General features: G+C 45.4%; 1 protein-coding gene across 8 annotated transcripts; it reads right to left on the bottom strand.

Moving 5' to 3' along the window:
* Nucleotides 1-18,759: 18,759 nt before the first annotated feature.
* ADGRG2 (adhesion G protein-coupled receptor G2) lies at nt 18,760-243,114 on the bottom strand. Of its 8 annotated transcripts, XM_029603353.1 has the most exons (36): nt 241,094-241,230; nt 238,098-238,204; nt 224,917-225,035; nt 205,648-206,259; nt 157,341-157,394; nt 154,295-154,345; nt 145,181-145,249; nt 139,001-139,051; nt 130,567-130,665; nt 126,423-126,464; nt 122,937-122,996; nt 121,879-121,956; nt 121,194-121,229; nt 119,739-119,762; nt 116,345-116,401; nt 114,954-115,012; nt 111,774-111,835; nt 106,852-106,888; nt 106,701-106,729; nt 104,672-104,784; nt 101,354-101,420; nt 90,841-91,406; nt 90,730-90,786; nt 87,691-87,883; nt 86,240-86,396; nt 67,070-67,213; nt 54,629-54,754; nt 53,407-53,452; nt 53,199-53,302; nt 47,036-47,160; nt 37,513-37,781; nt 34,401-34,503; nt 27,800-28,083; nt 26,499-26,600; nt 22,025-22,186; nt 18,760-20,109 (listed from the first exon to the last, which is right to left on the bottom strand). In XM_029603353.1, exons 1-36 carry the CDS (start codon nt 241,202-241,204, stop codon nt 19,949-19,951), a joined length of 4,536 nt encoding a protein of 1,511 aa, XP_029459213.1. In that variant the 5' UTR covers nt 241,205-241,230; the 3' UTR covers nt 18,760-19,948. The 8 variants fall into 8 exon arrangements, with proteins under 8 accessions (XP_029459213.1, XP_029459215.1, XP_029459216.1 ...); XM_029603355.1 differs by lacking the exon at nt 241,094-241,230 and adding an exon at nt 242,569-243,114 and having other exon boundaries at nt 90,730-91,406; XM_029603356.1 differs by lacking the exon at nt 241,094-241,230 and adding an exon at nt 242,273-242,384 and having other exon boundaries at nt 90,730-91,406.
* Between the last annotated feature and the right edge of the window lie 28,119 nt (nt 243,115-271,233).

Raw genomic sequence — 271,233 nt, forward strand, 5'->3', positions numbered from 1 at the left:
GGCCGCCCGCTGCAATGTGGGATCCGTGGCGGCCCTGCTACCGGGCCTCTTCTTCTTCTCGGGCCGCTGTGACTTGGGATTCATGGCGGCCTGTAAGCGCTGCTCCTCTTCTGCCCGCGCTGTTGCTCCTCCTCCTGCCTGCCTGCGCGGCTCCGGCAATGTTTTCTTCCGGGGCCGCACAGGCAGGAAGGAGGAAGAGCACCTGCACGTTTAAACACGACCTTTTTCTTCAGGCCGTGGTGACGTGAGCTTCACCACGGCTCTGCCGATCTGCCTGCTATATGCGTGTCGCTGCTCAGCCGCCAGTGGGATGAGGTCCACCGGCGGCCACATGAGCCTCCCTGTGCCCGGGGGCATTGGCTCCCCTCGGGATACCAGTGCTCGCGGCGCTCCCTAATACTCTGCGCCCTAGGCTCAGGCCTAGTTCGCCTAGTGCTTCCACCGGCCCTGTCTCCCACACATACTGCAAATGAGTGTGTGGACAGTCCCCTCTTCTCTCCCATCCCACTTTCCTCTCCTTTTCTTTCCACTCTCGTTTAATCCTACTCCCCTTCCTGTACAATAAGTCCTCCCTGCCAGCAGTGATATTCATTGCCTGTTCTCCCCACCAGCCTTTCTGCTGCCACAGGTTAACAAAGAAAAAATTCTCCCATGGGCTGTATTCGTCTCCATAAAATAAAAGCATGGTGGGTCAGGTCCAGTCTGTGGGCTGTAGTTTGAGGACCGTTGCTGCCTTCCAAATGTGCTTGATCTTATTCAGCAGAGAACAGTCCTCTGCTTTCTGATCCAGCTGCAGAGAGCAGGAGTGGGGAGGGTGAGCCTGAAGTAGACAGCAAAGGGTGATCATTTTGGAGAGGTTAAGGGAAAGGGGCTGGAAAAAGAGAGGACTGGCTGAGGATATGTGTGTGCATGAAAGAGGGAGGGCTGTGTTTGTGAAAGAGAAGCAACTGGGTTGGAGGTTAGATGGGTTGCAAGGGGGAACTGGACTGTAGCACAGTAGAAACACTTCCTTCCTCCCCCACCCCCACTATAATTCACATCCTCCCTCCCTTGTTCTTGGATTCTATCCCTCAAATCCTTCTTCCAGACCTTGGAATTCACTTTCCAGCCCCCAATCCCAGAACCTCTAATCCCCTTCCTACTTCTTTCTCCCCTCATCTCCAGTTCTCACCATCCTCATCTCTCTTTCTTTCTTGCTCTTCTCTACTCAATCCCCAATCCTCTCTCTCTCCTTTCCCCATCCCTGGTCCTCTCACCTGTTCAGTCTCCTCTTCCTGTTCCCAAGATCTCCTGTGCTAATACTTAAAATACCTTTTCCTCATACAATAAAAACAAAATAAATATCACAGGCACATGCAAGGTTGGAAACATGTCTTTATAATGTACTATAAAAGATGGACATGTTTTCCAATGTGCTTCAGAATTTTCTAATTCCTGCTGCAGGAAACTATGAGACTGTGCCTTAGATCTTCCATTCATTTCTGAGGTGGAGCGGAAGGTCCAGGGTAGCATTCTCTGAAATGCTCCCTGTTCCACGTGCAGGTCCCCAGAGGCAGGCAGAGCTCTGGAGTCTCAACACGTGGATGAGACGACGGTACAGGGAAGAGGGATTCAGTTATGTAAGGAACTGGGCAGTCTTTTGGGGAAGGGGACATCTTTTCCTAAAGGACGGGTTCCACCTTAACCAGAGTGGAACCAGGCTGTTGGCACCAACTTTTAAAAAGGAGGTAGAGCAACATTTAAACTACAACATGGGGAAAGGCAACAGTCGCTCAACAGTGCATGGTTTGGAGGGAGGTATTTTGACGGATACTAATGAAGCAGGAGAGTTAGGGCATCCCAGCAAAGAGGTTCCAATAAAAGTAAAAGTTCATGTGCCTATAAGTAAAGAATCACCCGAGCTAAAGGATTCTAAATTATCCCTATCAACTGAAAAGCAGGTTGTTAAATCAAGAAAAAACACACTTTGAAATGTCTGTATGCCAATTCTAGAAGTCTAAGAAGTAAGATGGGAGAGTTAGTGTATAGCAGTGAATGATGATATAGACTTAGTTGGCATCCCAGAGACCTGGTGGAAGAAGGAAAAACAATGGGTCAGTGCTATATCGGGGTACAAATTATACTGCAATGATAGGGAGGATCAACTTGGTGGGGGTGTGGCACTTAATGTTTGGGATGGCATAGAGTACAATAGGATAAAGACATTACAAGAGACTATATTCACAGTAGAATCTTTATGGATAGAAATCCTGTGTGCTTTGGGTAAGAGTATAGTGATAGGAGTATACTAGCATCCACCTGGCCAAAATGATGAACCAGATGATGAAATGCTAAGAGAAATCAGGGAAGCTAACCAGTAATAATCCAATATTGATTGAATAGATGTAATATCAGGACTTGCTAGAGAGGTAAATGTTGAATAAATGTAATATCAGGACATGCTAGAGAGGTAAAGTTCCTGGATGGAATAAATGACTGCTTCATGGAACAATTGGTTCCAAAACAGATGCAAGAGGTAGCTATTTTGGATCTAATTCTTAATGGAATGCAGGATTTGGTGAGAGAGGTAACTGTGGTGGGGCCACTTGGCAATAGTGATCATAACATGAACAAATTTGAACTAATGACTGAAAGGGGGATAGTAAGTAAATCCACGGCTCTAATACTAAACTTTCATAAGGGAAACTTTGATAAAATGAGGAAAATAGGAAAAAAAATGAAAGGTGCAAAGATTCAAAGTGTGCAGCAGGAGTGGATATTTAAAAATACCATCTTAGAAGCACAGTCCAGATGTATTCCACACATTAAGCAAGGTGGAAGGAAGCTGAAACAATTGCCGGCATGGTTAAAAGTGAGGTGAAAGAGGCTATTTTAGCCAAAGAAACATCCCTCAAAAACTGGAAGAAGGATCCATTTGAAGAAATCAGGAAAAAGCATAAGCATTGTCAAGTTAAGTGTAAAACATTGATAAGACAGGCTAAGAGAGAATTTGAAATTAAGTTGGTTGTAGAGGCAAAAACTCATAATAAAACTTTTTAAAATATATCCGAAGCAGGAAACCAGCTCTCTCCAAGACTACCTACATCCTTTCATACCTGGATGGTAGGGCCTTGTCTTGGGCATCTACCTTGTGGGAACGCAAGGACTCCATTTTGCAGGACATAGAAGGATTTATGGACTTATTTAAATCCATATTCGATGACCCTGCTCGAATGTTTGTAGCCGGTTCTGCTTTAGTGGATTTGAAGCAAGGCAACAGATCATTGGCTGAATTCGCCATCGAGTTTAAAGCTCTTGCGGCAGAGCTACGCTGGGATCCCAGATGTCTCAAGACTCTCTTTTGCAGAGGCCTGGATAACCGTTTGAAGGTCGAGCTGGCCGCTCACCAAACACCTGACTCGCTGGACGAATTAATATCCTTGGCTACTCGGATTGATCTACTTCTCCAGGACAAAGAGAAGGAACTCCGGCCTAGGGTGTTACCCGGGTTGAAACAGGCCAGTACTGTCTCTACACCTCAGATGGTTCCAGTAGTCCCTGCTCCCGATACAGATGAACCTATGCAAATTGGTCATGGACACTTGACTTCCAAGGAGAGAAGATTTCGGAAGAAGCGCTGCCTTTGCATGTACTGTGGTCAGCCCGGCCATGATGTCTTTACATGCTCCGCTCATCCGAAAGCACGGCCGGGCCAAAGTCCTACAGGAGGACTATTCTTAGGCCTTACTGCGCCCTTTCTTACGCTCTCTCTCCCAGTCTCCTTGACCTACGGACCAGTCACGGTTCAGACTCCTGCCCTGGTAGACTCGGGAGCAGGAGGCAACTTCAATCTCATTCAATCTCATGCCTATTATTGGCATGCCTGCGACTCCAGCAGTGCGGGGACTGCCGCTCCAGTACACCCCCTTCGGGGATATCGTCTCCAAAGAAGTAGTTGATATTCTTCCTCCACAGGAGTTCTGTGACTGTGCCATATGACAGAAGTCTAAAACGGAGTCTCCGAAAGGACAGGTGCACTCTCTCTCAACATTTGAGAATAAGGCAACATCAGAAGACATTGAAGAAAATCTTTAGATGATCAAGGGATTAAAGGGGCTCTTAGGGAAGATAAGGCCATCACGGAAAGACTAAATTAATTCTTTGCTTCTGTGTTTACTAAGGAGGATGTTGGGGAGATACCGTTTCGGAGACGGTTTTTAAGGGTGATGATTTGGATGAACTGAACCAAATTACGTTGAACCTGGAAGATGTAGTAGGCCAGATTGACAAACTGAAGAGTAGTAAATCACCTAGAATGAATGGAGAATGAATGGTATACACCACAGGGTTCTGAAAGAACTAGAAAATTAAATTTCAGATCTATTAGTAAAAATTTGTAACCTATCCTTAAAATCATCCCTTGTACCTGTAGACTGGAGGGTGGCTAATATAACCCCGATATTTAAAAAGGAATTGAGGGGTGATCCGGGAATCTATAGATCAGTGAGCCTGACTTCAGTGCTGGGAAAAGTAGTGGAAACTATTCTAAAAAAAACAAAATCACAGAACATATAGAAAAGTCTTGCCTCACAAATCTGCTACATTTTTTTTGAAGGGGTTTATGAACATGTGGAAAAAGGTGAATCAGTAGATGTAGTGTATTTGGATTTTCAAAAGGTGTTTGACAAAGTCCCTCTTGAGAGGCTTTTATCATGGGATAGGAGGTGATGTTCTTTCATGGATTGCAAACTGGTTAAAAGACAGAAAACAGAGAGTAGGATTAAATGGTCAATTTTCTCAGTGGAAAAAGATAAACAGTGAAGCCCCTCAGGGATCTGCACTTGGACCTATGCTATTCAATATATTTATAAATGATCTGGAAAGGAGTATGGCAAATGAGGTGATGAATGTGAAGATACAAATTATTCAGAGTAGTTAAATCACATGCAGATTATGATAAATTGCAAGACTGGAAGATTGGGCATCCAAATGGCGGATGAAATTTAATGTAGGCAAATGCAAGATGATGCACATAGGGATAAATAACCCTTGCTGTAGTTACACAGTGTTAGGTTCTATCTTAGGCATTACCACCCAGAAAAAGATTTAGGCACCATAGTGGATAATACATTGAAATCGTCTGCTCGGTGTGCTGCAGCAGTCAAAAAAGCAAACAATGTGTTGTGTCCATTGGTGCCCGACGCCCTCCTTACCTCTTTGGCGCCTCCCTCTTCATCCGCAGGAAGACTGGCTGCTGTGGCATCCTTCTGCCGAGGCCCTCTGGCGTCCCCTGACCAGCTGGACGCTGCAACCTGCCAATTTTCCTGGAAGCCTAGGGGCGCACGCGTGGTGTGGCCCCGACTGAAGTACCGGCGATGGCGCAAACCTTGGGGGCGTCCCCTGAAGATGACGTCACCCGCAACGGATATATAAGGTCTTAGAATTTGCTAACAGATTGAGTTAGCAAGGGAAAGGGTTACTCTACCTAAGCTATTCTGCCTCCTCGGACTTACCAGGGGTACCCGCTCCTCGGGGGTCTCGCTTTCACTCTTTATTTCAGGTTGCAGTCTGGAACCGGTACTCGCTCCTCGAGGGCCCACATTCGTGGACTTGTTCCTGTATTACTACTGCCTGGAAGTCATCACTGCCAACTACATCAGTGAGTTACCATCGCTCTCTCAGAGCTTTCCCTGGAACCAGGTACTCGCTCCTCGAGGGCCTATACATTCCAGCTCCTGGGCTTCTATGAGACCATTGTGTGAGTGTTACCATCTGGTTCAGTACATGAACTCTGCTTACCCTGCCTACTCACTATATTTCAGTTTCTCTACAGCTCAGCCTCCAGGGATCGCTGTTCCAGTATCTGAGGGACTACACCCCAGCCGGGCATTCCAGCTCACTACTGCCAGCACTGGTGGTTCAGTATACTGTCTAATAAAATAACTACTGTGTGTCTTGTCTCCATACTCTGAGCCTGACCGGTGGTCCCTCTCAGGATCTTCCCCCGGGGGCATGGTCATCTGCCACCGGTCCAAGGATCCACCCACAACTCTCTTAAATAACAACAGATTGCTAACTCCGAACTGAACAGAACAGAACACAATGTTAGGAATTATTAGGAAGGGAATGGTGAATAAAACAGAGAATGTCATAATGTCTCTATATCGCCCATGGTGAGACCACACCTTGAGTATTGTGTTCAGTTCTGGTCACCGCATCCTAAAAAAGATATAGTTGCACTGGAGAAAGTACAGAGAAGGGCAACCAAAATAATAAAAGGGGATGGGGCAGCTCCCCTATGAGAAAAGGCTAAATCTTGGAGAAGAAATGGCTGGGAGGGGATATGATAGAAGTCTATAAAATCGTGAGAGGACTAGAACGGGTAAATGTGAATCATTTATTTACTCTTTCAGATAATAGGGGGACATGGTGGCACTCCATGATGTTTGTAAGTAGCACATTTAAAACAAATCAGAGAAAATTCTTTTTCACTCAATGCACAATTAAGCTCTGGAATTCATTGCTGGAGGATGTGGTTAGTGCAGTTAGTGTAACTGGGTTTAAAAAAGGTTTTGATAAGTTCCTGGAGGAGAAGTCCATAAACTACTATTAATCAAGTTTACTTAGGGAATAGCCACTGTTATTACTGGCATTAGTAACATGGGATCTATCTAATGTTTGACTTGCAAACAGGATAGACCCTTGATCTGACCAAGTATGGCAATTTCTTATGAATCTACCAAGGCAGAAGTATGCAGATGCTTGAGGAGCTCAAGGTGGGTTGTGGTAACATCTGAAGTCAAATGCAGAGGCAGCTGGGAAAGTTAGAGAAATGTACTGAAATCTCTCCATTCTACTTCTAAAAATACAAAGGGCCATGGGGTGAATTTCTTTCAAAAAGAATATTGTTTGGATGGGAGGAGATTTCCCTCTAAAGATCAAATGTGTGGCTGCGGGGAGAAAGCTTGCTCCCTGTGTCATCGGAAGATTTGGGGTTAGTGCCAACGACATACAGGAAGCAGATGGTAAGTAGTCCAAAACTGTCCACCCTGCACACAGGACGTTTTCTCGCACAACTTGAAAAATTAACCAAAGTGGGTGTGAAATCACTTAGGGCTGGATTTTAAAAGCCCTGCGCGCGTAAATCCGGCTGGATTTACGCGCATAGGCCACCGGCGCGCGCACAGCCCCGGGACACGCGTAAGTCTCGGGGCTTCGTAAAAGGGACGGGGAGGGGGCGTGTCCGGGGTCAGGGGCGGTTCGGGGTGGGACCAGGGGCGTGGCACCGGCCCAGCCCCCGGGTCGGGTGATGGCGCGCCAGCAGCCCGCTGGCGTGCGCAGATTTACGCCTGCTTTCAGCAGGCGTAAATCTGCCAAAAAAGGTAGGGGGGGGGGTTTAGATAGGGCCAGGGGGGTGGGTTAGGGAGGGGAAGGTGCAGAGGGGGGGGGGGGTGGTGGAAAGAAAGTTCCCTCCGAGGCCGCTCCAATTTCGGAGCGGCCTCGGAGGGAACAGGCAGCGCGCGCCGGGCTTGGTGCGCCAAGTTGCACAAATGTGCACCCCCTTGTGCGTGCCGACCCGGATTTTATAAGATACGCGCGGCTACGTGCGTATCTTATAAAATCCAGTGTACTTTTGTTCGCGCCTGGTGCGCGAACAAAAGTAATCGCTCGTGCAAATTTATAAAATCTACCCCTTAATTTGGCAGCACTTACCAGTGAGCACATGCTCTAATGGCAGGGCAGCTTAAAAAAAACGTTCAATATCAACCAGTAGCAGGACAGCTTTGAAAATGCACACTGACACCACAGTGTACTGTGACTTTCCTGAGATTTCAGCTGGGATATTCCTCTCTAGGGAAAAGCAAGGGAGCCTGAATGTTAGGGGCATATAAAAAGTGTGATTCTGGGGGGGGGGGGGGGGGGGAGACAGGTGCAATTTTTTTTTATTTATATTCTACTTTTTCAGGCTTTCCAAAGCAGATTGCAGTTAGGTGCTGTAGATATTTCCCTGTCCCAGAGAGTTTACAATCCAACAGGGTCATTTTTCAAATCACATTAGGATGTTATCGTGGGCGTTAGGGCCTTAACACCTGCAGTAACGCCATAACACATGCATTATTTTTCGCATCTCGCAATGCAAATACAAATTTTGAAAATATAGTCAAAGGTGAGGAGTTTGGGCGGGATTTATGAAAATGAGGGGTGTTTAGCGTTGCATGTCAATAGCGTAACACACGTTTGAGAGAGAGTGAGAGAGCGAGACAGAGCCTCTGGGATGGCACATCTATTAGTCATCTATTTATACAACTGTAGGAGGGTCAACAAATGACATCAAATCTTCACTGATGTGTACTGTGCTGTTCGTATCTCTGACTGTGCATGTTACACTGCCTCACAAACCCTAGACCACCACCAAAACCTCACCTCAAGTTATTTGTTGACCCTCCTACAATGGTATAAATAATTGACTAATATGAGAGCCTTATAAAGAGGCTCTGGGATTTGAACCCTTGCTGCCCTGCTTTCTAGCCTACTGTTCTAACCACTAGGCAGCTACTCTATCCAGACTGGGTTCTCTGAGGGAAACAAAGCTGAAAAGTTGCACATGAGACAATACAGGGCCAGCAGGTTTGTACTGTAACTCGCTGGTTATTATTTTTAATGACAAAATCACGAACCTAAAAACAAAAATTCCAATTATAACTAAACAAAAAATTAAAATGCAAAAAAAGAGATGTTAATCACTGGACAGCATTCAATGAAATATCAGAACTGGAAGTCGAATCTATGCTAAAAAAGATAAATCCCGCCCCACATGCATATGACACAATACCAACCATAGACAAAAAAAGTAGCCAACTCAGGGCCTCATTTTCCAAGCACTTTACCGCGTGCGATAAATTCGCAAATCGCGTTAACAGCTGTTAACGCGATTGCAAATTAGTCATTTGGTATTCAGGGGGCGGAGCATATGTAAAGCGGGAACCTGTGTATCGCGGCTAATAACTACAACTCCAACCTCGCGTTATGGACTGCGCTACGGGCCAGAAAAGGATTATCGCCATCCACAATAGTTCCGTACAGCCTGTTTCAGGCTCCGAGAGAGAGAGAGAGAGAGAGAGAGAGAGAGAGAGAGAGAGAGAGAGAGAGAGAGAGAGAGAGAGAGAGAGAGAGAGAGAGAGACTTACTATAGTACCTATGCCCTACATAGGTATTTGAATCCCTATGGGAGGGCTACCTACTAACTCGGGGTGGGGATTAGGTATGAGCATCGGGGGTTGGGGGCCACTTTCGCATTCCACATGAGACCTACGGACAGAACAGTGGTCTCTAGTGCAGATTTGCTGGCCGTCGGAGTGAGGACGCTCACTCCAAGAGGAGATTTGGCCAACATTCTCTCCACCTAGCATGTTGTTGCCCAGGTAGAGTGTCCATCAAGCTAGGTAGAGAGAACGTTGCCCAAACCACTTCTTGGAGTGAGCGTCCTCACTCCGACGGCCAGCAAATCTGCACTAGAGACCACTGTTCTGTCCGTAGGTCTCATGTGGAATGCGAAAGTGGCCCCCAACCCCCGACGCTCATACCTAATCCCCACCCCGAGTTAGTAGGTAGCCCTCCCATAGGTAGCCCTCCCATAGGGATTCAAATACCTATGTAGGGCATAGGTACTATAGTAAGGCTCTCTCTCTCTCTCTCTCTCTCTCTCTCTCTCTCTCTCTCTCTCTCTCTCTCTCTCTCTCTCTCTCTCTCTCTCTCTCTCTCTCTCTCTCTCTCTCTCTCTCTCTCTCTCTCTCTCTCTCTCTCTTTCTCTCTCTCTCTCTCTCTCTCTCTCTCCATTGCCGCAAAAACAATCTGCCCCTTGGAGAGCAACAATATCCTGAACCCATCACAACATGGCTTTCGCAAACACTATAGCACAGAGTCACTACTGCTTGCGCTAACAGACAACATCATGAGAGGTTTCGACAGCGGTAAACACTACATTTTAGTGATGCTAGACCTGTCAGCGGCATTTGATACAGTAAACCAGGAAATTCTGTTTGATAGATTAGAAGAAATAGGATTAAGTAACAAAACAAATGGTTCAGATCATACCTAAATAACAGATATTTCCAAGTACAGATCAAAGACGTAATATCAGAAAAAATAAACCTTCAAACAGGAGATCCCCAGGATCAGCCCTATCTGCCACACTATTCAACATATACCTGTTGCCGCTATGTCACCTGCTGGCTGGTCTGGGCATCTCACATTACATATATGCTGATGATATTCAATTAATACTACCCATCGACGACACAATTGAAAAAACATTAAACATAGCCAACATGTATCTAGATATCATCAAACAGCTGTTAAATCAAATGGAATACGTTATTAATATAGAGAAAACAGAATTCCTACATTTAGAACAAAAAAATATAGAGATCATTCAAAACCCAATCACGCTTCAAAAACAACCAAAAAATAGAATTAGCAGAGAAAGTTAGAAACCTCGGAGTGATAATTGACACTGAACTAAGCATGAAACAATATATATCTTTAAAAGTAAAGGAAGGTTATGCCAAACTCATGATTCTTAGAAGACTAAAACCATTACTAACAACCACCAACTTTCGATCAGTGTTACAGTAATCAATGCTTGCAAAGATTAAAGCTTGTAACGCCCTACTACTAGGTTTACCATACACCACGCTAAGACCACTCCAGATACTACAAAACACTGCTGCTAGAATTCTGACTGGTAAAAGTAAAAGAGACCACATCACCGAAACCCTAGCTGAACTACACTGGTTACCCATTGAGCAAAGAATACAGTACAAAACACTATGCACCATACATAAATTAATACATAACGAAAAAGCAGAATGGCTGAACACAGCCCTTCATGTACACGTCCCTCACAGAAACCCGAGATCAGCCAACAAAGAACTCCTAACTATTCCTTCAGTCAAAACAGCAAGACTAACCCAAGTAAGAGAAAGGGTGCTTTCCTTAGCAGGCCCCACACTATGGAACACCATGCCTTTAGAGATCAGATTACAAAGAGACATCAAAACCTTCAGAAAACGTTTAAAAACATGGCTCTTTAAACAAGCAAAACACAAAGAGAATGGAGAATAAAATCCAGGGTAGTGTAGGTGGCGGACAGTAGAACACCCACACACATCACCCTAATCATACTGGGGTAGATTTTATAAATTTGCGCGTATCCAGCGTATTTTTGTTCGCGCACCAGGCGCAAACAAAAATACGCTGGATTTTATAAGATACGCGCGTATCTTATAAAATCCGGGGTCGGCGCGCACAAGGGGGTGCACATTTGTGCAACTTGTGTGCGCTGAGCCCAGCGCGCGCTGCCTGTTCCCTCCGAGGCCGCTCCGAAATCGGAGCGGCCTCGAAGGGAACTTTCTTTCCACCCCCCCTGCACCTTCCCCTCCCTTCCCCTACCTAACTCACCCCCCCAGCCCTATCTAACCCCCCCTACCTTTGTTGGCAGATTTACGCCTGCTGAAAGCTGGCGTAAATCTGCGCACGCCAGCGGGCTGCTGGCGCGCCATCACCCGACCCAGGGGCTGGTCCGGAGGCTTCAACCACGCCCCTGGACCGGCACCATGCCCCCGGTCCTGCCCCGAACCGCCCCTGCCCCTGGACACGCCCCCTCCCCGCCCCTTTTACGAAGCCCTGGGACTTACGCATGTCCCGGGGCTGTGCGCGTGCCAGCGGCCTATGCAAAATAGGCGCGCCGGCGCGCAAGTGCCCTGCACGCGTAAATCAGGCCGGATTTACGTGCGCAGGGCTTTTAAAATCCGGCCCTATGTGTGTATTTTATTTTATTTTTTCATTCACCACCAAAGGATGATACAATTAGTAATCTATTTTTGGCATTTAAAACTGATACAGATAGAAATGGACATGATTTATCACACCCACCAAATAATATTGATTATATAACTATGTTACCATAACTTGATGGCACCTGTGTAGTTGATATAACTTAATACATTTAGCAACATTATTTTATGTGCTTTATTGTAAACCGTTGTGACGTTATCTATCTTAACGAAGGTATAGAAAAGATTTTTAAATTAAATTAAAAATTATTTAAAAATGAGTTGGTACATGATAAAAAATAGATTTACTTTTCTAGTTGTCCACACAGAGCTCATTTGTGTAAATGTTTGACATTCTTTATCAGAGAACAGAATTTCCTGCAAAAGTTGAAACTGTGTCCAAGGGACAAAAGGCTGAAGAGAGCCTCAGATGTGACTTTGCCCTGTGGTTGATTTTGCACAGCTGTGATAACATTGGGAGTTAGAAGGTTTAACTCCTACTGTGAGCATTTTGATCATTGGAAAAGTTTAGCAAGAAAAAGTTCTTACAGGATCTGAAATGCGTTGTGCAGGATATCTGCCCTGTGCCAAGAAGGAAATTTAATTAAAATTACAATGCAGGAATGTAGCAATCTGTTGTGATCTGCATTGCAGAGAAGCTTTTGTAGAGATGGGTGGCATCACGATGGTGCTGTGATGCAGAATTGTTCACGTTTAAAGAAGGTCTCAAAAACTTGTACACTGCAACATTTGTTAATCTTTTAAAAAGTATCACAGCCTACAAAGACTTGTAAGAACATAAGAATTGCCCCACTGGGTCAGATCAAGGTCCATTGAGTCCAACATCCTATCTCAGACAGTGACCAATCCAGGTTGCAAGTACCTGGCAGATCCCATAAAGTAGATCTAATTCATGTTACTACCAGGTATAGCGATGGCTTTCTCTTATCTAACTGGCTAATAACGTGTTCCCTCCTGGAAATGTTTTAAACCGTGCTGTACTAGTCACCTTGATCACGTCCCCTGGCAACAGACTCCTCTGACAGACACACAGCAGACAGGATTTTAAAGAGATGTTTCATGATGATGCTAGTTTAAAAAATCATATTCATCCTTCTAGGAAGTTCATCTTTCCTAGCTGAATGCCTGGGCTAGAAATTTGATGGACGACCATTCCTTTAATACTTCTTAAAACAAAACAATGGTTAATTAGAGTTTATTCTATGTGATGGGGATAGTACAAAAATATTTTTATATATAAACACAGCGTATGTGCTGCTTTATATGTAGGTGGAAAATATTTTAATGGGAAGATGGCCTATTTCAGAGCCTTTGCTGCGTTTTCCTGAAGAATGTCTTGTCTTCATTTCGCTGATGAATCTCATTCTATTGCATGCTCTACACTGGCACAGTCCCAAGCTAAATCCTTGTTGAATTCTTTCAAAGGCCTGTGCACTGCCGTCCTGCTCCTTGCACCTTTTTCACAGTAAACATTCCCAGTTCCTGCTATTTTCCAAAATGGTGAGCTCAGGAATCCGGTTTTGAACCTCCTCAGTTTCGTCAGCGGTTGTACTAACATGATTGCTGTTTTGAGATTCTGTATCGGGCTAGATCACTGCTTTCTCCTCCTGCTTGCCCTTCTCATGCCTGCCGGAAGCCCCATCCCTTGCAGTGTCCTCAAAACCAACTCTGTTCTGTTTATTTACATTTACATTCCGCCTTTCAAAGCAGATTACATTCAGGCACTCTAGGTATTTCCCTGTCCCCAGATGGCTCACGATCTAATTTTGTACCTGAGGCAATGGAGGGTGAAGTCGGGCTAAATATTAATCCATCGCTCAAAAGAGCACAAATAATAACAGAAAGATGGTGGCCTCTGGTCAGGATATATTGCAGGAAGCAATCGGGGGGGGGGGGGGGGTCCCTCACTGTCCTTCCATGATTGTTCTGTGTCACAAAGTGGGTACTAGCACAGCACATTCCAGGCTGTCTTCGTCATGAGATGTCATTGATGTTCACTTGGTTCTCTTCAGTAAGCGCTAGCATGCTCATGTAGTAAATAGTCAGCGGCTGGAAGGAGCTGGCGAGGAGCTCTCGAGAATACCACTTGAAAGCTCAAAAAAATGTAAGTGCTATTCCTGAATGACCCCACAGGTCTCCACCCATCAGCTGTTTGGTGACCCGCGTAAGTGTGCGGGGCGCCCAGTGGGTAAAGAAGAGAGAGTGATTGTGTGAGAGTAGGGAGAGGACAGAGCAAGAGAAGGAGGGGGCAAGAGTTATATGTGTGTGAGAGAGGGGCAATCAAGAGTTGATGGGGGGGGCAAAGAGTCAGGATGAGAAGAGAGAGGGACAATCAAAGGTAAGAAGAAAGCAAAAAGAGAGGGGAGGGGAAAGGTAAAGGGGAAAAACAGAAACAAGGGTGGCAGGAGAAGGAGAGAACCTTGGATTGGGGGATCCAGGAAGATAATGTTGGAGGAAAGGTAAGAGGAATGGAAGAGAGAGCATGGGAGAAAGAGGAAACAGTGAAAGGAGAGAAGGTAGGAAGAATAAGAAGGGGAAAACAGGAGAAGAGGCTAGAAAAAGGAAGATAAAGTATTAAAATAGCTGCAACTAAAGAAAGAGAACTGAATGAGAATAGAAAAGGAACCAGGCCCACCAGAGAGAAAAAAAAAAGAGAGAGACAAGTGCAGAGAATGAAAAGAGGGAGGCTGAGCCAGAAACACCGAAGGTTGGAAACTGTTTTATTATCTGCTAGAGAATATTATTTAATGTATGTATTTATTTATTTGATTTATATTCTGTTTTTCAACATTTCAGAAAGGAGTTCCCTAGGGGGTGGGGGAAGAAACCAAAAACTCTTTAGTGCAAACATCATTCTTACATTCCCCCCCCCCCCCCCATGCTAATCTCAGGGTGAGCCAAACTCAAATGTTCCCCGGTACGCTCATGGCTCTGGGTTATTCTTTCAGCAAGTCTGGCCAGCACACCATCGCCTCTTGGTCCGTTGACTAAGATTCAACAATAGGATCCAGGCAATGGAGCTGAGGCCGTTCGCCTATGGGCCTGTACATTATGAATTAATGCCCTGGCACTCAGCCCCACTGCAGACATAATTATGGTGTGACCATAAGCAAAGCAAGAGAATTCAACCTTTCTCTTAAAAAAAAAAATTAAGGTGCAGGGATGGGAGGTCTAAGGAGGAGAGCTTTCAAAAACTACATGTCCTTATTCTTAGGAATGAATAAAAATTATGAATAGAGGAAGCTGACAAGGTCCTGTGTAGCATGGGCAGTAAAATATCAAACTGATTTGTCGGTGTCATGTCTCTGTGAAACCCATACCCTCTCCCCTGAAAGTGAATTGCCAGCAGCCTTGCTTCCAGTGTTAACAAAACATGGGAAAGAGTAGATAAAATCCTCACTTCCTCATCCTGAATGCTTCTGGAAAGGGGTCAGGAAGTGAAGCTAACAGGGTATCCATGTCAAGTTTAAAATTTAAACAATATGGATGCTTTCTTTTCAGTCAACTCCTGGAGGGTGCACTGCCTTCTTTTTGCTAATCCTAGCATATCTTGTTTATAATATTTAGTGCTATACTCCCCCTTATATCTCCCCCCCCTCAACTACTCTCGTGTTAACATGTTATAATTGTTCGATGTAAAACGCTCCCCAGGCGTCTGTTTGCGTTACACTGTGAACCGATGTGATATCATTGATGAATGTCAGTATATAAAAATTTTAAATAAATAAATATCTCCAGCCTAAATCAATACAAATGATTGCTCTTTCAGACTGTGCTTGCCTTTACATGGTTACAGAGTGGGCTAGATTAAAAGGAGCGCAACAAAATTCAACTAGTTATTGATTGTAGTCAGCACCTTGTGAAGTCACAAATTCTTAATGTTGCTATTTCCAATAAAATTCTAAATTTATTTAAATCTCAAATGATTTTATTTATATTTTGTGATGCTTTTTATCAATTTTTATAAGGGAAGGAGTAGACCTCAGCACCGGCCCAATAATTCTGTTAATTAACAGAAAAATATTTTTTGAAAGCCGTGTTGGTACAATCACTGGTCTACAGCCTATCCTATTTTTATTTTCACTTTTTATAAAATTAGGATACTACTTTAATGTTATTTTTTAAAACTAAAATAGTGATGTAGCTTTTTCAACTGAAAGCCCTATTAATATTGGAGATTTCAATACTACAGCGCCAATTTATTGTATTCTAACAGGAAAACAAAGATTCTTAGTACCGCTGATGTATAGACACTATGATATCTTAATTTCAAAATAGGTTTATACCTCCAGAAGTTGAACTAAAATCTTTAACATCAAAAAGGACTTTCAGTTTAAAAATCACTACTGGAGGTATAAACCTATTTTGAAATTAAGATATCATAGTGTCTATACATCAGCGGTACTAAGAATCTTTGTTTTCCTGTTAGAATACAATCAATTGGCGCTGTAGTATTGAAATCTCCAATATTAATAGGCCTTTCAGTTGAAAAAGCTACATCACTATTTTAGTTTTAAAAAATAACATTAAGTAGTATCCTAATTTTATAAAAAGTGAAAATAAAAATAGGATAGGTTGTAGACCAGTGATTGTACCAACACGGCTTTCAAAAAATATTTTTCTGTTAATTAACAGAATTATTGGGCCGGTGCTGAGGTCTACTCCTTCCCTTATAAAAATTGATAAAAAGCATCACAAAATATAAATAAAATCACTTGAGATTTAAATAAATTTAGAATTTTATTGGAAATAGCAACATTAAGAATTTGTGACTTCACAAGGTGCTGACTACAATCATTAACTAGTTGAATTTTGTTGCGTTTATTATATACTAGTTATATCCCTTGTTTTTGTGTCTAGATTAAAAGGAGGCCAGAGGTCCACTGAGCCCAGCCTTTGGAGTAGGATTCTCCCTGTGTGATAATTCTGTATTGCTTTTCTACCTGCACTCATTTATCTACAGTTCTGTTTACCTTGTGGACACTACAAGTGCTACAGAAAATAAAAATACCTTTAAAATTACACAGTTCTCGTATTGTTCTCTACAGAGGGTGGTCTATGCACAGAGAGTAGGATTAAATGGACAATTTTCTCAGTGGAAGGGAGTGGGCAGTGGAATGCCTCAGAGATCTGTACTTGGACCAGTGCTTTTCAATCTATTTATAAATAATCTGGAAAGGAATACGACAAGTGAGGTAATCAAATTTGCGAATGATGCAAAATTATTCAGAGTAGTTAAATCACAAGCGGATTGTGATAAATAGCAGGAGGACCTTGCGAGACTGGAAGACTGGGCATGCAAATGGCAGACGAAATTTAATGTGGACAAGTGCAAGGTGATGCATATAGGGAAAAATAACCCTTGCTGTAGTTACATGATGTTAGGTTCCATATTAGGAGCTACCACTCAGGAAAAAGATCTAGGTATCATAGTGGATAATACATTGAAATTGTTGGCTCATCGTGTTGCGGCAGTCAAAAAAGCAAACAGAATGTTAGGAATTCATAGGAAGGGAATGGTGAGTTAAACAAAAAATGACATAATGCCTCTGTATCACTCTGTGGTGAGACTGCACCTTGAGTACTGTGTACACTTCTGGTTGCCGCATCTCAAAAAAGATATAGTTGCACTGGAGAAGGTACAGAGAAGGGTGACCAAAATGATAAATGGGATGGAATTGCTCCCTTATGAGCAAAGGGTAAAGAGGTTAGGACTGTTCAGCTTGGAGAAGAGATGGCTGAGGGGGGATATGATAGAGGTCTTTAAAATCATGAGAGGTCTAGAATGGCTAAATGTGAATCAGTTATTTACTCTTTTGGATAATAGAAGGACTAGGGGGCACTCCTTGAAGTTAGCAAGTAGCACATTTAAAACTAATCAGAGAAAATTATTTTTCACACACAATTAAGCTCTGGAATTTGTTCCCAGAGGATGTGGTTAGTGCAGTTAGTGTAGCTGGGTTTAAAAAGTTTTGGACAAGTTCTTGGAGGAGAAATCCATTAACTGCTATTAATCAAATTGAGGTAGGGAATAGCCACTGCTATTACAGGCATCAGTAGTATGGGATCTTGGGTATTTGCCAGGTTCTTGTAGCCTGGATTGGCCACTGTTAAAAAACAGGATGCTGTGCTTGATGGACCCTTGATCTGACCCAGTATGGCAATTTCTTATCCTTATATGTTTTTACCCTAGAGGAAAGGCAAGATAAAGGAGATGTGACAATGACATTCAAATATCTCAAAGGTTTCTATGCACAGGAGGTGAGCCTTTTTCAATGGAGAGGAGGCTCTAGAATGAGGGGTCATGGAATGAGGTTAAAAGGAGGTAGATTCAGGAGTAATCTTAGGAAATATTTCTTTACAGAGAGGGTGGTGAATATGTGGAACACACTCCCAATGGAAGTGGTGGAGACAAAAACAGTATTTGAATTCAAGAAAGCATGGGATAAATCCAGGGGATCTCTAAGGAAGTGTTGAGAATTATAATGCTAAATTAATTGGATGGATGGGCAGACTGGATGGGCCATATGGTCTTTTTCTGCTGTCATGTTTCTCTGATCTATGATCTAGCTGGCAAAACTATGTAGAGCAGTATGGAAAAGGCCCCAGCGACAGATATACAGGATGTTGTGCAACAGTTTTATTCTCAAAAATGTTTCTCTCACCACTACAAAAACTTCATGGTCTTGACATAAGTAACAACTCCTGTGGCTGTAAGTTTCTCCAAAAGCAACCGTGCCTGAGGTCTTTGACTTCCATTTGCATAGTAAAACTAAGATTTTTCAAAAAGGGGGTTTTGGAGTTCATGTTTACTGCTGGCTAACTTGCAGTCATGCAATCTCTGCTTTAAGGGTTAATGCTCATACGCTCAGCATCCTGCATTTGGATGCTTCCTCTTGTGAAACAAAATGGTACATTGCAAGAATATTATTTGTCACAAATTTATTTTTCAGTACTTTACAGTTTATAAATTACTTTTATAAGAAACAGTGCAAAAGCAGCTAGCCCAATAGGTAAAACATTCACAAAGAAACATGCTCATACTGTTTGTAGTTTAGTACCAGGATGACTTTACATGTACACTGCAATAGATGACATGCAACTGCACACCTTATAGAAAAAAAATTGTGTAAATTGTTTAATTTAGAAGTAGCCAAGGCAATGGGAGGATCAAAGAGACATGTGTCAAAGTCCATCAATACACAACCAGCTCTAGTCACAAGGCCTGTTCAATCCTGCTGCCCTCGGTCATAACAAGATACCTTCATTAGAACACCTTGGTGCTTTAAAGAAACAGCATGGCAGCATGGGACGTGACAAAAACATTGTTACAGCTGCGGATTGCAAGGCAGCTTGACCCTTAAACAAAAACCACCATTCAAAAATCTTTTTTGCTATTATAAAATAGCAGATCAGTGCCTCTGCTGTGCTCCCTTATTCTGGACAGCAATGGCATTCACAATCGCAGCATCTTGCATCTCACAATCTTGCTAGGATGGATTGTTATCACATCCTCTATAAAATATCTACAAAGCAGCAACATATCTGTCCTTCAACCAGTCTCTTAGAGCCCTGAATAATGATGTCTCAAATATTGTTCTATAAAAAACATACTGAACATTATATTAAAAATAAATAGAAAAAAAGTTCAGGAAAGATATTTTTATGTACAGGCTGAATGATTCCTTCATATAACTGGCCAACCTGTAAGCAGGCTGAATTAAAGTCAAATGTTTATTTTGCATATCTTATAATTACCTAAAGTTACCTTACATTACCATCTATGTATATAGTAAATTGTAACCGGCATGACAAAATAAAAAATAAATGTTGACAAAAAAAACCCAAAAAAACAGCTCTTTTCTTAACAAGAAGGAATACATTTGCTGCAAGTGAACCAAAGCTTTGGAAGTGCCTTGCCTAACAGGCTCCAAAGGCCTCCGTTCACCTCAGATAGTGCTGGAGAAGCCGGCGAGGGTTTGTTGGGGGGAGGGGCTGCTTCTGTGAGCCCTGCGTCCAGTCTTCTCCCATTATGTAAACCATCTGCAGGATTCCCTTTACCGTGCACTGTCAGAGAAGGGCGGGATCCATGGGTTATATGGGTTAAGTCACATTTAGTCACTGAAGTGAATGTTTCCCTTGTTGGAAGCCCTGCGGAGCGTGGCCTGGGGTTCCCTGGAGCCCGCATCCCCCTCATCGCCAGGGAGTTTCTGAAAGCGCGCATGGTTGCTGGGCAAGTTGAAAGTGACGCTGTTCGCCTCCGTGCAGAAAGGCCCTTCAAAAGAAATCAGAAAAGATTTTTTTTTATAAAGTGTCTTCAGACTGCAATAGGTCTTTTCTCTGTTGACCATTTCTGCCATCTGAGTTTATCTGGAATGTTCAAATACAGCAGGGAACCCCCTACTTTAAAATTGTGCAAGCGGGTGAATTATGTAAAACTTGGGATTATTTTTGTAAATATTTGGTAAAAAGGCACGTATTCATGGAAGCTTTAAAGAGAAAAATTTCATAGGAAATTGCAGCCATGAAAAGGGGTTAAATTAGAACAGGTGTGACACCTGTGAGCAGGACATTGCAGAAATTAGCAAAATGAGATGTGGCTTTTTTTGTGTGTCATTTTAGTTAAAAACAAGAATGAGCAATAAACCTTGGGGTTTATTAATGTCCATTTTTTGGGACATGGAAGGTGATATTTTTTTCTAATACTCAGGCATATAACTGGCATCTACAGCTCAACAGGGGCATTTTGCTGCTTTTTAGCACCATGGTCTGGACAGCTCCTGCAACCAACAGACCCAAGCTCACAAAAAAATTAATATTTGAACTATGTTAAGGGGGAATCAGGGAGATTTGAAAAAGCAAAGGTTTTGCTGTATCTTTTTGTGATTTTGTAAATCACAGTAGGACAGTAAGTATAAAGGGGTAGATTTTCAAAGGGGTACGCGCATAAGATACGCACGTACCCCCCGAAAACCTACCCCAACCCCCCCCCTGCGCGCGCTGAGCCTATTTTGCATAGGCTCGGCGGCGCATGCAAGCCCCGGGACGCGCGTAAGTCCCAGGGCTTGCAAAAAGGGGCAGTCGGGGACGTGGCCAGGGGGCGCGGTTAGGGATCGGGGGTGTGTCCGGGGCCATGTGGGCGGTCCAGGGGCGTGGCCAAGTGCCCCGACACAGCGGCCTGTGTCGGGGCCTGCTGCACCGGAGCGCGTAAGTTACTACTGCTCGGAGGCAGTAGTAACGTCTCCGATAAAGGTAGGGGGGGGGGGTCTAGATAGGGCCGGGGGAGTGGGTTAGGTAGGGGAAGGGAAGGGAAGGTGCGGGGGGGGGGGGGGGGTAGAAAAAATGTTCCCTCCGAGGCCTCGAGGGGACGGGCAGCGCGCGCAGGGCTCGGCACGCGCAAGTTGCACAAATGTGCACCCCCTTGCGCGCACCGACCCTGGATTTTATAAGATACGTGTGGCTACACGCGTATCTTATAAAATCCAGCGTACTTTTGTTCGCGCCTGGTGCGCAAACAAAAGTATGCACGCGCGTATATTTTTAAAATCCACCTCAGTGGTTTTAAAAACACTAAGCAGTCCGCTGGCTGCTAGGAAAATTAGCCGGATAATCTTATCTGACTAACTTTGCAGGACTATTCAGCAGATAAGTCAAAGATGGTCAGGGAGGTGGGAAACTTAAAATCTGTGGCTTGTCTGGACAAACCATCTAAATATTTAACTCTTTTTTTAAATTTATTTATGCTTTGGTTCTGGTGACTAAAAAAAAGTGGAAAATATATCTTTTGCATCAACTTATTTTGAATATAAAAATAATTGTGTTTCATATTAATTGCAGACTTTCAGAAAAATCACTTTTTTTCCCCTCTAATTCTAACCTGGCCAGATACATCAGAATGAGGGCCCCTTTCTGCAGCTAACTGGAAATAGAAATGGTTTCATTTAGTGAACTGGTGCCAAGCTATGTGTTGCAGTCTTGATTCATCTGGAAGCTTTTGGAGAGCATGACTGTAGCTGAAATGTTTGATTTTCTGATCTTATGTTCTTTGTCCTAAGAATCTTTGAAATAAAGAATTTTAAAAAGTAAAAGAACAATTGACTCAGAAAGATAAAGCTAGAAATGCATGAAAAAATAACCACTGCAGGAGTGGATGCTGGATTTTGAGGCAGAGCTTGCTGGAAGGCACGTACCATCCCCGTTTGGATGTGCAGAATAGTCGTTTTTCACCAGCATCGTGGTGGAGTTGGCGGAGCCGGTGGAGTTGCCATTGCTGGTAGACAGGATCGAGCTGCTGGACGCTCCTTGGTGCAGCGTCTGCTTCTTCACACCATTCGTGGCAGTCCTACTCCAGTCTAGAAGCAAGAAAGAAAACCTGTGTTGCAGAGCACGGTACTGAATTTGGACACAGAGAGAACAGCAGCTGCAGTGACGCAGCGGGGGCAGATGATCTGTCACGGCTTATTTTACTACACAGGAGAGCAATGTGAGTGCCAGGGCACTCCGCTGGGTTTCCCTGGCAGCTCTATCCTACCATGAAAGAGGAAAACAAGTAACAAACACTGCATCTGTAGTTTAGACCTCCAAGCTGACTAGGAATGTCCCATCTGACAGGAATCTGCTCAGTTTACTGTTTAATGTCACTTTCAGAGCTGGCCTGGGTTTGGTTCCTGCTCGGTTATTCCACAATTTGGGCAGGCAGGGACTGGGGATGCTGCAATGGCAGTGTTTTTGCAGCCCATGGGAGGAGGAAGAGGAGGTCATAGTTGTAGTGCAATGGTAACACCTAGTGGCCTTGTCTAGGGCCCAAGAAGTTCAGATGCATGTCCCTGGCCCAGGACCATCTGCAGTGGCCAGATTAGATTCAATGGTGAAGGGATATAAAACAGAGTGGGATCTGGGAATTGCTCATGGTGCCAGATCCCAGCCCTGGTTCTGAATGAGCTGAAAATACAAAGCAACAAGAGGAGACTTCCGGATGAAAAAAAGAAACAGTCCTTGTCAAATAATATCCATTAATTGCCTCATGGCATATGATCAGTGCAAAACACACCCTGACCTGGCAGCTTCCTCCGGTGCCTTTGGGCTTCCAGCTCAATCGAAACTATGGCTTGGATCTGCCACCATCAGCCTTCATTTGTAAGTGCCCAGGGATATTTTTTCTCTAAATGTATATTTCTCACCAACGACCCCCCCACACCCCCATCCGGCCCTCTCACACCGCTCCCCATTGTAAATAGTCTGGTCCTGGGCTGGGGGGCCATACACCAGGGCTCCTTCCAGAATCCTGAAATCCTGGGCCTTCTATTCAGCCACTAGGTGTCACCATTGAGCAGTGACCATGATTCCCTCTCCCCACCCCACCTCAATTGCAGTCTATGTTGACTATGCGGGAACTCAGTGGGTGCAATAAATCATTTAAAGCAGTGTTTTGAGCAGTATCCTGTAATCTCCAAAGGAAAAAATCTTAAGACTTAGCTTATTAATAATCAACAATGTTTAACAATTTTGCCCGGGAAAGCATTCCAGCTGGTAATAATTCTAAGTGCGGTTTATATTTATCCTTTTAATTTCTCTTTTTTGCTAGGTCAGGGCCCCCAAATGCACAGCCAAGCTTTACACCTCCGACGTCCTATGTTCCACAGGACTGCTGTAGCAGCTTGGCAATTATGTTGGAAGAGAAGGCCCAGCATCTAACTGGATTCCAAGCCATTCGGGCATAGAATTTTTGAAAGATGAATAACTATATATAGAGAGAGAAAGAGGAGGTGTGCACACACATTTTGTACGTAGACCATACACCCCTCTGAAGAAATGACTTGTGGTTATACAGGGAGAAGACTACAGCCTTAGCTTAGCATGCTTGGGATATAGGAGACGACTTTCAAAAAATGCTTAGCACTTCACGTAGGCACCTAAAATGCAGACACGTTTTGGATGAACTCAGGTCCCTAACTTTTAGGCACCTAAAATTGAGGTCTGCATTTCATTCGTCCAGATTTAGGGACCAAACTTTATATTTTCCCCACTCCCCACACAAACTACCAAAGCTACAGCTTCACCCATTTTTTTGACACCTAAATTTAGAAACAGGTCCCTAAATGTAGGGGCTCAGCCCTAGTCAGTTTTCAGAAAGGCTGATTTAGGAACCTAACTCCCCTAATGGCAGATTTAGGCACAAACTATCAAAGCTACAGCTTAGGGCCTCAGATTATGAGGGGCTTCTAAATACAACATAATTACTACATTTCAGGTTTTATATTTTGTTTCATAATGCTATGGGACCTCTTAAATTTGACATAGCTTAGGGTTTCAGCATCTCTTAATCTGGCCAAGATCGAGCTGCGGACGCTCCTTGGTGTAGCGTCTCCTTCTTCACACTGTAGTCAAAGAATAGGGGGGAAAAACCTTAGAAGTCGATTTTAAAAGGAGCATGCACGCGGTTCCCAGCGCGTGCACATGGACACACTGGTTTTATAACATGTGTGTGCCGGTGCGCACATTATAGAATCTGATGGCCGTGCGTACATGCGCGCTGGATTTTAAAATCCATGCACGGCGCACGTGCTGGCAGCCCACAACTTGCGCGTGCAGGGGGGGAAATTTTGCAGTCTACACACAGTGACGTGATCGGGCCTTTGCCCAGTTCTCTCCCAGTCCACTCCAATTAAGGAGCAGCGGATTGGGAGGGAACTTTTTTTTTTAACTCTGTCTACCCTTCCTCCCTTTCCCCCTCTCCTCTCTGATCCCTATACCAACTATAAGTTTTTTTTATGTTTTGTAACTTACTTCTGCTCCTTTGGGGCAGAAGTAAGTTACACGCATCAACCGGCTGCCGGCAAGCGTTTAAATGTCCAATGACAACAAACATTATGGTGTCAAATGTCCTAAATATCTCCAGTAATCACCTAAAACAAAATTCGCCCCTCAGGATAACAGCATCTCATAATAATATGTTTTAATCGGGAGCAATGTTCAAATGTCCAATAGTGCCAAAGAACGTGGCATTAATTACCATCATCCTCATCAATGGACTCATATCTAGAATATAATATCCATTTAGAAAACCACACCTCCAGGCCTCACTCGATGTCATAGCATATCATAATGATTTTTGTAAGTCGAGAACAATGTTTAAATTTCCAATGGTGCCAAAAAATGTGGTGCAATTGTCATCATCTTGACCGATGGACTCATATCAAGAATGTAATATCCAATTAAAGAACCATACCTCCGATCCTCACTCCAGTCTTCACTCAATGTCAAAGTATGTCATAGTGATTTTTATATTCTAAATATGGGTCCGTTGATGAAGATGATGGTAATTGACACCAAGTTCTTTGGCACAATTGGACATTTGAACATTGCTCCTGATTAAAACATTATTATGAGATGCTGTTATCCTGAGGTGCGAATTTTGTTTTAAGTGGTTACAGGAGATATTTAGGACATTTGATACCGTAATGTTTGTTGTTATTGGACATTTAAACATTTGTAATGATAGAGATGATCGTCATTTTAGATTGGGCATGCTATTGCTGATGTTGGGATGTTGATATTTTGACATCCTTCAGAAGGAGTGCTTCTGCCCGCGTTTCCCTGTTTACGAAATGGCTATGAGACACTGAAGTCCGGATTGAGGGTACAAGTCTGCCTAGAGATAAGTATTTGTAACCTTCTTTACTGAAATTTATTGAATGTGTTTCACCTTGTTTTATAAACCATAGTCCGCTGGTTGAGGTGAGGATTCATGCCCCGCCACAGACAGCTCCTGATGAAGCTCTGTTGTGAAACATCGGCCATTGTTGAGCTGTGCTTATTATATAAATTTGACAGGACTCTTGCTTTTTGTAGACAAATTGTTTATGCTTTCAAAGTGCAATCAAAAAAACCAAAAACATTTCTAGAGCACTTTGATGCCTTACGTTCCACATATGATTGAGCTGTCCAGATGGCCTGTGCAATGCAGAACACAGCGTCAGGCTTGCTAATGTGGAATCAATAATGAAACTACGTTATTCATGCAAGACTTTAGTTGATTAACACATTTTTAATGCAGTGTCCCCTTCTTTGTGATATTTGATTTAATATCTGGGACTCAATGCTCTTTTTACAATTGGTAAGTTAGGAGACCTCCACCAGAGGAGCTTTTGGTTCCGTGATTGTAACCAGTGCTTGTGAGTGCGTTTAATAAAGCTGAATTCAAAATGAGATGAAAGGAGATCTTATAGTCTATATGCCCTTTCTAGTGGGAGACCTATTGAATACGACAGGTGATGAAAATATGTATATTTGTTATTGTGCCAATTTTATCTTTTGAATAATTTTGATATTCTTTGCCATTGTATAATAAAGCTTGCCTCATTAAGTATCTTTCAAATCTTTTAAAATATTAGTGGTGTTATTTACCCTTTTTTAGGGTTCTCAGATGGATATATTTATATATGTTTACACCCACAGAAACAGATAAAACAGATACAGACACACTTAAGAGTTCAGATTGCTAAAACTCTGCAGAGAGCTGAGAGCAGTGTGTGGGTGACTCCAGATACACCAATGGCCTTGTCTGTGGGTATTTAATAGCTGGAACGTATTGCTTGCACAGATTGTTAAAAAAAAATAGCAGGCTAGCAGGTGCCCCCATGGGTAATGGGGAATTTTTTTTACCAGAGTTTTCAGCCAGCCTGAATCTGCCACAGCACAGATACCGCCTCCACTGCTTGCGGACGTTCTCTTTCCCCACACAGTAGAAAAGAAAAATGAAGAACCCTGCAAAGCAAAAAACACCATGGGGTTAGGTGAGTGCTGGAGAAGGCTGAGTGAGCTTCTGCATTTTATTCTGTACAGTGCAGCACGAATCCAAGAGCCCAGCTCGAGTTTTCAATGTGCGTTTTCCGGTCACAATCAGGCCAATGCAATATCGGCGGGCATTAAACAGGCACTCATGATTGAGCGCCCACTCCCTTAACGGGCACCTGATTTAATTTTCAAATTGGGTGCTGCAGTAAAAAGGAGGCGCTAGAGGAAACTGCGTGCCCCTAGCGCCTCAGTGGGCGCCCAGGAGAGGTGGCTGTCAGCCGGTTAGGAAAACGGACGCTCGTTAATTGAGTGTCCCTTTTCCTAACCTGACTGCCAGAAAATTTTGTTTGGGGGGGGGGGGGACATTTCTAATTTTTTGGTTCCTCTGACTTAATATTGCCATGATATTAAGTTGGAAGAAGTACAGAAAAGCAGAAGATTAATGCCTACTCAGGGCAGGCATTAATTTTGGAGAGTAAAAATGTGCTGGTCGGGTGCACATTTTTTTTTTGCATTGGAGGAATAGATAATAGCCTCAGCAACAAGTATTTACATGTGGTGAGTGCTATTACCTATGCATGCGACTGGATGCACGTTTTGGATGCGCTAATCCCTGTTTTGCATCGAGGGTTATGGACGCGTGTGCAATTGCACGTTGAGCCATGTGGTGAGTGCTATTACCTATGCGTGCGACTGGATGCACGTTTTGGATGCCACTAATCCCTGTTTTGCATTGAGGGTTATGGACGCGCGTGCAATTGCACGTTGAGCCATGTGCTGTGGCCAGCGCATGGTATTGCACTGGCCTGAATATTCATTGGGTCCAGTCTAGGCTACACATTTAACATATAGCTATAAACTAAGAAAGGTAAAGATAAGGAAAGAGCTAAAGCTGATCCATGCCGACATTAGCAAGCCAAGATTCAAACAAGCAGGTTCTCATGGCTTCTCCTATTGATGATCCACATTAATAGCCAAAGAAATGTCCAAAACTTCAATTGTCAACAGCTATCTGTTGTTTTTTTAGGGTCCGCTGAATGAATGGATAGACAGATATTATAGATATTTAATTTTCAATAACCCAGGCAGTTGCATTGTATTACATATATTAATATATAATTATACTCTTAAACACTTTCTGTAGTAATAAAACATCAGAAAAAACTTACCTTGCAAGGTATTGAAGATAGCAAATAGGTACATAAAGGGAAGATTTACTGGCCCCCAAGCAAAAAAGGCAAATCCCCAGGTGGTTCCCAGCAAAAACATGAGGCCAGCCACGCTACGGAGGTCCTGCACGCTGCTCGTTCTCTGCCTGCTCAGCTGCTTTTTCTTTTTAATTCGACAAAGCTGAATAATAACCACCACAAACATGCTGCTGTTGATCAGAAATATGAGGCAGAAGTATCCCACCACGCTGATGTAGAACACAACGTCATTTTGAATCCAGCAGCTAAGGCAGACAAGAAAACAAAGGCAGATTGGTATTATCAGAGTAAGAGCCTCAATGTGGCCTGAGGTGCAGGCAGGCTCTACTTCTGTTTTGTGCACCTACAGATAAATCCAGCTGGACTGGAACATTCATTTCTACATGCATTGATTTTTGATGCATACAAATGGAAACATAGGAATGTGCATGAGTGCAGCAGAAGGAAACAATCCACAAGAGCTAATTGTAATTGCTGGGCACATAAGTCTCCCAGGGATTTTGGCACCAGTTTTGACTTCTGTGATTTTTTTTTTTTTTTACTTTTTCTGAAGCTGCAGAACCTTAACGCCATGGACAAAGGGTGCATTATTCCAAAATTGTGAAGGAAATCTGACCCAGAGACTTCAGCACTTTTTTGCCTTAATTTTGTTCAAAATGTAAGTCTGGTTTTATAAAGGGACTGATGCAATAAAGTGTGCCAAGCTAAGTGCACTTTTTTTTATTACCAGTTTGGCTGTTTTGTGAATTAAAATACAGGAAAATGGTTCTTACCTGCTAATTTTCATTCCTGTAGTACCACGGATCAGTCCAGACAGTGGGTTAAGCTTCCTGTCCAGCAGATGGAGATAGAGAAAAAACCAAAGGGTATCCTATATTAGGACAGTGCTCACCCTGCATCCCTTCAGTATAAACGTTATCAAAGCAAGAAAGGTAAAGTTAACCAGAAGAAGATCAAGCAAGTAACAACCAACATGGAACTGGAACTATCAACACGTGAAAAAAACACTCTTACATATATATCCAGTTGAGAAAGACTTCCGGTGCCTTGAAATTCTGATAAGGAGTAACTGGATCCAAAATGCTGTGAGGGAAACACCTGAGTCAGAAAAGCGGAGAAAGGGCTCCAGACAAGACAAGGCTTGGAGCTTGGACACTCTCCTGGCCGAGCAAATAAAGACCAAAAATACTGTCTTAAGAGGGAGGTCTTTCAAAGTGGCCCACCGGAGGGGTTCGAAAGGCAACTCGCAAACTGCTCGAAGCACCAAGTTGAGGCTCCAGGACGGACAAATAGGCCGGACAGGCGGGTTTAAATGTTTGGTGCCTTTAAGAAAGCAAATGACATCTGGATGGGCTGCTACTGTGAAACCATTGATATGCCGAAGGAGGGAACAGAGGGCCGAAACCTGCACCCGCAAAGAATTGAAATACTAATCTTTAGAGAGACCAGACTTCAGGAAGGAAAGGACCTGTGACACCGGAGCACGGCGCACCTGGACTCCGGACTCAGCACATGCATTCTCAAACACTCTCCATACCCAGATGGAAGCGAAAGAGGTAGAGGTGTTCCGTGCCCGCAAGAGTGTGGAGATAACTTCCTCCTTATACCCGTTCTTTCTCAGGCGCCGCCACTCAAAAGCCAGGCCGCTAGACAAAAGTGATCCGCCTGCTTTAAAAATACTGGTCCTTGGCGGAGCAGGTTGGGGAGGTGGCCAAGGCGAAGAGGACCATCTGTTGCGAGGTTCACCAGGTCCGCGAACCACGGTCTCCGAGGCCATTCCAACGCTACGAGAATGACCGGCCCCTGGTGGAATTCTATTCTTCTGAGGACCTTTCTCATCAGAGGCCTTTCCCATCAGAGGGTGGGAACACGTAGAGAAGAATGTCGTGAGGCCAGGGAAGAACCAAGGCATCCACCCCTTCTGAGCAGTGCTCCTGTCTGTGGCTGAAGAATCTGGGAGCCTTTGCGTTGTTCAGAGTAGCCATCAGGTCGAGGTGAGGATCCCCCAGTGGATCATCTTGATGACGGATGAGGCTCGCATCCGTCATCAAGATGATCCACTGGGGTGTCTCCAAGGGCACTCTTTTCAAGAGGTGGGCGAGAGAAAGCCACCACTGCATGCTGGCAATGGTAGAGTCTGAGAGTGGAAGGGGTATTTGGAACTCCTCCGAGACCGGCTTCCAGCAGGATAGCAACGCTTTCTGTAGAGGACGCATATGCGCAAAAGCCCAAGGAAACAAATCTATGGTGGAAGCCATGGAGCCTAGGACTTGGAGACAGTCCCAAGCCATGGGCACCGAAAGAGATGTTGTACCTGGTTCATGAGCTTGAGCGTCCGGTGCTTGGGCAATAGGACTTTGCCCACGCGGGGTGTCGAAATGGGCTCCTAGACATTCCAGGACCTGGGAGGGCTTGAGTTGACTCTTGGAGAAGTTGACAATTCACCCAAGGGAGGAGAGAAAAGTCACAACCCTGTCAACAAACCAGCTTCCAGTGTCTCCCATTCCGTGAACAGTAACTGCATTAGCATCGGATGGAAAGGGAAGGTGCGCAGGAGTGCCCTCAGGCCGGCGAGGACTGGGTCGACGTTGCTAGAAGCTGCAGAAGACGCGTTGCCCTCCGGAGGGGCATCTAAGCCCAACTCGGCCAGAACATGAGTTATAAGCGGATCCAGTTCTTCATGCTGGAAAAGACGCAACACCCTGGGTCGTCCCCCTCTATCGGTGGATTCAGAGTGAGGACATTGGCATCTGGGTCGGAGACGGATCCATGGGGGCTGGAAGGACCGGAACCCCTGGGACCACCCAAACCTGGTTTGCCCCTTGAGAGTCTGGGGTCCTGGGCCCCTGCGCTGCAGCCGATCTAGGGACCTTGGCAGGAGGAGGGCAGGCAGGCAGCTGAGGATCTGGTGGGTCATCCTGTTGTAGAAGGCTGGCAACATAAGCCTTATGCATGAGGAGAACAAAATCAGCTGAAAAAAGTCCTGGAGATTTGCCTGGGAGAGGAGGAGGGGGGGGTCAGCAGGCAGAGGGTCAGAATTGGCATCTGGTGGTCCATGGAGCTTAAATTGGGGGGTTGGGGTGTGAGGAAAAATCAGGTCCTTGCCCCCATCAGGCTCAGAATCTTCAGTGAGATTTGGAGCCCAAATGTCCACGTCTTCCGGGCCTGGAACAACCAGCTGATCTCTCCAGCGCAGAGGAGCCTTCCCCTCCGTTCAAGCATCGAGAACACACTCCCTCGCTGGAGAGCCGCGAGGCAGGCTCTCCACACGCGAGGCAAAAGGCCAATTGAGGCATAGAGGAGAGAGGGGGAGGGGCAGATCTGCCGCGTGTGAGACTGCAAGAATCGCCGGTGCCTGGCTGAGAGCAGGGAAGAGAAGTTCAGTTACCAGCTCTTTCCCCCGATGGAAGGTTTTTGTTTTGTTTTTTTTTAAACTTCTTGTTAAAATTGAAGAAGCAGAGGAATGAACTTCTCTGCAGCAGACCCGAGGTATGCTTCATCTCTGGGTCTGCGCAGGGGAGGGACTGGACTACCAGTTTCACCCCAGGCAGGTCACCGGGGAGGGTGCTAGGCTGAGGATCTCAAGCCCCCATAGGCACCCAGTAATAGCGAGGGGCAAACACTGTTGTTCCCTACCAAAAATGAAAACTTTAAGATTTTTTTTTTTAAACTGAAAATAGAAATTAAGTACTTGCTTGATCCAAATAAGACAGAAAGAGGGAGAAATTAGACTTTCCCAAACAATTTAGCTGTCTAGAGGGGAGCTACAGGGTCTACCATCTGCATCTGCTGGAGATGCATGCAGGGTGAGCACTGTCCTAATATAGGATACCCTTTAGTTTTTTCTCTATCTCCATCTGCTGGACAGGAGGCTTAACCCACTGCCTGGACTGATCCGGGTACGTACAGGCAATTACTGATTCAATCAAGGTTTTAGCTTGCATAAATGCCTGGACCACATCCTCCAATAAATTCCAAAGCTTGATTGTGTGCTGAGTGAAAAAAATACTTTCTCCAATTCGTTTTAAATCTGCTACCTACTAGTTTCATGGAGTGTCCCTTAGTCCTTGTACTATTTAAAAGGGTAAATTACTGTCACTTATTTACTTGTTCCACCCCACTCGAGTTTAGAAACCTCTAAAAGAGGGATATGCATTCTTTTTACTCCAATGAGTTTATTTGTTTTACCCAAATGAATCCATTGTTCCAAATGTCACTTCGATTTTTTTCCAGTAAATAACCCACACTAGCAAATAGCAAGCACTAATTACTGGCATATCTGGCACCCCCAGCCTCCTTGCAGCTCTTCCTCCCAGGCCCCTACTTAAACCATTGAGGGTTTTGAAAGGGTAAAGGAGCAAGAGCGAGGCCCAGGCGCTCCTGCTCCATCAAGCTGTGGTTTAAAAATGACACCAGTCTCATTACCAGCTGGGGCCTAATTGTTTTACAGGGTACGTATGGGCCGCAGGTGCCAGGGGGAGCTTGAGCATTTCCTTTTTTTTTTTTTTTTAATTCAATATTCATTTCAATTCAGCAAGCAAACTGAATCAAAAGAAACATTAAACAACTCATATGCCAAACCCCTCCAAAATGAAAAAAAATCAAAACCAAATGAAAACGTTCTGCCTGCACATTTGTAAACCTCTGTTGTGTTTCTTTCCAAGCTGAAGAGCCCTAACCTGTGTAGTCTTTCCTTATAAGGGAGCCATTCTAGCCCCTTTATAATTTTTGGTTGCCCTTCTCTGTGAAGTTAGCAAGTAGCACATTTAAGACTAATTGGAGAAAATTCTTTTTCACTCAACGCACAATAAAGCTCTGGAATTTGTTGCCAGAGGATGTGGTTAGTGCAGTTAGTGTAGCTGGGTTCAAAAAAGGTTTGGATAAGTTCTTGGAGGAGAAGTCCATTAATGGCTATTAATCAATTTTACTAAGGGAATAGCCACTGCTATTAATTGCATCAGTAGCATGGGATCTTCTTAGTTTTTGGGTACTTGCCAGTTTCTTGTGGCCTGGATTGGCCACTGTTGGAAACAGGATGCTGGGCTTGATGGACCCTTGGTCTGACCCAGCATGGCAATTTCTTATGTTCTTATGTAACTTGTTTAGTTTTAATATATCTTTTTTGAGATGGGGTGACCAGAATACCTGGGAACTTTCTGGATTTCTCCAGGAGAATCAGGGAATTTGCATCAATTGCCAATCTCTGGTCTTTGGGGAAACAGTAAAAAGCTCTGGGCCTCTCTCTGTTTACAGCTCCAGCCACTCCCCTTCCTCAGTAACCCTCAGGGAACAAGAGGAGATGGGTGATTCTGGAGTAGACCCTGCAGGCAGCATGTGGGGAGAAACTGGAGAAGGACTTAAATACACACAGCTCAGTCTGCAGCTGTGATTCAGGACTTGGACTCATTCAGCTGAGGGTAGAGTGAGGATGCACAAGTCAGGGAGCTGTGACATGGGGAGGAGGTGGGAGCAAAGAGAGTGCAGGGGTCAGGGAGAGGCAAAGGGAAAGAGTGCTAAAATCATCCCTCCCTGGAGGGGGGAAAGTGGTGTTGGTGGTGGGGAGAGAGTTTGGATTTGGTGGGGGGGGGGGGGGGGGTGTGGAAGAGAGATACACATTATTCCTCTCCCTCTCCTTACCCCAGTCAACAATCAAATTAGGGTGACCAAACTCAAAAGTTCCCAAGTATGGTACCCAAAACTGCACATTTTTTCTAAATAATTCCTAACATTCGATTTGCTTTTCTGACGGCTGCTGTAAAGTAGTTTGATAAAGCTGCCCTCTCAGCTATTCCGCCTTTCTAGTTCTTCTCTAAAAATACTTCTGCTGGAAATAAATGGAAGTTAATAATATCATCCACCCACCTTGGGTCGCAGGGACCCCTGGGTCTGTGGGTATTCATTCTATGGTCTGGAGACCCTGAGTCAGAGGGTCTCTAGCCTGAGGGTCTTAATGAAAAGGATCTTTGATCCTGGGGTCCCAAGTCAGAGGGTCTCTGGCCCAGAGTGTTGGATCTAGTGCTTACAGCCCTGGCAACCCTGTAACCAGGACACCCAGACCTGAAAGCACTAGAACCAACACCCTGGTGCAAAGACTCTCAGACTCAGGAACCCAGAGTTTGAGACCCCCAGGCCAGAGACCCTGTGCCTCAAAACCCCCTGGCCATAGAACCTCACCCAACACTCCCACTCTAGCCCCCCTCCCACACTCAGTAAGCCCCATAGCCCACCCCCCACCATGCAACCTCTGATCCTTTTTAATTTCAGTGGTTACAGGTATCACTTCCATCTCTAACCACTGAAGTTAAAAACGGTAGGAAAGTTAAAACTAATTACCATTTCAGCACACTGTGTAACTATAATGCACTCTGCATATCAGATTACATTGTAGGAAAGCTCATTTTTAGCTATGTAGTTTGAAAAATTTGTACTAAATTTTGTGCACGTTTTTTTTTACCGTCATCTTATTACGCCAGCCCCATATAGAATTCTACCTCAGCAGGCTCTCCTAAACCTTTGCTTCTGAGATATTACATAATCATTACTCCTCAATCAGTTTACTTACAAATCATCAGATGCTCCATTCGGGAATTTCCCATACGACCCTCGATAATAGAATTTCTCTCTACCTATAGCCACCACGATGGCCACGATTACTGCAGGCAGACCTGGCCGAAGATGAAGGTCAGAGACTCAGTACACTAAGATCACACCTACTGAACAGTCTTGGCACATTCTGGTTCATAAAATCATGGAATTTTATAACATCGCCTAGTGCTCTACAGAACAGATTAAAAGATCAGCAGAAGAAAGTCTGAAAGCCAATGCAAGTTTGAAACAGCTCTGCGGCTGTGCATGGCCCTACAAAGGACCCAGGTTCAGTTCCTGGGTCAGGTCCTACTGGGGATGTTGCAGAGGCAGTGCTCACAGCCCCTGGGTGCAGGGGAGGCAGTCTCAGTCATTGCACAACAGTGACACCTACTGGCCAGACTCAAGCTGCATGCATACCAGAAGGAGCCAAAACCTGTGGGCCCTTGGCCAACGACTATCATGGCAATGGTGGAACTGTGGCTTATAAAAATGGGGGAGTGGAGGAGGTGGATGAAGGTTCACGGCACCACAACCTGACAGAAGCTAGATCCGATTGAGCTGGAAGGTCAGAAGCAGCAGGAGGAAGCTGCTGATCTAAAAAAAATCCCCTGAAACTGCACATTTGATAATAAAAACTATACATTTTTTGCCACTTCAGGAAATGAAGAAAATTCCACAGCAAAGCAACAGTGCTGGGTAAACCTTGTGCAAACAGCCCTGGGCAATATTTGCCCAATGCAAAAGCACCTCATTTACTTATTTTTTTTTTTACACATGATTTTGCTGGCACAATATTTTCCGTGGAACTTTTCCCTTCCAGAGATGTACAAAATGAAATCCTGTGGGCCACAGAGGTGCTATTTCAAAACTGGACCAGCAAAATGACTTGTTGGCTTTTTTCACTTTCTTACCCTTATCCTTAAATCTGTCCTGTGTTCCTTTAGGCTGAGCGCATGCGTGAAAATAAAGGTCAATAAACACAAAAATATAAGGTAACACTAGGGGGGCCGATGCAAAAAAAAAAAAAAAGTGCCGAGTGTTCAGCGCCCGCTTTCCTAACGCGCTCCCAGGCACCTCTCCTGGGGGCGCTATGCAATATTTAAATTAGGGGTCGTGCTGCCAAGGAAGCGACTGGGAACCCCTAGTACCTCCTTGACAGCAGGAGCCCGTGAGCGGTTGTCTGTCTGCCGCTTTAGAAAACGGAAACTGAATTTATCGGCGTTCGTTTTCCTAATCGGCGCACAGCTACAGGTTTGGGAGACGGACGCTTGTTAACTGAGTGTCCGTCTCCCAAACCTGATCGCCGGCACTTTTTTTTTTAAACTTTTGCTTTTTGAACTTTTTGTTCCTCCAACTTAATATCACAACGATATTAAGTAGGAGGATGTACAGAAAAGCAGTATTTCTGCTTTTCGGTACAAAAGGGAGCAGAAATCTTGAAATCTTGTCGCAAAACTGTGTGTTTTGGACACACATTTTATTTTTTTTGCATTTCGAGTGAGTAACTAATAGCCTCATCAACATGCATTTGCATGTGATGAACGCTATTAGTTTTGCTGCGCCTTGGATGTGCGTTATGGAGGCGCTAATCCCCTTATTGCATCCAACTGCAGGTTAAACAGTGCACTTGGTTGAGCGCACTGTATTGCATCGGCCCCCTTGTGTATTTTACTGGACTAACTTTAAGGCATTGCTTGACTCGCTTTTGGGAGTTATGTTCCCTTCGTCAGGTCAGGGTGAAAGATGACGCCTGAACATACTAGTGAATCACAGACTACAATGCAATGGTGGTGGGAAAGGAAGAGGTTGATCCATGTAGAAGAATTTCAAGAGGGTGACAAAAAGGCACTAAATTATGTCTGGTAGTGAGTTAGAAAGCTCAAGTCTCTGTTAAGCACTTTTATGTTAGATGCCAAGTATTTGATCATTTTAATTTCAAATGTTTTATGTTTCTTAATCTCCCTTTCAATATCCTGATCTTGTGGTCTGGTCCCGAAAAATGATCCCCCCACGGAGGTATCGCCTTGGTCTTTTTTTATGATGTATAACTTTGTGTCTGGGTTGGTTTATTCTTCTGGCCTGTTTGGCCTGTGGCTTGGCTAACTGTACCATTTAAACCCTGCGTAATTGCACCGTTTCTTCACTGAGCTGATGAAGGGAGCAGAGCTCTTGAAATCTCGTCGCACGTGCTGTGAGTTAGTCCCATACAAATGTCTCATCTGCATCTTTATTGTGGACCCTTTTTTATTCTACATATTCAAGTGGACTGACCCAGCAACCAACAGACTTTGTTACAAAACAGAAGTGGAAGTCTCAGGCTGTGCAGGACTCATGCGTACCAAAGCCACAAGTGAATGAGTTTCAGCTGTCAGATTCTGCGGCTCAGCCCCACGTACAGTCCTCTCTATGGCCTCAGATCCTTAGTTCAGCAAGGGCAGTCAGAACAGTTTGGCTGCCATTTGTCTCAAGCCTACGACATGTGAACATTTTAATGCCTGCTGTGAAAACCAGTTAAGAAAATCTGCCATATTTGCAGAATAAGAAGGGGGATAGCTATACATTCACAGTTCTTCCTCCAGATACACAGGGAAAACAAACAAGCTCCCATTCCTAGGGAGAACCAGAGCTCTAATCAGAATCGGCGGCCAGAGGAAGGCAGGAGGTATTGCTGGATTCTACCTCTCAACCAAGTCCAGTCCGTCAGAGACACCTTGCGCCAGTCTTGGTCTTCTAAATTTCCATCGCTCAGAAATTGGGGATGTTGTCATCCCGCTATGTCTCTGAAAAATCAAACAGGACTACCAATTCCTAGAATGCTTGATGAGAACTCAAAAAAACCAGGAGTGGCTCGGAGCGTCACTGGGGGATGGGGGTTAGTTGAGAGACCTGGGCCCTATCCTGCGCCTATCACAATCCCTTAGAATTATGGGGTTGCATGAGGACTTCTGTGACCACTCCCAACTGTGACCACCAGATGATCGTTGGGTGACTGACTCTCTTCCACTCCTCTCCCCCCCCCCCCCCAATCCATGCAAAAAATCCAGAACATTTAATTTAGAAATAAAAGACATGCAAAATATACATACCCCAGCCGACAATGCAGAACTTAAGCATGTATTTCCGGACATAGGTATTGAACACCTTGACAAGGGCGAGATACATGTGGAAAGCCTCCAGGCCCATCCATGTGAAGGACACCAAGAGGAAATAGTGCAGGAATGCAGCGACTGCAGCACACATCCCTATATTACCGAACAGAGCAATCCAGGAATCCAGCAGGAAAACTATGTTCAGCAGAAGTAAAGCAGTGCACAGCTGGATGAGGATCTTGGAAGGATAGTCCCGTCGGATTTTCCTTAAAGAGACATTTGCAATGAATGAATGGATGGAAGGATGGATGGAGCAGACTTTTACTGTTAGTTTACGGTACCTTAAAACCCAAATGTCAGGCTGGCTCTGCTTGATTCCTTTGTTACAGTGGGACACATGTTACTTATCTGAAGGCATTTCCATATCACTCATGCCCATCAATGTAAGTTTCACAGCAGTATTCAATATATTTCTTAAGTCTGTTCCCGGAAGTTGCCAGCATGACTTACCCTAGGAGGACTCTACTCCTGTAGAAGAGACAGCAGGCCTCTGCTTTGGGGCTTCTCTATTTGAAGTTTCCACGTAAGTGTATTGTAGGGTATCAAGGGAACAAATTAATTTTTGTTGACCTTCCCAACTGAAGTCTTTTTTTGGTTGCTGTGAATGCGGTTAAGTCATATTCTCTCTTTGTACGCTAGGGCTGGGGTTAGAGGCTCATATTACTACAATTGTGTGATTTAGATGGTTATTTAGATAATCATGACTTAATACTCTTTCCTGCCCTCCCACTCATATTTTATGCAATTAGAGTTATTCCCCTTTCTTTACTGGTTTTGTATTTCTTTGGAACTGTATCTTTCCATGATTTTTGATTGCCTTATGTATTGCATTGTGTGTAAATTTGATTAAATGCTATAAATAATAAAAACATTTCTTCAGTCAGCAATAGATCGCAAAAACGTACATGTTCTATTAAGCAATTACAAAAACACAATGAGCTTGTTCAACAGTGAAAAAGCAATGAAGCTTTGTGAATTTCTGGGAAGAGAGCGGTGTGATGGGCTGGGATGAGCCCCGGGGAAGGGCTCAATCAGGGCAATTCAGCAGTGAATTCCAATTGACTGTGGCAAGACAGGCAGAAGAGGAACATCCCCGACTGTTGCCTGGGATGTTCTGGAGCCAGGCCGGGCTACTTCTCTGTAGGCTGCAGAGACAGGCCTGCATGAGGAGAGAAAGCAGAGTTGCTTACCTGTGACAGGTGTTCTCCTAGCACAGCAGGATGTTAATCCTCACATGTGGGTGACATCATCAGATGGAGCCCGGCACACTGTCCACGCGAGGTCCCCCTTCAGTCTTGTAACATCGCAAGATAAGAGCAAAAAATAAAACAACAAAACAAAGGTGAACCCAACATCGTGGGGAGGCGGGCGGGATTCCTGAGGACTACCATCCTGCTGTCCTAGGAGAACACCTGTTACTGGTTAGCAACTCTGCTTTCTCCTAGGACAAGCAGGAAGGTAGTCCTCACATGTGGGTGATTACAGCGCTCCAGACTGCCTCCTGTGATCAGAGGCACCCACAGAGGCCGAACAAGGTGCCAACGGGCACATAACACAACTGCGGTGCTGTGGGAAACAGGGGCAGTCTGGCCCCACAGAAGGAGCCGGTGCCGTCCTGCTTGTTGATGTACCACATCGCCACCTGGTTGTCCGTTCTGATGAGGATGACCTTGGAGGACAGCCTGTCCTGGAAGGCCCACAAGGCGTACTGAATCGCCCGCAGCTCCAGAGGCCCTGGGTAGGATGAGAACAGTTGGGTTGAGGACTGGAATAGGTTGTGGAGGACAGACTGGCCAAAAGCGCTGTCCTAGTGACTATCCCTGTCGAAGCACTAGAGCCGTGAATATGTAGAGTGAACTCGAGGTTGCGGCTCTGCAGATTTTGTCGATAGGGACTGCACGCAGATGGGCCACTGATGCCGCCATAGCCCGCACATAGTGAGCCTTCACCCTGCCTGCTCGTAGCAGAAAGCAATGCAATCCGCTAGCCAGTTGATAGGTTCCGCTTCCCCACTGCTGCTCCCAGCCTGTTGGTGACGAAAGACACAAAGAGCTGGGTGGACTGTCTGTGCCTTGCAGTACGGTCCAAGTAGAAAGCGAACGCCCTCTTGCAGTCCAGGGTGTGAAGAGTATGTTCCCCCGGGTGGGAATGAGGCCATGGGAAGAACGTGGGAAGGATAATTGACTGGTTCATGTGGAATGCAGTCACCACCTTAGGTAGAAATTTTGGATGCGTGCGCAGCACCACACAATCATGGAAAGATTTTGTGTAGGGAGCGTACGTAACCAGGGCCTGGATCTCACCGACCCTGTGAGTGGAAGTGATCGCCACCAGGAACATAACTTTCCAGGGGAGGAACTTCAGGTCATGGGACTTAAGAGGCTTGAGCGGAGGCCGCATGAGCCTTGCCAGGACAACATTAAGATCACACGGGGGTCGCTGGCGGGTGAAATGGGGGCTTCAGCTGAACAAGGCCCCGCATGAAACGCCCAACCAGTGACTGGACCGAGATGGGCATCCCAGCAACACCCTGGTGGTAGGTGCTGAGGATGCTGAAGTGTACTTGGACCAAGCTGGTTTGGAGGCCAGACTTGGAGAGGTGCCACAGATAATCCAGCAAGCGGGGCAGCGGGCAGGAGAAAGGGTCTAGCCCATGGCCTCCGCATCAGGTGGAGAAGCGCTTCCGCTTCGAGCTGTAAGATCTCCGAATGAAAGGTATCCAGGATTCAATCAAGATCCTGGAAACACCATCCGAGAGCTGCAGGGGCTGGAGAATCATGCGCTCAACATCCATGCCGTGAGGGTCAGGGCCCAGAGGTTCGGGTGGTGCAGGGCACCCTGGTTCTGTAATAGGAGGTCGGGAGCCATCCCCAGTGGAACTGATGCACTCATGGAGAGGTCCTGGAGCAGAGGGAACCATACCTGCCTTGGCCAGGAAGGTGCCACCAGGATCATGGTCCCCCCGTCCTCTTGCAGCTTCATCAGAGTCCTCAAGAGAAGTGGAATAGGGGGGGTATGCCTACATGAGACCTTGTCCCCAGTGAAGGGAGAACTCGTCGCAGGCTGGACAGGCCTTCCCCGAAATCAGGGAGCAGAACATGCTCACCTTGTGATTGATGGGAGAGGCGAACAGGTCTATGTCCGGAGTGCCCCAGCGACGGAACAGGTTGGCTGCCACCACCAAGTTCAGGGACCACTTGTGTGGCTGGAAGGACCGGTTGAGGTGGTCTGCCAGTGTGTTCAGGTGGCCCGGCAGGTACATGGCCCATAGGTACACCCCCCTGGAGAAGGCCCAATCCCAGAGCTGTATTGCTTCCTGACAGAGGGGGAAGGAGCCGGTGCCGTCCTGCTTGTTGATGTAGCACATCGCCACCTGGTTGTCCGTTCTGATGAGGATGTACCACATCGCCACCTGGGTGTCTGTTCTGGAGGACAACCTGTCCTGGAAGGCCCACAAGGCGAACAGGATCGCCCGCAGCTCCAGAAAATTTATTTGGCAGTGGGACTTGGCCGCAGTCCAGAGGACCTGGGTATTCAGGCCGTCCGTGTGGGCCCCCCACCCTTGAGGCGAGGCATTGATGGTGAGGGTCACCTGGGGTGGCGCGGGCTGGAATGGGAGCCCGAGTTCCAGATTGGACCAGGCATCCCACCAGGTTAGGGAGAGACAGAGGGTCCGTGACCATCACGGTACTTCCAGATTCTGGGATGCCTGTCACTACTGTGACCGCAAGGCCCACTGCGGGTCCCTCATGCGGAGGCAGGCCAAGGGGATCACGTGGACCGAGGCCGTCATATGGCCCAACAGACAGAGCAGCAGACGGGCCGGTACCTTCCTTCTGTTGTGAATGAGGGTAGCTAGGGAGGAGAGGGTGATCGCTCGATCCTTGAGCAGGAAAGCTTTCATTTGTGCCGTATCCAACCTGGCACCGATGAAGTTCAGTCATGGAGACGGATCAAGATGTGACTTGGGGGAAGATGATGATGAATCCCAAGGTCTGTAAGGTCTGAACCGTCAAGGCCAACGCATTCAGAGCCCCGGAGTGTGAGTCGCTCTGGGTCAGCCAATCGTCCAGATACGGAAAGACATGGACCGAGCAACGCCTAAGGTAGGCAGCCACCACCGCCAAGCATTTCATGAAGATGCATGGGGCTGAAGCCAGCCCAAAGGGCAGCACTTTGTATTGAAAATGTGCTATCCTCACCAGAAAGCGGAGGTACTTCCTGTGGTTGGGGACAATTGCAATATGGGCGTAAGCCTCCTTCAGGTTGAGGGAGCAGAGCCAGTATCCTCTTTGGAGGAGTGGGATCAGCGTGCCCAGAGAGACCATCTTGAATTTTTCTCTTACGAGAAAATGGTTCATCCCCTGAGGTCGAGAATGGGGTGCAAGCCATTCCTCTTTGGCATGAGGAAATACCTCGAGTAGAAACCGTGGCCCCACTGCTCATGGGGAACTGGTTCTACCGTGTCCGCCACTAGAAGGATGGAAAGTTCCGATTGAAGGATGACCTGATGGGTGGGCGTACTCCACGATAGACATGGGGGAGCAGTCTCTGGGCACCTGCTGAAATTCAGATGGTAGCCCTGGCAGACAATGGTCTGGTCCAATCTGGAACTCGGGCTCCCATTCCAATGGCCCGAAGTGATCACCTCCCAGCAGCGGGCAAAGCAGAGAAACCTGCCGCCAACTGGGGGATCGGCCGCCATGGGAACCGGTGTTTGGCCTGTGCCCCCTCACTGCCAGTCAAAAGCCAGTAGACGGGGCCTGCTGTGGGGTTGGTTGGGCCCTCAGAACTCGCTGCTGCCGGCCACAGCCTCTAGGGCTGGGCTGAGGCGGGTGAGTTTGGGCAGCTGGAGGGAAGTATTCCCTTGACCAAGAGAAGGGCTTGCAACAGCCCGGTCTAGAGGACTTCCTGGCAGCAGAAGGGCCTTCTGAGGGGCTGGCGGAGAGTTGCTGAAGAGTATCATGCTGATCTTTCAGCTGCAAAAGAATACAGAATCCGCAAACAACAGGAAGTTAGTAGTGAGAACACAAAATACAAATCCTGAGAAACATGGAAAGTGGGTGAAAAAGCCCAGTGACACCTCATATATGATTGCTGGGAGGCTAAGCTAATACAAGCTTTTAATGGCACGAAGTTTTCTTTTAATCATTGGTCTCTATGGGCTGTTTTTTTGAAAGGCACTTCCCTGTCAGAAGCTGTCCGTATGCACTTAAAGTCTGTAAGTACTTCAAAACGGGTTGCCCCAATGCCTGAAGCTATGCCCGAAGGGCGTACTTATCTTGCAGCTTGTATCCATCAAACTCTTTGCCAGTAGAATTGAGACTCCAAGGAGACATTAAAAAATTCAAAGCAGATTTAAAAACTTGGCTTTTTAACTGTGCTTACTCCAATTGTAGCTAAGAGATTTTAAGGCTGTGTTTTATATAGTAGTTACATGTTAATTTTATGTTGATTTTAGTGTATATTAATATAAGTAATTAATTTTAGTACACATTAATGAATGCAATTAATTTTAGTATTTAATTTATATTATACTTATATTGTCCCAATATTTTAACACTATTTTAGAAGTTATATATTGCTTATTTAAATGTTTTACTGTGCTTATTGATTGTGATTTTTTTGTTTTAAGTTTATTTATTGTTAACCAATATGATAGAACCCCGATATGTCAGTATATAAGAACTAATAAACTATATAAACTATATAAACTATAAAGTCCTGGGTAGTAAGGTCTGAAGGAGGGGGACAATTGCGAGGAGTCACGGCGCCCAGCACCATGGTCAGGGGGGAATGCCTCGAGCTACCGGGGGCACCGAAGGTTGGGGCCTCTGGTGGCCGGTGCCGCTTCGATGGCGGCTCGGCAGCTTTCGATGCCGTTCCGGAACCAGAACCATGTTGGGTCGGTGATCAGTGTCTATGTTTCCTGGGTTCCCAGTGTGCCGGAAGCCTCTGGCCCCGCCCCTAGACCGCCCCTTTTTGCAAGCCCCGGGACTTACACGCGTCCCAGGGCTTTATGCGCATTGCCGGGCCTTTTGAAAATAGGCCCAGCATGCGCAACCTTTTGAAAATCCAGCCCAATGTGTTTGAATGTTTTTTTTTCCAGTGATGGCAGTAAATTATATGCAGATCAAGCCCCAAGACGGAAAGAAAGATTCCTATGCTGCTGCTGGTGCTGTCTGAAGTTTTTCCCTTTCATTTAAAATATCGTCTATTCAAATCAATACAGCAAATCGTTAATGTCAGAGTCAGAAGAAGAACAAAATAAGAACATAAAATAAAAAATTAGGTACCAGTGAGCACTGGAATTGAGAGCAAATATAGGCCATGAGCATTTGCCAGGGTGAGAGCACTGTGCAACTCTTCTGCAAGACTAAAAGCCTTGAGCTCAATCTCAGATTTATGGGAAGTTGGGAGTTTTTTTCCCGGCTGGGACTTTGTAACCCTGTGCAAGCATCATGTTGATTAGGGTCCACTGACTGCCTGGAACCCTTTGCAAATGTTGCATTTTGAAAGCAGGAAATAAAGACACTTTTCGTATGCATTTCGCCTCTGATGCCCTAATTTTACCTGTGATACACCAGTTGCTGGACTGAGCAAAGAGCCAGTCCTGTCACAATTCACCTTATAACCATCGGTCCGATACAGTAAAAAACGCAGGAGAGCAGGCGAGCGCCCGCTCTCCCAGTGCGCACAGGACACTCTCCTGTGCACGCGACACAGTAAAAAAAATTATTTAAATTAGGCCCGGCAGTAAAAAGAGGCTCTAGGGACACTACCGCATTCCTAGCGCCTCTTTTTTGCTGGAAGCGGCAGCTGTCAGCGGGTTTGACAGCCGACGCTCAATTTTGCCGGCGTCGGTTCTCGAGCCCGCTGACAGCCACGGGTTCAGAAACCGGACGCCGGCAAAATTGAGCATCCAGTTTTCGACCCGCCAGCCGCGGGCCCATTTTAAATTTTTTAAATTTTTTACTTTTTTAAACTTTCGGGACCTCCGACTTAATATCGCCATGATATTAAGTCGGAGGGTGCACAGAAAAGCAGTTTTTACTGCTTTTCTGTGCACTTTCTGGGTGCCCGGAGAAATTAGCTTTACCCCTTATTGAATAAGGGGTAAAGCTAGCGCGTCCAAAACGCGCGTCCAAATGCCGGCTAACAGTGCGCTCCATCGGAGCGCACTGTACTGTATTGGCCCGCATGTGATTTAATTTTTGACAGCACCTAATATATTAAATGTAACTCAGATCAGTGAATGCAGTTTGCTGAACATTTACAGTTGTTCCTGTCTAGATTTCTTCACAGATCAATCTTGCATAGTACAAAGAAAGATGACTCTACAGTATTTCTGATGCAAGACCTCACTTATTAAGCCCTGCAATGATCTGCAAATCAAGCCGCGAGTTTCAAATTCCCCAAGATGCAGACCACTGAAGAAAGCAAACTGGGATCCCCCTGGCAGTGCAGGATTAACTTGCTATTTAAATTACAGACCTAACACACCGCCAAATATCTTTATCAAGAAAGTGCCTGCCATAGAAGAGCTGCATGCATTCTTGCAAGGAATGGTGTACAGGAACAAAAGAAATGTACCAATAGCAAATTCAGAAATGAGTGAGCAATAACGAATGACAAGTCATGCAATTGGGTAAACAAATAAGCATGGGTGTAGCTTGCTTATTGCGGCAGTTACTACCCCTAACTAATTAGGCTAGATATTTCACTTAGAGGCAGTTCCAACACTGCTCTCTACATTGATGGTGGAGGTGGAAGGGAAATAGAACCAAAGGGTTGCTAAGAGCCAGGAGTAACAGATAAGTATGAGAAAAAAAAAGTGCGAAATTTTATGTATCAACTGTCCTGGGTCACAACCAAACTAAAATCTAAGCAAAAGAGGTCAGAAACAAATAATAAACAAGTTGTAATCTAAAAAAATGATTCTAATCTTAACCCACCTTAGATTACTGTAATTCTTTATATCTTGGTTTACCCCAATTGACAATACAACCACTACAACTTGTGCAAAACGTGACAGCTCGAATGTTATGTAACGTATCACGTAGAGACCATATCACACCTACATTACAATATTTACATTGGCTTCCGATATCGTATCGTACCACATATAAAATCTTGTCCATGATTCATAATTTACTATATAACTCCAACTCCATCTGGTTATGTTCATTACTGAGAATATACAGGCCCACCAGACAGCTCCATTCTCTAGACAAATGTACCTTGGAGATTCCTTCAATAAAATCTGTCAGCTTGGCACTAACTCGAAAACGAGCCTTCTCAGTAGTCGGTCCGACGTTATGGGACTCTCTCCCAGATCATATTCGACTAACGGCAAATAGTAGAGAATTCAAGAAATTGCTAAAAACTCACCTCCTTACACGTGCATATAATTTATAATAACGAACTATGTACTCTGAACTCTAAATCTGCTAGCACAACTTAGTACTGTAATGTAAATATGTTGTATTTTAATTGATGTAAGTTACAATATTGTGTATGTTTTATCTTGTAAACCGCCTAGACGAATAGACTTCTACCCCACTGTGCGGAATATAAAAACGTTTAAATAAATAAATAAATAAAATAAAATAAATAGTCATACTGTGCAGAGAAAAACTGTCATCCCCATGTGTCAGCATCGCTCTTGGGTTACTAAAAACATATTTCACAGATAGATAACATCGTACTATGGTGACTATATATATAATGGTTTGTCTTTTGGTGTACAATTAGGTCAATTTGAATTATCATAATTAAAAGCACTCATGTTGGACGTAGACCTTTCCCAGTTTATGAACACAATTTTTTTAGTATTTACTTTTTTTTAATACATTTATTGTTTTGCTTTCCAATTGTTAGAATTGTTTTTGTTTGTTTTTCCCTCTTTCTTTAGATTTGATTGTTTGGTCATTTGTTCCTGGCCTCTCTATTATTTTTTCATTTGCGATAGCATTTAAAATAAATAAATGTTAACTCTCAGCCTTCTCTAACTGTCCATCTAATGATCTCAGCTGAAATCTCAGGGAGGCTTGAGTGCACTGTGATGTCATCAGGCACTGTTAACACTGCTCCATCATTGGTTAGGGCCTCATGATGTCTTCATCGTGCAGAAATGGAGTTCTAAGCAACCATTTTGTAAACAGTTCACCCAAACAGATGAACTGCAGTTCTACATGATTTAAGACATGTAAAGGGGTTTAAATGGCACAAGTTTGAAATGGCTTACAAGTTTCATACTTGTGCTACTTGTGTCCAATCTACACATATGCATTATTCTGTGACATGGTTCAACAAATGCCACATGAATAGTACTGGGTGGAGTCAGGGCAGGCTTTAGTTTGATGGGATGCATTTGACTGAAGATGTGCCCATATGTTACTCAAGGGTACTGGTGGTGATTAATCAAAGTGCGCATAAGATCAAACTTGCATGTACTTACTCAAAAGCTAGGTAGGTCACCAGGGTGACAGAAAGGAATATTGCAGACAGGCCGCAGCCTATGTAGGTGATGAATGTCAAAATCAGTACTTGCAGAGGAGAAATTATGGGTTGTCTAGAAAGATCCTAAAACAGAAACAAGAAAGGATTATTAACATCAGACAGGCTGCTCCCTGTTTCCCATTTCTGTGTGTTAACACTGGATTGGCCTAACAAAGCTATCACATCTACCCAGCTTGTACACTGGGATTCCTTTTTAGTCATTTTTGTTTCTGATGGGCTAACGCAGGACTGTCTCACCAGTGGGGAATGTTGTCTGGGGTTTTATAGGAAAATTGGTTCTTAGCTGCTAATTTTCGTTCCTGTAGTACCATGGATCAGTCCAGACTCCTGGGTTCATTCCCCCCAGCCAGAAGATGGAGTTAGAGAAAAACTTCGCTGATACTGTATCATAAACCCCAGTGCCCCCTGCAGTTCCTCAGTCTATATTTGTACCAAAGCAGAAAGTAGTAAAAACAGCAAAAAATTATGATCAAGAAAAAACTGATTACAACAAAACTGAACACATCAGAGAACAATATTACAGATGAGTGGACGACTCTCCCCTTACACTCCCCTTTCCCTAATTGGGTGGGTTCTGGACTGATCCGTGGTACTACAGGAACAAAAATTAACAGGTAAGAACCAATTTTCCTTTCCCTGTATGTATCCGGATCAATCCAGACTCCTGGGATGTACCAAAGCCTTTACCCAGGGTGGGACCTGTCGAGTCCCACTCGCAAAACACTCTCACCAAACGAAGGAGATCCCGTATCCCCTACACCCAGATGATAGTGCCGAGCAAAGGTATGCAGCGACTTACAAGTCACCGCCCTGCAAATTTCCTGTGGAGAAACAAGCTGTGCTTCCGCCCATGAGGTTGCTTGTGAATGTGTAGAATGAGCACGCAAACCTTCCTGGCGACCCCGAGTCATATACGTAGAAGCAATCGCCTCCTTTAACCAACGCGCAATAGGGGCTTTAGAAGCTTTGTAACCTTTGTTTGCACCACTCCACAATACAAAGAGATGATTGAACTTTTGAAATTCATTTGTAGCCTCTAGATAATGTAATGAAGCTCTCCGCACATACAAATGTCTGAGCTCCCTCTAAGGCCGGAAAAGCCGGAAGCTCCACCGACTGATTGACATGAAACGCTGAGACCACCCTTGGCAAAAATGAATGTACCATCCTTAAGGAAACCCCCGAATCTGAAATCTGAAGGAAAGGATCACAGCAAGACAGAGCTTTCAATTCAGAAATCCTCCTAACCCAACAAATGGCCACAAGAAAAACCACCTTAAGAGTCAAATTCTTCAAAGTTGAACTCCAGAGTGGTTCAAAGGGAGCTTCACACAAACCTCTAAGGACAAGATTAAGATTCCAGGATGGACAAGACCTCCGAACCAGAGGCCATAAATTCATTTTCCCCTAAGAAACCTAATAACATCCAGATGAGCCGAAATAAGGGAACCATCAATTTTACCATGAAGAGAGCCCAGTGCGGCCACCTACACTTTAAGCGAACTGAGGGACAAGCCCTTGGTGAAGCCTTCTTGCAAGAATGATAGAATGTCAGGAATTAAAGCCCTGAGCGGAGGCACTTCCTTAGTGGAACACCAGGTCTTAAAAACCTCCCATATTCTAATGTAAGACAGGTTAGTAGACTTCCTTCTAGCTTGTAACAACGTAGTGACAACAGACCTTGGATAACCTTTCTGCCTCAGATGCCTCCTTTCAAAAACCATGCTGCTAGACAAAAGTGAGCAGCCTGGTCTGAAAATATGGGACCCTGACGAAGGAGACGGTTCAGGTGGCGGAAACGAAGCGGCCCGTCCTCCGCCAGATTGACTAGATCCGTGAAGCATGGATGCTAAGGCCACTCTGGGGGTACCAGAATCACATCACCACAGTGCTTCTCTATTTGATGCAGAACCTTGCCCACCAGCGGCCGGGGGGGGGGGGGGGGGGAAACAAAGTAGAACCTCCTGAGGCCACGGTAGGACTAGAGCACATACCCCTTCAGCCCCATGCTGCCTTCTTAGACTGAAGAAGCGAAAGGCCTTGGCATTTTGTTGCATCGCCATTAAGTCCACATAAGGGGATCCCCAACAATCTCGAATCATTTGCATCGCGGTCTCCGATAACTCCCACTTGCCTGGATCTAACCGAGTCCGACTCAAAAAATCCGCCTGAACATTTTCAACCCCGGCTATGTGGGACGATGCTATTCATTCTAGATTTTGTTCTGCCCAGAGAACTAACTACTGCACCTCCCGAGCTACTGCCCAGCTCTTGGTTCCACCCTGTCGATTGATATAAGCCACTGTTGTCGCATTGTCTGACAGCATTCGCACTGCTTGATTCCTTATCAGCGGCAGAAACTCCTGCAAGACTAAGTGCACAGCTCTGGTCTCTAGCCGATTGACAGACCATGCAGACCCTTTCCTGGACCAGGACCTCTGAACCGAGTGACATTGACAAACTGCTCCCCAACCAGAGAGACTGGCATCGGTAGTGACTACCACCCAATCTGGAACCTCAAGATCCACTCCACGAACAAGATTGGCCATCTGAAGCCACCATGAAAGACTGTCCTTCGCAAAGTCCTCGAGAGGTAATGGCAGATGATACTCTTCCGAAATCGGCTTCCACCACGCTAACAACACCTTCTGCAGTAGTCTCATATGGGAAAATGCCCATGGAACTAAGTCCAACGTGGAGGCCATCGAGCCGAGAACTTGCAAATAGTCCCAGACCTTGGGTACGCGCAACTGCAAAAACCACCTGATCTGCTTCTGAAGCTTCAGGATCCAGTCTTGAAAAAGGTACACCCTACCCACCAGAGTGTCAAACCAGGCCCCCAAATATTCCAAGGACTGCGCTGGGGACAACTGACTCTTGGAGACGTTCACCACCCACCAAGGGACTGGAGAACCTCCATGAGATCCAGAGAAACCAGGTGCTCTCCTTTGCGCACCGCCGCTATTACCAACCTCAGGGTCTCCATCCTGAAGCGGGGCACCTTGAGCGCTGCATTCACCTTCTCCAAATCAAGTATCAGCTGGAAAGTGACTTCCTTCTTGGGGACAAGGAAATAAATGGAATATCTTCTCTGGTGCAGCTCTGTCCGGGGAACCGGGACCGCAGTCCCCAGGCGTTGCAGGCGATCTAGCGTCATTTGAACCGCCAACTTCTTGTCCAGGTAACCGCATGGGGAAATTAGGAAGAGCTCGAGCATGAGCCAAGCAAACTCTAGAGTGTAGCCGTCTCTTATCATGCTGAGGACCCACTGGTCCTGCATAATCTTGGTCCACTCATCATAAAACTGCCTCGACCGACTGCCTATAGTAGGAACGACGGAGTGGACCAGCCTTGCCTCATTGTGAGGACTTGGCTCCTGATGCAGATCCCCCGGCAGTGCCTCGGTAAGACCATCAGGCACCATGAAAGGACTGCCTCCGAAAAGAAAATTGCCTCTGGGACCCGTCCGCCCCCCTGGATGGACATGTCCTCTTGTCAAACTGAAAATGAGACCTTGCTTGGAAAAAACTCTTAGCCTTAGGCTTATCTTCGGGCAATCTGAGGGCCTTATTATCCCGAAGTGACTGCATAAACTGCTCAAGGTCCTCCCCAAACAAGAGTTCACCCTTAAAAAGCAGGGGAGCTAACTGCGCTTTGGAGGAAACGTTGCTGCCAATTGCATAGCCAAAGCAATCTCCTGGCAGCCACCGCAGAAGCCATAACTCTCAACAAGGTACGAACCAGATCATAGAGCACATCTGCCCTGTAAGCCACCGCCGCTTCCACCCTCTCGGCCCTGTCCGCTTCCTCACCTGACCGCGGTAAGTTTTCCTGGAGCTGCTGCACCCAGCGCAGACTAGCACACTGCAAAAAACTGGAACAAACAGCTGCACACAAGCCCAGGGCCGCAACCTCAAAAATCCTTTTGAAGTGTAACTCCAGCATACGGTCCTGCACATCCTTCAAAGCGGCCAAATCGATCACCGGAATCGTGGTTCTCTTTGTAACCGCTGAAACCGCCGCATCTACCTTGGGGAGAGAAAAAACTCCAAATCTTGCTCCGGCAAAGGATAGAGCTTTCCCATGGACCTGCCGACTTCTAAGCCAGAATCAGGAGTCCCCCATTTTGCTTCTACCAGCTTCCTAACTGATTTGTGGTACGAAAAAGAAGTTGGGGATGCCGCATGCCATCCAGGACCGAGTCTTCTCTCTCCAAATTCTGGTCCTACTGGGGCATTTTCATCCCAAGGACCTGAAAGGCCAAAGGGAGCAAAGCATCCAGCTCTTCCCTTTAAAAAGAAGCACCACCTTAGGGTTCTCCGCCTTGTGGATCGAAACCACTGGATCATCCCCCTGACCCACATCCCCGGTTGCCAGATCAACCAGACCCACCGGTGCTCCTTGGTCAGGCCCAGGCACATCCCCTGTGCCCTCAGGGGCCTCATTGGACTCCTCGGGCTCATCTCCCCCACTGGAGCCCTCCAGAGGGGGACCCAGCAACCTCTGCACTGAGGAAAACCCCCTCCTGGGTGCAGCTGCCAGACTGGAACCCCCCTTAGCCCCCCCCAGTGGGCTGAACTGGTAGTGACTGTGGCTGACTAGTCTCCCAAGCCCCTTGCTGCCTGGCCAAATAGGCATCACGGAGCAAAAGCACAAACTCAGCAGAAAATGGCATCCCTGCACCAACCTCTGCAGGGCATGGCTGAGAAAACAGAGGTAACGGGCTTACATCCCCCTCCAGCCCTCCCTGATTGTTCCCCACGACAGATCGGGCTGGAGACAAACACGGGGGACCTTCCCCCATCCCCCCATAAGGCGCAGGAACAGCCGCCGAGAAATCCAACATGGCCGCCGTTCCCGCACCAATCGGGTGAGGGATCGTGGCAGAACTTGAGCCCCTGCCCAGAGCTGGCACAAACACGCCCGAAACACAATGCTGCTTAGCTGATGCGGGGCCGTCGGAGGAGCCCTCCCCACCATCCGCACACCCCGCGCATAAACCTGACCGGTTTAAACGCGAGAGAACCGAGCCGCACGCTCGGCACCGTGAGCCGCAAGCCATCGAGGGAAGGAGGCGCAACCTGAGCCAAAAACACTCCCCTCACAAAAAAGTGCTGAAAACAGACCATCTAAACTCCCTGAGTCTGGGAACAGACCCAAACCTAAGAGGAGGAAGCCGCTCGCACAGCAGAGCTGCGCTCCGCTGCAAACAGCCTTGCCTTAAACCTTTTTTTTTTTTAAAACTTTATCCCAAGAAGACAAAGAAGCCCCTAAGAAAAAAAATGGCTAAGCCTCCTAACAGGGATCTCAAAATTTAAGTGGAGCCTGCAGCCGCCTGAGTGGCCTCATGAAGGGGAGGGATCTAGACAACCGGGGAGGGATCTAGACAACCGGGGTTGTGTGAGCCGGGGTTTGGTGCCACAGGCGGCACCAAACCCCGGCTCACACAAGGGCACCAAACCCCGGCTCGGCCGCCTCAACCGGACAGGGAAGAACCACTAGGATTCCAAAAATCAAAAAGAAACCCCCTGGAGGAAGGCTCAAAAGGAAAAAAATTGCTGAAAAAAGGGAAAAAAAAACTGCAGAGCTGCAGGATTCACACCCTCTGCCATCTGCTGGAGACAGAGAAATACTGAGGAACTGCAGGGGGCACTGGGGTTTATGATACAGTGTCAGCTGGCGGGGGAGGAGGGAATGAACCCAGGAGTCTGGACTGATCCGGGTTACGTACAGGGACCTGCGCATTGGCCATTGCAGTGCATCGCGATATTAATGCATACTAGCATCCTGGTTTCAAGGTGCAGTGGTAAAGCAGAAGAATATAACTGTGAAAGATGACAGGCTGCTGGTTATGCCATCATTACTGCAGGCACTTGGTGCAATTAGAGACTAAAGGGAAGGAGGGGTGGAAGAAGAACAACCAGGAGAGGGCCAGCCTGCCCTGAAAAAAGTAGCCAGTTTGGTTCCAGTCTCGCTTTGGGCTCGTGGTGTGTTTCAGCACCACGAGATTACATGGACAGTAACTGGTGATATCTGTTGCACCCCATTCCAGAGCTGCAGGATTCGTGTCAGTGTTTAGCATATCAGCCAGGGCAGATTACCAGCAAGACTCCGAAGCTCGTCAGGTGGTTGCATTTGCAAACTGTCTCATTGGTTCCTGAAGAATTAACCACGCAGCCCTCGGTGGACCAGCTTCCTTTTCCCCCTATGAGAAAGCAAGGCAGAGTTCAGCAAGATCAGCAAAGCTTCTGTCAGACAGTAACCATGATCAAAGGTAGAGGTGCAGAGAGGGAAATCTGAAGCACGTACCATCAGCGCTTAAATTCCAAAACACGCAATGCACAGTGTTATTAACCTGCATTAAAATAAAAGCACAGAGACAATAGTGAGTACCAGTTAAATGCAGCTCGGAGCAGAGATACCAAACGTTCTAACCCTGGTGCTGCCTAATAGTGCTGGACTTTCCACAGACTGCAAGAGAAAGCTCCTCATTGTACGCAGCTGTGCCACAATAAGCCAAACAAAGCGGGCGCACTACATGCACTCGAGGTTACCGGAGGGCATCGTGTCACCCGGGATGGGCAGAGCCAGTATGCCTGGAGATATGGAAGTCTCTTTCCTAGGATACGCAGGACTAAATATGCCGAAATTAAGGTAATGGCAAGGCTGGCTCAGCCAGTCCTGGGTGACACGGAGAGGAGTTACGTGGTATCTGAAGGCAGAAGGAAGAAGGCAGCTCTTTTTTTTTTTTGTAACAAGTGCTAAATGGCAGAGGAGTGGAAGATTGCATGACTCAAGTGGGCTGGGAATTGGTGACCATTTGGCTACTGTCGTATAACCATAAGTAAGTCACTTTCCCTCCCCACGCCTCTATGTACAATAGCTCCTTCTTTGGATGTGGTCTTCAGAGTTTAGGCACAAGAGCAGCTGAATAATTTGCCAGTTTTAACAGAAGATGTCTCAATCTACAGTATCTCCAGGATCAGTCTGGCAAGAATGCGTCCTTACATCTTAAATGGCTCTTTTTTTTACTGCACAATTTTTTTTTTTTTAATTCTGTGGCTCTCATGGCCCATGGTCAGTATGATAAGCAGCCTCACGTGTGGCCCTATAAAGCTTGGCTCCGGCAGCTGAAGGGCGTCAGCACGGCTTCTGAAGCGCAGGGAAGCCAGTTTAAATCTTTCTCACTCTATGGCCTGCAGCTGGGATATATCCTTTGCAATGTAAACAGGAATAACTGGATGCTTGGTCTTTTCCTGTCACCTCCTAAGCTACAATGTAAAACCTGGCTCCTTGCTAATGTGGCTTACAGAGTGCCAGCTACTGCATAGTCCTAAACCTATTTTATTTTTTTCAAGGCCAAGATGGGCAGAGGACAGAGATGGAAAGCTGTTCCCTTCCTGGAGCCCTATCCCTAAAGGTGGTGCTGACAGGTGTCTGGCTCATGGAGTTGCGTTTATGACCCCCCCTCCGCTGGTTGCGGTCTTATTACTCTGCGTTTCTCAAAGGAGGCTGAGAGGAAGAGGTGTACCTTGTCTTGAGGAATGTCTGTCTTCAGAATCACGGTGACATTATCCTGCAGGTTCTGCAAGGTGAGGTTAGCAACACTTGAAGAGATAACCGAGCTGATCAGAGACATGTTCCATTCAGAGCCGTTCTGTATCAAGCAGCAGAAAAAAAATAAAGGGAGAAAAGTTCAAACTGATATTCAGAGAAGAATTATCAAAGACAATCTTGTCTATAAGAAGGATGGGCCAACCTCCTCTTTTGCCTCAGATTTCCCCAGAGGGGGCCAGCCAGGTGGCTCGGTGACACTGCTGCCAGGTGAGAGAGAGGGTTCGAATCCCTGGCCAGGTTTCTGCTTGCTGGGACCGGCTGGGGATGCTGTAGAGGTGGCACTCAGAGCCCCTGGGGTGAGGCAGTCCCAGTCATCACATGACAGTGACACCTGGAGGCCAATATTCAATAGGCCGTTTAGTGGTCAAGATATCCAGCTAACCGATGACTTGTCTCATATATTCAGTCCCTTCCCATTACCCCAGACCTACTTTCCCTTCTCTTCGCTTGCCGCCGCCCTGGACCTACCTTCTCTTGCTGCTGTAACTGCCAAACTTGTTCCCCCTTGCTGCCACTGCCAGACCTCCGCTATCTCCGCTGCTGCTGCTGCCCCTGGCAGTGCTCTGGTCGGAGGGGGTGTCACTTCACCAGCAGGTAAGTGGATGGTCAAGGTGGGAAGGACTGGGAAAGTTGGGGAGCAGGGGGTGGGAGGTGGAGGCTGGAGAAGAGGAAGGGGTGTAGGCAGGAGAGAGAGAGAGAGAAAGCATGTGGAGGGGGGGGGGGGAAGCGGGGAGAAGAAAAATGGAGTGAAAGCAGGGAAAAGGACGAGGGGCCAGGAGGGAGAGATAGAAGAGGAAAGCTGAAGAAGAAGGAAGGGGAGCAACAGAGGGTAGGGATAGGGGCGAGGAGGGGCTGAAGGGAGGAGAAGAGAGGTAGGGTCCTGAAGTGGGGAGAGGAGAGATCAGGGAGCAGAGAAAGGGGTTGGTGGTAGAGGAGGGCAAGAGAAGGGGGACTTCTCTCAGCTACCTCCTCCCTCTCCTCTGCCACTAGCTCCTTTCTCTGCCTCTAGGTCTCACCCCCATTTCCCCTTCAGCCTCTAAACTCTCCTCCTATCCCCTCCATCTCTTGCCCTTTATCCTGCCCTTGTCCTTTCCCCTCAGCCCCCTTTCTCACCCCACCCTTTCATTCTCCCCTTGCCCCCACCTCCTCTTTTCTCTTCGGACTCCCTCTTCCACTTCCTCCTTTCTCTTCAGCTCCCCTTCTCCTACTTTCCCCTGCTCTCACCCAGCTCTTGCCTTCTCTTCTCTCTGATGCCACCCCTCTCCCCTTCTGTTGCGATCGGCGGTTCCCTAGACCAGCCGCACTTACCGGCAGCAACAGCCGCAGCAGGGAACCGGCAAACCGGCCCCTGCATTGCGGCTGCTTCAAGGCTCCTCAGGCTGCCGCCGGCAGCGGCAGATGCAGGGCTCCTCAGTGCTCCTCTCGCTGCCATCATCGACAGCAGAACCAGCAGGAGGCTGGCAGCACTGCTCCTGCAGGGACGGCCTCTGTCAGACGCAGGCGCTTGACTCCTCCCCCCAGTTATAGGAGCCACGGCAGGAAGTCATTCTAAGCTCCCAGGAACCACTTCCTGTCCAGGACTATTTAAGGAGGCCTTTGAGGGTTCCACAGTGCCTTGCAATAGGTCCAGTTTAGTGTGTCTTCTGTCTTGCTTGCATTTGATTCTGCTTTGGATATTGGACTTTGTCTTGCCTGCTGCCTGCCTTTGCCCCTGCTTCGGATATTGGACTTTGCCTTGCCTGCTGCCTGCCTTTGACCCTGGACTGTCTTGAACTCTTCCATACTGTCTGCCTAGCCGCTGCTAGGCAGATAGTATCAATCTGCTTCCTGGGACCATACTTCCTCCAGGAAGGGTGTATCCGTCATCACTTCCTGAGACCCAGGCTATGGCCCAGTACATCCAGGTGAATTTAGACCGGGGATTCATTCGCCTGTCAACATTGTCTGCCGGAGCCATTTTTTTCTTTGTGGCCAAAAAAGATGGTACTTTATGGCCCTGCATAGATTATCGAGGCTTGAATGCCATAACCAGGAAAGATCATTACTCGTTGCCCCTCATTCCAGAATTATTGGACCGGTTATAGGGTGCCCAAGTGTTTATGAAACTTGATCTACAAGGGGCATATAACTTAGTAGGCATCAGACCTGGTGACGAATGGAAGACTGCTTTTAATACTCGGGATGGATATTTTGAATATTTAGTAATGCCCTTCTGACTATGCAACACACCTGCAGTTTTCCAGTCTATGATGAATGACATTTTTTGGGATCTATTGTACAATAAAGTAGTTGTCTATCTGGATGATGTACTGATTTTCTCCTGAGATCTCCTGAGATCTTCAATCTCACCGCTATGATGTCCAACAAGTACTGCAACATCTGTGAGCTCACAAGCTTTATGTTAAGTTAGAAAAATATATTTTTGAAGCCAAGTCCTTGCCCTTTTTGGGATACATTATTTCCAATACCGGGTTCCAAATGGATCCAGATAAAGTGGCCTGCATTCGAGACTGGCCCCAGCCCTCCGGTCTGCGCTCCCTGCAATGATTCTTGGGTTTTGCCAGTTTTTACAGGCACTTCATTCCTCATTACTCCCAATTAGTTGCTCCATTGACTGCATTAAATCGAAAAGGAGCCAATACCAGGGAGTGGTCTATGGAGGCAGTGGACGCTTTTTCCAGGCTAAAGAAGGCCTCCTTTCTGAAACCTGCCTTCACCATCCAGATCCTGCACATCCTTTTGTTTTAGAAGTGGATGCCTCCTCTTTAATGTGCGGTTAGTTTGTTCAGTTTGTACATTGGCCTGGGGGTGGTAGGCTGTGGTAAAATCCAATTTAACCCCAAATTTCTACTAAGGGGGTTTTCCATCCTTGTTCCTATTTTTCTCGCAAATTCTCTGCTGCTGAAAAAGGTTATGTTATCGGGGATAAGGAGCTCCTGGCCATAAAACTGGATTTTGAGGTTTGGCGACAATGGATGGAGGGAGCACAACATACCATTACGGTCTATACCAAACATAAGAATCTAGAACATCTTCGTCAAGCCCAACATCTAAATCCCCGTCAAGTGCACTGGTCCTTATTTTTTAACCGTTTTGATTTCCTGGTAAAGTACAGACCAGCCGCCAAAACATCAGAGCATATGCCCTCTTTCGTGCCTCTGAGGCCGAAGATTATCCAGACCCACCAGGCTTCATTATAGATCCAGCATGCATCCTGGTGGCTACTACTCATATAGTTCCCCTGGGGAAACTGTCGTTCCAACCCAGTTATGACAACGCTTGTTGGAATGGGCCCATGATTCTAAAGTGGCTGGACATCCAGGTCGAGCTCGAATCCTCTCACTCCTCCGAAGATATTATTGGTGGCCATTGATGTACCAGGATGTGAGAGCCTATGTGGACTCGTGCCCAACCTGCGCCTGGCAGAAAACTCCGGTAGGACGTCCTTGGGGCTTGTTGCAGCCTCTACCTGCACCCAAGGAACCCTGGACTCATATTGCTACCGATTTTGTGGTAGATTTACCTACTTCCAATGGGAATTGGGTGATTTGGGAGGTCATTGATCGTTTTTCTACAATGGCCCACTTTATCGCCCTTCCAGCACTACCCTCCACTCCAGAACTGGCCAAGTTGTTCACAACATACATTTTTCGATTACATGGATTACCTTGCCATATTGTTTCAGACCGTGGAACCCAGTTCACGGCTAAATATTGGTGGTCTTTGTGCAGTAAATTTGGTGTTAAAGTGGATTTTACCACAGCCTATCACCCCCAAGCCAATGGACAAACTGAACAAACTAACCGCACATTAAAGACCTTTTTAACAGCCATTGTGAATGAATTTCAGAATGATTGGTCCAACCTTCTCCCATGGGCAGAATTCTCCCTTAATAGTCATGACAACACTGCTACGGGATCCTCGCCCTTTCTCTGTGTCTATGGGAAACAACCGCTTCTTCCTCTTCCGATAACTTTGTCCATTCCTTCCCTGGCTGCTCAGATGACAGCACAGGATCTCCATGCATTATGGACTCAGATTGAAACCATGATCTGCCAGGCTGCTCAAAGAACAAAGAATACCACAGATAAACATTGATGCCAGGACCTCAACTTAAGGTTGGAGAAAAAGTTTGGCTTAGCACCCACAACTTACGATTACAGGTGCCTTCCATGAGGCTAGCCCCACGTTACATGGGTCCTTTTCCGATTCTGAGACAGGTCACTCCTGTCACTTATCAACTGTGTCTTCCTCCATCCTTTAAAATCCATAATGTTTTCCATGTTTCCCTTTTGAAACCGGTGATCCTATCATGGCCTACTCGTAAGCTGCCTGCTCCCCAGGAAATATCCACAGAGGAAGAAGAGACATACCAAGTAAGAGAGATCCTGAATGTTCGCCGTCGAAAGAGGTGTTGGGAGTACCTCATAGCCTGGGAAGGGTATGGCCTGGAGGAAAATTTGTGGGAACCCATGAAGAATATATTGGACAAAAAACTCCTTGTGGATTTTCATACCGCTCATCCGAGAAAGCCTAGGCCTCCAGGAAGAGGTCTTAGAGGAGAGGGTACTGTTCGTGTCCAGTTTGGTGGGTCTTCTGCCTCGCTTGCTTGCATTTGATTCTGCTTTGGATATTGGACTTTGTCTTGCCTGCCACCTGCCTTCGACCCTGGACTGTCTTGAACTCTTCCATACTATCTGCCTAGCCGCTGCTCCGCTGGCACGACCTCATCACCTGGTTACCAACCTTGAGGTCCATCTCCTGCCAACGAGGAACTGTGGTAAGCCCTTTAAACATCTTATCATTGTGGCCCAAGGGTTCACCGATTCATTGAATTGTAACACCTTCTTACTCTATCTCCCTCTTCTCCCCACCACTACCCACCTCCCACAAGAAAAAGGACAAAGGCTCAGCAGCCCCAACATAACTCTAGAGGAAATGTGGAAAAAAGGATTCACACTCACAAAGAGGGGAGTAGCTGGCTTGTTACGGCGGTTACTACCCCAAATCAAATAAGCCTGATACTTCACTTTCAATGCATATACAGCAAAGTTCTCTGATTCAACGGCAGGGGAGAAGAAAAACTGATACTTCACACATCCAGCAGAGCTCTCTGCTTCAACGGCAGGGGAGAAGAAAAGAGGGTTCGCACTCACAAAGCGGGGAGTAGCTGGCTTGTTACGGCGGTTACTACCCCAAACCAAATGTGCCTGATACTTCACTTTCGATGCACATCCAGCATGGCTCTCTGCTTCAACGGCATGGGAGAAGACTTATACGTCACGCATATCCAGCATAGCTCCCTGCTTCAACAGCAGGGGAGAAGAAAAACAACCAATAAGGGCTAATAACATAGTCTGGGTAAAACAAATAAGCATGGGTGCAGCTTGCTTATTGCGGCGGCTACTACCCCTAACAAATCAAGCTAGATATTTCACTTGGATGCAGCTCCATCACTGCTCTGTACATTAAAGGTGGGGGTGGAAGGGAAATAGAACCAAGAGCTAAGAGAAACAGATAAGTATGAGAGAAAATATGTGTGAAGCTTGCTGGGCAGACTAGATGGGCCATTTGGTCTTCTTCTGCCGTCATTTCTATGTTTCTATGTTTCTATATACTGGGGCTGCTGAGCCTTCATCATTTTTCTTGTGAGAGCAGGTCTCTCTTCTCTCCCCTCAGCCTCCTCCTCTTTATTCCTGCCCCCAGTCCCTTCATCTCTCTCTCATCTCTCATTAGCCCCTTCCCCTTCCCCCTGCTCCCAACCCTCTCTTCTCCTCCCTTCAGCACCCCACCTTTATCCCCCATCCTGCTCTTTCCCTTGTCTCTTGCTCTCAACCCCCTGCCCTGTCTTCTGACCTCAGCCCCCTTCTCTCTCTCCCTTTGCTCTCTCTCCCTGCCCCCACCTCCTCATTGTTATAACAGTCAATTATACTTTATATGATTTACATGAAGCATGCGTGTAAGTTGGAATGCCATTAATTATAAACAGGAGGCGGAGTTGAGTGGCAATTTGTATGACCACTCCCCAACCAAAATGACATTTCACTGCCCCTACCAGAAACTGAACCCTGAGGAACACAGCCCACGGAGGCCTCCTCTGGCTGTGGTGGCAGTGACCGTAATAAGTTGCCAAGTCTGAGCCACCAGGTGGCAGGGGCGCAGCTCAGCAATAGATGACAGCGACGACCTTGGCTCTGACTCTCCTCCCTCTCCATCTTTGACTCTGAGACCCATCCCTTTCACAACTACAAAATCCTGTGAGCCTCAGTAAGCAGGTGCCAACTGATCAGCCAGTCTCACTGGGCAGCCAAGTTGAAGGCCATATACCTGTTCAGTGAAGGTTATGCACCTTACTCGGACCACAGCAAAGCTAGGTTGGACATCAGTATACGCAAGAGAACTTTATTTATTTATTTTATTTATTTATTTTAAGTTTTTCTATACCGGCATTCGCAATAGATATCGCATCATGTCGGTTTACAATTAACAAGTAGATAGGTAACAAAAAAAGGTAAGAAACATTTATCTTAATAATAATAATAATAATCGTTGTAGTAATAATAATAAAGCATTAAACAAGAGAAGGTTAAGGTATGCAGTTACAATAAAACAAGGGAGTGATACAACTTGGAGAATAGAAAAGAAGCTGGGGATTAAATAGAGAGAACGTAAATGCCAGTCAATGTGCTTAAAGCATTAATGAATTGTCCTTGTGAGGTAGGGATATTAATTATGCGGTAGGGATATTAATTACCATGAATGAGGCAATGTCTGGGCGCCTAGTTAATAATGGGATAGATTCAGTTTAGTTCAGGAAAGGCTTTCATGAATAGCCACGTTTTGAGTCTTTTCCTGAATGTGGGCAGGCAGGGTTCCAGTCGCAAATCTGGTGGGATTGAGTTCCACAGTGTTGGTCCTGCAGTGGAGAAAGCCCTGTCTCTGGTGGTTATGTGCCTCATGGATTTGGAGTGTGGTACTTGTAGTGTTTCTCTATAGGACTCTCTGATTGGTCTGTTGGATGTGAGTCTGTTGGATGTTGGATGTGAGTCTGTTGGATGTGAGTCACCCAGCTGAACTGCAGTCTTACAGCCCAGTGAGTTCTCTCAGCTCTCTTGGTTTATGTTTTTAAAGTTTTAAATTAACAGATTTTTTAAAAATCTTTAAAAATTTCATGCAGAGTAGGTGACCCAATGGAGGAGCTGCCCCTGTGTAAATATTATAAGAGTGAACCGTGTGATATTTCTCACCTAGATCAGGTCAAGAGCCAAACCAGACTAAGTATGAGATTCACAACAAGAAGCACATGGCTCCTAGCTGTAACCTGCCGTGCTTCAGTTCTCTTCTTCAGCTCCTATGTCCCATGGGAGATTCATACTAAGCAGAAAATGGTTCCCACCTGTAACCTGTCCTGCTTTGGTTCTGTTGATCTGGCTCCTATATCGCATTCTCTCCATTTGAATTTAGGAGGGAGGATTTTCTTGGATTCTTGGGTATCCACAATGGGTCCTGCCACGTTTTATTGAGTTACCAGTAGAGATGCAAGATCCTTAAAGAGCAAGGTTTGCCAACTGGCTCCATTTTTCAGGACAGGTTGATCCAGTCCCTCACTGCATACAGGGACTTGTATTTCTGATTTCTTTAGTCCATCTCTAGGAAAAGCAAGACTACAAGTTCCTGCATGCACTGGGGAATACCAGGACTGGATCAGCCTGCCCTAGAGATCTGGAGTCAGTTGGCCACCCTATGGAAGAGAGAACAGATAGCATATGGCTTTCTCTCCTTCCTCTAGCACTGGTCCCCTATGTCCTAGGAGCAGCCTCAGTACCTTGGAGCAAAGCCAGCAGTGCTGTTGTCTTGGAGCTCCCAGGGAGCGAAGGGGAGGGGAATGGAAAGCACGCACAGAGATGAGAAACACAACACATAGGAAAGCTCACACAGCGAGGGAAGAAACACAACACACATGGGGAACTGCACAGGGGAAACCACGATTGGAGATAATGTAGCCCAGAAATGGAAGGCGTGCGTGCAGGAGATCGCTCCAGGACCCCCGCTGGACCACCCCCACCCTCCTGACCCCCCCCCCCCCCAAGACTTGCCAAAAGTCCCTGGTAGTCCAGCGGGGGTCCTGGAGCGATCTCCTGCACTAGCGCTGTCGGCTGCCGGTATTCAAAATGGCGCCGATTGCCTTTGCCCTTACTATGTCACAGGGGCTACCGGTGCCATTGGTCGGCTCCTGTCACATGGTAGGAGCACAAGATGGCACCAATAGCTTTTGCCCTTACTAGGTGTTTCGGGCGTATCTTCTGGTTCGAGAGAATGAGAGAGAGCATCCGCTCGGGTGTTCTTTGCTGCAGGGCAGTAGCGGAGTTCAAAATTAAAGCGCTCGAAGAACAACACCCAACGGACCTGTCTGGGGTTCAATAACTCAGCTTCCTTTAAGTGTTCAAGATTCTTGTGGTTTGTGAAGATCGTGAATTTATGCTGTGCTCCTTCTAACCAGGGGCGCCATTCTTGCAGGGCCAATTTCACAGCTAAGAGCTCTCTATCTCCAATCGTGTAATGGCTGTCTTGGAGCTCAATGAGCGTGGCAGCAGCAGCAGCTCAGGGACAGTGAAAGAGCTTCACTCATTCTCTGTACAGCTGCCCCTCCTCCTCCTGGTCCATGGCATGTGTTTCAGCTGTAAGCGAAAAGTGCGTGTCACGGGACCAGAAAAGGGTGGCATGGGGACAGAAAGCAAAACTATTAGAGTAATAGGTTGGGAATCAAACTCCTGCTTTTCCCAGTGGCTTTGGACAAGTCACTTTACCCCCATAGTCACATATACCCATCCAAGTTGTAAGTTCTTTGGAAAAAGGATCTGTCACATGCAATTTGTTATAAATCTGTAGATCAATATACAGAATCTGCAGAAATAAAATGCATTTAATTTGATTTTTGTGGTTCCTTGTAAACCATAGGCCACCAACCATGGCTCACTAAGAGCACCTTCTCACAACTGATGTCATGGCTGTCTATGATAGGGGTCTGGGAAGTTTGTCACATGCTAAAGAGGCCCCTGGTAGGGTTATGCTGAATCCACCTCATTCGAGGACTTCCTGTTCCTGACTTTGGTCTTGGCGTCCAACGCTCTGAGTACCCACTGCTCGGGGGCTCCCCTGCATTCCTGGCTATCCGCTCCTTAGAGGGCCTACCTGCCTGACTGCTCTCAGGTCTCTCTCTCTCCCCTGGAACCATCTCTTGTGAGTACCTCTACTGACGTCTACTACTCGAACTGTTTTGAGGAATCCCACGGAGTACCCCGAGTCTTGGGCCAATACCGCCTTCTTCAGTAGAAGCTATTCAGCATTTCCTGTGCTACGGAGTATTGACACACCAACTACGGGAGCCACTTCCAGGTTCCAGCATCTCTACCAGTTCTTCAACATCTACTGTACAGATGTCCTCGGCATAACCCGCTCCGTGGGCCACTACCGGACCTGAATTCCTGTCCCCACCCCCAAACACCCCAGACACATCATCAGTCCAGCCTGCATTACCCTTGCGGTCACCAACACAGTACCAGCTGGGAAAACGGTGGTCCCATGCCGCCTCCAAGAACGTGTGTTCCGTTGGGCCCATGACTCAAAGTTGGCCGGCCATCCCGGCCGGTTTCGGACCCTTGAGATGTTAAGAAGACATTACTAGTGTCCCAACATGGTTAAGGACTCTCGCAATTACGTGGACTCCTGTCCCATATGTGCACAACAAAAACCTCCAACTGGCCACCTTGGGGACTCCTCCAACCTCTGCCGGCTCCCACTGAACCCTGGTCAAGCATCTCTATGGACTTAATCGTCGATCTATCTCCATCAAAGGGCAACATGGTCATCTGGGTTATTATCGACCACTTTTCTAAAATGGCCCACTTCGTCCCATTACAGAACCTTCCTTCAGCTCCTGAACTGGCAAAACTCTTTTTGAGTAATGTCTTCCGCTTATATGGTTTACCCAAGGATATCACTCTGAATCTGACTTCGGCTTACCACCCTCAAGCGAATGGTCAGGATGAGAGAACAAACCGCTCTCTGAAGACCTTCCTAAGATCTTACGTCAATGATCAACAGGACGATTGGGCCGACCTATTACCATGAGCCAAGTTATCCCACAATACTCACGTCGCCTCTGCCACCGGTCTCTCCCTTCTCTGTGTTATTCGGCCGCCAGCCACGCCTGCCTCTACCAGTACCGCTCTCTGTCCCATCGCCTGCAGCCCAGTCCACGGCACAGATGATTCGCCGTTTATGGAATCAGGTCAATGAGAGACTGGGCAGGCCACCGAGAAAGCTAAATGCTTCACTGATGCTCACCGTCGCACTGCACCTCTGTTCCGCCCAGGCCAAAAAGTTTGGCTCAGCACAAAACATATTAAGCTACGTCTGCCCTCACAACGATTGGTTCCCAGGTTCATTGGGCCATTTCCAATCATTCGACGTATTTTAGCTGTCACATACCAGCTGCAGTTCCTCACATCCATGGGAATCCACAACACATTTCATGTTTCTTTGCTGAAACCATTGGTCCTAAACTGGCCTTCTCGAAGGTCACCTGCTCCTTCCCAGCTCACCGCTGAACCTGAGGACGCCCTCCAGGTAAAGGAGGTAATGGATGTCCAGCATAGAAGAGGTCATTGGGAATACCTCCTGTCGTGGGAGGGCTTCGGTCCAGAAGAGAACTCCTGGGAGCCCTCCCCCCACATATATGACAAAGACTTCCTCGCGGAGTTCCACAGGACCCATCTTGACAAGCCCAGGCTGGTAAGGGGTAGGCCTAGAAGAGGGGGTACTGTTGCGCTTCCTGGCCGTGTTCGCTCCATGGCCGGGCCTGCTCACCTCTCTGTTCCGTCTACTAGCACCGGACTCCCTTCTGCCGCAGCCAGTTCATGGCGTCCCTGGCTCCCCCGCTCACCATCTCCAATGTCGGCCTCTCAGCGGAGCTCCCGCTGGGGCTCTGCGTCTTCCTGCTCTTCAGGCCCGCCCCTAGGCACGCACGCAGCCAACATCGCCCTGCTTAAAGGGCCAAGAGCGGGAAACCCGAACCTGACGCCTCCAGATGACATCACACCCTCTGGGTATATAAGGCAAGGCCCGTGCCCCTGAACGGTGCCTTGGCAATCGGGTCGTACACTCCGGTGTCTCTAGTTTGCCTGTTCCTGAGTCTCTCGTTCTAGTGTCTCCTGTTCTAGTGTCTCCTGTTCCAGCGTCTTCTGTTACTTATTCTCTCCATCCCTGGTAGTACCTTTCGGACTGATCTCACAATACTGACCTTTGCCTGTTCACTGACTACTCCTGCTTGCTGCCCGGACCTGACCTCTGCCTGTTCACCGACTACGCTTGATCGCTGCCTGGAACCAACCTCTGCCTGTACACTGACTACTCTGATCGCTGCCTGGAACTTGACCTCTGCCTGACTCGACTACTCCAGATTGACTACAGGTACTGACCCCTGCTTCGGCTGACCAATCTGAACTGTTACTCTGGCCTTGATCCTCGCTATCCACTCAGACACTCTCTTCTGGCCTCCTGTGACCTCCGGACATTCCTACTCTGACTGCAACTGTGCACCCATGTTCGTGGTGGGCACTCCTCTACACTTCCTCTCTAGGAAACCCTGCGAGGCCCACCTAAGACCAGGAGGCCCGGGTAACCAAGGGCTCAACCTGAGGAAACCCTGGGTCGCTTTGGCGAAGCTCCAGCTAGCCTCTGTCTCCTCCTGGTGGCAGTGCCTGCCACCAGGAGGAGACAGAGGCCATTGGTATGGCCCTCCGGACCCGGACCCGGAGGGCCATTGGTATGGCCCTCCGGGTCCGACCGGAGGGCCATACCAATCCTGCACCAGGCCAAGGGTCCACCTCTAGCGCAACAATCTAACCTTGTCTGCCCATCATTAATTGTTCATTCACTTTGCAGCAGACATAGAAACTAGTGGCGCTCATGCCACGGCAATTTAAAATGTCACTTGAAATGATGGCCCCACAATGTCTTTGCTCCTCTCTCCAAAAGACAGAAAAATATTACACACGTATCTGATCAGCTCATACGGTGTGAGTGTGTGATATCATTTGTGACATCAGAACCAGAACAAACCAATCAGTTTCAGGTGTAAGAGGTACCTACTCCTATAAGAGTTGACAAATTTCAGAGGTGCAAATTAAAATGAAAAGATAATGACTTTTGAGCTGACGACGTTGAGGTCTCTTTAAAACTGATCAAAAACAAAGGAAAAATGAAGTTACAAGGTACCGATTCTTTTTCAGAATTTCAACTTTTGAATGACTTAAAATTGTGTTGTTGAAAAACACTTTACACAGAATGTTACCTTGAATAAACTTGTTTTTGCAAAGAAGTTGAACTGGATTCTAGAAGCCAAATCCATGTCTGTGGGAGATAAGACAGTCAGTAGAGATGAAGGAAGTGTAATAACAGCAGCACTCCCATTGTTCTGCGTCTTTCCTAAAGAGACCTGAGAATGAAAGGCAAAGACATTCAACAATTCACTACAATGTTAAAATGTAAAAATATAAACAAACCAACATTCTAGTCACAGAAATAGATTAGAACATTAAATGCAACAGAAGACAGTGAAACTATGCATAATGAGTTAAGGCAGTGGTTTCCAACCCAGTCCTGGAGACACACCCAACTAGTCTGGTTTCCTGGACAGCCACCATGAATATGTACAAGATAGATTTACATGCATTAGAGAACCATGGTATGCAAACCCACCACAACCATATTCATTAAGGATATTGTGAAAAGCAGACCAGTTAGGAGTGCCTCCAGGGCAGGACTGGGAGCCGCTGTATTAAGGTTCCCAAAGGTTTTTTAAAAGCTACTATTGTATAGGTCGGAAACCCGAAAGGTATCCAGTCTAATATGTAATGATTCCACAAGAAAGTGCACAGTGCATTTTGCTGTGAGCTAAACTATGATAGTATGGACAAATGCCAGCAAAATCTTTTTCACTGTTTTTCCTTTTCATGAGAGATGTCTCATAGCAGAGATAACTTCAGTGGGAGTTGTTCTAAGCATACAGTTTCTAGATTTATAGCTCTCTGATCTAGGATCATATCTGCTGTTTCAAGGGCTGCTTCATATCTGTTTGCTTCTATGACTGGGTAAAATATATAACATTTCTGAGATGGATAGCGGGTGTCTGAACCCTTTATGCTGCGGCGTAGTTAAATGCAGCCTCGAGGGCATACCCATGAGGCCTACACCAGCAGCTGGTGAATGCGCCCTGGAGCGAGACAGTCTGGAGCTTCACATTTACCAGCTGCCTCCCCTGCAAGTTGAGCCCTTGGGTTCTGGCGGCAAGCAGGACCTAGGCAGGTCCCTAGGCAGAGAAGATAACTACAGTCCAGTGGCACAGCGGGGTCAGGGCAGGCAGCAGACTAACAGTGTCAAGAACAGGCCAAGGTCAGGGCAGGCAGGTAACAAGAGTTGTCAGTTACAGGCAAAAGTTCAGAACCAGGCAGCAGGCAATCGTGGTCAAGTCCAAGCATTGAGACAGGTCCAGGCAGTCTTTATCTGGGCCCATCAGTAGTGTCAGACGATTAATTCAAAGGCTCGGGGGATTCCTGGATGACCTGCCAAGTGGGAGTCATGAGCCCACTGAAGAGCCCTTCTATCGTAGGTGCTGGGAAACCACAGTCTTCCCAGTAGGGACTGTGAAGGCGGCAGTCACCATAATCTTCACAGGGTCTATGATATGCCATGGGGATTCCAGAGAGCACTCAGTATCAAAGGAATGTGAGAGGGCATCAGCTGGTTGGTTCTTCTCAGCGGGATGGAACTGCAACTCAAAGTGAAACCAACTGAAAAACAATGACCAGCGGGCTTGCCAGGGGTTCAGTCTCTGCGCTTGCACTAGATATTCTAGGATTTTGTGATCCAAGTTACTGTGTGCTTGTCTCCTTCCAGCAGGTGTCACCATTCTTCCAAAGTTCTCCTAGTAGCTTACGATCTCCTAGGGCATAATTCTTCTGTGCCAGAGATAATTTCTTCGAAAAGTAGGAGCAGGTTACAAGTGTTCCATTATGGTTATGCTATAGGAAGACAGCGCCTACCCTGAGGGTGGATGCATCTACCTCCAGGATGAATGGCTTGGACGGATCTGGGTGGTGTAGGCACGGATCACGGGTGAACTCCTCTTTGAGATGCTTGAAAGCTTGGATAGTGTCCATGGTCCAATTCTTGGTGTCTAAGCCCTTTTTAGTTAGGGTTGTGAATGGGGCTACCAAGGAAGAGTAATCATGGATAAATTGCCTATGGTATTTTGCAAACCCCAGGAAGTGCTGCAGCACCTTAAGGCCCATGGGCCAGGGCCACTCCAGTATGACTTTTAATTTATTGGGGTCCATATGGAGGCCTGACAGTTAATATATCCCAAGAAGGGAAGTGTTATTGTTTGGGATAGTTGTGGGTGGATCCTTGGGCCGGTGGTAGATGACCACGCCCCTGGGGGAAGATCCCGAGAGGGACCACTGGTCAGGCTCAGAGTTGGAGACAGACACACACTAGTTCTTTTATTAAACAGTATATTGGACCACCAGAGGTGGCAGTAGTGAGCTGGAAGCACCCGGCTGGGCTGTAGTCCCTCAGACATACTGAGCAGAGACCTGAAGCTGTGCACTGCTGTGAAAGTTGACTCTTGCATTGCTGACAATCATTGATTGTATATTGGACGAGAATCTAACCTCTAAGTTCTAATTACGACTGTGGATTGTTGAAGCCCCTGAGGCAGCGGCTTTTGAGCCGCAAAACTCGGCCTGAGTTGGGCGAATTGTGAGCACGTCTCTGTTTGAATAAATAATTGAAAAAGATCCAGGCATCTATTTTTGTGTTTATCCTAACGGCTATCATAGATCGCCTTCCTCTTTGCTTTCTTGGACAAAGTGAAGTCAATGCAATCATTGCATCATGGTGAGACACACTGCTTTCGTGTCCGGAAATCTTCTCGCCCTTCTTCCAGTTGTTGAAGCCACTGGTGAATGCATTTGACGGTTAACTAACCATGTGCACGTGAAACAATACAAACGATTGGTTGTAGGTAAGTAACGAACCATGTGCACTTAATTTACTCACCAGTAAGAGAATGAATTCTCATGAAATACACATCGGAACAGTGCCTCATAAACTTCTCTGACACTGCACCTACTGCATGTTTTCTAAAATCTGCATCCTTATGTTGTCAGTCTATGCTTCTTTTTTCTTTTTTCTTTTTAATTTTCTTTTTGATTGCATTCACAATAAGACAACCAAGGAATACATCAATCATGATGTAAAGGAATAATCAGAAACAGTTACAATCAAATAGTCATTATTCAACAGAAAATATAATCCAACACAGAAAAAAGATAAATTGTAGTTGTTGCACTGGAGGTGGACCCTTGGCCTGGTGCAGGATTGGTACGGCCCTCTGGTTGGACCCAGAGAGCACCTGCCACCAGGAGGCGGAGCACACAAGGAGATAGAGGCTAGCTGGAGCTTCACCAATAACAGTCTGGGGTTTCCGCAGGTTGAGCCTTTGGGTACCCAGACCGCCTGGACTTAGGTGGGCCTCCGGTGGTCTCCTGGAGAGGTACTGGAGGGGTGTGCCCACCACGAGCAAGGGTGCGCAGATGATGCAGAGTGGATGAGCTAGACCAGAACTGGAAGCTCCAGAGACCTCGGGAATGCAACAGTTCAGAGAGGTCCTCCGGATGAGACAGGCAGCGCCTGCAGGTCTAGCCACGTGGAAGCCGTGGTTGTTATCCAAGTATGTAGGCCCAATGGTCACCGGGGGCCAGAAGAGAGTGTCCGAGTGAAGCGCAAGGGTCAAAGCCAGAGTATCAGTTCAAGAGAGGTCAGCCAAAGTGGGGGTCAAATACCAGAGTCAGTCCGTGCGTAGTCGTGGCAAGCGAGGGTCGGTTCCAGGCGGTGAACAGTAAGTAGTCAGGCAGGCAGTAGGCAAGAGAATGTCAGGCAGACAATGGTCAGTTCCAGGCGGCAGGCAAGAGAATGGTCAGGCAGGCAGAGATCAGTACCAAGAAGTCAGTCCGGATAGGTACTACCTGGGAAGGACACAGGAACAGGGAGACGCTGGAACAGGAGACACTGGAACATGAAGGCAAACTCACTATACCAACGGTGTCGACCCGATTGTCAAGGCGAATAGCAGTAGTCTGAGCCCTGCTTATATGCAGGGCTCAAGTGATGTCATCGGGCTGCGCCACGAATGAATTTCCCTCGTTATGCCCTTTAAATGTCCAGGAGTTCCGCATGCGTGCACTAGGGGCGGGGCCAATGCCATGGAGGACGCCAAACCCCGACGCGAGGAGCAGTGTGAGAGGGAAGGCCTCGATGGGCCTGGAGACGCCTGGGGTGCCATGGACGTGCAGCGCTGGCGGAGACTGCGAGTGAGGAGCTGGTAGATGGGCATGCCAGGTGAGCAGGCCGGCTGCGGCACCAATGGGGCCGGGAAGTGCAACAGTAGTCTGTATCTGACTCTAGGAAAACAAGAGGGGAGAGGAACATAAAGAGCAAATAACACTGAAATATGTAAAAAGAAATAGATGCAATAACACCCCAACAATCATCTGTTGCCTACCCTCATGAGACTATTAGGTGTGCATATCCAGAAATGGACGAAGTTGTGAGGGCTCAAAAAAGAGGCAGTTAACATTCCCATATTTAACTTGGCATTTACATGGATACAGCAATATAAAATAAGCCCCCCTTGATAGACTCATCTCGCATTGATAGAAATTTGTTTCTCCGACGTTGGATTGATCTTGTAACATCTGGAAAAATCCATATCTTTTGTCCATAGAACATAGAATCACAATTGCGAAAGAAAAATCGAAGCGTAGCATTATGATCAGAGAGGAAAGCAAATGTGACCAAAGGAGTTCCTCTTCTAGAAACTACCATCTCTTGCGATTGTTCCAAAAGTTGAGTTAAATTCAATGAGGCTTCTTCAGGAGAGTCTGTTATTACTGTTCCATAAGACTTAGGAAGAAAATATGACTTAGTAATCACTGGCATTGCTGTTTCAGGAATTTTTAATATTTGAGAAAGGTAACTTTTAAAGAAATCTGAAGTGGGCAGAGATTTTATAACCAGGAAATTCAAAACTCGCAAGTTACAACTCTTCAAAGAGTTTTCAATATTTTCCAACCTCTTTGATGTAATCAAATCAGATTGAACTAAAGTGTGTTGAATTTTCTCCACTGCAGTAAGCCATAAGTCCACCACTTCAAATTTTGTTCCATACTGAGAAATAGAATTAACATTAGCCAAAACCTTTGATGGCTGCCAACGAGGAATGTTAAGAAGAGCTTCTCTACCGCGATTTCCTCTATTATTTTCCTGAACTCCTGATGCCCCACACAAAGCGTAAGGCTAAGCTGCGGGGTGCTAGTACAAGCTCCCCATCGCTGGAAAACCTGCAGCCATGGATCGAGGGTTTTTTTTCTCCCACCCTGAAAATAGCCCCAGAAGTGATCGCAGCAGAGAACGCCGCTGGGCAAACGCCGGCACTGCTGATCGAGGAAATATCATTGATCCTTGGAGCGCCTACCATGCCTTCTCCTCCTAAGTGTGAGCTTTTTGAACAACTGCCCATGGAGGAGTTATACCAAGCCGACCTGGGACTGGGGCAAGCAGTGGATATCCCCGATCAGTATTTGAACTACGTGGAGCCTGAATCCATACTTGGCACTGCAGGCAGACTGAACCCTGGACAAAAGATTTTGGAAGACACTCTCTCTCCAATTGTAAGTAAAACATCTATCCCAATGGATCAGCTCAAGGGCAGAATAAGGGGCAGAGGTGATGCAGATCTAAATGCTATATCCTGAAATTTGGGATTGGTTAAGTCCCCAGAAATAACATTGGAAGTTTTATGGCAAGCCATTGTTTCCCTTGAATCATCTAGCTCCACTCTTACTAAGGTTTTTATGCTTCCTTTTTCTATCCACCAATTGCGCATGGCGGCTGACATGTCGTCCGTCCACAAACCAAGATCATTACAATACATTTTCTTCTTCTCCCTTGTTAGTTCCACCAGGACAGGTGCTGTCTCAGGGACACAAGTTTCCATTTCACTTCTTGCAGCACCCACCTCTTTTCCTATGCCAATGCCTCTTTCAGACACAAACTGCTGTGTATGAAACATATCGGTTAATTTCAGTATCTTGGACATGAGTTTTTGTGCACTGGAGGCCCTTTTCTACGCTGCCTTCCATTTATGAAAATCAGACTGATGCTGATAAAGAGTATGTCGCTCGCTCATCTTCGTCTTGTTAAGAGTTCGGCAGTGGTACGTCACCAAAATGATGATCCAACAAACAACTGACAGTGCGCCGAACAGTTTGATCCATGTCGTCGGTGATTCATTTATAAACAATTTATGCTTACAACTATCTAAAAAAGATCAATAAGTTTCAGAAGTAACTACACATTCAGAATCAAAACACTAATTTATGGCATCAGACATGCAGTGACATAGTCAAGTAAATAAGTATTGTAATTTGTAAGTAGAAGTTTGTGTTTATTTCTGTTGCAGCATTTCTGCTAGATTTCACAAGTTTCAGTTACATTCAGCACATATAAAATGTTTTCCACTTCCCATCAATTGCGGGCCCCCAAAATTATGGGCCCGGGTGCGGCAGCATCCCTAACACCCCCCTTAATGCGGCACTGCTAACAATGGGACACTGGAAACTGGGAGCCAAACGGACTGGACATCAAGTCATGTCTCTCTCACAGGAATCTCTTCTGGAAATGAAGATCAAGGCATATGGACAAGCTGATCAGGTCCTGCAGGGTGTTTGGTAGATTACATCTGGCTAGCTCATCTTTGATTATCTCTGATAACCCTTGACGAAAAATGGCAATCAGGCTGTCGTCACCCTATTGGAGTTCAGCTGTGAGCGTCTGAAAGTGAACTGCATATTCACCTACAATCCTGGAGACTTGCCAGATCTGGAGTAGTTCAACAGCTAGGGAGGGTATCCATCCAGGTTCATCAAACATCAGCTGGAAATGCCTCAGGAAATTGCCCAAATTCCCCAATAACAGGTCGTCATGCTCCCAGAGGGGGGAGATCAAGGCTAGGGCGCATATAAGTGACTTTCATCTGGCCTGAGGGAAAGAGAGGTGTTTGTAATTCAAATTGCATCTTGCATTGATTCAGGAAGCTTCGATACTTTTTGGGATCCCCCCATACCAGGATGGGAATGGCAGATGGGGCATGGCAGAAGTGGACCGGACAGGAGGAGCCAGAGTGTGTGCTGTGACCATAGATTGGGAAGCCAGGACTTGCATGAGTTTTGTCAAATCTTGTAGCTGCTCTTGCTCCTGCTTCAACTGGAGTGCCAGTCCAGAGATGGTGGAGTCCTGAGACAAGTCCACTGAGCTCATGGGTCTGTGAACTGTGAAGGGTAGCGGGTGTGTTAGCCCTTTGCACTGTGGCAAAATTGATGCAGCCTTGAGAACACACCCTTGAGGCCTACATCAGCAGCTGACAAATGTGCCCTGTAGAGGGTCAGTATGGGGCTTCACCTTTACCAGTCACCTCCCTTGCAGATTGAGCCCTTGGGTTCTGGCAGCTGGCAGGACTTAGGCAGGACCCTAGGGCGGAGAAGATAGCTACAGTCCAGAGACACACTGGGGTTAGGGCAGATAACAGACTAACAGTGTCAGGAACAGGCCAAGTTTGGGGCAGGCAGCTAGCAAGAGTGGTCAGGTCCAGACAAGGAGACCATTCCAAGCAGCAGGCAATCATGGTCAGGTTTAACAAGGGGTCAGGTCCAGGTGGCAGGAAATCATGATCAGATCCAAGCAAGGGGTCAGGTCCAGATGGCAGGCAATCATGGACAGGTCCAAGCAAGAGGTCAAGATCTGGAGAGTCAGGCCAAGGGTGGATTTAGACACACAGACACCGGATGAGATAGGCAGGACAGGGCAAGACTGGACAAGGAAGGCTGAGTGAAGAAGGCTGGAGGCTGGTCGAGGCAGGCTGGAGAAGACAAGGCTGGATGAGGCACAGATGGAAGGCAAAGCAGGATGAGGCAAGGCTTGATGAGGAATCAGGAATACAGGAACTGGAATGCAAGATAACATGCACTGCAAAGCAGGAGACCCATTCCTGAAGCAATAGTGGCTCTTCCACAGGAGCCTTAAGGACAGGAGGACTGGTGATGTCATCACAGTGCCCCGAGGCTGTGGGCCCTTTAAAGGACAAGCCATCGGGTGCACACCTAAGGAGAGGTCAGGGAGCAGTGTCATGCAGAATCCTTACCACAATCAGCAATGGCGGCGTTGGGGGTAAGTTATGTGGCTTGTGGAAAGGCCCCATGAGCCACATTTTGTAGCAACTTCTTTAACTTTGTTTCCTAATACTGTGACTAGGCATGAGGTAACCTGCACAGAGTGGCAGTTATTACCCATAACAGAAAACTTGGGGGTAACCCGCACATAGTGGCAGTTACAATCATATACAGCTTGCTGAGTAGATTGGATAGACCATTTGATCTTCATCTGCCATCATTACTATGTTAGATCTATTTTTCTTATGCATAATGATGTTGGCAGTTTTTCCCTTTGACAAAAAGGATAGAGAGTTTAGCTGTAGATATACAGGTTGGGAAAGAAAAATTGGCAAGGAGGAGAACTGGTATTAAAGATAAGATATGGGGAAAGACACAGAGACAGAATGAAAAAACTGGAATTGATTGGTCAGGTCAATTCCACTTGACTGACAAAGCCCAATTTTTCTGTATAGTTTTGCAGACTATCAACCAGGATTTTTTTTTTTTTTGCAAATCAGGAAATAACTTATGCATGCCAGATCATATTGTTTCTGGGCACAATATACCAAAGTCAGTATTCAGCTGCTGTGTGGCTGTGCTAGTTAGCTGGTTATATATAACCAGCTAGCTAGCAGGGTATATTCAGCAGTGCAGTTGCGCCGTTGAATATATCCAGCTAAAACTCTTCAAAAAAAGTTTTAAAACATGGCTATTCAAAAAAGCTTTTCAAAATGAGAGGGGGGAGTAAGTAATTCTAATGAACAAGAAAAGAACTACTAAACACAGTTAAAAAGTCACCAAATAACATATATGCTTTCTTTATTATTTTTTCTCATACTTAAGTATTAATTTAAGAAAAGTACAGTATCTCATGTGTGGATAGTCTATCAATCACATAAATGGAAATTTCCAATCCATGTTCCATATAGCGATATTATTTGAATTATGTAACTGAAAATTTTTGGCACCTGCTAGATAATTTATAAACCAATCCAAACTTATATACGTGCCTATCTGTAAACCGTTGTGATGGTACATCACTATATGACGGTATAGAAAAGTTTTTAAATAAATAAATATCAGAGTTAGCCACATAACTTATGTCCCTACCTCTGCTCCTCCTGGACACACTTGTCACCCGCCTCCGGAACGCCCTCGACTTATGCGGCTAAATTCTAGCCGCATAAGTCATTACATGGTGAGAATTTAGCCCTATATGGCTTTTAATGTTGATGGTTAGCCATTTAGACAGATAACTTTTGAATATCGACCTCACTATTTCTATATATACACAGGTTTGCTCTGCTGGCACAAACCAGCAGCACATACATAGTACTCAGAACACAGCTTTTAAAATCCATCAACACATTAGCACTTACACAGACTACTAAGCATCACGGTCACTGCAGGCATGGGATTTTCACAGCCCGCTCCCTCCTCTAAGACATGAAAAAGGAAGGGAGGAGAGAAAGACACATAAAAGTGGCTGCCCAAGTGACCGTTTGTTACGCTCACTGCCCGCGGCAGCCCCGCGGTGCGGCCCTCTCACCTTTCCAAGCAACTTCCAGGCTCCAGCTCCCCGTCGCTTGCAGCAGTAGGCTGCTGGCTCTGACCTCGGGCTCCTGCCAGCGCCTCTGGCCCTGCTCCACTTCCCGGGACTTCCAGCCAGGATGCCTCCATCCATCGGGCCTCTCCGTGGGGTTCACGGAGAAATGCCACCAGCAGCACTGCGCCCCTCCCTAGGCGCGCACATCAGTAAAACCTTTAAAGGGCCCGTGGTGGGAATTTGGCCGCGGACCCGGATGCTGATGTCAGATCCTTCAGTGTATATAAGCTCAAGCCCTGCACTGAAGCTTTGTCTTTCCAACAGGTCTCCTCGGTTCCCTGTTTGGTTCTGAGTACTCGTTGCCGCCGCGCTTCCTCGTTCCTGAATGTCTTCCAGTTCCCATGTCTTCGTTCGTCTCGTCAGTACTTCGACTGATCTCCTGGTGCCGACTTCTGCTACTTCCGACTTTGACTGCCTTCTCCAAGCCTGTCCTCTGCTATGTCCGACCTTGCCTGCCTTCTCCAAGCCTGACCATTGCTGCGCCTGACCACGCCTGCCTTCTCCGTGCCTCGACCATTGCTATGCCTGACCTCGCCTGCCTTCTCCGTGCCTTGACCATTGCTACATCTGACTACGCTTGCATTCTCAGTGCCCCGACCATTGCTATGGATGACTATGCTATAGACTCCTTTGTGTCGAGAGTTCTACTTTGTTTGCTACACCTTCCATTTGCTGCCAGCCCTCATTCGAGTTTGACAGTGATGCCTCTGTCCCTATCCTTTGGACTTGGACTCCTAAGGCTCCGGCCTTTCTCTGCTCAAGCACCTTCAGTCAAGTCTCATTCCTTGGTGCTTGGGTTCATGTACTGGGACCAGTCCAGGATAATACTACGCTATCTGCTGGCTGCTGTCTCTGAGCTGAACTATCCGCCCTTGCTGTTCTATCTTGAGGCCCGCCTAAGTCCTGCCGGCCCCGGCACCCAAAGGCTCAACCCGAGGGGAATGTGGGCTAGTATAGGTGAAGCTCCAGTGGCCTCTAGCTTTAGCTCACTCCACCTGTTGACGGTGGGGACCCATAGGCCCTCGCCTGGGGGTTGCGTCAACCCCACCTCAGCCCAAGAATCCACCTCCAGCACAACAGATTGCAAAGGCCATGGATTTGGTGGAGCTGTGTGCCATCCAGGCCATCCCAGGCCTGGCTTCCAAGGTGCTTGAACAGCAGCAATTCCTGAAGGCATTGGCCTCATCCATGGTCCGTCTTCATGCCCGGGTTGATGCCTTCCTCAGCGATCTGGCTCCTCCTCCACAGCCACCTTCATCATTGCCCTGAGCTTTGTTGGTTCTTCCAGCGCCTCCATGCTTCAATGGTGACTCCAAGCTCTGCAGAGGGTTTATTAACCAGTGCTATATGCAATTCGCTCTGCAACCCTCCATTTTCCAGGATGATTTAACAAGTCTTGTTTATCTTATCTCGCCTTGAAGGGAAAGCCCTGGCCTGGGCTTCACCCTTGTTGGAATGCTCAGACTCCCTGTTGAGGGAGCTGGTTCAATTTGTGGCTGTCTTCAAATGGACCTTTGCCGATCCAGGACGGCATGTTGTAGCAAGCACCAGTCTACTCCATCTTTGTCAGGGACAATTAAGTCTTTTTGATTATACAATAGAGTTTCTGACTTTGGTTACTGAGCTCACTTGGCAAGAGGATTGCCTTCGAGGCATTTACCTTTATGGTCTCTCCTCACAATTAAAAGATTAGTTGGCTGCTCGAGAGCTCCCTTCCTCCTTGGAGGACCTTATAGACTTGACAGGCCGAATAGATCTCTGTCTTCAAGAGCCTCACTGGGAGAGTCGGATGCCTAAGAGACACTCGCGGGTTTGTTCCCATTCACCACCCGTCATAAACTCCACATCCAGTGACACTAGAGTGGTCAGGGTGGAGGAACCCATGCAGTTGGGTCGTGGGTGACTGACACCGGAAGAGCGCCTCCGGTGAAGGCAAACCGGCTTGTGTCTATTGCCGAGCACCAGGCCACCATCTACAGAATTGCCCCATCCATCCGGGAAACTCCAGGGCCCAAGTTCAGAAGGGGTCCTGAACTTGGGTGCAACTTCTCTGGCCCCTCAACTTTCATTTCCGGTTACACTAATTTGGGACTCCCGGTCCTTTCCGGTCCTCACTCTGGTAGACTCCGAAGCAGGAGGAAATTTTATTCTCAAAGATCTTGTGCAACTTTTGGGTATAAAAACCCGCTTGTTAGCTCCCACCTTGTGTATTGCCTCTATATATGGAGAGCTGCTTCCCGGCCGCATCTCCCTGACCACGGAACCTGTCCAGTTATGCACAGGGGCCTTACATCTTGAAGAACTAGAGCTACTAGTATTGGATAAATTTATTCATCCCATAGTGCTTGGACTTCCTTGGCTATAGAAACACTCTCCTCAGTTCTACTGGACTTTACTACAGTTGGTTGAGTGGGGTCCGGCCTGTTACCAGAAAGTGACTCTGTCAGCAACGATTCCTTTGGTTATCACCTCTTCTGGCATACCTGCTCCATACGCCACCTATGAGGATGTATTTTCCAAACAGAAGGCTGACCTTCTCCCGCCTTTTCGCAGGTTTGATTGTCCAATCAATCTTCTTCCTGGAACCACGTCCCCTCATGGACACACCTTCCCTTTGTCGCTATCTGAGACAAAAGCCATGACCGAATATATTCGAGAGAATCTGAAAAAAGGGGTTATCCGCCCCTCAACATCACCCACCGGAGCAGGGTTCTTTTTTGTAACCAAGAAAAATGGGTCACTTAGACCGTGTATTGACTACTGCGGTCTAAATGCTATCACCTGTAAGGATAAATACCCCCTACCATTGATTTCAGACCTTTTCTACCGTCTTCAGGGTGCTACCATCTTTACAAAGCTGGATTTACGCGGGGCGTATAATTTAGTGAGAATCCACCCCGATGAAATCTGGAAGACTGCCTTTAATACTAGAGATGGTCACTATGAATACTTAGTGATGCCTTTTGGCCTTTCCAATGCACCTGCTGTATTCCAGCAAATGATGAATGAAACATTTAGAGATCTACTGTACACCAAAGTCGTGGTTTATTTGGATGATATCCTCATTTTTTCAAAAGATCTTGATACCCACCGGGACAGACATGTATGGTACTACAACGTCTTCATGAAAATCATTTGTTCGCGAAACTGGACAAATGTTTATTTGAAAAGTCCAGTTTGCCATTCCTTGGCTATATAATTTCTCCACAAGGTTTCTCTATGGACCCGGATAAATTAAAGGCGATCCGGGGTTGGCCACAGCCTGTGGGACTTAAAGTGCTACAGCGCTTCTTAGGGTTTCTTAGCTATTACTGGCACTTCACCTCTCATTATTGCACATTAGCCGCTCCCCTGACGGCCCTGACCAGGAAGGGCCAGAACATATGGAATTTGCCATCCAAAGCCTTAGCCACCTTCCAGCAGTTGAAAGAAGCCTTTCAAAAGGGATCCTGTTTACCCCACCCTGATCCGACTCGCCCATTCCAAGTTGAGGTGGACGCCTCCACCATAAGGACTGGGGCCGTCCTAAGCCAGCGAACTACTTCTGGTACCATAGTTCCATGTTCATTTTATTCTCGAAAATTTTCATCGGCAGAATGAAATTACAGCATTGGGGACCGCGAACTACTCACCATGAAGTTGGCCTTAGAAGAGTGGCGCCCTTGGCTCGAAGGCGCACAGCACAAATTCATGGTGTTCACGGACCATAAAGATTTGGAACGTCTAAGTCAGCGCCTAAACACCTGATGGGCCTTATTCTTTTCCAGGTTCGATTTTGAGCTTCGCTACCACCCTGCTGATAAGAACCTCCGAGCGGATGCGTTATCCTGGTCATTTGAACCCAAAGATATCCCCGAAGAGCAAGCTCACATCATTAACCCAGCCTGTATCTCCTTGTCTGCTACACATCCAGTTCCTATGGGAAAAGCCATGGTGCCCCGACAACTCCGAGAAAGGGTTCTCCGTTGGGTTCATGATTCCAAAGTTGTCGGTCACTCAGGACAAGTGCGAACCATGGCACTGCTCCAGAGGTTCTTCCGGTGGCTTACTGTAGTCTCCGACGCGAAGGCGTGTGTCAAATCCTGTAATATTTGCGCACAACAAAAACCCCTGGTCGGGTGACCAAGGGGACTCTTACAGCTGTTTCCAGCACCTGAAGAACCGTGGACCCACTTATCAACAGACTTTATTGTGGATCTGCTTCCTTCTAAGGGTAATACTGTGATATGGGTTACTATAGACCGTTTTGTGCCCCTTTTGGGACTACCATCTGCACCCGTTAGCACGATTATTTTTTCATCACATTTTCAGACTGCATGATTTACCAGTAGAAATCGTCTATGATCGAGGTCCTCAATTCGTCACCAGGTATTGGCGCTGTCTTTGCTGAAAATTTGGTATTAACATCAGCCTCACAACCGCCTATCACTCCCAAGCCAACTGGCAAGCTGAACAGATGAACCGCTCCTTGAAGGCATTCTTGTGTGCATATATTAATGACTGACAAGACAACTGGTCAGACTTCTTATCCTGGGCAGAGTTCTCCCACAACTCTCACATCGCCACAGCTACTGGAATATCTCCATTTTCAATAGTCTATGGAAAACAACCTCGACCACCATTGCCCATACCTCTCTCCGTGCCGTCCCCCGTGGCACAGGCTACTGCAGATACCCTTAAGACATTATGGGAACAGACTAATCTCCGCCTATGTCAAACTGCTTCCCGGGCCACGAAGACTGCTGACAGTTGACGCTGCGCAGCTCCTGAATTCCTTCCTGGCCAGAAAGTCTGGTTAAGTACCAAGTATATTAGACTCTGAATTCCTTCACAAAGATTCATTCCGAGGTTTATTGGACCATTCTTGATTACCCGATGCATTGGACGCGTGACATACCAGCTCCGGCTGCCTCCTTCTTTGGGCATACATAACACTTTCCACGTATCGTTGCTCAAGCCGGTAGTGCCATCCTGGCCTTCCCAGAGGGTTCTCGAGCCACCTCCATTGGTGGCAGAAATAGATACAACTTAAAAAGTCCATGAAGTTCTAGATGTCTGCCGTAGAGGCCGCCGATGGGAGTACCTCCTCTCTTAGGAGGGTTACGGACCTGAAGAAAATTCTTGGGAGCCTGCACGGAACATCTTGGATAAGACCCTCTTAAACTTCCATTGTGCCCATCCGGGCAAACCCAGACCTCCAGGAGGGGGGCGAAAAGAGGGGTACTGTTATGCTCTCCGCCCGCAGCAGCCCCGTGGTGCGGCCCTCTCACCTTTCCAAGCAACCTCCAGGCTCCAGCTCCCCATTGCTTAAGGCAGTGGGCCGCTGGCTCTGACCTAGGGCTCCTGCCAGTGCCTCCAGCCCTACTCCACTTCCCGGAACTTCCAGCCAGGATGCCTCCATCTGTTGGGCCTCTCTGCGTGGTTCGCGGAGAGATGCCGCCAGCAGTGCTGCGCCCCTCCCTAGGTGCGCGCGCATCAGTAAAACCTTTAGAAGTCCCATGGCAGGAACCTGGCTGCAGACCTGGATGCTGACATCAGATCCTTCAGCGTATATAAGCTCAAGACCTGCACTGAAGCTTTGCCTTTACAACAGGTCTCCTCGGTTCCCTGTTTGGTTCTGAGTACTTGTTGCCTCCATGCTTCCTCGTTCCTTGTTCCTGAGTGTCTTCCAGTTCCTGTGTCTTCGTTCTTCTCGTCTGTACTTCGACTGATTTTCTGGTGTTGACTTCTGCTATGTCCAACTATTGCCTGCCTTCTCCGAGCCTGACCTCGGCTACGTCCGACCTTGCCTGACCTCTGCTACGTCCGATCACGCCTGCCTTCTTCAAGCCTGACCATTGCTATGCCTGACCACGCCTGCCTTCTCAGTGCCCCAACCATTGCTACGGATGACTACACTATAGACTCCTTTGGTCCAAGTTCTACATTGCTTGCTACACCTTCCATTTGCCGCCAGCCCTCATTCAAGTTTGACAGTGATGCCTCTGTTCCTCTCCTTTGGACTTGGACTCATAAGTCTTCAGCCTTTCTCTGCTCAAGCACCTTCAGTCAAGCCTTGTTCCTTGGTGCTTGGGTTCCTGTACTGGGACCAGTCCAGGATAATACTACGCCACCTCCTGGCTGCTGTCTCTGAGCTGAACTATCTGCCCTTGCTGTTCTATCTCTCCCGCTTAAGTCCTGCCGGCCCCGGCACCCAAAGGCTCAACCTGAGGGGAACATGGGCTGGTATAGGTGAAGCTCCAGTGGCCTCTAGCTTCAGCTCACTCCACCTGCTGATGGTGGGGACCTTTAGGCCCTCGCCTGCGGGTTGCATCAACCCCACCTCAACCCAAGAATCCACCTCCAGCGCAACATCGTTATCCCCTCAAGAAGCTTTGGACCAAGCTTTGGTGGCTTTGGACCAAGCCTACAAAGATAATAGTTCCTTACCAACACGAGCAAGCTTCCATGAGGAGAATCCTGCTCCCCATGCAATAAGCTTATCATGACCACTCTGGTCACCCAGAGCTTTCTGGAGGAAGAAAAATCAAACACAAGATCGGCCCATTCATATATTACCCAAGATTTAAAGCTATTGTACACTCTGGCAAAACAGACAACAAACACACAATCACTCCAGTTAATCAGTCTCAAGCATTCATTCACTCTGGATGTCCCTTCCCAGGGACGTGAACCATATCCTCTCTGTAAGAGCTCCTTCCGAGCACCATGGCGACAAACTCTTTGCTAGTCGAGTTCTGCTCAGGGAATCACCTGCCTTGAGTGCCTGAGGTATGCTTAGGCTCACCCAATTATATACTTGCCCTGCAACTATCAGGAAAGTCTGCTCCATGTGTCAGAGATAAAATATACACTGGTTGACCCCCAAGCCCTAGATAGCAAGTAAATCTAAGAATGCCTAAAATCTAAAAGTCAAATACATCTCTCAGCATACTGCAAGGCGCCCAAATCGTGTGCATTTACTTAAGCATGGGTAGTGTTAGAACAGAGGTTTCCCTGTGCTAAGGGAAAGGAAAAATCTCTTACTCATCAAAGAGGGACCCCCCGCAGCTGCCTCACACAGGGTACCAGAATGTCGTGGGAGCTGAAATAAGCACTTAATGCCAGCCAGCAAAGAGAAACATTTTTATTAGTAAGATACTATTAGGAGAGCTGCAGATCACCATTGCAAATGAAGAACTTAGAGGTCTTTCGATTTCACAGGAGGTTATATATGTCACCCCCCCCTAAACTTACATACCAATGGGTTAGCTTCTTTGTAAGCATAACATTTTTCTAACTGGTTAATAATCTTAAAGCTATTGTACACTTTGTGTCTAATTATTTGTACAACATAACCTTGGTTTCCCTTATCCCCCTACCCCCCCCCTTCCTAGTTCTCTTAACAGTTTCATTGTAAAGCCCCTTCCCTCTACCCCTTTCCCCCCCCCGCCCCCCCTCATTAGTTATTTTTATTCAGTTCTATGTAAAGCCCTGTTGGCCACTTTTTGTTCTATGGAAACCGATATGATGTTTTCTAAACGAATGTCAGTATACAAAAACTTTAAATAAATAAATAAATGCTAATATCACTGCATTCTTGTAAGTCAGCCCAAATGAGGAACTGCAGCTGCGGCTGAAGAAAGGAGCAGCAGCAGCAGCCTGGCCCGCGCGGTCAAAGAGAGAAGCAGCATTCTCTCCACAAGGAAGAGAGGAGGCCTCCCGATGCTGTGGGGGGTCCCAAGAAGAAAGCTGCTGCTGCCTGTATATTATAGGGAGAGAAAAAAAAAGAGCATATGTGTTTGTGACTATGTGAGAAGGCATGTATGTTTATGTATGTTTATGTGTGAGATCTCATGCATGTGTGTCTGGGTGTGAGCACATGGGAGAGAGAGAGTGCTGGCATTTATGAGCATGTGTGTGTGTGTGTGTAAGCGAGTGTGTAAGTGAGAGAGAAAGTTTGTACATCATCACCACCTCCACCGCCCACTAATCTATGACAAGCTCAGTCTGGAAATCAAAAGTTCCCAGGCATGAACAGCATATTGAATGTTATTTGTCTGCTGTTTTGAAATATTTTATTGATGTTTGGAAATGCTTTCAAAATTTGTACAAGTCTAATTATTACATATAATTCTAATTTGTCAGCTGTTCTGAAATATTTATTATTTCTATTAGTATGATTTTGCTAGTATGATTGATGTTTTATATTTCCTGATTTTCTTGTTAAAAGTTTTAGGAAGAATGGTGATGTTTCTGTTTTTCCATTGTTGCACAACATACAGAATCTGGCTTGTTACAGTTTACAGTTCAGTTTTTGTCTGCACAATTCTATTTATACTTTATGATCTCTTTATTTTATATTTGGTGAGGGTCTTTCTGTGTTCTGTATGTGTGAATGTGATGAAGTATTCTTTTACAGGTAAATTTTAAAACCCTGGCACGCGTAAAAACACAGAGATATGTGCGTGGTTGGGCCATGAGCACGCCGAGCACATTTTCAGAGCGGCCCAGCCACAAGCGTTATCTCCCTGTATGCGTGGAAGTGCCGGGTCTTTGAAAAGGGGTGGGGGTGGGGCTGGCCGGGACAGAGCTATTAGGTGCTTGCCAGGTTCTTATGGCTTGGATTGGCTACTGTTGGAAACAGGATCCAGGGCTTGATAGACCAGTATGGCATGTTCTTATGTGCTCTCCTGGTGAAGCGCACGCCAGCAGCTGGCTGGCGCACACAACTTACTTCAGCTCCTGAGAAGAAGTAAGTTATAAAACAAAAAAAGGTGAGTAGATAAGTGGGTATTAGGGGACAGAGTGGAGAGGGGAAAAGGGAGGAAGGATAAGTTGGGGGCTAGGGAAGAACTGGGGAAAGGCTTACTCATGTCACCGTGCATTTTTAAATAAAATCTGCCCCCCCCCCTTGCGCGTGCAAGTCGCCACCGGCCCGCACATGTGCCCACAGGTATCTTTTTTTTTTATAACATGCACACGGGGACATGGACATGTTATAAAATCGGTGCATCCATGTGCGTATGCTGGGAACGACATACACATGGATGTCCACATGCATGTTTAAAATCTACCCCTTAGCATGAGGTTTCTCTGTAGGGCTCTATAGCAGCCTGGTTTGTTCTGTTTTCCTAATAGGAGGTGTATTGGTGTTTTAGAGTCTGGTGTAATATTTGCAGTGCTGCCTTTTCACAGGTAGGATTGTTGCTGTCTGCTGTTTTGGTACGGGAGGGCCAAGCCTACAGTCAACATGTTACAATGGACCTAATACTGGCTTCCAAGTGCCTTTTTTTTTTTTTTGCATAATTTTCTGGTGTACTACAGCAGTGCATGTAACTATCACAATAACATGTATATTATATTTTTACCTCAGAATGTCCTTTTTCATGTGAAATTTGTTATAAATGCATAATTTTAGATTGTGTGTAGGGAGGTTGGAGGGTGGAAAGGGGCACCAGGCTGTAAGCTTCACCTAGGGTGCACTGGACTTGGCCTGAACGTACCATATGGGGCAAGGAAGTGACCAAGACAACTAGAGAAAGAAAGGCAAGAAGATCAAAAAAATAATAAAGGAAGTCAAAATCGCAGCAGCAGCTTACGGTACCTGGAGATTAGGAGTTGGTTCAATAGCAAAGGATGTTTGACTGAAGGAGGAAGCATTGACCTTGGTCACAGCCAGGGCTAGAGACGAGGATGTAAGGTTTATAGACTCAGTTGAAAAATTCAGTCTTAATCCAACAGTGTCCACAATTCCAATTAATCTGTGAAAAGGCCAGAGAAAAAATGTGGTTACTGCCCTATGTGCATTTCTTCCATTTTCTCTCAGAAAAGAGCATTCCCACGAACGCAACATTTACAGCCATTAAGAGTTTGCACAGGGAGAAAACATGCATCTTCTCTTTTGTTTTTATTTGTTTTTCATCTCATTTGATGTTTCCTTTAGTTTGTTCCAGTTAACAACATTAAATAAACATCAAAGCAAAAAAAAACAAACCCCAAACAAAAAACCCCCTAAATATTCAAAAAGAACAAGGCAAAGAAAGGGCCACCCCACTGCCAAAAAGTCTAAGCGCCATGGACTGAAAAACTGAACACCTCCTTCCCTAATCCCCCAATCTCTCCAGAGTCTTCTTATCCCCTTCTATGGCATCTCCCAAGCTGAAATGAGACAGGATTGATCCTCAGTTGCTTCTGCCCCACCAGGTCCCATCTTCAAAATGTCGGCGCCATTTTGTTGTACGGCTGTATGCCAGGGATGATCTACTCCGGTCCTCTAGAGCCACAAAAGGCCTGGTTTCCAGGATATCCTCTATAAACATGCATGAGGTGTATTTGCATATAATGGAGGTGGTGCGTGCATCTCTATCTCATGCACGTTCATTGTGGATATCCTGAAAACCAGGCCTATTTGTAGCTCTTAAGGATGGATGACTCTACGCTGTGTGGCTGTATGGCCATACAAAAAATAGTGCTGTCCTTAGGGGCGGCCAGCATCATTTTGAAGATGGGACCCAGTGTGGCAGGAGTAGCTGGAGAAAGCTCTTGCTTCATTTTGCTTTGGGAGGGATAGTGGTTCTAATTTTCAAAGTCTGTAGCATTAGGGTTGGTTTTTTTTTTCCATTTCTGAAACAAAAGGAGACTAAAAAAATACCCAGAATTTCAGCAAGATTTTTTTTTGTTTGATAGACTTTTGCTGCTTTTTAAATTTTGTTGGAAAATGAATGCACATCACTGACAGTTATGCAAGCGAGCACAGGATGGGCTGTGACTATGGCGAGAATTACTGTGCAATTCAGTTAGGAAATATGGCTCCTTGTTCACTCAGTGCTCTTTCAAGAAGATGTGGTCTAGTGGTGTGCGCAGTGTGAGGACAAATCCAGAGATCTTTGCTTGAGGGCCCTCTACCACTGGCCATTGGTACAATGTTGTAAAACAAATCCTTATCTTTCAGTGCCTTGGTCTGCTCAGCAGTAATTAGGAAACAATATATTCTTTGCTCTCCCCCGCTTGGAAACCCCGATCAAGTATTTTTAAATAAGTTTGCACACAACTTACCGGTTAGACACTGGGGCTAGTAAATCCGATGACACATTTAGAAAATTGTTGACCACATTCACAAAACTTCCTGCAAGTTGTGAGTCTATAGGTTTACTTCCATTCAACATGGATTCCATTGTAGCCACCATCATTTCGACCATGGAGGCATTAAGGTTGGAATTCAGCAAATTATTTATATCATCCAGAGTACCTAAGAACATAAGAGCATAAGAAGTTGCCATACTGGGCCAGATAGAGGGTCCATCAAGCCCAGCATCCTGTTTCCAACAGTGGCCAATCCAGGTTACAAGTACCTGGCAAGTACCCAAACATTAACTGGATCCCACGCTACTGATGCCAGAAATAGCAGTGGCTGTTCCCTATGTCAACTTGACTAATAGCAGTTTATGGACTTCTCCTCCAGGAACTTGTCCAAATCTTTTTTAAACCCAGCTAAGCTACCTCCTAAGATAAAAGGGAAAGAAGTCTTCAGGTAAAATGCTTATTGGAGAGTGGACTTTCAGCACGAGAGATACACGACCATTCCTCAGGTGAGCTGTGCAACATTGGCATTGCAAGGGCTTGATGGGCTAAATTTTAAAGAAGTCCTAGTGATATTCTCCTTTCTTAATCAATGGATTTTTAGCCAATTTTTTCAAGATTGCAGGATGTCCCCATAATCATGCCACTTGAGTTATTACCTCTTGTTTTACTAAATTAAAACTCTTCAGTCTAGTCTTAGATTAAAGCTTACTTTTCCTGAATTGTGACCTGAATGACAGTGTGTAGGCCAAAAGCTTTCTTTTGTGGTGGGGCAGTTTCTGGCTGAATTTCAATTTGTTAGGCATCTTTCTTTTGTTTTCCTGGTTGTTTTTTTTTGTTTGTCTGTTTTATATTTGTTTGGGGAAATAGTTCACACTAGTTCCTGAAACAAAAGAAAAAAAAATCTGAATTTTGGCAGGATTTTTTTTTTTGTTTTGTTTGCAAAGAAAATGAGGGTGTTATGCCTGTTGGTCGCAGACGGCTGCGACCGCGAGTACTCATGTCCTGCACTGCTCTCCTGCCCTCCCCGGGGCTGCTCACTGCGCGGGCCTGTCTACATCGCCGCGCTTCACGGGACTTCTCTCGGCAGCATGGACACCACTACTTCCTATTCCAATGCTCTGCCTTCCTAGGCGCGTGCGCGCGTGTCACAGGCCCTGCCTTCGAAGCCTCTTTGGCGGGAACCTCGGGGGCGTCCCTCTGTGATGATGCCATCAGCCTCTCGTATTTAAGCTCCACCTGCGCCCCAGCAACCCAACTTGGCAACAAGTTCCATCCGTGGTCTGAACTCCTGCATGTTCCTGAGACGTCGCCTGCTGCCTCGCTCTTGGACCCTGTCTGGCACCTGCTCCTCGGGGGTCAGTGTGCGCTCCTTCGGGGACTCGCTCCCCTGGCCTACCCCGCTCCTCAGGCTGGCTCTGTGCCTCTTGGGTCCTACTCTGCATTGGCTCCAGCTACTTGGGTTTCCATCGGAACACCACGTCAACCTGTGAGTTCCTCGTCTGGCTCTCCTCGCTCCTCGGGGCTGCGCCTGTATCCTTGCCAAGACTGGCTGCGCTTGCCAACTCCTCGGGTTGCGCTTCTATTCAAGAGAACTACCTAGTCCCGCCCAGCTCCACGGGGCTGGACTCCAGCTTGTTCCTGACTATCAGCTGTCCCGCTCCTCGGGTCAGTCTCTTGCTACATCGTTGACAATACCTCCGCTCTCCTGGTTCCTACCTACGTCAGCAGCTGGGTTCAGGACCAGACTATCCTACCCCGTAGGTGGTCTACGTCTCTTACCTACGTCCACCACGCTGCAGCTCCGCCCCCTTGGGGCTGACCTCCCAGAGAACCTCCTACTTGACTATCCCTGCACCTACCGCTCCACGGTTCACCTGACACCTCTCTCTCTCTCCAGGGACTCTCTCCAGGAACCACATACAGCCTACCACCCTGCGGGGGTTAGCTCCTGGTCCCTGGAGCCTCTCCACCGCTGTGCCTAGAGCTCCCCGCTGTGCCGTTAACTTGCCTCCTGACAGTGCAGACCTGTGGGGCTCCTCCCCACAGGCTGTAACAACTCGTGCCTCGGGCCAAGGGTCCACATACCCACAACCATAACAGAGGGCGATACATTGCATTTCTCTTTTTGTTTGCAAATGAATGCACATTCCTCTTGAACGAATCTCACTTTGCTGCTGACATCAAACCCAGACAAGGTTCTGCAGAATTCTGCATGAGGAGCCATAAAGCCTGTAGATGCAGTATCATTAAATTAAATGGGAATTTCTATCAGAATTCTCTTTCTCTCTAGACTGCACCACCCCTCCCCCCCCCAATCCTCTTTTGTAACTACAAACAAGAATTTCTCTCAGTGAGTTATCACCTCAATTATATTAAATAGCAAATACTAATAGTTTGGAGATTTTTAATTGATATCTGCTCCATACTTCTGGTCTAAATTTGAGGAAACCCAGGGCTATAAAAAGCTTGAGGGTTCTCTGTTTTTTCCCTGATCTTATGTACTCACAGTGTAAATATCCATACATACACAGGGGGGAAGAGCACTAATGAAAATATATCAGGTTGTTTTATTGACTCAATAGATTTGGAAGCAACATTTCAAGTTAATATTGAATTAGTTTTATTAAACCAATGATTGGAAGCTAATCATTACTGTCAGTGACTGGAATCAAAACCCATAAAACTTACACTCAGAGCACTTTCTGGGCCTTTGACCCATTTATTATCATCTGCAAGTCTAGCCTTTCATTATTCATGTTCATGCAAGTCCATTCTTCTCTCAAGGAGCTGCTTGTAGAACATAAGCAAATTGCTCTACGTCTATCAGCTTAACTTAACGTGTTAACTTAAACCCAGAATGCACTGGGGATATGAATGAGAAAATAAACAGGAGTGGATGAAAATATTTTTGTATTTAGTGTACCACCTGTTTGCAATAAGAAGAAAGGTTAGCATTAGCACCAATTCTGCATTAATATGTGACAAAGAAAATTCACAGCCATTCATATTTACCTGCACTGTTAGGAGCTCGTGTGGTGGTGGCAGTGCTGGGATGGTTACTTGAGGTACCATTGGAAAGAGGAGCTAATGCAGTAGCAGTGCTGGGATGGTTACTTGAGGTACCATTGGAAAGAGGAGCTAATGCAGTAGCAGTGCTGGGATGGTTAATTGAGGTACCATTTGAAGAAGGACCTAATGTAGTGGCATTGCTTGCATGGTTACTTGAGGTACCATTGGAAAGAGGAGCTAATGGAGTGACATTGCTTGCATGGTCACTTGAGGTGCCATTGGAAAGAGGAGCTAATGGAGTGACATTGCTTGCATGGTCACTTGAGGTGCCAGTGGAAAAAGGAGCTAATACAGTGGCAGTGCCGGGATGGTTACTTGAGGTACCATTTGAAGAAGGAGCTAATGTAGAGGCATTGCTTGCATGGTTATTTGAAGTACCATTGGAAAAAGGAGCTAATGTAGTGGCAATGCTGGGATGGTTACTTGAGGTACCAGTGGAAGGAGAAGCTAATGCAGTGACATTGCTTGCATGGTCACCTGAGGTACCATTTGAAGGAGGAGCTAAAGTGGTGGTAGTTTTTGTATTGTCTTGAATGGAAGGAGGTCTTCTTGAAGAAGTTGTAGAATCAGTGGTTCCCACAGAAGTGCAATCACAGCTCTCTAGTGTTTGACTTGTATCACTATGGGAAATTAAACATAACAAGTGTGATCTATTAAGGCTAGTGTTTATTTTAATTTACACAACAAGTCAATGGAGGAATCAAGAATGTTAATAGAAATGAACTTTGTTCCACACTATATGTAGAGACCTTTTGGGATCTCCACTAGTTAGCCCTACTCTAAGACCTGAGATAGGAAGTGCAAGAGTGGAGCAATCCATTTGCTATAGCAGGGGTGGGCAATTCTGGTCCTCGAGGACCACAAACCTGTCAGGTTTTCAAGATATCCCTAATGAATATGCATGAAACGTATTTGCATAAACTGAGGCAGGGTGCATGTAAATCTCTCTCATGCATATTCATTAGGGGGTATCCTGAAAACCCAACTGATTTGTGGCCCTCGAGGACCAGAATTGCCCACCCCTGTGCTGTAGCGCCCACTGTGAGATTACTATAGTGGAAGGCTTCTGCCTGTTATGTGCAGATGAGATGTGAATTTGTTGTGGCATTTGGATTTGGAGGAGAGAGGAGATGTTTTCTTGGAAACATAGAATTGACTGCAGAAAAGAACCAAATGCCAGTATCTGCTGGACTGTGCTGGTTATCCCCACACGTATTAGCTTACCTAATTGTAAAAGTCAGGGCCCTCGGATGCTGTTTGAAACCAATTTCCCTTAACCGTTGCTGTGAAATCAGAGAGCAATGTTGGAGTTGCATCAAAAGTATCAGGCTCAGGGATTAAGGTAGTAAACTCTGCATCATCTAGTTATCCCCATGTTTATTTGTTCCCCAAACCGTAAAAGTCGGGGTTCCTGTTGGTTGCTATCTGAATCCAGTTCCCCTTTTCTCACTATCGTTGACCAATGATGGAGTTGCATTAACAGTATCAAGGCATAATTGTTAAGGGCAGCAGCTGTCACACCAGCAAGTCATCCCCATGTACTCTTTTCTTTATTTCCAGCTTCTAGTCTTTAGGGATCCACGGTGTTTATCCCATGCCCCTTTGAATTCCTTCACTGTTTTCGACTTCATCACCTCTTCCGGAAGGGCATTCCAGGCATCCATCACCCACTCCATGAAGAAATATTTCCTGACATTGGTTCTGAGTCATCCTCCCTGGAGTTTCATTTCATGACCTCTAGTTCTATTGATTTCTTTCCCACAGAAAAGGTTTGAGTGTGCATCATTAAAACCTTTCAGGTATCTGAAGATTTGTATCATATCTCCCCTGCACCTTCTTTCTTCCAGGGCGTACATATTCAGATCCTTCAGCCTCTCCTCACAAGTCTTCCAGTGCTCACCCCTCATCATTTTGGTCATTCTTGTTTGGACCACCTCTATCCTGTCTTTATCCTTTTTGAGATATGGGCACCAGTATTGAATGCAGTACTCCAGGTGAGGCCTCACCAAGGATCTGTACAGGGGTATTATCACCTCTTTTCTCTTACTGGTTATTCCTCTCTCTGTGCAGCCCAGCATTCTTCTGGTTTTAGCTATCACCTTTTCACATTGCTTCGCTGCCTTCAGATCATCAGACACTAACATACCAAGATCCCTCTCCCAGTCCATGCACATCAGTCTTTCACCGCCCATCACATACAGCTCTTTTGGAGTGCTGTACCCCAGATACATGGCTCTGCACTTCTTGGCACTGAATCCCAGCTGCCATAGCTTTGACCACTCTTCAAATTTTCTTAAATCACTTTTCATTCTCTCTACTCCTTCAGATATGTCTGCTCTGTTGCAGATCTTAGTATCATCTGAAAATAGACAAACTTTATCTTCTATCCCTTCTGCCAGGTCTTTCACAAAGATATTGAACCGAAACTGATCCCCGTGGCACTCCTCTTAACTTCATTCTTTCTTCAGAGTAGGTTCCATTTACCATTACACGCTGTCTCCTGTCAGTCAACCAGTTTGCAATCCACGCTACCACCTTGGCACAGGTCTGACAGGACCTTCCCCTGGTGAATCCATGCTGCCTTGGGTCGAGCAACCCACCAGATTGCAGATAGTTCATTATCCTTTCCTTCAGCAGAGCCTCCATTAATTTTCCCACTACCGAGATGAGGCTAACCGGCCTGTAGTTTCCAACCTTCTCTCTGTTCCCACTCTTGTGAAGCGGGACCACCACCACCGCTCTTCTCCACTCTTGCAGCACCACTCCCATTTCCAGGGATCTTTTGAACAGGTCTTTCAGTGGACTCACCAGCACATCTCTGAGCTACCTCAGTATCCTGGGATGTATCTCATCCAGCCCCATGGCCCTGTCCACTTCTGCAGAGATTCATCTACTCCACCCCCCATCCACAGTCTTGTTAACTAGCGAGCAGGGCCGGGGCAAGGATATTAGGCACCCTAGGCAAACCTTCTGCCTTGTGCTTGCCCCCCTGTTGCACTGCCCCCCCCCCCCGTCATGCAGCCCCCTACTGGCTGCATGACGGGGGGGGGGGAGGGGTGTGAGGACGGACAGGTTGTTCGTTGGTTGCAGCAAGACAGAAGAGACAGCCGCTGCCTTAGTGTCAGCTCAGCAGCTGGCAGCAGGATATTTCAACCCGTCCATCCTCACCCGACCCAACTACCGGCTCGAGTCAAATTAGTTTGAATCGAGCCAGAAGGGGGTGGCGTGATGGACAGGTCACTCGGTGAAATATCCTTCTGGCAGCTACTGAGCTGCCACTACTGCCATCACAGCAGCGGCTGTCTCTTCTCTCTTGCTGCTGTGGCTGCTGCCCCTCGGACCCTGGTGACCTAGGACCCTGCCTAGTTTCCCTAGTGCTTCTGCCAGTTCTGCTAGCGACGGTCCTTCTCCAGGGTCTTCTCTAGTGAACACTGAACTGAAGTATTTGTTTAATATTTTGGCCATTTCTTCGTCTCTCTCCACATATTGATCTTTGTCACCTTTCAATTTCCCTATCCCACTTCGAGCCTTTCTCCTTTCTCTGATATATCTGAAAAATGTTTTATCACCTCACTTTACCTCTTTGGCAATCCTCTCTTCCACCTGACTTTTTGTTTTCTTGATTTCTTTCTTTGTCTCCCTCAGTTTCACCAGATATTCTTTCCTGTGTTCCTCTTTTTGGGATCCTTTATATTTCTTGAACACTGTTCTCTTTGTTTTTATTTTATCATCCACATCCTTTGACAACCAGTTTGGTTTCTTATTTCTCCTACTTTTGTTTACTTTTCTCACATATAGATTTGTTGCCTTTGTAATTGCTCCTTCTAGCTTGGCCCACTGTTGTTCCAGCTCTCTCATTTTCTCCCAGTCTTCTAGTTCAACTTCCAGGTACTTCCCCATTTTGACAAAGTCTGTATTTTTGAAATTCAAAACTCGGGTCTTCGTAGGACCTCTCTGTATCCTATTTGCAATATCAAACCATACCGTTTGATGATCACTGGGGCTGAGGTGGGCATCCACCTGGACATTAGAGACATTATCCCCGTTAGTGAGCACTAGATTGAGTATAGGTTCCACCATTTCTGGTAGGCTAGACCTCACATCCCTAGCTGCACAGGAAGAGGAAGGAGACATTGTCCTTGCTAGACCACAGCCTGGCTGCTGAGGCTGACTCAAGTTTTGAAATTATTTAAGAGATTTTTGGACTTTATTTTGGAGGGGTTTTTTTTTCAGGGATCCCGTAAGTCATGGCTCAGGGAGGGAAAAATTCTCTAACCCGGGAAAAACAGGAAGTGAGAAAACCTGCTAAAATCCATCTCACACCCAGTGGTTGGACAGTGGTGACTCTGTGCCAGTGAAGCTGTTTCAGCATTTTTGAGTAGTTTTGCTTTTTGGTTTCGCGAGAGAGATTTTGCCACCCTTCCTATCCAGCAGTGGGGAAAGAAAGAGGATTTTCCCTGCTATGCTGAGTATTGGGACTTTTGCCTTGAAAGCTTCAGTGTGCCATCTGCAAAGGAAAATTGGGAGCAAGAGGATTTCTATCTGGAGATCCCCACTGGAGTCTCTGCAGCTTGAAAACTGGGAAGCTTGCAAGTAACGGAGAACATCTATGACCTTAAGTACCGGGTATTTTTGTTTATGATTTGGGACTGAAAAAAAACAAATTTAAGCAGGGGACCCTTTTCCACCCTTGGAGCCTTTCTTTCCCAAGCTCTGGAGGATAGGATATCTTAGGGATCACATTGCAGGTAAAGAGCAGTTTGCAAAAATAAGCTGGAACATGGATGCAACAAGGAACAAGTATGCATAGTGCCAAATGATTGCCACTGAATATCCGCTACAGTAGAGTGTAACTAGGAACACCCATGCAGAGAGTCCAGTCTGCTTATTTGGTGCTTACATCCATTCATTTACACCCACTGAAAAGGTTTGCCTTGTACCTCAGGTCCTGGAGGTCTACTCTCTCCCACCTTTCAGAGAATCTATGTCCCTGGGCTGCTGGAACTGCGCAAGGACTTGGTACTGAGTGTGATCCCTGCCTTCTCCATTAAATACCAAACCAGAGACAATATATTTTGTTATTATGATGTTTAGGTTTCTAGTTCTCTGTGACTTCTGAAAGTGCAGCAATTGCCACAGAATTTGATTACTGTTGCAAAATCCGCTCAGCACCACAGAATCTCTATTTCCTATTTGTATATTTAAAATGTATATTTAAAAAGCACCCTTTCAGTACTTGAGTGAAAAGAGGAGGACTCAGCAGCAGAAAGCTTTCAATGCAGTTCACACAGTAAAACTGGATTTTCAGGAGCCCAAAAGCATGCGTCAGTAACTGCCCAGGAAGAGCAATGGATCTTAAGGTAGCACAGTTGGAGATAGGAATGGACTTAGTAGCCAGGGCAAAAGAGACACATATTATCACCTATTAACAAACCAGGAGGACACATCTCATTCTTTTCTGCACCTACAGAACAGAACACCATCCTGAGTATCAAGACTACGCATGCAAGAGGCTCTGTCTTTATATATTGGCATTATGGCAGAATCCAGGACCCGCATCTGTGAGTGACTTGGTGTTTTGTGTATGGTGTGAAGGTGGAGTGTGAGTTTCATGGAAGCAGTTCTCAGTAGCCCACCCAGGTGCACTTTTATACTTGTGTGACTTATAGCAAATTTTCAAAGAGAAACTACATGAGTATAAAATTTGTTTATACATATGCAGGTACAAATGTACCCGTGTACTTTTACAGTTCCCGTTTCTGTGGGCAAAGAAAAGTCAGTTCTTTGAATGTTCACCCCCCCCCCCCCAACCTAAACGCTCCCCTGGGAATGTCTCTTTTTCACCCTGTTAGAAGTATTTCCAGTGTGAAAGGAACTGTATAAATGAGGTGCAGTTTTCACCCCAGGCAATCTAGCTGGGTAACGCCATAGTTACTTGGCCACATCCTTGTGACAATTGTCAGCACACGGCTGTTTTAGCTTGAGCGCTTCAGAAATAACTGTATCTAGTACTGCTAACTAGTTCTATCAGTAGAACTGGGACTTGCTTGCCAGTGTAGCAGTGCATGATGCCAGCACTTTACGTCTTTTACTATGCTTACAGTACTGGGGATCCAGAGGCCCATGTATGCTTACTGTATGCACGAGTGGGCGAAAGATGTACATGTTTGAATGCACGTAGAGAGTATGTGGAGTGCAAGTGTGAGTGTGTGAAGTGGGGCTGAATGAGTGTGTGCATGACAGAGGAAGTAAAGCTGTGAAGGCAAGTAGCAATAGGCTCAAAATAAGGTGAGAGATGGTTTCTATGATTTATGTATGTATTTATTTATTTATCGAGTTTTATATACCGTCATTCGGTTTCGCCATCACAACGGTTTACAAAGTTTCGATGTTTAACAGAGTGTTCAAAAATTCATACGCTTGTTAACATATTTATCTTATTCGTTATAAACATAGTTATTCGTTATAAACATAGTTAAATTGTACAGGTTAAATTACGTGCTTTGGATTGGTTCTGCATGTTTATATGGGCCGGTAGGGAGGGAAGTTGTAACATAGAGTCATAGGGTGTTAAGAAATATCATTTACATTATTTGTGATATATAAAGGCTAATGTAGGCATAAGGGGTAGGGCAAGATGATTTGAAAAGGCGAGCACCGCAATCCCCAGCAGGAAAGGCAACTTTTGCACAGACAGCTTTAACTCACGGATAAAATTAGGGACAGGGTACTGCATATTTTTGAGGCCTGTGATAAAGTAACGGAAGGGGGTTTGCTGCAGCTTTTCCCATTTGCTCTACAAATTTACAAAGTTTTAAGCGTGGCAAAATTGTGTCTTTTCGAAGTGACTGGAGCTGTGTGGCTGCAGCAGTGCTATGGCCTGCACTTACACCAGCCCGGGACAGGAGCAAATAATATTCATGTTTGAAGGCTGCTGGATGTAAATAAAGAGCACCTGAGTATCTGGGTGACTGAATGTCTGTGAGCAGGAGCAGAGAGTGGAAACAGAGCTTCTATGGTGGCTCCTTCTGCAGGCTCCAAATATCTTTTTTCATCACACTCTGAGAAGTATTATCTTTCTTTCCCCAATATCTCCTTTTATAACAATTATTAATCCAATTTTTTTTAAATAAATTTTCATTCTAAAGGCTTAAAAAGGTAAAGGGAAGGGCCAGCTGCTGTAATCTGCCGTGTTACTATGTATGTTAACTAGAGGCTGCGCCCCTGCTCGATTCGCACATCAATCCCACCGGTGTGGGAGGTGCAAGTGGTGTAGATAAGGTGGGTGAGGGTACTGTTTCCCCCCTCCCTGCACTCTTCTCCCTCACCTCCTCCATTTGTATGTAGTTGGTGATGGTGTAGGTGAGGTGAAGGTGGGGGTGGTAATAGTGTAAGGGGCTGGTAGGAGCGGGTGGTGTGTGTGTGTGTGTGTGTGTGTGTTTTTATGTGTGTGTGTGTACATATGCACTCTTTCCATCTCACACTCTCCACTTTCTCCCTTCCTTCCCCAATGTGTGTGTGTGTGGAGGGGGAGGAGGGAGGCTGTGCAATGTAGGTGGGGGGGGGGAAGTGATGGGAAGGCAGGGAGTGGTGTAGGCTTTGCATGGGGTGGGTGGTGGTGCTGATGTAGGGGCTGTGCGGGTAGGTGGATGGAAGATAATGGTGATAAGTATGCTAGGACTGGGGCATGGTGTCTGTGTGTGTGCATGCTTCACCCGTCCCCCTCCCCACATCCTCCACTTTGACCCATTCTGCCCTCCACACTCACCATTTCCTCTCCCTGTCCTCCTCTCCTGTGAATGTATGCACCAGATGCACTGCTCACTTTGGTTTGAGGCTGTGGGAGTGGAGTGTGGTGGCACAGAGGATTGGTGGATGGGGTTTGTCGGGGGGGGGGGGGTATATATGTATTTGGGGCAGTGTTATATGGGGGCTTTGTTGTGAATGTGTGACTGGGCATTGGTGGTGTGTGGCCATTGTGGTGGTGTGGATGAAGGTGGAGATGTGGGATGTGTGTGGGTGGAGGTGGTGTCAGTGCTGTGGGAGGTCGAGTGGGAGGTGTGAGGTGTTGCATGGGAGTGAGTAGGTGTGCAGGGGGTGAGTATTGCAACTGGGTTTATGGTTGTGTGCACATGATGTAGATGGTAGGGTGAAGGTGGAGTTGTGTGGAGATGAAGGGTATGTGCGTGCGTGGGTGGTGTGTGTGGTGTTGCTGGAAAGGGGTGAGTCAGGGCGTGAAAGGTGAATGTTGTTACATAGTTTGCAGTGGTGTGAGTGGCTCTGAGGATTTTTGTGCTGTGGGTGGTGTGTGGTGCTCCAGGGTTGAATGGCTAAGGATTAGTAGATGTGTAAGGGTGTTGCAAAAATGTACAGGTGGAGGTGTGGTAGGTATTATATGGTTAATATATGGTGGTGGTGTGAGTGTTCTTGGAGTCCTCTTCAACTCTTCTCTCTCCTTCTCTATGCATATCCAAAACACTGCTAAAATGTGTCGTTTCTTTCTTTATAACATTGAACACACTAAAAGAACTCTTATCCACTCTCTCATCTCCTCCCGCTTACACCATTGCAGCCTGCTCCTCACAGACTCCCGGCAAGCCATCTCTCTCCATTGTAATCTGTCCTACATTCAGGGCTGGCACGTCCCAACAGTCGAACTAGGAGGTTGCCTAGGGCACTAGCCATTAAGGGGTGGCAAATAGCAGCTATATGGGGCCGGGAGAAGAGCCCATCCCACTCACGGCTGACAGGACTAGAGGCTCAGTGGGCCATGAGCAGAGTGCCTTTGTTTATGTGAGTGTGAGTGAGAGGGATTGTGTTTGTACGAAAGAACAATGATATTAGTGAGAGGGAGGAAGGGAGCCTGTGTAAGGGTGCAATGTGAATGAGACAAGGAACCTAAGTGTGTGTAAGAGAGGGGGCCTGTTTGAGTGAATTAGGTTGAGGCTGGAGCCGATGCCTAGTTGGGGGGGGGGGGGGGGGGAGGGTGAAAGGCAGAATGTTTGCCTAGGGCACCTAATGCCTAATACCCTTGCCCGGTCCCTGCCTACATTCAGCTGCAAGACTTATTTTTCAGCAAAGCCTCTATGCTCACATAACCCCTCTTCTGAAAGCACTGCATTGGCTCCCTATCCACTCTCGAATACAGTTCAAGCTCCTCTTTCTCACCTACAAATGTTTTCACTCTGTAGTACCTCACTACCTCTCCTCTCTTATCTCGCTCTGCACCCCTTCTCGTGCACTTCGCTGGTTGGAGAAGTCACTCCTATCAGTGCCCTTTCTCTTTTCTACTATCAGTTGCCAACTCCGTGCTTTCCACCTGGCTGCGAGGTCTGCTCCCTCTCTCGCTGTGTTTAAATCCCATCTAAAGACTCTCCTTTTTGAAACTACTTTTAAATCTTATGCCTGATTGCCTGCTTTTAGTATTAACTAACTTTTTCTTCTTTTCTTGTCTTTTTAACCATTGTCTTGCTTTATGAAGTCTCTTGTCCTGTATGTTTGTCTCATTAAATTGTAAGCTTTACTGAGCAGGGACTGTCTTTTTGGATGCTTGTACAGCGCTGCGTATCTTGTGTAGCACTATAAAAATGTTAAGTAGTAGTAGTCGTAGTAGCAGAGTAGGCGTGTGAAGGTGTGAGTAGGTATGTGGGGGAGGGAGTGGGGTGAGTGAATTGACAGGGTTTCCAGTGATGTGCATGGGGGGGGGGCATAGAAGGGTATGGGGCGAGTGCAGAAGTGTGGGTAATTGCACTCCCCTCTTTGTCATCCTCTTGTCTACTTCCTGACCTTTTCTTCCTCCCTCTTGCACACTCTGTCTGCCCTCTCCCTTTCTCCTTCCTCCAGTCTCTTCACCATCTGAGCAGCTGCCTCAAATTATTTGCAGGCTGGTTCTCTGCCTAGTGCACCTCCACTCCCCCACATATCATCACTGATTTGGAGGATGTTTTCAATCTCTGGTAGGAGTTTGAAAGTTTTGTTTGCCTGCTTCTGTCTGCTGCTGGAGGCATTTCCTATGGCCCCTCATTGACTCTATGGGTGTGTGAAACCGCAGCAGCGTGCATTTACCTCTGGCCCAGCAGTTTCTCTTGTCTTTCCCGCTCAGCATTTGTTTCTCCTGCTGAGCTCGCCCTCCCACACTATTTGCCAATTCATGCATGCATTGGAAAATGTGTATGCACAATTATGCTTCAATGATCATTCTGAGCCCTTAATAGTTGTATAATATAGAGAGATATAACGGAGGCCAAAACAATCTGTGAGGAATCGAGCCCTTAAAGCCGAGTATTTCATCGGAAGAAACTGTTGCATAGCCAAAGATGTCACTCCCCGCCTTTTTTGCATTGGATTTCCTGCATTCCTCCAACGAATTGGAGTTGGTACTGTGCGACTATTTGCTCCTTTGAGGATGCGGAGGAAGGACTGAGGATCTGGTGAGCACCATTTTGTTACTCTTTTCAAAAGTATTGGCATGATTTCACAAAGATGAGGGATTACCAGCCATAAATAGCAGATAAAGGTTAACAATTCTTCTTCCAATAAGCAAAATGCACATTTTGTTTCTACTCACCACCGGTAATTGCTTAAGTCCGTCAGGGTGGAAGGGCATTTAGTAAGGTTGGAGCAGCAGCAGTGTTCTAGAGTAAGGAAGTAAGAGATCATTAGGTACTCTTCAGTACCTGGTGAGACTCGTTTCTTCAGATCTAGTACTGTACATCACATTTTCCCAGTCTTAGCAATGTGGACTCTTCAAGGGCTCAGAGTCAAACACTTAGACCATCAGCACAAAGATTTAAGTTCATAATTTGTCCACGGGCTATTCACAACTCTTGTAGGGTTGCCAACTGGCTCAAAATGGACACATTGATCCAGTCCTGGTTTCACTCCCCTGCATGCAGGTAATTATAATCTTGATTTTCTTAAGGAATGCAATGGGGAAATCAGAATAAGTCCCAGCATGCAATGGGGTAAAATCAGGACTGGATCAACCTGTCCTGAAAATCTGGAGCCAGTTGGCAACCCTAAACTCTTACCACAATCTAATTCCAAGCTCATACTTTCATCCAGCATTAACACAAAGAATAGAACAGCAAAGGATCACGTGGAAAACAGAATCACGGAAAAATGGGGCCGGGAGAGGTGTCTAGCCCTTCCTCCCCTATGTCAAGCTTGAAAGAAACAGATGTTTAACTGATTTGCATTCAAAGTCTTACAATGGAGATTCCACCATTTCCCTAAGCATCTTGCTCTGTTTAATTCCCCTTACAGTTAGAAAAACATCTTCCTAATGTCCACTTTAAATACCTCCTTGTGCAATATAAGCCCATTGCATATTCTTTTCCCAGAGAAGCTGGAGAACAGCTGATATCGGTCTTCTCTAATTCAGGTTAAATAAGAGCTGAAGGAAATGGTTGGGTTTATCATTTTGGTGCTCTCCTCTGGATGTTTCCCATAATCTCGACATCCTTCTTGAAGCAGAGGGCCCCAAAACTGAACGCAAAACTCCTAACAAGGCCTTTAGACAATTCTTCATGATTCTCGCTCGCTACATTTTAACACCACGCATACCTGTATGAAGAAAAACCTTACACAGTTTGAGCATCCCACACCTACTCAAACATGATGGTACAATACTTGTCTGCTCACCCCAGCCCTCGAAGGGTCTATTGTTGTCACATCTGGGCTGTGAGACAGGACTGCTATTCCCGCAAGCAGCCAGAATCACCAAAGCAGTAACGAGGATATGAACCTTCAGCTAATCAGATCATCACAATGGAGGAATATTCCAATATGCCGTTCTTTGGCCCAGTCTGAGTTTGTGCGTTTACATCCTAAAAGACTTTTTCTCCATGGTTATATCGTAGGGCGGGAATTCTGTCTGATAGGCAATGTGAACATGCACGAGCTTTCCATTGCATTATTTTAAAGCACGGAAGGCCGAACTCATTCAGCTACAAGGGAAGAACTTTACACAGCTCGCTATTCTGTACAAAGGGTGTCTCGCACGGCTGATGGCTCCCTTAAAGGATGAGTCATTTCCATTTTCAACAGTGCCTTACCCATGGAAGCGGCCCGCTATAAAATGCCTGCCTGATATGTGCATGTAAAGTTACATGGGCACGTCCTGTTGTGCATACGTGTGCCCGGACTGTGCGGCAGCGTTTCTGGGGGGTGGGGTGGGGGAGGGGCTTGCCTTTACATGCACGCTTATGAAAAATCAAAAAAGTATTTCCTCGTCACAAATCAACAGGTGTATGTGGACACTTCAGAGGATACATTTGAAAGCCAACCTACGTGTGTAAGATCACTTTGTAAACTGATATAACTTATGTGCATATTTGCAGCTTCCTTATCTAGGCTGTTACAAAATGACCTCCTCTGTGACTAGAAGAGCCAGCGCCACAATTCTAAGCAAAGTTTAAAGAGATACAAAATTGTGCATTGAGTGAAAAATAACTTTCTCCGATTAGTTTTAAATGTGCCACATGTGAACTTCATGGAGTGCCCCCTAGTCTTTCTACTATCCGAAAGAGTAAATAACCGATTCACATCTACCCGTTCTAGACCGCTCATGATTTTAAACATCTCTATCATATCCCCTGTCAGTCGTCTCTTCTCCAAGCTGAAAAGTCCTAACCTCTTTAGTCTTTCCTCATAGGGGAGCTGTTCCATTCCCCTTATCATTTTGATCGCCCTTCTCTGTACCTTCTCCATCGCAATTATATCTTTTTTGAGATGTGGCGACCAGAATTGTACACAGTATTCAAGGTGCGGTCTCACCATAGAGCGATTCAGAGGCATTATGACATTTTCCGTTTTATTCACCATTCCCTTTCTAATAATTCCCAACATTCTGTTTGCTTTTTTGTCTGCCGCAGCACACTGAACCGACGATTTCAATGTGTTATTCACTATGACGCCCAGATCTCGGGTCACCTGCTTTCCTGCTCCATTTCCAGTCCTGGTCTTCGGTCCTGCTCTTGGACGCCTTGCCTCCTAGTTCTTCCCCTGCCAAGAAACCATACCTCGCCTTGTATCCAGCAGAGCCATCTGTGACACTGTCTTCTGCGGCAGATGGGATGAGCTCCACTCCTGGTCCTTTCTTTTAAATCTTTGGCTGCAAGCTGGATGGGCGCCATTCGCGACTCTCCCAGACCTCTCTCAGTCCTCTGCCGTGGGTGGGATGGGCTCTGCCAGAACTGATCTTCAGCCGCGAGTGGGGTGGGCTCCACTCACGGCTCCACGCAGCTGCTTTTTGCCACCTTCCTATGACCACCTAGTTCTCCTCATGGAAGCGCTGGTCCTGATCCTCCTCTTTTTTTTTTTTTTATACAGGATCCAGGAAGGGGATAAGTGGGGGCCAAGATGGGAGCTCTCTGTCCCCAGCACACTGTAACAGGGGGGGGGGGGGGTAGTCTCCGGGCTGGCCCAGATTAATATTTTGGACCATGTGAAGTCAGAGAGGTTTGTGGAGTTCCAACCACACAGGCTCAAACCCTGGGAGGCCCATTTATTTATTTTTATACCACAAATACAAAAATACCTGAAAATTTGGGGTATTTTTATGAGAGACCATTTTCGGTTCATTCCATTTGGAACAAACCCCCCCCAAAAAAAGCCTTATTCATTGCATTTTTTTTAGATTTGTTTCAAATGGCTGCACATCCCTACTTCTTCTATGGCAAGAGGGAATGCATTCCCTCTTGCCATAGAAGAAATGTATAAGCTGGCGGTAAATATGTGCAACGCTAGTAAATACAAAGTTTAAGAAAAACACAATTAAAAAAAAAAAAATAGATGCAGCTCTTCCATGACCTCTTGTGCTGATTTGGTTAATTTACAGAACAGAAAATAAAAATACTTCCAGCTCCGAGTGGATGATACTTACCAATGGGTTTTATTTCCTGGGTTCTTATATTGTAGTCGGCTTCGATTGATCTGATGAAGCGACATATGCCCGTATTGGGTTTCAGATGCACAAGGTCTGTGTAATTTATTATGCTACAGAATGAAAGAAAAAGAAAAACCTTTTAACCAATTTTTAGAATTTGCCATTTTAGCTCATTTATTTCACCATACTGCGGTAATCACTTCTTTTTTTTTTTTAACCGGTGTTTTTCCTGTCATTCAGTCATGACGGATACAGAAAAGCATTCATTAGTTTTCTTTCCTTGTATTGGAGGTGCCATTGAAATTTACAGCAGCAATTTACAGACTGGACAGTAACATGGAAGGCAAAGTGAGAGGGAGGGGAAACACATCAACTTTCATTTTATTAAAAAAAACCAAAATTGAACATTTCCACTTTGTTACAAGTAACTGTTAAAGACTAATTGAGATAAACAAAATGTGGTTTATTTCAAAATGTAGAACCAGGGGTAGTTAACCTTCCAGGCCTCGTGGACAACAATCCATTTGGGTTTTCTGGATAACCCTAATGAATATTTGCAAACTACTGAAGCAATATACGTGCAAAGCTGTCTCATTCATAAGGGCAGGGGTTAGCAACCTATGGCTTTTTTTGTGACATGGCAGTGCTGGTATACTACTGAACAGCAGCTAAGCAGAAACTCCGGCCGCCACAGCCACAGATGCAGGCAGCCTTGAGCTGCATAAGAGTCGCTACGGGATGGCAATACACCCCTTCTCCCCCGCCCCCCTCCCGCCCCCCACCAGCAGGAGTCGCAGCTCAGGCTGGCCCCATGGCAGCAGGAGATGACATTTGTTTAAACGCGAATTCTGCTGCTGCCCATTCTATGACCCGACGGGTTGCTGGGAAGTCTATCATCCCACGGCAATAAATGAGAAATGGAGCACCCGGTGGCCACCGGCAGACCTCATCCTGCTGATGGCTGAAAACTAAGAGAGGCCTGGTAGGCCTCCGCAGAGCCCATCCCACAGGACCAGAAGAGAGCGGGAAGATGGCGGTGACCACCAGCAAACCCCACCCTGCTGGTGACTGAAGAAGCCCAGGCCCTAAGTGTGTATGTGCAGCCTGTGGGCGTATGTCTGAGCCAGTGGGTGTGGTTGTAAGTCTGTGTGAGTGGGTGTCTGCCTGTGTGTGGATGAGCGGGTAATAGCCTATGTATCTCTAAGTCTGTGTGGGATTGCATGTGGGAGCGAGAGAAAGCGTGTGGTGTGTGTATGTGTGATTGCATGTGGGAGAGAGAGAGTGTGAGCATGTGTGTGTGTGACTGCATGTGAGAGAAAGAGAGAGACAGAGAGCATGTGTGTGTATGTGTATGTGTGTGGGAGAGGCAGCATATGTGTGTGTGATTGTGTGTAAGAGAGAGAGAGAAAGCATATGTGTGTGTGATTGTGTGTAAGAGAGAGAGAGAAAGCATATGTGTGTGCGTGTACTGCAGTTTTCTTCAACCCGCGGAGGATGGGGACCCCCTGGGCACTTCATAATTGTGCCGCTGTGGTTTTCTTTAGGTCTACCCACATAGGTTCTTCAGGTCTGCTGTGAAAGTAGGAGGATCATGGCCTTATCAGTACCTTGGGCCACTTCCTTCTCCTTGGCTGTATGGTGCCTGATGACTCATTCAAATGCTGCCAGCCGAGGAGAAGGAAGCAGCCAGAGACATTGCAAGGCCACGATACTCCTACTCTTTCAACGTGGAGGGTGAGTGAGGGGACTAGGGCAGGGGCAGCAGCAGTGGCAGCGGCGTTGGTTGCCAGGGCAGGGAGTGGTGTGGAATTTGGGGGGGGGGGGGTCACAGCTCCCTGCCCCCCTCTCTTAAACAGTTACAGCAGAATCTCAGGTCATGCTTTCAATCTTCTTTGTATTGCATAGAAATAAGGGCCAGCAGCCATGTTGCATGTGATAGCTTTTATATCAGACAAAACTAATAACTGTGCAATTGGCTTTCTAGAATTAAACTCCTTTTTTAATCAGAGACAGAAACAAAGCATACCTGATGCTCTTGTTTTCAATGCAGTCACTCTGCAACAAAAACAGATGGACGTCACTGACTTAGGCAAGCTAAAAGACAGAATCCCAGACCCGGAAGGGTCCTTTCTCCACAGGTTCATAATTACCACACACAGCGTGGGGACCCTGCTCACCTGATGCACTGGCGTGAAGGAACTGTTGGACGAGGAACTGGAAGAGAAGAGGGTTTACAGACAGGGCGTCATTATCGTGATGACACTTTTCACAATGTACAGGTGAAATGCGAATTAGGTTGTCATTGACAGCACGAATCTGTTCGCCGTAACCTACGGCAATTCCCCAGGTTTCTGAAACCTAGGAGTGCAGTCGGCAATATCCAAAGCCCTTTCCACAGGTAAAAAAAAACAAACCAACCCAATGGAAATGGCCATTTTAAGTTGGGTTTGAAGGTTTCTTGTGATTGGGATTGGCTTTCTGGCTATTTTCCATTTGTTTTTGATTCTTAGAGTGTTATTTCACTTCAGTTTAATTTTCATTTATAAATCACCACATCTTCCAAAAAATAAGGACCCAGAGGGGCTTACAACATAACACTCCAATATAGCAAGAGTATCAAAGCAACAGCATATATAAATACATAACATACACATCAAATAGCAAAGCATCAAAAACAACAGAATAAATATCAAATCATAATACTAAACTGAACAGGCAATAACTATCTCTTCCCCCACCCCTCCTCTCACAAAGGCCACTTGGTATATACCCCAGTGCTGTCATGGGTCTCGCTCATCCTGTCTGCTTTAGAGAAATCTGAAAGGGGAATCGCTTATGGCGGCATCACAGGAGCTTAAACAGACCCGATTGAACTGCTCTCCACCCGTAGGCACCTCTAGAATGGCCAGTTCATCCCAGGCTGAGTAGCAGGCCCTGTTGCTTTTGTTTCACTGATATAGCCCTCCTGCTTGCAGCGATTTTTGCGTTATATTGTGCTATAAGATTATTTTTTTTTGTTCTTTAATCCTGTGTTTGCACTGAATGAAAATTTCTCTTTTCCAATAAAATATTTTGACACCAAAATAAAAGGGAATGGGCGGGGGGGGGGGGGGGAGGGGATTTTAAAGATTGCCCGACCTGTCAGTGGGTAACAGAATGGGCTTGGTTGAAGCACTACATGTGCTTTTATCCACGGGCTGCAAAGCCTGTCCTGGAGATGGGGAGAGGGCAGGGGAATTGAACCCTCACATACTTTGCATCTGCCATTGATGCAGTGGCGGCTGTGGCAGCAAAATAGCGCATGGACAGTAGGAAAACACCTGTACATGGGCCGTTTTACTTCCCAGCCTGAATACGGCCATAGGATCTCCTTTTCATTTTTTAAAATTCTTTATTTTATAAACCAGCAGACAATATACAAACATCAAGCACACAGCCATTTGTACATTTACATACATGAGAGGTCTTCTCTCAGTACATTTACATACATACGTGCACAATGGAGGTAACATGTCTGCCTTCTGCTTCGAGAAGACGTCCTCAAATTCGGCTTACTGGGTTGGCAACCTGGTAAGGGTGGTGGACTTTAAGATGGTTACCACTGGAGATATTTGTCGTAGACAGGGTCTTCTGGCATTTGAACCCCACTGCACCAACTGCAGGCATGGATCCCCATTGAATCGAGGAGGTGCTGTTGAGCCAATGATGCTCTGGGTAGCAGGGAGGCCGACAGGCCCACGGGATTGGCCAGAGCTGTATCTCGCAACTGGGAATGAAGCTCTTCAACCGAAGATGCGAATGATTCTGAGGCTTGTCGATGCTCTTGGACAGTTGCGGCCAGACCCGGTAGGGCCCAGGTGGTGGGAGACTCCGCCGAGTCCATGACTTTGGCAACCTGTTGCGCTTGGAGTTGGACCCTTGTTCTGGAGCTGTGTAGGGCGGCTCCCTAGTTAGACCCAGAAGCACCTGCCACCAGGAGGCGGAGCACAGGAGGAGACAGAGGCTAGCTGGAGCTTCATCATTGGAAGCCCGTGGTTCCCCCCGGGTGGAGCCCTTGGTGACCTGAGCCGTTTGGACTTAGTTGGGCCTCGCAGGGTCTCCCAGAAAGGAAGGAAGTTCAAAGGTGTGCCCACCAGGATCAAGGGTGCGTGGTCGATGTCTGGACTGGAGGCCTGAGGAATCACCAGACCAACTCGTTCTGCCCTCCAAGGAACACTCCGTATCCCCTCTATCAAATCTACTAAACTTATCTCCACAATGAACAGAGCCTTTTCCCTGGCTGGCCCCACCCTATGGAATTCCATGCCCCCAGACTTATGCACCGAAACCTCTACACCCAAATTAAAAAAAAAGCTAAAAACCTGGCTGTTCCTACAGGCCTACCCTTCCTACGATAACCACCTTCCTGACGACTCCCTGAGCTGTGTATAGTACTTTTCCTTTGTATAACCTTGTACAATGTGCTTCTACTTCCCCTCGTGCTAACACTTCGTTAAACTGCTCATTCCTCTCTTCTCTCCCCCCCCCCCCACCTCTGCTAAAACCTTCATTGAAACCTACATCTGCTACCCTATTGTTTGATCGCAAATCCTGTAATTTTTCTTCTGCCTACCCAGCTCCTTAATCAGTTTATGGACTATATCCCTAATCAGTTTATGGACAATACACCATTGAATCTTGTAAATAGTTACTCTGTTTCCTTGTTAGTTTGTTAGTTCCTGTGCTCATAGTTATTGTTCCATGTAAAGGCACTGCCGAAAAGTTACAAGTTATTTGTAAACTGATACGATGTGCAAACGGTTGTCGGTATATAAAAAATTCTAAATAAATAAATAAAATAAAGGAAGGCCAGTACAGTGTCTGCGATGACAAGGCTAGGAGCAGGGCCAGAATCCAGGAGGTGTGGTCAGTAGTAGCAGAGGTCAATTTCCAAAGATCACTCCAAGAGTAGTCAGTCAAAGCAGGGGTTAAGTTCCAAGGATCAGTCCGAGAGTAGTCAGTCAAAGCAGGGGTCAGGTTCCAGAGATCAGACGTGGTCAAGGGGTAGGCAGAGGTCAATACCAGAGAGACAGTCCAAAAGGTACTACCTGGGGGAACGCAGGAACAGACAGACGCTGGAACAAGACTGGAACAGGTGATGAGACAAGGAGGCAAACTAGTACACACACGGTGTCGACCCGATTGCCAAGGCAAGGAAGTTCAGGCGGGCTCTTCCTCTTGTACTGCTTTCAATCAGGGCACGCCGCGGAGCTTGGACCCGCCCCTGGCCCTACAAGGGACCGGTCAGTCCGCGCGCCTAGGGGCGGGGCTGACGCCATGGAGGACACCAAGCCCCGCCATGAGGCCTGGCGCACTGAGGAAGGCCTGGCAACCGCCGCCGCGGGACGCCGAGGCCTGGAGTAGTTTGCGGCTGCTGCTGGAGAGACCGACCTGGGACCTGCAGAGGAGATGTAGAGGTGGGCAGGCCCGTGCACGGGCCGAGCGCGGATGGGGTGCGCAACATATGCTATATGGTCTCTTTATTTTTTGTTAGGTGAAGGTCTGAACATGTGACTGAGGAGAGGTATTCTGCTGGCGTGTAGTTTCTGTGTAGGACTCTATAGCAGCCTGGTTTGTTCCATTCTCCTAATAGGAGGAGAATTGGAGATTTAAGGTCTGGTGTAATATTTTCAGTATTGCCTTGTAAGGTGGTTACTGTTTGAGTGCTGGAAATTGGTGCTGTTTTGGTATGGGATGTTTACTATTTATGCAATGTCTGTTCAGACAGAGTACTCAACTTTCCCTTGTGTTATTTTAACAATAAAAATAATACTTGGCCTTTATTTTTTATTTCCGCCATGAATTGTAACGAGCAGTGTTTCACAGATGTGAGTGTGGTCTATCAGATGTGTCACGATGGGAAAAAGGTTGAGAACCACTGGTCTAGGAAATCCACACTTACTCTAAGGAAGCTTCGCACACTCTAGAAAAACCATGGATACTCTAGGAAAGCCTCATATAGTCTAAGGAAGCCATGAGCACTCCAGAGAAGCCAGATGTGGCCTCTCATGGACTAAGGAAGTCTTGCAAACTCTAGGGAAGCCCATGTGTGCATTTGAGAAGGGCACTTTTCAGGCAAGCCATTCTACCCAGGTACAGTATATGGCTTTGAAAACTGTCCTATAGAGCCGGCAAAAACCAGGGTGACTGCAAATAATATTGCTTCCATAATTTTGAAATAATACATGCTGGGAGTAATTCTCAAACAGCACACACGTTTCACTGGTTTTCAAAGCTGACTTGCGCATGTACATCCACTTTGAAAAGTATTGCACCACATCTAGCCCCTCAAGTTAGACAATTTGGGGAACACTGACACGCCTGCTTTTGAAAATGCAAAAGTATGCGCATAAGTGCAAACCCCTCCCCAACTCCACCCCCAGGAATACTTCCACTCAGTCTGGGTAAACTTAACACATGCACAGGTCCTACATACATAAGTTTCCCCACATATTGGACAGGCAATTTTGTAAAAGGCCTGAAATACCTTTGAAAATAGCCTTCCTTCTCTCCAGGGATTTAATTTCCTGACGCTTCCGAAAAAGAAGTTCTGCAGAACAGATCATGCAGGCAATAAGTGCTGGGAGTGCTTTGCTTCTAAGTTAAGGATGAGGATGGGGCAAAATCCCAAGACCCCCCAGCTCTGTTTATATTTAATTTTGCTTTCTCTTCCACTTTTTCTGTGGAATATTTTTTACAGGGTAAAACTAGGCAGCATTTCCCAGATTTAGGGAAAGAATATCAAGCATTTTTCTCATAGAGATAACATGGAAAAACATCTTTAGTACATCTGTCCCTTAGTTAGAACAGAAAATATTATAATATAATCACTTTTATATGGAAATGAAAATACCACGCGTAACTATTAATAATGTTGTAGCACTGCTTAAATATCAGTAGAGAAAACTATAAACCTATCTAAGTAACTAATCTTATAAGGCCTACTAAGAAAGCAAATATACTTTCCACTGCTTTAAGGGGTTTGCTCAGGTATTTATTTAAAATCAGATCAAAATTTAATATCATTAGAATATTTTTAAGAGCCTATTATAGTACTCACTTTGATTGGTAAATTCCTTGATTATCAGGGGGCACAGCAAAATCTTGGAACACTAGATTGAGCTGTCAGAGAAATAAAAAAAAGGTTAATGAACAAACCAGTATCCTTCGGCCAGCCCTGTGGCTCAACTCGCAATGCGTTCGATTCTGCACTCTGATGGGAGGCAGCAGAGCTTGGACACACTGTGGAAGCGATGCGTTCAAGCCCCTCCGTGTAGGAAGGAAGTAGACCTCCCCCCCCTCCACAGCACCCGACCAGTGAAGGAGGCTGAAGTTGCCCAGGTAGGCCCTCAGTAGCAGATGGGCAGAAGGTTAAAAACAAGGGGGGGAAAAAAACTGAAGCTGGAAACGAGAAGTTCCAAACAGAACTAACAGGGAGCCCCTATTTTCCAGGCCGTGCACAGGTCCACGTGTACAAGTGGGATGCAAAGAAAATACTTTTGCCAGAATCCCCTTGCACCCCGCTGACGAGTACTGAAAATTTGGTCTAGGCAGGACGCTAAACACAAAAATTATTTGAGGGCGGGGAGGGCCACACAGACAAGACACTGCAGTCTCACAAGCCTTCTTCCCTTTGGGTCCCTGATTTGACATTTTATGGGTCCCGCGGGAGGATGACTGAGTTAGCACAAGTTTTACGCTTGCCTTGGTAAACACCATCATCAAGGTCTGAGTTTGCAATCTAAAGGGATTTTTATGTGTCAGGTGTTTTACATTTTCAAAACGTGGTCCTCTGCCAGTTACCATGTGATGATGATGATAATGATGCAGCAGAGTTCTGCTTCTTTTCTCTATGAAATGGACTAGTGTAGTGATGTCTTACTAGCAGTGACAAAATCAGTGGTGGTGGAATGGGGATGCAAAAATCCCCATGGCCAATCCTGCTCCCACCTCCCCACCAATCCAGACTTGGTATGAATCCTATGCTAATCCAGGGCTTTGACTGTGAGAAGATTTAAAGATAAGTCCCTTCAATCCTCAGTCAGGGGAACCTTCCAGAAGGGTTAGGGGAGCAAAGGAAATGGGGAAAAGGGAAAAAAAGACAGAGCAAAATTGGCAGAAAAAATGTCAGTGTCCTAACCAGGGCAAAATAAACCCATGTGAGGTGAACTTGTGATGATTTTGTGAAGTAAGAACTGACTTGGCTTTTTGTAGGTAGGAGGCTGAGACTTCATAATTCATTTCAGCTGCAGTCTGAGTGACATGGCAACGCCCCCCCCCCCTCTCCAGAGACAAAGGCATCACCTATTTATCATCCTCATTAATCTCTGGCTCACAATCAGGCCTATCCTGTAAACAGGTCGATCCAGTAAAGTGTGCTCCGTCGGAGCGCACTGTCACCTTGCTCTGGACGCGTGTTTTCCCTTACCCCTTATTCAGTAAGGGGAGGAAAACACGCGGCCCACCCGCGGCACCTAATAGCGCCCTCAACATGCAAATGCATGTTGATGGCCCTATTAGGTATTCCCGAGCGATCCAGTAAGTAAAATGTGTAGCCAAGCCGCACATTTTACTCTAAGAAATTAGCGCCGCCCAAAGGTCGGCGCTAATTTCTTCCGGTGCCAGGGAAGTGCACAGAAAAGCAGTAAAAACTGCTTTTCTGTGCACCCTCCGACTTAATATCATAGCGATATTAAGTCGGAGGTCCCCAAAAGTAAAAAAAAGTAAAAAAAAAAAAAAAAAATTTTGAATTTGGCCCGCGGCTGTCGGGCCGAAAACCGGACGCTCAATTTTGCCGGCGTCCGGTTTCCTAGCCCGTGGCTGTCAGCGGGCTCGAGTTTCGACGCCGGCAAAATTGAGCGTCGGCTGTCAAACCCGCTGACAGCCGCCGCTCCAGGCCAAAAGGAGGCGCTAGGGACGCGCTAGTGTCCCTAGCGCCTCCTTTTCCTCGTTTGCACCGCGTCGCCTAATTTAAATACTGGATCGCTCGCACCGGCGAGGGGCCGGTGCGTGCGCCGGGAGAGCGGGCGTTAGTCCGCTCTCCCACGGACTTTACTGGATCGGGCTGAAAGTGCGGCCGTGTTTACCCTGCTCCTAAGCCGCTTCTAACTCACGTTCCGGCCACGTTAGCCCTTCCTGCGATCCCGAATCCCCTTTAACCTAGTTCTACCGCGTCCTAAATTCCCCGGGTAACCCCTTCCACCCGCGGACAGCGGTCCGGTTGGGGGTCTGGATCGGGTTCGGGCTGGGGGAAAGCTTCGCCGCTGTCTCTTCTCCCCTCCTTCCGGAGCAAGGCTGCTTTTTGCGCCCTGCTTCGGGAGGAAGGGAGGGGGAACTGGCAGTCCCGACTTCTGGTATCTGTCATTTCCATTTGAAATGACAGATACCAGCGTGGCGTGAAGCCTTAGGCCCGCGCACCCAGGATCCTGTATAGGCGCTCTATCCAGTGTCCTGGGTTGCGCGGGCCTAAGGCTTTTCGGACGCGGCTTACATTTGCATATAATTAGGCTTCAGGATCGAGCGGTAGGTGAGCTGCACTGTGCGGGCGGTAACCGCGGGTGCCGTAGGCACTAACGCAGCTCTTCCTACCGCTCGGTACTGGATAGGCCTGATTGGAATTCCAGAACAGCATGTGAGTCCATGGAGGATGGGGATAGGGATGGGTGGGGAAAAGAGAATTCTATGTCTACTCAGGGAGGGTCATTTACAAAGCAGTGCGTTACCCGCAGACATGGACTGCAAGAGAACTGCGTGGCCAACGGGCATGCACTTTTAGGTGCACAGGAGAGAGGCATTCCACGGGGATGAAGACTGGGCAAGGGTTGGCACTTATTAGCAATACTTTCTGATTTTAAAATGGGCACTCGTAAACTTCTCTGGACAAAACAACGCACACCAAATGGCAGGTGGAATAGTATTCAGGTAGTTTTGCTGGGTTAACTTCCAAAGCGGACTTTACACCTCTAAGCTTGCTTTGAAAATCTAGACAACTTGGGTGAGTAACAGCCTGTTATAAAACGAGTCCCTAGATGCAAACTAAGTTGCTGACAGGAAGAATTAGGATCTTGATGATTTATTTGGAAATGATTTCCACAATTAGTGCTTTGATGAGGTTAATGGGGGCTTTTTAGCCTGCCCTGGAAAAATGCGTTAGCAAACATGAGCTCAGTGTCTACAGGCCCTGACATCAGAGGTTTAACAAAACAGATTGGACTTAGTGAAAACAAACGTCAACACTTACACTGCTTACAGCATCCGAGCAATTTTTGACTTGAATAGTCAAATTTACAAAATAAAGAACTGTAAAAAAAAAATAAATATTGTGAGGATAGTTGTAGATCAATGGATATCACTTTAATCTGTGACATGGAAAGGCAGTGTATTAAATAGAATAAACTACCGTTATCCTATGTAGAACTGAACATTTCCAATAGTTCAATAACATGTTCTGAGAAACACTCTTATATCCCCCTTTTCTTTTTTCAGTATATTTTCAGTCTAATGGTGTTATTTGTTATATCTCTGCAGGAGAAACCACTTAATTAGCCTGATGCTGCATATTTGACAACCTGCCACCTAATCAACATTGCTGAAAAATGTCACACCTCTCACTTAGATCTTTTGAAGAAAGCTGCAGGGTGCCTGCCTGCCTTCAGTCTCAGCTCTTCTGCTCTAGTCCCTCCCTTCACAAACAGCCTACAGGGTACCTTCTTCTATTGCTCCCCACACCCTCCTTCCTCCTGTCCTGAAGTAAACAAGAGGATGGGGGAGGTGGCGTGAACGGAGAAAGCAGTCACAATGTCTGATCCCTCAAAGATCTCTTAAATCCGTATTAAACCAAAGATGATTTTGATATAATGCTTGATGGAATGAGGTGTTTACAGAAGAATTTCACCTTTATATAAAGGTTCTTGCAACTGCTTATGTGGCAAATCATACACCAACTGCAAAGATCTGAATGTGTTTTTAAGTCTGCAAGTGTTGGTGTCGCACACAGAAAGGGGATTAATTTCAATTCATAGAAGCCTTGATGATTGACACTTCTGCTGCCAAGTTTCAGCTTGTGCTAATTCAACCTCTTTTTATATCTGTTACCACATGTCCAATATCTACCACCCTCTCAGTAAAGAAGCATTTTCTTGGGTTTCCTTTGACTCTCTCTCTGTAACTTCATATATCAACCCCTTATCCTAGAATGTCCTTTTCTATGGAAAATTTCATCTTTATGAACTTTATTGAAGCTTGACAAGTATTTGAATGTTTCTATCATATCACCCCTATCCCTTCTTTCCTACAGCAAGTAGAATTTGAGGACCCAATGTTCAGCGCCAATTAGCCGGATAGGTTTTAGGCTCCTAAGTTGGGTGTCTGGTGCTGACAATCAGTGAGAAGTCCATAACGTTGTTTTCTCAGCCTAGCTGAACCCCTGTGGAGACTTCTTTTTAGGATCCTAAATTTAGGTGCCTAGTGAAACTAGGAGTCTAAATTTAGGAGCTCAGCCATAGCAAATTTTCAAATGGGCCTGACTCCCAAAGTTCTGCACTCAAATCCTTTGAAAAATGACCTCATCATGTGGTTAGTAATTATCAATAGTCTCCCAGGCTAGCTCTAGCACAGAAAGAGAGCACTTACAAGAATAATTACAGACGGTTGATATGTTGCATACTTTATCATTGGATTGTGTTGTTCCTGGAAAGAAAAAGAGGGTCATTTTCAGTTTCAGAGTCATCTCATCCCAACATATCTGACTCTAAACAAAACTGAAGTTCTTCCACACAGTGACCTAGTGTTACTAGTTCTATAGTTGTAGCATTTTCTAGTCTTTCTTTACATTTTTACCCATTCTTATCCACAGAGCCATAACTGCTCTGTGGTCAATGTGGCCTGGGCCATAGGCACCACTGCAAGATGGCTGTGATGACAGCTGCTGCTCCTGCTGCCCAGAAGGGGGAAAAACCAGATGGAAGGGGCTGGACTAAAGAGCAGAGTAACTCTTCTCTGGTTTGTTCTGCTCTGTCTATTCCAAATTCTCCTCTCCCTTCCTGTTCCCTGCAAGAGAGAAGGGAAGGGGCTGGATTAGTGAACACAGTGTCTCTTTTCTGTGCTCTGCCTGCTCCAGGCTCTGTCTTACCCAGCCCCTTTCCTGCAGGCTATCTGACAGGGGAAGGGCTGGAGCAAGAAGCAAAGGGCTGTTTTCTGCTGAATGAGATTCCTTGGCAGAAGCCTATGGCTAGGGAAGGGAGGAGTGCTGGGATAGAGCTTGGGGATAGAGGGGATTGTTCTGGTGGTCATCCTTGGATGGGGAGAGATAGAGGGAGAATAGTTGCATGAGACAGTATGGGGAAGAAAGGAGTGGAAGGGAGTGGAAGAGAAAAAGTTGGTGCATGCACCCCCCCCCCTCCCCAATCCACACTAAATCTCAGGATGATCAAAACTCAAAAGTTCCCAGGTATAGCATTTACAGAGAAGTGACTGGATGGAAAAAAGGGGTTAGATGATTTGAACATCAAGTATCATGCACTAGGGGTAGCTAGGATAGGGATAGGGGGAAGACAGGGTAGGGGAAGGGGAAGGGAGGTTAGGGGAAGGGGTTGGGAAGTTCCTTAATTGGAGTATGTGTGCGCATCCTTAATTGAAGCGGAATAGGAGGGAACTAGGAAAGGCTCCGATGTGTCACCGCTCATATTTGCAAAATTATACTCCCCTTTGCGCTGGCTGACCTGGAATTTTTTAACATGATGTGCGCACATACTTTTTGAAAATCTACCCCATAGTTTTCATCTCATCCTCTGGCAACGAATTCCAGAGCTTAATTATATATTAAGTAAAAAAAATATTTTCTCTTATTAATTTGAAATGTATTACCTAGTAACTTCATTGTGTGTCCCCTGGTCGTTGTACTTTTTGAAAGAGTAAACAACTGATTAACATTTACTCATTCCATTCCACTCATTATTAAGTAAATCTTTATTATATCTCCCCTCAGCCTTGAAGGAACATGTAGTTGCTACAACTAGATCATTGATTTGTCAACTTCAACTTTTCATTTTTAGATTTGCAAAGATTGCACTTGTTCTTAGAATGTCCAGGATAGTTTACTGTAATCACATTTTAACAGGCTTTCCTCAAACGTCTCTGAAATAGTTGGATTATTCCGAATATAGCAGTTAGGATTCTACCTGGGTCTTAAAATAATACATTGGCTTCCTGTGGAAACAAGAATTTTATTCAAGATAGGCACTAAGACCTTTGAGGTCTTTCATGGGACGGCCTCAGTTTCTAGCTTAAAAAAAAAGTTCAGGAAATATAGGCCATATCAGTAACTCTATATATCGGGAGCAGTTAATAATTCCCTGTAAAGAAGAACTGCATTTGCACTATATCTCGGTATGTGCTTTTCCAACTATTGCTCCTAGGCTGTGGAAAGCCTACCAGATGACTTACGACTACAGTGAGATTGTTTGAGGTAAAGGGCTTGAAATCTTTACTTTTTAAGAAGTTTTATGCATAGAGTTTATGATCGATTAAAAAGATAGTCCTATTTGAGTGCGGCAGAGGAAGGACTAGTAAACATTAGATTGGAGGATGTGTAGGGAAGCCTGAGATATTATTAGGTTGTAAGGAGAGGGTTGGTTTATTTTACAGTTTTTTATGTTTTTGTTATTTTTGTGTTTTTATGGAATTTAGGTTGCAATTTTTTTTATATTGTTTGCATTTGTAATTTTTTATATTTGTATTTTATATGTCATTTGTACATCGCCTTGATTTATTTAAGATAAGGTGATACATTAATAAATTCTCATCTCGTGCTGATGAAGAATAAAACTTAAGGTCCTGAGATAAGCACAGAGGATCTTTAATGGTTAAAAATGGAAAAAGCAGACAGCAGAACCAAGCAGCACATTTTTAAGTGTTTGTAGCATCATATTTGTCTGATTTATCAACAAGAATTGGGGCTACCAGAATGTACGCACACTGGTTAAAATGAAATATTAGATTTCCTAGCAGTAATGCAGGCAACCATATCGCTGGATATGTTTGATAGGCTGCAATGGTAGAATCAGCTGGCAGCTGGGGCTGTCTGGCAGGCTTCGCAGGGGACCTAGGAGGCCGGATATTTGAGCAACAAGCACAATAGTATTGTTGGGTATTTAGCATATTACAGAGCTCTGTGGTTAGACATGGGAAAGATGTGGGGTGCGGGAGGGAACTAAAAGAGGATCTTGTGTGCAATTCTGCCCAAGAGGTAGAGTACCAAGGATGAAGATAAGAAAGACCATCCTGGATAAGGAGAAATCTTGAAGGCAGCCATGCGGACGGAATAAGTGGGCAGAGCAGATGGGCCAGATGGTCTTTTTCTGCTCTCATTTACTATGTTTCCAAGATCAAATTGTCCGTACCTGCTGCCCCTCCCCAAAATAAATCTAAAGACAATCTAGCAAAACCTCCATGGGTGAGGTGCATTGCTTGCAGCTGCCTCCCCAAGGCCATTCAATTTCTGAGGATGGTACCAGGTAGTCAGGCCCCGCTCCCAGAACTCAGTACAACCTTCCTCTGCATGGGAAAAGTTTACATGCAAAACATCTTTTAATAAAGCGGGAACCAAACGCCGCAACATGTTGTTTAACAGACTCTGCCGGGCTTCACCATGCTGCTATTGAGGAGATCTCACTAGCTCTGCTCAGCACAGTGTGGCCACTCTGAGTTCATAAAATAATGTATGAAAGAGCTCCTGGCAGCCACCTCCCACAGATCACTGCTCTATGCACTAACCACAGCCCAACACCAAATCCAGGCTGTAATTGTCCAATCGGGGTCACTGAGGATATCAGCGCCTCCTATCCATGGGAATGGCAGGCTCCCTTCCACATGCGACGTTTGAGAGTTCATTTTCTGTACCGTCCCCAGTAGAGCCGCCGTAGCCGGGCTGTGGGGGTTGGTGTGATGCTGACAGAGAAGGGACTGAAGTGCTCCCTTTGGGACCCCGCACAACTCACTACGATGGCCATAAACACTGTGGACTCACCATTTACGTGACAACTGAAATTACCTACAAAGGAAACGATTAACATATTTAGGTACATGCAATTTTTCACAATATTATTTTGCTTCAGGTAAAACTAAAATACATTTCCAGTGTTTCTTTTGTACCTTTATAAGCTGTTTAGCAGCAAACAGAGCTGCCAGCCGGCTCCATAGGTTCAGGACAGGCGTATCCAGGCCTGAGTGCATGGACTTGTTAGTTTAATTTCCCTGGGAAACGCAGCGCTATCTACATGCACTGGGGTAAAACCAGGACTGCGACAGCCTATCCTGAAAATCTGGAACCGACTGGCAACTCTCCACGGAGCAGGTGTCAGAAGAGGATGTGTTTGCCCTTTCAGCTCGAGACCGAAGGACACCGGTGCTCTTAATGCTGCTCCTCCCCCGTCAACCCCCACCACCCCCACCACCACCTCCATCTGATATGCTAGAGAGACCCTGAATCGATCCACTTCACTTTTTAATTCTCAGGCTGTCAGGTTTTGTTTTCAAAAACTGGGTGTGAAAAGTGTGAAGGTAGGGCTTGCCAGCTTCTGTTCCGTGAAATTCAGAAGGATGAAAAAATGAGGTGGGACGGGGAGAGGGAAAATCTCTTAGCCTGTAGCCAAAAGTGTTCTTGCGGTGTGGGAATGAAAGGCCCTGGGCCACACATCTCCAGATCTCCTGTCATGTGGATCCTTAAGATTTGTGCGGGACCCAGGACTTTATCTTTAAGGAAGACACTAGCATTTGGATTTAAAATTGCCCAAATGAGGCATGTGAAACTTCCTGCAGAGCTCGCACAAAACTCGGTTCAAGCTTCTGACGCTGTGCCCTTGCTTTCTTGCAATGCTAAAATATAAAAGGATATCCCTCCGTGGCCCTGACTCCATTAGGTCACTGTACCTCTCCCAATACTTCCTTGTTCACACCCTTTTCTTTACCTTCGCCTGCTGTGCCTCATTCGGTTACTACTCTGGTACACTCTCTAAGTGGATATCCTGTGCAAGGCTTCCAGCTCTTCCGCTGGAAAAGCACGCGAGAAACAAACGGTGAGGATGGCTCCGTTTTTGCTGCAGTGCTATACAGTATGCTCCAGAATAACCTGTAGAGTTTATTCAGTTTCAGCTCCTTTTATGTGCATGCTCAATTTCTTACACCATAAAGGATTTTTATTGGAAAACTGAATAAAACACAGCGACTGAATGAAGAACGACCAGTGTCTTATTATCTGCTCCTTGCAAATTACAACCTGAGCCTGATTTTATGTTCTGAACAGTGTCCGCTAGCCAGTGCATTGGAGCCGTTTTCATTTAAGCTCTTTTCTCTTTTGCTTTTTCATATATTTTCCTAATTAAACTTCAGCTAACATCAATAAATTCAATGTTATTTTATGAAAGTAAATTTTTACCAAACAAAGAAATCATAAAGAATACAAGAACAAATGAAAAGACTTTACTTGAAATATTGGAAAAATGGGGAACACAGGATGAATCTGTAAATCAAAAATAAAAGGCTTTAGTGAATCGATTAAATCAGTTTATGGGCAAACGCAGAGCTAACGAAACATTTAAAGGAATGCGCTGCATGGTGAGCTTGGGTGGAAGAGCAGAAAACATACAGAAAAGAAACAAATGAACTAACAATCCTGATGCACCTCTCTATCGTTCCTTATCCTTCGAGTTTGGATTTCAACAGCCCCCCCTCCCCCCCCACCCCGTTCCCCTAGCTCCTGAGTACCTTACACAGGATGAACCTCAGTATCACACCCAGCTGCTGTTCAGATGATCAGGGGTTGGGAGGCAGTGGGGTCTGAAAAGCTCAGCTACAGTTTTTATCTCTGCTTAATTCTGATACGGGCACAATAAAAGGTTTTCCAGGGTTCAGTTAACTCCAGAACCCATGCAGCTGCTACCGCTCTCTCCCATGCACAAAAATACCCAAGCATTACGCCTGCACGGCACCTACAAGATATAAAACTGCAACCAATCGCCTGAAAGGTTTTTTTTTTCCTTCTTCACATTGTCCCAAGCATCTTCCTCCACTGCTGTGTTTAGCAGTTTTGCTCACTGTATTTCTTGCATCTGAATTTATTGCTCTCCAGCGTTCAATCTTTTTAAATTTTAACTTTAAAATGCACTTACCAGTGCTGTTCATTTGGGGAGAGGTCGTAGACGCAGTAATATTGATCGGACTACTGACTGACAGGATGCTGGACATCGCTGCATTAAACAGAAAGAAAACGTGTATCACGGGAGTTAGGAGAACAGACAATGCAGAGTGAAGCACTCATTAGGGGGAAAGAAATGACCTGACATCACTCCCTTCTGGACAGAGGGTGCTGGAAGACTCCCCCCTACACAGCACTCTGTGCTAGCCCAATTTTTACCTGTTCAGGGGGTTCCTAGTTGTTTGCTCAGAGTAAAAACTAAAATGGATCAATTGTCTGTTCAATGAAAGACTTAAGGGCAAGGCTGTTGGAAGGGGCGAGCAAGATGGGCACCCATCTGGGATGCCAGCAGGCCATGCCACCGCTGCCACCACGGTGACGGAAGGAAGTTCCCATGTGGCCACCTCATTCGAAGAGGACCCCCCAAGCTCAGTCGCAACATCAGAAGAGCACCCTCTGGGCTGGCATCCACAACTGAAGGCCATCCCCCCCTACCCCCCTCCTGATACAGCCCAGGTTGCCGTTCAGCCAGGCCACAGTCCTACATGAGTGGGCATTTTTCAAAGCGTCCATATTAGGAATAACGTTCATGGATACTTTTTACCCACCAGACTTGACATTAATCTTTAAAGAGGAAGTACAGCACATACTTTTCACTTTAAGGCTTGCCAGTGGGTGCAAAGCATCCATGGAACTTGGCACCTGATGTTGGTGTGGGAAGATTTTGTTTGCTAAATTAACGCTCGTAGACTTGAAAATATGATCTGCATGCCTTATTTTCCAACCCCGCCCTGGGGACGTCTCCCATAAACATGGCTGAAAATACTTGTGGAACAACGTGCACTGAGGGAGGGTCACTTTCGCGTACATGATTTATGCAGGATTCAAAACTTCTCCTCTAAAATATTCCGAGATGAGAGGAAAAATTTGTGTCAAAAAATACCCTTAATTCCTCCTGAATTCAACATTTCAATATCTTTTGTGTGATCAGGTGTAAAAACATTAATGTTAATGGGAGCACAGTGATCTCACCTGTTCTACCAGAGAAATCGCTTACAGCGATGCTGTTGGCACCTGGAGAAAAAAAAACCCCTGGACAGATGGTACATGGTAAATTAATTTTGTTATACCAATTTTCAAATAATATCAAAACAGTTTACACTAAAGAATTAAAATACAATACAATGAATAAAATAATTAAAAAATAACCAGCATTCATACAAAACCCATCACCCTATTCACTTATCAAAGATGTATATCTTAGAGCGAGAGACATCTCTAGCAGACATATTGTGTATGTGCCGAACTGCAGCTGTGTTGCTCAAGAAACATTGCCAGCGGAGAGAACTGACAACCAGACAAAAGGGACTCATGATGCCAAAACCACAGGCACCGTAGTAAGGCTGAAATTCAGAACGAAGAGAGAGAGCCAGTGGGAACAAGAAAGATACTAATGTTGGGGCAATAGTGGGCTAAGATGAAAAGAAACAGATCCAGCTGTCATGACGTACTGAGATAAGAGAAAGCTGGTAACCAAAGAAAGAAAATCTCTATATAAACAGCTAATATCCAGGCAGAGAATCGAAGGAGTTCGGACAGTGACTATCAGGTCAGTCACTTGTCCCTCCTTCCTGATATTCTGTCTTTATTTTGCTTACCAATAAAATGCTTTTAACCTGACTGAGTATCATGTCTGTTTATCTGTAAATGGGGATAAGCACTGCAAGAAGCTTTCAAAGACCTGTGGAAAAACGTTTTCATCACTTTTCTAAATTTCAAGAAGTTCTTTTAAGTCAAATATCAAACAGTAAAGAGTTCCCAATCAAAGGGGCCTGGTATTGAAAAGTAGGCTGTTGGGCCCCTCCAGCAAAATCTCTCGAGGTGAAGGAGTGCTTAATAATTTCTTTTGTGAAGATCTTAATTCCAGGTACCAATAGGGCAGCAAAAAATGTGCTAAATACTAAATATCATAGAAAAATAGCCAGTTGGGGTCCTTTACACACAGGTTGTCACTGTCTCCCCTCCCCTTCCCAGCCAGCCTCCATTCAAAGGGGCAGGCAACCTCCTCCCCCAGTGGCAGATCTATTTATTAGGTGGTGGTAGAGAGAGGGAAGGAGGCAAGCAGAGATTGAGCAGGGTCAGAGGTGACACAGTAGGTAGGAGACAACTGGGCAGAATGGGTAGGCCAAACATTCCTTGTTAATCTGCTAATTACCTAGTGCACATCTGTCTCCTCTCCATGTGGGACTTATTTGTTGGCCCAGCAGTTTGGAATCAGGTATTACTGTATCTACTGTCTTACTTGTTGTCCTAGAGCAGGGCTTCCTAAATTGTGGGTCGGGATCCCAAATGGGGTCACAAAACCTTCAGCTGGGATCACAAGTCCTTCAAACAGGAACAGCATTAGTAGTGGAATTCAGCGTGGGGCCTTTGAGTCATCATGAGCTCACAAGTCCTGCTGTGGCACTGCCCTTGCATGAGTATGTGGCACCAGGAAGCTCTGCATGAGGCTGCTGCAAAGCCTGTGAGCTTGCAGTGGCATAAAGTCCATGTCCTAACTTTCATTATTAATGTTGCTACCACTTGAAGATCACCATCAGACTAGGGGCCAGCCATGAGGGGAGAGAAGGGCTGAATGGGCATGGACGGTGGAGATTGCCGTTGCTGTTCTATTCTCACCCACCACTAAACCTATCCAAGAGAAAACCTTTCCTCCTTTCAGCCTGCCCTCATTTCCCACCAGTTGCTATCCACCTTTGGCCCAGGCCTATGAGAAAAAGTTCCTGCTGACCTTGGACAGGGGATGTTTGGAGGATGAGGCATTGAAAAGAGGGATCAGCTGCAGGAGAAGTTTAAGAGTTGGCCAGGTGGAGAAGGATTGCTTGTGGAGGGTGAAAGAGGGTGAATGACAGAAGATGGATTGGAAGATATAAGAGAGGAGCTGGAGGTGAGAGGTATCACCTAGGACATGTGTGCAGAAAGGTTGAAAGGGAGGAGGTGAGAGAGAAGGGATGGAGAAAAAAAAGGAGGAGGGAGGGATGCAGAGGCTCAGTTGGGATTTATAAGAAGAGCTTGGCAGTAACAGAGGATTTGCTAGGAGAAGGTGCCTCTGTTAATCTGCTGCAAGAGAAAGAGAGAGAGACTAGCTATAAGGCCCTTCTAGTAGTTTCCTATTTATATCTCTATAGGAGGCCCACCTGGTAACTCGAAGTGAGGTTTAGGTAGTACTGTAGGGGTTAGGGGCCCCTTTGACATTCAGAGTGAGACATACGAACAGAAGTCTCTTGTGAAGATTTGATGACCTTCGGAGTGAGGAAACTCACACAAAGATGAGATTTGTACAATGTTCTCTCATCCTAGCTTGATGTTACCCAGGTTGAGAGTCCATCGAGCTAGACTGAGAGAACATTGTAGAAATCTCAACTTTGTGTGAGTTTCCTCACTCCGAAGAACATCAAATCTTCACAAGAGTGTACTGTTCTGTTCGTACATCTCACTCTGCATGTCAAAGTGGCCCCTAACCCCTACAATACTACCTAAACCTCACTTCTCTCTCTCTCTCTTATTATATAAAGGGAAAAAAAAGAAGTTTACAGAGAAGGGCAACCAAAATGATAAAGGGGAGCTTCCCTATGAGGAAAGTTCTTCTTGGAGAAGAGATGGCTGAGAGGGGATATGATAGAGTTGTTTAAAATCATGAAAGGTCTAGAACGGGTTAATGTGAATCAGTTTTTTACTCTTTCGGATAGTAGAAAGACTAGGAGACATTCCATGAAGTTAGCATGTAGTACATTTAAAACTAATTGGAGAAAGTTCTTTTTCACGCAATGCACAATTAAACTCTGGAATTTGTTGCCAGAGGATGTGGTTAGTGCAGATAGTGTAGCTGGGTTTTAAAAAGGTTTGGATAAGTTCTTGGAGGAGAAGTTCATTAACTGCTATTAATCAAGTTGACTTAGAAAATAGCCACTGCTATTACTGGCATCAGTAGCATGGGACAGACTTAGTTTTTGGGTACTTGCCAGGTACTTATAGCATGGATTGAACACTGTTGGAAACAGGATGCTGGGCTTCATAAACCCTTGGTCTGACCCAGTATGGCATGTTCTTATGTTCTAATCAACAATACAAAGGGAGATAGAAACCTCATCAAGGGACTTGGCTAATTATTCAGTATTGTGATTTAATTGGGTCATTTCTTTCCCTCTGTCTGTCTACAACAGCTGTGCAGGCCAGCTCCTTGCAGGTAAGAAGTTTAATGCATGCACTGCATGAGCTCAGGCATTCTCTACTCCCTGCAATTTATTTGTCATGGATTTTGCTAAATCCTAGCGAATCAGAAATTATTCAATGCTTAAGACATTGCCAATCAGTTTAAAAGCCCTATGGGTTTACTTTAAAAATCACAAATATTCTGCCTCTCAACCCATCCAAAGATTTCCCTCTCTAATATAAAGATTTGTTTTTTAAATTCTTGCAGTTTGTACATGGATATCACATAAACAAACAATCATTCACCTGGTTTTTGTGAACTGGGCAAAGGTATAGCTGAAGTCAGAACTGAAAAACAAGGTACACAACATGTGTTAAAACAAGGTACACAACCTGTGTTAAAAGCACACTTTGGCAGCAGCCATGCAGCCCAGAAGACACAAGTTTAGACCATCAAGGCAGGAGCGTCAGAGGTAATTGAGCCTGTGGGTGGAGGGCGGGATAGCCGTACAGCTTAAGTGGCTCCTTTTGGATAAGAGGCAGCACTGATAGCTACCAAGGACACTCCCTTCCCAGATCCGTTATCATAGAGGATGTGCACTGACAGCTGTCAGTGAAGGGGCCAATCCCTTCAGAAATAATTAACTTTAACTGGCTAACTTCCCACACACTACACCACTGTGATGAATCACCAGGTACCTCTGTCATCCCTGCGCTAAAAGAGAAAAGGTGAAACCCTTCATCAGGAACCCTTTAAATTTAAGATTAAGCTAAGATGGTGCCTCCTGGGACTACATTTCCCAGCTGACCCACAAACTAGCTTCTGGGAGGATCTGTGTAAGGGAAGAGCTGAAGAAGGGTGGAGTCAGCCACCCTGGTAGCAGTAGGCTGTCAGGTGAAATAAATGAGAGAACTTTGGCGTCGGAGGTGGAGAAATGCCAAGGAAGAAGCTGGCCCAGCAGCATGAAGGAGATGACCCAGACCCATTACTGATAGATACGCCAGTTCTTGAGATAAGTTGCTGGTTTTTTCAGTAAAAATATGATTTTTTTTTCTTCTACTTAATTACACCTTAGGAAAGTTGGCTCTGTGACTGTAGGGTGAGTGAGTAAAGTGCTGAGGTAAATAAGGCTGGGAAGCACGGAAAGGCAGTATGCATTGTGGCTAACTCTTTACAAACTGCTTGTCCACCTCCTCAAGAAGTTAAATTGGATAGGAACTAAAATGTGGGGCAGTGAAATGCAGGCAAGACAACGGGCATGCCCCTAATTTGGCTCCTTTTTATAATGTGGCTGTTGGAATAGTGATTGCTTGCAAACCCTTCTTTAGTCCAGTGCAAATCACAATTGCCACAGAGGAATTAGAACCTTAACTCTGGCACGCCGTAGCTCACGGACGCCCGCCCCTCCCACCCTTGACCACGCGACAACAGATTAGGTAAACCAAGATAACTTTTATTAAGTGGATGAAACGGCCACAGCCAAAATTAACATTATAACATTCTTACTTTATATTGCAGCAGCTTAAACGCAATTGGCATTAGCTAAATGCCACGCCCTCACCGGTACCTTCCTTGTTCTTCCCACCCCAATGCTTTTTTGGAGACGGCAGCCCTCCATCCTTCCGCTCCGTGAAGGTGGTACACCATTGGCACCCCGCTCCGTGAATGCCAATCCCGCCTTCCGCTCCGTGAAGGGGAACACCCGCCACTGGCATCCCGCTCCGTGAACGCCTCCGTGGCTACTGCCGCTCCGTGCAGTATTCTGCCGCCTCCTCCCACCCCTGGCCTTGCGGGCCGCGGTTATTGCTTATGCCAGGCCTTCATTGGGCCACCCCCAGACCGGCCATTATCTCGGTCTCCGCCACGCTTAGTTATATCCATGCCCCCGCTTTCCCCCTATGCAAAGTCCTTGGTGCTGTGCCCCTCCCCTTCCCCCTCCCCCAACACCAAAAACTTCCCCCCCTAAGCAGCGACACATCCCCTTATGCTCCGGTGAGGGCACCCGCCTGTTCCTTTTGTTATGGCTGTGACAACTTATCCCCCCATCCCTAGTGCCCCCTTGCGCTGTGGGGTGGTGGGAGGGTTGCTCTCGATTCCAGGCTGCAAATGTGCTCCCCCCACCCCGCCCTACCTCTAAGTACCTGAGCTCAGAGACGCCGCCTTCCTTGTCTCATTGGCTCATGCTCAGGTTTGAACTGGCCCCTAATCCCATTGTCCGCCCCTCTCCGCACCTAGGCTGTGCCCCCTCCCCCCTCCCTCTTGCCTGCCGCAGGTCTGCCCAGTTATACGGCCCATGCCTCGAGAGGCATGGGCCTCCTTTGTTTTAATGAAAATGTAAACCTCTTACTGAACAATTGGGAACTGGACTAATGAATTCTAAAGGACTTGCCTCACTGCAAGCTCTGCTTTACTTCCCCTACGGACCACATGGACTACAAATGAATTAGAACTGTGGTTTCTGTGGTGGGAACTTAAACTTGTTACGGAGTGAATTGGAAACTGGTCTGCTGTGTTCCAGGTGATTACATGGTTATCAGTGCTTTTGTTCTGAAGCTGTTACAAGGCAACTGGAGCTATAAGTTTTTTCCTTCTGGCTATATTTTTTTTTGTTTTTTGCAAAGAAGGAAAGAGATGGGCCTTAATGAGACTTGTGTAGGGACATAGCAGGGAGGCTGAAGAGGATGGGAGAACTGGCAGGGATTAAATGCCAGCAGAGTTCCTTGACTTTAAAGCAGTGGTTCTCAACTAGAGTGTCACCAAGGGTTTGATATAGCAAAGCCTATGCCACTTACTTCAGCAGCAAGAAATCTGGGACAGTTTTGTTTGATACAGGTTTGATACAGGTTTGATACAGGTGAACTCTCATGTATCTTACTGTCAACCTCAAAAATCTTTCAACTTGCCATATAAATAGATAAATAAATCCAGATTCTGATATCCCTCAATAAAAGTAATTTTAAAAACCCTCCTCTGCCAGACTCTTAATAAAATAACATGGAAACCTTTTAAAAAGGCACTCAGCATACCTGCCATACCATAAGAAATAAGTATACAGAGAACAACAAAATCCAAGGTTCCCTGGGGGAAGGGGGACTGCAAATACAGCATACCTACAACATTTTTGGCTGTTGCTGGTGGTGACAGTGATTGCGAGGGATGAGGGAAAAGTAGCAATAGAGAGCCATGATGGAGAACTTTAAGTGCCAGGCTCCCTGCTCTGCACTTTCCTCAAGCAGCAAGAATATGCAAAGATTAAAATTTTTGTGAAAAAAAAAAGTTTACATGGAGCTATTGAAATTAAAAAATATTTTATCTTTATCTTGCATCATTTTTAACAAAATATCTAGGTTGGTTTTGGGGGGGGGGGGGTTTGTAGTACAGCTATTGAATGTAGTGTGCAGTGTGTCGTGATTGTGGGCATCATCTGTCAGGTGTGTCACAACAGAAAAACGGTTGAGAATCACTGTTGAGAGAATTCCACTGAAGGAAATATCGTTTGTACAGAATTAAGGGGGGCTCAGACTAGTTAAAGCTCTGTATATCTGAATGCTGTCAGCATCTAAGTCTGAGCTGAGTTTTTGGGTTTAACAACTGAATGCCTTGCTATGAGGAAAAAAACTGGTTTTATTTTTGTTTGTTTTGCAAGTTGCTGTAACAATAGAAAAAAACAAGTATGCTTCACCCAGAGTGAAACTGAAACTATATGAGGGCGATAGTTTGATTTATGTAATCTAAGCAAGACTGGATGGACTGTGAATTCTACATTAAATAATACAAGGAGGGTCATGTATAGGATAGTATGACGTTGCCTTAATGTTTTGTGTCAAGCGCAGATGTGGGTTCTAATCACGGCCATGGGGGAGGCTCAACTTCCATTGCTTAATTTGATCTAGAAGAAAGATAATTCCTAAAGCTCATATGTAGTCCCCGAGACACACACAGGAAAGAAGGCTACAGGAACCACATGCCCTCCCATGCTGATGATTGTGGGACCCAGTGACCAGTGCAACAGGAGGCTACAGGCGCCAAGGACAGGACAACCAGGGAGATACCTTATCCCTGAGCATGAGCGATGATGAAAGTGTTCTGCCAGAAGCTTCTCCATACGAGCATAGGTGAAACTGGGTATACTCCGTGGCAAGCCAGATAGCCTTTGACTACTGTTTGTCCTTCTACAGGATCAGGTTGACTTCAAATTGGTGAAAGTAACGCACCCAGAGTCTTCGTTTACATCACAACCACTGAATATTAACCTCTAAATTATTATTCTGTCCTTTTGTTTTTTTTAGGTTTTTTTTCCTGCTTCTGATGTCCATTGTTTAAAAACAAACTGGCCTCTTATCAGTATTTTGACAATTGATCACAACATGTTTTGCACACGTTAGCTACCAAACTTCCTAAAAGGTATAAACAGGGTAAATTCTAGAACTAAAAAAAATGACTTCTTACCTGTAGGCACAGGCGTAGATGCAACATCTCCATTACCGTTCCCCAAACCATTGTGAAGGCCAACACCAGCGTTGCGGTCAAGAAGATTTACCACTGTATCTTAAAGACACACAGGTAGTATTACAAGAAGAATCAGCATTTTTGGATAAATACTATGGGTAAGGAAAACAATGTTCCCAAGTAAGACAAAAACAGATCCTGGTTTATTCCTTACTTTCCTGCTTCATTTTCATCCTTTTTTTTTTTTTTGGTCTTGTTCATAGATCTCCCCCCTTTTTCCTTTTAGCCCTACTGTATTTAATTTCTTCTACATTTTGCTGGGGTTTTGGGTGGGAAGGGTTATGTTTAAATCTGTTTTTATTAAAGAATGTCCAAGAAAGATGACATCAATCCTGGCCGCTGTGACTTTAAGCTCACCGGGTAAGTACATAAAAGAAACAGCAAGAAATGTTAACAATAGCCAACAATCCCAACAAGACATCCCCCCTCCCCAATCCTCCTGCCCCTACAGTGAGTAATATTAAGGTAAACTTGTTCAGTCACCCAGCTCAAAAAAATCAATAAGCATTCAAAACCATCCTCCTAGCGTGTGGTGGCAAAGAGTCACTATAAGGCAGCCATATATCCAAAGCTTTCTTTTTTTTCTTTTAGGAGAACTTCTTCACTTCCTAATCACATCCTTTACCATTGGTTGATGAACAGTGTTCCTCCAAAACAAGAATAGTATGATTCTTGTCTCCAATGCTGCAGAATAGTAATTCTGGCTATTAGAAAGACCTTTGAGGCCCACAAATGTTTATGACGCTGTGTAACAGTTCCCCCCAAGTTCACATATCCACATATTGCTACTGGTGCCAAAAAAAAAAAAAAAATCTCACAGAGAGAACATTTTCAACATTATTGATAGACTTGTTTCCAAAACTTTTGAATATTTATACATGACCATAATGAATGTACCAATTTGTACCTTATATTTCAAACATAAATCTGAATCAGTTAAACCAGCTAGATAAGCTTGTCTCTGAGAAATTTTATGCCTGGGAAAAACTTCTGTATTGTGTTTCTCTCATCTTCATGTTCTGTGTAATTTTAGAAATGCATCCACAACAGGATAACAAGAACTGGATGTGTAGTTCTTGACTCCAGTTAGATCATAAACCCTCTAATGAGAATGCATGAGCTTTAACCCGTAATGTTTTACGGAAAGAAGATAAAGTATGTTTCTCAGGATTCTCCAGATCAAACCAATCTTGGATTAATTCCCATCCAAAGTCCAAAAGTAATTCTGATTGTAAGGATTGAACATAATGACAAATTTACAAATAACTAAAAACATGTATTGTCCTTTCTCTCAGTTTTTGCCACAAAGACTTTAGTGACAATATTTTTCTATTGTCATCCATAATATGAGAAATAACAGATATTCCTCTCATTGACCAATCCCTAAAGATTTTCCTATGTTTCTGGTTGAAAAGTAATATGTATTTATATGACATAAAAATCGGATGAGTAATATAAGTATTGTTAAAGACTACAGTGTGAGCTGATAGAGGTTTTCACTGCCAAAGAAATAAAGAGATCTATGATTAACAAAAAATTGAGAATAGTTGTTGATGCTGACTGTTGCCCTGTAAAGCGTGTTTCTTTGAAAATTAAGGTTGCCAACAATAGGTAGAAAAAGAGATACTGAATAACTCAATTTTAGCTTAAAAGTAATCCAATGCCAGGACTTAAGAGCAGAGGAAATTAAAACATGATTCTTCAAAAAGACTGGTAAATGAGATGGTTTAGCATGTAATATATAACCGGAGTTGGAGAGGATAGACAATAGCAGCCTCAAACCTATTGTCACAGTAATATGAGTTACCCATGAGCCAATCCCCCTCCTGTCTGAGATTTGCACAGTGAATGCATAGTAGTTATACATCAGATAAACCCATCCCCATCCTGCTTTCCCAAGCCCATCAATTGAAAAAAAGGCACTTGTTACCACCCTTCCATGGAAATAGTCTGTTTTTTGTATAAGGTTCGGATGTCCTTCAGACTCAGAATGAGAGGGAGAACACTCAATACATATATCCATTTGCATTAAACAACTGAATTGTTCCACTTCTGTAGAATATTTGGTAATTTAGCTACATTAAAAGAATGTAGTAGGTGCAGATCACTAGTAAGTCAGATACCGAAATATTTCATATGATGAGTGATTCATGTTAAAGGAAATCTACCCCTCCAATCCTAAGCCCCCCCCCCAATGCGCCAAGAGCCATAGCTTCAGACTTATCCAAATTCAGCTTCAATCCTGCTTGACCACCATATAAAGAAAGTTATGTGAGCAAAGCAGGCAAAAAAGAATGTGGTCCAGAGATATGTAAAAGGAGATCATCTGCAAATACTGCAATTTTAAAATTACTTTCCCCAATAGCGATTTCGGCAATTTGTTCATCATGCAGTATTTTGCATATAAAGGGGTCTAGAGATAACACAAAAAGTAACAGCAATAATAGGCATCCCTGTCGAGTGCCCCAGTAAAGACTAAATCCTTCCAAGAATTCTCACTTTAGGGTGAGTGTATAACACTTTTATATATTGTAAAAAGGGGCAATGAAACCCATATGCACAGCAAATAGATATGCCCAATTAACCCTGTCTTTTTGGCATCAAAACTAATGAGTAAATAATTTAAATGATGGGGTTCTGAGTGTTCAATCGAATCCAAAGCTTTATGGACAATCGTAGCTGCATATCTCCCTTCAGTAAAATCAACCTGTTCAGAGGAAATCAAAGAAGGCAATATCTTAGCAAGCAGGTCAGCCATAATCTTGGCTAGCAGCTTAACATCATAATTCAACAAGGAGATTGGACCATATGGCATAGGCAACAAGGGATCACATCCAGGTTTGGGTAAAACCACAATATTTGCCAGGCTGGTCCCCCAAAGGGTGGGAAGGGTTAAATAAAGATATGTCCCTTTCACTGTGGCCATGCCACATAATAAGAACCTCATGCACCTGTCATACTGACATGAGCAAGGATGAATTCACTACAGAGGAAGCAAACTCTGCACTCAGGAAAAATGCGACAGAAAGGAAAGATGAGATGGCAGAAATAAAAAAAAGTGCGTGTCAACTGGAAGAGTCTTGACTTGGGAATGGTTCTGGAGAAACCTTGAGTTTGTGACAAGGACATGAGGAGGAGAAGACTATGAAGGCTGCTTGAGAGAGAACTAACTACTTGAGAGAATTTGAGCTACTCCTGGAGATGGCAGTGAGCTCACACAACATCACATTCCAAAAACTAAAATAGTCAAGCACAAGTGCAATTATAGAATATGTAATTTTTTGAAATGTTAACATGCACATACCTCTTTCCTGGGAATATATTACAACTCCCATTCCATAGCATTTGGAGCCATTCTGGCTTTTGCTTTGAGCTTAATCAGCCACACAGGAACAGGTAAAAATCTCAGGCATGCCTAACCAAGCTCCAAGTAAAAGCCGGAATGGCTTCAGCTGCTATGAAACATCCCCCAGGGTCTGAAAACGGACGATCCCAAGAACAGAAACCTCTAGAATTAAAGCGCGAGTGATGCATTTCTATAAATTGCTGTGCATTTTAATGACAATGGGAGCAAGTTGGTACATTTCTTCAGGGTTTGCAGACCCTTGGATAATTTATGCCCCAGGGGCCTGCAAGTGGAGTTTCCCTTTGAAAATGTGGTAGCTGATGACACTGTGGCTACTTCAGTTCAAAGTCCACGCTGCAAAGATCAGTTACCTTTGGGCCTTAGTTTGTAAAGGAGGACTGCCATTCTCTATGTCAAACCTCTACCATACACAAGACTCATGATCTCAGAGAGGAAAGTGTGCAATTACTCGTAGGGAGAAGTTTTAAGGGAGGCAACGAAGCAGTCTAATAAACTTTATTTTAATATCAGCAAGGCAGGCTGCTGCTTGCATGACGTTAAGGACTATATAATGCTTACCATGTAAACACTCACGTTTCTGCTTATTTGCTTTGTTCTCCAGTTAGAAATTGTTTAACCTATCCTTTTTCTCTAACAACCAAGTTCCACATTCCCTGTTATAATGTAATTTCTTGCTTCCATTGTTAACTGGTTTTTTCCCCCTAGTTCATTGTAAACCGGTACGATAAGACCTGGTCTTGAGCATCGGTATATTAAAAGAATTTAAATAAATAAATAAATAAATAAAGGGACACTATCTTCCAAATTTACAACAGATTTACTGCTAAATGTAAAATATTATTTTCACAAAAGTTCAGAGATAACAACATGAAGAGATTAGACAAAGAGATATTCTAAGCAGAAAGGAAGAGAACTTGGAAGCAACAACATGCCAAGAGTGAGAAGATGGCGCTAAGGTACAGTAAGAAGTCCTTCTAACTCAACTGAAGTATAACGCCAGTAATCCCCAGTCAAAGGAAGGCTTAAATAGGAGCAACAGCCAAAGCACCCCCAATGGAAGCAATATTGAGGCCTCCAGGGCGTGTGAGAGAACATTCCCCCAGTAAACTACTGAAAAATTACTAACCGAAAGGGCACCAAGCGGTGCTTCCACTACCCTCATTCTTTTATAAAATACAGGCTTCATCAGGACAATATTCCTGAATTGTAATTCACCTTGAGCACAGATTCTGAAAGGCGAATAATTAAAGCCAACATCCAAATCCAATATTAAATGAGCTAAGGAGGCTGTTGCCTGAGCGCATGACTATAGGCTGGATGATAACTTCAGTGTGTTTAAAATAAACTGTCTCAGTGGAAGGAATGAGGCAGAAAAAGACAAAATGTAGAATGATTGGGTGACATTTCTTAAGGCTCATTGGTTTGCTTTTTGCTTTGGTCTGTGCTGATTGATACTGCACATATCTGCAGTATACTGCAAGTCCTTTAAGCAGTCTTGAGAAAAGCTCCAAGGCCTGCAACCTCTTTTGTGAGCGATTTCCCAGCTCCAGAGCTCAGTCCTGGCTGAAGGTGGGCACGGCAATCTTCATGGTGTGGTGCCCCTGCCGGTTCTGGCCATTAGATGCCACTCTCCCTGTACTTAGAAAGGGGGCCATCCACACCCTTCAGACCCTCCCACCTGGAGATTCTGATTGGGTGACTCGGTGCTCTTTAGCCCGGCCATTTCAACACTCGCGGGATTCAGTCAGAGAGAGCGGCTGCAGAGGAAACACGTATTTTTCCCATACTCTGGTGGGGCCTCCCGGCCTTGCCCAAAGGAGTTTTCTTTTAGAAGAGACGCCTCACCGTGCACTCCCTACCAGAGGGTCCTTCTTATAATTTACCGTGAGAGAGACTTTTAAGCCTGATACCCTTTGGGGAAAGGGACTCTCTTCAGGGGGACCAAAGACCTGTGAGCCTACTCTACTGACTAGGTAGGCAAGCTCCAGTGATGGATCCTGCTGCGAGAGGCAGTGAGGGCAGAGAAGATATCCTGATTAAGGCTTAAAGCATTTTTTGGAACTACAGAGAAGTGAGGGAGGTTTTTGAATCCTCCTTCCCCACTAGGATTTCAGTGCTGTGAATAGCCTGGTCCCCCAGATTTTTCCACCAGAGAAATCACTTCCAGTAAGGAAAATGAACAACTGAATCAAAGAAAGGAAGAGCAAAAGAAGGAGATCCCATCAGGACTTCCACCCCAGGAATCAGGACAGGCTGGGTGTCCATGGGAAAGAAGATTTCTAAAAGTAGGATTTTTCCAGTTAAAAGGGGACCTCCCCACCCCTCACTAGGATTCCCAGGGCACAGCCACTGGGAGCGTAAGAGCATTTAAATTCACCATGGGCTCTTCCCAGAGGTCTGTAATAGGGACACCAGCTACAGCCAGATGTACACTCATCAATTTGGACAAATGGGCTTTAATTTACCTTTATTAATCAGTATATTAACACCCAGACCTTGTCCTGTCTGAGCTCTTACAGCTTCTTATCTCTTGGGAAGCCCATAAAGTACAGCACACACTCCGGCGACCCCCTTTTCAGCATCTGGGCCATAAACGAGAGCTCCCCCCCCCCCCCCCCAGGGGTTAAGAGTGGATGGTTAGTCGGAGCAACCCCAGAAGATATAAATAAGATTGTATGCCCTTGGGACTTAAAACACCCCACTAAGGCTTACAGTAGTTTGCGTTGGTTGTAGGCGAGCATGATGTATGTTATGTCTGGTACAAGAAGGGTGAACAGCTGGACCAGGTACTAGCCTATTTATAACACCTGGCTACGCAGACAACCAAACACACCTCTTTAGGACTAATCACTGTTGAGTCTGGAATTGGGAGATATTCAGAAGCCTTTTAACATGGTTGTCAAACAAGCCTAAAGGACAATGTAATAAGAAAATTTAAAATGTATATAGGGGAATTGCTCCATCTCACTAAGATTTTTCTCCCATGCTGTGCCTATGAGAATAAAGTTTAGAGACTCAGCCTCCAAGACTCTTTAAACGACAGAAGATAAGCTGAATATGGTAGTGTTACGTTTGCCAGTCGCGGAGTCAAGCCCCACAGCAGCTGCACAGCGTTCGCACTGCTTAAGTGTGTCCTGTGGCAGATGCCAACATTATCCTCACCGCTGCCGGGAGACTTCAGACGCATGCGCAGGAGCCACACTTAAAGGCTCCATGATGAGAATCCACTTGCTGGAGCTTCCTGATGATGTCAGCATAGCTGAGTACTTAAACCTCAGCCGTGCTTGTCTCTGATGCCTCAGCAATGGGTCCCCTGCCTTGATCAGCATTATGTAAAGCCTCGTCCAGCCTTACTAGCCTCATCCAAGCCTGCCCAGCCATGCCTGCCTCTGTAGTCTCATCCAGTCTGCCTGCCTTGTCCTTGTCTTACCTTTCCTTGTCCTGTCTAGTCCCTCCATGTCTTGTCTGCCTTGGCCGGAGTCTCTGGTTCTGACCTCAGCAACGGACTTTGGCTTTTCTCTTGCTTGCTGCCTGGACCTGACCTTGCCTCGAACCCTCACTTCGTCCTGGCTGCTGCCTGCCCTCTCTCTTGAATCACCCTCAGGAACCACCTAAGTCCTATGGCCCCTGGAACCCCAAGGCTCAACCTGCAGGGAACGGGGCTGGTTTAGGTGAAGCTCCACCCTGTCCCAGACCGAGGCACATTCGCAAACTGCTGGCGTGGGTGGTGACCTTGCTCGCCGGGCAGCATCCATCGTGCCACAGCACAAGGGCTCACAATCCTTACAGGCAGCTAACAAAAGAGAAGCGGGCATGTCCTAATCTTGACAAACACTAATGTACAGTGCACATAAACGATTCCAAGAAAAAAGTTTTATATTTTTCCAACCCAACTCTGAGGGTCTTGTGGAAGCTGCGGCCCAGTAGCAGTGCCCTGGTTGTCCTGCCTCCCAGTGGCTTGCTGAGCCAGTGACGTCCCCTCAGAGAGCAGCTTACAGAGTGTAGACTCTCCAACTGGACTTGTCAAGGGTCAACTAGGAAGGGAGAACCCTCCTTCCTCCTCCCTCCTCCCATGGACAACTGGGTGCTCACAACACATTTTAAAAGCACTTTTTTTTTTTTTTTTTTAAAGTATTTTAAAACATTTTTATTTCCCTCACTCAATACTGAGCTGCTACTCAGGGGCACTCTACAACTGCAAAGGCCCCTCCTCCCACCACCACCACCACCAAAAAAGGTTGTAAGCTACACCGGGCTATTAATTTAATTAGTCAAAAAGCAATAGGGTCTCTGGAAGCTTTGATTCCGCACCGCTCCAGGTCAGGGGAGGAGGCAGCTGTAGTATCTTCCACTAACACTTCAGTTACAAAAAGTGCAACCTTTGCTCATCTGTATAATGATCCTCAATAAAGAGGCAAGGCAAAAAGTCAAACTTTTTAAGCATCCGACTGTTTAAATAAGTTTTGAGTAATGGAGTTTCAGCAAGCTGATATAACAATTGGTTCACAGCGGGCCAACGCCAGTCCTCTTGATCATCAACCCCAAAGGTTCAAACGTTTTTTTGGGTTTTTTTAGTTTTTTGTTTTTTTTATGTACATGAAATATAAATAATATCTGTAGAATCAGCACCTCAGTGTGTCACCCAAACGTAGCTGGCTAAATGCGTTTGAATATGAACTTCAATATGTCTACCGTGACCAAAAACTCCCTGAATGTCCAGCACAGGCTTAGAATACAAAAGCAACCCCGACACCGGCTGGCGTTCTGTTAGCAGAACTGCATCAGGGGAGCATTTAGAACCACAAACCTTCAAAGAGCGGTCAGCATCGGGTCGGCCGACTCTCAACATCTTGTATCTGCCACTAACACATGCAGGAGAGAAGTAAGAGGGGCCATGTGCTGAGGTCCCCGTCTTCACCGCTGTATAGAAACCCCCCGGGCATGGTCCCCGTCTCTGCAGTGCAATGACATCTTTAACTTGTACAGTTATGGCTGTGCCATTCTTACCAGCAACACGTGCTACAACCGAGGATGAAGTGGTGGACTCGACAGGTTGTTCTGCAAAACCAAGAAAAAAAAAATCCATGAAGGGTTGTTTGCCATAGAATAGGAAAAAAGCTTTAATAAATCCAGGCCTTAAAGTCCTTTAGTTAGATGGCAATAACAGAATATTTTAACCTTCAATTGTCAGTTAGAGGGCAGCAGACACCCACCAAAAAGCATAAGAGGAGTATAGGAAACAGAGCAGTTTGTGTGCTCAGGGCAGTGATAGGACCAGGCATTGGTCTTTTAATATATTAAGGTTCATAGGAAGAAAGCAACAATATATTGTACCAGGACTACCTGGGGTGTCCTTGTTACTTAGTGATAGGGTGTAATTTACCGTATGTAAGTGTAATATAAAAAATTAAAGCACCCACATGCAAAAGGATGCCAAAAATAATTTAAATAACAACATGTGAGTTATCCGGCTAAATGCCGACTTTGGAATATTCTGGGCAATTATCTGGCTAATACGTAAGGGCCTTGTCGGTGTGTTCTGGGCAGAGATAAGCTAATTGGATTACTTACCTGGCTAACTCTGGTCGTGCTGTAAAGCTTTCCTAAAGTTAGCCGGATAAACTTATCTATGGCGTTGTATGTCAAAGTTAGTAAATGCAATTAACTAACACTCAGGCCGATACAGTACAGTGCGCTCCGCCGACGGAGCGCACTGTTAGCCTGCTCTTGGACGCGTGTTTTCCCTTACCCCTTATTCAGTAAGGGGCGGAAAATGCGCGTCCAATCCGTGGCACCTAATAGGGCCCTCAACATGCAAATGCATGTTGAGGGCCCTATTAGGTATGCCCGCGCGATACAGAAAGTAAAATGTGCAGCCAAGCCGCACACTTTACTCTAAGAAATTAGCGCCTACCTAAAGGTAGGCGCTACTTTCTGCCGGCACCGGGAAAGTGCACAGAAAAGCAGTAAAAACTGCTTTTCTGTGCACCCCCTCCGACTTAATATCATAGCGATATTGAGTCGGAGGTCCCGAAGAGTGTAAAAAGTAAAAAAAAAAAAAAAAAAAGAAAAAAAAATTTAAATTGGGCCCGCGGCTGTCGGGCTGAAAATCGGACGCTCAATTTTGCCGGCGTCCGGTTTCCGAGCCCGTGGCTGTCAGCGGGCTCGAGAACCGATGCCGGCAAAATTGAGTGTCAGCTGTCAAACCCGCTGACAGCCGCCGCTCCGGGTCAAAATGAGGCGCTAGAGAACGCGCTAGTGTCCCTAGCGCCTCCTTTTGCCCGTTTCTACCGCACCACCTCATTTACATACTGCATCGCATGCACCAGCGAGTGGCCGGTGCGCGCACCGGGAGAGTGGGCGTTCGTCCGCTCTCCCATGTTTTTACTGAATCGGCCCGACTGTGCTCTAATTATATAAAGCTTTGCAGTGACACTATGATTATGTGAAGAAAAAACAGAAGTTTTAACCTAAGCATCACAAAAAACAATATAAATGGAGACAGAAACCTCATCATGGGGACTTGGCTAATTATTCAGTACTTTGATTTCACTGGGTCATTTCTCTCCATCCCTCTCCCCTCTGTCTGTCTGCAACAGCTGTGCAGGCCAGCTCCTTGCAACTAAGATGTTTAATGCATGCACTGCAGGAGCTCAGGCATTCTCTACTCCCTGCAGGTAAATTTGTCTTGGATTTTGCTAAATCCTAGTGATTCAGAAATTATTCAGTGCTAAAGACATTGCCAATCAGTTTAAAAGCCCTATGGGTTTACTTTAAAAATCACAAATATTCTGCCACTCAAGCTCCTCACAGAAACATAGAAAAATAGACTAGAAATATGATGGCAGAAAAGGACCAAATGATCCACCCAGTCTTCCCAGCAAGCTTATGCCAGTATCTGCTGCACTGTGTAGGTTACCCTCGTGCTTATCAGTTTCCCAGACTGTAAAATATCAGGGCCCTCGGATGCTGTCCGAATCCCGTTTTCCCTAACTCCTGCCGTGGAAGCAGAGAACAATGATGGATCCACATCAAAAGTATCAGGATTAATGATAAGCTGCCTCAGCAAGTTACCCCCTTGTTTATTTGTTCCCCATACCATAAAAATCAGAGCCCTCGTTGGTTGCTGTTTGAATCCAATTCCCCTTTTCCACTGCCGTTGAAGCAGAGAGCAATGATGGAGTTGCATTAAGCCTTGATACTGTTATTTGTTAAGGGCAGCAACTGTCACACCAGCAAGTTACCCCAGGTTACCCCCACACACTCTTTTCTTCATTTCCATCTTCTAGCCTTTAGAGATCCACGGTGTTTATCCCATGCTCCTTTGAATTCCTTCACTGTTTTCATCTTCACCACCTCCTTTGGAAGGGCATTCCAGGAATTCACCACCCTCTCCATGAAGAAATATTTCCTGACATTGGTTCAGAGTAGTCCTCCCTGGAGTTTCATTTCATGACCTCTAGTTCTATTGATTTCTTTTCAATGGCAAAGGTTTGACGATTGTGCATCATTAAAACATTTCAGGTATCTGAAGATCTGTATCATATCTCCCCTGCACCTTCTTTCTTCCAGGGCGTACATATTCAGATCCTTCAGCCTCTCCTCATAATTCTTCCAATGCTGACCCCTCACCAATTTGGTCATTCTTGTTTGGACCACCTCTATCCTGTCTTTATCCTTTTTGAGATACGGGCACCAGTATTGAATGCAGTACTCCAGGTGAGGCCTCACCAAGGATTTGTACAAGGGCATTATCACCTCTTTTTCTCTTACTGGTTATTCCTCTCTCTATATAGCCCAGCATTCTTCTGGCTTTAGCTATCGCCTTTTCACATTGCTTTGTCACCTTCAGATCATCAGACACTATCACACCAAGGTCTTTCTCCCAATCCTCGTGCATTAGTCTTTCACCGCCCATCACATACAGTTCTTTTGGATTGCTGCACCCCAGATGCATGATTGCGCTTCTTGGCATTGAATCCCAACTGCCAAATCTTCGACCACTCTTCAAGCTTTCTTAAATCAGTTTTCATTCTCTCTACTCTCAGACATATCTACTCTGTTGCACATCTTAGTATCATCCGCAAATAGACAAACTTTACCTTCTATCCTTTCCGCCAGATTATTGTCTATCCTTTCCAGTTCTGTTCAAAGATATTGAATAGAACCGGTTCCAAAACAGATTCCTGTGGCACTCCACTTAACACCTTTCTTTCTTCCTAGTAGGATTCATTTACCATTACACGCTGTCTCCTGTCAGTCAACCAGTTTTCAATCCACGCTACCACCTTGGCGTTCACTCCCAAGCTTCTCATTTTGTTCATGAGTCTCCTATGTGGGACCATATCAAAAGCTTTACTAAAATCCAAGTAAATCACATCCAGCATTCTTTCCTAATCCAATTCCCTAGTCACCCAATTAAAAAAAATTAATCTCAATAAATATATTGAACATAAAAAATATTAATCAGATTTGTCTGACTTAGACTTAGAAAATAGCCACTGCTTTTACTAGCATCAGTAGCATGGGATATACTTAGTTTTTGGGTACTTGCCAGGTACTTGTAGCCTGGATTGGCCAGTGTTGGAAACAGGATGCTGGAATTGATGGACCTTTGGTCTGACCCAGTATAGCATATTCTTATGTTCTCCTGGTGAATTCATGCTGCCTCGGGTTGAGCAACTCATTGGATTGTAGATAGTTCACTATCCTTTCCTTCAGCAGAGCCTCCATTAATTTTCCCACCTCCAAAGTAAGGCTAACTGGCCTGTAGTTTCCAGCCTTCTCTCTGCTCCCACTCTTGTGAAGCGGGACCACCACCGCTCTTCTCCAATCTTGCGGTACCACTTCCATTACCAGGGATCTATTGAACAGGTCCTTCAGCGGACCCGCCAGCACATCTCTCAGTATCTTGGGATGTACCTCATCTGGCCCCATGGCCCTGTCCAGTTTCAGTTTTCCTAGCTCTTCCTATACATTCTCTACTGTAAATGGAGTATCCCCATCCACAGTCTTGTCAATTAGCAATGGTCCTTCTCCAGGGTCTTCTTTAGTGAACACCAAACTGAAGTCTTTGTTTAATATTTCTGCCATTTCTTTGCCTCTCTCCACATACTGATCTTTGTCACCTTTCAATTTCACTATACGATGTCGGACCTTTCTCCTTTCTCTGATATATCTGAAAAATGTTTTGTCACCTCGCTTTACCTCATTGGCAATCCTTTCTTCCACCTTTTTGTTTTCTTGATTTCTTTCTTTGTCTCCCTCAGTTTCACCAGATATTCTTCCCTGTGTTCCTCTTTTTGGGATCCTTTATATTTCTTGAACACTAAGCATCAAGGCTGGCTGGATGCAGGAGCATCGCGGAGGTGGTTGAGCATTACAGTTTAGATGTCTCCAACTAGATAAGAGGCAGCTTTGATAGCCACCAAGGACACTCCCTTCCCAGTTCCAGTATCAGAGGATATGCTGTGCCTGCACAAATAGACTCTACTGTCTACAAAAACAAAGTATCAGCCATAGTCAGAGAAGCTCAAAATCCTGTTACCGTTTGTCACCCAATCCCATGAGTCAGGCTTCCCAAATGATCCTAAAAGGTGAGCCATTTCAAAGGAACAGTAAGAGATCCATATTCAAAAGGGTTTGTCTGGTGGGGCTTGGCTGGACAAAGCCTGAGTTTTAAACACCCTTTCATGCTAAACGACTACATTTTAAAACTTAGCTGGATAACAATGAGGCAGGTCTGGGGCGTTCTAGGAGCTTGTCTTAAATTTACCCAGCTAACACTGAAGATCAGCACTACCTGAAAAAAAATTTGCTGGCTTATTCTGGTCAGAGAAATAGCAGTCCTAAAGTTACTCTAACGTGCTGATTCCACCCCCCTCCCTCATTTCCCAATCCCGTACCTTAAAAAAAAAAAAAAGTTGTTGCTCAAATCCTCACCCAACTCCCCATCCTCACCCCCCTGAAGAGGCCTCCCTGGGCTGAATATTGAGTGCAATGGAGCTGACAGCTCCTGGCACATTAGTATTCATTTATTCATTTCTCTCCAGGTGACAAGAACAAGGATTGGCTGTCAGTGAAAGATGTTACATTCGGTGGACTGCAGCAGCTCTGCACAGCCGACTCTCTCACCGCTGGCGCCCTGCCGACACTGATGCCACCACCATGCTGCCTTCTTCCTCAGTGGTTCCTAGGCATGCACGTGCGCACACACTCTGCTCCTTTATAGGCCCCGTGGTGGGAAACCAGGACATGACACCTGAGGATGGCGTCATGGGCCCCAGGTATTTAACTCCAGTAATGCACTCAAACGGCGCTTCAGCACCAGATTCTCCTGCCTTGCAATGCGTGTTTCTACCTTCCATGCCTCTTTGTCTTGGCTTGCCTCGTTGTCCTCTCTGGCCTTGTTCCTCTGCCGTGCCTTCTTGTCGTGTTCCTGCCTCGCTGTGGCCTTGCCATGTCTGCCCTGCCTTGCCTTGGTCCTCAGTGTCCATCCAGACTTGTCCTGTCTATCTTAGTCTGACTCTGGTTCTGACTTCTGTTACAGATACTGACTCCTCTCTTGCCTGCTGCCTGGTTCTGATCTCTGCTATGGGCTCCGATTTATTCCTCTGGACTTCTGCCTGCCCCAACCTTGGCCTGAATCCGGATACTGATTCTCACTGCCTGCCCCAACCTTGGCCTGGGCCCGGTCCCTGCCTACTCGCTGCCAACCCTGACCTCTGCCTGTACCCTGACTTCATCTGACCACGAGTCTTTATGGGACATTTGCCTAAGCTCTGCCAGTTCCTGGAACCCAAAGGCTCAACCTGCGGGGAAAGGGACTGGTCTAGGTGAAGTTCCAGTTCCAGTCCCAGTTAAGGGTGTGTCCACCGCTGTCGCCGTGGGCCTAGCAGGTTCGCCCACTAGGCTGCATCAACCATGCCACAGCCTAAGGGCTCACATCTATGACAGAAGAGGCCGTCCCCTTTCAGAAATGAGTAACTTTAACAAGCTAAGGTCCCACTCACCACGCCACTGAATACTGACTTCTAAATTATTATTTGTGCCTTTATTCAGGATTTTTTTTTTTTTGCTTCTGATATCTATTGTTTAAAAACAAACTGACCTTTATCAGTATTACAGCAATTGATCAGAACATGTTTTTGTACACATTAGCTATCAAAGATCTGAAAAGGTAATCACCTTTTTTATTTTTCCCCAAATTGAGAACGTCTAACAGAGGATGGAGGTCAAGAAGACTTGCCACTGCATCTTAAAGAAACACAGGCAGTATTATAAGAAGAATGAACATTTTAGGATAAATATTACAGATAAGGAAAACAATGTTCCTAGTTAATGATAATAAATATACTGATTGTCATTAAAACTTTAAAATGGAGCACAGTAACACATACCACAACATATAAAATCAAAATGGTATAAAATAAAACATACTGAGCTCCAAATTCAACAGCTGTGTGGCTTGCTGGTTAGCCAGACAAACGTATCCAGCTAACTAGTGCTGTATATTCAGCGGCATTATCTCACTACAACTTATAAAATCAAATAATTATGAGCAACCACTTATAAAATTATAAATAAACATCAACATAAAACAATATCCACAACCAGTTCAATGTCACTGGCAGCTAAATAAAAAACTTGAGTAAGCAGCCAGGCTTCAACTGTTTTCCTGAATTTCCAAACCAATATCACAAGGCAGTGAGTTCTAGATCAATGGAGTCTGATATTGGAAAGTTGATTGTCTTCTCCCTTCCAAAAGAACTTATTTTGGAGAACGTACCCACAACAGTACCTTTAGTGATGACCTCAAAGCTTGTGAGGGTTTGCACAGAATCAGCAAATTTGACCAATAGGTTTTCCTTTTGATGAAACTTTAAATGTCAAACAAAGAACTTTAAAAATGATTTTGCAATGCCCAGGCAATGAGTGAAGGTCTTTAACCAACCGAGAAACATGGTCAGATTTTGAAGCGCCCATGGTCAACCTAGCAACAGTATTCTGCATTAATTGGATTTGCTTTAAATTAGTCCCAATTATATCTAAGTATAAAGAAGTACAATAGTCAATTTGTGATTGGACTAAGGCACATGATAACATTGTTAGATATGATATACATAAATAAGATTTAAGCTTCCAAATCATCTGCAAACTAAAAAAAGATTGATTGAGAGAGACAAGATACCTGCTTTGATGTGCACAAAGCAGAGTCTAGGTTCATCCCCCATATTTTTATCAATTCCACAAGAGATGTAACCACATTTTTCATCCATGGGATATTCTAATAGTACTGACCTTTAAAAGCAGCAGCAGTAGAAAGTTACTTGAAAATACAAACTTTCCCGCCTTATGGCATTCTCTTCTTGTTCTTGTTCCTAGATCTCCTTTCCTTTCAGTCCTACTGTCTTTCATTTCTCACATATTTACTGGGCAACGCTTGCATGATAAGGACCTCATGCACCCATCACAGGGACACGAGCAAGGATGAATTCAGTGCAGCAGAAGAGGTTGAGCGGCGCACTCAGGAAAGGTGCGACTGAAAGGAAAGATGAGGCAGCAGAAACGAAAGAGACGCGTGTCAACTGGAAGAGCCACTGCTTGAGCGCGGTTCTGGGAAAACCTCCAGCTTGTGACGAGGACACCAGAAAAAAGAAGAAGATAAAGGCTGCCTGAGAGAGAACTAACCTGTTTGAAAGAATCTGAGCTACTGCCAGAGAACCCACACAGTATTACATGCCAGAAACTAAAATAGTCAAGTACTCATGCAGTTACAGAACATGTACTTTTTGAAATGTTAAGAAACGTATATTTCCTGGGGAATATTTTAAGTCTCCCGTTCCATAGTACTTGGAGCCTTCTCGGCTTTTGCTTTAAGTTTAATCAGCCACACAGGAATAGGTAAAAACCTCAACCATGCCTAACCGAGCTCCAAGTAAAAGTCGGAATGGCTGCAGCTGCTACAAAAGACACAACCCCCTCCTACGGAGGTCTGAAAGGTAACCATCCCAAGACCAGAAACTTTATATTAACATAGAACATATAGTATAATGATGGCAGAAAAGGACCAAATGGTGCATCCAGCCAGCCCAGCAAGCTTCTTATGAGAGGATCTGCCATGCTATGCAGGTTACCCCCATGTTTCTCTTACGGGTAGCAACTGCTGCTCCATGCAGTTCTAAGCCTTATGATGATCCACTAAACATTTACTACTAGCAACTGAGTGATGAGCTTTCTTGAAAATTCAGACAATGCTGCTTCACGTGTCCTCATTGGTTGCTATCTGAATCCAATTCCCCTTCTTCTCCTGCTGTTCAAGTGGAGAGCAGTGTTGTAGTTGCAGCAAAAGCATCAAGACTTATTGGTTAAGGGTAGTAACCACCACACCAGCAAGTTGCCCCCATGTACCCTTTTCTTCATTTCCATCCTCTAGCCTTTAAGGAGCCACAATGTTTATCTTTTGCCAATTTGAATTCTTTGATTATTTTTGTCTTCACCACTTCCTCCAGAAGGGCATCCAGGAATCCACCACCCTCTCCATGAAGAAATATTTCCTGATGTTGGTTCTGAGTCGTCCTCCCTGGAGGTTTCACTTCATGACTCATAGTTCTGATTTCTTTCCAGTGGAAAAGGTTCAAAGTTTATGCATCATTAACATTTTTCAGGTATTTGAAGGTCTGTATCATATTTCTCCTGCACCTCCTCTCTTCCATGGTATACATATTTAGATCCTTCCGCATCTCCTCATAAGTCTTCTGATACTGACCACACACTATTTTGGTTGCCCTTCTCTGACCGCCTCCATCCTGTGTCTATCCTTTTTGAGATACGGTCTCCAGAACTGAACACAGTACTCCAGGAGCGGCCTCACCAAGGACCTGTACAAGGGCATCATCACCTCCTTTTTCTTAATGGTTATTCCTCTCTCTATGCAGTCCAGCATTCTTCTGGCTTTAGTTATTGTCTTGTCACATTGCTTCACCACCTTCAGATCGCCAGACACTATCATCCCAAGAACCCTCTCTTGGTCTGTGCAGATCAGCTTTTCACCCCTTATCATATACCGCTCTTTTGGATTACCGCACCCCAGATGCATGACGCTGCACTTCATGGCATTGAATCCCAGCTGCCAAGCCTTTGACCTCTCTTCAAGCTTTCTTAAATCACTTTTCATTCTCTCTACTCATTCAGGGGTGTCCACTCTGTTACAGATCTTAGTATCATCCATAAATAGACAAACTTCTATCCCTTCCGCAATGTCACTCACAAAAATATTGAACAGAACCGGTCCCAAAACCAATCCCTGGGGCACTCCACATAACATGGCTCTATCTTCACAGTAGGTTCCGTTTACCATCGCACGCTGTCTCCTGTCAGTCAACCAGTTTGTAATCTACACCACCACCTTGGTGCTCACTCCCAAGTTTTAGAACTGAAGCAACAGTGATGTGTTGCTATAAATTACAGTGTATTTTAAAGATAGTGCTGTGTATGTCAAGAAATGTTAAACAGTAACAGCAATAGTAGGGCTTGCAGACCCATGGCTGTTTTATGCCCAAGGGCCTGCAAAGTGGAGTTTCCCTTTGAAAATTTGAAAGCTAGTGACACTGTGGCTGCTTCAGTGCAAAGTCCATACTGCAAAGATCAGTGAACATTGGGCCTCATTTTGAAAGGAAGATTTGCCATTCTGTATCTATGTAAACCTCTATCAAGCACAGGACTCATTATCTTGGAGAGGAAAGTCCACAAATTTCATGAATTTGCAGAAAAATTCCAAGGCAGCTCTTTTTGTTCTGTTATAGGGTTCCAATTACTCATAAGGAGAAGTTTTAAGGGAGGCAACTAAGCAGTCTAATAAAATATTTTTTAATATCAGCAAGGATGGCTTGCTGCTTGCATGACTTTGAGGGCCACCTCCTACATACATTTACTACTAAATGTAAAATATTATTTTCACAAACGTTCAGAGATAGCAACATGGAGAGATTAGAGCAGAGCTGTAGCCAGGCCATTTGGCACCTATGGCCAAGTGAAAAAGTGTGCCTTCACCCTGTGTATAACATAGAACACCATGAGCTGGGAGACTCTTCTTACACGGAGGAGGCTTTGAGTTTTATTTTCACCCAGCAGTTTTCTATAGCTCCTTTGGGCTTCCAACTCAGTAGGAACCAGTACAGAGATTCTGGCACCATAATACTTCATTCACAACTACCAGGGATCTTTTTTCCCCCAGTCATTGCAGTGTCAGTCCTGGGCTGGGGGCCATGTATCAGGATCCTTTCAGAACACTGAAGTCATGGGCCCCCAATCCAACCACTAGGTCTCAGGCCCCTTCCTAGTCACACCCTCCCCACACACAATTAAAAATTATGCATTTATAATACCAGATTTGACATGAAAAAAGCAGAGTTGCTTACCTGTAACAGGTGTTCTCACAGGAGAGCAGGATGGTAGTCTTCACATATGGGTGACATCACAGGATGGAGCCCAATCACGGAACACTTTTGTCAAAGTTTCTAGAAATTTGACTGGCACCTACTGGGCATGCCCAGCAGGGGTCCCCCTTCAGTCTCGTCTGATAGTAAAAAGTATGTGCGAAAAATAAGAAAACGTAAATGAACCCAACTCCGCGGGGTGGCAGGTGGGTTTTGTGAGGACTAACATCCTGCTGTCCTGTGAGAACACCTGTTACAGGTAAGCAACTCTGCTTTCTCACAGGACAAGCAGGATGGTAGTCCTCACATATAGGTGAGTATCAAGCTGAGGATGCCCGAGCAAAGCACCAAATGCACCCAAAGATGTGCAACAGGCAAAACAACAGGGCAACAGGGTTGGAAATTTGGTTAGGAGGGCATCCTGAACGGGTCGGTGGAAGGATGTTGGGTAGTTAAACCGAAAACAAGTTGCGCAGAACAGACTGGCCAGAGATGGAATCTTGCTTGCCAGCCTTACCTAAGCAATGTAGTAGGAGGCAGCACTGGCGTAGCCGGAGGGTCCACCGGTGAAGGAATCGCGGATCCTGGCACCACTGAAGGTGGTCAATGCCTCGGTGACCCGGTCATAGAAGAGGATGGGGCCTTTTCTGGACGGAGCTTCTTTGTCGGTGGCTCTGTCGACATCGATGCTGAGGACGCGCCTGGATCGTCGGACTGAGCCTTCCGATGCCGGTGTCTACACTTTTCACAACGTTCTCCTTGGTCCTTTTCTTGAGGAGGCAAGGAGCAATCGACACCTTTGGAATCGTCGATGCCGGTTGAACAGCAGCGGTGTCCCGGTGCTGGCGAGAAGTCAATGGCACCAGCTCGGATGACGTCGAAGCTATCATTGGAGTCAGGGTTTTTAACTGAAAAAGAGAGTCCATCTTCTCTAAATGAGCCTTACGTCCCTTAGGTGTCATTTGAGCACATTTGGTGCCAGTAAGAACATCGTGACTGGACCCCAAACACATAACACAGACCCCCATGTGGGTCAGTGTTGGACATTGTTCGAGTACAGTCGGGGCACCGACGAAAATCTGACACCATGACTCCGACAAAATTTAGCCGCAGTGCGGTCGATGGACAGTAGGCCTCGAAGGGATAACTCGACAGAAATCGACCATAACAAGGGTGAAACCTTACCTTTCAACCGCGGAGTATGGATATTGATAGGGGGATCCCTATGGGTTAGAATTTTTTGAAAATTTTTGAATGAAGTTCCGTGGGGAAAATTCCTGTCAGGAATCTCCAGAGAGCTCCTTAACCCGCGTGGCTACTGCTGCGCAAAAAAAAGAAGACTGAAGGGGGACCCCTGCTGGATGCAGGGTCAGTGCCTTGCTGGGCATGCCCAATAGGTGCCTGTCAAAGTTCTAGAAACTTTGACAAAAGTGTTCTGTGATTGGGCTACATCCTGATGATGTCACCCATATGTAAGGACTACCATCCTGCTTGTCCTGTGAGAAAGGATATTCTGAGGTAAAAATATCACTTACAACAACATGTACATAATGTTTATATGCACTGCTGTGGCGCCAAGCAGAAAATCCTGCAAAAAAATGAAAAGAAAAAAGGCACTTGGAACTCATATGGTATTAGGCCTATGGTAAGGCATGTTAGGTGTAGGCTTGATCCTCAGAAAGACATGAGTAAGCTGAATTACAATTACAATATAATAAACCTTCTATACCAAAGCAGCACTAACTGCAAGCACTCAAATAGTAATAACCCTACCTATGTAAAGGCAACACTGTAAATATTACACCAGGCCCTAAAACACTAATGCACCTCCTATTAGTAAAACAGAACAAGTCAGGTTGTTATAGATCCCTACACTGAAACTACATGCCAGCAGAACACTTCACCTTGTTCACATATGCAGAACACAGACAATCACTCACCAAATCCTGAATAGACAGACCATAAACAGACAAAATCTGAACTGGAAACTGCAATAAACAGAAACGTCACCACTCCTGATAAACCATCAAACAATAAAATCAAGAAAGATAAAGCATAATAGTAAAACTATACTAATAAAAAATATAACTATTTCAAAAAACTGACAAATAGCACATTCAATAATTAAAAACTCATATCTCTATCCATTTCCAAATGTCAATAAAATATTTCAAAACAGCTGATTCATCAAATAATGCCCAATAATTAAAACTAATAAGGATTTTAAAAATCCCCTGCTGTCCATACTTGGGAAATTTTGATTTCCAGATGACCTGAGATTGTCGAGAATTAGCAGGGAGAGAGGAGGGAGTTGTTGCACACAAACTTTCTCCATTCTTTCTCTCACACATGCTCAGTCATATATATACACACACACACACACACACACACACACACACACACACACACACACAGAGGCTCTGTCTCACATGCTCAATCATAGACACCCACATGCTTGTTCGTTCTCTCATGCTCAGCTATATACACCCACACCCACACATGCTCGTTCTGTCTCTCATATGCTCAGTCACACACACACACACACACGCACTCCACGCTATCAATCACATGTTCAATCATACACACACGTGCTCATACACTCTCTCACATGCTCAATCATTGACACACATTCTTATGCTCTCTTTCGCATGCTTAGACATTCATACACGCTCACATGCTCTCTCGCATGTTCAGTCATACATATATACTCATACGCGCTCTCTCACATGCTCAATTACACACACACACACACACACTCACTCACTCTCTCTCTCTCTCTCTCTCTCTCTCATATCTAGCCTTCAGGTGTGCTGCAGTATGGAGAGGGTGTCCAATGCTTCTTGCTATCACGTGGGCAGCACTGCTCCTCATTGCTGGGGTGGGAGAAGGCTGATGCTCCCTGAAGCCTTGCGGGCCACGCTGCTCCTCATAGACAGGTGGAGAGAAGGAAGAGAAGGCCAATGCGTTTTGCTGCTCTGCACTACTGAGGTGGGGGGAGGGAGGAGGAGGCTGATGGTTTTCACTGCCCAGTGGGTTGTGCTGCTCTTCATTGGAGGGGGGAGGATCATGGGCCACACTGCTAGTCAATAACCAGGGCAGGGGGAGGGAGGAGGCTGATGTTCTTTGCATGACAGTGCCCGTGGTGGATGGCGCCTATAGCCGAGGCCATATTGGCCATAGACTAGCTACAGCTCTGGATTAGACAAATAAAGATATTTTCACCAGAAGGGAAAGCAACCTGAAAGCACTGCTTTAATCCCATCCCATGAGTGAGAGGATAGTGCTAAGGTACAGTAAGAAGTGTGACTGCAGTAATCCCCAGTCAAAGAAAGGCCTTAGGAGGAAGAGCAGCCAAAGCACCCCCAACAAAAGCAAAACTGAGGCCTCCCGTGCGTGAGGGAACATCCCCCCAGTTACATACAGAAAAATGAATAACTGGAAGGGTACCAAGTACATCCACCCTTGGTTCTTCCACCACCCTCATCCTTTCATAGAATACACCTTTTATCAGGTCCATATACCTGAATTGTGATTCACCTTGAGCACAGATTCTGAAAGGCAAATAATTCAAAGCCAACATCCAAATCCATGAAAGCATGACTATTGGCTGGATTATAACCTTGGGGTTTGTTTAAAATGTGATAAACGGACTCAGTGGAAGGAATGAGGCAGAAAAAAGACATTGTAGACACGAGTAGGTCCCCTACTGTCCATGACATATTTCTTAAGGTTTATTGCATTGCTTTTTACTTTGAATTGTGCTGATTGAAACTGCACATATCTGCAGCATACTGCAAGTCCTATAAGCAGTCTTGAGAAAAGCTCCAATGGAGCAATTCCCCAGCTCCAGAGCTTGGTCCTAGCTAAGTGTGTGCATGGCAATCTTTGTAGTTTGCTTTGGTTGTAGGCGAGCATGATGTATGTTATATCTGGTACAAGGAGGGTGAACAGCTGGACCAGGTACTAGCCTATTTATAACACCTGGCTACGCAGATAGCCAAACACACACCTCTTTAGGACTAATCACTGTTGAGTTTGGAACTGGGAGGTATCCAGAAGCCTTACAACTTGGTTAGCAGACAAGCATGAAGGACGATAATAAGAAGAAAATTAAGATGTACATAGGGGACATGAGCCATCTCACTTAGTGCCTGATTCACTGAGACTTTTCTCCCATTCTGTGCATATGAGAATAATGTTTAGGGACGCAGGCCTCAAGACTTTTTAAACAATAGAAATCAAGATGAATATGGTAGCTAGCAAGAGAGAAGAGGACATGTCCTAATCTTATCGATCACTAGTGCACAGTATAAATAAACTGTTTCAAGAAGGAAGTTGGATTTTTGCAAGCCAACTGAGAGTCTTGTGGAAGCTGCAGGCCAATAGCGGTGCTCTGGTTGTCCTGTCTCCCAGTGTCTTACTGAGTTAGGCGAGCAGCTTACAGAGTGTAGACTCTCCAACTGGACTTGTCAGGGTCAGCTAGGAAGGGAGAACCCTCTCCCCTCTCCTCATGGACAACATTTTTTTAAAGGATTAAAAAAAAAAAAAAAAAAGATTTTTGTTTTCCTCATTCAGTACGGAACTGCTACCCAAGGGAAGTCTTGCCTCTACCCACTTTGAAAAAAATTGTTTTAAGCTGCACCAGGCTATTAATTCAATTGGTGAAAAAGCAATAGCTCTTTGGAAGTTTTGCAAGTTATTCCGCATCACTTCAGGTCAGGTTGTTGGCAGCTGTAGTATCTTCCACTGACACATGCAGGAGAGAAGCAAGAGGGTCCATGGGCTGAGATCCCCGTCTTCCCCTGCACCAAGGGGAATGCATTGACATCTTTGACTTGTACAGTCATGGCTGTGCCATTCTTACCAGTAACAGGTGTAATAATCGAGGGTGACGTGGTGGTTTCATCCAGTTTTGCTGCAAAATGAAGAAAAAAAATCCATTAAGTATCGTTTGCCACAGAATGGGAAAAAAGCTTCAATAAGTCAAGCCCTTAAAGTCCTTTAGTTATTTGACAGTAACAGAATATTTTAACCAATTTCAGCTGTCATTAGATAGTTCTAACACAAGAGGGCAGCATCCATCCACCAAAAAGCATTAGAGGTGCATTAGGAATCAGAGCAGTTTATGTGCCAAGGGCAGTGATCGGACCAGCAGACACACTGGTCTCTTATTTATGATAAGGCCCATATGAACAAATAATGTAATAATATATGTAACTAGCACTAGGACCAGCTGGGGTGTTCTTGTTACTCAGTGGCAGGGTTACAACAAATTCCAGTGTAATAAAACTAAAATCTGTAAGTGTAAATATAACATAACATATAGGGGGGTGTGTGTGTGTAGAGCATTAGAACTAGAAAAAATGTAAATATTACACCTCTCTGAGGCAAAATTTGTGACTAAAGTTTTTCAAAGCTTCTCCTGCTGAGCCACCTCAACTTTTGGGAGTTTCAGGGAAGATTGGCGCAGCCATGCGGGTCAGTAGCAGCAGCGCGGGCTCTCATTTGCGGGGATGTTCTCCTGTGCATAATTTTTTACCCACTTCCAAATCTACTAGAATTGAGGTTTCAGATTTCTAATGAGTGGGAGTAGAGCTGTAGTCAGGCAATTTGGCACCTATGGCCAAGTAAAAAAGTGTGCCCTCATCCTATGCACAGCAGGAGCTTGGAGGCTGTCAATTTTTTTCTTAAAATATAGCATTATTATTTATATACAACCATATCTATAACAACCATAAAAATGCTCTACCAATTCAGACCTCATCTCTAGACCCCTTAAGCTTAAAGAGCATGGTTTAATTTGGGTGCTCTGAATATTCCAAAGTAATTTTCTAATATAAAAATATAAAGCAATCAGGGTTGAAAAAGGAGTGTGTGCCTTTAAACCATAACGTCATGTCTTTTTCCCTTCTATTGAATTGTAAGTTTTTTGATTATATTAAACTAATTAGAGTCTAGATTTCATTGACAACAAAATTCTCTCTACTACCAGGCACATTGTGATGCACCATAAAACACTGACAAAAACACACTAGGAACCTTTTTAGCAAACTGCCATACTATATTAGCACTAACACTCAAGACTCATACAACAACCTTACCTATGAAAGAGCAGCACTACAAATATTACTACAGGCCCTAGAACACCAATGCTCCTACCTTCCTCTGCCTCCCATCCCTTCACCAGCCCCTGGTCCTTCCTTGTCACTCATTTCCTCCCTGGCCTCTTTCTTCTGTCTCTTGAGCCCTGTTGAGCCTCCTATTACCTCTTTCACAACATCCGTCTTTCCACTGCCTCTCACACTCGCTCCAGGTCATTCACACCTCTCATACCTTTCCCAGGCCACCTAACACACCCCAACTCAAACTCACCCAATTGCAGAGGTCTTACTGTCTGCCCCAAATCCCTGCTCAGTCTGAGTTCCTACTATCTGCATCTACAAATCCCTGCTCTGTTCTCCCCCCCGGCTCAGATTCCCTGCCCTTCTGAATCCACAAGTCCCTTCAATTCCCCCGAGTCACCAAGACTCCATTCTTCCCCTGCTTTCACCCCAGTTCCTATTCTTTTCTTGCACTCCCATCTCCCCAGTTTCCATTCTTCCCTGCTGTCATGACTTAGTCTCCATTCTTTCTCTATTCTCCCACCCCAGTCCCCATTTTTCACCTGCTCTTCTAACCCCAATCCCCATTCTTCCGTTGCTCTCTTGTTTTCACCTGCTCTCCCCCTAATCCCCAAGTGACAGTCCCCATTCTTCCCCTGTTCTGCCCTCACGGTCCCCATTTATCCCTTGCTCTCTTACACTCCCAGTCTCCCTTTTTTTTTTTTTTTTTACTCGATCTCTCCCCCACAAGCCCCCATGTCCTTATTGTCTTGTGTGCTCCTCCCGCTGCAGGGATGGCACCTCTTTCTTCTTCCGACCCACACTTCGGTTTGAACCATGAGGGGCTCCGCTCTATGGAGCCCCATGTGGTTCAAACAGCTGTTTGAACTGCACGGTCAAATTGCTGAAGTTTGAGTCCTGCAGGGATCCGTAGAGACAGAGTTCCCCAGTTCAAACAGCGGGGCTGAAATTTCAGCTAGGGATAGAAGGGATGCCAGCTTGCGGGCAAGGATAGGGATAGCATACACGCACTCATCTTGTACCGCCAGCCCCCGCGGTGGGCCAGCGCTACCCTTGAGCCTTGGCACCTATGGCCATGGCCATATTGGCATAAGCTAGCTATGGCGCTGAGTGGGAGTAGCCAATCAGAAGGTGTTTTGAAAAAAACATATTTCAGCTTATGAATTAAACATGAACAAATCCAGGAAGAAAACAAGGAGTTTATTGGAGGGGGAGGGGGGGGGTGATGGCTACGGTCAGGTTCCCTATATGTTATTTAACACTCGTGCCCAGCAGGAGCTGATTTGCCCATACTGCTGTTTTAAAATACTGTAACATGGGCCTCCAGAGATGAGAGTCGTTTCCAGCAAAGGAGACCTGGGACCTTCTGAGGATCACATTTGCTTAGGGCAGTGATTCTCATCCTAATCTGTGGACCAACCACATTCTGGCTGGCTATTCTGATATCCAGACTGGTTGGGGAAAGGGTGAGGATGGAGAGAGCCCAAGCAACAGACTGAGGACCACTGGCTTGAGGCAACTAACTGTTTTTATGTTTTTTTTTTCAGGACAGGCTGATCCACTCCTGGTTTCAGCCTAGTGCATGCACAGAATTGCAGCGCGTTTTGTCTGAGGAAGAGCAGTAGAGAGAGCAGGCCACAGAAAGGCGCTTCTGGAATGTCCCGGATATTCCCACGCGCCATTCCACTCCTCAGCCTTAGCTCCCGAAACCCAGGCTAGTGTTGCACACATCTGTCTCTTCCCTTTCAGCAGTTTCTCTCACGACTTCCTGTGCACCCAATTCATTACCTTTTCTAGCAGCTCTGGCTAAACCCATGGAAGATCTGGAATTGTCGCTGTTTGCTGGGTGAAAAAAACAGACAAGAGAACACATTAGCGCCTTTCTGTCTAAAATAAGCATTTTAAAACTATTCTATTCAATAAAGTTAGCTCTGGTGCTTTACCAGTGACAATTTACTGAAAACAGAAGTTTGAATATATGACAGCAACTGAAAAAAAAATATTCAGAGATGTTGAATTTCTTGATGTACCTCACACACACAACTATGGAGGAAATATTTTCATAACTTTCACCCAGGATGATTGCATCCGAGCTGTGACTCAGCCCTCAGCTATGACCTAGACAGGGTTTAGCTGGCCATATTGGCCCTTTTCCCCCAAAATGCCTACAAAAACTGAATGCATGCATCTGATAACACTTTCATAATAAAATGGAGAGCAATGGGCCAGCCACTGCCATGCGAAGAACCTGGGTCCAATCCGTAGGTCAGATCTTGCGCTCCTTGGGCCAGGCAGGGCTAGGGATGTTGTAGAAACTGTGCTCGCAGCCCCTAGGAAGGAGAAGCTGCAGGAGTCCCAGTCATTGAGCCATGCTGACACCTAGTGGAGAGGTTTAGGACCAGGGATTGCAGGGTACCGGAAGAAGCCCTGGTACAAGGCCCCAACCCAGGTCTGTCACTGCCATAGCTGGACTAAGGCAAGAGGAAACTGCCCAGCCCAGGGGGAAAAAAATAAAGATTGCAAGAACTGGCCCTAGCAATAATCAGAGCAGATTTCCTATGGAATTTGTAAAATTTTGGTCATGTATTATGTTTTGTTCTAGTCGGGGGGGGAGGGGGGGTAGTGGTGGTTATAGGATTATTTAATGTTTAATTTATAATTTTTGAAAATTGTGTTGTTTTTTTTGCAAGAAATCATCTTGCAATGAAAAACAAGGTGGGGTATACAAAGAAACATAAAATGAAAACTGTTAATTTAAGGAAAATAACAGAAATAAAGTCTTCACAAGCCCACAGTTTTGGGAATGGATCCAACTCCTTCCTATCAAGGAAAAAGCAGGCTATAAGCAGAACTATCACAATACAATCACTTCTACTAACAGTTAATACTCGCAATTACTGTACTGTAGGTCTGCTTACAGCCTTTTGGTTTTTCCCCCTTAGGGGATGTTTTTATCTAGTAATAGCACCCCAAAAGGCACCCCACAGCAGTATTAAGTAATAAGTATTCCATCTGTGGTGGAAACGGGAGCCCACGGGTTAACTTGTATGTTACTGTCTGCTGGGCTGAAATCCCATCACCTCTCTGTCAGATGTGAAAAAGAAAAATGTTAAAAATGTGGAAAATACAGCGCAATATTGAGACCTAAGAGCTGTGAATTTCCCTAAATTGCCTGATGACTCTGGCACAGCTGTTAGGTTTCTAGATTTCTCTGTGTTTTCCAATTTTTCAACCTTTTTCTTTATCACTTTAGCGAGAATCATGATGGGAATTCAACCCAGCAGTTAGTAACCTTACAAGATGTCCTAGGGGAATTTTGCACCCAAAAATTTGAAAATTCTGCACCAAAAAATTAGAAATTCTGCACACACATTTTCTAAATTCTGCAAAACTCTGCACATTTGTTTGTAAAAATAACACAATATTTTTTGCAAATTATCATTCTGCATTTCAGCGCAATCCAGTGTTTTCATTTAAAAAAATGGTACAAAAAAACAAAGAGCCTTTACATTTTTTCTCACATTATCAATCATTAATCAAAATGTGTTATGGTGTTAATGCATACGATAGTTATGGTATTGCATGGCATGAATGCAAATTTTTCAAAGGGGTGGGATTAATGAAAATGAGGGGCATTATTGCACTATATGGTTGTGTAATGCATGCTTTTAATGAGAGGAGAGAAAGAGAAAGAGAGACAGTCCACATACTAGTCATCTATTTATACCGCTATAGGAGGGCCAGCTAATAACTCGAGGTTTGGTTTTGGTGGTGGTATAGGGTAATGGGGCGCGTTTTACATGCAGAATGAGACATACGAACAGCACAGTAGACCTCAGTGAAGATTTCACATTCTTTGAAGTGAGGAAAGTCACGCAAAGATGAGATTTCTTCAGTGTTCTCTCACCCTAGCTTGATGGACTCTCTACTAGGGTTCTATCAAGCTAGGGTGAGAGAACACTGAAGAAATCTCATCTTTGCGTAACTTTCCTCACTCCAAAGGATGTCAAATCTTCACTGAGGTCTACTGTGCTGTTCGTACACCACCACCAAAACCTCACCTTGAGTTACTACCTGGCCTCTTATAGTGATATAAATAGTTCACTACTATGAAGCTCTCACTCTCTCTCTCTCTCATTTGTGAGTAGCGATGTGCCCCTTTTTCTTATCGCGGGGCATTATCCATGCAGAATAATAGCATTTTTGTTAATCTAGAGGTTAGTGATTTCCTTTTGGCAGAAAGTATTAAACTGTACAAACAATGTTTACCTTCTTCATTTGCGAATAAGTCTTCTTTGTGACCAATGTAACACTGCCCAACCCACCCTGAGGTGAAAGTGCCCCTCTTACAGTGGTAGATATATAGAGAATCATGGTCTCCCTCATACAGTGCTTTCTCTCTCTCTCATCCACCCTGAGGTGAAAGTGCCCCTCTTACAGTGGTAGATATATAGAGAATCATGGTCTCCCTCATACAGTGCTTTCTCTCTCTCTCATCCACCCTGAGGTGAAAGTGCCCCTCTTACAGTGGTAGATATATAGAGAATCATGGTCTCCCTCATACAGTGCTTTCTCTCTCTCTCATCCTCACTGTTTATCTCTGTCCTTCAGATTTCCAAATTGGGGCATAAAGGGTAGTTGGAATGGTGAAGGGGAAGACTTCCCTAAAAGAAAGCCGAGTACCGGAGGCCACAGTATGATCCCCTGGGCAGGAAGGACTAGGAAAGCTGTTACAGTTGAAAGTCTTCCAGTTTAGGGATATGGGAGTCTCACAGCAAAGCCAACCTTCTGGTTGCAGAGTATTTCATACCCACAAGATGGCCTGGATACTGGAATATTACTTCACATCCCCATGGATGTAGGGGATTACAACTGGTTCTTGATCCTTCCATTGATTTATAAAAAGATTTAAAAGGGGTAACACCTGTCCTGGGTCTATGAACACATAAGATTTAAATGCAAGTCCATTAACAGATACTATTTGTTTTTTTTAAACAATTTAAGTTTCCATACGGGCCGATATAGTTTGGATGCGCGTTTTCGACGCGCTAGCTTTACTCTTTATTCAGTAAGGGGTAATAGCGCGTCGAAAACGCGTGGCCAACCCCCCCGAAACTAACAGCACCCTCAACATGCAAATGCATGTTGATGGCCCTATTAGTTATTCTTGCGGATTCAGAAAGTAAAATGGGCAGCCAAGCTGCACATTTTACTTTCAGAAATTAGCGCCTACCTAAAGGTAGGCGTTAATTTTTGCCGGCACCAGGAAAGTGTACAGAAAAGCAGTAAAAACTGCTCAATTTTGCCAGTCCAGTTTCCGAACCCAAGGCTGTCAGCGGGCTTGAGAACCGATGCCGGAAAAATTAAGCATCGGCTGTCAAACCCGCTGACAGCTGTCGCTCCTGTCAAAATGGAGGCGCTAGTGACGCGCTAGTGTCCCTAGCACCTCCTTTTACCACGGGCCCTAATTAGCATATTTTTCTTTACTGGACCGCTCTCCCGCGTTTCTTTCTGTATCGGCCTGTGTGTTGGTAAGAGGCTAGTCCTGACCCCAGTATAAAATTCACCATAATCAGTGTCTCTCCATTTCCCTCTGGTCTTAGGGCACTGAGTCTAGAGAAGTTGAGCATTAGTGCAGATAAGTAGGTTCAATATACATGGGGTGTTTCAGATGAGTCTCTTGTTCCTCCTACCTTCAGAAGAGCTCCTTCAGCTCTCTATAGCTGGGTTATTCCTTATCTTCCATCCACTAGCAGGAAGGCTGGACTGCTACAATCTTTACACTGCCATTCTCCTGTTGCAGATGTTCTTTTGTGTTTCCCTAGCACTATTTGCATGAAAGGTGTAAGTTCAGTCTCAAACCTTCCCCTTTGAATGTGGCACATTTAAAACTAATCGGAGAAAGTTCTTTTTTGCTCAACGCACAGTTGGACTCTGGAATTTGTTGCTAGAGGATGTGGTTAGTGCAGTTGGTGTAGCGGTGTTTAGAAGGGGATTGGATGAGTTCTTGGAGGAGAAGTCCATTACCTGCTATTAAGTTCACTTAGAGAATAGCCACTGCCATTAGCAATGGTAACATGGAATAGACTTAGTTTTTGGGTACTTGCCAGGTTGTTATGGCCTGGTTTGGCCACTGTTGGAAACAGGATGCTGGGCTTGATGGACCCTTGGTCTGACCCAGTATGGCATGTTCTTATGGAAGCATGTACATTTGGTCAAAGCCCCACTCCCCACTCTCAGAAAAGGAAATCTGTATTCAGGTGTTCTTATATATCTTCAGATTATATGTCTAAAGGAACATTTACCAGCGGGTTATGTATGGGTTGGTTTCCTTGATAAGATGTAGCCACTTTGGGGATAGTGGCTGGGGATGAGTATAAAAGAATTCTCTTGTAGGTAGTATTTCAGCAATTAAATGTGGCATGCCGAAGAGATGTCTATGTAGCACACAATACTCAAGATGAGATGAGTTTCTGTCACTGAATGACTCTCACAGGGAGATTCTGATTTATGTAGAGGAGGGCATGTTCCTTACTTTCTGGTTTTTTTGGGGCGGAAAGAACCACTCTGAGGCCCATTTCAGAGGCGTGATGCTGGCAGTAATATAAAGTCCATACTGAAATCCACAGTTCAAAAGACTGTTTCTTCACACAGACTTTTTTTCAAGACTATGAATATTTGCGTGCATTCTCAAATCTAGGAAAATAGGGACGGGAGAGTCACAATTTCTAAAGCATTTGGAATAATGTTCAATAAAATCCTATGAGCCCAAGAAATGTTCTTGTCTTTTGAGGTCATGTTGGGACACTCAGTCACTGCTTGAATTTTGTGATGATAGATATGATAGATATGATAGGTTATTCCTCACTATGTAGCCTAAGTATTAATAGACTTCACGTTCACATTGTGTAGGGTTGGCCATTTAAGCCTCACATAAGGGTCTTAACATTACCATTAACCTTTCCATGTGAATCACCCCAGTCAGTGCTATAGGATGATGTCCAGGTAGGCATGGACATTTTTTTTCATATGGTACAAATTGCAATACATGAGGTGTTGAAACAAACCTGTTCCCCATATAGTCCAAATGGGAGCACTCAAGAGTTGTATAGTCTCTGTGGTATGGTAAACAGGGGCAGATTGGCCTATCGGGGGATCCCCCGGTGGGCCGATTGCTCCAGTCACAGTGGTCTGCCGTGCGCGGCCGTGACAGAGCCGCACTCGGCAGACCACGTGATGTGTCCTGGGCCGGCCTGGGCGGCGAATACCCGGGCCGGTCCGACATCGTGAATCTGCCACTGATGGTAAAGTCTGATTTTTCACAGGAGTCTAGTAGGTTCAGAAAAATTTACCAATATGCTTTGATCATGTTGTGATGTAATACAACTTTCCTAGGTAGTCCAAGAACTCAGCAACCTGTGGCATTTGATAAGCATCAAACTTTGATGCTGTATTCACTTTTTGAAAGTCTTCAGAAATGGGTTGATCCATCATTGACCACTCGCTCATTGATTCCTAGGTTTAAAATGTCTTTTATTTCATTTGTGACTGTGTCTCACAAGCTCTTTGGAATTTTATTTTTTTTTTTTTTTAATTTGTAACTTTTATTGTAGTGGTATAAAAGTAAACAGTAAGTACAGTAATTACCCTGTTTTACATAACCCTACACAGCAGAAACTGAAAAATCATAAAGTGTGACATAAAACAGTTATCCATTACAAACAGGGTATGAAACCTATAACCCCCAGCATACAAAATACAAACAATAACAACCCCTTCCCCCCTCCCACTTCCTGAATAGACAATCAGAATAACATCGATGACAAGTAACTCCACATACTGAGCATATAAGCATATACAAAGGACATACATATTCATCACAGTGTACCTGGACGCAAGTGGTAGACGACAATCCTCTCGCTGGAATCCAAAGCATCCAAGCCCCCCTCAATAGAAGCACATTAAGCCCTGTGCAGTGAATCAACAGGTACCCCTCGGCCAATCATATTTATTTAGAAAGGTTAGCCAACCACTCCTCATAGCCTTGCCATACTTTCTTAAATTTAAGGGTGGTCTTATATTTATGTGCAGTTATTTTCCCTAAGGTATGCATAGTTAGCACTCTGGTCTGAATGTCCTGCAAAGATGGGACCCTAGAGTCCCTCCAATGAAATGCTAAAGCACATCGTGTCGCAGTTACAACATATTTAATAAAAAGATTTTGATAAATCGTCCTATCTGGTATTTCTTTAGTTAATAAGGCCTGAGCAGGAGTGAAAGAGAGTACCCCGCCCAGGATGTTAGTGATCCACAATGAAACGCTCTGCCACACCCCCTGCACCTGGGGACATGTCCACCACATGTGGAAGAAAGTGCCACGTTGGTGACACTGCCTCCAACAATAGCCATCGAATTCGGAATGCATATGACTCAATTGTGCGGGTGATAAATACCACCTATATAAGAGTTTATAACCGTTCTCTATATGATTGGCAGAAATTAATCCCTTTCCAACCTCCTGGGCGATTTTTTTCCAATCCTCTATGGGCCAAGACTCCTGTAAATCCCTCTCCCAAGCAACTATATGAGAGGCCGACTTTTGCAGTGTTCCTGCTAATAGGTTGTAAATCTTAGATATATGTTTACACACCTTATCAGCATGCATACAGAGAGATTCGATAGGGGGAGTCCCTAGGGATAATTCACTCACCACCCGTGTCTGGGATAGGAAATGCCTAATCTGCATATACCTATATAGGTCCCTATTAGTTAGGCAATACCTCTCTTGAAGAGTCCGAAAGGACACCATCCTCCCGGGTTCCCATACATGGGATATCTGCTGAATACCTTTAAGTCGCCATTCTTTAAAAGCCTGAGAGGCTATGGGCGGAGGAAAAGACAAGTGATGAAAAAGGTGAGTACTCAAAAACAGAGACCTATCCCCCAACAGAGTAGTCCTCCATTGGTCCCACACTTGAAGGGTAACCCGCACAGTCTCAGGCAAAGTCACCTTAGGATGCCATTGCCTGCCTTTTTGCCACAAGGTCGCTGTGACAGGTAATAAGGCCATCATCTCCTGTTCCAGCTGAGCCCAAGGTTTTAGTCATGTTGTATTATGCCACTCTATCGCTGCTTTGAGCTGTGCCGCCCCCAGATAGTAATGCAAATTTGGCATTCCCAGACCACCCTGTGATCGAGGTAAATAGAGGATCGCTCTAGCAATCCGAGGCCGCTTGGCTTTCCAAAGGTATTTAAGAAGCCTGGTCTGCCACTTAGCCAGAAGTGGTTTAGGGATAATAATGGGTAATGTCTGGAAAAGATACAATATCCTAGGTAATATATTCATTTTTATGACCGCCAGGCGACCCAACTATGAAATATGGTATCGATCCCATTCCTCCAGGTCCTTATATATTTTTGCCATGAGCAGGGGATAATTAAGTTGGAACATGTCCCCATGTCTGCCAATATAAATCCCCAGATATTTTATTTTTTCCTTCGCCCATTTAAAGGGATGAGATTTGCGTAACTGCTCTGTGATGTCTTGAGGGGTGGATACATTTAGAAGCTCCGATTTATCCCAATTTATTTTAAATCCGGATGCTCCACTAAAGGCTGAGATTTCGTTGGTAATGGCTGGTAAAGAAATAATGGGGTCAGTGATAGTAAACAGAATGTCGTCCGCAAATAGCGACAATTTGGATGAGAAATCCCCAATGTTTATTCCTTGTATCTCTTTGTTCTGTCTAATATGGTGGGCGAAAGGCTCCAAGAAAATTGCGAATAGTAATGGGGACAATGGGCACCCTTGGCGCGTACCCCTCCCCACATTAAATGCCTGGGAGTAACCCCCATTGATTTTCAAACATGCCGTTGGTAATTCATACAGTTTCTGAATCCAACGTATAAATTTGTCCCCAAAATGAAAGGCTTTCATGGTCTGGAACAAAAAGGGCCAATGAACGAAATCGAAGGCCTTTTCGGCGTCGATAGCTAATAATAATAAGGGAATATGTGAAGAGGTAGCCCATCCCATCAAGTCTGCTATTTTACGTACGTTATCGGAAGCCATTCTGCCCGGTATGAAGCCAGATTGATCAAAATGAATTAGGCCCGGTAGGTAATTATTGAGCCGATTTGCTAAAATTTTTGCCATAATCTTCATATCAAGATTAATAAGAGATATAGGGCGATAATATCCACACGCAATAGGATCCCTGCCCGGTTTGGCCAAGAGAGTTACCCCAGCCATATTAGCTACTGCCGACAAAGATACCTGCCCCTGTAATGAATTAAATAATGTAACCAAGACGGGTACTAATGAACTAGCAAATTTCTTATAGAAGAGGGCAGTGAAACCGTCTAACCCCGGTGACTTCCCATTTTTAAGGTTTTTTATCGCCCATAATACCTCTGCACCATTAATATCCTTATCCATCATCTCCTGTGCCTCCTCGCTCAAGGATGGCAAAGAGACATCGGAAAGATATTTAGTTATCGCTGTGGACCCTATGCTAGTGTCTGTAGCATAAAGATCAGAGTAAAAGCGAATGAATCGATGGCGAATATCTGCATTAGAGGTTAACATTGCACCTGCTTCATCCTTTATGCGAGTTATATTGTTTTGCATTTGGCGTTTTTTGAGGAGTCTAGCCAACAACTTGCCAGCCTTATTTCCACCCGCATAATAGGATTGTTTAGTAAGAGTAAGTTTATGAGCTATCTCTGCTGCCTCGAGCTCTCTCAAATGCGCCCTCATAGTATCCATTTGGGTGAGAAGTACTGGGTTCCCGGTTCGGGAATGGTCTATGCTCAAACGCTGGAGACTGCCCAGGGTCTCCACTTTATCTCTAGTGTTTTGTTTCTTTAAGTATGCTCCTCTCGCAATACATTTCCCCCGAAGTACCGCCTTAAGGCAATCCCATAATGTCATGGGAGAAATACCCTCCTTATCATTGTGCTGCAAATACTCCTTAATCTCAGTCTGCAATTGAAGGCAGAATTCAGGACATTCCAGTAAACTTTCATTCAATTTCCAATATTGTGTGCCTCTATCATAAAGACCAATGTCAAACTGTAAAGATAGCGAACCATGGTCAGACCAAGTGATTGGATGAATCTGAGGGTCCCTTACCAGGTTCACACAGCTTCTAGTCATAAGTAAATAATCTAATCTCGAATAGGAGTTATGTGCCCTAGAGTAAAATGTATATTGGCGAACAGAAGGGTGCCAAAGCCTCCAAACATCCATGAGGTGAAGACTATTAATAAAGTCTTTAAAGACTATGCGATCCCCCCTGGACGTGGTAGTTGCAGCTGAAGAGTTATCTAAATAGGGATTAAGGGTTAAGTTGAAATCCCGGCCAATAATCAAGTTACCCTCAACATAATCAGCTAACAGCTGAAGCATCTTTTGCAGGAATAGTCCCTGACCTGTGTTGGGTGCATAAAGATTAACCAGTACATATTTTACATTTCCAATTGAGATGATAAGAATTAAATAACGGCCCTCAGGATCCCGAAAACAGGCCTCCTCTTCAAATATCAAATCTTTAGCTAGCAATATGCCCACCCCCAAATATTTATGAGCCAAGGGTCTCGCTGACCAATATTGAGCCGGGTAAGAAACCCGTGCCATTAAATGCTCATGGCGTTTTTTCAAATGCGTCTCCTGCAAAAAGGCAATAGACGTCTTCTTAGCCTGTAATTCAGCAAAAAGACAATGACGTTTGTAAGGGGAATTCAGGCCCTTGACATTCAAGGTAAGAATGTTAATCTTAGCCATCTAGTGTATTAATGTACCTGTGATAGTAGTAAGCTTAACAGGAAGAGAGAAAAAAAAAAAACACAAAGAAAAACGCCATTTTGAGAGCACCGATGCCTAATATATATATATACATCCATATATACATAAGGTAGTCCCGTTCAGTAAGCTGAGTCATCAAAGAGAACCCCAGGAAGCATTTTCCCACCCCCAAACCCCTGAATCCCCTTCCCCGCTTTACCACCCCCGTCGCGACAAGGAGCGATATGAGCACCCCTGTCGCGGTGAAAAAGGAGGAAGACACCATCCTGGCGGATTCCCATCTAGTCAAAAAACATAGAAACTGTATGTTGAACCAAAATCTCCTATTCTAGGCTGTAACTAAAATAAAGAACAAAACAACCATCCGGCTGTACGAGGTCTCTCGTGCCAGTTCCTGGAAGAAGCTACCAGGGTTCCTTGTAACCTGCAACCCAATGAAGAGAAGAAACTGTGCGCAAAATGTCGTTAGCCGGAGTCTACCAGCTTTTTAAAGAAAAGTTCTGCATGTTGGTACCCCGTAGAAAGTCCTCATGGTGGGGCCGTAGTGGTGGTAGGGTGATCAGCATGGCGCCTCAGTCTTCGATCACCCTTGTGCACTCTCTGCCATCGGGGCTGTTCCTCCCTCCGACTGTGTACCTTCGGCCCAGCAGCAGCCTGCTCAAAGCCGGTGTATCCCGCGGCCTGCAAGATCCCTGCTGCTTCCTTTAATGTTTTAATCCGATGCAGTTCCCCCTGTAATGCAAAGCTCATCCCGAAGGGGTATAGCCAGCGATACCTCACATTTTCGGACCTCAAAAGGTCAGTTATAGGTTTTAATTCCTGACGCTTCTTGATCGTGATCGGAGAGATGTCAGTGAAAATCATAATGGAGTGCCCCTGCCAGCTCCAGGTGGCCTGCTTTTTCGCAATCAGTGCTAATTTGTCTTTAATAGAAAAATCATGATAACATGCTATGATATCTTTAGCTTGATTGTTACTCAGTCTGGGTCCAAAAATGCGATGCGCACGATCAATTTTGAAAGCCATACCTGAATCTGCTGTTAAAGGCGCGCCTTCCGAGGCCAGTAACATGGCGCTGATTTTGGTCACTACTGCTGTGCAGTCAGCGTGTTCGGGTGTTTCCGGCACTCCTCGAAAACGTAAGTTGTGCCGTCGAGAGCGATTCTCTAAGTCCTCCAACTTTTCTTGTAATTTGTCAATCTCGCTCTTAAGCTCAGTGTGTAATTCTCGCTGATGTTTTATATCCTCGCTGTGAGCGTCCACCCTCGTTTCCACTTCAAAAATACGGCGGCCATGTTCAGCCATCTCTCCTTTCAACTCATCGATGGAAAGCATGATATCTTTAGTGTTATTTGCATTTTCTCTCTTTAATTCGGCAAACCAGCTTTTCATTTCGGCTTTAGTGGGTAAGTCGCCATCCTCCGACAGCTGGTCCTCGTCTGTATCTCTCGTGACTGGTAAGTTTTGCTCTGCTTCCTCCATGCTGTCTTCCGGAGGGTCCTCATTCCCCATCATTTTTTTATAGGAATATTTCCGAAAATCCACAGGTTTTCGCCGCGTGGTCATCAGAAAAGATTACTTTACCAGCGCGATATCCCGGTGGGAAATTCTGGACCCCGGATGGTTGAGATTGAAAGAGATTGGTTTAGTAGGTGCAGGAGCCCTTGGTTTATGCTGCCATTTACCAGGATGACGTCACTTCCTCCTCAAGCTCTTTGGAATTTGATATAGTCTCTGATGAGTTCTCTCTCCTGAGTTCATCTGGACATGATATATTATCAGATATATCCATCCCAGTAGGGAAGAGAAACCATCTGACTCAGGTTGGCAACGTTTATAATCTAGGTTTTGTGATTATATGTCCATCCCAGTAGTATAGAAAAGCCATCCAACTTATATGTTGGATGGCTTATAAGAACTTATAAGAACTTATAAGAACTCTTGTTCTTCAATTTTTGCTACACAGCCCTCTATCCAGCCCGCCTCAGCTGATTCCCCCTAGCCCCCCCCACCCTATCTCAGCTCCCTGCTAGAGTGCCCCAGTGACTGTTGTCACCAACCTGTTTACCAAGTTATTTAAGTTATATAAGATGTTATATTCATATTTGTATAAGTTACCAATTGGTCACCACTATGTATAAGTTGTTTATCCTGTAAACCGGAGTGAAGGCATCCCGCTATACTTCGGTATAAAAAAGCCTCGAAATAAATAAATAAATAAATATGACTCAAGTTGGCAAACTTTATAGTTGAGGAGCCCAAGCTTTTTAGTAATGATATTGTAAACCATCATCTATGGGAGGGGCCACATAAATAACTCCACCGCTCAGCTGTGTTATTTACAATGAGCATGTGTAGCATGCCCACACAATTAAAGGTTATCCCAGAGATGGAGAGGAGAGGCTGCAGCAGAAAGTGAAAACAACATAAAATAAAATAAACACTATCGTAGCAATTTTCAAAAGCCATATGCACACATAAAGTGCACTTAGGTGTATATAAGCTATGGATAATTCAATGGCATATACTGTAGCAATTTTCAAAAGTCCACTTACATGTATAAAATGTATTTACATGTGTAGAACCCAAGTTTTAAGCCCACAAATCCTTTTGAAAATTACCTCCGGCTATCCGCTCCTCGGAGGGCCTTCTGCCTTGGACTTCTTCGATCCCATTCCCCAGGATCTCTTCTGGAACTGTCTACTGTGAGTACCGTTCTGCTACGAACTTCATCTAAACCCAACCTCCTTGTGGGATCTGCTTCGGTGTACCCCATGTCTCAGGCCACTACTGCTTCATCCCCAATAGGAGTCCTTCCAGTATATCCTGCGCTGCAGATCCTTACTACACCATCGTTACAGGATTCCCTCGGGGACCCTGCACCTCAGACTACCATCTCTTCACTGCTACATAGACATCTCTTCGGCATACCCCACTCTGCGGGCCACTACCGAGGCTACTCGTCTGAGCTACAACTTCACTACAGAGAGACTTCCTGGTGTACCCCGCTCTGCGGGCCACTACTGGACCTTCTCATCGGAGGTATCATCACGGGGGTATCCCCCTCTACTCTGAACTAGAGATGTGAATCGGGTGCCGGAATCTGTTCCGGTTTTGGTATCATGGACTCGTGGGAAATTCAGTTTCCCACGGTCCAGACATTTTGTTTTCGGCTGTCCGATGGCCCGAGAGCGGGAGATCACTCCTGGGACCCCCGCTGGACCACCACGTAATTTAGGAAAGTTTTGGGGGGGTCGGGAGAGTGGGGGATTGTAAATAATTAGATCTAAAGGGTCGGGTGGGTTTGGGTTTTTTTTCTCTGTGTGCTTTCTCCACCCCCCCCCCCCAAAACAATATGAAAACCCCATGAAAATTTCATGGGGTTTTCCTATCATTTTCGGGGACCCCCGATACATGACAGATTAGAAAATATCGTACGATATTTTCATCCATCAAAAAAACGATGCATATCCCTACTCTGAACTGTACTTCTGCACCTCCCGCTCCACGGGCTGTGTTTTTCTTCTTTATTAATAAAGACTCTGTTCCACAGCTGTGTCTGATACCTCTGAAACCACGCCTACTGACTGTGAGGCTCACAGGGCTCCTCCCTGTGGGCGGAGACATCTCTCACCTCGGCCCAGGGTTCACATTCTTACAAAATTATAACAGTATTGTTCGTCTAGCTTGAAATAAAACCCAAATCAGGGAACAGTTGCAAATTACTTTTCTTTCCTTTGTTACAAAATAACAAACAGCTACTCTGTCTGTTGGATAAGTACTTTACTTCAGATAATTGATACAAAAATGCTTCCAGCCACCTAAAAATGATTTCCTTTGTTATGAGCAGTCAGCTGGAGGCTGCAATTAGGTCCCAACTCATGACTACATATCTGTCTCTTTCTCTGTCTCCACTGGTCCTCATATCTTAGAGTATCGAGTTTAAAGTCTTGACACATTTTTAAGGCAACCAATAGATTGATTCCACTCTGTTTTAAGATTGTACTGCCTGTGCTGATTTCTTTGATCTTCATTCTCCAATCTCCTAGATTTTCCCTCTCCAAAAATGGTAAGATTAGCAGAATCCAGGGAGCATATGTTCAGCAACACTGGGCCCATCCTGTGGAATGCCCTTCCAACTAAACTAAAATAAAAAATATTGTTGCCTCAATTCAGGAAACAACTGAAGACATACTTACTTTCTCAGTGGTGTAGCCATGGGTGGGCAGCTGCCCACCCAATTTGGACCCAGGGCCACCCAACTGGAAACGGAAGAGGAGCACCAGACCTGCAAGGCCATCGCGGGATCCCATCTCTGCGTGGCGAAGAGGAGGACCCAGGGCTGGTGTGCCATTCCGAGCATTTGCACGGCACACATGGGGAAGCGATCCTGCGGCCGTATGGCCCACCGATCTTCCTATTTTGGGGGGGAGAGGGAGAAGAAGCACCGCACACAGCTTCCACTTCCTCCTCTCCCCCCCCCCCCCCAAGCAGGAAGATCGATGGGCCGTATGGCCCAAAGATAGCAAGAGGCCGATGGCAGCAGGAGAGGCCAACTGATCTTCCTGCTTGGGAGGGGAGGAAGCGGAAACTGTGCTCGGGCTTGAATGTGTATGTGTGGGTGAGAATGGGAGCCTGGGTGTGTGTGTGTTTGAGAATGGGAGCTTGAATGTATGTATGTGTGGGTGAGAATGGAATCTTGAATATGTAGGTGAGAATGGGAGCCTGGGTTTGTATATGAGTGTGAATGGAAGCTTGAATATGTGGGTAAGAATGGGTGCTTGAGTGTGTGTATATGTGGGTGAGAATGGGACCTTAAATTGTGTATGTGTGGGTGAGAATGGGAGTCTGGGTTTGTGAGTGGGTGAGAATGGGAGCTTGAATATGTATATGTGTGGGTGAGAATGGGAGCTTGAATACGTGTATGTGTGGGTGTGAATGGGAACTTGAATATGTATATGTGTGGATGAGAATAGGAGCATCAGTTTGTGGGTAAGAATGGGAGTCTGGGTTTGAGTGTGTGGGTGAGAATGGGTGCCTGGATGTACATCTGTGTGTGCATAAGAATGTAAGCCTGGGAAGGGGTGAGAAAGTGAGAGCTTGTATGTGTGTCTGCAGAGAATGTGAGCTTGTTTGTGTGTGTGTGTGGGGGGGGGGGGGGGGGGAGAGCATATGAGAGTGAGAGCTTGAGTGTGTGAGGGAGTCTGTGAGAGAAAGTGTGTATATGTGTGTGTGTGGAAGGGAAGAAGACAGTAGCAGAAGAAAGACACTGAAAAGGAATTAGGAAATGAGCAACAAGGGAAAAAATAGGAAAAAGAGACCAGGACCAACTGATTAGAAAAATACAAAGATCAGACCACAAAGGTAAAAAAAAAAAAAAAAAATATTGAGAGATATTAGATATGCCATCTTTGGGAATGTGCATTTCTTATATTTTTGTATTTTTGCTCTTTCTTCAGTATTCCACTGTTCAGAGACTTTAGTTTCTCAAGCTTTCTATTTTGGTTTTATCTGCATGTTTCTGTTTCTAATTTGTGGTCTCATTTCTATATTAGGTAAAGATTGGTCTCTGTTTTGCCTGTATGTGTGACTGAAATGCAGTATTTCTGCTAGCGAGTAGTTTCTCTGTAGTAATAGTCCAGCTTGTTCTGTTATTCCTGTAGGTGATGTATTAATGTTCTAGGGCCTGATATAGTATTTGCATTGCTGCTTTTTCATAAGGTTGCTGTTATTTGAATCCTGGGAGTCAGTGCTGTGACTGTATGGCAAGGTTCTAGATGCCTCTTTCTTTGCAAGAGTTTGTGTTACTTCACAAAACAGCAGTGGAGGGTTATTTTTTGCTGAGGTGACACCAGAATTTGAAATTTATTTTTCATGTTAGTTGTAATGTGAATTGCCCGTGCTCTGCACTGCACCTGTTCTGATGATTAATTATATTTTATTGTATTTATGAAGATTTCTGGTTTTCAGCAAAGATGGTTCATGAAAGAATACATTAATTTTTGTTTTATTACATGATTGGATCTGATTGTTTTCTATACTTGTGCATTTAAAACTGCAATAAATATAAAATAAATTCTGATTAATAAGGAATTTTTAATGCTAATAAGTGTTTGAAATAATTGAGGTAAAATGTTTTAAAGTTTCACACATGATACATAATGGCTGTTGCAAATTACTCAGAAAGCCATTCTAGGGTGCAGAATATGGCATTATTTATCAATAAGAAAACAACTAGTAGGTCTCAAACCTGCATTCCTACAGCTCACCCATGTTAACCTTGTGCCCACCCAAAAAATCAATTCTGGCTATGCCACTGCTCTCAAGCTTTCAGCAATTGAATGGAATTATGACTAGTGATGCCTAGGTGTTTAGAGTCTCAGTTTTGAACCTATGAGCAGAGTATGATTCTTTAGCACTGATCTCCCTCATTCAGGCACTGGGACAATTATCCACCTTGAGAATGTATAATGTCAGTCCATCTTTATGTCATTTTGTTACCAGCTGTTATGCTCTGATTATTGTACAGAGTGTTTTGTTTGAGCAATTCTCTGTTTTACGTATGTCTTTTTTTTATGTAAACTGACCAGAATTGTGGATGGAGAGGGCTATAAATGCTTTCAAATAAATGCATCATTACCTTTTATATTTTATTAAAAAGGTTCATTAGTATTCAATCCTCTGTCTCTCATTGGCAGGTATCACCCACCCAAGCTCTGATGCAAAAGCCTACAATTGGTCCCTTTAAATATAAATAGCATTTCATGGAAAGTTAATTATACTAAATTCTAATATCTTTCCCTGCCCAGTAATGTCCTTTTGGTGTCTCTGTTGGCTAATAAAATAATACAACGCTGGCTTCCAGCCATAGGGGCCCTCCTGCTAGGAAGACAGGAACATACAGACCATTTAACAGTTCACTATCAACATAGTTAATTACCCTTCCCATTGTTTTTCAAAGAACATTTAGCATTTATATGTCTCTGTATCTAACAAAGTGGCCAGGGACTATCTCCTTTAAAATTTGATTTACCCTAGCCTATGCAGGAAAAAGAACAATTTAATATGCCACTAGCTTATACTACTAATTTATTCTGCCTCATTGGCAGGGATATTAAGCCTTGTCTCCCAGGTTATATTCCCACTAGCTAACCCCTTCATAATAACACTGAGCGTGATTCTCCCACATAAACTGAGAGCCTTTCCCTTAATCTGACCATATAGCAGGGGAGCAGGTTGATATCTGATTGGACCTCTGTAGCAATACCACCATTCAGAAACAGACAGTGCTCTCTACAACAGAGGTATTCAATCCAAGGATAATACTAGCAAGCACAGACAGGCTTAAGCCTCTCGTCACCAGGCTGAACAGACCAGACACACAGGCACCATGCTAGTGAAGGTGTAGGAAGGGAACCTCCTACAATCTGTCCTTTTAATCTGACTACATCAAAATAAAACTGTAAATGCTATGAAAGTAGCTAAAGCGCCAATGTCAGTCCCAGCCCAGGCCCAGAGCATGCATACCACACAAGCTTTAAGTTGGAACAATTCCAAAATCTAGTCTAAGAATATTTTAAGTGTCGCAGGTAACAAGTCAATAACTCTAGATTCACTCAAGGCAGCATAAGATCTGCACAGGGCCTGAATATGTCCCACACCTATGGCAAAGTCCTTTGTTAAGTTAGGTACCCAGTCTCTTTATTCACATAAAAAGTGAATTAACTGAAGCAGCTTATGGATTCTTCCTTCTATTCTATAGAGTACGATGCATGCCTGAGTCTAGTCAAGCAAACAAAAGTAAAATTTCACTTGGTCGCTGCATCTCAAAAAAGATATAGTTGCGATGGAGAAGGTACAGAGAAGGGCAACCAAAATAAATAATAAAGGGCATGGAACGGCTCCCCTATGAGGAAAGGCTGAAGAGGTTAAAGCTGTTCAGCTTGGAGAAGAGAAGGCTGAAGGGGGATATGATACAAAATCATGAAAGGACTTAAATGGGTAAATGTGAATCAGTTATTTACTCTTTCGGATAATAAAAGGACTAGGGGACACTCCATGAAGTTAGCAAGTAGCACATTTAAAACAAATTGGAGAAAATTATTTTTCACTGAATGCACAATTACATTCTGGAATTCATTACTGGAGGATGTGATTAAGGCAGTTAGTGTACCTGGGTTTAAAAACGGTTTGGATAAGTTCCTAGAGACGTCCATAAACTGCTATTATTCAATAGGGAATAACCACTACTTGTTGCTGGTATTAGTAGCTTGGGATCTATTAATGTTTGGGTTCTTGATGGACCCTTGGTCTGACCCAGTATGGCATATCTTATATTCCTATATTCTTATGTCTTTAAACAGACAGAATGGATCAGACCAAGATGAATTTGCTGTTTGTAAAAAAAAAAAAAAAATTTTCACTTTTGTTTTTGCCCTGGCAGCTTGCTCCTGCTCCCTTGGTTTCCTGCTTATTTGGAAACTGCTCTAACCAGGAATACGATTCCATGTACCCATTCACAGTTAACCAGGGGTTTTTCCCCATTTTTATTCGCTCACCTGCTTCCTCCCTGTATAGCCCAATCATTGCAACAACAGTCCTTAATAAAAGACCTTAGACCACAGCTCTTGTCAAAGCACAGTGCATGTTACCCACACGCACTGTGAATCGTCCCCAGAGGAGTCTCTGTCGTGCAATGGTGGACGCTCCCTCTATCCCCGGGCACTGCCACTAAGGCATTTGGCAGTCTCGAGTCCATTCTTTAGCTATCTGTGCAACATTCGCATCATCACCTGCATCAGTGCGACACAGAAATATGCAGTCCTGGTGAGAGTCAGCACAGTAGACCTGTTTTACTTAAAATCCATAATTCTGGCAGCTGCCAAATAATTGTGTTTCAGGCCAACAAAAAGGGAATGCGTGGAGAAAGGGGGGGGGGGGGACACATTACTTCTAGAATTCTGGAATATTCCCAAGTGAAACGCATCAAAGCCCCAACTTTTTTTTTCCATTGTTTAAATCTCTCCTTGATGGTGTCTACTCGAGATTTCTCATCCAGCCCCCAAGAGCGGGTGTGAAATGGCAGAGCACTTAAAGAAACGCTCCGACTGTGTGACAAACCCTGGTGAAGCAATTATGCTATTGCCTTCCCGCCAGGGCCAGCCCAGCACAAGTCCTCCTGCTGCCCTCTCCCTCCTCTCTTAGGATCAGCAAACTATGCAGCCGGGGCTGCAGTAAGGAGGGCGGGGTGGAGGTGGGAGGGGAGGAAGCGAGGGGGAGCGAAGAAGAGGGGAGTTGGCAGCATTGGGGTGGGAGTGGTGCTAAACTCGGCTCTTGACCTCATCATCCAAGTGTGAACTTTTGGTGTTACCCAATATGCAAAGTAACTTTTCAGACCGAGAGGACAATGTTCAAAGCGATTTGCGCGGGTGAAAAAGCGTTTTACGTACGGAAATCGGCCATCTGAATTTTACCCGCCCTCAGAGCAGCTAAAAGTCTGTTCGTTGTGGCACTCGTGCGTTCTTTTCATCAGGACCAGATTTAGCAATACGGCACCCACAGGCGGAGTCTTTCTCCCCAGAAATCCGAGAGCGGCAAGAGGAGTCTCGGTTTGTGGGCGCCTTCAGACTTTGCCGCCCCAGGCACGTACCCGTGCCATGTTTGCCTCTACCTGGCCCTGCTTTCAGCCATGCTGAGGGGAGGCACTCCTGGGGGGGAGTATTCACTAGGTCCGTTATGCAGTTTCAATCCTGTGTGCATGCCTTTCCAACAAAAGTCTCTACCAGCAGAACAAGCTGGTGCACGGGACGGCTCCCACATTTCTGCACCCACGGCAAGCTCCAGAGCGCGACTGAGCATCCGGGGACTAAGGGACCCTGTGAGATCCCTTACAAGGCCGCATTCAGTCAGCTTTTTCTCTTTTCTGCAGGTGTAATTTCCTATCCATCCCTGAAAAAAATAGGAAGTCATTTGACCCAAAAAGTTTGTTTGTTTGTTTTTTCTGGCATCTGAGCTTCTGCTCTGGGTTCTCTGACCCCTATCTCCCTCGGCAAAGAACATTCTGTGGAAAATCGTTTCTCACCGAGTGGAATTACTGAGATGGTGGAGAAATGGCGGGGGAAAATGAGATGCATTCTTTACAGCCCTTCGCTACGCCAGAAGAAAGCAGAAACCTTTCCCATTAAAGCCTGGGAAACAGTTGTTGTCCACATGCTGTGTTTTACCAAAGGTAAACCCCTATTCCCTGGTCAGAGATTCTACCTTATTGAGGTGAAAAAAAGAGCTTGTGCTATTCAGAGGTTTTGAAAGGACTAAGATTGCATTATTTTGGGACAAAGGGTGAACTCGGTTTATTTTCCACCTGCTTTGTCTGAAATATACAACGGGCTAAGCCAGCACCGTATTCGTCCCTGTGATCTGGGGATCAAGAGCGTTACTCCACCTTGTACTGTTTTATAGCGCCTGTGGTAGCTGGCTAATGCCTGTCATAGCTCCTTTGGCTCGGCTGTAGCATGTACAGATAACATTTTTTGTGCGCTTAATGCTTAAATAAAAAGAAAAATGGAAAAAAATTATATATATATATATATATATATATATATATATATAAAGTGATACCATTTTATTGAGCTAACTCTACATTTCATAAGTCATGGAATGAAGTGCAAACATTCAAATACTGTGTAACACTTTCAGATTCCAGCTGTATCTCTCTCCATATATCTATGTGCTGTATATGCACACACACCAACTAACTATAAACACACAGAGAGTGCAAGTTACAAACTGTTCATCTAAGTCAAGGGTAGGCAAACTTTTTTTCCTTGGGGTGCAAGATATTTTTTTCCTCCTCTGCTTTTATCTTGTCTGTCTTCTGGAAATTTTTTTTGGTTTCAACTCTGAATTGTACCTTTCCTATGGTTCTCTGCTCCTTTCTTAGGTTTCACCATCTCCCTCCTCCATCTTTTTCTCCAGCATTTTGTCAACTCATTTCTCTCCAGTTCTCTCTCCCCTCCTCACCAGCTTTACAATGCTTCCCCAGCTCTCTCCATAGCTAACATCTCTATCTCTCCCCATTCTACTCCTCAACCTAGTCAACTCTGTTTCTCACAAGACCGGCTCCTCAGTCCCTCTAGCTCAACCCCACCATCTTGTTGATTTTTCAGCTTCCTTGTGTCACTCTCACATCCTTAGTTCTCTCTCTCCGCCACTGGCACTCCATCATTGTCATTCCCGCAGGCATCATAGTGTTAAAAAGACAAACGTGCTTAGTTATGCTGCAACACATTGGTGGCTGCCTTGAGGCCATCCTCTGTCAGAAGCAGGCAACAGCGGGGGGGGGCTGAGGATGTCCCTGCTGATATAAACGACAAAGGCCTGACCTGTCCATGTTTATGACACGCAGAGGCGCAATTGACAATGGACCTTTGCTGATGATGACATCAGGAACATCTTTGAAGCCGCAGTGTCAGCGGGCCGGTAACAATACAGAGTAAAAAATGCCCTAGTGGGCTTGATGAAAGGACCCTGTGGGCCTTAGTTTGCCCACTTCTGGCCTAAATGCAAGATCAACAATTACTTTGTGCCTGTGGACCTTGGACCTAATTTTCAAAGGGAAAGAACACATGCACCCACCGTGTTTGTGAACCTATTTGTTTTGTGTGGGTAAAATGCATTGGGCAAATAATGGGCATGGATCTGGAATTATAATCTTTGTGCACTATTGTCCAATCCCACCCACCACAGGCCCCCAGGAAGGCCTCCCCTAAATGTGGCAGTATGGAGGGATAGATGGGTAAACTTAGGGATAGACAGAGACCAGCTGGGGTCTATTGAGTGTTGTCATTTCTGGAGGAACATTTTTCCTGACAGATTTGTTTTTTTTAATTTATTTTTTTTTTACTAACCAACTTTTTTTTTTACTGGTTGTCATTAAAAGTGTCTCCTGGGTTAGCTTAGGATCAGCTAAGAGGAGGAGCAGACAGAGAGATAAGAATCAGCTGAGCGGGCCACTTATAATAACAACAATAATAATTTGGGGATTTTTAGCCCACCTTTCAAAATGACGATCAAGGCAGCTGACAGCATTATTAGAATTCAGGTTCAACAAGTATCAGGTGAGCACTTTACTGAGGACAGGGGTTGCCAGGCCCTCCCCAGACTCCTGACCCTTGTCTGTCTCTGCCCGCTTGAGGCACCGTGCCCAGGCGAGTCGCCCTCCCCGCCCCGCACCGGAGCCCGGCTTGGCAACTTCTGCCTCCATCGGAGGGAATCGGAAGAGAGATGCGTCCAGAGTTGCCAACCGGCAGTAAATTTATGGATGACCCAAAGGTATTTCTGAACCTTAGAAACAGCTCCGTTTTTGGGGGGGCTATTTTTTTTACTGGTATTCAGTAGATTTACGGGCGGTTGTCCACCCTCTCTGCAACTGCACCAAGAATTATATTGGGTAGGCTGGACAGGGCAGGCCTTATGGCCCGTATCTGCTGTCAGGTCCTGTTTCCATAGTAGACGGGTATCACTCTCCTCTTACCAGAAATCGGAACTACAGGTAAAAGCAAAGCAGAGCTGCAGCTGGATTAGTCACCGGGAGGATTTGCTTTGGCTGCTTAACGAGGCAGCTGCTATCGTTACATCTCGGGGGGGCCCTTAGTACCAGGCCCAGATAAAGCATTTTTCATCAGAAGTAGGGAGGGGACTGTAGCTGATAGGAAAAATCACTCAGCTAGGGAATCAGATTGGGAATCAGATTGAAACAGATGTTTCAATCTGAAACAGATGTTACCTCATAAATATGTTTTAAGTTATAGCTCTGTTTTTATTAGTTGCTTTATATAAGATTTAAACTATTATTCTTTTCCCTCCCAGTCTCCCCACCTTTTTCCGCTAATCTTTGCTTTATATGTTACCTTATAAATATGTTTTAAGTTATAGCTCTGTTTTAATAGCTGCTTTATATAAGATTTAATTTGTATTAGTTGCTTTGTTATAAGATTTAAACTATTATTCTTGTTCCATGTATAACGCTCCGGCGTATGTTTTTGTTCTCTGTACACCGACGCTTTATCTCTGATGAGCGGCGGTATATAAAAACCAATAAATAAATAAATAGATAAATAAAAAGGAGAGCTGATTAATTCCAACTGCCCCTCGAATAATTATAATAACTGATAGAGTGTACAATAAATATTTCATTATGTGCTAAGACACATGGTGGGCCAAGAATATCTGTGCTTAGAAAGTAGCCTCAAAGAAGAACTTAGTTTTATATAGTACAATACTTCTATCTGGTCTAGTAGAGAATGCACTGATTTCCAAGCTGAATAGGACAGGACTGGCGCATTATTTCTGAATAGTCGGTCAGTCACAGTTCAATTTTGGCCAAACATCTCATGCTGTGTCTACGAAGGCTTGCAAATGATGCATGCAGAATTAAATTCTTCCCTTATTGTACTTACTTCATCTGTCCAGCAGTGTAATGGGTAAGCAACAGGATGAAAGGCTTAGCCAGGTCTTAGCAATTCCTGTCTAAGTAGCCCTGGACCTCACCTATGAATCTTTCATTGGATCCTTATCCTTAAAGACTTCTACATTCCAGCAGGTTGCTATGTGCATGGAAAACGGATGTTGCTTTCTTGCAAACAACCTTCTCTGTAGGAAGTTCCTTTTGGTAAATCTTCACAAAAAAAAATCAAAACGGAGAAATACAAACGCAGAAGGATTTGGTTGGCTGCTACCCCTAGGCACTGAATCAGAGCCAAAGCCGTGCTGCACCCCCTCTCCCCGACCCCCCAAGGAAAACCTCCATGATATGTGTAGACTTCAGCTCCAGCGGCAATCCTTAAAGCATTTTCAGGCCGATACAGTACGGACGCATAAGAAAAAGTGCGGCAGTGCCGGGCGCCCATGCGTTTGACGCGCACACATTTTGGTTCACAAGCCGCTCGATTCAGTATTCAAATTAGACACAAATCCAAGCGGCGGCAAACGAGTGTCCAAAGCGCGCCTATTAAGCGGTAGGCGTTCGCAATCCATTTTACTGTATAGAGCGGTATACAGCGCCTATACAGTATCTAGGTTGCGCTGGTACCTGTCATTTCAAATGTCATTCCAGCAGGTAAGTGGATGGTTCTTTTCTACAGACCCTGCATGGACACCGGGGCCGCTGCCCTGAGCATCCAGATTTCCTCTTGTTCGGAGGCCACCCCCAACCTTCCATGTCCAGGCACCCAGCCGGACGTCCAAGGTCGGGGCTTCTGTTCATGGACGTTCCCACCTCTATCCGGGCGTCCATGATCGGAGGCCCCACTGCCTTCCAACGTCCATGGCCGCTGCCTTGAGCGCCCGCCCGGTTGTCCAAGGTCACGGCTTCTGTTCATGGACGTTCCTGCCTCTTTCCGGACATCCATGACTGAAATGCCCCGCTGCCTGTACTTCTGTCTGGTAGATTTTCCCTTTGTATTCCATGTGCTCCTCTTCTGTCTGGTAGATTTTCCCTTTGTATTCCATGTGCTCTTCTTCTGTCTGGTAGATTTTCCCTTTGTATTCCGTGTTCTCCTCTTCTGTCTGGTAGATTTTCCCTTTGTATTCCATGTGCTCTTCTTCTGTCTGGTAGATTTTCCCTTTGTATTCCGTGTGCTCCTCTTCTGTCTGGTAGATTTTCCCTTTGTATTCCATGTGCTCTTCTTCTGTCTGGTAGATTTTCCCTTTGTATTCTGTGTGCTCCTCTTCTGTCTGCTAGATTTTCCCTTTGTATTCCATGTGCTCCTCTTCTGTCTGGTAGATTTTCCCTTTGTATTCTGTGTGCTCCTCTTCTGTTTGGGTGATTTCCCTTTGTATTCCATGTGCTCTTCTTCTGTTTGGTTGATTTTCTCTGACTGAACACCACACTAACGCCAGGGTCAGGGTAGGCAGTAAATATTGAGGTTAAAGACGTGGTAAATAAGCTGGTTAAAACGCAATAATTTGGGCGCACGTTACTGTATCAGGGGGAATAGCTAATCCGATCATCAACATATGTACATGCGGCAGACGGAAATGGATACGCGTCTTTTTTGGCAAGCGCTAAGGACGCGAAAAAACCGATACTGAATCGCGGGTCCATCTTACTCGTTCAAAATGTGTGTCCAAAGCGGGTTAAAAAACGAGCAAAGGTGACCACGCTTTACTGTATCGGCCTGATTGAATGCAGGGTCAAAGCGTGCACTCACCGGCCCCACCCACCACATGGAAGCTCACAGGCTCAGTCCCTGCATTCACTGTGCTTTGAGGATCGCTGCTGAAGCTGAGGTCCAGGGGAGGAGACAGTGGCAGTGGTGGCAGCAGGAAAGGCACCTTCCAAGGTTCAGGGTAGAATTGCAGGGCAGTAGAAAAGGGGACAGGAAATTTGCCATCTCCCCAAATTTTGCCACCCAAGCCACCAGCCTACTACTAGGCTACTCAATGTACACAGCACTGTACAAAAACACATAAGAGACAATTCCTGCACAGTACAGCTTACAATCTAATCAAGACAAACATACAGGGCAAAGGAAACTTTGGGAATTAAATTTATTAAGAAAATGGTTAAAATCAAGAAAGCTGTGAGTAGAATGATCAAGGGGTTAAGATTTAAAAGCATCTTCAAAAAGGGGGGTATTTAGGCTGGATTTCAATAAGACCAGAGAAGGGGCATGAGGCAGCAACTCAGAAAACATACGGTGCAGCCAGGTGGAACGCACAGAGTTGGGAATTGGTGGTAGAGGAGAAGGGCACAGATAGGAGGGACTTGTCTGATGAACAGAGTGCATGAGAAGTGGTGAGGAGAGAGATAAGAGGGGAAGTAGTGAGGTGCTGCAGAGAGAAGGCTCTTGTAGGTGAGAAGGAGGAGTTTGAACCGTATACAGGAGCGGATAGGGAGCCAATGCAGTGACTTCAGAAGAGAAGTTACGTGAGTGTAGCGATTTTGGTGAAAGATAAGTCTCGCAGCTGAATTTTGTATGTATTGTAGTCGAGTGAGATGGTTCACTGGACACCTGGACACTTCAGTCTAAGTGGTAGGTGACAGAGTGAATAAGGATTCTGGTAAGTGTGTTCCTAAAGGAAGGGTCAGATTTTGGAGATGTTATAGATTATAGAGGGGTATCGGAGGATGACAGTGTTATCCACAGAAGTAGAGAAAGAAGGAAGTGGGAAAGTAGATTTGGGGAGGCGGGAAGATAAGGAGCTCTGTCTTGGCCATCCTGAGTTTAAGGTGATGATGGGACAATGTCAGGCAAGCAAGCTGTGATATGAGACTGGATTCCTGATGAAATTTCCAGTGAGAGAGATAGATCTGGAAAAAGCATAAAAATATTATCGAAAGCCTTGACAGAAAATCAAAGTACCAAGAGAATTAGTATACAGAGGTAAGAGAAGGGGGCCCAGGGTTGGAATCTGTGAGAGGGAGTGCTAGGGAGTGCTCCCGATTCCGGGGGGATGTGTGCCCATGGACCACGACGCGACTGCAGAGAGGAGCTTCGTGGAAGTGCCGCAGCAGGCAAGACATGTCCCAATATGGGAGGAGCAGACAGACCACCGCCCTAACTTCCGCAGAACCTGCACGCACTGGTAGAGACCCAGCAACTCAATGCTGGTCTCTGGGGTAGCCCTCTGGCCACTTGATAGCCCTTTAGGACCTGCCACTGAGTAGTGGCAGATGCAGCAGGACGGACAGAGGTCGAGGACAGGTGATGGTATTGGAGCTTGGACCTCGGCCTTGGACTAGGCTGATGGCTTGAAGAAGGCAAGGAAGCTCGGAGGCTCAGATGAAATGAAGACACGTGAAACTTGGGACTCAGACGAGACGAGGTTGCTTGAAGATTCAGACGAGACGAGGACACTTGAAGTCTCAGTCGAGTAATGGTCAAGGCACGAAGAAGGCAGGCATGGTCAGACGCAACAGAGGTCAGGCTTGGAGAAGGCAGGTGAAGCCAGGCGAGGATTCCAGATACTCCGTTGTGGATTTGGAACTGGGGAAGACTCAGGCGAGGATAAGGACTCACGATACTCAGACGAAGGCAGAGGCTCAGGAACTGGGAGGAATCTGGGCAGTGCTTGAAGACAAATCCTGCCGGAAGAGGACTCCAGCCACCAGGAAACGGACACTGGATAGGAACGGTTTTACTCCCAGGAAATGGTCAGCTGGAGACGAGGTCTGGGGCAAGCAAGCTGAACCTATAACTTAAGGACTGATGGTACTTCAGGATCGGAACCTGACAGGGGGCATCAGAAGCGAGACTTGGAACATCAGGGTTGGAATATAGGACATTGGATATGAATGGACACCGGTACCTCGGGACATCAGGACACCTATGGCATCTGGACATCAGGGGACTTCTAGAGAGGAGGGCCATAGGGATGACTGGAACATGACGGACGAAGACATCAGGAGACTGGAGCGTCTGGACATCCGAAGACAAGGGGACGTCAGGACATCCGGAGATAGGGAGACGTCAGGACACCTGAAGACGAGAAGACATCTGGAGACACGGTGACAGGACATCTGAAGACACGGAAACATCGGGACATCTGAAGACAAGAGGACAGGATCCAACAAGAGGCCAGAACATGAAATGAAGTCAACGACAGAGGTTCAAGAACCATGGACGAAGACAAGGAGGACCAATGAAGAACAGAGTACCTTGCCTCAGCGTTTCCAGCCTTCTGTCCTCTCTAGTATGTGTTGGTTCAACAGAGGGTTGACCCACTTCGTCCTCCTCCTCCTGTGTTCTTGCTCCGCCCATGCCTGTATTTGCTCACTTCCCTCGGGGTGTGTCTTGGGGCTCCTCCCTGATCCACCTCGGGGGCCCAAGAGCTCACACTCTCAGGAGCAAGCAATCGCGCCTCTATGCCCTTCCCAGGGCTCACTGGGCACATTCGTAACAGGAAGGACCTCTTTATAGGGCTGAAGAGGAAACGCCTAGAGGACATCAGCAGGAGGAGCCTAGGAACACAACCCACTGCTGGCCCTTTAAATGGACAGAGGAGGCGTGGCCACGTGCCATTGGAAGAGGGCAGGACCTTGAAGAGCGGCGTCCTGCCACACAGGAAGAAGCAGGCCCTGACGATGGCGGTGGCTCCCTGCTGTGAAGAAAGAAGATTGATGGAGGCTTCCTGCCGCATGAAGAAGAGCTCTGGAGCAGCCTCCAGGCCGCAGAAGATGACCCGGTCAATGGCAGCCTCCGGACCGTGGAAGTGGAACTTCAGGGTGGCCTCCAGGCCACGGAAGAGGAAGGCTTCGGCAGCAGCCTAGCCACAGGAAGATGGCGGAGGCAGCACTCAGGCTGCGAAGAAAGCAGCGTTGATGGCGGCGGCTACAGGCCACAAAGAAGGGCATTAGTGGCGGCGTCTGAGCCGGAGAAAGGAGAGGCGGTGGCGGCAGCTTGGAGCCGCGAAAGGTGGCAGGTGCCGGCAGCCTCCAGGTCGCAAAGACGGACAGGGGAAGTCTCCAGGCCGCAACGGGCGGCGAGAGATGGCAGTGGAGAGGTAAGGAACTGCCCTGAGGTCTACCAGTTGATAGTGGGATGGCAGTACAGGAGGATCTCCCATGGAATAGTAGAAACAAAAATTATTTGCATCAATTTATATATAAGTACAAACATTTTTCAATTATAATCCATTTCTGCCATACACAGAAATTGTGTTTTATCTTTTTAAGTTAAAGGGCATCAAATGGACAAGACAAAAGTTAAATTTATACTCTTGATTCTATATCCTGACCATTAGTACATGCCTTCATTGTCCACATTTTTCTTTGCAGTGTCCCAAAACAATGTGTATATCATTAAATCAATTTGAATGTCCCAATGACCACAATAGCAAGAATCCATCCAATTGTTACTTATCTTATTTTTCCAAAGAAAGATGACTTGTACTTCTTTTCTTATGAGACCACTTTCATCACATCAAGATTTAGAAAAGCTGCAGTGATCCCAAGGCATGTGATGATGGTCAGGACACAGAGTCAAGACTATAAATTTAACTTTTGGCTTCTCTGTTTTAATTTAATTTAATTTATTTATTTATTTAAAAACTTTTCTATATCGTCGTTTAGTCGTGTACCATCACAACGGTTTACAGAAAGGCACATACATTCATGTTTGGGTAAAAATATCTAACAAAGTGCCAATATCGTTTCGGTTATATGTTTTAATAATAATATAAGTTAAATGATAAGTGACATGGATCTTGTCCATTTATATGGTTACTAGGGTAACCATACAATTATTGTACTTTATACTGAATTTCTTTAATCTTAGTAGTTAAGTAGGAGAAAATAATAAAATATGCAAATATGCATCTGGTGACTTTTGTGCTGTGTGTTGAAGTTCATTTGCCTGTTCATTTATTGATGCCCTTTAACTTAAAAAGATAAAACAAAATTCTGTGTATGGCAGTAATGGATTATAAATTTAAAATTTTTGTACTTATATGTAAATTGATGCAACTCATTTTTGCTTCTACTATTCTCTGGGATTATTTATTGTGTAGATAGCTTTTTCCCCTCTTTTGTTTCTAGTTCAGGAGGCTCTGCCAGAGGAAACACTAAAAGTGCAATGGGAGAGGTAAGAAGAGAACCAAGACAGGATGAAATCCCAAAATCCAAGTGAGGATAGAGTATAAACAGGTAGTAATTAAGAGTATCGAAAGCGTAAAGGCCTTTGGCTATAGCCATAAACAGCTCATTGGACACTTTGGCAAGGGTTATTTCTATGGCATGTAGAGAGTGAAAACCAATAGGGATCTAATAGACCTGTTTGTAAATCCAAGCCTGAACCTACAAAGTGATTTTTAAATCCCTCATACAGATGTGCACTGTAAGAAACATTCAGCCTACTTGTATTTACCTTAAGGACATACTGTAAGAAGTGCTATGTTAAGTCACACCTGTTGCGCCAGGACGTGGACCATTGGCCTGGTGCAGGATTGGTAGGCTCCCTGGTTGGACCCAGAGAGCGCCTGCCACCAGGAGGCGGAGCACAAGAGGAGACAGAGGCTAGCTGGAGCTTCGCCATTAGCAACCCTAGGTATCCCAGGGTTGAGCCCTTGGGTACCCGGGCCGCCTGGTCTTAGGTGGGTCTCGCAGGATCTCCTTGATAGGAAGTTCAGGGGTATGCCCATCATGATCAAGGGTGCGTGGTCGATACTTAGGCCGAAAGTCCTGGGTCTCGGGGAGCGAGAGTGGATAGGTCCTACCCTTGGGAGGTGTAGTACCGGGTAGGAGTTCAATAGGACAATTATATTTTCGGAGTGGAGGTAATGTGTCTGCTTTCTGTTCTGAGAAGACATCCTCGAAGTCAGAGTACTGAGTAGGTAAACTGGCAAGGGTGGTGGCCTTCAGGACGGTCATTGCTGGAGATACTTGCTTCAGACAATTCTTTTGGCATTGTTGGCCCCACTGAACTAGCTAGAGGGATTGCCAGTCAAATTTTGGTCAATGAGTCTGGAGCCAAGGGAGGCCCAGTATCACTGGATGTGTTGAATGCTTTAGGACGTATAGGGATATCTCTTCTTCATGTAGAGTTCCCACGGTGAGACGGAAAGCCACCGTGCAGTGCGTGATACGTCCATAGAAATGTTCCCCTTGAATAGAAGCTTTGTGAAGAGGAACTTCTAGGACTTGTACTGGAATTTTCAAAAGGTTCACTATGTCATCCATTATGAAGCTGCCACTGGCTCCGGTATCGATGAGAGCAGTGGTAGCAAAGGATCGAGACTCAATGGATAGAGTAACAGGTAGTAGAAGTTGGGGGCCGGTGACAGTAGCGCCCAAGCTCGGGACCCCCGCCGGGCTTAGGCCTTGAATTTTTCTAGACAGATCGGACAGGATTGCCTCAGATGTCCGGAGGCACCGCAGTACAGGCATAGGCCCTGCTTCTTATGCCGAAGATGTTCCTCAGGGGACAACCGCCCACGGTTGATTTGCATTGGCTCTTCATTGGAGGAAGATGTTGCTGGTAGAGCCTTCAGCTGAGGGCTAAGGGCACATGCTGGGCATTGAGCAGGGGGCCGGAGGTGCCTTCACGTCATGGTGCCATTGTCTGAGGCGATGTTCAATTTTCCCAGTGAGGGAAATCAGGTCCTCTAGAGATATGGGAATCTTACAGACAGCAAGTTCGTCTTTGAGAGCAGGTGATAGACCCTTGAGGTAGAGTGCCCAAAGGCAATCCTTTTGCCATCCCAGTTCCGTTGCCAAAGTCCAGAACTCCACTGTGAACTCTGAAAGGGATCTGGAGCCTTGACGAAGGTGGAGTAGTTGATGGCCAGCAACCGCCTAACGACCACAATCTTTAAAGGTCCGTTTGAAGGCGGTAATGAACTGGGACAGTTGTGTGAGGATAGGGTCAGACTGCTCCAAAGTGGAGAAGCCCATGCCAGGGCCTTCCCCTCAAGGCAAGAGAGAATGAAAGTTATTTTTGTAGACTCCTTCAGGAACAAGGAGGGTTGGAGAGCAAATTGCATGAAGCACTGATTGAGGAAGCCTCGGCAAAGGCGTGGATCTCCATTGAAGTGAGGAGGTGCTGGCAGTGTCAGTGATGTTCTCGGTAGCAGGGTAGAGGTTAGGCCCACTGGATTGGCCATTGCTGCATCCTGCATTTGAGAGCGGAGTTCCTCTATGGAGGAGGCTAGAGTCTCTATGGATCTTCGTTGTTCTTGAATAGTTGCAGCCAGACCCGGGATGGTCCATATGGCGGGAGACTCTGCCGAGTCCATGGCCTTGGCAACCTGTTGTGCCAGGAGGTGGACCCTTGGCCTAGTGCAGGATTGGTAGGCTCCCTGGTCGGACCCAGAGAGTGCCTGCCACCAGGAGGCGGAGCACAAGAGGAGACAGAGGCTAGCTGGAGCTTCGCCACTAGCAACCCTAGGTACCCCTGGGTTGAGCCCTTGGGTACCCGGGCCGCCTGGTCTTAGGTGGGCTTCGCAGGATCTCCTTGATAGGAAGTTCAGGGGTGTGCCCATCATTATCAAGGGAGCACCACGGTCGGAAGTCCTGGGTGCCTGAGAAGGCCAGAAGAGTGTCTCTGAATGTATAGCAATGATCAAGGCCAGATTCAAGGAAACGTGGTCAGCCAATGCAAGGGTCAGAGCCAGTAATCAGTCCATGGATAGTCAGGCAAAGTAGAGGTCAGTTACCAGTAGTCAGTCCGTGGGTAGTCAGCCAAAGCAGAGGTCAAGTTCCAGGAGGCAGTCAGACGTGATCGAGTTCAGGCAGAGGTCAGTTCCAGGCAGCGTGAAAACATGGTCATAGAAGCAGGCAGAAGGTCAGAGGCAGGCAGCGGTCAAATGTGAAATAGAAGCAGGCAGAAGGTCAGAGGCAGGCAGTGGTCAACGTAGTCGAGGAAAGCCGAGGTCAGTACCAAGAAGACAGTCCAAAGGTTCTACCTGGGGAGATGAGGAGACAGAAGGACGCTGGAACAGGAGGACGGTGGAACAGAAGGACGCTGGAACAGGACTGGAACGAGACTGGAACAGGACTGGAACGAGACTGGAACACAGACTGGAACGCAGAGGCAAACTAGGAATCACAAGGATCAACCCGATTGCCAAGGCAAGGAAGTCAGGGCAGGAGCTTCCTGAAATAGGAGGTTCAATCAGGGCGCGCCGCGGAGCTGGGACCCACCCCTGGCCCTATGAGGTGCCGGGCGGTCTGCGCGTGCGTGCCTAGGGGCAGGGCCGACGCCACTGAGGATGCCGAGCCCCGCCGTGAGGACTGGCTGAAAGCTGAAGGCCCAGCAACCGCCACCGCGGGACGCTGAGTCCTAGCTATGCTTGCCACCATTGCAGGGGAGGATGACCCGGGACCCCCGGAGGAGCTGGAGAGGTGAGCAGGCCCGTGCGTGGGCTGAGCGCGGACGGGACGCGCAACAACACCAAGGTCCATCAAGCCCAGCATCCTGTCTCTTCTGTCAGTGGCCAGTCTGGGTCATAAGCCCCCAGTAGATGCAAAAAGTAGATCTAATTCTTGATGACTTTCCCAAGTCTACCTGGTTAATCATGTTTTATGGACTTTTCCAAACCTCTTTTATACCCGGTACGCTTGTTGCCTTGACCACATCCTTTGGCAATAAATTCTATAGCTTGATTGTGCGCCAAGTGAAAAAAAATACTTTCTACAATTTTTATTTTTTTTTAAATCGGCCGGTTGCCAGTTTCATGGCATGTCCCCTAGTCCTAGTGTTATTTGAAAAGGTAAATAATTGATCCCTATTTACCCGTTCCACCCCACTCATGATTTTATAAACCTCTACTATATCCCCTCTCAGTCATCTCTTTTCCAAGCTGAGAAACCTTTTTCTATAAAGGAACCATTCCATCTCCTTTATCATTTTTGTTTCCCTTCTCTGTATCTTTTCTAGTTCCGCTATATCATTTTTGAGATGGGGCGACCAGAACTACACACAGTACTCAAGGTACAGTAACACCGTGGACTGATAGAGGTATTATCATATTCTTCTTTTCAATCTCCATTCCTTTCCAAATAACTCCTAACATTTTATTTGCTTTTTTGATTGCCACTGTGCACTGAGCTGAAGATTTCAAAGTATTGCGGTTGGATTATTTTTCCCTATATCCATCAATTTTCACATGTCCACATTAAATTTCATCTGCCATTTTGATGTCCAAGCTCCTAGTCTTACAAAGTCCTTCAGCAATTCCTCACAATCTGCTACTGTTTTAACACCTTTAAATAATTTTGAGACACAGTGATCTCTTTTCTGCCAGCTTCCTCCCCTCTTAGTAGGAGAATCTGTAGAAGTAGTCCCATTGTTGCGCATACTATAAAAGCGTGGCGTCAGGTAACCAGGTAGACGAGCGGAGGTAGAGAGCGGCTTCTGCCCATGAACCCATTATCTCTTTTTCTCCCACTTTTAGGGGTTGGAAAGATAAGTGGTTGGTTTTTGTGGCGCAGTTGTGGGGCAAGGAGGGATTTATGACTCATTGGGATCTGGTGGAGGAGTTCGAGTTGGAGGACAAGTTGCCAACTTCTCATCTGTAAGTTAGGCGAACTTTAGGATGTAAATTGAACCTGCAAGCCCCTTTGCGCCAGTTTAACAGACTGGCAAGCTATCTGTGCTCTTTAAAAGTGCAGTCCAAAGGAATAATGAGTATATATTGAGGCTCTTTATTACACAAGTTTGGGGCAGAAACTTTAGCTCGGCTCATAGATGTATGGAATGACAATTTGGGTATAGAGCTTGATGCTAAAGCATGGAAAGGAATTTGGATAGTGGCACACCAGGTTTCTATATGTTGCAGAAGGGTTGAATTGCTGATTAGACTCCTCCATCAGACGTATCGCACTCTAGTATATTATGCAAAAATGTTTCCAACATATGATACAAGTTGCTGGAGGGGCTGTGGGGAACAAAGCACATATGTCCACATGTGATGGCACTGTCCTGGGATATCAATGTTTTGGGGGAAACTGCGCAGGAGATGTCCAACATCCTGGGGTTCCCAATTAATGTGTGTCCAACTTTGGGCCTACTGAGTGTTTGGAAGGGGTTGCTCATCCTGCAGCCTCACCAACTGTTAGCAGGCCAACTAATTTTAGCTACCAGATTCACCATAGAGCAGTTTTGAATGTTGCTTCCATCTTTAGATCACTAGCATGTGCAAATGACAAATATAGCTGACACTGAAAAGTTGTGTTATGATTTGGTAAACAAGGATTTTAAATACCGTTAGATGTGGGGAAATATCTGGATTATACAGAAGCCACAGGTTTAGTTGGAAATACTTAATGGCTTGTTCCGCAATCATTAATATGTTTTACAGCATACGTAGTCATTATATAATGATTTGCATTGTATCTAGATGTTAGTCTATATTGTATACTATCTTCTGATAGAAATTTGTACATTCAAATGTTTTGGATTCATTGTATGCCTGAAAATTGTTAAATAAAGAGTTTAGAAAATTGTGTAATCTGCAAACTGGATCACCTCATTTACTGCTTCCTTTTCCAGGTCATTAATGGAATATGTTAAACAGCACAGTACAGATCCCTGAAGTACTCTACTAATAACTTTCTCCATTTGGAAAACTGACCATTTAGTCTTACTCTCTGTTTTCTTTTAACCAGTTACTAATCCACAATAAGACACACTACCTTCTATCCCATGACTTTTTAATTTTCTGAGGAGTCTTTCATGAGATACTTTGTCAAATGGTTTCTGCAAATCCAAATACACTGAATTAGTTGGCTCATCTTTATCCACATATTTATTTACACTTTCAAAAAATCTAATAGATTAATAAGACAGACTTATCTTTCCTAAAACCATGTCGACTCTCCCCCCTATTAAACCATGTCTATCTATGTGGCCAACATTTTTTTTTTTTAAGAATAGCTTTTATCATTTTGCCCAGCACTGACTTCAGGCACACTAGTCTATAGTTTTCTGGATCACTTATAGAGCCATTTTTTAAAACTGGTGTTAAATTGTTCACTCTCCTCAGTCTATAGGCACTATGGATGTTTTAAATGATAGATTGCTAGTAACAGGTTTGCAATTTCTTGTTTAATTTCTTTCAGAACTCCAGGATGAATACCATCCGGTCCCAGTGATTTATAACTCTTTATCAGTTTGATCTATTATATATCCTGTAGTTTGGCAGTGATTTATTTTAGTTGCTTACAATCATCACCATCAAAGAACATTTCTGAGGTATGTCCTAACATCCTTCTCAGTAAACACATAGGCAAAGAATTAATTTAGTTGTTCTGCTACTTTGTTGTCCTCCTTGAGCATCCCTATTATCCTTTGGCCATCTAGAAATCCAACTGAATCCATCACAGGCTTTTTGCCTCAAATGTACTTGAAAATCTTTTCATTATTGGTTTTTACCTCCACGGCAGGCTTCCTTTCAAATTCTTTCTTGGCTAATCTCACTGTTTTACATCTAACTTGCCAGTATTTATGCTCTTCTCTATTTTCCTCATTTAGGTCTGCTTTCGATTTTTGGGTTTTAATTGCCGCTTCTACCTCACCATTAAACCATGGTTGCAGTTATTAGGTCTTCCTTTGACCTTTTGCAATTCATGTAATACTTTTTTCTGGACTTCCAAAATGGCATTTTTAAACAACATCCATGCTTCATGCAAACTTTTAGCTTTTTTTCTTATCAATGTCTTCATTTTATCCTAGACTCCCTTTTAAAAGTTATATGCTATTGCAATAGTCTTACTTAGCATCCACCTGCCAGTGATTATGTCAAATTTAATTGCATTATGATCACTATTGCCAAATGGATTCGCCACCTTTACTCTTTGCACCAGGTCCTGTGTTCCACTGAGAACCTAATCTAAAGTAGTTCTCATTCACATCCCACCCCACCATTGGTCCATGACCAGCTTCTGCATGAAACAGTCATTTATAACATCTAGAAACTTTACAACCCTAGCATATACTGATTTGACATTACTCAATCAGGAAGAGAGTAAGAACTCTATTCTTGGTCTCTTCAGCTCAAATCCTCTCCAATCCACTTTCTGTTTAGAAAAGGGAAGTATGCACCAGTGGGGAACAGCAGCTGTGGGGACCAGAAATCCCATATCTCATTTTGTCTCTGCATGGCTGGGTACTGATGCTGTGCTTCAGTAGTCTAATAGAGCTAAGATAGTGGGGGGAGGAAACTGGAGACAAATGGCTGGGAGAAGAACATGGGGAAGAGAAATGTGAAGGAAGAAGTGGGAGAAGAGGAACATTGAGGAGGTAGCAGGGATAGAAACTTGGGGAAGATGTTGGAAAAGAGGAACATGAGGGACAGAAAGGGGAAAATGAACATGAAGAGAGAATGGGGTGAATAAGAGCCTGAAAGGAAATAGTGGGTGGGAGGGTGAAGGTGGAAGGGAGATGGGCAAGAGAGGAATACGGTCGAAATGGGAGAAACCATGGTGGAGTGCTGAGATTGAATGGAAAGGAGAGAAAGAACTGGAGGTAATCATGGAATCGTGGAAACTGTTATAAAGAATAAAATCACAAAACATTTACATAGACATGGTTTGATGGGACACAGCCAGCATGGCTTTACCCAAGGGAAGTCTTGCCTCACAAATCTTCTACATTTTTTTGAAGGGGTTAATAAACATGTGGCTAAAGGTGAACCGGTAGATGTAGTGTCTTTGGCTTTTCAGAAGGCGTTCGCCAAAGTCCCTCATGAGAGGCTTCTAAGAAAACTAAAAAGTCATGGGATAGGAGGCGATGACCTTTTGTGGACTGAAAGTTGGTTAAAAGACAGGAAACATAGAGTAGGATTAAATGGTCAGTTTTCACAGTGGAAAAGGGAAAACACTGGAGTGCCTCAGGGATCTGTACTTGGACCGGTGCTTTTTAATATATTTATAAACGAAAGGGGTACGAGTGAGGTGATCAAATTTGCGGATGACAAAAAATTATGCGGAGTAGTTAAATCTCAAGCAGATTGTAATGAATTGCAGCTGGATCTTGCAAGACTGGAAGATTGGGCTTCGAAATGGCAGATGAAATTGCATATAGGGAAAAATAACCCTTGCTGTAGTTACACAATGTTAGGTTCTATCTTAGGAGTTACCACCCAGGAAAGAGATCTAGGCGTCATAGTGGATAATACATTGAATCGTCAGCCCAGTGTGCTGACGATCCAAAAAGCAAACAGAATGAAGGGAATGGAAAATAAAACGGAGGATGTCATAATGCCTCTGTATCGCTCCATGATGAGACCGCACCTTGAATACTGTGTGCAATTCTGGTCACCGCATCTCAAAAAGGATATAGCTGCACTGGAGAAAGTGCAGAGAAGGGCAACCAAAATGATAAGGGGCATGGATCAGCTCCCCTATGAGAAAAGGCTAAAGAAGATAGGGCTGTTTAGTTTGGAGAAGAGACGACTGAGGGGAGATATGATAGAAATCTACAAAATCATGAAAGGACTTGAACAAGTTAATGTAAATCGGTTATTTACTCTGACAGATAATAAAAGGACCAGGGGGCACTCCATGAAGTTAGCAAGTAGCTCATTTAAAACAAATTGAAGAAAATTATTTTTCACTCAGTGCATAGTTAAGCTCTGGAATTCATTGCCAGAGGATGTGGTTACAGCAGTTTGTATAACTGGGTTTAAGAAAGGTTTGGATAAGTTCCTAGAGGATAAATCCAAAAACTGCTAGGATGGTAATTAATAAGCAATAGTAGCTTATGATCTATCTAATGTTTTAGTACTTGCCAGATATTTGTGACTTGGATTGGCCACTTGGTCTGACACTTGGTCTGATGGACCCTTGGTCTGACCCAGTATGGCATATCTTATGTTCTTTTGTTCTTATGTAATGGAGGAAACAGATGGGTATAGCTAAAGAGAGGGAGAGAAGTAAATGAGTAAACAGTGAATGGAGATATAGGTTGGAGTGTCTGATAGGGTAAGAGGAGAAGGTGGAAAAAATAGTTAGAGGACATGATAGGTGGGAGAGTTCCCCTCTACTTTCTCTGCACTTCATGCCCTGCCTTTAATGTCCCTGCGCCTCTGAGACCAAAATGAAAACAAGGCCTTTGTCTTAATCTTGCTTTTCCGGTCAAGAAATAAAAATAAAAAATCCCAAACGATGGAATTAGCTGTCATTCATCCGAAGCCATCAATTCTTCCCTGCTTTTTCATATAATCACATGATCAACTTGTAACATTGTCAGCTAAGTGACTGCTTGTTCCTGATCTCAAGGTTAGTGAAGTACTTTTCTTATAGTAATTCAAAATTAAAGTACAATTTCGCAACTGCTTCGGGATGAAGTGGACAGAAACATACTTAGTGGACATGAAAAGGGCACTCCACAGCCTTATCTCCTCTCCTTTTGCCCTAGGCCTGACATATGACGACTGTTGTGTATCACTTGCGAAACAGGGATTTCCCAGTTCAGTGGCAAGTGAGATCCGAGACCTTTTTTTTTTCTTCATGAAAAAAAAGTGAGTAGTATTTAAAAAAAAAAAAAAAAAAGGCATGCATTCCCACGTATGGTACAAGGATAGCCTGCAGACATGTTGACTTTCAGTTCAATTAGTAGATTTCACTTCTTGAAGTAAAGTGCTTTAGCTGAGCTACAAAATAATCATCATCGAGATCTGACAGAAGAGGAGCTGTGCTTCTCCAGAACGGTAGATGGCCAATGAACTGATTGCCTGTAAGCGCAATGCATGTTGTCCAAGCTCCTTTACTCTAGGCATCTTCTCATGCCTTCCCACCCCAGTTTACACAGTCTATGGATGATATCCATAGATATCAGCCTTAGACTCCGCCCACCGATGTTCCCAAGGTGGCGACGTGGGACAGGACTGGACAGATCAGGACTCCATAAAAGAGGTAACAGAGCGCCTCTGGCACCGCGTGCCTAAGGAGCGCGGCAAAGGGGCCTGCCCCTTTGTGCGCCCCTTTGTGACGCCACTGAAGGACGCTACTACCCCATCCCCTTCCCCACTCCCAACTCCTCCTGTATCTCTTCATGCTACTCCCACACTATCTTCTCCCCTTCCCCTACATCACCCCACCCCCTACCGACAGCGCTGGCTAAAAGGAGCGAAATCCTTTCCCTTCCCTGAGTGCCTCAGGGCGCACCACATTGCCGATCCTTCTGATGCGCCAGCCTACTTCAACACACAGCTTGAAGGTGACTCAAGTCAATAAATAAATAGTATACATCCAACTGAATCTTCCTCAATCAAGTCTCCCACTCCTCTCTCTCCCCGCACGCCTGTCGCCCCTCCAACGCCGCATCCAATCGATCAGCCCAGACCTACTCAGGCCAGCGGCACCTGCTTCCACTCAGACCACCCTCATCTCCTCCCTCCCCACCATCCTCCTACAACATGGATATAGGATACTCACACTCCACTCAAGACCTCTACATCCCCTGCAAACACTACTCATACAATACATTATCAGGAGGCATCCACAGAAGACTTCTCCATATTCCCCTATTCCATGACCCTCACATGGCTGCCCTATCAGTCCTTACCCTATTCCTACTGAATGCACAATCCATAACAAAGAAAATCCCCAGCCTAAATGATCTCCTTTTCAACCTAAAGTCAGACCTTCTATGCATCACAGAGTCATGGCTCAAGAACTCAGATACCCCACTCATCAATCAATTACCAACAAGCAGTTACAACATTTTCTCCATACCAAGGCCCAGAAAAAAAGGAGGCGGCCTACTGTTTCTAGCAGCCAAAAAACTTAAATTCAGCACTCTTCCCATCAACTCCCTACTACCCCTCGAAATCAGTCTCTTCAAGTCCAAAACTCTGCAAATCCTGCTGATCTATGCTCCCCCAGGCGCTCTCAACAAGGATCCCTGCCAGCTCATTGAAACCATCTAATCTAGCAACAACACCAATCATCCCACCATCATCTTAGGAGATTTCAACCTCCACTTTGACAAATCTCCCCACTCCCCATCATGTGAGCTCCTCCTCAACTCGCTAACTGCTATGGGCTTCAAACAAATAATAAACTCCCCCACACAGAAATCAGGCCACACCCTGGATCTGATATTCATCAACAACAAAGTAACACTCAACTCCCCCCCTACTACCTCCACTGTCCCCTGGTCAGATCATATGTTAATAAAAACCAAACTCCAAGTGGACTATACCCACATCCACACACACAAAGACAAAAAGTGTATAGTGTTCACCAAAACGTGCTCCACCTGAAGCCCTAAAACAACTGGATACATCGAATACCGTAAATGCTGTTAATTCATGGACCGCAATCAACACAGAGACAGCAAAAAAGATATGCCCAACCATCGAAAAAGAAATTAGAACCACAGCAAGACACAAAGCACCCTGGTATAACCAGGAACTAAAAATCATAAATTGCCGGTTAAGACAAGCAGAAAAAGCTTGGAGAAACAACCCCACAAGCCAATTATGTGACCGATACAGAACACTGCTATACATATACACAACAGACATCAACAAAGCCAAATGGAATTTCTACACTCAAAGAATTCATAACTTCCAATACAACCCGAGAGTCCTATTTGAATATGTTACTCAGCTGACACGACCCATCAACAATCCTCCCAAAAAGAGACTCCAACAATATCCAGTCATAAATTCGCCCAATACCTTATAGACAGAACATCTGAACTAAGCCCAAAAAGCCCACTGATCAACCTTGAACCCCCTGCACAATCACCCCTTATGGCACCAAATTGTCACAGTTTGAGACCATTGCCTCCACCAAGGTAGAAACCTTTGTCTGGAAGATCAACCCAGAAGCACACCCACTCGACTCCATTCCAACAAAAACCCTCAAACTAATCCCAAACTGCCTGGCAAGATCCATCGCAGACATCACCAATCTCTCCCTCGAGCAAGGAATACTCCCGGATTCCCTTAAATGCGCTGTGGTCAAACCTATTTTAAAGAAACCCCAACTGGACCCGACCATCCTGTCCAACTACCGACCCATCTCGAACCTACCGTTCCTGGCCAAGATCATCAAGAAGACAGTTAAACACCAACTTTCAGAATTTCTAGAAAACCAAAATATACTGGTTCCCGCTCAACATGGCTTCAAGAAATTTCACAGCACTGAATCACTACTACTCACCCTCACAGATACAATACTATGAGGGTTTGACAAAGGTACATCTTTCCTCCTAATACTACTTGACATCTCTGCCGCGTTTGACATGGTCAATCTTAAGATCTTAATTCACAGGCTAAGAGAAATAGGTAACAATGGCACCATTCTCCAATGGTTTCAATCATTCCTCACCAACATATCTTTTAAGGTAACCCATAAAAGTACAACATCAGAAAGAATTCCCCTCTCACAGGGAGTCCCACAAGGCTCATCCCTATCCCCTACCCTCTTCAACATCTATATGCTGCCATTATACAACTACTTAGACAAAACAGGGCTCACCTATTTCCTATACGCTGATGACGTACAGATCTTGCTTCCCATCAGAGATAACATCAATAATACTCTAAACCGATGGGAATCCTACCTGACAGATATAACATCCATCCTCACCCAAATGGCACTAACGCTCAACCAGAGTAAGACGGAAATTCTTCACCTCTCCAGAAAAACGGCAACACCCAATACTGACCCCACAACACTGTTCAAATAAAATATGCTCACAACAGTTAGAGACCTTGGAGTCACCTTGGACAAGGAACTAAACTTTAAATATCATATCAAGACACTGATAAAAGAAGGATTCTACAAACTACAAATCCTTAAGAAACTCCAACCCCTACTTCACCCCCCCCGGACTACCGGACAGTACTGCAATCCCTCCTTTTCGCCAAGATAGATTATTGTAACGCCCTCCTAACAGGCCTTCCTGCAGCCACCCTCAAGCCCCTCCAGCTTCTTCAAAATGCAGCAGCATGATCACTAACAAATAACAAAAAAACGGATCACATTATGCCCACACTCAAACAACTCCACTGGCTGCCCATTCCTTTCAGATCTCAATACAAAACCCTCATGCTCATACACAAAGAATACATAATGATAAAGCTAGTTGGCTATAGGGACCTCTGTCCCCCTGCAACCCCACCAGGAATCTCCGCTCAACCAACACAGGCTTACTCACTTCTCCCTCCATTAAGGAAGTGCATCGAGTCTCCACAAGAGAACGCACTGCATCTATAGCAAGCCCTCACTTCTGGAACAACCTCCCGCCCTCTCTCAGAACTGACCCCTTGATGCCTTCCTTCCGAAGGAATCTCAAAGCCTGACTCTTTCAGAAAGCATTCCCTCCAGATAAATAATTTCTGCTACCCTCTCCCTGGCTTTGCCAGTTCCCTTCTTTGCCACTGTACATAGTAAGTTAAATCAGAACATATTACTGTTAAAAAAGTTAGTTTGTAAAACAAGTTATATGTACTTAGTTAATCTGTTATACTGTATCATGTCATTATAAGGCTTGCCTTAGACATCCTGTTGTATGTAAACCGGTGTGATATGTCAAATCGAATATCGGTATAGAAAAATAAATAAATAAATAAATAAATACCCATTAACTATAAAGATCAGTGCCTCAACTATAAATCCACCCTGTAATTAACAACTAGCAACCATATGGGGAAAATAATTTTAAGTAAAGTTTTCACCGGGGGAGCTATGGCAATTTGAAAAATGATTAAGACAGAGACACTGAAAATATTAATTGCATAAAAAACCAAAAACTAGAAAATAGAAAAATCAGCAGTTTTGATTCAACATCACATAAAGTAAAAACAGTACTATTGTACATTGTGAGTTGTAACCGAGTAAATGGTTATTTTCCATAATACAGTACCGGACACCAGAGCTTGGTATCTATTATTTTATTTTCTCCATATGGTTACTAGTTGATATCCGTTAACACCAAAACATGGCTCGCAATAAGTATAACAATCATGAAGTTATGAGTTCTATTGGGAATCTCTAGCTGTAACCCTACCAGTCTTAGTGGAGGTTGGTGATTGAGTTTATCGCGCTCTTTGAGATTTTGACTTTGTATGGGCTTGACAATGAGGTTGGTAAGAGCAAAAATAAAATGTTGAATTAAACCAAGGAACTTGTGCATTGATCCCAAGGCGCTGTCTTACTGAGATCAGTTCTGAATTAAATATAAAGACTCATTTATCAAGATACAAAAATAGGAGAAAGACCTCCACTGACCAGGCCCCAGTTCTTGAGTTATGCATCCCAGTGAAATTGCTTCATACCATCACTCCCTGCTTCACTTGTGTGGTTAACTGTTCCATGAAAAATGGCACCACCTGGAAATCCCACAAGCTTCCATCTTGAATGGCAACTCCTAAGCCTTTAAAAAGCAACTCCTTACAATTCTATCACTTAGCAAAATAGTGAAATACAAACTCAAGAGGAGAAGTAGGTTTTGTAGGTCGGCGCTTATTAAAGTTGACATACAAGGTCTGACTGAATGTTTGTCTTGCCTGGTTCCTCTCACCCACTGAAACTGGTGAGCAGTGGGTGCTTAGAAGACATTTAGAAGGAAGAGGGCATACATGGCTAGACTGCTTCAATCTACTGACATAGGCTTCCAGTGTGCAGCAATCAAGTTTCAAGATAGGGTTGCCAATTGGCTTCAGGCTGATCCAGTCCTATCTTCAACCCCAATGCATGCATAGATTTGTACATCTCATTTTCTTAGGAAAATCAAGTCCATGCATGCAATAGGGTAAACAAGGAATGAATTAGTCTGTTTATTATGACAGGAAACAACTTGGCAACTCTAGTTTAGGAATGCACTGAATCCGGGGTGACATGCCTGATTGTTATGTCTTCCATCAATTTGTCTAACACCTTTTAGATAAAGGTTTTGGTTTGCTTTAATCTGAACAGTTCTAGCAGCAAGAATAATCTCTGAAATTTGGAAGAACAAAAGTAACTCATAAATATTTTAGGTTTTTCCTCAAAACACATGAATAACCTTTACCAATTTTATGCCTCTAAGCTTGTCCAAGTAAGACAATAAACAATTTAAGTGAACTGGTTTAAATTAGCAGCTTAGAAATCAATATTTGTCTAGCTAACTTTTTGAGGTACCTGGACAATCTCCAGGGTTTAATTTTCCCACAACACTGAGCAAATAGATTTAAGCTGGTAAGTCATTAGCGGGGTAAAATTTAGCAGGATAAAAAGAGGCAGTGTGGGGAGTGTTATGGAGGCATAGCTAAGACTTATCTGGATAGCGCTGATATATTTGGCACTAGGCAAATAGATTTACCGTATTTTTCGCTCCATAAGACGCACTTTTTTTCCCCAAAAAATGGGGGGGAAATGTGGGTGCGTCTTATGGAGCGAAGGTAGTGTCTCTCCCTCTCGCGCGCCGTTCCCCGCCCCCTCCCAATCAGCATGGTGACGCGGGTGTGTCACATTCTGCCGGCGGAACTTGAGCTCCCTGCCCGTCTGCTGTTCCCGGGGTGCATCTCGCTGCGAAGGCCGGCGCCGCGCAGGTCAGGCATCAGCTGTTTGAACTGCGTGGGCTATGGAGGCCCCTCCAGTTCGGATGGCTGGCATTTGACCTGTGCCGTGCCAGCCTTCGCAGTGGGATGCACCCTGGGAACAGCAGACCGGCAGGGAGCTGTTTGAACTGGAAGGGCCTCCATAGCTCACGCGGTTCAAACAGATGATGACTGACCTGCGCCATGCCGATCTTGCAGTGAGCTGCACCCCGTGACCGGCGGGGAGCTCGAGCTCTGCCGGAGGACCTCTCTTGCAGTCCAGAGTAAGAACTTCACTCCTTGTGGTTTGGATGTATTGGAGGGTCATGGGGGTGGTATACTGCCTGGGATGGAGGACACATGACACAGACCAGCAAATAGAATTACTGCCTGTGCTGATTAAGTGGCTACCTGTTGAAATATTAGGAGCAATTGCTCTCCTAATCAATGTAATATAGCCCTGACTATTTATTATTGAACTTTGGAGCAGTCATGAAAGTTTAAAATAACTGGTGTGAGAGAGCTGTGTGAATGAGGGAGAGAGTCTGAGTGTGTGATTGTCTGTGGGTATGTGTATATGTGAGGGAGAGCCAATGAGTTGAGTGGGGGAGAGTGCTAGTGAGTGTGAAAGAGCCTTGTATGATTGTGAGGGAGAGAAAAGCAGCAAGTACCTGTTTGGATGTTCTCTGCCTTACTATAAAAAAACAAAACCAAAAAAATATCCCATGGACTGCCACCAGCGGGGAGCTCCGTACAGAGCCCATCAAGGGGACAGAATTATTTTTCTTAATTTTCCTCCTCCAAATCCTAGGTGCGTCCTATGGTCAGGTGCGTCTTATAGTGCGAAAAATACGGTAATTGAGTAAGACTCGTTGGGAAAGTCACTTTCTTAATGTTATCCGGGTAACTTCAGGTGGGTACATTCAGCAGCTAAGTGCCACTGAAAATCTGCATAAAATTATCTGAGTATCGTAACCTTTCAGTGGTCCACTTTTAGTAACCGTCAGTAAATAAGAACCACTTGGCCCACCCAGTCTGCCCAGTATCTCATCTGCTGAATCAACTCAGACCCTACTCAATCTCTAGTCAAATCTGTCTCTTGCCCTTGCCACCTCCCTCTATATCTATCCCACACTAGCTTGAATACTATCTTTTTTTGTTATCTCTGCCTCTTCTGGTAGTTTATTTCAAACAACTACTATTTTCTAAGGGGGAAATTCTCAATAATCTATATCACTGAGAAGCACACAGGTTCTTTATACCTGCCAAACTTGTGGCTAATTTTCAGAAGAAAACCACCCGGGTACTTTCTATAGATGGTGGAATTGGGCGGGAGGGGGGTAAAACAATGCACCTAAATGTGTTCTTTCCTCCTCTTACATAACCAGCCCCCCCCCCCCCCCCGAATCACATCTTTTTAATCTGGCTAAAAAGTGCTCATGTGTTGAATGCCCATAGGTACCTTTACCCACTGTAAGGGAGTCAATGAATATGAATGAGATAGATTTGCATACAATAGTGGCAGTGCATGCAAATCTATCTCATGCATATTCATTTTGTATATCCTGAAAACCTGGCCTGTATGTGGCTCTCGAGAACCGAAGTTGATCACCCTTGTTCTAGAGAGTACATTCTGCATTCCCTGACAGTTTGTGTAGGATTTGAGTTACAGGCCCTGTAACATTATGGTAGCCCTTCTCTGAACTGCTTCTGTCCTCTCAATGTCCTTAAAAAGGTTATGAACTCCAAACCAAACACAGTACCCAAGATGCGAGCTCACCAATGACTTCTATAAGAACAAAACAAACTCTCTTTTTCCTTCTGGTGCGAGCTCTCCAGATCTACCCGATATATCCTTGCTGCTTTATCACACCAATTGCCAACCTTTAGATCTTTAGATGTGATTAATCTTGGGTCCCTTTCCTGTATGGTAGTTGCCAGTTCATGCCTTCCTTTTTTTTTCCATAGGCTTGGCAGTTTCCTCCTGCTCCTCTGAGCTTCTAGCCCAATCAGAACTGGGGCTGGGATCTGATGCTATGAGCCTGGGGATATTTCCCCTATTTTAATTAATCTCCCAGCTCACTGAGCCCCATTATTTCAGCCAAAGTCCTCACAGCTAGGCGCTATGCCATTGTGGGTCCCAAATCCAGCCACTATTGCATGATGTCTGGGACTTTCTGCCCCCCCCCCCCCCCCGGGACTATAAACATTGCGTCTGGGGAGTGGAAGACCCTGACTCTGGAATAAACATACCTGGGAACCCTCTGGGTTTCACCTGGAGACTCAGGGATTGAAACAAAATCTCTGGGTCTCCAAGAGACGCCTGGGAAATGTCTGGGTACTAGCCCAGTCCATCCTGTTTCCTGCAGGCTGCCTGGGAGGGGAGAGAAAGAAAGGTAGGGAAGCGGCTGGATTAGGAAGCAGAGTAGCTCCAACCTCACCCCCTCCCCTACTATTCCCTGCACAACAGGAGGGGAGAAGCTGGCTCTTCTCTTCTCCCTCTGCTCCGGCTTCAGGCCTAACCAGGCCGGATTTAAGATGACGGCACCCATAGGTAGAGGACATAGGGTAAGGGGTTCCTTCCTTCCTCTCCACCTGGAAAGCAGAGAGCAGCAGGAGCAATCCCTGTTTTTGGACACCTTCAGACTTTGGCGGCCAAGGCATGTGCCTATGTTGCCTCTGCCTAAATCCAGCCCTGGCCTCATCCCCTCTCCTCCTGTTCCTTGCAGGCTGCCTGGTAGGAGGGGCTGAAGCAGAAAGCAGAGGGCTGTTGTCTGCTGAGTAAGATTGATTGCACAGTCTGTCCCCCATGCCTGGCAAAGGGGAGAGCGCTGGAGTCAGGACAGGGGTAAAAGGAGGAGTGTGCTGAGGTCAGGGAAGGAGAGAGTGCAGGGATCAGAACTGCAGATGGGGGAGAGCACTGGAGTCCTCCCTTGGAGGGAGTAAAAGAGAGAAAGACTGATTGAGAGAGATAGAATGCACCAGACAGGAGATGTTGCTGCTGTTGTGGTGGTGATGTCCCAGGGGGGCAGTGAGCATTGCACCTGCAGCACTGCAGACTTCCTTTTCTTAACAAAGGAATGAAAAAAGGTTCCTAGTAGCTATTTTTCATTTCCTCAAAGTCTCAGGGATGCACTGATTGAAGATGAATAACAAACTTTATTTCACTATAGACTTTTATCGTTAGAGCTTTTGAAATATTAGTAAACATTGCATAAAGTTTCATTGTTTCTTTTTGGCAAAAACAACTGCATCTATTACAGCCAACCAGCTGTAATGTGTTCAGTAGGGATAACAAATAAAGTCCTGACTTACCGCATTGTAGAGATACGTCTTTTTCTAATGTTGAGTTGCTGTAGACCCAATCTTCCCTGTTCCATTCGACAATATTGCCATCAACACAGCCTTCAAAGTTAGTCTGCACACTATCCCACATCCTAAACAAGTAAAGCTCGCCAACAAGTCCCACAGCAACGGCTGATGAGTTCATGCCGGGATACTGGGAGCAACCAAGTGATAAAAGGCCATCACCAGCCAATCTCTTGGCGTTACCTTTCAGATGCTCATGTTTGGCAGATTTTCCATTGATGTAAAACACCATGTCAGCCTTTTTATTTTCCCACGTGATGCATATATGATACCAGGTATGTAAACTGAGTTTCTCAGAAACTTGTATTTGAGTACCAAACATCCACACCATCACATTTCCACTGTCTCCCAGAAGCCCAAGTTCATAGCTGTCTGCAGGGGAGGAGCTGTTTACATTTTCTTTGTAAGTAAATGCTGTCCAGGGATGATCTGATGTCAGTTTTAGCTGAACACAGACTGTGAAATCTTGAAGCCAAGGCATGCTTGAAGATAAAGTCATCGTCTCCTTGCAGGCAGTCTTAAAAACAGCTTTGTAGTCTCCCAGGAACTCAGCCTGAGCTAAATAAGAAAATGCAGAAATGTTGGTTATTAGGTTACACAATCAGCTGGAAAAGTACATGCTGGTCGCATAGTAGAGATTAAGAGCCTTCACGCAATGCACACCCGATACATGCATAGGGATGCACAGGCAGACACATAGGTAAGGCGATGTTAATAGATGCGTTCATAATGGAAAGAACGCATCTATTAACATCGCCTTGCCTTGTTATAATGAAGTGCACCTGAAAAGAATTTTCTAAATCCAACACAGACTTTATATTTATTTTATTTATTTATTTATTTTCTTTTATATACCGACATTCGATCGAGATATCACATCGGTTTACAGGTAACTGAGAGAAAAGGGCGAGGTCCGCCCTATTTTACATTATAACATGATAACAATTGTAACATGGTAACAATTATAACAAATATACATGGAAAAAATAAAATTATAGCATAAAACATATATACATTATGACTTGATGACAATATAATTTAGGTATCAGAATTGATTTAAGGGAGGCATGGGATTGGAGGGGGGGGGGAGGTCAGGGGGGGAATGGGGTGTGTGGGTAGGTCTTGGGAGGGCGGAAAGGAGGGTGAGATGCATGCGGGGGAGGGAGTGATGCGATCGGGCAGGTTAAGGGTCAGGGGGGAAGGCTATATACTAGAATCAGCTTCTCTTTACTCTTTGGCCAGGAGCTGGACCTGCCTTGTGATTTTGTACATCTGGACAGATGTGTTTGATATCCATTTGTTGGGCAAGACTCTCCACCTCTTTTTTTTCTTCCCAGAAAGGATGGAGGGTGGCGGAACGGACTCTCAGTGGAGGCAAAAACGATAATGGAATTCAAGAAGGGTGTGGGATAAGCTAGAGGATCCCTACCGTAGTGGTGAAAAAATGAGAGGAAAGCCAGAGATGCAATGAGGTCTAGGTAGGGTTCTGCAAAAGGAAGCAAGTTGCACTGAGCAGATGGGCCCTACGATCCTTATCTGCTGTCATATTCTGTGCTTCTATATTTCTAACTTCTCTTTCAGGATCTGCAGAACTGGCCAACAGACGTCACCTGATATAAAAACATTTTTTTCATGAGGCCCCTTCCACTATGTGAGAGAGAGAGAGAGAGAAAATCTGACACTCTATATATCTCCCACTGTAACTTTAAACTCAGGGTGGATTTAGGTGGGGGGGGGTTTACATTGGTCTGCCTAGGGCACAAGGTTCTGTAGACCCATGTAATACTGCTCGTCCCAAAACCCACCCTGAATTTAAAGTTCCCCTCTTACAGTGGGAGATATATAAATTATCAGATTCTCTCTCTCTCTCTCTCTCGTGCGCATAAAGGATGCACACATACGCGCGGCAGGGATATTTGAAGTCATTCGCATGTACTTGCTTGCACAATATAAAATTGAGTGTATCTTTGCTCTCGTGCCCAATACACGTGCACAGTCCTTTTAAAATTTACCAGAAATAAAACAATATGGGGCTGATTTTAAAAGCCCTACGCGCGCTGGGCCTATTTTATAAAGGCCCGGCAACACGCGTAAAGCCCCGGGACACATATAAGTCCCGGGGCTTTTAAAAAGGGGCGGTCCAGGGGCAGGGTGGGGCCAGAGGCCTCCGCCACAGCGGTCATTTGCTGCTGTGTCGGAGGATCGCGTGCCGGCAGGCTGCCGGCACTCGCAACCTGTGCCTGCCTCCAGGTAAGCGCAAAAGTTGAGTTAAAATTTGGGGGGGGGGGGGGTTAGTTTAGGGCTAGGGGAGGTGATAGGTTAGGGGAAGGCATGGGAAGGTTAGTTTAGGGGGAAGGGAACGGGGGAAGCCCGCTGGTGTCGGTACGCGCAGGGTGTACAATTGTGCACCCCCTTGGCGTGCCGACCCCTGATTTTATACCATGCGGGCGCCTGTGTGCGCATGTTATAAAATTGGATGTACATGTGTGCGTAGCGGGTAGCGTGCGCACATGTACGCCCGCGTGTATTTTTGAAACTTCTCCCCTATGTGTGTGTGTGTGTGTGTGTGTGTCACTTACAAAATTATAAAACACAAATCTTTCCTAACTAACCTAAAATGAAGTACTATCAGGGAAAGAGAAGGAACCAGCCTGGGCAGATTTAAAACTGCATTCTCTGATAAAAGAGATCATGGATAAGGATGCCTGTTGGCCTTGCTGTGGCAGAATTAGTGCAGTGCCCCTATCAGCTTCATGGGCAATTTCCACATCAACACAGCGTTAACCTCCTTCTATTACAAACATTGAGGTTAGATCATGGTTGTCACTACGGCTGGCCATTTCGAGTCAGCTGTTCCTTCTGGTGAAAGGAAAATAGTCTCCTATGGACAAAAGGCCTCCATCCTGGGGATCTGTTAGTACACATGCCCATTCACTGCGGACTGCTGCCTTAAAACAGCACAGCCCATCCTCAGAGAATTTTGAAGAAATTAAAAATGAAATATTATAATTTATAAACCAAGAAGGACAGACAAATGCCTCGTTTTAGAAGTGGAGCTTGGAAGCACAAAGGGATAAAGCAGCTAGTGCAAGGCACAGGGATTTGCCTCCAAGTGCATGGGGTTCTGCCGATTGCCGCCCCATTTTGACCCCCCTCCTGTTCCACGAGTGCCAGCTCCAGCAGCACACTGCCCTCTGGGCTTGGCAGTGGTATATAAACAGCCCTGGTGCCTGCCCGCTCCGCAGCTGATTACCTCCAGCTTTAAATCTCCATTTAAAGCTATTCAAGAAGCAGAGTGAGAATCTGCTGACAGTGCTGAGCTACAATTCACAAATAACCCTAAACTCTGTGTTTTCCTGCAGATTAAAAAAAAATGCAAAAGGTTCTGATGTGCATGAAGAATCCCAGTAACTGACGGCATTAATCTTTTCACATGCACTCCCACAGTTTCTTGCACGAGGTCACACTATTTATTACAGGAGCCCAATTTGTAATGATCTCCCAAGTTTCAGCTTCATTCAAAGTTTTGTTTTGTTTCATCTAATTGTCCTTTCTAGGAGATTATACTTCATATACAAATGCTTGCCAAGTCAATCTATTTACACTTCCTAGTCCTGTGTTCTGCAGAAAATGTTTTGCAGGCTCTGTATTTCCTGCCCAAAGGCCCAGTCGTATGGATCAGATATGCAAGTCTGTCTTATGAAGTCTCCCCGTCATCACTCTATCTTCTGCCATGCCTAAGTGCGCCTCACCGCTGAAAACTATCCATTTCTTAGTGTCCAGTAAGATGAATCCAGAACTAGAGGGTTATGCACCTCTACCAGCAGATGGAGATGGAACAAAGCTGACATCACAGTATATCTACTCCTGCAGTAACATCAGCCTGCCAGTATTCTCCGTCTCCAGCAGATGGTGGACATGCACCTCCCTACTGGGGATTGCTTCAAGTTTTAGAAGGAGAAATAAAAGGAAATTGAATTCGCCCTGCTCTCCTGCAGTGATACCAAATGCTTCCTCCCTCAGTTGAGAATTTCTGAGGTGATTTCTGTAGTCCCTTAGATGAGTGCCTTGGTCCAGTAGCTGGTTTTCTCAGCCGGCGTGGACTTAGCTGTTTAAAACAGCTGAAAGGCAGCAGGTGCAGGAAGCTGAGCTTGGCGGTGATGGTATATGCCTTCTCCCCCTGCAGCCACAGACGCCTGCTTGGATGTCTAGGTGAAGCGGCTTCTGTGTTAGGCACGTGCTTGCCTGTGCATATAATTTAGGTGCATTGTTGTGTGCTTAAGTTTTGGACGCTTAGCTTTGCGATATCTAGCTTTGGGATGCCTAAATTTTGGGCACGTATATTTTATAGCGTGAATTCAGCTGGATGCACACCTTCAGTTGCCTGTTAAGCGTTCTGACTGACTGATGGTGCCTGTGGCTAAGAAACCTAAGCGCCTTTCTCTCTGTGCTGCCTGTCTTATTCGGGCATCTCAGCCTGGCGTGCCCTCTAACTTGTGCCAGCACTGCTTAGAGGATCAGGGAGAATTATCTTCCTCTGATTTTACTAAGCCTGGTTCTTCCCATCCTGATGATGGCCTGGGTAAAGACATGTTAGGAGGGGCACCTGACCTTGGAACATCCTTAACTGGTTTGTCAGCGGGGGACAGTAGCTCAGTGGGCACAGCCACAGGTACCTCCTGATTTTGGCATGGATCCTTCTGCCTTTTCTTGGATAGAATTTTTTCAAGGATTGTAATCCTTTCTTCAGGCACAGTTCTCAGCCCCATCCAAACTTGCCAGGTCAGAGTCGCAGGTGGTGACCTCTCACTCGCCCAGTAAAACTGTTAGGAATCTAGCTGGCACGGATAATGAGGCTGATCCTGATTCTCTGGAGGATGGGGAAATTCCTCCAGGACTGGCACCGTATAGGACTATATTGCAGTTCTTTCATAGAAATGAGCCACCAGCTCTGATTTCCCAGACGTTGAAGATGCTGGGAGTACCTGGGGCAGATTCCATGTCTGAGCCAAAGAAAAATCCCATTTTGGTTTCTTTGCGTAAAGCCTCTTGTTTTTTCCCCTGTTATGGAGGCCATTCAAGAACTGATTGATTTTGAGTGGGGCACCCCAGAGGCTAATTTCAAAGGGAGTCGAGTTTTGGAAGGTCTATAACCCCTAGATCCAGTGGGGAGAGAGCGTTTGCAATTTCTGAAAGTGGACGTGCTTCTCTGTGCCGTCTCCAAGTGGATGACTATCCTCATGGAGGGAGGAGCAGTCTTGAAGAATGTGCACGATAGGAGAATTAAGGGCATCCTTAAGCAAGCATTTGAAGCAGTGGCAATGACCTTGCAGATAGCTTCTTGTTGTTCCCTGGTGACTTGCTCTTGTTTACTTCTCTCTTAGATGAATTTGGAATGAATTGCAGGGCAGTTATGTAGCCAGCAGCCATTTTTTTGGCAGATGCAGGCTGCGATTTGTTCCACACCTCAGTCAGAGGGGTGGCTTTGGTAATAGTGGCCATGCATCAGTTATGGCGGAGAAAATTGGTCAGCTGATGCGAGCTCCAAGACTAACCTTGAGAAATTGCCCTTTAAAGCTCGCTTTTGTTTGGGAGCGAGTTGGAGAAACTGGCCAGTAAGTGGGGTGAATCGCCAGTTCCTCAGTTGCTGGAGGATAAGAAGCAGATGCCATGCTCCTTTGGCATGAGAGGTCATGCCAAGGGATCCAAGCATTTTCAGCCCTACAGAGGAGTGACCTTTTTGTAGGTGTCAGTCCTTTTGTCCCAGATAGCCCAGCTGGGGCATAGGCTCAGGTAGTGGAACCTCCTGAGCCTCCCAATGTAGGTTTGCTGACCCCCTCCCCCCCCCACCAGGAACAGAAGATAGGAGGTGCCTCTCTCTCTCTTACATGAGACTAGTGGGTCCTGGAGGTGATATGAAAAGGATATGCACTGGAGTTCCGCATTGTTCCTCAGGACATGTTCATGGTGTCTCCCTGCCACTCCCTGCAGAATAAGAAGGCAGTGGAGTGTACATTGTCAAGGCTCCTCAGTCTGAGGGCTGTGGTCCCAGTGCCTATGTCTCAAGAAAATATGGGTCAATATTCCATTTATTTCGTTGTGCCCAAGAAGGAGGAGGGCTCTTTTTGTCCCATCCTGGACCTCAAAGGGGTCAACTGTCATTTGCAGTTGACTCATTTTTGCATGGAATCATTGTGCTCAGTGATAATGGCTGTGCAGCTGGGGGAATTTCTGACCTCCTTGGATCTGTCCGAGGCATACTTGCATATTCCCATCTGACTAGAACACCAACATTTTCTGCGATTCACGGTTTTGGGATGCCATTGTCAGTTTCGGGCACTGCCTTTTGGTCTGGCCACCGCACTTGGAATCTTTTCCAAGGTTGTGGTGGTGGTGGCGGCAGAATTGAGAAAGAATAGGATCTTGGTACACCCATATTTGGATGACTGACTGATTCAGGCCAAGCCTCTGGAAGAGAGCCGCCTGGTGACCTGCAAAGTGATTTTCCTGTTGCAGAAGCTTGGCTGGGTGGTGTACCTGGCCAAGAGCAGTCTTCAGCCTTCTCAGTCACTAGAATATCTCAGTGTTCAGTTTGACACAAAGAAGGACAGGGTTTTCCTGCTGGAAGATCATATTCAGAAGTTGATGGTGCAGATGCATCCCTTGATGAACATTATACACAATGACAGTGTAATCCTAATTGCAGGTACTCGGTTTGATGGCGGCAACCCTGGAAGTGGTGCCATGGGTGAGGGCACAAATGCATCCTCTTCAGTGCTCCCTGCTGTCTCAGGACTATTTGATTTGGCTCCACCTGCTGATGGAGGTCTGCTGTCAATTACAGTGGTGGTTACAAGCGGATCATCTAAGAAAGGGAATTTCCCTAAAATCACCAGACTGGTTTGTACTCATGACAGATGTGAGCATTCAGGTTTGGGGATCTCACTGTCAGGAATTGACTGTACAAGGGCACTAGAGTACAGAAGAGTCTCTCTGGAACATCAGTTGGCTGGAAGCCCGGACAGTCTGGTTGGTGTGTTTGCAGTTCAGTGACAGGTGGCAGGCTCAAGCAGTCCAGATAATGTCAGACAATGCAACGACAGTGGCTTTATTTATTTATTTTAACATTTTTCTATACCGTCGTTTGGTGGGAACCGTCACAACGGTTTACATTAAGGCACATAAAAAGAAGCTAACGTATCTTAATTTACATAGGTGCCATTTGAGGGTCGGTAACATAGTTTGTAAATAATATTAATTGGTAAGTGTAATGATTCATTTCCAATTCACATTGTAACAGTTTAGGTTACTAGAATACCTTTAACATTGTACTTTTACTCTTTTGCTGAGCTTTAAAAGAATGAAACTTAATCTGCTTAAAAGTTACACACATATTGATTTTGGTTATGTGTTTGTTGTTCAATTGTTTGAAGTTCAATTGTTTGTACCTGCTTACATCAATCGGCAGGGAAGAAGAGCCATCAAGTATCGCAAGAGATAGACCAACTTATGGAATGGGCGGAAGTGCATCTTTAGGAGATCTTGGCCTCACACACTGCAGGAAAAAACAATATGAGAGCAGACTCTCTCATCAGGGAGAGTCTGGACCCAGGAGAATGGGTATTGTCAGATGAGGCATTTCAGCTGATAGTAGATCGCTGGGGCCTTCCATTTCTAGACCTGCTGGTGACTTCTCGCAATGCAAAGGTTCCTCAATTCTTCAGTCGCAGGAGAGATCCAAAATCAATGGGTATTGATAATCTCGAGTAGGAATGGCCCATGTTGGACAGAATGGTTCGGAGGGTTAAGAATCACAAAGGGATGGTGCTTCTGGTGGCACCAGATTGGCCCAGGAAACCATGCTATGCGGATCCTTGAAGGCCCCTGGTAGACTCCCCCTTCCAGTTTCCAGTGCACAGGAATCTGTTGCAGCAGGGTCCTATTCTTCATGAAGATCCAACTCAATTTTGTTGTATGATATTGCCCTTGAGAAGGCTTGCTTGCTGAAGCATGATATTCTACTGCGGTGATTGCCACCTTGCTACAAGCAAAAATGTTTTCCACTTCCTTAGCTTATGTGCGGGTTTGGCGAGTGTTTGAGGCTTGGTGTGAAGATTGAGGTGTTCTTCCTTGTTCGGTTAAGATCCCGCTCATTTTGGAGTTTTTACAAGATGGATTGAATAAAGGGTTGGCCCTTAATCCCTTAAAGGTGCAAGTAGTGGCTCTTGCCTGTTTCAGGGTCAGGTGAATGGTGTCCCTTGTCAGCTCATCCAGATGTGGCCTGTTTTTTGAAAGGAATGAAATATCTTCATCCTCCCTTGCAGTTCCCAGTGCCCTTGTGGAGTCTTTTTTTTTTTTGTATTTAATCTTTATTAATTTTCAGCTTACATAAACAGCAGAAATTTTAAATGCATGCCAATGCAATAATTCGTATATTCATAATCAAACAAGTACTTTTCCTAATTGGATCAATTGGCATAAAGAAATAATACTGACTATGTAACATACATCTAATTTATAAAGTAATGGGAGATCCAAAATTCCACAAAATAGGCAGCAGGAAATATGTTTGTTTTAAAATAAAGAAGGAAGTATACACACTCATTAAGTCTAATCCCGTGGGAAGCCTAGGTAGCATTATTTAAAGAATTATGTGAATCAAGAAAATTACGTAGATCTTGAGGATCAAAGTACACATATCTTTGAATATTTAATTTAACAACACATTTACTAGGGTATCGGATCACCATATATGCGCCCAAGTTTTTTACTTCCTGAGCCATCTGTAGAAATTGTTTTCTACGAATTTGCGTTTCTCTCGTGATGTCCGGATAAACCCAAACTTTTCCACCAAGATAAAGTTTATTCCTGTTACGGAGAAATAACCTCAAAATAGTGTCTCTATCTGAGGAATAGATGAATCTTACACAAAGAGTTCCCCGGAATTCTATCTGTTCTTCCATAGACTGTTCGAGGAACTCTGTTAGATTTCCCAAATCCTGTGCTTGTGCTTCTATATTTCCTTGTTCATTCCCTGGCTTCTCTCCAGATTTAATGTAGAAGATCTTTTCTATAGAAGGTATAGCTTCTGAAGTAAATTGTAAATTTTCCTGTAGAAATCTTTTAAGTTGTTCCAGAGGAGAGATCAACTTTACTTGGGGAAAGTTCAAAATTCTCAAGTTTCTGTATCTAGCTTGATTCTCTATATTTTCTGTTCTTCTTATATTATTCTTATCAGACTTTATCAATTCAGCCTGTACTTCTTTTATTTGAGTAATTTGTTCTTGTAAATTCTCAATTTTTTCAGTATGTTGTTTCACTACCGGATTTAAACTTTGTACTTGATTCTGTGTAGTTGAAATAATAGTTGACATGTTCACTATTGAGGTTTTCAACTCCAATAACACAGTCCATACATTCTCTAAGGTAATTTTTTGTCCTTGGTCCTCAAGAGAAGGTAAAATTACGCTTACCGGCATTTCTTGACGGCGTTGTTGCCTAACTTCTAAGGCCGCCGCCATTTCTCCCTGCCCGTCTGGCGTTGATGTTATCGGTAAGGCGCTAGATATTTTCCCTCCGTCCTCACTCAGCTGTTGTCACCAAGGATTTTCGGGGGTCGCCATAACCAAGCCAGCCTCCACTACATTCTCCTCCTTTTCCACTCCGAGAGGGCCTCCCGATACTTCCTCTGTAAGGTGAGCGTTCTGACCCAGGAGCCGGGGTTGTATGTGGGTCGGCGGTAGGGGAACCACGGGAGCTCCGGGGCTTAAGGTGGTGTTTAGGTCTAAGGCCGTTGGAATCCACTCCAGTCCAGCGGCAATCACAGACTCGCCTCCCGGAGGTCTACTTGCCAGCGTGAAGAAGCTTTCTATTGCAGGTTGAGAAAGGGCAGTAGTCGGGGTTGTCGGAGTTTCAGCTCGGACTCTGCCCTTTCTTTTCGTGTGAGGCATTCTTTGCGGAAAAATTTTCAGGAATCAAGAGCGCTTCTTCACACGACCTTCCTTCAAGACGCCATTTTGGATCTCCGCCCTTGTGGAGTCTTAATCTGGTTTTGGATCTTTTAGCGGGCCCTACGTTCAGACCAATGTGTAACCTTTCCTTCCAGTTACTAACCTTGAAAACGGTGTTTCTTGTGGCGATTTGTTTTGCACATCAAATTGCCAAGCAGCAGGCCTTGTCTTGCCAGGAGCCGTTCCTTCAAGTGACTCCGGGGGTGATATAGCTGCATACTGTTTCTTCCTTTTTGGCCAAAAGTGGTCTCAGATTTTCACTTGAATCAGTCCATTTCCCTGCCATCTCTGGATAGGGAAAGAGATGCAGAGGAATATCACCCGTTGCGACCCTTAGATGTTAAGAGACACATCGAGAGGTATATGGAGGTTTCTAAACCTCTCAGGAAGACGGATTGCCTGTTTGTCCTCCATGGTGGTAGTAAACAGGGTGAGCTGGTTTCACGGGCTACAATAGCTCGCTGGATTAAGGAGGTAGTCATGGCCACATACGTGGATGCTAGTCAGATTAGGGCTCATTCCACTAGGGCTCAGGCAGTATCATGGGAAGAAGATTGCTGTCTCCCGTTGACATTTGCTGAGCTGCATCGTGTTCCTCCTTAAACACCTTTTCCAGGTATTATTGTCTGGATGTGCAGGACCAAGAGGATGCAGCCTTTGTAAATGCAGTTTTGACTGGACCGCGGGCAGCCTCCCGCCCTATTCGAGAGTAGCTTGGGTACATCCCACTGGTTCTGGATTCATCTGACTATTTGCTAAGAAATAAGAAATTACTACTTACCTGATAATTTCCTTTTCTTTAGTACAGTCAGTTGAACCCAGCTTCCCGCCTTTGGCTGCCGAATGATTGGGCTATGGTCCTCCTGCATGGCTACGTTTCAGGGATTACTGGTAAGTGTTAGTCCAGTCCCTAGATTAGTGCTGATGCATTCTTTGTCTGAGTTTAGTGTTTCCTGTTGGCTGAGTACTGAAATGGTTATCTGTTATTAATCAAGTTTTTGCTAGTCTGTCCACAGTTGGCTTTTGAAGAGAATACTGGCAGGCTGACGATTCTAGGGCAGAAATTAAGCAAAAGAGAAAAATGATCATTGGAGAATAGCACAGCTGGTGCTCACCTTATACGCAAGCTACCAGGGCTCTATATTATAGGCCAGGTGCGAGATGAAATTCTCACCAAGAGGATGCAGAATCTGTCTTACTCAGAAATCAGAGCATCAGATGATATCAAGAATAGAAATCAGCTCAGAGCATCACTTAATACAGCTGTGGGGTTCCCACGTAGGAGCGATTTCATTCATTCCAGCTGGATTCCAGCTGTATGTCAGGGAGGACTGCCCCATCTCCACAGGGTGAAGGGTGGGAGGCTTGGGATCTGCACAGCTCAGAGGACCTAACTCTCTAGCACACCTGAGCAATCTCAGTCTCCTTAGCATGCTCAGGATTTTAGCCGGATGTGGAAATGATTTCATTTACTCAGCTAACATAAGCAGTTACCTGAGTAAAATCAGGGGCTGCATATTGCCCTCTCCCCTCGGCCCCCATGCGGATCAAAGTGCCCCTGCCTCAAAGGGGAGGGTGGATCCGGTGAACCCATGATTTACTGTGCCGACTTGGCACCTATTGCAAAGCCAATGCACAGACTGAAGATAGTAAATACCTTTGGTGCCGGCCGGCCCTGCATTGTCAAATGGAAACCCTGCAGGGAGTTTCCTCTTGCAAATCTTTTTTTTTTTTTTAAATAATTTACTCTTTATTAATTATATCAATATTTGACAGTAATAACCAAGCCAATAACAAGGATATTAATAACATCCAAGGAAAAAGAAAACCATATTACATATACAAGAAAATATTCGTAATACTATATTATACTTAATACAGCATTATTACTTATCCCCTAACTTTATGTATAAAGTAAAGATATAACATTTTATGTCTAATATCCTTTGTACTATGCAATCAGGGGAGCCAAGATTTTAAGGAGCTATATTACAAAACATAATTATAAAGAACAAAAGAAATAAGGAGGATATCCCCGTATCTCTTATATGAGATAACAGCTCAGTTTGCGGTATTCCCTACCAAGACTTTAGCCACCAGGAAAGATTTAAGATCCGATGGCTCATAATAAACATATTTAACATTATTAAACCTCATAATACATTTACAGGGAAATCTTACAGTTATTTGAGCACCAATTTGTCTAGCTTGTGGGCAAACAGCTAAAAACTCCTTCCTCCTCTGCTGTGTAGCTTTAACTATATCTGGAAAAATCCATAATTTTTGTCCACAATATAAAACCTGTCTGTTTCACAAAAATAATCCAAGCACTGAATCTCTATCTGAAGGAAAAATAAACTTAACTAATAAAGTTCCAGGTCTAAGTACTTGCTCTTCACCAGAAGACTCCAACAAGATTAGATAGTAAAGGTTCTGGCGCTGTACTCTGTCCTCGCGGCACTGCTTCTTCTTCTTCTTTATCAAAGGGATATAAAGTAAATTTTTGCAAGGGGCGGCACAGCTTCAGGAGTTATTTTTAAAACCTCCTGAAGGTATTTTTTTAATTGCTCACCTGGAGTGGTATACTGGATCTGAGGAAAATTTGGTACTCTTAGATTAAGAAACCTTATTTCATTTTCAATGTTTTTCTAATGTCCTTAGTTGTTGTGCGGCTGTGCCATCTTTCCTTGTATAAGATCAGTTTGAACCTTCTGTTCTTGAATCATTTTCTGCTCCATTTCTTCAAATTTTACCAGTATGTAAAGAAAATTGTTGTTCCGATATTTGTGACCATTATTTATATCAGCTACCACAGTAATCAAAGACGAAATTGACTGCTCCAAAGTCATAATAGCTGTCCAAACAGAATCTGCCCTGTTAATAACCTTCTTGTACATTGCAAAAACAATAATGTGATGGCGAATTTGGGCAGGGGGGGGGGGGGGGAAGCAGTAAATGCCAGCTAGAGAGCCTAAGGATGCAGTATTCTGGCTCATTAATTAAGTTGCACTCCTGACCCTACCCGTGCCCATCCCTGGAAGCTTCCTGCACATAGAACTCACATTCCATGACGTTGTCATCATTAGCATTTTCCCTCCTGCCTACCCCTGCTCATGGCCACCTGACGTGCGCGTGCGTTTTGCATCACTACAGCCTGTTCCATTGCAGAGCATGGGGCCTGGCAGTAAAATGAAATTAGCACCTGCATACATGATAATTACTGTTCGGGGGGGGGGGGGGGGGTGGCATTTGGTTTTGAAACTTAGCACAAGTTGGAGAAATGTTCTGCAGTTTGGCAATGGATATTATTCTGTATTGCAAGCTTATATTTCACCGATAGCCCAGAACATCCCTGGGCAAGGGGGCCGGTTTCCCTGTATCATTGGGACATTCCGTGTAAACAACGGGGAGGGGGCTCCTCATGACCCAGGCAGAGCCTGGAGTGTTTTAGTATCAGCACCGGCACTAATTATTTTTACTCTGTCTATGTCTAGTAATTTGCTGCTTCTAACTTCATCTGCCCTTTTTCCATGTCCCACTTCCTATATACTTTGCTGAACAGCCCTTTAGAATAGTTGGGTTTTTTTTTAATTGCATTTTTGACCCAGCGGGCTTCTCCCCCACCCCCGGGTCCTTTGGGGCTTCTGGTGGTGTATGGCACATTGAAATCTGCATTTGCAACTAGCCGGGGTTTTTTTAACTCCTCCTTTTATAACCCCTACCCCCCCACCTAGCCCCGACGTTCCTTGGCAACATCAAATCCTTAAAGAGAAAAAGCGAGGGAATGTTCTAATGCATGTCTGCGTGTACTGAACTAATGCACAGTTATGTAAGATAAGAAAATGGTAAAATGTTTTCCCTCCTTCTCGGTTTAGCATTGGAAAAGAGGGTTGAACTGACATCATAAGATGCCCCGTGTTTCTCTCTCTCCCTGTGTGCTGCTTCCGGGTTTCCCTTCCGATCTGCCCTGCACCTGAGCTGCAGCTGCCAATGAGATTAGGCATTCCTGTTTTGCACAGCTTTCTTGTTTCCTCAAATCAATACTAAACTGTTTTGTTTTTTTTTTTGTTGGGAGGGTCTTATCAGATTAAGTGGCATGCGCACTGTTCCCGCTGGACTGCTTACTCTGAGCACAGAGTCTGAACCGCAGCTTTGCACTGACGCTCCTTGGGCAGCAGCCGCGAGACCATGGCTCCTTCTGGAGCCCCGCGTGCCTGCGCTCCGAGCCAGGCTAAATGGGGCCACCTTCGAGTGATGGCCAAGGCTCCCTTCCCTCAGGGTCTGTGAACACTGCCTCGTCGGTGTCCCCGACCTTTGGCCAACCCAGGGAAGAGACTTTTTCACGTGGCAATGCATGGCGCTGCTGCTGCTGCTGCTGCTGAACCACCAGGCTGGCTCTAGAATATTTATTTTTTGAAATTATAGGAAAACGTCCACAATGGAGGAGAAGAATTCTGCACGTCCTATGTGCTCGGACACATTTTAAAGACTTAAGCAGATCTGTAAGAAGAACAACTGGTTGGCCAATCCACCTGTACCGGACTTTGATCTAATGTTTAATATATGAGGCTGGGCAGGGCTGAAATTGACAGCATGGGTAAGCGACACTAAGATCTGGGATCACAGGTCACCTAATGTAATTGTTGCTTAATCAGTGAAGTCTGGTAAAGAACTGACAGCCTGTAATAAATACAGACAGCTCTCCCATGTTTCTGACCCCAACAAGGCCAACCATGCGATCTTAGCTCAGTTCTATATTCTTGCTTTTATTCCTCCTTTTGCTAACTGGTTTACGTCTTGCTCAGTACACAGTCTGTGACATACGTCCGATTTTTATATGGGCATTGCTCATGGATGTCTGTCGTCGTTTTGGATTGTTTGTTATGCATTGTATTGCTTTGCAATGTAATCCACTGAGCTAAATGATCAGCAGATAATCAAATTTAATAAATGGAATGAAAATGAAACAGTTCCTTATAGAAACGCAGGAGATATCAAGCCAGGCTGCCTGCCCACTCTCCTGCTGCAAAGCCTTGCTTGGCATCTGCTTTTCTCCATGCCACCCGGTCTGTCCCGCTCATGCTTGAACCTTGCCAGGGTTTTAGCTCCTATAACCTCCACTGGAAGTCTGTCCCAGGTATCCTTTGCCCTCTCAGTGAAAAAAAAAAAAAAGTATTTTTCCACTTTCATTTTAAGCCTCTCCCCACCTCTAACGTCAGAAGATCATCCCTTGTCCCCAAGCTTCTCACGCTACAGAAAATATTACAGACAGCACGGGTTTGGCTTGATAGCCTCAGAGAAACTGGAGGGATGGGGGGCTTGGAGAGAAAAATGACAGCACATAAACAACCCTGGCCCTTGCAAATATTTGCTAATACTATTATGATTGTGATTGACATTTTACAAACAAATTAAAGACACTTGCATACAATATATACCTCAATGCTGTCTTTTTTCGTACCCTTTTGCTTCCATTTCTCTGTCTTCTCTTTTCTGTTACTGCTCCAATTTTTACTCTTCTTGCCTTTGTCCTTTTTTTCCATCACCACCATTTCACTTCTTTTCCTCTCCTTCTCTTCCCACATTTGTCATTTTTCATTTCCCTCATGCCCCATCTTATTCTTCCAGTCCCTCTCCCATCTTTCCATCTTTCTTCCCATTGTTCCTCCCAGGCCTCTGTTTCCCCTTTTGCCTTATTCCAACCAGCACATCTCCCCCCTTAATTTTTCACTCTATCTCAGTCAATCTCCCGCTCCATCAGTTTCCCACCTTCCCTCCATCTCTTATCCCGTAACCCCAGTGCCCTCACACCTCTAGAGTGCCACTTCTTTGCCTCACCTTCTCCTCCCAGCCTTCCCCTTTCACAGTCCAACTCCCTCATCTATCTATCATCCCAACTTCCAGTCTCCATTTCTCCCCACTTAACCTCGAACCCCAGATGCCAGCTTCCATCTCCCATGCCATCTCCTCCAACTTCTATCCCCCTCTTAGATTTCCATCCTCTCCTAACCTCCTGTTCTGCTCTTGGCTTCCCTCCCCCCTCTCTAAGTCTCCTCTAATTCACAGCCCCCCTCTCCCACAGTTTCCCTCCCATCCTCCCCCTCCTACCCTTCTGTTGCTGTTTCTCCCCTTCCCACCTCTAGGACTACAGCAGAATCGGTGCAGGGACTCAGAGAGAGCTCCTGTCACTCCAGCTCCATCGCCCCTGGGGTGTGAGTTCCCATTCTAACTGGAAACGGCACATTACTGGGCAGGAGAAGGAATAGTGATGGTCGCAGGGACAGTAAGTGAACGCTTTCTCACCATGGTCTTGTGGCATGTACTACCAACTGCTGCTATTCCTGGGACCAGGAAGGAGGAGAAGGAGGCAGTGCGCTGCTGCCGAGCTGGTGCCCACAGAAGCAGAATACCCATCATGGCATCTGGGAGGCAGAGTAGGCAGCCTGGGAGTCTCCCATGAGATCTCTCAGAAGTCTCCTGGAATGCCATTTGCATGCATAAAAGCCCCTTTGCCTTGCTAAAGTCAAACCCATTCTCTAAACTAGAGATGATAAAATCCAACGATAAAGCAGGAATGGTAATGGTGCATTACAGACACCCTTTGGTTTGACCAGATGTGTGCTATGCCCAGAAGGGAGCATTGATAGAATCAAGTGGGTATTTTTTAAGTGTTCTCCATCAGGAGAAGGGAGAGGAAGCTGTCTGGAGAAGCTGGTGAACTGGTTTCTGGGTGAAGCTTAAACATTTTTTGCATCATCCTGACACAGGTCCAGTGAGTAAACTCAAATGGGCCAATGCAATAAATCTCCACAGAAAACAGACGCTCAGTGTTGAGCGCCTGCTTTCCTAACGCACGCCCCGCCACCTCTCCTAGGCGAGCAATCTAATATTTAAATGAAGGGTCGTGCTAAAAAGGAGGTGCTAGAGACAAATGTGCACCCCTAGCAGTTCCTCGGCATCAGGCGAACAGGAGAGGTGGCTGTCAAGCGAGTTGAGAAAACAGACACTCAGTCTACGAGCATCCGTTTTCTCCCACTAATGGCGTACACACGCACAAGATACGTGGCCTGGACTGTGATTCTTGTGTGTTTATTGGACGTCCAGAAATTTATTTATTTTTAACTTTCTTGTAAAATAAATACTGCTTTATTTGTTTTTTTCCTACTTAGTATCGGTATGATACTATTAAGAGGAATCACAGCAAGCAGGATTTTTCATTTTTTTCCAATGCGTCTTTGAATGTGCATACCTTTATGCCAGCCCTGGGCTGGCATAAAATTTGCCACATTTGCAAGAGCACCTTGGCCGCGCAGATAATTTATTGGATTGCGGGGATTAGCTAATAATGCTCATCTACATGGATTTCCATGTGATGAGCTGTATTAGCTACGTGGTGATTTGGATGCACATTTTGGATGTGCTAATCCCCGTATTGGATCGGGGGTTATGGACGTGCATCCAAAACACACGTCCAATCGTGTGTAAGCTATGCGCAGTGGCTAGCATATGATATTGCATCGGCCTGAAAGTGGGAAAGTATTGTCTTAGGTGAACCAGTTCTTTTATGGGAAGGAAGGGAAAATCCCAGGGTTTTTCAGTAATGGTGGGAGGTGGCTCTACCGCAAGAGATAATTAATTGATTGGGCTGGATGTAATTTATTTATTAAAATATTTCTATGCTGCATTATCTAACATTCTAAGTGGCTTACAACAGTAACCAACATAGGAATATCCAAATAAAATCACATCATTTCAACTAAGGCAGCTACATCCTTTCTCTTATCAGCACCTTACCAGGAGTCAAAAACAGAAAACTAACTCTACTATAGTCACTAAATGGAAGAGAAATGCTTTTCCAAACAGATGTGGGGGGTTTTTAAGAACCTTTTAAAAAGTTTTAAAACAGGGCTTTCTTCGGAGAGCATCCGATAAATGACTCCACAACACAGGGCCTGACCCAGCAAACATCTTTCCCCGAGAATCTGCTAACCTTGATGAGCGCACAGATGGTACACCAAGCAGACACTGCCCATAGGATCGTAAGCTCCTTTTCTGGCCTTATTATCTTCAGCAATGAACTAATACATAGAGGAGCCTTGTTGTTCATGGCTTTATGGATTAACGCAAGGATTTTATACATTTTTCTCCGTTCTATCGGCAGGCAGTGGAATGAGAAAAGCATAGATGTGCAATGTGATCATACCAACAAGTACCTGTAAGGACTCTTGCTGCCGAGTTGTGAATAACCTGTAGGACTCTTAAAGTAGACCAGGGGAGACCTAAATAAATCACATTACAGTAATCCAAACCTGTTAGAACCTGAAGAGCCATGCGAAAGTCACTTGGGTTCAGATAGAGCTTAAGTTTCCATAGCATACAAAGCTTAAAAAAACAGGAGCTCCGAACAACAGATTGGAAAGAATTTTAGAGAGGAGGAGCAACATTCTTCTTTAATTAGTTCCTGCTATCCCACTTCAGAGATAAAGAAGTGTAGACAGTCTGTCCTCTAAAGCAGAGGAAAGTGAACGTATCTATTATAACTGCTTTTGAACAGGTGTAAGTAGGCTGGGTGTTTGTTTGTTTTTTTTCTAAGAATACTTGCTACAACTTTTACTTAAAAGTACAACAAAGTCCTTGGGAACACCAGATACACTTAGTGATAATGTAAAAGTCAAGATGAAAAGTTTCCCCATCAGAGGCTCTTGAAGTTTCACCTTTCCCCCTACCATAACCCCCCCACCTCCCAAACCGTGCATGGACTGGTATGGCACGCCAAGGCTACACACGGCTACAACACCAGGGTAGCCGTGTGTACAGTCAGCCACCCGGAATCTGATCTTCAAAGTCAATCTGTGCACGGATCTTATGTTTGAAAATCAGGTTGGCTTTGCGCCTGCTTGAAATTGCGGGTGTAACTCTACAGTGAAACATACTGAATTAATTTACGTAACATGCTCTTCCGAGTTACTCTGTATTCGGTAGGTGGTAGATGTCTTTTTGTTATTACTGCCAAAGACCTCACAGTCTCACAGCTGGTTGCAGCTCTCAAGTCATTTCACAGAGCAGTGGTTTGGCCCCTGGCGGGGGTGGGGTTATACATGATGATACATCTCACCCTCTGCATCCCCTCCCTTTTTAGAATTCTAGAGCAGCCCATGACCCAACCCTTAGAGAGGGCATCAGAAGAGGCATCATCACCCCTTACCTTTCAGCGGCTTAGTTATAATGAAGAGAAGCAAAATGATAACCAGAGAGGACTTGAATGCCATTAAACGACTCTTGACTCTGCCCACACAGCAGTACCGCAGCCCCGAGGCAGCCATTCTAGGAAAAAAAAAAGAAAAGGCAATTCAGAGCTAAAAAAGTGATACCCAGGCTGTCACGAAACTCAGATTAGTTCCTGCAGAAGACTCACACGCCCTTACTCTATTGTGTTAACAAAGACATCCAAGCTATTTTTTTTTTTTTGTCAGAGGCTTTTGCATGTGGGATATTTTCAGCAATACCCAGAAGGGGAGTTCTGCATTTCAGTCTGTTTCCCTTAACCCTACATGGCCCTAACTGCACTAAAGGGCTATGATCCATACCTGAGGTTCAGGCTAGCTAGGATCATGTTTATGTATTTATATATATATATATATATATATATATATATATATATTATCCAGGCAAGCCAGAAAAAGAAAAATGCCTTAATTTCAACTGTGGCAACTCAGGCATGGTTGAAAAACCTCCATGATCATCAGGGACATCTGGATAAAGGACCTCTGTGGTGTGGGAAGCTCATACTCAGCTTCATCTCTGGGCAGTTCTTACGCTGGTCCAATATAAGGAACCGCAACATGCAAAGAACCCAGTTTGCTCCAGGACCAATATGACTAGTAGACCCCTTGTACTACTGATTCATGATCACAGGGCTCAATTCAGCCAAAATTTCTGAAAAATTCCTAATACATGCTCAAATATCTGAACAAACAATACAGCGATCCAGTCCTGGGCCTATGCACTAAAGGTAAGTGCGGATGCTCAATCAGAACCATGCAATCACGCCCAATGGTGGAAGACCAGAGCCACATCTGCTTTTCCTTCAGAAATGGAGCCAGCTTGGGAGATCTTCACCTCTGGCCCGCGGAGATTTGCTCCAGGTGTAATTTTTGGCATGCCTCTCCTGGCCACAGAATGAAAGGCTAAACAGAATCTCTTGGGTGCAGAATCCAAGATTCCCAGCAAAACTGAGCTGCAAACAATGTGCCATGCGCTGTAATATTCTCCTTCATGCAAGACAGAAACGAATTTATTCCGCTGATTGTCTATTCATTTTAATTATTTTGCAGTCCCCAAGAAAATGTCCTGGAAAGTATGAATTGTAAATGTATGCACACAGAATCACAAACTAATAGGGTGGAAGGGACTTCAGGACATCACTTGGTCCATATCCTGCCTCTGGGCAGGATTCCTGCACTCATAAAATCTTATGCAAATGCTTGTCTAAACTACTGTTAAAGCTTTCAGTGATGTCGCTGGCCTGATAGAGGGACCCGGACTTGATTTCTAGCTCAGATCTTTCGCTTCCCGGCTAAACCAGGACTGCAGATGCTCCAGGGGAAGCATTCACAGCCTTTGGAAAGGAGGGAGTCACTGTCATTGAGCAAAGGCCTCTAAATTTGACCTGGTGGTCAAATTTAGAGGCCATGATTGCAGGGTTCTGGAAGGATCCCTGGTGCATTGCCCCCGGCCCAGGACCATCACAGCAATGACTGCACTAAAGTAAGTTGGAAAGGGGAGATAACATAGAAATAATTCCCCAGGTAGTTGTCAATGAAGGCTCATGGGGAGGCTGTATGAGTATGTGGGTGTATGTGTGTGTGTGTGTGAAGCTTGCACTGCTGCTGCCTGTGCTGTACCTGCAGAGTGCTGAGAACAGTGTGTATGTGTGTGTATGCATGCGTGTGTGTGTGTGAAGCTTGCACTGCTGAGAACAGTGTGTATGTGTGTGTGTATGCATGCGTGTGTGTGTTTGAAGCTTGCACTGCTGAGAACAGTGTGTATGTGTGTGTGTATGCATGCGTGTGTGTGTTTGAAGCTTGCACTGCTGAGAACAGTGTGTATGTGTGTGTGTATGCATGCGCGTGTGTGTTTGAAGCTTGCACTGCTGAGAACAGTGTGTATGTGTGTGTGATGCATGCGTGTGTGTGTGTGAAGCTTGCACTGCTGAGAACAGTGTGTATGTGTGTGTGTATGCATGCATGTGTGTGTGTGAAGCTTGCACTGCTGAGAACAGTGTGTATGTGTGTGTGTATGCATGCATGTGTGTGTTTGAAGCTTGCACTGCTGAGAACAGTGTGTATGTGTGTGTGTATGCATGCGTGTGTGTGTTTGAAGCTTGCACTGCTGAGAACAGTGTGTATGTGTGTGTGTATGCATGTGCGTGTGTGTTTGAAGCTTGCACTGCTGAGAACAGAGTGTATGTGTGTATGTATGCATGCGCGTGTGTGTTTGAAGCTTGCACTGCTGAGAACAGTGTGTATGTGTGTGTGTATGCATGCATGTGTGTGTTTGAAGCTTGCACTGCTGAGAACAGTGTGTATGTGTGTGTGTATGCATGCGTGTGTGTGTTTGAAGCTTGCACTGCTGAGAACAGTGTGTATGTGTGTGTGTATGATTGCGTGTGTGTGTTTGAAGCTTGCACTGCTGAGAACAGTGTGTATGTGTGTGTATGCATGCATGTGTGTGTGTGTGTGAAGCTTGCACTGCTGAGAACAGTGTGTATGTGTGTGTGTATGCATGCATGTGTGTGTTTGAAGCTTGCACTGCTGAGAACAGTGTGTATGTGTGTGTGTATGCATGTGTGTGTTTGAAGCTTGCACTGCTGAGAACAGTGTGTATGTGTGTGTGTATGCATGCATGTGTGTGTTTGAAGCTTGCACTGCTGAGAACAGTGTGTATGTGTGTGTGTATGCATGCGTGTGTGTGTTTGAAGCTTGCACTGCTGAGAACAGTGTGTATGTGTGTGTGTATGCATGCGTGTGTGTGTTTGAAGCTTGCACTGCTGAGAACAGTGTGTATGTGTGTATGTATGCATGTGCGTGTGTGTTTGAAGCTTGCACTGCTGAGAACAGAGTGTATGTGTGTATGTATGCATGCGCGTGTGTGTTTGAAGCTTGCACTGCTGAGAACAGTGTGTATGTGTGTGTGTATGCATGCATGTGTGTGTTTGAAGCTTGCACTGCTGAGAACAGTGTGTATGTGTGTGTGTATGCATGTGTGTGTTTGAAGCTTGCACTGCTGAGAACAGTGTGTATGTGTGTGTATGCATGCATGTGTGTGTGTGTGTGAAGCTTGCACTGCTGAGAACAGTGTGTATGTGTGTGTGTATGCATGCATGTGTGTGTTTGAAGCTTGCACTGCTGAGAACAGTGTGTATGTGTGTGTGTATGCATGTGTGTGTTTGAAGCTTGCACTGCTGAGAACAGTGTGTATGTGTGTGTGTATGCATGCATGTGTGTGTTTGAAGCTTGCACTGCTGAGAACAGTGTGTATGTGTGTGTGTATGCATGTGTGTGTTTGAAGCTTGCACTGCTGAGAACAGTGTGTATGTGTGTGTGTATGCATGCGTGTGTGTGTTTGAAGCTTGCACTGCTGAGAACAGTGTGTATGTGTGTGTGTATGCATGCATGTGTGTGTGTGAAGCTTGCACTGCTGAGAACAGTGTGTATGTGTGTGAAAGGCGGGGGGTGGAGTTTGAGAGGTTTGCACTGCTGCTGCCTGTGATGTATCTGTTCTGTGTTGTGTATACTGTGCCTGTTCTGTAGTGCAGCAGTGTGTGTGTGTGTGTGTGTGTGTGTATGAATCTTGCAATGTTGCTGCCTATGCTGTACTCGTTCTGCATTGCCCATACCGTACCTGTTTTGTGGTGGGGAAGTATTGGAAGCTTGCATCACTGCGGCCGGTGTTTTACTTCTTCTGTGGTGGAGCGGTGTGTGTGTATGTGAGGGAAGATTGCACTGCTGCTGCCTATGCTGTACCTGTTCTGTGGTGAAGCTCACACTGGGCGGGAAGGGTAGGGCATGTAATTAACTTTAACTGACTAGATAAATAAATAAGCAGTGAAGGTGTGTGTTGGGGAAGCTTGTGCCTGTTCTCTGGTGAAGCAGTGTAGGTGTGGGGAAGGTTGTATAGACACTGTCTTTCCTGTACTTGCCCTCTGGATAAATGAAGGACCTTGGTCTCCAGTGCTATCAAATTGGCACCTTTCAGGAACACTAAATATCCCAGGCCTGGATTTGTCAATAGGCAGATTTACCCTTGCCTAGGGTGGCAAAATTCTGGGTGGGGGCAGCAGGCTGGCTGAAGATTTATTGCTTTCCAGCTGTGCTGAAACTCACTCAGCTTCCTCATCCAGCCCCTCCCTTCCCAGGCAGCACACAGGGAACAAAATGGGAGGGGGTGAGCCTGGAGCACAGAGAGCAAAGGGAAATCATTTTGGTAAGATTAGGAGAGGCTGAATAGGGATCACTGGGGGAGAGAGGAGAGGCTGAGGGATGAGTGTGGCTCAGATGGGGGAAGGGGGTAGTGTGAATGTGTGTGAGAGAGAAGGGACTGGTGCTGGTGTGTGTGTGCGCCAGATTGAGAGGTTAGAGAGGAGTTGTAAGGGGGAGCAGGACCAGAGCACAGTAGGGACACCACCCTCCTCCCCTTCTCCCTCCCCACTCACTGCAATTCAGGTTCTCTCCCCCATGATCTCATCTATCCCACAGATCCTGGAACCCCTCCCCCAACATGTCCTATCCCTTCCCCCTTTCTCAATCCCAGAGCCTCCATCCCTCTCCCTCTTTTCCTCCCATCCAAGATTCCTGATTTCCCCTTTCCTCTATCCCATCCTCCCCATCCCCTTCTACCTTTCCTCCCCCATCCACAGTCCTCTCTCCTAATACTCCTCCCCATCCCTAGTCATCTCTCCTTCTCAGACTCCTCCCCTATCCCTAGTCCTCTCTCCTTCTCATACTCCTCCACATCCCTAGTCCTCTCTCCTTCTCATACTCCTCCCCATCCCTAATCCTTCCTTCTCATACTCCTCCCCATCCCTAGACCTCTTTCTTGCTCATACTCTTCCCCATCCCTAGTCCCCTCTTTCCTTCTCATACTCCTCCCCATCCCTAGTCCTCTCTCCTTCTCATACTCCTCCCCATCCCTAGTCCTCTCTCCTTCTCATACTCCTCCCCCATCCCTAGTTCTCTTTCCTTCTCATACTCCTCCACATCCCTAGTCCTCTCTCCTTCTCATACTCCTCCCCCATCCCTAGTCCTCTTTCCTTCTCATACTCCTCCATATCCTTAGTCCTCTCTCCTTCTCATACTCCTCCTCCATTCCTAGTCCTCTCTCCTCATACTCCTCCCCATCCCTAGTACTCTCTCCTTCTCATACTCCTCCATATCCCTAGTCCTCTCTCCTCATACTCCTCCCCATCCCTAGTCCTCTCTCCTCATACTCCTCCCCATCCCTAGTACTCTCTCCTTCTCATACTCCTCCATATCCCTAGTCCTCTCTCCTCATACTCCTCCCCATCCCTAGTCCTCTCTCCTTCTCATACTCCTCCCCCAGCCCAAGTCCTCTCTCCTTCTCATACTCCTCCCCATCCCTAATCCTTCCTTCTCATACTCCTCCCCATCCCTAGACCTCTTTCTTGCTCATACTCTTCCCCATCCCTAGTCCCCTCTTTCCTTCTCATACTCCTCCCCATCCCTAGTCCTCTCTCCTTCTCATACTCCTCCCCATCCCTAGTCCTCTCTCCTTCTCATACTCCTCCCCATCCCTAGTCCTCTCTCCTTCTCATACTCCTCCATATCCTTAGTCCTCTCTCCTTCTCATACTCCTCCTCCATCCCTAGTCCTCTCTCCTCATACTCCTCCCCATCCCTAGTACTCTCTCCTTCTCATACTCCTCCATATCCCTAGTCCTCTCTCCTCATACTCCTCCCCATCCCTAGTCCTCTCTCCTTCTCATACTCCTCCCCCAGCCCAAGTCCTCTTTCCTTCTCATACTCTTCCCCCAGCCCTAGTCCTCTCTCCTTCTCATACTCCTCCCCCAGCCCCTGTCCTCTTTCCTTCTCTTTTGCACATCCCAGAGATCCTATCCCTGTACTGATACTTAAGATCCCTTTTCCTCCCCCAATAAAAAAAAAATTAATTATACAGACACAAGCAAGGTTGGAAGATTTCTTAATTTTTATAATATAAAAGTTGGAAATGTTTGCCAATGTACTTCAGATTTGTCCAGTTTTTGCCTGAGAATCTATGCCTGAGCTGCCACAGCAAACTGTGGGACTGTACCTTACACTTCCTGCTCACTGTTGTCTCACCTTACCTGGGGGGGGGGGGGGGGTGGTGGAAGAGGCGGGGGTGCAACAGCAGCAACAGTGCCTAGGGGTGGCAAACTCCTAAATCCGTCTCTGTATATACCAGAATAAAATATAGATCGATATCTATAGGACCCCACCGGGCCCATTACTAAGGAGTGTGACCTGCTAGCCATCTGTGCCTCCCCCCCACCCCCCCCCCCCCCCACACACACACACACATTGGAAAGCTGCAATGGTTTCTTCCTGCTTGCCTATCACAGAGTGACCCCCTAGTTTCTGTGTGGATTTTTTAGTTGAATTTTGAGAAAATAGGAGCATGTTACCTCCTGCCCCTGTTTATTTTGAGCTGCAGGCCCAAATCCTTGGTGAGCAGTCTGGGCATGGGGAGATTTGCCGCTAGTTCATGCCCAGGGGTTAGTTAGCTGTTTCTCTGTTTTCTGATTTTTGTTTGGGAGGATGTTTTATCCATTCTTCCTTTCCACAGAGAGAGGTCAAAGATTGCCTAAGATCTGGATGAAAGCCTCATCTCTGCTAGGGCCCTGTCTCTTGTTGGGAAAGACCCAGGTCATGGTTTTGGAAGTAAGAAGTGTTACTCTGAGGTTTTGGAGCTTTTCAGTCACTCCTGTGCCCTTCAGTTTGAGAGACTCAATTACCAACCTGCAGGGCCTCTGCTTTCGTTAGGCAAACTGGGCAGTTGCCTGGAGCACCAAACTTTTGGGGGGCGGCAAAATCTCATCAGCACAAGGCCCAGAGGAACGCTGAGACGTAGCCAATGCCACCAAAGAAGATAGCGCTATGCTGGAGCCACTCCTGCCAGCAGGAGGCAGCGTTGTGCTGCAGCCTCTACCATTTGGTACTGTAAGTGTGGGGGCGCATGACCAAAGGTTTGCCTAGGTCCTACCAACCTGGCAGACTTGGGAGAAGGAGTGGATACCCTTCCGGTACATACTTGGGTGGAGAGAGGAGGAAAGGTGGCCCCAGTCTGGTGCTTGCCCAGAGGAGACAGCAAAGGATTGCAGAATAAAGATCAAGCAGTGGATCCCAGATGCAAAGGGGAATTCTTAGGGGACAGCAGGACCCTTTTCAGGGCAGCTTCAAACCTCACCCAGGGAAGAGAAAGGACCCCGAGGAAGCAAAGGAACACGGCGTCTCTAATTTACTTCTTTAAGCTTGCATTATAGATGCTATCTGTCTGACAGAAGTGTGCAAAGTGCCAGAGTATTCATGTTCCAACAAGTAGCTCAGTAAAGTCTTATGCTGGAACAGCAATACAGCATCCTGACTTTTTGTTGGCATATTTCAGATAAAGACACAGTATACGCTGTGGCCTTTGTAGGATCATCCTTCCCCCTATCGAAGAAGGCACACCAGCAGGCCGATGTAATACCATGCGTTGACTGCAGCGCACGGCTCAACCCATGATTAAAAGCGCAATTTGAACGCGCATTCATAACATCCAACGCAAAAAGGGGCTTTGCGCGTCCAAAACGCACGTTCAGTCGCGCATGTAGGTAATAGCGTTCATCACATGCAAATGCATGTTGATGAGGTTATTATCTATTCCCCCCCCATGCAAAAAAAAAAGGGCACCCGAGACACACATTTTTTACTCGCCAAAATTAACGCCTGCCGGAGCAGGTGGAGCCCAAAAAGTGCACAGAAAAGCAGAAAATACTGCTTTTCTATACTTCCTCTGACTTAATATCATGGCGATATTAAATCGGAGGAACCACAAAATTATAATGTCTCGAAAAAAAAATTAAAATTAAAAAAAAGTGCGCCGGCAGTCAGATTAGGAAAAGAGATGCTCAATTAACAAGAGTCCATTTTCCTAACCTGTGGCTGACAGCCACCTCTCCTGGGCGTCCACTGCCAAGGAGGCGCTAGGCGGGCACAATTTCCCCTAGTGCCTCCTTTTTACCGCAGCAGCCCATTTGCATTTTGTATTGGGCTCCCCGGATCGTGTTAAGGGGGCAGGCATTCAATCATGAGCGCCCCCTTAACGCATGCCGATATTGCATCGGCCTGTAGGATTGGAAGTGAGTGAGTCAAGGACTCAGCCCTGATACTGAGTGTGATCCCCCTCACCCTTGGGACAGGCCTGAGACAGGGTTACATATAGCACACAATAATTGGAAATAAAACATACATTTAAATTTTTTAAATTTTACAAAACTATGAAAATGGCACTTTGCTATTTAGCTCACTGCTGTATTAGCTCAGAGAGGGTGACATAGATTGTATTAGAGCATATCCAGATGTTATCTAGAAACAATTGCCCTTTGACATCAGTGTTACACAGTGTTAATGCTGACATAGCAAATCTCCATGACCATGGGACAGTGAGAAAGCAACTGATCAAGGTCTAGTGCACTGTGAATTGCATTTATACTAGAACACTTTCAGACACATGGTTTGAAAGACGCCACAAAAAAAACAACAACTATTTCAATGTCTCTGATATTATGGCAAGACAAAGTAATTGTAATTGACGAACCCCACCACTAGTCTGGGTCATACATCTGCGGGCGGGATTTACTGAATAATGAATAATACGAACCCAGGAAATCATGGAGAAAAATAAGGCCATGCATATATTTCTGTAAAGGGCATTTCCTCTGGTCAGTTTTGTCAAAGGCCCCATGCTCACACAGCAGGCTTATTTCGCTCAAATCTTGCAATTCTTCCTTGCTAGGAGGGAGATGTCCTCTTACTGGGACACAATAGTGAATACACAGCAGGGTTTGAGTCCCTTGCTGACATGATAGCCCATAACAGTTTAGAGGACTTGCGGAGCAGCCGTTAAGGAATTTTAAAATGAATCATTTAGCGGTAGCACCTCAGATGTAAAGAGTGAGCATTACCACTCGTCATGTGTACTTAGGGACATTGCGAGGTACACAAGCGGTACAGCTTTCTTAGTCAATTACAAAAGGTTTTATGAAGGTTTGCCTTTCATCCTGATGTACAGTAACTATAAGAACAGTGAAGGATTTCAGTTTTGGATACCTTAGCTTACACTATGGGTCCTCATCCCAATCCTTGGGGGTCCACTCAGAGGCGGCTCAAGGCAATCTGCTGCCTGGGGTGAGGGATGAGATGGCGCCCCCCATTCCCCCTCAAGGCACGGGACAGGTCAAATCATCAAGAAGAAACAGGGGCCCTTACAGAATCATTCCTTACCCACTGTCTCATAACCATCCAAAAATGGCTCCAGTGCAATAAACTAACTCTCAGCAGACCTAAAACAGAAATCATTGTCCTATCACGTTCTCCTATTGAAAATGCACCCAACATTTTCTTATTCAGCTCTCATTCCATCACTGTCTCCCAGTCGGTATGTAACTTGGGAGTCACCGTTGATCCCTTTCTCTCTCTCTCTGCGCGACCATTACAAACTCATCCTTCCACAAACTATGCCTATTCCGTCACCTCAAGCCCCTTCCTGAACAATCTGATTTCTGGTCTGTCCTTCAATCTCTGTTATTCTCTGGTATTGATTATTGTGATTCTGTCCTAACTGGTCTCCCACTATCCGCTATCCGTCCATTGCAGATCACACAAAACGCAGCAGCAAGACAATTAACCGGCACCCCCATTCATGAACATATCACTCCTGTCCTCGAAACGTTACACTGGCTCCCAATCACATACCGTGTACAATACAAGCTCGCCATGATCATGCACTCAGCTATTTGCAACCTACCCTCCCCATGGATTTCCTCTATACTAAACATCCACACCGCCTCACGGCCCCTCAGCTCGGCAAACCTAATGTTATTAGATGTCCCGTCTCCTCTCCTCACCCACCTTGATGAAACCAGAGAGCGTGCTCTCTTCTCTGCAGGTCCTCTCCTATGGAACAGCTTAGCAAAGGAAGTAAGATTGCCTCCGAGAAAGAATATTCTTTAAAAAAAAAAAAAAAAAAAAAAAGCGCTAAAAACGTTCCTCTTCAGAAAAGCATTTCCACACCTAAGCGAAAACGGATAATCCCCCGTCGTCCCTCTCCTTCAGCGAGTCCTTGATAACCGTTTAATGACACCGCCCCCCCCCCCCCCCCCCTTTTCTTTCTTCTGCCCTGCTGGAGTTCACGCCTATGTTAAGATGTCACCATGTGACAGGCAATGTCCCCTTTCTCAAGAATACGTACTGTGTTGTCGCATTTTTTGTTCTTCGGATCTGTGTGTGTTCATAATGTACCCCCGCCCTGAACGTAGGAAGGGCAGGAAATAAACGCTTCTAAATAAATAAATACATAAATAAATAAGGGCCGGGGGGGGGTTCCCCCTCTTTGTGGACTGGCCCTTTCTGTGATTTCAGATGCTGCGGAAGGGGGCAAGATGGGGGTCAGGGTTCCTAAAGGAGGGGCAGAGAGTGGCAGTGATAAGGTTTCTGGGGAGCCGGCAACCCTGCTACATTTCCAGGAACCCTAAGACTTCCCCCCCCCCCCACCTCTTCCCCAGCATTTGCCCCTGGCGAAGTGGGAAATGGGTGAGTGATGGGGGGGGGGGGGCTTTGTGTGGCGCACGCTCTCTCCAGGTCGCCGCAAGGGCATTAGACATCCTAGCTGAACTTTGCAGCCTTGTGCACGCGCCCCCCCCCCCCCCCCCCGCACACACGATTAAAAGCTCTGCATTTATAATAACCAATTTTACATGAAGAGGGACATTGATAGTACAGTCTTCCGAGGTAAAAATATCACAAAATATTGCAACTCTGCAAAAAAAGCAAAAATCTCGCTTGGAATGCATATGGTATTAGGCCTATTGTAAAGGGGCATTGGGTGTGGGCTTTGCCCTCAGAAAGCCCCAAGCAAACCTCCCACACTACAAGAGCACTAACTGCCAGGCCTCTAACAGTAAAAATCCTAACCATGAAAAGACAACGCTGCTATTATTACGTCAGGCCCTAAACACCAATACACCTCCTATTAGGACATCAGAGCAAGCCAGGCTGCTGTAGATCCCTACACAGAAACTACATGCTAGCAGAATGCCTCACCTCAGTCACACGTGCAGAGCACAGACAGACCCTCACCAAATACAGATCAGAAAGTATAAACAGAAATGAAGTGGAAACCTCAACAATCCAGACTGCATGCAGAGCAACAATGGAAAAATAGAAATGCTATTCCTCAAAACAACAAAATCAAAGAATAGAAAACATCAATCATAATAGTAAAAATGTACTAATAAAAAGAATATTTCAAAGCAGCAGATGAATAGAGAAACAGCCAATAATTAAAAACTCATAAAAAGTATAACATTTCCCAAACATTAATAATATTTCAAAATAGCAGACATCAAATAACACCCAATAATTAAAAATAATAAGGATAAAAAAAATCCCCAGTTTCCATACCTAGGAACTTTTGATTTACAGTCACCCTGAGATTTCCATGGATTATTGAGGGGGGGAGGGGGGGGGGGGGCGTGTGTGTGTGACTATTCTCCTCTTATATATACACACACATACACATATTCATGCTGTCTCTCACACACACACATAAACATGCTCTTCTACACACACAGATGCTCTCACACATGCTTTCTCTCTCACATGCACACAGATGCTCTCACACATGTTCTCTCTCTCTTTCTCATAAGGCACAGATGCTATCACACATGCTCTCACACACACACAGATGCTCTCACACATGCTCTTTCATACACACACAGATGCTCACATGTGCTCTCTCACACACACAAAGATGCTCTCACACACGCTCTTTCATACACACACAGATACTCACATACATGCTCCTTCTCACAGACACTCACACACACGTACACAGATGCTCTCACACATGCTCCTTCTCACACAGATGCTCACACATGCTCTTTCACACACACACACACACACAGATGCTCGCTCACACACTCACAGATGCTCTCACACCCTTTCTCATAGATGCTCACATGCTTTCACACACAAAACACACACACAAAATACATGCTCTCTCACCTACACACACATGCTTTCTCTAAAAAAACACAGGCACACACACACACATTCCTTCTCCCTCACTCACATGTGTTCTCTTCTCTCTTCTTTTTTTTCTTTTGGCTGTTGGCATGGTCTCCTTTTCAACTTTTGCCACCAGCTGGATGGGATCCACTGATGATGCAAGACCTGCTCTCCTCCTCCTTCTGCCACCGATGGGTTGAGCTCCACCAGCAGTGCAAGGCCTGCTCTCCTCCTCATCTTGCCACTGAAGGGTTGGACTCTGCCAGCGGTTCAAGGCATGCTTTCCTCCTCCTCCTGCCACCAGCAGGTTGGGCTCCACTAGCAGGACAGGGACTGATCTCCCCTTCTTTTTCAGTTGCCAGTGGGGGTTGGAACCCCATTGATGTTTAGCCAACCATGTAATTTGGTGGCAAGGTGAAGCGGCTGTCCAGCATTTTGAGGATACTTTATGTTAATCCAAAATTTTGCTGCCTGAGGCAGCTGCCTCACCCTATCTCATTATAGAATCACCCCTAGGTACACCCAGCCAGTTGGACTTTCAGGATATCCATAATGAAAATGCATGAGATAGATTTGTATGCACTGTTCCATTGTATACAAATCTATCCCATGCATATTCATGGTAAATAGGCTTAGACTATAGCACATAGGCTAGGGGTAGGCAACTTCAGTTCTCGATTGTCACAAGCCAGTTGGGTTTTCAAAATATCCACACTGAATAGGCATGAGATGCATGTGCATGCATTGCCTCTATTGCATGCAGATACATCTCATATATATGTTCATTGTGGTTATCCTGAAAATCCAACAGGTTTGTGGCACTCGAGGACCAGCGTTGCTTACCTATAACCCAGCCTATCAAGCTCTGGTCAGGCAGCAGTGTTCTCAAATTCCCAGGAGGTGGGGGATAGAAGCAGCAAGAGGAAGTCTGTATCTCAAAATGTAAACTCCCTTATAGCTCTTGACCAAGTTTATTAAACCAAAGGAAGAGGAAGAAGGTTTGAAGCAGAAAACACAATGGGGGATCATAAAGAGAAGACAGTGAAAACCAAATGACTCACCTGTTGTTCAGGGCGTACACCAGGGCTCCTGTTTTAAGGAAATTAGAATTCTGCTGGCATAATCTCTGATCGTGGCCCTTTGGGCTATAATTCGATTCCAGTTGTCTCTGTAATCAAAGGAAAAAATATTTGTGTGAGTTGTCCCTGCTACAAGTCACATTCAGCCCGGTCAAACTTTAGGCCATATTACACTGAAATTACCTCATAAGACTTAGCGATATTCAATAGATGGCTTAAATGGATCAAGGTGACTAGCCAAAACAAGTTATTCTCTACTTTTAACAGAAGGCCATTGCTTGAAAATTGCTACAAAGTAAAATAGCACACACACACACACACACACACACATGTTGTTCTTTGTTCTCATGCTTAACGATGCACTCAGTTCTAGGCCAATCTAAAGAAAAAAAAATAGTATGCCCACCTAAGAATTTACTTTAATGTGAAAAGCTTCATCAAAATATACTACCATATCAGATGTACAGCAATAATCTTCAGACAGCAGTTCCCCCCCCCCCCCCCCCCCATACATAGTTTTTTAAATTTTGCACATAGAGAGTCTGACCACCTATTCACATTCTTTGAGGCTGAAAGAAGTTCGGCATCCATTGAGTTGCGTCATCTTCTCATTGACTATCACTGCTTGGTACCTTCACCTATACTAGTCAACCTCATGCTCAGAATGTTCCCATTCTACCTTACAAGTAGAAGTTTCCATTACCTAATTGCACTACAAGTCATACAGGTGTTTCTTAAAATTGAATATTTCTCTTTTTACAGTGTATGTTCAAATTATTTCCTCTTGTATTGTCCATATTACTCAATATAAGTATATAGCCAGACTTAGACAGTAATCATATGGCTTCTTAACTTTCTCCTCTCCAAGGTAAACACCCTCATAGCTGCCCAAGATTTTCCTCAGATGGAAAATATTCCAGTGCACCCCAGTTAAGACAGTTGTTTTCACTGTGCTTTTTCTAGCTCTGCTTGATTCTTCTGAAGGAGAATCGTCCTGCCAAAAATTCAAGTCAGTTGATTGTCCAGCCAGCCATGGCTGAATGCTAATATTGAGACTCGTGATTGGTGAGACAGCTTTTCAGGAGCAACCGATGTATAACACCATCTGCAGAGTAATCAGTGATGTCACAAAACCTCCTATTCCACACATTCACAACATAGTGCCCTGCCACTGCCATCACAAAATGGATATCCCTAGCCACAGCACATGATCCTCTTTAAGGGAGCTGAAAGACTGCTTGAGTGCATCATTCAGCATTCAGCCACCAGGCAACATTCAGCTGTCCACAACCCTGAATTCTACCTATACAGTACAGTAATGTTACCAGTTTCTCATCAGGGAGCTTTCGCTGGCTGTGCTTTGCTCTGGTGTCATAAATAGTTCTGCAAGGAAGCCCCAGCAGACTGCAGTCCCCTCCAGCACATCACTTTGACAGCTCTCTTTTAAGATAGTGAGATCATAACCTGAAATTGCATTACTGGTCCAGTCTCCTTGTGCAATTGTGGGCACACTGGGCAATCAGCAAGACCGTTGCTTTCAATTCCTCTTTCTATGCAATTAGAAGCACTGCCTTTCTTATGAAACAGCTTAACACTGAGTGGCAGAGATGTGACTGATACTGACTTCCCTGGTATCGGACTTACACAATCCCTGCATCATATCAGAAGTTTTGCTTTTTCTAGTGGAATGCAGGGCAGAGCTTTCTGCGACTTGCACATATCTCTCAATGTATCTCTGACTGCATTTTCGTAACCAAGAAATGACTCTGTAATTGTTTCATTCTGACTTCACAGAGTATAAAGGGTAGAATGCTCAGGAAACAGGTTAAAATAAAAACTAATAATAGGCAGACAGAATGTTGTAGTCATGATGGAATTTGGTTTCTGGTTGCACAACGCCCCTTTTGCTGGAGGTGCACACTTGATTTTCAAGACACAGCACACCTTTTGTGCACTTAGAAATATTTCAGCGATACACCCTGGATAAAGTAATGTGGCTGCTGTGTTAGTCCACTGGAATGCTCAGACATAAAGGTCAGCAAGAAAAAAAATATACAAAATGAGCAGGTCAAGGCAAAATATGATGCTACCTGAAGGTGCAAGTGAATGCCAGATTAGATTACAGCACACCTAACATTCAGTAATATTCAGGGCTGACCTTAACAGGGTGTGGGGTCCAGGGCAAATCAATGGCACAGGGGCCCTGAAACGGTGAGATTGTAATCTCGAGCATAGCTCAGTTGGGGCTATCATGGCAGTGCGGTGCACAGGGCAATGATCCCTTTTCTCTTTACCTAAGGACAGCCCTGGCATCAGTTACACATTTTATTGCTAGGTCAGACCTATTTAAATCTTTTCTGTCACCAAGAGAGTGGCGCACTATTTCACTCGTACATACTGGTGTGGATTGGCTCCAACTGGCTGTGATGTCTTTGGGCCTGGCTCATATTGGATGAATCGGATGCTAGCATGAACCACGAAATGTGTGACTTTCCTTCAAATGCAGCTACTGGCAGAGAAATCGAAGAATTGCTGAGCAATTGGTTAATTACATCTAAAACCAAGGGCAACCTGAATTTGTAATTTTGAAAGGGTGCCTAGTACTGGATTTCCATTTACACTTATATTCCACCTTCCTTCAAAAAAAAAATGTGAACCCAAAGCAGCTTCCATCAAGGTAAAAATGCAACAACTGATATACAAATAAATACAATAAGAATAACATTTTTTTAAATAGTGCCGAAGCTGATGAGATTGAAAGAAAACCAGAGACCAATGAAATCCCAGTTTCTTGTTATATCTTAAAACTGTCTCTATATGTGGTGGTAGGTAATCCAGGAAAAGGATAAAAAACAAAACAAAACACTGCAAAAAAAAAAAAAAAAATCCTTCCCGACCCCTGCATATATGACAATCAGTTTAACTTGCAGGATCAGCACTTTCCCCAGGAGTCTAATAAATGAATGAATATATATCACCCCACTGGCTGAAATCCTTCCTCCAAAAGCAGGCTCTGCTTTCTTTTCAAGCTGTAAAAATAGGATCCCGTTCCCATCATGTCGCTGCTTTCCGAGTAAAGGCTGCTTCATTCGAGGCGGGCTAGAAAACTTTCCAAAAAAAAGAACACCTCAGATCTCCCAAGGGGAGAAGAGACTTTTGTTTGAACGCGGCAGGGCAACTTCAAAGAGCTGCGCAGGAGGGGTGGACTGCCTCACCCCGAGGTGCCACCGGAAACCCGCCTCAGCCCCCTTCTGCTCAGCCTGGCACAGCGCCAAGGCGAGGATGCCAGTTTTTCTGCTGCAATTCGGAACAAGCCGAAGGGTGGGCAGGCCAGGGGGAAAAGTCAACACGCCAAGGGGAAAGGGCTGTGAAGAAAATAAAACAAACCCACGGAAACTCTGGAAACATCAAAGGTCCGACCTGCTCTGAGCTCTCAGATCCGTGCCCAGGGTGCTTTTATCTACAGGCAGGGCTGGGCTTCTGGTGTCCGGAGCACGAGCTTCCTGGGCTCAGGTAAAGGCAAGCAGCCTTCCTGTGGCCTTTAACGGGCACACAAAAATCACCTTTGCAAACTCGAACCCGAAACCACTCTTTGGAGAGCATTTGATCGCATCCGGGAGGGCTGGCAGAAGCCCCCATTCAGTGCCGTCCCGCTTCTCACACGCTCGTTCAGGAGAAGGGAAAATGCAACAGCACGAGAAACGAGATCTTTGCACACTGCATCGAAAAAAGTTTGGGGGGGGGGGGGTTTGTTTAAATTCCATATTCTAGTCAAACTTTACAAGCCCTGGCGAAAGGAGCTGGCCAGTCCTATGAAAAGGTTTGTGGATTTCTATTTATAGGAGACTAACAGAACCGCGCGACTTGACCCAAGAAAATCATGAAAAAAAAAAAAACAAAAACAAAAACCCACCCCAAAACTCAACACTTAGGAAAAGCAAAGTACATTTCCGTGGCGGAATAATCTTAATTTGAGAGATAAAATATATAAAGTGGAGAGGAATTACCTGAAAGGAGGGGCAAAGTGAACCCAGGTCAGAGCAATATGAAAGCCGCGCAGATGTAGTAACAATTACAGTATCTGCTAAACAAGAGACGAAGCTAAAGTCCCGAGTCTGACAGCCTGGATGGTGAGATGGAAAGCACACGGGGCTCACCTTACCCAGCTGGGTCGGATCCTGCTCCCCCACATTCAGGTCCAGTAGGAAGAGATTACGAATCCCCCGACAATCAGCGCCTAACCCCAGATGTGCCCTGCGCGGACAGGCAGAGAGGGGAACCCGCACCGAGCGGGTTCCCCTCTCTGCTCTTCACCTGTGCTACCTCATGTTTTCCAGTCTTAAAACGTCAGGACTCTGCCCAGTTGCTGTTTGCCTGGCGTTTTGAAGCTGTCAGAGCCTAGCGCGGGATGGATCCGGGCAATCCTGCCGGAATAAGTGAGAGCAGAAAGTACCTGGTGCGGGTCCGGTTCAGGAGCTTTCGCTTCGCTTCGCTTCGCGCCTTTCCCTTCCGTGCCCTCCTCCGAAGCCCCTGGACGGGTGTCGCTGTGTCCTCCCAAGCTCCGGTCCTGCGACTCCTCATTCAAGGACTCAGCCCGCGCTGCACTTCCAGAGCAGGACTGCGCCCGGGTGTACCGCTCTGGCTGAGGCTGCGCCCGGTATAGCGCCCGCGCGCGGGGGGGGGGCCCCCGCCGTCCTGCTGTCCCGGCCTCGCCGATCAGCGGCCAAGGCGCACTCCAGGCGCTCCCCGGGGGCTGGATCCGGGCTGGGAGCAGCGGGGGATCCCACCTCCGGCTCCCGGGCAGGCGGGCGGGAGCTGCGAGGCGCAGACCCGCCGGGCAGAGGCGGGAGAGCAGCTGAGGCAGAAAAAGGGGGCTGAGCCGGGGGAGGGGACCCGATCGGGGGGTGGGGAGAGAAGGGGAGTACCGGGGGAGGAACGCGGTTCTCCGGCGGCTGCTGTAGCGCTCGGTTCTCCGGAGCCCTCTGGCCCCCCTCTCCCTCCCTCCAGAGCGCTGCTCTTTCACCTGAGGCTACCTCCCGCTGTGACCCCCCTTGTCCCGGGTGAGGTCTCTCCCCGCTGTGGCCCTCTGATCCGGGTGAGGTCTCTCCCCCGCTGATCCGGGTGAGGTCTCTCCCCGCTGTGACCCCCTTGTCCCGGGAGAGGTCTCTGCCCCGCTGTGGCCCTCTGATCCGGGTGAGGTCTCTCCCCGCTGTGACCCCCCTGTCCCGGGAGAGGTCTCTGCCCCGCTGTGGCCCTCTGATCCGGGTGAGGTCTCTCCCCGCTGTGGCCCTCTGATCCGGGTGAGGTCTCTCCCCGCTGTGACCCCCTTGTCCCGGGAGAGGTCTCTGCCCCGCTGTGGCCCTCTGATCCGGGTGAGGTCTCTCCCCGCTGTGGCCCTCTGATCCGGGTGAGGTCTCTCCCCGCTGTGACCCCCTTGTCCCGGGAGAGGTCTCTGCCCCGCTGTGGCCCTCTGATCCGGGTGAGGTCTCTCCCCGCTGTGACCCCCTTGTCCCGGGAGAGGTCTCTGCCCCGCTGTGGCCCTCTGATCCGGGTGAGGTCTCTCCCCGCTGTGGCCCTCTGATCCGGGTGAGGTCTCTCCCCGCTGTGACCCCCTTGTCCCGGGAGAGGTCTCTGCCCCGCTGTGGCCCTCTGATCCGGGTGAGGTCTCTCCCCGCTGTGGCCCTCTGATCCGGGTGAGGTCTCTCCCCGCTGTGACCCCCTTGTCCCGGGTGAGGTCTCTCCCCGCTGTGGCCCTCTGATCCGGGTGAGGTCTCTCCCCGCTGTGACCCCCTTGTCCCGGGTGAGGTCTCTCCCCGCTGTGGCCCTCTGATCCGGGTGAGGTCTCTCCCCGCTGTGACTGTTAGTGAGGTTTCTTCGCCGCTCTCTCTCTAGTGAGTTAAGTACCCCGCTGTGACCCTCTGTGCCGGGTGAATTTTTTTTTACCTCACTGAGACCTATTGTCCCGGGTAAGGTCTCTCCCCCTCTGTGTCTGTCAGTGAATGCTCTCCCTCGCTGTGACCCCCTTGGGCCGCGTGAGTTCTCTCCCCCGCTGTGGTCTCGGGTGAGTTCTGTCCGCTCTGGGGTTCTATGTCCAGGGTGTCTCCCCGGCTATGGCCCCCATGTGCTCCACGTGTCTAACGAAATAGCACTCCCCTGACAGGTAATCTCCCCTACAGACAGAAGGAGCTGGGTGAAAGGTCTCGGGGTTCAGCTGGTTCCCCTTCTTTACCGTGTCACTTACACCCCATCCTAGGTCTCCCCTCCCCCACCCCCATCCTGCCTTTCTGCCACGCCTGAATGTGGGGCTGGGCTTGGCTTGACCACACCCAGGTCAAAGGAGGCTCCAAAGTCCGCCTGGGGACAGATGTGAGGTGGCAGGCATAGCACATCTGTCCGCCTCCAGCTCCCACAGGTCCTCCTGTGGTTAGGGCCACCCAGCTCTCGTGTTCTTCCCTTCACACTTCCAGGGCTCCCTTATACCTTCAGGGACCGGAGCTACACGGACAGCACCCCCGGTCCAGTACATTATAGAGAGAGAAACTGCACTCTTTACAGAAACCTGCAAAACATCATCATCATTCCGATCTCCAATCTCGGAAGGCAGCAGCGTCCCAGAATACAACGGAAGGGTCCCTCCCTCCATAGTACAGACTGCAGGAGCGCACCTTCCGGCCAGACTGCCAAGTCACTTGTGCTCTAATAGAGGGGAATGTGACATTAAATGTTTATTGTTACACTTGGGGTTCGTCTCACCTTCCTACCCTGGGGCTCCCTGCCAGTCTGTTACAAAATGGCTTCAAGCAGGAAGGGTCCCACAAACTTTATTTCCTATGCACAACTCCCGTCAAGCAGGAATGTTGCAGGCTGGGGCCTCCTACTCCCGATCTAGGAGGAGGGGGGGGGGGAACCCCAGGGCCCTTTGGTTTCTGGGTGCAGCTGTTAGTGGCTGCTTCACTCAGGTGCAGGCATTGGCAGGCACAGGTGGATACGTCTGTCCCTCCCGAGCCTGATGTTTGGCTGAGCCTCCCCCTCCCCCCAGCCCAGATTTAGGGTCGGGGATCTCGCTTCTGGAAAGTCCGGAGCTGCGGGCTCTCCGGCCCTGACCCGGACAGTTCCTTATAAATGCGCTTCCGGCCGGCCACGTGCGTTCCACCTCTGCTCCGTCCGTCTTAGCTTCTCAGGGCCCCCTGCAAACTAACTGGGCCGCCCTCGGGGACTTCCCCGGGACGCAGGTCCGGTTCTTCTCCTCTGGCCGGGTCTCCCAGCCTGACCTGTGCCCAGGGAAGCGGAAGAGCCGGCGGCCTTGCTCGGTGCCGGCAGCATTAGCCGCGCTGGCGGGAAGGTTTGTCTTGGAACAGGCGGGACCCCAGAATATTTGCGAGTTGACAGACGCCCGGGGACGGCTCAGCAATGCATAACTGCTTTATGACTTCAGCATTCTGAGTAAGGCGGGCTTGTCTAACTCAGAAAAACAGAAAGCCTAGTCTGTCACACCCCTCTCGCTATTTACCAAGAGTTGCTAAGGTCCCGATTGCCTCATGTGGTGGATCCGATCCACGCATAGAGAGTCCCTTCTTTCTTTCTGGGCGCCCGAGTCATGGGGCTGGAAAAGGGAAAGAGGCTGGGATTATCACGGCTTGGCTAATGCCTAATTTTATGACAAGTAAATTGGGATTTTCGGGGTAAGGAAACTAATGAAGGTTGCGGCCAGAGAGCATGGATCAGGAATCAGAGAGGAGTTAAAGGGCACAGCTGCCTCTTTAGAGGGGATCGGCCTCTAGCGGGGAGATTAAAGCTTTCGGAGACATTTGGTTTTCCAACTTTCTGGGTAATGCCACTCTTCCTGTAGCACTTGTTTTAGATCCAGATATAAACTGGGCATGAAAAAGTTTCAATAAAGACAGAATATTCCAAATTTTCCTTAACACTTCAAAGGCTGCACAAGCGTGGAGGTCAAAACTCTGAATATACAATAAGGCCTGCATTTTATCTTAGCTGTGCATGCAAACACAGGATTCTCTCTAGAATAGAAAGGTTCCGATATTTTTTTTTTACCCTGACCACCTCTTCTTGGAGTTATAGCATCCTGATTCCTGTTACAGATTACACAATGTTTCTGTTATGCAAATTCCAATAAAATTTATTGAGATGATAATCTGTGCACTTTACCAGAGTAAGGCAGCAATAACCAAAGAAAGAAATGTAAGGAGAGTTATTTTATCTCGTCTTCCTCTGGATCACTACACGGAGAGTTTGTGGATAATTAGAAGATGGTTGGACATAATGGATGTCTTTCAATCAAACCAATTATAGAATGGTGTAGGTTACAATGAAGACAGCTGGTTATAAAGCAATAAATAAGCATACAGTAGGGAAAACAAATCATCTAACGATTTGCAAATGATGTGTTATGATCTGTCCTAGACTATTTAATAAATGATCTCTGCACCATCTATAGAGCACTTATGGAGGCAGTTTAAACTTAAATGTTACCCAGGGATCGATATTATCTATCCTGAGTCTCATATGGCTGCTGTAGGATGCCAGTTGAGAACCATCTGCTCTGTTTGCCTAAGCCTAAGCTTGTGTTTACTGCAAGTAGCCTCATCTCTCTAGCACTGGATGTCTGCCAGTTTTGAACCATTGTGTTACATTGGATGCAGTATGTTTTATGCTTTGCCTTGTAACTCGCCTTGAGGCTTATGACAGAAAGGTGAGACATCAAGTATGAAAAATGAATAAATTAAACAGTGATAGAAGAATTAAGGGTCATGAAACAAGTTGTAAGTGAGGCCTTATTATTGGTCTAACTCAATGCATGTGTGAGGAGCTTTCCAGCGTTATCCTCTCTTCATCAGGTCAGTGAAGACACAAAGCAGATACACTGGGTTTGCATAGGGCAGAGTCATCTATGTCTTAGGCTTCCTGTTTATGACACTATGGTTCAGTAAAGGGAAAGTGAGGTAGGGAGGGGTTGACAGAGGTGATGAGACCCTAAAACATTACAGTTGAAAGGGTCTATATTTATTTATTTATTTTTACAAAGTTGTAGCCCATTAATCCACAGATCTTAGTGGGTAACAGTTAGAGCGGTAGCAACTTGCGCACGCTGGCAGTCCCTTCCCCGGTACAGCGGCAAATGACTGCTGCACCAGCCACCTCCAGCCCTGCCCCTCCCCACTGGACCACCCCTCCCCGCCCCCTGGACCACCCCTTTCCTTCAGTCCAGCACTTCTGCACGTACCGGCCTTTACGTGTGTAGCTGGGCCTTGTTGAAAATTGGCTCAGTACACGCAAGGCCCAGCCATGCATGTAAAGGCCAGTATTTATGCGTGTGGGCCAATAAAAATCTACCCGTACTATTTTTTTTTTATCATTGATAATAATTTGCCAATGTTAAAATGTATAATTAACAAATAATTAAGAACATAAATAGTGCCATGCTGGGTCAGACCAAGGGTCCATCGAACCCAGCATCCTGTCTCCAATAGTGACTAATCCAGATTGCTAGGAAATAACAGGTAGATCTCAAAGAATAGATCCATCTCTTGTTGGCTACTCCCAGAAATAAGCGGTGGCTTTCACCAAGTCTACCTTGCTAAAAATTGTTTAGGAACCTTCCTTTCATAAAAAAAATTATTAGCCAGGTAGTTTGGGGAAAAGACCTTCTTCTCCTTGAGAGCAGGCAACAAGAAATGGATTTCCTCTTTACTGGGAACAGATGAACAAGTGGCATTCTAGCAGCCAACAGCAGATGTCTTAGCAGGCTTAATCAGTTCCCTCTGCATGTTGACATGGACGTGAAGCCCAGCCAAAATAACAGATTCAGATGAGAGATTCCATTCTATAATTTTATTAATCCATACTCTACGTCTTCCCAGTAGACTTGTATTATTTGGGCATTCCCAGCACATGTGGTAGGCATTCCAGCACTGAGAAGGCAACTCCTTCCCCATCCCCCACACCAACATATTATTCATCTTAAACGGTGTTAAATACATCTGAGATTTTATATCAAGTTTCTTTGCAATTCATCACTGGGGACCACCTACAATTTAGTTCACAAATTATTTCCATTTAACCTGGCCGAAAGTGTTACCTAGCCATAGTTTCCGTTTAACAACACGAAGAGCAAATTTGTCATCACAGTTTTCCCATAAGAGTTTCCAGCACTCTCACTAGCAGCCCTTAAATGAGAGGATTTTAAATAGAAATGTTTCCATTACATGTGGCCGCCTGACATACTGCGTCATAGTCTCCCTTTTCATTACAAATTCTTTAATCTAGAAATACTGGAAAAACGGCATTCTCACTTGCACTTGTGTTTCCAGTGGTTGCATGGATATAAAAGCATCATTGCTATTAAAAGAAAAAGCGCCAGAGGAGAAACATCCTTTTTTTTAAAACTTATTCCATTCTGCATGCTCAGGGGCTGCAACACAGTTAAAGGAAGGGAACTGGCCACCATCAATAAGCAGCTTTTTTCCCTCACTGCTTTCCATGTAAAGATCAATGGTTTGATAAATGGGCGTGTAAAGGGCCTGGCTCATCAGTGCTGTGCATGGTTCAGTACTTATCAGTGGTGCGCAAGGTCTGGCACCCCGTCAGTGCTGTGCAAGGCCCGGTACTCGATGCTACAAAGCATCTGGGTTCGTCGTTGCAGAGTGGGGCTGATGATGCTCTGTGAAGTGCAACTCTCCCAAAGTTGTAAGTTCTGGCAGGACACATAACAACAAATGGGCAACCCACAGGTATTATTCTTACATGAATAAATATACAAACATATACCTGTGTATATTTCAACACCAATTTTTATTCACCATTTATAATTTGATTCACCATTTATAATTTAATACCACAAACATCTAAAATTAGACAACACTCATCACTCATACCACATTCATCCACAAGTTATAATATTGCACCTATCACTAATACAATATTATACCTATTACTAACATATTAAAATACATACATATATTGCACATATCATTTATTATACAATAATTGTAAACATTACTCTTTGTCCATTCCTATCCTACTTGATCTATTATTTTTTATAAAAAGCTCCAGATTGCTTAAATTTCATTTATAACAGACAGAAAACACCAGCACTATGTTCTTACTCCGTTCCTTTCCCAATTGATTTTATGAAACTCCCTTGTTCCGTTCCTTTTTTCAGTTAATCTGTTTAAAGCTCCCGACGAGAGACTCTCGTTTCACCCAGATGGTTTCCTCAGGGGATCATTAGTAAATCATTCTTCCTTCATTTTCAATATAAGGAACATCCTTACCATTCTCATCTTTGTTGTGCATATGAGTGTCTACTTAATGTGCTGTCTATTATAAAACACAAACATAATCATAAATTTTAAACTTAAATAACAAACATCCTCAAACACTGTATTTACCAAAAAACACTTTTTCCCAGTCACCACCCATATATATCTCAAAAACTTACTAACATCACCACTCACCTCTTAATTTTCTCTGTTCAAACTATTTAGTGTGCTGTATCCAATTTCTTCCGACCAATATACATGCAACCTACCAATCCACAAAAATAGCGAATCATATTTCCAAAGATCAAATCATATTTCCAAAGATCAAAACCGAATAATAGAAGGACTAGGAGGCATTCCATGAAGTTAGCAAGTAGCACATTTAAGACTAATCGGAGAAAATTCTTTTTCACTCAACGCACAATAAAGCTCTGGAATTTGTTGCCAGAGGATGTGGTTAGTGCAGTTAGTGTAGCTGGGTTCAAAAAAGGTTTGGATAAGTTCTTGGAGGAGAAGTCCATTAATGGCTATTAATCAATTTTACTTAGGGAATAGCCACTGCTATTAATTGCATCAGTAGCATGGGATCTTCTTAGTGTTTGGGTAATTGCCAGGTTCTTGTGGCCTGGTTTTGGCCTCTGTTGGAAACAGGATGCTGGGCTTGATGGACCCTTTGTCTGACCCAGCATGGCAATTTCTTATGTTCTTATGTTCTTATGGTCTTATTAGATCTATTTAGTGCATTTGATACTTTAGACCGTTAAATTCTTCTGAAGAGACTAAAAAATTTAGGAATTGGGGCTACAGTATACTCATGGTTCAAATCTTTTTTGGAAAATCGGTCATTTCGGGTTGTACTGGGGAATACAAAGTCTGAGTTATATTCACTTTCTACAGGAGTACCTCAGGGTTCATCCCTGTCCCTGATTTTATTTAATGTGTATTTAACTCCACTTTGTTTATTACTTTCTAAAATACAAGTTTCTTTTAAACTGTATGTGGATGATATTCACTTTTTTTTCCCAATTACCAAGTCATTGGAGTTAACACAAAAGAAGTTATTAGACTGTTTAAGTCAAATTAAACACCGGTTAACTGGGAATAAATTAAAATTGAAGATTAAGAAAACAGAGGTTTATTTATTTATTTATTTTATTTAAAAACATTTCTATACCGTCTTTTCACAAACAAAAGTTGACCAAAATGGTTTACAATAATTGTTCAAGAGATAAAATAAAATTGGAGATAAAATCAGATAAACAAACAATAGTAAATAATAATAAAACATCAAATTAAGAAAAAAAAATTCTAAAAAACAAAAGATAGCAAAGTAAGAAAAAAATTACAAAAAATATGTTAAACCCTAATTCTAATAAACATCTCCTTAAAGTATTAGTATTAACTAAACTGAATTTTTTACAATAAATAAGATAAAGTCAGAAAGAAAGCTTAAAGAAAATTTAGACCATATTTCTTCTGAGAATACCAAATCAGAGTATAAGTAACTGGAAAAAAAAACAGTATATTGCAAATCAGAGAGAATTTTGTGAATCTATTTCTAGATCCGCAAATGCCTCTCTGAATAAATAAGTTTTAACTGATTTCTTAAATTCTTTGTGATTAGCAATTTGTCTCATAGAGTTTGGAAGTGAATTCCAAAGTAGTGGGCCTGCTACTGAAAAAGCTCTTTCTCTGGTTATATTCAATCTAGCTAGCCTAATTGTAGGAACATCCAATAAATTTTTGTTCGCAGATCTGAGGCTTCTTGTTGGTTTATAAAGCCGCAGTGCAGTACATAACCAAGTTGAGTCAGGGTCGTGAATTAATGAATGAATAATAGATAACACTTTATATTTGATTCAAAATTTGATTGGAAGCCAATGTAATTTGGATAAGATAGGCGAAATGTGATGTCACATTGGTGTTCCAGTTAATAAACGAGCTGCGGCATTTTGAATCTGCTGCAGAGGTTTTAAAGTGGAGTCATGCAGACCTAAAAACAAACCATTGCAATAATCTAGGCAGGAAAAGATAAGAGATTGGAGAACAGTTATTATGCTATCTAGATTAGAGAAAGTCCGTTCCTTTCCCACTACTCAATTTGATGGGACTCCCATTTTGCTCAAAGATCAAGTCAGAAATGTAGGTGTTTTTATAGATTTGTCGCTACCTCTTTGCCTGCAATTTAATAGCCTATTTATCACAAAGTGCACTACCTTAGAGCTTCGCATAGGTATTACCACTGTTGCGTCTGTCAGTTGCAGATGCTCTGCCTCACCTCTCTTTTACCTTTTTCCTCCTCCCCCGGAAGGATGGTTGCCTCCGCTGTTGTTTGCCGAAACCCTCGGTGTCTCCGAGCCAGCATGGGCGTTCCCGTCTGCCATGCTTCTTCCTGAGGCCTCCTAGGGCATGTGCGTGCACGCTGCCTACGTTTTTGAGTACGTCATGGCGGGAACCTCGGGGGCGGCCCCACCGCAGGACGTTAGTACCTCCGGGTATTTAAACCTCCGCTCCGCTCCAATTCAACGAGTTAGCAAGGACTTCGGTTTTGCTACTCTGACCGCTTCTAAGCTGCTCGCTTGGATTCCACACTACCCTCCGGAGTATCTTGCTCCTACAGAAGCTCAGGGTACCTGCTCCTCAGGGGCCTCTTGCTTCTACTCATCCTTTGGGGTTAATCTGCTTAACCTTAAGGATACCTGCTCCTCAGGGGTTCTGTCTGCTTTCTTTCAGTAACCCTCAACGCTCCTAGGTACTCGCTCCTCGAGGGCCTACTCTACTCAGGGTATCCTGCATCTCGGACCTCGGGTCCCTCTCTTCATTCAACTACCAAAGGAAGTTATCAGCACTGCTACTCTGTGAGTATCACTGCGCTCTAGCTCTCTCCATTCCACCCTTCAGGTGCTGTCCTGATCCACAACCCGCCTAAGTCCCAGCAGCCGGGCCCCTACTGGCTCCTCCAAGGGGGGCTTCGGCTTCCTAGGGTGAAGCCACCTAAGTCCCAGCGGTTGGGCTCCTACGGGCTCCTCCCGGGGGAGCACCAGCTTCCAGGGTGAAGAGCATCTACGTCCCGCCTGAACATCTGCCTCCCGGCCTGCTGTTCATCAGAGACATTGACCATCTTTTCCCATTCTCCAGCAGGTCGGCCCAAGGGTCCACTAAACTGAGACTCCCACAACAGGTTGCAAGGCCATGGACTCAGCGGATGCAGCCGCGCCCTCGGATCTGCCCGGGATGGCCCGGCAGATGCTACAGCACCAGAGCTGCATTGGTACTTTGGCAGCCATGGTGGAACGGCTATCCTCGCGCCTGGAGTCCTTGCCACTCGCTGGCAGGGCCCACGAGGGTCACAGCTCTTCTGTGACTCAGTTACCAGCACCCTGCCGCTACGCTGGTGATTTAAGGACCTGCCGCGGCTTCCTGAACCAATGTTTTGTATGGTTCTCCTTGTTGCCTCGGCAGTTTCCCTCGGATGCGGTGAAAGTGGCAGACATCCTGTCCTTGCTCGATGGGAAAGCCTTGATATGGGCTTCTCCCCTTTGGGAAAACAATGATTCTTCGTTAACGGATTTACAACTGTTCAACACGAACTTTCGCCAGGCCTTTGATGAGCCCGCCCGAGTAGCCACTGCTACGTCTGATCTGCTGCAACTTTGTCAGGGGGCTCGCTCCCTGGCAGACTATGCAATGGAGTTTCGGACTTTAGCCCAGGAAGTAGTTTGGCAAGATGGTAGTCTTAAGGCCTTCTTCCTGGAAGGCCTCTCCGGACGCATTAAGGATGAGATTGCGGCTTGAGATCTGCCGGAGGACCTCAATGCCTTGATTGAGATGTCTGCTCGCACTGACCGTCGCCTACAGCAACGGGCCAAGGAGCAGCGCTCTTCTCGCCATAGTCCGGCTCGTGGGCCGAGACCTGCGCCCTCTCCTAAGAGTTCTCGTCCAGTCGTTCCCCCCTGCGAACCCATGCAGCTGGGACAGGCCCCGCTTTCTGCTGAAGAAAGACAACGTCGCTGTTCGTTGAAGTTGTGTTTATATTGTGGCCAGAAGGGCCACTTCTTGGTATGCTGCCAGGAGTGTACGGAAAACACCAAGGCCTAGGAGGTCGGGAGGAGCTCCTCCTAGGCTGTGCTACAGCTCCTCAATGCACTGTCCCTGTTACTCTGGAATACCCTGGAGGTTCCTTTGAGACGATGGCGTTCCTGGATTCTGGAGCCGGAGGTAATTTTATCCTGCACGACTTAGTCTCCCAGTTGCGAATTCCTATGCATAGACGGGAGGTCCCGTTACGAATTACCTCTATCCAGGGGACGCTCCTTCCTGGTCCCGTCCAGATGTCCACGGCACCCATTACGGTCCGCACCGGGGTGATCCATTCAGAGGAGATAGCCTTCCTAGTACTGGATAAGGCTGTCCACCCTGTGGTGCTAGGGTTACCGTAGTTACAGAAACACTCGCCCACGATTCAGTAGGATACGCTACAGATTGTTAAATGGAGTCCCTTCTGCCTAGCTAATTGTATGAAGGTGCCTAATTCTCCCGCACTTCCGTTGATGCACTCTGCCGTGGGTCCCCCTGCACCTTATGAGGACTTCACCGATATATTCTCCAAGACCAAGGCGAAGATCCTTCCGCAGCATCATCCGTATGACTGTGCTATTGACTTGCTACCTGGTTCTATGCCCCCTTGAGGAAGGGTTTATCCCTTATCTATACCTGAGACCCGGGCCATGTCCGAGTACATTGCAGAGAATTTGGCCAAGGGGTTTATCTGCCCATCCAAGTCGCCTGCAGGAGCAGGCTTCTTTTTTGTCAGCAAGAAAGACGGCTCACTGAGGCCGTGTATAGACTATCGAGGCCTAAATTCAATTACCATGCAAGACCGCTACCCGCTCCTGTTAATCCTGGAGCTCCTTGATCGGCTTCAAGGAGCGAAGATTTTCACAAAGTTGGACTTACGAGGAGCATAGTCAGAATCCGTCCCGGAGATGAGTGGAAAAGATGAGTGGAAAACCGCGTTTAATACCCCACGTTTAATACCCAAGATGGGCATTACGAGTACCTCGTGATGCCTTTCGGCCTATGTAATGCTCCTGCGGTGTTCCAGCACCTCATGAATAAGGTGTTGCGGGACCTTCTGAACACCTGCGTAATTGTTTACCTCAACGACGTGTTAGTCTACTCCCAGGACCTGCCGTCACACCGTCAGCATGTCCGCCACGTGCTCCAGATACTTAGGGAGCATGGCCTATACGCGAAACTGGAAAAGTGCAGCTTTGAGAAGACCTCCCTGCCGTTCCTAGGCAATATAGTCTCTGCAGCAGGCTTTCTAATGGATCCTGAGAAAGTGGCGGCTATTAAGAATTGGCCCCGGCCCAGGGGTCTTAAAGCGTTGCAACGCTTCCTCGGCTTTTCCAATTTCTACCGTCACTTTATTCCCAACTACTCCCGTATTGTGGCTCCGTTAACTGCCCTCACTCAAAAGGGGGCTAACGCGGTGGACTGGCCTCCTTCTGCCTGCCAAGCTTTTGAGGCCCTCAAAGAAACCTTCTTACTAGACACCTGCCTTTGCCATCCGGATCCCAGCCGGCCCTTCGTGGTGGAGGTTGATGCCTCCAATGTGGCTGTAGGGGCCGTACTGAGCCAGTACTCTGATTCTGGACAGCTGTTGCCCTATTCATATTTCTCAAGGAAATTCTCCCCGGCTGAGAGCAACTACTGTGTTGGTGACAAAGAGTTGCTAGCCGTGAAACTTGCTCTGGAAGAATGGAGACAGTGGTTGGAGGGAGCCAACCACCCGGTCATGATTTACACTGATCACAAAAACCTAGCATTCTTGAAGCAAGCCCAACGCCTGAATCCAAGACAAGCCCAGTGGTCGCTGTTTTTTGACCGGTTTGACTTTACCTTACGCTACCGACCTGGCTCTAAGAATGTTCGAGCTGACACGCTCTCACGCTCTTCTGAGGTCGAAGAGACCCCTGATACACCTCAGTATATCTTGGACCCCGTGAAAGTAAGTCTTGCTGCAACCTTGGTGTCCTCCCAAGGGAAGACCGTCGTTCCGCGTCGCTCCCGGGGAGCAGTCCTCGCTTGGGCCCATGACTCCATCACTGGGGGTCATGCTGGTTGGAAAGGGACTTTAGACTTGTTAAACCGTTTCTACTGGTGGTCAACGGTGAGACAGAACATCCAAGCTTTTGTGGGCTCATGCCCTATGTGTGCTGTTCAAAAGCTGCTCCTCGGGAAGCCCAGGGACTTGTTGCAACCATTGCCCATCCCGGTGGAGCCTTGGACACACATCTCCACTGATTTTGTCGTGGATCTTCCTGCCTCAGGAGGTAATTCGGTCATCTGGGTAACCGAGGACCGATTTTCCAAGATGGTGCACTTCGTTCCCTTGCCAAAACTTCCTTCTGCACCTGACCTAGCTGGTCTGTTCGCTCAGCACATCTTTCGACTTCATGGTCTTCCGCAGGATATAGTCTCTGATCGAGGACCACAGTTTACAGCCCGTTATTGGAAAGCCCTATGCAAGCGCTTTAATGTGCAACTCAGTCTTTCATCTGCATTCCATCCTCAGAGTAATGGGCAAACGGAACGAACCAATCAAACCCTGAAGACGTTTCTCCGTGCCTTTGTGAACAAATGACAAGATAATTGGGCCAAGCTACTCCCATGGGCGGAGTTCTCGTAGAATAATCACACGCATGCTGCTACTGGAAGCTCCCCGTTCCTCATTGTTTATGGGAAGCAACTTGGACCGCCCCTACCTTAGCCTGAACCTAGTGATTCCCGGCAGTGCAACTCTCAGCTCGCCAGCTTCGCTCCTTGTGGAACGCTACCCAAGAAAAGATCCGTAAAGCCGCCCTGTCCGCCAAGGAGTGGGCGGATAGACATCGCCAGCCAGCATCTATCTTCCTCCCAGGAGACCGTGTCTGGCTTAGCACCAGAAATCTACAGCTATGTATTCCATCTCGAAGACTAGCTCCGAAATTCTGTGGGCCTTTCCGAGTCGCCAAACAAGTGGGAGCAGTCTCATACCGTCTACCTTACCCTCCTCCATGCGCATACATGATGTGTTCCATGTGTCATTGTTGAAGCCTCTTGTGTTGTCCAGATACCACTCCCAGGCTCCTGAACCCTCGGACCCTTCGGTACTGGACGAGGTTAAGTATCAAGTACGTGAAGTGTTGGATGTCCAGTTCCACCAACGCCGATGGGAATACTTGCTTGCATGGGAGGGTTGAGGACCCAAGGATAACTCTTGGGAACCGGCCCAAAATATCCTAGACAAGGACTTATTACGGCAGTTCCACTTGGATCATCCCAGTAAACCCGGACCGGCTAAGTGGGGGCGTAAGAGGGGAAGTACTGTTGCAGTCCTGGCCGCGAGCACCGTGGCCAGGCCCTTACTTCCTTGTTCCCGAACCTGCTCCTGCCTCCGGAGCCCTGGCTTGTGGCCTGTTTGGCAGCGTCCCCGCTGGGGCAGCGCCGCCGTGAAGGTGCCAGTGGACGCCCTGCTCCTAGGCTTGCGCGCACGCCACTTGGGCGCCTTTATAGCCAGTTTCCTGCCAGTGCTGACTCCGCCCAATTCCTGACGTCAGACGCCGCGGCCTTGATAAGCTGGCCGCGGCCATCCAGTCTTCGCCTTGCAACAGGTTAGCCTCCTGGTTTCCTGTTGCGCTGAGTGACTCGCTTGGCTTCATCGCTCCGTTCCTGCTTGGCTTCGTCGCTTGGCTTCGTCGCTCCGTTCCTTCTACAGTACCTGCTTGATTCCTGCCTGCTTGCTACAGTACCTGCTTGGTTCCTGCCTGCTTGCTACAGTTCCTGCCTGGTTCCAGTACCCAAGTCCTGCTACAGTTCCTGCCTGGTTCCAGTACCCGAGTCCTGCCACAGTTCCTGCCTGGTTCCAGAACCCGAACCCAGTTACAGTATCGCTACTGTCCTAGTCTGGTTCCAGTTACCTGTCCTGATCCACAACCTGCCTAAGTCCCAGCGGCCGGGCCCCTACTGGCTCCTCCCGGAGGGGCTTCGGCTTCCTAGGGTGAAGCCACCTAAAACCCAGCGGTTGGGCTCCTACGGGCTCCTCCCGGGGGAGCACCAGCTTCCAGGGTGAAGAGCATCTACGTCCCGCCTGAACATCTGCCTCCTGGCCTGCTGTTCATCAGAGACATTGTTCATCTTTTCCCATTCTCCAGCAGGTCGGCCCAAGGGTCCACTAAACTGAAACTCCCACAATATTATGAGAAAGGTGACTTCATATAGCATGGTGCTCACTCTGCCCTCTTAGTGCTACCCATTTCTTCATTAATCACACTTATCTCTTATTTTGTTATTTTTAAATATTTTTGAATGTGGAATATCTCATGCCACTATGATGCTATTGAAGATATGATCAAGTAAATTAAAACAGTCTCTTAAGAATTCTTTTAAAAAAAAATTTTGAAAACTCTATTCGAACTATCTTTTATGGAGCTGAAAACATATAAACCGGACATAATCACATTTTGTCACATAGTGGTGTCAGGCAAGGCTCCTGCAATAAACACAAAATATCAAATTATCCACACTCTCTTCTCTCTTCAATATATGATAATACTGCCAATTTATCTCACCTCTTAACATTGGATCACGAACATAAACATTCCTGTGACCTGTCATCTGCTGAATTTATAAGCTTCACCTAAGCCACCTATTGCCTTTCCACCAGTCATGGATCCCAGATGATAAGATTGTTCTCTACATCAGAGATACTGTCCCCATTGGTAAGCACCAGATCCAGTATCGCCCCTCCCATGTGGCTTCTGTTACCAGTTGTTTTCTCTTCAGAGAATTTGGGATTTCCCTGCTTCTACAAGACACTGCAGCTAGAATGTCCCAATTAACATCTGGTAGATTGAAATCCCCTAGCAATAGCACTTCCCATTTCATAGCAATTTTGTGAATATCTTCCATTAAATTTATCTTCATTTCTTCTGTTTGTGATGGAGGTTTGTATATTACACCAATATAAACAGATGTTCTGTTTTCTATATCGGATTAACTGTAATGCTGCATCCTTATCTCATAAGCCCTGCATTTCCGCTGCTTTAATAATAATTTTTATATGTAGTGCCATGTCTTCTCTGGTCCTTCCTGAATAGATTGTGGCTTGGTATAATTATATCCCAGTCATGATTTCCCATGTACCAGTCTGTGACAGCCACTACATCCAAGTCTACTTCTTCCATGACTGCCTCCAGATCTGGGAACTTATTTCCCATACTATGAGAATCAGTGTACATAGCTTTCCAGATGTTGCCCTTTATTCCTATTTTTATGCAAGTATTTAATATTTTACTTACCTTAGGATTTCATTCAATCATTCCTGATTATCCTAGTTTAAAGCCTTCCTCAGTAGGTTTGCGAATCTGAGTTGGAAAATGCTACACCTCTACTTCGACAGGTGGATCCTCATCTCTGCTTAGAGTCCTTGAAACACCATCCCATGGGCCAGGAAGCCAAAATGCTCTTGTCAACACCATTTATGCAGCCTTTCAATCAGCTCCAGAATGCAAGCTTCCCTGCCTGGCCTTGGACTCATTACCTATGTTCTCTTAGTTACACAGCATGCATTAAAATACACAAATGTCAATGTGTAATTGTACTTTTATTGCAGTAATAGCCACATTATTGAGCAAAATTGAATGTGTGCTATTTATCTCCAAACTCATTTGCATGCAATTAATATAGGCCATGTTAATTAATACATGATAATGACCCATTTTATCAGTATATCAGCCTGCTTTTTTTGATTATTTAAACCAGATAAAAACATGAAGTTAAAATGTCTTGTGAATGATGTACACCACAATATCAGAGGAGGGTGAGTATGACTCTTGGATGCTGAATGTCTTCCCCTATTGAATAACTACAATCTATGGATGAGTGCCTGCTCTTTACTATAACAGGGAGACACATTTGACATTGCTCTACTTGGAACCATTTATTTTGGTCCTGCTGAATCTTTATAGGTGGTGATATCTTTTATTGACTCAACAAGAAGATGCAATACAGGAGCTTTCAAAACCATACAGGTTTCTTCTTCAAAGACTGAGGTTTCCTAGAGAGAGTGGTAGTAGTTTATATAAGTCTCCACATACATTTGTGCTTTCCTTTGTGTCCATTTATAGCCCTTTTAGGTAAAAAACTGGAAAAGAATGATAATATTGTGTATAGATCTTCATGAATCTCAACAAGAAGGAATATTCCATCTAATAATGGGAGGGCACAGAGTGTTTAGTGTGGGTTTGTAGCTCTCTTATGAGGGAGATGGAAAATGGTGAGTTCCTATGCTATATAAACCTTAGCCACCATTTTACAGCGTGGAATCTTTGACCCTTCCAGGGACAGCAAGTAAATGACTGTTCCCTGGTTTTCTTTCTTTCTTTTTTTTTGTATGTAAAAGTTTTATTGCCAGTCATCGCAAAACAGTAATACAGAACATTAGCATAAAAAAGCATAAGGTATAAATCAGAACAATAAGTGTACTTTGGTAGTAACCACATACATCTAGATGCAGTAATACATTCAAAACCAAGATTGACCAAGTTTTTATATGTACATTCACCCCATCCCAATCTACCCCCCCCCCCCCATACACACCTGGGAGAGTATAACCATCAGGGGAAAAAGTTAGGAAACAATCTAGCCTGGTAAAGGGAACGTTGGTTTTCTTTATTTTTAAGGAGGAAGGCTTGTGAGGGCTATAGGACTGGCCATACTCAATTAAGGACCATGTTTTGAAAACCTCTCTTTTCTCTTGAGAGGGGAATTTTTCTACTTCCTCATCTCATATTTTGGTTTCCCAGTGTATGTAACTTTGTCTTTTTGTTTCTACTGAGTATCCTATTACTTTGAGTTCATATCTAAAGGAGGGGTTCCTTTCACTGTGAGAGGACCAAAGGATCATCATTATCCAAAGGAGGGATGACACTGGATTCATCCAAGGGAAGAATGAGTGAATTGGGAAAGCAGGAGACTTCTCAAAGGAGATACCAGGAGAAGAGGAGTAATACAGGTACCTGCCAGGTACCATGAATAATAAGGGGAAGAAAGAAGAAGAACTACAGAAGAGGCAGGAGAATTGGAACTATGCTTTAAGTAACACCTAAACTGGAGTAGAGACTTTACCTACCAACCATATGGGAGGGAAGCTCACTCAACTGCCCTAAACAATAGAAAGGAAAAGAATTGACAAGTACAATTGGAATTGGCTTTATCACCCAAACTAATTTAATGGAAGTTAAAGTCACATATCTATTAAGATATGAGAATGTAACATTAGCTTGTGGATAATGAGAACTGTAAAGAACATTCATCAATTTCACCATTCATTATTTGGAAACCATATCAGCTTCCAGTGTGATTATTGCTGTTGCATACACTCAAGTGATCATTGGTGCTGAATTCAGAAGCTTTACAGAGGGATTTCAGTAAAAGCAATTCACAAGGCCTAGAAGAGGACACCCCCCCCCCCCCATCCACACACAAACATTCTCAGGGAATCTTGAACACTCACGTGAATTTTTCAGCGGGTGAGAGGAAAAGCCACCTCCGCTTTCTGGACAAACTGGACAAACTTTTACCAACAGGTGCAATTACATACATGTTTGTTTGTTGTTGTTTGTTTAGTAGTGAGCACTCAGGTGAATTAACAACAAGGGAAGATTACATCTTAAGAGACTGTGTTTGAGGTGTGGTTCCTGGGATCTTGTCTGGGATTATCAACCAAGGGGTCACAATTGACCAACTCAGTCATTGGATCTCATAGTCACATTTCCTCTGACAGATATTGCCAATGAGTGGACACATGAAACTCTGCCAAATTTATATGACCAACTCAAATCCACAATAATATTTATTGTTGCGCAAGTTGAGAGTTGACATATGACTCAGAAAAGGGAACAGACAATTTTACAAAATGTCATGTCTGTCAAAATTAAACACTTAATCATTTGGACATCATCTTACAAGTTCTATACTACATCAACACTGTTGCTTCTGAGAAAAAAAATAGCTAAGAAGGGAGCAGAACTCATTTGAGCTTTTACAAATGTAGGGATCCTGTTAGTCCCCTACTAATACTTGGGCAAGGATATACCAATTAGGTATGTGGAGAGAAAGAAGTGTTTGTTGAATTTGTAGCTCCCTCTAGCAATGGTAGTGTCCCCAGGGTTTTTCTAGAGAGATCACCATTTTGCTCTCATGGATTCTTTTTGCTTTCAAGGAGGTAGCATGTCCTAAGCTGTGCTCTAATTTTTCTAAATGTTAAATTTAAGCTTCATGGAACCTTTAGTTTTGGATGAGAGTTTTTTTCCAACCTCTCAATCCACTTATTTGAGTTTGGACTCAAATAAACTATCTTGAGTTTTCTTCTAATAGCAAGAAGGAAGTCTTTTCTTAATAGAGGAACCTGAGATCATCAGAATCCAAGGAGAGGATCACTTTCAGACATCCTGAGAGAAGGAGGAAGGAAAAAGAGAGGGGTGAAGAAGAGAAGGAGAAGAGATGAACTACATCAATGGACCATGACAATCTACTGAGGATGAGGAGAAGGAGAAACGAGGTATCACCCTTGATACTACAAGAGGAGGTAGGAGATAAAAGACTAAACACTTTAAAAACATATTTTGATACTTCAGCTACCATGGGAGGGAAGCATCCAAACTTACCCTATATTCCAATGGGAGGGAAGGAATTAAGTAACTGAAAGAATTAAATAACTTGGAAAGACATTATGAGGCCAATATTCAATAGGTTATTTAGTAGGCAAGATATCCGGCTAAAGTTTGCCGGATAACTTGTCCATATATTCAGCAGGGTAAGCGTCCCTAAAGTTATTGGGCTGATATATGAGTTTAGAAAATATCGAGACAGGAGTCTTTGTGCCATTTTAAGGTAGTTAAGGGTGACGAGAGGATGGCCCAATAGGGTATAAGATATATTTGGTGGTGGGAGGGGATTGGCCTGCTGGCCCCTTTATACGATTTATGACAGCACTACTTAGCTGGATATCTTTTAAATATATTTGGTTAAGCAGCATGTTATCTGGCTACACAAGGCCAGATAACTGTAGACCTGCTCGGAACTGGATATATCCGATATTCAGTTAGGTTAGCTAAATAACTCAACCCTTCCCAGGAATGCCCCTGAAATGCCCTTTATTATCCTGCTAAATTATATCTAGGAAACTACTTATCCGGCTGTAATTTAGCCAGATAAGTGGCTGAATATTTATTTATTTTATTTATTTTAAATCTTTTCTATACCGTCGTTAAGATGGGTACCATCACAACGATTTACAGTGAGGCACATAATATAACCACATTTGTCGTTTAGACAGATAACTTGTGAGTTATCCGATTAAATGGCTTTTGAATATCTACCTCCTGATGTTAAGAAAGACTTTAGGCAGCCACAAACCTACTAAACATATTCTGTATTATCTTAAAAATGAAGTACACAGCTGTAAAGACTTTAAAACGCATCACTGCACCTTATCAGCAAAGAGAAATATTGGAAACCACTAAAAGACTCTTGTCTGTCTTAATATTGAGTGATGCCTGTGTTATCATCAGTGCTGAGATTATCAGTGCTGTGTGCAAAAGACAAATGTGGGACGAGCATAGAGCAATGTGAAGGTCCTGAAACTCCCCCCTTCCCCTGCACAGGAAACCTTGGAAAGTAACTCTAATGAATCTGGAGCAGTGTCCAATTAAATATAAGTGTTGAGATACAGCTTCTGAGACTATTATCCAGGTTCTACTATAACAGGGGTCACACAAACAAATTTAAAAAATGAATGGCAGTTCTGTGATGCAGAGTTCTAGGAATGATATCAATCTTGGAGAAAACTGGAGTCTTTTGTAGGTTCTGGTGTCGTTTATTGGCCCAGCATAAGAGTCAATCAACAGTGTTGCTCTGTGATAGCCACCTAGAACTGACGACAGAGAAAGATACAAGAATTTTAAATAAATAAATATTTCCCCTGAGCTTGTGAGACCCAAAGTGGGTGAAGATGAGATCCAATGCAGGCTCAAAAGCTGAAGTGCAACATCTTTTCTGGATAATTCTTATGTTGGGCCACAACCTGCAAAGACTTCCATACCAACTCAATAACCTCACTCTAAATAAAGAAATTTGATTTTAGAACAAGAAATCTATGCATGACTTAACCTGTTGGCTCTTTTCTCAGCTTCAGGTCATTCTTCTCCTGTCCTTCTTAGAACTTGCCGATTTGGATTTTGGAAAAACAGCTGCCAATCTGCCTTCACCCCCCATTGGTCCTTACATAATAGCTCCTCCCACACCACAGCTTACATCCCTGGCTGCCTGCTGAGGCGGATAGGAAAGGGGAGGAGTTTCCAGTGCCTGACTGAAGCCAGGTAGCTAGTCAAGAGGTTAAAATTAGTCAGGCATTTATGGAAACTAAAGTGTCTTATTAAGGAGAGAGAGACAAAGGGAAAAATTGCAATCAGTTATTTGTATCAAACAAAACACGTGTTTTAGCTTTTAATTTGTTTCCAATAACATTTTCCAGGAATTTTCAGTGTTTATTCTAAAAAATTGATATTTTTTGGTAACAATGAAAATTGACACAAATAAAGTTCAGTTGCTTTGTTTTATCCATGCATGAGGATAAAATAATGATGTTTTTAGGTTCCCAAATAATGGAAAGAACTATATATTATGCTGAAATCAAACATCCATATCAAATAATGGCCTGAGCATCATATCATCGTGGATGCTGACTGTACACTATACAAGTCTGACGGTCTACCAAAGAAATGCATTTTTTATATATATGCAAATTAAACTACAGTTATCCATGGAATATTCATGAGAGGTTTTTGTAAATCACTGTAAAGACTTCTACAATCATTTGCTTTTATAATCCAAAGCCCAAAACCTGCCTGGAATCCCTAGACAGCTCTCCCCCATGATTGGATCTCTGGTTCATCTGGGCCTCTCCTGATCCTTCTTGCCCTATGCTACCCCCATGATCCTCTCTGCCCTTCACCCTCTCCCCCCCCCCCCCCCCCGATCCTCAGTGCCACCTGACCTACCCTCCTGATTCTTCTGCCCCACTGACAGAAGGAGTGGAGCTTAACACAGCATCAGCTTCTTTTGCCACATGTGGCCAGTCTTGTGGTATGAGCCAGGCCTGTAGATATCGAGGGACATGGATGCATGAAACAGTTTCCTAGTCGAGGTGGCAGAGACAAAAACGGAACCTGAATTTAAGAAAGTATGGGATAAATACAGGTGGTCTCTGAGGAATTGAAGGGAATCGTAAAGCTAAATTAGTTGGGCGGATGGGCAGACTGGATGGGCCATACAGTCTTTTTCTGCCATCACATTTTCTATATACTTTTTAAAATTCAAAAGTGTAGGCATAAATCCCAATTCTTTCACAATTCCATCCCCTGGAATGCCTCTGCCCAGTGTGAATAAAAGTTCAAATGAAATCAGGTTATGCACATATTTTTATATGCACTAAGCCGTAGGCAATTTTATAGAAGCCATTTACCTGCATAAGATTGGGTTTTATGCTCATAAATGGGTTTAAAACTTCAGTGCTAAGAATCTTAGGCCTAGATTTACAAAAACACCGCGTCGTCGTGAATCCCGCGGTAATGGGGGGGGGGGAGCGAAGGGGGGGGGGGCAGTCCTGCGATAGCCGGCAGCAATCACATCTCCGCGGTGCAATCGTTGCCGGCATCGTGCCGAATAACTACACCATAAAAGGTGTAGTTATTCGGCGTGAAACTGGCAGCGATAAAGAAACGTATCTTTCGCTGTCGGCAAAGTCTTCATGGCGTCAGTCCCGGTGCCGCCCGATTCCTCCTTTTCCGGGGCTGACGGCGCCCCGACTCTGCCCCGATCTTGGTATCGCATGCGATCCGCATAGAAAATGACCCCCTTAGTCTGCTGGAGTGCTGCTTGCCAGAATTCCCGGCAGCCATCCCATGGGTGCAAGGAAAGCTTCGCTACAGCACAGAACCTGAGCAGTGGACTTTGAGAAGGAAACTTAGAAAATATCCTCAGGCAGGCACCGCTGAAGTTCAAAGAATATTTACTTAGTAATCCAACCACATGCCATTTTCATTGTTCAATGTCTTTGTCATTCATTCAAACTTATTAAACACCAATCCAATAAGGCTCAGAGCGGTGTACAAAACATGCAACAAATTTACATAATAGATTAAAAAAACACAGAAGCAAAAACAGTAAAATACAAACCCAGATATAAAACAAAAAAAAAAAAAAAGCAGACAAGGTGGGAGAAGGAAGCATTTTCCATAGAATGAAGTTTATTTTAAATTCCGTTTTTTGGCACTTCAATGTGGATTACATTCAAAAACAGAAACATGAACAAGAAAATAGCTACAATAATTTTTTACAGAAGGCCAAATTAAGGGGAGGGGAACCACCAAAAAACCAGGGAGTCTGCAAAAATTGGAAAAAAAAAAGAAAATGTATTCCAAGAGAACCATTTCCCCCTAAATAAATAATTAGAGCTAACAATGCCCCAAACCAACCTCAAACACCTGCACTATTACCACTTCAGAAAGAGGCATCCCTGGTATTCCTGGATTTCTTAGAATCTATAAAGAACTGTAGTTGAGAGGGCTCGGACAATATGCACTTTACATTTGATCACATTTGCCAGGAAAATGAAGAAAAGAAAACCTTGTACCAAGGGCTGTAGCCTTATGGTGCATCGCCAACACATTTCTCTCTCTCTGATCTTTGTAGACCTAGTACATGGGTGCTGAAATATCCAAACAGGTAAACTGAATGGGCCAACTGGACTTGATCTGCTGTCATTTGCTGCGGGAGGACTGGGAGGACGTATAATGATGCATTTTTTTGCACAGTGTTTTGCTTGCATAGGGTTTCTGCTGAATCTTTTCCCCTTTTGCAGTTTGCTAGGTTTTTTTTGCTAGCATTCAGGCTTTATCCTCTGCCCTGACCAGGGCCGGATTAAGACATGTTGAGGCCCTAAGCTTTGCAAAGTTTAAGATGTCCCATAGCATTACTGAAAAAAAAGTGCATTTGAAATGTGGGTGGATTTAATGGATTGTTGTTATTTACTAGAGCTAAGTATTCTTGCGACAATCAAAGAATGTTTGAGTTTTACACATTGTTGGCTCACAGAAGAGCTATCAAAGATAGAACTGTAAAAAAATCCCCCAAAATACATAGTTATATGGACCTCAGGTTTTTTTTCTGCCTATAGAAATGTTGTTTAGGCTGTATGCGTGGCAGTCCTAACCATAGAAACATAGAAATGATGACAGAAAAGGACCAAATGGTTCATCCAGTCTGCCCAGTAAGCTTATAGTGGTATCTGCTGTGCTGTGTAGGTTACCCCATGCTTATCTGTTTTCCAGATCATAAAAGTCAGGGTCCTCGTTGGTTGCTGTTTGAATCCAATTCCCTGTTATGCCTTGCTGTTGGAGCAGAGAGCAATGATTGAGTTGCATCAAAATATCAGTCTTATTGGTTAAAGGTAGCAACCACCACTTCAGCAAGTTACCCCCATCCTCGTTTCCCCAAACCGTAAAAGTCAAGGCCCTCGGTTGCTGAACAAATCCAGTTCCTCTTTTCCCCCTGCCTTTGAAGCAGAGAGCAATGATGGAGTTGCCTCAACGGTATCAAGGCTTATTGATTAAGGGTAATAACTGCCACACCAACAAATTACTCCATGCACTCTTTTCTTCATTTCCATTCTCTAGCCTTTAGGGATCCACAGTATTTATCCCATGCCCTTTTGAATTCTTACACTGTTTTGGTTTTCACCACCTCCTCCGGAAGGGAATTCCAGGCATCCACCACCACCCTCTCTGTGAAGAAATATTTTCTGACGTTGGTTCTGAGGCATCCTCCTTGGAATTTCATTTCGTGACCCCTAGTGCTACTGATTTATTTCCAACGGGAAAGGTTTGACATTTGCACATCATTAAAACCTTTCAGGTATCTGAAGGTCTGTATCATATCTCCCCTGCGCCCCCTCTCTTCCAAGGAATACATATTCATATCCTCAGTCTCTCCTCATAGGTTTTCTGATACTGACCCCACACCATTTTGGTAGCCCTTCTCTGGACCACCTCCATCCTGTCTCTATCCCTTTTGAGATAAGGAGCTTACTGGGGATTTTTTGTGACTGTAACACTTGAAATATAGTCATTTTTTATGTTTAGAGGCCCCTCATAATCTGAAGCCCTAAGCTAGTTTAGGTAGCTTGTGCTGAAATCTGGCACAGGCCTTGACCCGTTCATGAATGCAATCTGCTTTGAAGTGCCTAGAAAAGCAGAATATAAATCAAAATAAATCAACACCTTTTGCTTTGATCTGATAAAATGAGCAGAGATCCTGAAAACTGACCACCGAATTAATCGCGTTGTTAGTCTGATAAAAAGGTTTTGTTGATCTTTATTTCTAAATGTTTATTGCACCAACGTCTGGGACAACCGTGGGATATTTCGTTGTTGTTGTTGTGGACAAGCCTTAAATCTGTCACAATTAAAAAATGCACAGGGCCTACAAATTCCCAGAGTATTGTAATTTTTTTTTCTTTGTTCATTCTTTTAATCTGGCTGAGTTTTGAAGAACAAAGCTATATGTCCCAGCCTGCAGGCTTTTTATCTTTTGATGCCAGGACTTTCCTGTCACCATTATCTGCCCTTATCATCCAGCTCTGCACATCAAGAATATAACCTGCAGCTTTGCCATAAACGGCTGGGAATAATGATCTCTCTTTCACCCTGCACAGGTGGGACCTCGGGAATGCCCAACAGAGCCTTTTTTTTTTTTTTAGAAAAAATTCAGAATGTTTCCCCTGTTTTTTTTGTTATGATTTTTATTTCATAGCTACAGAGATGTTGAAAGCTGCTTCCCCCTCCCCCCCTTACTGTGCCTCTTCCTTGGTCCGGCATTTACAGAAGCCTGTGTGCTGTTGGGTTGATCTTTATCAGAGGCCCTCAGGACTGTCAGAGGGAGGAGAATCAGAAGGAGCATAAGAAAAAAATTTTTTTTTTGCCATCGATGGGGGCAAAAGCATTATTGGAATGCGGGAAAGCATGGAACAGGCAGAGAGGAACCTTTCTTGCGGGAATTGTGAGCGCAATGCCAGAGATCAAGTAGAGTCCATGGCATAGAATCAGGAAGAGAAGAGAGGGTCTCCCGAGTGGGACCTGTGACTATGATCTGTTCTTATCACATTATGAATAGAGTCCCAGCATCAAGAATTATCTGACATACTAATTACAGGGTATGAACACCCGGGGCTTAATTTGTAGACAAAAATGAAGTGGAACTAGGTGGGGGTGGGGTGAGGGAAGCAGAGTGGAAAGGAGTGGGGCTGGGTGTGAACTGGGGGAGGAGCTGGGTGTGAGCTCTCTCTGGAGTGGAGGTGCAGTCTAATGGTTAGAGCAGCAGTGGTCAAAACCCACTGCTGCAAGTCACTTTACCCTCTGTTGTCTCAGGTACAAACTTACCCCTAGATTCATCAAACGTTCGCATGAATAATGCCCGGGATTTAAAAAAAAAAAAAAGGTGTGTGGTACTTTGCAGCTTGCAACCAGAGGAAAGAGCGCGAGAGACAGACTCCTTATAAGGCTCTCATATTAGTCATCCATTTATACCACTATGGTGATCTAGGGTTTGGGGGGCAGTTTTACATGCACAGTCAGAGGTACGAACAGCACAGTACATATTAGTGAAGATTTGATGTGAGGAAAGATACAAAGATGAGATTTCTCACCCTAGCTTGTTGCACGCTCTACCTGGGTGCTTAACGTCAGGAAAAAAGGTGCAGTTATTTCCGCCATTAAAACATGCTTTATGCTACTGAATGCAATGTTAAACATCTCTCATTTTCATAAACCCCGCCCAAACTTCTTCCGTTTTCGGAATTTGCATACGCATCCCGCGATGCGAAAAATAACGCATGATGAATGACCCTTAATAGATTGTGAGCCCCTCTGGGGACAGGGAAAGACCTACGGCACCCGAATGCAATCCTCTTTGAAGCGTTAAAAAAGCAGAATATAAATAATGGCTTTAGTATATGTGAGGAAGACCCAAGGAAGCGGTGGGGCTGGCAGGCATCCGCCTCCTGCCTTTTCACCCCTCCCCCCCATCCTCTCTCCTGGCCTTTCAATAGCACAGAAATCAAGGCCCAAGCGACTAGTCTTGCCGTAGGGGTAAACAGCTCCAACTCGCCCTGCTCCACTTTCTCTGGGGTCCAGAAATGACCCAGCTGCCGCCGCTGGCAGGGAGCCAGAACCTGTTCCACCGGAAATGAAGCCCTGGGTAACGGGCACAAAAGGGGGTTGAATCAGCCAAAGTTTGAAACTTGTGAGCTGTAAGAGCTTATCAAGGCCAAGGCTGAACCGCTGATGACTGCCATTAGTGCTCATTAGGTTTCAAACTTGGTTTAATTCAAACCCTTTTTGTGTCTGGGTTGGTTTTTTTTTGTTGTTGTTGTTCTGCAGCATCTGATTCAGCATCACCCCATCTCCTCCTGTTTCTGGTAGAAGAGGGGACGGGGAAGCAGGAGGGAAAGGAGTGGGCTGGGGAACAGAACGGCTGATCTCTCCTCTGCCTGCTTCAGGCTCACCTTTCTCCTCCCTTCCCTGCAGGCTGCCTGACGTGGAGGGGCTGCAACGGGAACGCCCTTGCTCCTCTGAAAAGAAATGGTGGACCCGCGTTCCAGGCCGTTCCCCCTCCCCCCCACAAATTAAGCCCTGTGTGAAGACCCGTAACATTTTGCCGCGCAGCCGAATCTCGGGTCATATCCCAGAAAAATGATTTCAGCCCTAAAAAAAACAACTCAAGACTGTGCTAAACTCTAAAAGACCATTGAGAACTTCAATGAACAGTCTGAATTGATGTAGTACTACCCTACGTATGGGTGAGGAAGTGTCCCCTTTCTGATCCTGTGAATATACCTGCATCTCCACCTCCTCGCCCCCACATGCGCATGGAGCCCTGAGCAAGGCGCTCTCTACTGGAAACAGAGACTCAAGTTTAAGTACTGCACTTAAAGGCGATACTAAGATTAGATAACACTTGGGCAGGAGAAATGATTTGGCAGAGACCCAAGCAGGGACACTAGTAGAAGATTTCCACAATTAATCATTGAGCCAGACCATTTAAAGACGTTGTAAGCTGCCGTTCAGCCCAGCCAGTGTGTATGATATTTTGAGATGTCTGCTACTAGGCTTTTAGGTTCTGTAAGTTTCCTGTGATCCACTTAGCAAATGAAGTTTCTGGCAGGAGCAGGTCTTGCAGCCTTACCGCTCTGGGCTCTGATCCCATAAGATCTCAAAGTCTAAGCAGCTTTCAGTCTCAGAAGTACTGGGATGGGAGCGCTACAAGAAACACTGGATAGACAATCTTCAAAGCCACTTAATGCAGTTAAACAGCGAGCTATGCACATGAATCGACTCCCTGAATTTTGCCCTCCTTCAAAATGGCTAAAAGTATGCTCGGTGCCCCTCAACATGCATACATTAGTCACTTTTAGGATATTGGAGATGATGTATTACACTGATTTAAATCATTCCCATCAGACAGATCCCAAACAAACAATCCCAGGGACACAGCAACCTCTAGACCCTTAAATGGGGAGTTCCTCAAGGCTCCCCGCTATCCCCTCGTTCTCTTCAATATATATCCACAACCCCTTGAAGACATGGCCTCAAAGCAAACTTCCACACCAGTGACATACAGATCATCCGCCTGAAACAGACTCACAGCCCTCCTCAACCAATACCTCAGGGTTA

Source organism: Rhinatrema bivittatum, chromosome 5 (assembly GCF_901001135.1).
Source record: "Rhinatrema bivittatum chromosome 5, aRhiBiv1.1, whole genome shotgun sequence".
NCBI classification, from domain to species: domain Eukaryota; kingdom Metazoa; phylum Chordata; class Amphibia; order Gymnophiona; family Rhinatrematidae; genus Rhinatrema; species Rhinatrema bivittatum.

Excerpts from the sequence above, each read along its gene's own strand:
- ADGRG2 (XM_029603351.1), bottom strand. The coding sequence starts at position 241,204 with ATGAAGCAGCCTTTACTCGGAAAGCAGCGACATGATGGGAACGGGATC. Across the intron at positions 130,666-139,000 it reads GGTTGTAGCACGTGTTGCTG|ATACAGTGGTAAATCTTCTT; the intron begins GTAAGAATGGCA and ends TGTGTCTTTAAG. Across the intron at positions 106,889-111,773 it reads CAAGGAATTTACCAATCAAA|TTCCTCGTCCAACAGTTCCT; the intron begins GTGAGTACTATA and ends CTTCTCTTCCAG.